The 286,944-nt window shown below is 47.6% G+C and overlaps 5 protein-coding genes, 1 long non-coding RNA gene and 1 other non-coding gene across 11 annotated transcripts in view; 6 read left to right on the forward strand and 1 right to left on the reverse strand.

The window, feature by feature from the left end:
* Positions 1 to 317: 317 nt before the first annotated feature.
* LOC139030332 (lipoxygenase homology domain-containing protein 1-like) lies at positions 318 to 46,843 on the forward strand. The gene is made up of 10 exons (XM_070452420.1): positions 318 to 533; positions 635 to 790; positions 2,818 to 2,893; positions 3,037 to 3,183; positions 8,424 to 8,538; positions 16,361 to 16,441; positions 18,551 to 18,735; positions 40,336 to 40,434; positions 46,386 to 46,534; positions 46,760 to 46,843. The coding sequence occupies exons 1-10, from the start codon at positions 318 to 320 to the stop codon at positions 46,841 to 46,843; spliced, it is 1,308 nt and encodes a 435-aa protein (XP_070308521.1).
* A 203-nt stretch (positions 46,844 to 47,046) lies between these two features.
* On the forward strand, positions 47,047 to 61,333 carry LOC139030333 (lipoxygenase homology domain-containing protein 1-like). The gene is made up of 3 exons (XM_070452422.1): positions 47,047 to 47,055; positions 56,508 to 56,631; positions 59,633 to 61,333. Exons 1-3 carry the CDS (start codon positions 47,047 to 47,049, stop codon positions 59,902 to 59,904), a joined length of 405 nt encoding a protein of 134 aa, XP_070308523.1. The 3' UTR covers positions 59,905 to 61,333.
* On the forward strand, positions 60,911 to 106,333 carry LOC139030334 (lipoxygenase homology domain-containing protein 1-like). Its single transcript, XM_070452423.1, has 14 exons — positions 60,911 to 60,949; positions 68,371 to 68,506; positions 69,347 to 69,507; positions 70,507 to 70,593; positions 71,021 to 71,156; positions 85,528 to 85,682; positions 87,208 to 87,368; positions 91,763 to 91,839; positions 94,426 to 94,622; positions 97,173 to 97,365; positions 102,647 to 102,807; positions 105,061 to 105,592; positions 106,045 to 106,199; positions 106,304 to 106,333. Exons 1-14 carry the CDS (start codon positions 60,911 to 60,913, stop codon positions 106,331 to 106,333), a joined length of 2,220 nt encoding a protein of 739 aa, XP_070308524.1.
* On the forward strand, positions 105,903 to 195,923 carry LOC110123204 (lipoxygenase homology PLAT domains 1). Of its 5 annotated transcripts, XM_070452622.1 has the most exons (22): positions 105,903 to 106,199; positions 110,113 to 110,246; positions 119,584 to 119,750; positions 120,484 to 120,588; positions 125,041 to 125,169; positions 126,151 to 126,315; positions 127,512 to 127,693; positions 132,033 to 132,149; positions 132,863 to 133,025; positions 136,493 to 136,647; positions 139,925 to 140,134; positions 140,227 to 140,362; positions 152,748 to 152,956; positions 153,818 to 154,003; positions 157,069 to 157,196; positions 163,704 to 163,821; positions 164,717 to 164,891; positions 166,450 to 166,635; positions 181,233 to 181,403; positions 187,387 to 187,519; positions 188,868 to 189,026; positions 195,004 to 195,923. In XM_070452622.1, exons 5-22 carry the CDS (start codon positions 125,043 to 125,045, stop codon positions 195,482 to 195,484), a joined length of 3,201 nt encoding a protein of 1,066 aa, XP_070308723.1. In that variant the 5' UTR covers positions 105,903 to 106,199; positions 110,113 to 110,246; positions 119,584 to 119,750; positions 120,484 to 120,588; positions 125,041 to 125,042; the 3' UTR covers positions 195,485 to 195,923. The 5 variants fall into 5 exon arrangements, with proteins under 5 accessions (XP_070308723.1, XP_070308722.1, XP_070308724.1 ...); XM_070452621.1 differs by lacking the exons at positions 105,903 to 106,199; positions 119,584 to 119,750 and having other exon boundaries at positions 110,154 to 110,246; XM_070452620.1 differs by lacking the exons at positions 105,903 to 106,199; positions 110,113 to 110,246; positions 119,584 to 119,750 and having other exon boundaries at positions 119,761 to 120,588.
* LOC139030477 (U6 spliceosomal RNA) lies at positions 122,599 to 122,705 on the forward strand. The gene has a single exon (XR_011482842.1). It is a non-coding gene; the product is annotated as a U6 spliceosomal RNA (small nuclear RNA).
* A 7,414-nt stretch (positions 195,924 to 203,337) lies between the features above and the next one.
* The window catches only part of ARK2C (arkadia (RNF111) C-terminal like ring finger ubiquitin ligase 2C), a 112,498-nt gene continuing 28,891 nt past the window's right edge, over positions 203,338 to 286,944 (reverse strand). The window contains exons 2-8 of the mRNA XM_020870975.2: positions 224,688 to 225,003; positions 222,951 to 223,061; positions 218,517 to 218,646; positions 216,624 to 216,728; positions 216,216 to 216,311; positions 210,013 to 210,119; positions 203,338 to 209,546 (exon numbers count right to left, since the gene is read on the reverse strand). Coding sequence (XP_020726634.2) covers positions 209,429 to 209,546; positions 210,013 to 210,119; positions 216,216 to 216,311; positions 216,624 to 216,728; positions 218,517 to 218,646; positions 222,951 to 223,061; positions 224,688 to 225,003 — 983 coding nt within the window. The 3' untranslated portion in view covers positions 203,338 to 209,428. The remainder of the gene's footprint in view (positions 209,547 to 210,012; positions 210,120 to 216,215; positions 216,312 to 216,623; positions 216,729 to 218,516; positions 218,647 to 222,950; positions 223,062 to 224,687; positions 225,004 to 286,944) is intronic.
* Positions 282,771 to 286,944, forward strand: part of LOC110123218 (uncharacterized) — a 7,798-nt gene continuing 3,624 nt past the window's right edge. Inside the window, exons 1-2 of the long non-coding RNA XR_002309462.2 lie at positions 282,771 to 282,891; positions 283,143 to 283,438. This is a non-coding gene — a long non-coding RNA (uncharacterized lncRNA). The remainder of the gene's footprint in view (positions 282,892 to 283,142; positions 283,439 to 286,944) is intronic.

Consider the following 286,944-nt stretch of genomic DNA (forward strand, 5'->3'; position numbering starts at 1 on the left):
CTTTAGGGCGGAGGCCCCACCTGTCCCTGGGGTGAGGGGGGGCCCTGCTGTGAGGCCAGGTAGGAAACAGATGCCAAGGGCTCATGTCACCTGATTCTCCATGAAAGGAAGAGAGGGGGGCAGGCAGGGAGAGGAGGGGTAAGGAGGACAGCCTGTCCTCGGTCCCCTTGAATAAGTCATGAGGCCCAAGGAGAACCCACGGTCAGGTGCAAAGGAGGTGGAGGGGGAAAGGGAGCCAGAGACAGGGTCCGGGGACAGGAAGGGCCGGGGAGTGGGCACGCTGAGCCAAGGAGGACCAGGAAGGGGCAGCCGGCACAATGATGCCCCAGAAGAAAAAGAGGAGGAAGAAAGACATTGACTTTCTAGCCCTGTATGAGCAGGAGCTGCTGAACTACGCCTCAGGAGACGACGAGGAGGAGCTGGAACATGAGTACTACAAGGCCAGAGGTCTGCCGGGTCCTGGCTGCGGGGTGGGGGGCCCGGGCAGGGCAGAGGGGCCCATCCGATCCCATCCCTTGCTTCGAGAGAGGAGTGTAAGGTTCCGATTCGACCCCTTTCCCGTGGACTATCCTGTTGGGTCTGTACTGCATCCTCCTGGGGGTACACAAGGGCCCCCCTGTACTGAGGGTCACAGGGTCGCAGTGGCACAGAACAGACGAGAACAGAAGCGCCCACCCTCTCCAGCTCCTGGGCCTTGCGGGAGCCACGCTCCAGCCCGCTTTCCGCGGAGCGGCTGCGTGAGGCCGTGAAGGAACTGTGGAAGGAGACCTGGGAGCTCATCACATGCTCGGCAGGGGCTTGGAGCTGCTGCCCGCTGTGGCCAACGGAGAGGGGGCCCTGGGGCTTTGCTAGGCGATGTTGTAGTCCTCGGGGAGGGCAGTTGGTGCTTTGGGCCCAGGGCCCTAGCCTTTAACCTTACTTTCCTCTGGGGTGCGAGGCAGCTGCTTGGAAATACTGTACCTTCACGTCAAGTAAACCAGAGAAGGGGTGAACTAGGGACCCAGGAGCCAGTTTTGGCTTAAAGGGGGCTTTTGTTTGCTTTGGTGTTTTTTTGTTTTTTGTTTTGCTTTGCTTTTACAATTTAAAAAAATGTTTGACTGTGAACGCCCTCTATGCAGTGGACTTTATCACTCGTGTGTGTGTGTGTGTGTGTGTGTGTGTGTGTGTGTGTGTGTTTGCTCAGGCGTGTCTGATTTTTGCAACCCCATGGACTGTAGCTTGCCAGGTTCCTCTGTCCATGGAAAGTTCTAGGCAAGAATGTTGGAGTGGGCTCCATTTCCTTCTCTGGGAGATATTCCTGACCCAGGGATCTAACCCACCTCTCTTGCATCTCCTGCATTGGCAAGCAGATTTTTTTTTTTAACCATTGTGCCACCTGGGTTTCACGCATCAGTGTTGCCTACCAGGTCCCTGAAGACATTAAATTCTCAGTGTTTCCTCTAAACTGGCTCACTACCCCCTGTAAGCACCAGATTCACCCATTCATTCACCAAAGAAGTACTGAATGCATGTTTTGTGCCTGCCATGGGCTTCTGCTCCTCCTAATCCCCGTCTGCTGGGAGTTTCTTGATTACACCACATCTGTAGAGCTTGTTACCCAGCCAAACCTGACCTCCATGTGGGTGGGCTCTCCTTTATTTTTCTGACTCCTCACCCCACTCCCAGCGCAGACCCACGCTTAGAGAAGGAGGTCACCACCGTGGCACCATGAAGGCTGTGGCTCTCCTGGGGCCCCTTTCCCGGCTCCGTGTCCCAGGCAGCTCCTGGGGTGGAGGCAGGGGTTGTGGGGAGGGAAGAGGAGCCTAGAATGAGTGAAGCGTTGCAGTCTTTTCTCAGGATGTGTGGTCCAAGCTCTGACTGTCCAGTGGCGGGGAGGAGCATTGAGGCTAGGTGTTAGGGCAGCACTCTTGGTAAGTACTCTTAGCTTTGGGGTGATTCACCCTGGCCAGCACAACTGCTGATGAGAACATTCAAGAACCTTTCATAACTTCCACGGTGTCCGCTTCTGTTCATGGGCTCTGCCTGCCTCTGTGTGACTGGCTTCCCTCTTCTCTTTATCCTTCTCAAAGCATTTTCACTTCCATTCTCACTTTTAATCCTCGAGATCCCTAAGCACAGTCCAGGCAGGTGTGATTAGTCTCAGGGTAACGACAGAGGCTCCAAGAAAAGTGATTTCAGCAAAGTCACAGGCAGGAAGGACAAGAGCTTCAACCATTCCCAAGACAAGTCCCCACTTCTGGTCAGGATGCTGTTCAACAGAATCATGGATTTAAAGCATCAGGCACCATGCTGAACACTTTCCTCACCTGGACTGGTTTCATCTTCACAACAACCCAATGATGTGGGTTGGATTCTCAAAACCTTCTTTTTCAGATGCGTCAAGTGAGGCACAATGAAGCTAAATAACATGCCTAAGATCACACATCTATTAAGTAGCAGAGTTGGGATTTGAATCTTGCTGGTTTGGCTGGTCCTTGCCCTTGTGCTGCCCCATCTAGACTGAGCTAAAAATAGCTGGAGAAGAGCAGGCCAAGGTGAGGGCCCCGGTGACCCTCCTAAGAGACACGGACCCACTGACTCTGCAGTCAGCCGCGGGACGGGATGATAAATGTGGACGGCTCTGACCGTAGTCACATTCCGAGCTTTGCCTGCACTGTCACGGTTACCCTCTCAGCTTTGGAACAATGTGTCACCTACGCCCTTTGAGTGCTGGGTTTCGCCATTATGTGGAGAATCTTGCTGAGTGTGATGGGGAAGAAGAATACGGAGGAGGAGAAAGGCTTAGGTTTCCTTCTCTCTTCCTCGGGTCGCCTCCAGGCCACCCTGAAATTCACCAACAGCCAGAGGAAGCAGAGCAGCTCTCCTGATGCTCTGAGGGTACAGGCTGAGCCTGGTGCGCTGGTCTACCCCCTGACCGGCCTAGGGCCCACGAGGACAAGAGAGTGACTCCTCCAGAATCTGGGTTTCAAAGAGACCTCAGAGGCCGTCTTGCCCACGCTTCCAGCCCTGGGGTCCTTTGTCTCTCCTGTGTCTCAGACAGGGGGCTGCCCAGCATCTGTGGGAACACAATTTCCCAAGGCGGCCTTCTTGGGGATGTTGTTAATGAAGATGAAGGCAGTCATGTTGAAGATGATATTGATGTCGATGATGACAGCAATGGAGATGATGATGGTGGTGATGATGGTGATGTGATGATGATAACAGTTTATCACTCATGGAATGCATATCTTTCATCGAACTGAGGGAGTATCTGTAAGATAAATTCCCCAAAGTGGAAATAGGCCAGGTCAACGAGTATGAAAGTTGAAGATTGTTTTCTTTGGTTTAGTCCTTATAATCATCCTTCAGAGAAGAAATTATCTCTACTTCAGTGATGAGGAAAATGAAGCTCAGTAAGAAATTTGCTTGAAATCATAGAGGCAGTGATGGTAGAATTGAGATTACATATTGGTCAATTTATTTCATAGTCCACATTCATTTCATTGATTGTTTCATTCATTAATTTGTCTTTCCATTCATTCATCCATGTAATTATTTATTGAGCACCTTCCATTTCTCATGCTCTGTGCTAGGAGAAGCCTTGTTGCTGTTGACAGTTCTTCTTTGTGCTGATCAGGGGATTTTACTGTTTGGGATCCTCCCTCCCGACCAAACAGAATTTTGTGTCTTCCATGAGATATTTGTCTTCTCTAAGACAGTTCTTCAGCTGTTTGAAGAACTTTTAAATTAAAATTTTTAAATTGAGGAAACACACACATACTTATGGGCTTCCCAGATAGCTCAGTGTCAATGGTAAAGAATCTGCTTGCCAATGTGGGAGCCTCAGGAGACGCAGGTTCAATCCCCGGGTCAGGAAGATTCCCTAGAGAAGGAAATGGCAACCCACTCCAGTATTCTTTGCCTGGAAAATCCCATGGACAGAGGAGCCTAGCAAGCTATAGTCCCTAGGGTCGCAAAGAGTTGGACGTGGCTGAGCATGCACACACACACATAGAATATTATATATATATTCTATATATATAGCACAAAACTCATAAAGGTAAAGCATGTTGAATTTTTACAAATGTGCATGCTTGTGTAACCACCATTCAGAACAGGACATGGAACATTTCTAACCTCCAGAAAGTTCCTTCACTCTCCTTCTCAGAGGTAATAGCCCTCCTAATTCTATCACCATACTTTAGTTTTTTGCTCTTGAACTTCATATAAATGGAATTATATAACACATTTTTGTGTGTCTAACTTCTCTTTCACTCAACATTATATCCAAGAGATTTACCTATTTGTGACTTGTTACATAGTTTGTTCGTTTTTATTATTTGTGTATTATTGCATTTTATAAATATATCACCCTTTGTTTAACCATTCTATTGTTGATGGACTTTGGCGTTATTTCAGTTATTATGGATAAAGATGTTAGAGATCTTGTACATATCTTTAGATGAACACATGCACTCATTTATCTTGGATTTATAACTGGAAGTAGAATCACTGAGTCATAAGGTGGGCTTATATTTAGTTACCAGGGCTTGTACCAATTTACACTCTCAGCAGCAATGTATAGGGCTTCCCTGGTGGCCTAGTGGTAAAGAATCGCTTACAATGCAGGAGATGGCCTGCAATGCAGTAGACCCAGTTTCGATTCCTGGGTCAGGAAGATATGCTGAAAGGGCAGCCCACTCCAGTATTCTTGCCTGGAAAATCCCATGGACAGAGGAGCCTGGAGGGCTCTAGTCCATGGGGTTGCAAGAGTTGGACAAAACTTAGTGATTAAACTACCACCACCACCAGTAATGATGAGACTGCCAATCGCTCCACATTCTTGAAAATACTGAGTATTTGTCCATCCTTTTAATTTTAGGCATTCTGGTGCATATATGGTAGTGTCTTATTACATTTTAATTTGCATTTCTCTTATGAATAATGAAATTGAGTTTTTTTCCACTTGAATATCCTCATTTATGACGTGCCTATTTAAGTATTTTGTCCATTTTTCAACTTGTTCAGTTCAGTTCAGTTTAGTTGCTTAGTCGTGTCCGACTCTTTGTGATCCCACGAATGGCAGCACGCCAGGCCTCCCTGTCCATCACCAACTCCCAGAGTTCACCCAAACCCATGTCCATCGAGTCGGTGATGCTATCCAACCATCTCATCCCCTGTCATCCCCTTCTCCTCCTGCCCTCAATCTTTCCCAGCATCAGAGTCTTTTCAAATGAGTCAGCTCTTCACATCAGGTGGCCAAAGTGTTGGAGTTTCAGCTTCAGCATCAGTCTTTCCAATGAACACCCAGGACTGATCTCCTTTAAGATGGACTGGTTGGATCTCCTTGCAGTCCAAGGGACTCTCAAGAGTTGCCTCCAACACCACAGTTCAAAAACATCAATTCTTTGGTGCTCAGCTTTCTTTAGAGTCCAACTCTCACATCCATACATGACCATTGGAAAAGCTATAGCCTTGACCAGATGGAACTTTGTTGGCAAAGTAATGTCTCTGCGTTTTAATATGCTGTCTAGGTTGGTCATAAATTTCCTTTCAAGGAGTAAGCATCTTTTAGTTTCATGGCTTCAATCATTATCTGCAGTGATTTTGGAGCCCAGAAAAATAAAGTCAGCCACTGTTTCCACTGTTTCCCCATCTATTTGCCATGAAGTGATGGGACCAGATGCCATGATCTTAGTTTTCTGAATGTTGAGCTTTAAACCAACTTTTTCACTCTCCTCTTTCACTTTCATCAAGAGGCTTTTTAGTTCCTCTTCACTTTTTGCCATAAGGGTGGTGTCATCTGCATATCTGAGGTTATTGATATTTCTCCCAGCAATCTTGATTCCAGCTTGTGCTTCCTCCAGCCCAGCATTTCTCATGATGTACTCTGCATTTAAGTTAAATAAGCAGGGTGACAATATACAGCCTTGACGTATTCCTTTTCCTATTTGGAACCAGTCTGTTGTTCCATGTTCAACTTGATTGAGACGTAATTAACAATAAAATGAATATACTTTACGTGTGTTGTTTGATGCATATTGACAAATATATACATCCTTGTAACCTCTTGCAACATTCATATACAGGGTATTTAAATGATCCTACAAAAGTTCCATGTACCCCTTCCCAGGGAATTCCCCCTAACTTCAACCCTAGACAACCAAGATCTGCTTTCTGTTAGAACAGATTAGAGTTCACCTAACTGTCATTACTTACTGTGTAGTAATTTTTGTCTGATTTCTTTTGCTCAGCATTATGTGCTTGAGATTCATCGGCATTGCATGTCAGTTGTTCATTCTTTTTTATTACTATCACAGAGTAAGATTTCACTGTAGAGATATACCACATTTTAAAAAATCCATTCACTTTTTGATGCATTTAGGTTGTTTCTAGTTTAGGGTTATCATGCATATAGTTGTTGTGAACATATGTGTGCAGGTCTTTGTATGGACATGTTCTTATTTCTCTTGGGTAAATATCTAAACGTTGAATTTCTGGGTCTTATGGTAAGTGTATGTTTACTTTTAAAATGAATTGTTGCCCATTAGAACAATCGTGTGGTCTTTCTTTTTCTTATTAATTTGTGTAATTCTTTTTTTTTTTTTTAATTTATTTTTTTTTTTTAATTTTTTATTAGTTGGAGGCTAATTACTTTACATCATTACAGTAGTTTTTGTTATACATTGATATGAATTAGCCATGGATTTACATGTATTCCCCATCCCAGTCCCCCCTCCCACCTCCCTCTCCACCCGATCCCTCTGGGTCTTCCCAGTGCACCAGGCCCGAGCACTTGTCTCATGCACCCAACCTAGGCTGGTGATCTGTTTCACCCTAGATAATGTGTAATTCTTTACATCTTTTGAACATCTATTCTTTGTTGGCTACAGGTAGACTTCAGAGATATTGTGGATTTGATTTCAGAGCCCAGCAATGAAGCAAATATCACAGTAAAACAAGTCACACCAAGTTTTTGGTTTCCCAGTGCCTATAAGTTACGTTTACCACTATATAGTCTGTTAAGTGTACAATAACGTTATGTCTAAAAAAAGTGCACATACCTTAGTTTAGAAATACATTTTTCTAAAAAAAATTGCTAGCCATCAACTGAGTCTTTGGCAAGTCATAATCTTTTTGCAATAGTAACATCAGAGATTACTGATCATAGATAATCATAACAAATATAATAATAATGAAAAAGTTTGAAATATTTTGAGAATTACCAAAATGTGACACAAAGACGAGAGTGAGCAAATACAGTTGGGAAAATGGTGCCAACAGACTTGCTTGACACAGGGTTGCCACAAAGCTTCCGTTTGTAAGGGACAAAATATCTGTAAAGCACAATAAAGCAAATTATGATAAAAACAAGGTATTATGGTGGCATGCCCGTGTGTGGATCCCAAATATCTTCTAGTCTGTGGCTTGCCTTTTCATCTTCATGATGGTCTTAATTTTTTATGTTTTCGAAATTTTTATTTGCTTATTTATTTTACTTGCTTATTTTTACTTATTTATTTATTTTGGGCTGTGCTCCTTTCTTTAAACCAGGCAGCTTGAGGCCTTTACGTCGTCTCTCGTGAGGTGTGGTTTTAGAATTTCCACTGTGCTCCTCATTTTCCTATTGACTCAGTTTGAGAACATCCTTGCATAAGTGCAAACCATACGGGCAACACTTCAGGTCCTGGAGTTATCTCGGGAGGGGTCTAGGAGACGTTTGCAGATCAGAAATCCCTGTGGTGTAGACTGTCAAGAGTGAAGACTTTGGTTATCATAAACGACAGGGAGTCACACAAATGTACTGCTTCCTTTCTCCCCGTCACGGGGACTTTCATCAGAACCAGGAACATCAAAAGAAACCACATCAACAGCAAAGAGAACAAGCTTCAAGGGCACAAAGAGAGGACATCAGTGCCTCTGCCTAAAGGGACTCACTGGCAATTCTGCTTCCCCCATCCCTAGGAAGGGTTAGCCTGAGATCGCCATGGCAATGCCCAGGGGGTCCCAGGAAGTGAGGACTGCAAGGCAGCCCTGTGTAGAGGACAGAGAGGAAGGTGAGAATCAGGGGCAGGCTCTGAAGAAGATCTTGGCTAGGAGGGCATCCATGTACTGTCCTGGAAAGATCACAGATGGCCGTTGGGAGCCTGGAGGTGGGCTCTGGTGTTGGCATTGTGTAGTGTGTGACCCGGGCTTGTCCCTTTGCCTGCAGGTTCCTCGCCTAAAATGAGCATGCAGCATCAAGTGGGAGACTGTGGTTTCATGGCAGGATTTGATGTGGGTCCGACCCTGGCTTAGAGTCTCGGGGGTTGCAGCAAGTGTTCTGAGAGTCCTCTGTGCTGGGTATCCCTGGTGGAGTTAGCAGGATCCAGGCTTCTCTGAGCCCAAGTAGGATTCAGGGTTCTCTTCTGAGCCTGCCCCCAACTTCTCCTTTCCTCCTCCAGTGTACGAGGTGGTCACAGCCACAGGGGATGTTCGTGGTGCAGGAACAGACGCCAATGTCTTCATCACCATTTTTGGAGAGAATGGGCTCTCTCCCAAGCTCCATCTCACCAGCAAGTGAGTACTGACTCAGCCTTGGTAGGGTCCTGGGTTGGTACTGGGGTTGATGCAGTCCTGGAACCCATGAAGGAAGACACATGTGTCCACAGGTATATGAAGTGGCGTGGGCCTTGCTAATGACAGACCACATGCCAGCCAGGTCTCAACCAGGGAAGCTTCTCTGTTGATTTTTGTGTGTATAGTCATGCTTACTTTGGACCCCAGAATTACAAGTATTCATATCAGCTGTCCTTTGGTGTGGGAGAATAAATACTCAGGACCAAGAAAGAAGGTCTAGGTCCAGCTTTACCATCTAGTTGCCATATAAGTTTGGCTAAATATCTTTGCACCCAAAGCCTTGACTTCCTCATATAGCATCCGGAAGTGATAATCCACCTTTTACCAAACTCATAGGACTTTTGGGAAGAGAAGAGAAAGTCATGCATGTGGATCATGTAGGAAGGTCATGCATGAGCTTAAATGCTCTGCACCTATGTCTCAACCAGGACCAATATCATACCAAACCTTGCCCACTAACGCACACTCAAGTCAGTGCGTGTGTTTATATAAATGTGTGTGTGTGTGGGTGGGTGAGTGTGCCTGTGTCCTCCATGTCATTGTGGCCCACTGACAGCAGAGACTGCTGTATCTTCTTTTCCCTCCTCTCCCCACATCACGCAGGGGCACACAGGGTTACTACACACGGTAACACTAGAGTGCAATCATGGAATTCCAGAGATGGCTGGGCCTTACCTGGGCAATTGGTTTTCACCCTGTGCTAAATGGAGCAGGGTATGGGTGAGCTGGTTTGGGGCTCCCAATACCCTATCCCCCCTTTCTTTGGAGCAGCTTGGCTTATGATTCTCTTATCTGCTGAGTTTCTCAGTCAGATTCTATTTGCACCAAGGATGCTATAGCCAAGAAAGATTTGAAAGTCACTAAATCCATTCCACCCTGCTCCTGGGAAATCTGGGGTCTAGAGGAGAGAGGTGAGCAGCTTTGGATCATGGAGCTTTTGATGGTAAAGCTGGTCCTTGAACCCCAGGGTCCTGATGCAGATATTCCCTCAAGCACATGACCCCACAGCCCTGGAGAGTGTGCGGGAGTCTCCCCCCGCAGTCCTCCTGGGGCTCCAGCGTGTGATCTCTGGGCTTTGTGGCGCCACACCTCCAGGTGTGGTGGGGAAAGCGATAGAAGGGTGGGGTCCACAGGCCAGGAGATCCATAGACTCTGTACTTAGCAGACCGGCCAGGTCCAGCAGAACACGTTCACCCTGAAGGCTGACCTGGGTGTAAATGCGACTGTGTCGAGGCAGGCGTAACGTGCTATTTTGTCCATTTCCGCAGAACAGGGTACCCGCCTCCTTGTACTGCTTACTCTGCTGAGTGGCTCGCTTGTGGAAGCCCTTTGCTCCAGTGCTGTGGGCACGGTAAAGAGAATACATGAAAATTCCATCCTTTCTGCCACGTGTCCACCCAGAATGCAGACCTCTAGGGAGAAGCTGCTAGACCCTGGGGAGTGGGCTAGCTTGGCTTCTAGAGTCCCCAGCCTGTCTTTTTCTAAACAAAGAATCAGCCCCCTTTTGTGGCGGTTCCTCACCATCTTTCCTCCTCTCATGCTTCTGCATCCTTAGACTCTCCCCTCTCACATTTTTCCTTTGTCAAAACGCCCTCTCAGGAAGGTCCCTGGAGTCAGCTTTTATAGCTGTGTGAAGGTTTGTCACCCTCTCCCTGAGAATCTGAGTTCCAGCCTTGCTTCTCAATGGGGAAGGCAGACTGCATCATGGGAGAGGGTCTCGGGTAGCAGCAAGCTGGCAGGACCAGCAGGTCTCAAAGCAGTGCTGAAACTGCAGGAAGGCAGCCAGCTTTTCTGGGATAGCCCTGCACGTAGGAAGCAACGTCCCCCCATTACTACGTGGGTCTGCTGGTTGAGGGGGGATTCTCTCCTGTATCTGTGTCCTGCTCCAGTCTGGGCATTGGGGGCAGAGATTAGACCAGGACCCCAACCTGGCTGGGGCAGAGGGTTCTTCAGGAGCTCACGGGAAGTGGGTGGTTTCTGGGATACAGACACTTTTTGCAGCATCAGCTGTTTGTCTTTGGAGAGGCTAGAGAGGTGATGCCTAGAGGGATGCTAGCTGGAACCGGAGGATGATGGGAGATCTGCCTTGTACCTCCAGCATCTATTGCACTTCTTTGCAAAGAGAGCTCCCTCGATGATTTGGTATCAGTGTGGCTAGATTAGGACTTTACAGGAAGGACATGTAATCTGACCTTGAGGGGTGAAAAGGACTCTGATGAAAAAGGATCAGAAAGAGGATACTCTATTTGAGGGGGGACAGCTTGCAGAAGTATGGAGGCCACAAGGGGAACTGCAGGCCAATGGGGACTGCATGGAGGGGCAGAGAGGAAGGAGGTAGGAAAGGCAGGGGAGGACTAGACGGGAGAAGGCTTTGCCTGAAAGTCAGTTAGTGGAGATTTGACGTACTGTGCAGCCAAGAAGGATGAATCTGACCATAGTGAGCAGGATAAACGGGGAAGTAGGAGACTAGAGTCTGGCTGCTTTGCAAGGCTGCTTTCAGAGTTTGCAAGACCTGAAAACCTGTCTACAAAGAAAATTGCATAGACACAATCATCACCATCTGAAACCCTTCTGATTCAAGATGGAGAGCTCAAGTCCGGGTGGGAGCGTTGCTTTCCGAGGAAGTCCAGGTTGCCAAGTGACCCAGAAGCGGGTGGCTGCAGAAGTCACAAGCTCTGCGAGGTTTAGATGCAGCTAAGTCCCGCCTGACTTGGCCCTCCCCTTCCACCATCCCGAGGGTCTGGATCAGAATGCCTGCTGGTCTCAAAACTCTCTCCTCTCACTGTCTAGGGCTATCCTCTCCTCTCCACACTGTGTCACCCCAAACCCACATCCACACCCACTTGTCACCTAGAACTGAGCTCTTTTTCCTTGTTTTACACCCACAAGCACACACACATATGTGCACACATATGCACGTGCGCACATACAGACAAAGTACAAAGCTTCCCTGATAGCTCAGTTGGTTAAGAATCCGCCTACTTATCAGGAAATGCCAAATCAAAACCCAATCAGTACCTTACTGGAGCATTCAGTGGACTGTATGCATTCCAAAAGTCTGACAGCACTGAATCTTCACGAGGTTGGGTGGCAACAGACCCACTGATAGTTGGTGGATAAGAGCAAATAGAACAACAACTATGAAACAAACGTTAGAGATTCCTTTAAAACTAATAGAACTTCCATTGGATTCCCTGAATCCCACTTTCTTGCAGCATACCACACCAGCGAACCGCATCTCCCCAGCCCTTCTCTACCCCCAAGTTGTCATTCGTGGCTTTTACTCTAGCCCAGGTACCCATGGAGCTTATCAGATTTCACTCCATACAAGAGAATTGGCATGGGAAGAACTTGCTGTTTGTTAACATATTCCACCCATTGGGCAATACACATCAGCCCTTAGACAAGATTCCATATTGAATTCAGTGTTCTAAATGACATGAGCTTGAAAAGAAGCCCATTCATACAGAAGCTGTCCCATGTTAAGCAGAAAAGATAAGGACAATTACAGTATCTAACACATATTATGTACTTTAGAAAGATGGTAACGATAACCTATATGCAAAACAGAAAAAGAGACTCAGATGTATGGAACAGACTGTGGACTCCTGGGAGAAGAGGAGGTGGGATGTTTCAGGAGAACAGCATTGAAACATGTATATCTAGGGTGAAACGGATAACCAGCTCAGGTTGGGTACGTGAGACAAGTTCTCGGGCCTGGTGCACTGGGAAGACCCAGAGGGATCGGGTGGAGAGGGAGGTGGGAGGGGGGACTGGGATGGGGAATACATGTAAATCCATGGCTGATTCATATCAATGTATAACAAAAACTACTGTAATGATGTAAAGTAATTAGCCTCCAACTAATAAAAATTAAAAAAATAAAAAAAAAAAAAAAAAAAAAGAAATCAGTTAAAAAAAAAAAAAAAATTTGTAAAAATGGCAGTAAATACAAATTGAAAATTACTTTAGAAGTACATAAACTAAATTTGGCAATCAAAAACAAAAACAAAAAAAAAAAAAAAAAAAAGAATCCGCCTACAGTGCAGGAGACCCTGGTTCGATTCCTGGGTCAGGAAGATGCCCTGGAGAAAGGAAGGGCTACCCACTCCAGTATTCTAGCCTGGAGAATTCCGTGGACTGTATAGTCCATGGGGTCGCAAAGAGTCGGACACGACTGAGCCACTTTCACTTCACGAGGCATCTTGGGGTGCATCAGACTTCACTGATAGTTTGGGGCATAAGAGTTCACATGGAGGGAACATAAACAACTTAAAACAGAACGTTAGATAGACCCTCCTCCCAGTTTTAAAACTAAGCCACCACCCTTCCTGGAATTTCTCCTTGAACCCTTTCTCTGCAGCCTCTGGCCGCATCCCTCACCCACCTGCTTCTCCCTCATCCCCTTCTCTCTCCCCTCAGTTCTGCTCTTTTCTGTGGCTTTTCTCCTCTGCCCCAGGCCTTACCTTCTACTGTCCTGTGGCTTATCAGGATTTTTTCATCTCCAGTACAAAGTAATTCCTGCGGCAGGAAGAACTTTGCTGTCTATTGTTAACATGCTGATTGTTCTCACCCTCATGGTCTGGGATCTAAATTCCTCGGCACACATCAGACCCTCTCTTAGGCAGCCAAGAGTGTGACACGCTCACTCTGATTCCCCTGCTAGCTGACCTCTGCCCCACCCTCCACACCAGGAAAGTGACAGCAGCTCTGGACCCCAGAAGAAGCCCCCTTCTCCGTCACCCAGGACCACCCCCCAGCATGGGGTCCTATGTTCAGGCTACGGCAAAAGGATGGAAATCTCATGTATCTTCTGGAATACGGTTCTCTTGCTGAGAATTCACCACCCGAGAGTGTGGGAGAATCCTGGCATCTTAGCCTGCCCGGCAGTTAGCTAAAATGCCCTGTGCTGGAAAGGGTGGGCTCCCTGCAGGACAGCAGGCGCAGGTGGGGGGCTGTGTTGGGCTTTATTTGAGGATCGACCAGCAACTGTGGAGAACATGCCATCTCCCGCAAGGAAATGTGAAGAGGTCTCTATTGTTTCTGATGTTTCCTTTGACCAGGGACCCTCTGTCCTTTGCTGTCTCCCCTCCACTGGCTTCAGTCAGATTTCTGACTTACTGGAAGCAGGGGATTTGGAGTCTGACTCAGAGTGGTTTGTGGTTGGGGCTCATCTGGCATTGTCCTGGCCCCTCCCTGAGAGGAGGGAGTCCATGTAGCCCAGTCTCTACAATCCTCTGTTCCCCCTCCTCTGAACAGAGATCCCAGCAATAAAGAAGGCCTTGCTCTTTTTTTCCCCCTTTTCTTCTTGGCTACACTGTATGGCTTGCAAAATCTTAGTTCCTTAACCAGGGATTGAACCCAGGCCCCCCTTGCAGTGGAAGCGCAGAGTCGCAACCGCTGAACAGCCAGGGAATTCCCCAGAAGGCCTTGCTCTTGTCTGCCAGGATGCTGGTCTCCGTTCTGTAAACACTGTGGATGATTGCGTCACATCCTGCCATGCCCTAGATGCTCCAGTGTGGTCCAGAGACAGTGAGGAGGGTGCCCTCTGCCCACCTCGGCAGATCTTTCTCTCCTTGTTTCCCTTCTTCTATCTCCGTTTTTAAATTTTGTCTTTTGAGAGACTGTAACGCAGCAAGGAAAAGTACAAACACGCTGGAAAAGTACGAATCCACCTTCCACCTGGTTGTATGCACAGGCCCTTTCTGAAGACGCAGAGCTCTCTGTGCTGGATGCAGCTGCTGGAGCCAGAACACTTGTGAGAAGCACCCCAGAAAGCCAGCCGCTTTCTTTCCAAATCACCCTCCTCTTCCCCTGCTAACCGGCACTGGTTGTTCCCCAAATTCCATGTACCCTTAGCAGATGACACTCGGCGATCTTCAAATTCATTCCAAAGAATTTACCATGGGCAGCTAAAATAGGGACTGTGCTTTTTTCATAATTGCAAAAACAAGACGTGCTCCCTTCAGGAAACTGAAAAAATACAGACAAGAATAAGTAACCAACACTTCATAACAGTCTTATCATGCAACGTTTTTGGATAAATCCTCCCCCTCTATTGTTTTTAAATTAACTTGGTGTTCCTTATGTATTGGTTGTTCCGTTTGTACATTCTATTTTTAACCTGTTCTTCCTTTTATGCCCATTTCATAAACCTGTTTCTGCTTCATTAAATATTTTTCACAATATGATTTTTGATGGCTGCCTAATATTCCATCATATAGGTTCCCAGGTGACTGTTTCATGGGATATTTATATGATGTAGAGACTCCTGTCTATTCCAAAAATCAATTTCCTTGTCTCATATACTGAAACAGAAAATACCTCTTATTTCCTTGTTTTTCATTCACACAGTCCTGATGCCCAGAATCAATATTCACAGAATGCGGGTGGTGTTACTATTCACCCTTGGAGGTGAGATTCTAACAGGTTCAAGCTGCCAGCCTGGGGACAAACCATTTCACTCCAGCACAACCCAAAGTTCCCACCTGTCTCTTCTCCTCGGCCCCATGCCCAGAGTAAACCCCTTGGGCTCTTCTCCCTGACAAGGTGACCTCGGTGTACATTTTCACCTGATTTTGTGACCTTTGCACTGCTTTAGGAGGGCCCCGTGTCTCACAATGTGCCCACCGAAAGGAAGTTTCTCCCCAGACCAGACTGTCTGCCAACTGGGTCTGTGTGCAGAGCCACAGCTTCTTTGTCTCTAGAATCTGAAAAGCCTTTGGTTACTGAGAGAGTCTGAGCCTTGTTGCCTTGGGGAGAAGGCCCTTCACCTCCCTTTTTATTTTGAAACAGCTGATGGCCAATAAAAAGGCATGTCTTCTTTATTTTTCATTTCCCATGGGCTGTGTGCTGATGCTGAGAGCCCTGGCTGGGAGCACTGAGGGAGGTCCACAGCTCTCAGTCCTGCAAGGCCTTCACCCTGGGGGCAGGAGGAGCTGCGAGCAGACCTGGACTCAAGCAGAGGGGGTCCTGGCCCACACAGAAGACAGAGCAGATGTCCACGTGAGATTCCGGTTTCCACTTCTGGAGGACTCAGTTCTCCAGCCTTCCTGTGTCTAAGCTGATGGATGCTAGGATGCTCCCAAGTCTGGACTTGTTTGGGCACCTCATTGAGAAACATCTCAGGTGTACTTGCTTCTGTTTGCACCGTCTGCAGGATGCCAAATATGCACTCCCTCATTGCCTCCACTTCCCTGATTGCTGGTTTGGGTCGAGTGTTTCCTTTCTTGTTGGAATAGCAGGACTGTGGACCACCACCCAAGGTTTGCATCCACTTGGGGCTGCCTTTGCAACTGTTTCAGCAAGAGCAAGGCAGGTGGGTAGGAGGGGCCAGGAGGCCTGCAGATCCAAGAGCACCATGGCATTATCACACATTCCTTCCTCCTCCATTCTCCCAGCCCAGAGCAACCACAGAGGATTGGATCATGACTTTGGAAAGCCAGTTTCTGGTCCCAACACTACAACCAACTAGCAATTTACTTGTTTGTGAAATGGGGCTAAAGTTGCTCACCATCCTTGCCTTACTGATATGCAGCAAAGATCCCATGAGAACCTGGGTGTGAAAGCAAGGAATGAATACTAACCATCCTTGCCTTCCACCTCTCCAAACCATGTCAGAAAGGAATCTCAGAATGGAATTGACTGCCAGTAGCACTTCCTGGAGTGGGACGGTGGAGGAAGTAGGATATGCCAGCCCTTGGCTCTCCTCCTGGGACTCTGAGCCACATGCTGATCTCTGTTAACTCTCACACCATTGCAGGAGTGAATCTGCCTTTGAGAAAGCCAACGTTGATGTGTTCCGAGTAAGAACCAACAACGTGGGCCTCATCTACAAAATCAGGTGAGAGCTGGCCTCTGACAGGGCGGGGAGATGAAGGCAAGTAGAATAGGAACTGCTTTCATTATTGACACTTTTGGGTGTTGACTGCTTTCCTGGGGTCATCTGAGTGGTGACCAAAGGTGACCACATCTTCCCCTCTCACCCTGAGTCGTGGTGCTTGTAAACTTGCCCGTTAGAGATTCACTTCTTTGGGTTAAGACAACCTGAGACAATTTTTCACACACTTGGGGGAAATAAGCTCTGAGAAATTCTAGCACAGTGGTTAGTAGACTCTGCATCCAGATTGCCTTGGTTCAACTTTCTGCCCTGCCATTTACCAGCTGTGGAACTTCAGGGAGATTTCCTCTCAAAGCTTCAGTTTCAGCATCTATAATAATGGTGCCCAGCTCCTAGGGCACCATTAGGGTTAGTGAGGACTCAAGAGTTGGTGTTTAGAACAGTAACTGGTACACAGTAAGCACCCAGTGAGTGTTAGCAATGCCAGGTCACATTGCAGGGTGCCTTTTGACAGAGATCTCCCCTGACTTTGATCTCTGGGGGAATTTTTATGAATGTGTGGGGAGGGATAAGTCTGCCAGCCTGGTTGCTGAGCAAGAGCTTCAATTGCCCCCTTTGCCCCCTCCATCTACTACCCATCCCCAATCAAGTTCATGCCCATCTGTCAGCATGTCAAGATCATGTATGGTCTGACTGTACTCAGACTAGAAGGCCTGGACAGGAGTGAAATGCTCCTATCACTCCTTGTTTTTCTTCTCCCCACTGGGAAATATAGGACCGTGAACTCTTTTTACTGGGAAAATAACGGATGTATAATAGGTTCTGGCACTGGTGTGTCAGGGGAAAGGGGTTATGAGCAGGAAAGGGGTTCTTACAGGGGAAGGCTGGGAAGAATGTGTCAGCGTGTGGGAAAGACAATCACTAAGCTGAAGTCCTACTGTGTGCTGGGCTCCGTACCAGACAGAGGCACGCATTCTGTGTATATCATGTGTGTTAGGGGCTTTCCAGGTGGCACTAGTGGTAAAGAACCCACTTGCCAATGTAGGAGACACAGGAGACACAGGTTCGATCCCTGGGTCAGGTAGATCCCCTGGAGGAGGGCATGGCAACCCATTCCAATGTTCTTGCCTGGAGAGTCCCATGGACAGGGGAACCTGGCAGGCTATAATCCATGGGGTCACAAAGAGTCAGACACGATTTAGTGACTGAGCGTGCACACACACACACACATACACCATCCGTTGGGGTGTGTGCTGTCTTGAGCTGTGGTTGTCCTGTTAAGATCTGCAAGTGTAAGGAAGGCCTGACTGTAATGGAAAGCTTGGTGCAGAGTGAGGTCACCCAAGGATCAAGTTCTGGGGAAGAAACTGAGCCTCAAAGAGGAAACCTAGACTGCCAAGGATGGAGCGGACTACAGGAAGCGGAAGATGATAGGGGCCAGATTTTGAACACTCTGGATCTCTACAGTAGCCCCTGGCCCCACGTAGTATTGATTACTTAAAACGTGGCTAACGCAAACCAGGTGCAAAAACACTTCAGATCTTTGAAAAGCTGGCGCAAGATAAAGAATGTAAGATACCTCATTAATAAATGTTTACACGGTTACCCACTGAAATGATAAATGGATTAAATGAAATATATTATTAAAATTAATTTCACCTCCCCTTTGTTTTCAGTGTGGCTACTAAAAAATCTAAATTACCTATCTGGCTTGCGCATGAAGCTCATGTGGGGAAACACCAGTCTATGTGGCCATGGGGGCTCCTCTGGGTGGTAGGACTGAGTAGCTGAGCGAAGGGTGTGTTTTGGGAGTCACGGTGAGAGGGAAAGCTCCAGACAGTCCTTCTGCAAGCCTTGGTGATCCTCAATTTTCCATGGAAGGCAATATTTCCTTTATGGGCAATGTAGCAATCCGCATTCATCAATAAGCACATCCACCTTGCAAGGAATCCCTGTTTTTCAGATGAGGAAACTGAAGCCTCAGAGATAAAGAAATAACAGAATCACAATGGTTGAGCCTCTGTTCTGAGAAAACATGGGGGGTGTGTCAGTATGGAAGGGGCATTGTCTCTGTCTTACCACTGATGGTGTGGGTGTCTGCCTCTGGCCCAGGATCGAGCACGACAACACAGGCTTGAACGCCAGCTGGTACCTGGACCGTGTGATCGTGACCGACATGAAGCGGCCTCACCTCCGTTACTACTTCAACTGCAACAACTGGCTGAGCAAAGTGGAGGGTGATCGCCAGTGGTGTCGTGACCTGCTGGCCAGCTTCAACCCCATGGACGTGCCACGAGGTCAGTGTCCAGAGGCTGACTTGCCTGCCATCCCTCACTGCCTGCGCTGGGCTCGCCCAGGCTTCTGCCTTGCTCTGGGCAGCCCCATCGCTCCTTGCCACCTCTCCAGGGTCTTCCTGTTGACTGGGGCACAGGTGAGGCCCCAGCACTTCCTTGTGACCTTTTCGAGAGCAAGTTCTGGGGGCTCACAGCAGCGGAAGATGCAGGAGGCCCTGAAGGCATGGTGGAGGAACAGGCACAGCCCTGAGCATAGCTGTTTTCTTGGTCTTGGTGGTTTGTTTAGTCGCTAAGACGTGTCTGACTCTTGCAACCCTGTGGACTATAGCCCACCAGGCTCATCTGTCCATGGGATTTTCCAGGCAAGAATACTGGAGTGGGTTGCCGTTTCCTTCTCCAGGGGATCTTCCTGACCCAGGAATCAAACCCAGGTCTCCTGCATTGTAGGCAGATTCTTTACCGAGTTATGATCAGCTACTACCTATGCGAAGTTCCCTCTGAGTTCAAAAGCAGCTCTCCCTGGCTTCCTATTCCATAGTTTTTCTTCTGACACTTGAGGAAGGTGAGTTCCAGCCAGGGCATGATGGATCTGGATCACAGCCTGCTGCTTCCAGAGTTCCCCAACTCCTTCTGGTTTTATGAAGAGTGAAGCAACTTATGTCAAATGCATTTCTGGCCCAAAGAGTTAATTCAGTCGTTTTAGCTCTGCAGGAACAATGAGAGGCAGGGAAACAAAGCGTGTAAAAACACATCTGTATTCTCTGTCCTATTTTATCATCCCTTTGTCTCCTAAAATCCTGACCCCCTCAACCCCGTCATTGATATATATATATGTCCTCCTTTTCAAAAAAGGAGACCTCACATGTGGGTACCATCATCATAGTATCCTGCCTACATAGAGTCAAGGGCCACCAGAGAGAAAAGGAACTTGGTGGCCAAGGAAACAGAAGTGGCTTTCCCACGGTCACTCAGTAGAACCGCAGAAGGCTAACACACTCCTCCCTCCAGCATGTCCCCAGTGGTTTCCAAGTGCCACCGGCGCTTGCCACTCAGCTGGGCACGTAAACATATCTGTTATTCTAATGATGATCTCCCAGCTTGAAAACTTGCCCTCTTCCTGTGTAGCTCTCATCACAATAACTTGCAACTTTGATTCTTTTTTAAAAAAAGATATGTTATCCATCTTTTATTACAAAATAAAAATTTGATCATTGCAGAAAATTTAGAAAATACAGACATACAGGAAAAAAAAGAATACCTATAATCCCTATAAATATCATTGATGACATTTTTGAGCACTTATTTCTGGTCTTTTCAGTGTATATAATTTGAGAGGATGTGCTGGTACAACACCCCCTGTTTTAGAGCGTGTTTATTTCTAAGCCATTAAATGTCACTCAATCCCCCTACTTATAATGGCTGTGTAGCATTTTGGTATAGGGAGATACATACCATCATTTATTCATTGAATACTTTATAGTTGGATATTTTTATTGTCTTTCCCCTCTAGATTTTTTGTTATTATGAAGAATACTGTTATAAAGAGTACATCTAAGTCTTGCCACAGATAAATTATTCTTTAAGATCATTTCCTAAGTGGAATTTCTAGGTCAAATAGAGTACATATGGTGAAGACTTTTGATGGGCATTCCCGAAGTGTCCTACAAAGAACCCATCGGTGCACAGTCCCACCAGCTGTGAAGAGCACCCAGTCAACTCATCCCTCCAACAGCTGGAAGTAGTGATTCGTTTCCCAATTGGATAGGAAAAAGGGCTTTTCAGTGTTCTCTCTTTGGTTAATGGTGGGGTTGAATATTTTCATGTGTTTTATTGGTCATTTGGATTGTGTGTGTTTGTGTGTAAATTTTCTGCCTCATGGTCCTTGTGTCTGTCTTTTTGATTGAGGTGAATTTCCCCAATTCTCCCATAGACCTAAAGCACTCTAATTCTTGATCCAGTGTCATTATCAGGATCAATCCTTAGCAAATTGTCAAGCTTGCCATCTTTCTTTTTTGTTCTAAGTTACCCCTTTCTTGGCCTTTCCCCTCCTTTTAGCTCATAATCCAACTTCTGCTCTGGTCACATGAAAAGCCAGTGTTCTGCTGTTAGGAGAAGAGCTTCTGAAAATCACTGTTGAGAAAGAATGAATGTAATTCAGTGATTCCTCAATTTTCCATGAGAACTATCCCGGGTAGTGTTTCCTTAAAGTTTCTGAGTTAGGTGCCTGACTGGGCCCTCTGTCCTTACATGGCCTGGAGGGCATTGAGTTTTTTAGTTTTTCCAGGCTAGATTCTGGGAGAAGGAATGAAAAACATGATCCTCAAATAGTCAAGGGACTGCACTGGTAAACAAAAGTTTAAGTTTCTTCTATTTTCACCAGGAATTATATTAATTTGGTGTTTGGAGGTCTTTAATCATCAAAATGGGGGAGATAATTATTTCCTTATTCATGCAAGTTTTCAGGTAAAAATATTTAAAAATATGGGATGAAAGGTATAAAAGAGGAGGAGAGAGGAAAGGGGACATTTCCCGTGTATAACCCATGCACCCATCTTTGTTCCCGTCTCTCAACCCCCTGTTGTCCATTTTTCAGAAATGATTTTTAAATTTATTTTTAATTGGAGGATAATTGCTTTACAATATTGTACTTGTTTCTGCCATACAACATTGTGAATCTGCCATAAGTATACATATATCCCCTCTCTCCTACCCCCCAACCCACTCCTCTAGATTGTCACAAAGTCCCTGGCTGAGCTTCCTGGGTTATACAAGGACGATAGCTATCTATTTTACATATGGTAATATACACGTTTCAATGCTACTCCCTCAATTTGTCCCACCCTCTCCTTTCCCTGCTGGGTCCACAAGTCCCCTCTCTCTGTCTGCATCTCCATTCCTGCCCTGCAAATAGGTTCATCAGTACCATTTTCCTAGATTTCAGATATATTCATTCATACATGATACTTGCTTTTCTCTTTCTGACTTACTTCACTCTGTATTGTAACAGGCTCTAGGTTCATCCACCTTTCAGCTGACTCACATTCATTACTTTTTATGACTGAGTACTATTCTGTTGTATATGTGTACCACAACTTCTTTATCCGTTCATCTGTCGATGGACATCTAGGTTGCTTCCATGTCTTAGCTATCTTAAATAGTGCTACAATGAACATTGGGGTACATGTGTCTTTTTCACTTATGATTTTCTCAGGGTATATAACCCACAGAGGGATTGTTGAATCATACAGTAGTTTTATTCATAGTTTGTTAAGGAATCTCCATACCTGTCTTCCATAGTGGCTGTATCCATTTCCAGCAACAGTGCAAGAGGATTCCCTTTTCTCCACACTCTCTCCAGCATTTATTGTTTGTAGATTTTTTTTTGATAATGCTCATTCTGACTATTGTGAGGTGATATCTCATTGTAGTTTTGATTTGTATTTCTCTAATAAATAAACAGCATGTTGAGTATCTTTTCATGTTTATTATCCATCTATATGTCTTTGGAGAGATGTCTGTTTAGGTCTTCTGCCCACTTTTTGATTGGGTTGTTTGTTTTACTGGTATTGAGTTGCATGAGCTACTTGTATATTTTGGAAATCAATCCTTTGTTATTTCATTGGCCATTATTGGAGAAGGAAATGGCAACCCACTCCAGTATTCTTGCCTGGAGAGTCCCAGGGATGGCAGAGCCTGGTGGGCTGCCATCTATGGGGTTGCACAGAGTCGGACACGACTGAAGCGACTTAGCATGCATGTATGCATGCATTTCCTCCCATTCTGAGTGCTGTCTTTTCACCTTGTTTATAATTTTCTTTGCTGTGCAAAAGCTTTTAAGTTTAATTAGGTCCCACTTGTTTATTTTTGTTTTTATTTTCTTTAGTCTAGGAGATGGATCATAAAGGATCTTGTGATTTATGTCATAGAATATTCTGCCTATGTTTTCCTCTAAGAGTTTTGTAGTTTCTGGATTACACTTAGGTCTTTAATCCATTTTGAGTTTATCTTTGTGTATGGTGCTAGGAAGTGTTCTAATTTCATTTTTTTACATGTAGCTGTCCAGTTTTCATGGCTTATTGAAGAAGTTTTCTTTTCTCCGTTGTATATTCTTACCTCCTTTGTCAAAGATAAGGTGCCCATAAGATGAGGTATGTGGGTTTATCTCTGGGCTTTCTATCTTGCTCCATTGATCTATAGTTCTGTTTTTGTGCCAGTGCCATACTGTCTTGATGACTAGCTTTGTAGTCTGAAGTCAGGATGGTTGATTGCTCTAGCTTCATTTTCTTTCTCAAGATTGCTTTGGCTATTCAGGGTCTTTTGTGTTTTCAAACAAATTGTAAAATTTTTTGTTCTAGTTCTATGAAAAATGCCATTGGTAATTTGATAGGGATTGCACTGAATCTGTAGATTACTTTGGGTAGTATAGTCATTTTTACAATATTGATTCTTCCAATCTAAGAACTGGAGAAGGAAATGGCAACCTACTCCAGTATTCTTGCCTGGAGAATCCCAGGGACAGAGGAGCCTGGTTGGCTGGCATCTATGGGGTCGCACAGAGTTGGACACGACTGAAGCGACTTAGCATGCATGCATGCATTGGAGAAGGAAATGGCAACCTGCTCCAGTATTCTTGCCTGGAGAATCCCAGGGACAGAGGAGCCTGGTTGGCTGGCATCTATGGGGTCGCACAGAGTTGGACACGACTGAAGCGACTTAGCAGCAGCAGCAGCAGCAATCCAAGAACATGTTATATCTCTCAATCTATTTATGTTGTTTTTTATTTCTTTGATCATTGTCTTCTAGTCTTCTGCATACAGGTCTTTCGTCTCCTTAAGTAAGCTTATTCCTAGGTATTTTTATTCATTTCGTTGCAATGTTGAATGGGATTGTTTCCTTAATTTCTCTTTTGAGTTTTCATTGTTATTATATAGGGATACAAGGGATTTCTGTGTACTAATTTTGCATCCTTTGACTTTACTAAATTCATTGATTAGCTCTAGGAGTTTTCTGTTGGTATCTTTAGGATTTTTCTATGTATAATATGATGTCATCTACAAACAGTGAAAATTTTACTACTTCTTTTCCAACCTGAATTCCTTTTATTTATTTATTTTTCTTCTTTGATGGTCATGGGCTTCCAAAACTATGTTAAATAACAGTGCTTTGCTTATTTTAAAATTAGGTTGTTTGTTGCGGAGTTGTAAGAGTTTATCCAGAATATATTTCTGAATATAAACCTCTAATCAGACTTGATTTACAAATATTTTCTCCATTCCATGGGCGGGCTGCCTTTTGTGCTGTTTGTGTCTGCTGGTGCACAAACTTTTTCAATTTTATGAAGTATAATTGATCTAGTTTTCCTTTTGTTGTTATGCTTTTGTGTCATATCCAAAGTCATTGCCAAACCCTATGTCATGAAGCTTTCATCCCATGTTTTCTTCAAAGAATGCTGTATCTTTAGCTTTTACATTTTGTTGTTGATTCATTTTAAATTAACTTTTGTATATGATGAAATGTAAGGATCCAGTTTCATCCTTTTGCACATGGATATTCAGTTTTCTCAGCACCATTTGTGGAAAATACTGTGCTTTCCCCATTGAATGGTCTTAGCACCCTTGTTGAAAATCATGTGACCATACATACAAAGGTTTATTTCTGGGCTCTCTGTTCTGTTGGTCTAAATGCCTATCCTTATGTCAGTATCACATCTTTTTGATTACTGTAATTTTGTAGAAGTTTTGAATCAGGATGTGGTAGACCTCCAACTTTGTTCTTGTTAAAGATTGTTTTGGCTATTCAGAGTCCCTTGATATCCTGCTTCTTTTAATGCACCTTAAATTCTCATTAACTGTTTTTAACAGTAACACTATGCCATATTGACTTTGCTGTCAAAGGGCTTTTATTTACTTGGAAAAAATTATGAATAGTCTCTCTCAACCCCAAGTCCTCAGTCCTTGCCCAGAACTTCAAGACTGCTGGGGAAACCTTAGAGATTCTCCTGACTCATCCCCCACGTGAGTCAGCAGGTGTGGGTGTCCCAGTCTTGGCTGGCTCTCCACCACATCTCAACAAAATGATCTAGGCAGACATCGCACCTCCTAATTAAGCATCTCAGTCATACATGCAGCCTGAACAGGGAGTTAGCAGCCATCTCTATGCTCATTTCCTTCCTGGAATGGGTGTCAGGGGTCTTGGCACTTTCTGGGGCCTGGGGAAAGCCAGCAGCCACTTTTTCAGCGTATCTATGTTGATCATCCCTGGAAACACAGTCTTGACTATCAGATTGCTCCAGAAATTTGGCGAATTTTCCCTCCTGCCATCTGCCTTTTTGCATCCCCGCCTCATTGCCTTGGACACCTGACTCACTTCCTGGAGGATTTCTTTCATCATGTCTGTAATGGCTCACCCTCTTGACACCCAGAACCCAGAGGAGACATTGACATTTACAACTGATGAAAACCCTTGGCCAGGATCTAAGTACAGTCTTCCAGGCTTTGAACCAAAGCATCATCATTAAAAACTAACAACTTCCATCAGCAATGCCCTCTGAGCTACTGTTACATTCTCCAGGTCGAGGTAAAGACATGGTCTTTGCCCACACGGTGCTCACAGTCCAACGGAGGACAGAGATTGCCATAGTGCAAGTACCCACAAAGAGGATGGAAGGTACAGTGGTCCAGAATGCCAGTCTCAAGTCACAGAGTTCTAGGTTCAGATCCCAACAATGTTACCTACTGTATATGGACAAAATCCTGCGGTAGCCTGTGTCTTCATAGGCTCACACCTTAGAATTAGAATCTTATTTAAAATTCACAGCACCCTGAGGAGGGACGTTCTATTATCTGCAAAGAAGGTGGAGCTGAGCATCCATGACCTTGAATAGCCCCCTCCTCGGTTTCTTGGTCTCAGGCTAGCAGCTCCCCTTTCTCAACCTGCTTGCTCAGACTGTGTTGGCTCTAGTGTCTGGCAGGCAGTGCTCTGAAAGCTGTTCTCTCCGGCACTAATAAGTCATGAGGAGGTTTCAAGGGACCCACACGAAATGGGGATGAAGCCTGAGGGACAGGATGAGACATCCTCTCCCCACCTGTTCCCACAGTCTGGGATGGAAGCCAGACAATGTACAGCAGTCTTTAGAGTTCAGTCTGCACCCCATCCACCCCAACAAGGACCGAATAAGACTGCTCTCCTTGGAGCCCCCACGCCTGCCTGCCTGGGATGGTGGGAGGTTCTCCGTGCTCCCAGACTGCTGTCTCAAGTTGGTTAGACAGAAAATTCTGAATCTCCCACTGAAACACATACCAGGGTCAGAGGAAATGTTAGGGCCCACACCTCTGCCCCCTCATCGCTCTTCTACCTTCTTCAGTTTTCTCCAGATCACCTAAACACCGTTGCATCTAAAGCCCCAGCCTCTCCGGAAAGGATTACCTGTTCCCTGGCCTTGGGTTTTTCTCTCCCTGCAAACTCTGGAGAAGTTGAAGTCTGTACCTTCCACTGTAGTGCAATGATTCTCAGTGGAGTCCCGGCACTCCATCAGCAGTTAGGGGATGTGTAGGGAATCCTATGGACTTCCCAGGTGGCTCAATGGTACAGAATTCTGCCTGCCAAGCAGGAGATCTGGGTTTGATCCCTGGATCTGAAAGATTCCCCTGGAGAAGAAATGGCAACCTGCTCCACTAGTCTTGCCTGGGAAATCCCATGGACAGAGGAGCCTGGTGGGCTACAGTCCAAAGGGTTGCAAAAGAGTCGGACACAACTTAGCAACTAAACAGTAACATCAAGGAATCTTATGGGGAGAGAGGAAGGAATTTCTACCTGTTCCCAGAGATTCAGATACATCCTGGCCAAATAGCAGAAGGAACCACTGTGGCTACTGGAGCTGGGGTGAAGCCCTTGGATACATGGCTGAGAAACAGCATATCTCAGAGACTGCTATTTGCTTCTTTGGACTCTAAATCCTTAATATGTTTCAATCTGGTCTCTCCAGCTCAGCTTGGGTTTCTCTGAGGGTAGCACTTTCACTTGTGCCTGCACACTCGGTCCTGGGACTTAGGGGCCTGAGTGAAGATCACTGGGACATGGGCTCATGTGTGCAAACATGCGCACTCACGAAGACCAGCAGCAGAGACAGGGGCAAAGAGCTCTAGTGGCGGGCAGAGATCGGGCTGCTAGGCTTGCCCTCAGTAACGGCGCAGCTTGGGCAAGTTACTTGTCCTCTGGGCTGCCTGCTCATCTTATCAGAGGTCCCCTGTGCCTCTGGCTTCCTCTGCTAGCTCTGGCTTTACTCTGCTAGCTAAGCGTCTCTCAGCTCCCTCAACTGGCTCCAGGCGTCTGTCCACCCCCCCACCTGCCAACCTTGATGTCATTTTTGGTGTCACACTCGTGGGGCACAGTGCCCAAATGCAGTTGATAAACACACCACAGTTACACAGGCTGAGAACATGGGGCTACCTACCCATGCCTTGCTGGCCCCAGGGAGGCTCGGGGTGCATCCCTGAGGCTGGAGCTGAGATGGGGGCAGCACTGAAAGATCGAGGGTGGTGACAGAGGTGGACAAGGCAGGACATGATGGAGCAGAGTTGGAGCGACGCGGTGCTGGGTCTTGAAGGAGTGTGGGCTGAGGGCTGTCACCAGTAGGGAAGCGCGGGTATGACCTGTTTAGAGCAGACATAGCTTTCTCACTGCCAATATGATGTCATTTCCTGCCTTCTGGCCAAGCAATTGTCCCCATCCTGGTGCCAACCCACAAATCCTCCCACCTTGCAGAGCACCGAGTTGATCACATGGCTTAAATCAGTACCGAGCCCACATCGCATTAGGAGAGCCTGCCAGCTTGGCAGTGAGACAAGCCTGTGAAGCCAGGATCTGAGTTCCAGCTGGCCTGGGGACTGCACACACCCTGGGGCTGGTAGAGCCCAGGCCCAACAGTGCATCAGGGTTTCAGACCCAGGCCTCGCTGACAGCTGACAGGACCCCTGCCTTCAGAAGGGCCCACCCTTGCTCCCAGCTGGGACTGGTTCGTTAGGGACAAGCCTACTTTTAAGGAGCATTTAGTCTTTGGTGGAATAATAATAAACATGACTGCAACTGGTTCTGTGTTGTGCTCCAAAGAGACTGAGGGGCTGGTTGTTGGAGGAAAGGGAGCCCGCAAGGAGAATCGACAGCTTGGGAAGGTGGGCTGGAGCAGGCAGGCGGCAGAGAGGGTGGAAGACAGTCTCCCGTTTCCAGTCTGGAGCAAGGACTGGCTCCCCCCTCCCGCCCCATACCAAATGGCACAGCAAGTGCAGTGCTGGGAGCCCAAAGCTGCCCAGAGCTGGGGACTGGGTAGACGTGGTGCTGGGTTTGTCTGGCATGGTCACTGTTTCCACTCCTGGTTATTTCATCAGGTTAGATCATGCTTGTGCTCAGTCGTGTCTGCCTTTGTGACCCTTTTGGACTATAGCCCTTCAGGCTTTTCCGTCCATGGGATTTTTCAGGCCAGAATACTGGAGTGGGTTGCCATTTCCTCCTCTAGGTGATCTTCCTGACCCAGGGATCAAGCCCACATCTCCTGTGTCTCCTGCATTGCAGGCAGATTCTTAACCCGCTGAGCCATCGGGAAAGCCCATTTCATCAGGTAACAGGGTTGTAATTTCCAGCCCATGCCAGGCTTCACAGTAATTATCACACAGCTCTAAATGCTCACCTGGTCTTGGGAAGACAGTGTGGGGCACAGTGCCCAGGGAGCCTTTGAAGAAGGGATGGGGCAAAAAGGAATCGTGATTAATGTCTTAGGGGCATATGGAGGTCATGCTGACCTGCAGTGGATTCCAGACCAGCCGGAGAACCACAGGGTGCAGGAGAAAATGCAAGTAGCCTGGCTGATTGATGCAAAATACCCCCGTCATGAGAGCTCTGCCAATAAACCCGAGGTCCTAACCTACTCCCAGATTCTCATGGAATCATACAGTAGTTAAATCTTTAATATTAACATACAACTCTCTGGACCAGAAAGCATACAGGGCTGTACCGGGTCCTCACTCTGGCTCTGCCCTCAGCAGTCATGGGACTTGGGCCAGAGCTCAGTTCCTCTCCTTGGGGGGGCCCTGGTTGGCCTCTTGGGTTTTTTCAGGACTGTTGTTGTTTAGCTGCTAACTTGTGTACCACTCTTTAGCGACCCCATGGACTGTAGCCCACTGGGCTCCTCTGTCCATTGGTATTTCCCAGGCAAGAATACTGGAGTGGGTTGAGACCCCATGGACTATAGCCTGCCATTTCCTCCTCCATGGGGTTTTCCAGACCCAGGGATCGAACCTGCATCTCCTGCTTGGCAGGTGGATTCTTTACCACTGAACCACCCGGGAAGCCCCTTTTCAGAACTAGAGGAGGGTTTCCCTTCACAGGCCGACGGAGACGGATGGCCCAGGGCTAGCCCTCCTCTACGCAGCAGGAGGAGATTGACTGTTGGCCCCTCCCTTCTGCAGTGGATACTTCTTCCCATTTCATGCCCCTCCCCTGACCTTCTATTCTGTCCTTGCCAGTCTCCCCATCACAAGCTCAGTCTCTGGACTTCCACTCTCTGTGGTCAAACCTGGTTCTGCCTCTCTACCAATTAAGCATGAACAGATGCCTTAAGCTCTGTACCTCTATTTCCTCTTCTATAAAATGGGGATAATGTGAATTCCCACTTCAGGAAGTGGTTGAGCTAGTTAATTGGGGGAATGAACATTAAAAGACTTAGGGCAGTGAGTGAGTGAGTATCCAACTCTTTTTAACCCCATGGACTATAACTAGCCAGGCTCCTCTGGTCCATGTAATTCTCCAGACAAGAATACCGGAGTGGGTTGCCATTTCCTTCTCCAGGGCAGTGCAGAACATAGAATAAATGCTCAGTCAACGAGGCAAGTCTGGTTGCTGCTATTGTTACAAAGCTGTTTCTCCCCCTGTGTCTTCCTCCGCGTCTAGGACTTGTTCTGCCTCTGAGATGCACAGACTCAAGATTCTGGCCTCTAGAGCTCAGAAAGGACTTTGGAGCCATGCAGTGCCTGAATCTCCTTTAGAATCCGACAGGCTCATCTAGACCGCTGGGTTTAGGCTCATGACCTCGACCACAGCAGGAACCTTCGGGGAGCACTGCTCTTCCCAAGCCCCTTCCCTCTCCCTGAGCTTCCCCTTTAACCCAGCTCAAGTGTTACTCAGGGTCCCCTAGCTCTATTTGCTGTGTCTGCAGCATGGGAGTCGTGGTTCCTTGAAACCCTATGGAGGTGATCCTGGGCCCCAGGACTCGCAGCCTTGAGGGCTTCCGGTGGGGAGGGCAGGGCCAGCCCCGCAGCCCTCTCCTCCTCTGAACTTCACAGCAGCTTCCACCCACCCCGTCTGCTGCCTCCTGGCATTGCAGAAAATCATCTCTGGAAAGAGTGGGAGGAAGAGAACTGCTCTGAGTGAGGCCCCAGTGAAGAGTCTGAGATAATTTGGGGGCCATAAAGGACCCTATCCACCCTCCTCTGTATTACAGAGAGGAGAACGGAAGCCCAGGGAAGCTGAGCCACCTGCTTGTGGTCACACTGTAACTGCAGGCAGAGCCAGATCCCTGGGGACAGGATGCCAGCTCATCTCCTCGTGTCATTCAGGCATTCAGTGGGCAGTGGAAGCTTATTGGGAACCTTTTCTGCACCAGATCCTGGACTCAGGGTAAATATGTAAGGGCTTTTCTCTAGGAGCTGAGAGTCTAGAGGGAGGACAGTCAGGCCAGTAAATAACCACAGTACAAAGAGATAGAATGTTCTAGGGAGGGGGATAGAATATTCTTGGGCCCTAGGCCCAAGGAAGCATTGAGGAAGAGGGAACCAGGAGGGTTCATAGAGGAGGTGATGATGTTCAAGCTGTGACTTCATGGGTGAGAAGGAATTCACCTGGCTTTCAAACAGAATGAGGGCGCTTCAGGAGCCTATGGGTCCCAATGGCGCAGTGTCTCATTCACAAAGCTGGGGGTAGACCCTCAAATTCACAGCCTCACTATGGCCCGAGTTTCCTGGAACCACTGCCAACCATACTCTCTTTCAACCAAAAGGCCGAACCTTTGGGGGAATGCATAGAATTGTATATTTGCCCCATGTTTGGTTATTTTGGTTCTCAAATAGGTGTTTGTAATAACCTTTGTAATTTGGAAACTATACTTTTTGGAGCCGCATCCGGTATTCGTGAACTTGTGAACAATGATACAGTTATTGCCTGGGCCATGATCCTGGTCGGGGTGTCCCTTCCAGCCACCATGGTCTCCTGCTGGGTCCCTGCTGAGAGATCCAAGTGCTTTTTGGATCCTTTTCCATTACAGGTTATTACAAAATATTGAATATAGTTTCCTGTGCTACATAGTAGGTCTTTGTTTTTCATCGATTTTATATACATAGTGGTGTGTTCATCTGTTAATCACAAATTGCAAATTTATGTCTCCTCCTCTTTCCCCTTTGGTAACCACTTGTTTGTTTTCTGTGTCAATAAGTCTATTTCTGTTTTTTAATTAAGTTCATTTGTATCATTTTTTTCAGATTCTGATTATAAGTGACATCATATGATATTTGCCTTTCTCTGTCCTACTTCACTTAACATGATAATCTCTAGGTTAATCCATGCTGCTGCAAATGGCATTATCTCATTCTTTTTATCTGGCTGAGTAATATTTCATTTTAGATATATACCACATCTTTATTATCCATTCATCTGTTGATGGATATTTAGGTTGCTTCTACGTCTTGGCTACTATAAATAGTGCTGCTATGAACATTGGGGGGCATGTATCTTTTCAAATTAGAGTTTTCATCTTTTCTGGATATATGCCCAGGAGTGGGATTGCTGGATCATATGGTAACACTATTTTTGTTTTTTTTAAGGAAACTCCATACTGTTTTCCATAGTGACTATTCCAATTTACGTTCCCATTAATAGTGCAAGAGGGTTCCCTTCTCTACACACACTCTCCAGCATTTGTGATTTATAGACTTTTTTTGATGGGGCTTCCCAGGTGGCACTAGTGGTAAAGAATCCACCTACAATGCAGGAGCCGAAGGAGATGTGGGTTCGATCCCTGGGTTGGGAAGATCCCCTGGAGGAGGGCATGGCGGCCCACTTCAGTATTCTTGCCTGGAGGATCCCACGGACAGAGGAGCCTCGTGGGCTACAAGTCCATAGGACTGCAAGGAGTCAGACATGACTGTAGTGATTTAGCATGCACAAGTGGACTTTTTGATGAGGACTATTTTGACTGGAATGAGGTGATACCTCATTGTAGTTCTGATTTGCATTTCTTCAATAATTAGCAATGTTGAGCATCTTTCATGTGCCTATTGACTTCATATGCCTGCATGTCTTCTTTGGAGAAATGTCTATTTAGGTCTTCTGCCCGTTTTTTGATTGAATTCTTTGTCTATATATATATGGGCTTCCATCATAGCTCCGTCAGTAAAGAATCTGCCTGTAGTGCAGGAGATCCAGGTTCGATTCCTGGGTTGGGAAGATCACCTGGAAAAGGAAATGGCAACCCACTCCAGAGTTCTTGCCTGGAGAATTGCATGGACAGAGGAGCCTGGCGGGCTATAGTCCATGGAGTTGTGAGAGTCGGACACGACTTAGCAACTAAATCATCATATATATGTATGTGTGTTTTTGTGTGTGTGTGTATGTATATATAGTGAGCTATATAAGCTTTTTGTATGTTTTGGAAATATATTCCCATTTTGAGGATGAAGGAAACAGAGGCACAAAGAGGTGAAGCAATTTGCTTATGAGCAGTGGAGCCAAAAGTGAACCCAGATGGCCTTGAACTTAATCACTGCATAGGACAGCCTTAGAGACATCTCTGTTAACATTTTGGTGAATTCCATTTCTATTCTTTTTTTTGTGCATGAATGTATTAAAGACTATATATTGATGAAAATGATATTGTATTTTGGTCAAATTTATAACCTGGTTTTTTTTTTCCAGTTAATAGCATTGACTAATATTCTAAATCATTATTTTTAATGGCTGCATGGTATTCCATGAATGGGTGAATACTATAATCCACTCCTAACAATCCCTCATTTTGGATGTTTTTAGCTAGTTCTCAATTTCTCATTATTACTAACAGTGCTATGATAGACATCTTTTTAGGTGGTCTGTGAACACGAGGATTTCCTAGCATTAACTAGTTGCTATGCACAGGGATGGAATTGTTGGTCCAGGGGGTTGCAGAACGATAAGTCTTTGACGCACATTCCTCACTTCCAGCAGCACCTGAGAAGCGCTGGCTTCCCAGCCCTGTGGGGGATAAACTCTGGCAGTGGAGTGGAATCTAGGTTGGAAAGAGAAGAAATGGAGCAACAGTTGCTGAGTGCGCGGGTAGAAGGGAAGGACCTTCTGCAGACAGCCGGAGAGGGGGACTGAGTCTGCGGAAGTAGCTCCGCGGGGCTTGGCAATGAGGGCGGTGAGCATTCAGAGCAGTAAACCCTTCTCTACACCATACTGTTAAAACACCCCATGGTATTTAGGCTGACATCACAGTTTCTTAGGAAATATACAGGTTGTATATTTTTTTGTGGAGGATGAACAGAGCAGAGTGTTGTCCTTGATTACCACCCAGGAGTGACTATTAATGACCAAGTGATATTTCAGTGGTGGTGTGTGACCAGGCTCAGCCGGATTCAGCCCAGGGCCTGTGTACCAGCACGTGGGAAGTGCCGACAAAGTGATACAGACCCCAGAAGTTCTAGAGTGCAGGACTGAGGGCTCGGAGATGGGGGCCCTGGGAGAGAGTCTGGGGTTTAAGCTAGGCTGGGCAGAGACGGTGGAACGACAACTAAGAGAGAGCCTTCTTGCGCAGGTCCCTTGAGTTCACATCTGGGCTTCAGTCCTTTCCGACTGTGAAAGCTTGATTAAGTATCTCAGCCTCCTGCTTCCACTGATCACCTCATCAGTGAATGGTGACAATAGCCATTGTGAGTATTACCCGAGATAAGAGATGTGCTGACCCATGCTAGGTTCTCAGCAAGCCCTGGGTACACTTATTTCTTGATTAGTGGGTGTGTCGGTGAGGGCAGAGAGGTTCAGGGCCCTCTATAGAAAGCAGAGATATTCCAGTCCTGATTAAAGAAAAGGGTGAATCTGGGTGAGAAATTTGGGCCTCTGGACCCGAGGGAAGAAAGAGGAAACCGTCTGGGGTCAGGAATGGGGAAGGAGCACTAGAGTCCACGGGCTTGGGAGGCCATCCACTGGTCAGTGGCCGTGACCCAGCACAGAGGCTTGCTGCCCATCCTTGGGTTCTGTGGACCATGTCCTCCCCACACCCATGCGGGCTTGAGTAGTTAGGGGTGTTCCCTGGAGAGGGCAGAATGTTCTTCCTCGGCTCCTACCCCCAAGGCAGCTTCTCCCAACCCCTGCCATCTTCCGCTCCCACACAGCCCCTGTGAGATCTCACTTCTGCATCTTGGCATCCTGGCACTGGGTGAGCGGAAGTGCTGGGTGTGAGGCTGGCAGACGCGATTGGGGGTGGGGTAACATCAGGTCAATCATCCCCCTTCCAACTCTCCTCCTGTCTCACCTGTGGGAACAACTAAAGCCACGTTCTAATTAGACAGGATCTGGGGATGGGCAAAAGCTCCGTTCCCTCAGCTCATCCTCAGCTCATTCATGATTCTCTGCTTCCTGAGAAAGCCTGGACCACGTGAGCTTCTCCCAGGCTCACACCACGCTGGGCGTGGGATGGTCTCTTCCTTGGCAAGCGGGACAGAGGCTTCCTTATGGGGTCTTTTGCTAGGCTTCTGCTGTCGGGCACATTGACGAGCAGCTTTGCCCGCTCAGCTGTGCACCCAGCACCAGGACGTGGGGCTTCCGGCCCCCTCAGGGCTGTGCCTCCTCCTCCTGCCGCCCAGGATTGCTCTCAGGAGATGTGTCCCCTCACTGCTGTGTGCCGACTGTTCCAGACGGCACGCCGGGGAGGCTGCAGGGGTGGCTGGCGCACCCGGCGGAGCAGGAGGCAGCTGGGGCTTGCCAGTGCCTGCCTTTTCTGGAAGCCCACGCAGACAGCTTCCGGCTGGCCTGCAGGGCACATATTTCCTGTTTGGAAGGAGCAGCCTTGTGCCTCTGCCAGGTGGGGGTGCAGAGGGGGAAAAAGGGCAAGGGCCAGGCTGGGCTTGTGCATCCCCTGGGCAGGACAGGGTAGGAAGGTCACAGACGATGTGACCTTGAGGCAGCCAACTGTCTTTTAAGTTACAAATAAAATTCTCTGTGCAAGACCCTTGCTCAATGCGGTTGGGTTTTGGAAGGCGTGATGGGATCAGCACCCTAATCTGTAGCTATGGTGTATTTGTTCAGGTCAATGTTTCAATTAGCCTGTTCTCCTTGAGCTCATGCTGACCTTTGGAGGAAGGAGGCTACTACCTGGTTTCAGGTGTGCAGGCTGTACACGGCTCCAAGGCGACTATGTAAAGAGAGCCCTTTCACAGCATAGGGACTGTGGTTTATGCATTTATTATGACAGTTATCCAACAGATGGCAGTCAAGTGTCTTGAGGAAAGGCTCCCTTTATCTCATTTGCACATAGGCACTGTGTGGGCTAATGGTAACCCTGCTGAAAGGTCAGAGAGAAATAGTTCTAGGGAAAATTTTATAACAGATAATATGCCAAACAGGTAAACCACAGGCTAACTCCAGGGCTGGGGCAGGCCATCTCTAGTCCCCATTTCTCCCATGCTGCTCAGGAAGAGCAATGAACTCAGCTTGCCAGCTCCTCCTCCAACTTGACCTTCCCCTTTCTTCCCATCCCTACTCCTTGCTCGTTCACAACCAGGCAATGAGCTGAAAGGCACGAGGCCTAAGTTTGCAGAACTGGACCTGCCATCGTCCCCACCTTCAGGAATCCCCAGATTAGACTAGCCCCTCTTCTCAATTGGACTCAAAGGAATGGCAGCTTCAGCGCAGTCACACAGCACTGTGAGGGGTGGGGAAAACGGAGCACCATTCATGGTCCTTTTCATTCCCCACCCCGGCAGAGAAAGGGCAGTCTTTCCCCAACCTTTAGAGCCCTGAGCTGCTTAGCTAGCAGTGAAAGTGAAAGTGAAGTCGCTTAGTCACGTCCGACTCTTTGCGACCCCGTGGTCTGTTTGCGACCCCATGGTCTGTAGCTTACGAGGCTCCCCCATCCATGGAATTTTCCGGGCAAGAGTACTGGAGTGGGTTGCCATTTCCTTCTCCAGGGGATCTTCCCCACCCAGGGATTGAACCCGGGTCTCCCACATTGTAAGCAGATGCTTTCACCATCTGAGCCACCAGGGAAGCTAGCGGCGAGGATGCGCTATGATTATCCTGTAAATAACTGACTCCCCTGGGCTAGGTAGCACTGCTCCCATCCAGGCCCCAGAGGGCAGAGGGGTCTGCAGTCCTCTGTCCAGAAACACACAGGATGGTGCCCGAAAACACAAGACAACATAGAGCAGGGGATGGCCACACCTGGCCTGTCACCTGTCTTTGTGTGGACTCTGAGCCAAGAAAGGCATTTACGTATTTGGAAGATTGAGAAGAAATCAAAACAAGAAGAGTGTTTCGTGACACAGGAAAGTTCTGTGAAGTTCAAGTGTCCATGTCCATAAATAAAGTTTCCTTGGAACGCAGCTGGGCCCATTTGCTTATGTAGCATTTACATAGGACTGTGGGCCGCTGCTTGGCGCTACAGTAGCAGAGCTCAGTAAGTGCAGCAGAGACCGAGAGGCCTGCAAGGCCGAGAATATTTAATATCAGGGACTCACAGAAAAACGTAGCCAGCCCCTGGTCCAAAGCATGAAAGCCCATGAAGTATTCTGGAAGTGGCCCTGGATTTGGAGACAAGAGACCTGCTTTGAGCCTAGCTGGCAACATTTAGCAGCTGTGTGTCCTTGCTCTCTGAGCCTCAGTTTCCTCATCTGTCAGCAAGAATGTCCTCGCTACCTGCCCACCTCATGTGGTCCTTGCATGGATCACAAAGACAGGCAAGTGCCTTGTGAACTGCAAGGCCCATATGAATGTTTCGTATTATTTGCCCAAGAAGGTGGGTCATTCTGGCCCCTTCTTTCCACCTTTCTTCTCATTGTCTTTCTCAAGGCCGCCTTGCTCCCTTGGCCTCTGGGGCGGGGATTGTTATTGGCTCTTCCCCTTTCCCCCTGGCTGAAACACCCACCTGTAACCAGAATGGAAAGTCTGTGCTTGTTGAAACTCTGATTGCAGGAAGTTGGGGGGTTCTCATGCGACCTCTGAAGAGGAAGCCTTGCGGTACCATGCTGGCTGTTTGCCACCTGTGAGGGGATGAAGCCCGCTTTTATACTTTTATCACAACTCAGGATGGACGCTGGGCCCTGGGCTTTGCTTGGAAAACGGCTAATCAGATACTATGGGGTTCTGCTTGAAGAGGAAATACGGGGAAAAGAGAACAGTAATAAAATAAGCTTCATTGTCTGTCTATGGGGCCTTTAAAGAATGGATTTAAAAGGTAGTTCTTGGCCCCTCCTCAGTGTGATCAAAGGCCACAGACTCTCCATTCAGCCAACTGCATGGGGGCCCCAGGTCTCACTCTGCTGCAGAAGTCCCACAGAGTTTAGGACAGTCTAGCAGTCCATGGGGTCGCTAAGAGTCGGACACGACTGAAGTGACGCAGCAGCAGCAGCAGCAGCAGCAGTTTTGTTTCAGAATTGACTTCTCCCTGCATCCTGTTCATCTGGCTTCCTGACCCCTGGGCATCAGCCCCTGGTCGCCTCACCTGGAAAGGCCTGGAAGCTTTCTCTGGCCTATTGGTCCCTGGCCCTTGGCTTGTCGCCCCTGTTGCCTCACTTCAGCCCTGGTTCTCTGCCTCCCTGGGCTTTCCCAGGACTAGGATGTGTGTTCCCTAAGCCCTTGGTGGGTTCCTGCTTCCCTGGCCTCATCTTTGTGGGCCCTGGTTACCTCTCCCACCCTCTGAGACGCCTCCCTGTTCTCCTGACTTCCCTCCACAGTCTGCAAGGCTGCCACTCCTGGTCAAACGTCATGGACTTGCAGACCACAGAGGATCCAGTGTTCTCACAACCCTTACCTCTGCCATTTCCTCCAGAGTCCCTGACATACTCAGTGAGACGCTCATATGTGCCCAGCACTGTACAAGGAGCTATGAGATGTCTCCTCACTGTGTGCTTGGCACAGAGTGAGCGCCTAGGTGTCTCTGGGGATGGGAACTCACTTCCCCCAAGGGTATCCCAGTCCTTGTTGAAGAGCCCTAGATACTAGAAAATGTTTCTTTTGGTGAGCTACAATATCCCTCTTTATACTTCATCCCACTAATTCAAATTCTGCCTTCTGGAATGACTCAGAGTGTCTGTACTCCTTCAACAAATATCCCCCAGTCCCCTCGTCCTTTCTCCTGCTTCACTGTGCCCAGTTCCCTTTGGGGTCCTGTTGCCCCTCTGATGCTCAGCAGAGGCCTTCAGAGCCTCTCCCTGTCCCCATGCCATCTTGGTACCTCCAGCCTGGCAGAGGGGTCTTGTCTCTTTGTGAGCCCTGACTGCACCTGAGAAAGGATGTGAACCAAAGCGAGTGACTCTCAGAGGCCCACCCAGCCAGAGGAGGAAAGAACCACCCCTGAGGGAGGCCTCTGGCCCTGGAGGATGACCAAGAGCAGGATCTACTGATGACCCACGTGATGAAGGGTGCCTGGAAGGCAGCCATGTTAACAGGCTCCCCAGGGAGCCCAAATGTGGCCTAAGTTTCAAGTCACTGAGCCAGGGTTTGCATGTCTGAAGGCTTGGCTCAGTTCCCATCTCAAAAGTGTCTTTGTGGTGAAGCAAGAAGGGGTGGGAATCTGAGACCAACTGTCCTACTGGAGCCTACATGTGGGGACAAGGATTGGAGGGTCTTCTCTTCCCTGAATGGGTTTTGCCAAGTAGAGATTGAGGAGAAAAAGAGAAGACATTACTCCCTCTGAGCTCAAGGTCCTCAGCCGGTCAAAACTCAGCCTTCAGGACTGTGGGTGGGGAGTCCTCCACGGATCCGCTGCAGAATCTGCACTGTGCCGTCTTAGAGGGCAGCCCTGTACTGCTGGACAGGCCTCAAGGTGCGAAGGGAGAAAACTGGCTTTGTTCTCACCTCCACACCTCAGTCCTTTGCCCTCAGCAACTTCACCAGACTTTGAGATTTAGGAAATTCAATGAGCTTTTCAATATACTCAGTGAGACTCTCATATGTGCCCAGCACTGTGCTAGGAGCTGTGAGAGAAAGCAGATGAGAGAAGGAAGTCCTGCTCCCAGTCCTCTTTTAAGTTCTTAAGGAACTTACAAGCCTCACCTGCAGGAAACAGCAAACAGAACAGGGAGGAGATGGTGAGACTGGGAAATCATCGAGACCGACTACATGGCAGAGCCAAGGAGCACGGGGAGAAAGATCGCTGGGGCCTGGGACACTGAGGAAAGCTCTAGGGAGGAGGCAGGCAGAGGGGCTAGGATTCGGGCCTCAGTTAAATACCTTTTATTGGCTTCATATACTAGGCATGTTCATGTGGATGTGCTAAGTTGTTTGCTTCAGTCGTGTACAACTCTTTGCAACCCTATGGACTGTAGCCCGCCAGGCTCCTCTGCCCATGGGATTTTCCAGGCAAGAATACTGGAGTGGGTTGCTGTGCTCTCCTTCAGGGGATCTTCCCAACCCTGGGATCGAACCCATGTCTCTTATGTCTCCTGCATTGGCAGATGGCTTCTTTAGACTAGTGCCAACTGGGAACCCCATATATTGGGCATAAGACAGCTAAAAAAAGATTCTGGAACATAAAAAATAGAAAGCTATGGCAGCAAGGAGAAAGATAAGGGAAAGTTGCCTCAACCCTTAGAATTGTTGGCCCACAAAGAAAATCTAGAGGAATCTTCCTTTTGCAGCACGTAGAAACTCCTGGCTTTTGCTCCCCACTCTAAGGCAAGATCTGGTTGGGAAGATTTAAGTATGGCTTAACATGTTGTCAAATTTACATTGAACACCACCCCCTCTTGAGGCCATGGCCAAAACTGAAGCATTTTGGGGTTACAGAGAATGGATTTCTGTTAAAAAAATGGAGCAAGATATGGGAAGCAGATATAGGTGTTTAAATGAAGTGATGCCAAAATGTATATTTGCTGGCTCTTATTGGTTCCACTGGTCTTTGCATTGGTTATGGCCTTGACAATTTATATATAAATTTGGTTTTTGTTTGCATAATCAGTTTTCTCCAATGAATTTTTATAATGTGACACAGTGTAGAGAACAGATTGGCAAAAATAGCATAGAGGCAGTGGGCCCAGCTGGAGTCATTTCAGTATCCAGGGGAGATATGCTGGTGGGCTAGTTGCATTTGGATTGACTCATGCATCCCAAGGCAACAAGTTAGTAGATGAAAACAGAAGTCCCCTCTCCCTCTGATTTGTGCTCTGCATGCACAAATCAGCAATGTTCAGCAATGACCACTTGAAACCAAGTCAGGTGACTTGAGTCTTGCTCAGTTATTGACAGTAACGGTGACAATTCATGTGCTGCTGGAAAGAAGGGTGGATGGTGTGGTAGCTACTTTGAGGCCTCTGTTCTTCTCTGCTCAGGACCAGAACGAGCTGACACTTTCTCTGTCTTCATTTCCAGGTAACAAGTATGAAGTCAAAGTGTACACTGGTGATGTCATTGGTGCAGGGACTGATGCTGACGTCTTCATCAATATCTTTGGAGAGTATGGAGACACAGGTAATAGATTTAAACTCTTTTCAAGCCATTCCCAGAACTTCTTCTTAAGCGGGCTGTTTCCCACCTTCCTGGCAGAGGAAGGCAACTCCAGGCTCCTCTAGGTTCTTCTCTTGAGCCTCTCTCTTCTTCTTGTGATACGCATTGTCATGGCCATCCTTGGGCAGTATGGTGCCCTTTGGGTCAAGTTTATGTGAATGATGTGCTTTCAGAATAAGCTGTGCTTGGCTTTTGAATTGATTTTAAGCCATCCTGCATCCTAGAATAGACCCAAGCTCCACATTTCCAGGGGATTCATTCTCACTCACTCTATCTCTCTAAGCTCCATGCCCATCTTGAATTATATTTTGGGATGTGACTGGGCACGGCCTGACTCACTGCAGAAGTTTGGGGCAGATAAGAATGGGGCAGGGGGAATATTGCTCTTGGCCTCATAGGTGGACCAGGAACTGAGGGCACAGACCCAGCTGTAGGTGTTGGAAGGAGGTTCAGGCCAGTAGAACTACTGAGACAGGTGGTTCGCTCCTGTTTCTGCCAATTTAAAGGAATACTATAGGAATCAGAAAAGCTTCAGAGACACGAATTTTGGACATAATCTATTAAATAATTTAAAATGCATTGCTGGAAGTATAAGGAAAAAAGAGAAATCTCCAGGTGTCAGAAATGAGAGAATTTAAAACCAAAATATTAGCTACAAATGGATGCTCTGAATCTTGGAAGAAGGAAACCTTCATGTTCAACAGTCTATAGGATAAATTTCCATACACATTTGGGGTCAGAAATTATATTCTGGCTCTGTATGAGGCAAAATATACAAAAAAGCCAGGATCCCTAGAAGTTCACAGGAACATCTTCAGTGAAAAAATAGACTAGGAAAAAAAAATTGCTCCTCAGTACAGTAAGCATATCTCTGTAAGAACTCTAGATTAAAAAGACAGTTGCTGGGGAATTGATAATTTAGGCTTATATACAGGTGGGCTTGAGGTGTCATTTTACACTGCAGATGTGACTTGGGAACTCTACCCCTCAGGTAGAGAACATTTGTTCCATGCCAGTTGTTTAGTTGCTGAGTCATGTCCGACTCTTGCAATCCCATGGACTGTAGACTGCATCTTTTGCATTGGCAGGCAGATTCTTTACATTGAGCCACATGGGAAGCCCCCTATGACCAATATAGGAAGCAAAAATACAGGAACTGAAAATACAGTTACTAAATATCAACACTTAGTGGATGGGTTAAACAACACAATTAGAAATTGTTGAATAGATAATTAGCAAACTGTAGAAAAATATAAACAAAATATACAGATGTGTCAGAGACATAAAAGGTTGGAAAAATACCAGTAAGAGGTCATGAGATGTGGAGGAGGGAATACGCCTTGACATGCTGAACAGGAGTTTCAGAAACAGAATACACAGAATAGGTGAGAGGAAATATTTGAAGAGACAATGGCTGATCACGATTTTTCAGAATTAAGCAAAGATATGAATCTTCAGATTAAAGTAACAAAAGACATTGACCAGAATAAATAAGAACAGATCTTCATCTAGATACATTGTGGTGACACCAAAGGTCAAGAGAAAGATCTTAAAAGTAACCAGATTTGGTGGATTATCTTCTATAAAAACAATTAGATTGATAGCAAATTCCTATCAGCAGCCTGTTGAAGATATAAGTTCATGGGATAATATTTTCAATCCTCTGGGAATTCCCTGGGGTCCAGTAGTTAGGACTCCATGCCCTTACTGCTGAGGGCCTGGGTTCAATCCCTGGTCAAGGAACTAAGATTTCTTACAATCTCACAAGCTGTATGGTGTAGCCAAACCTAGAATTCTATACTCAACTATTCCAGAATGAGGGCAAAATTAATGGATTTCCAAGCAAACAAAGAGAAATAAGACTTACCAGTCATAGACACATGCTTAAACATGAGTTTTTCATAGACTCATGCTTAAACTCCTGAAGAATATACTTTAAGAAAAAAAAATTGTACCCAGAAGAAGTGTGTGAGATCTAAGAAATAAAGGTGAGCCAAAAAATGATAATTATGTAACAAATTTAAGGAAGCAATAACTGTACAAAATGATACTATTAATAATAACTATTATCAAGACATGAGAAAATGTGGACCCTGAACACTAAAACACAGTGATATTTGAGAAAGAAAGGAGATAATAAGAATTAAAGCATATCTTGGTTGCCATCCATTCACTGACTTCAAAGAATAATTAACTTTAGACTTTGATACATCAAGTATGCATATTAAAATTGTAAAACTAAGCACCCCAAAGAGAAATGCATAAGTTCTAAACTAGGAGAGGAAATGAAAGGGGATAAAGACTCAATCAATCCATTAGAAGTCAGGAAATGAAGAAAGAAAAAGCATGCTAATAGCAAAAAGTAAGATAAATGTGTAAATAATACAATAAATAGAAATAAACTAAATTCATCCACTAAAGAATAAATGTTCTCATATTAAATTAAAAGAAATAAAATCCAGTTTAAATATATGAGGCACAAATTTCTGAGAATACATAAAATGAAATTAAGTATACCAGCAACATACCGTCTACAGGAAAGAAGTTGGTATAGCAATATTAATACCCATCAAATTAAACTTTCAGACAAAACACTTCATTAGAAATAAGTATCAGAATGACAAAAAGAGCAGTTAACCTGGAAGATAGGATAATTCTGAACTTGTATAGATTTAGCAACATATTTTCAATATATGTGAAGCAAAAAGTAATAAAATTCTTGGAGAAACTTGACAAGTACATAATCATAGTGGAAGATTTTCATACAACACTCTCAGTAATTGATAAGTCAAACAGATAAAAATTTAGTATGGTTGCAGATTTTAACAATGGTTAATAACCTTGGTCTAATGAAAGTATGTAGATTCCTAAATCCAGTAGGTAGAGAATATACATTCTTTTCAATCGCATAAAGACAAATGCAAATGAATCAATAACATAGAGACAACATTCTTTGATCATAAATCAATAAAATCAGAAGAAACTCAAACCTTTTACCCCATTTAGAAACATTTAATTTTCAAAAAAATCAATGATCACCTATAAAATCCAGGATAATTTAAAAAATCACTAGAACCATGAGCAAGTTTAATAAAGGTACTGGATATGATTAATACAAAAATATTAATAAAAACAGTAAGCAAACATATTATTTGAAAATATATGATTTATACTAGCAATTTGGTATCTTAATAAAAACTCTGGAAAAAATTAAAATTTCTACTTAATAACATGCAAAAGTACCTAAAAAGTGGAAAAATATATTATGCTTATGGATGAGAAAAGACTTAAACTCAGTAAGATGTCCAAATTTCTCGAGTTATTCTATAAATGCAATGCAGTTTCAGTCAAATTCCCAAAAGGCAATATTCCATGGCTTAAACTGCTATTAAATTCATGTCCACAAGGGCTAAGTATTGCCAGGACAATTTTGAATAATGAAAATAATATTGACAATATTAATAATATGAAGATATTTGCCTTCCAAATACTAAAATATTCAAATCTCCAAAAACTATTACAATGTGATATGTATAGAATGATAAACAAATAAACCAATAGAATAGAGAGTCTAGAAATACACAGAGAGTGTCATTATAAATCTGAGCAGAAAGGATGAAATATTAAATTACTGGTGTTAAAACAGTTGTCATATGAGGAAAGATAAAAGTCAATCTTTTTACCTTTCACCACACACAAAAATTAAGTTCCAGATGCGCTAGAGATTTAAATGTGAAAAAGCAAACTATGACTTTTTAGAAGAGACTTTAAGAGTGTGTCTTTTAAAAATCTCAGTTTAGGATAGAATTTCTTGAACAATTCACTGAAAGTACAAACAAGAAAAGGAAATATTGATAAAGTCCATTAAAACAAGAAAAATTCTGTATGAAAAAAGGACAGACAAAAACAATAGACAAAGACAAAGAAAAGGAAAGACTATAGACAAAGGAAAGACAATAGAAAAATATAATAAAGTATATGAACAGAAAAATTATGGACAAGCAAAGCCTGAATGGCCAATATATATATGAACCAATCTCAAAATACATGTATATATATGAACATCTTTCAATCTTTTCAAATAGTGAAAGGAATGCAAATTAAAACCATAATAAGACACCACTGTACACACATGAAACAGAAGTTTAAATACATATGTTAACAATGATTATGGGGAATGGGAACCCTCAAGGGCTGCTGGTGATAACTGATGTAATACAACCATCTCTGAAGGTGATTTTGCAATAGCTAATACACTGAAGATGAGCACATGTCAATATCCATAAACTCTGTAGATGTCCAGTCAGATCAGTTCTTATAACTGTACGGCAGAGGGTTAGTACTAGAGAGTCCATTTCAGTGCTATTTATAATAGCAATTAAATAGAAACAACCCAAATGTGAAAGAATGAACAGAGAGTGTGTTTTCTTCATTCAATGACTGTTATACAGCAGTTGGATGAGTTCGGTTACTAGCATCAACATAATAATCTCCAAGGAGTGATATTAACTTAAGGAAAGTAAGTTGCACAAGGGTGTGTGAGGATAGGATGATGGTAACATGAGCAACAGGAAGAATCCCAGCTCCTAACATGGCACCTGCCCACCACACTCCGGGCACTACCCTAAAGGCTTTGCACACCTTCATTCAGTTAATCCTCGAAACAGCTCCTATGAGGTGGAGTCCTTATCATTCCCACACTACAGACAAGGAACTTAAGACAGAACAATGTTCACTATGATGTTATTTATGTAACATTCTAAAACATGCAAAAATAATATATGTTCTTTATGGATACATACATGCACAAACAAAAATTCATGAAAATAATGGATGCCAGTTGATGATACTGTTTGCTTGTGGCAGGGTGTGGCAGGTGAAGGGATGGACCATGAGGCTTTAGACCTACCTGTTGTGTTTAATTTCTTTTAAAAAAGAGAAAGTCCTATGTTAATTACACAAAATGTTAATATCTGTTATACCTCTTATATCTGAGTGGGGAGTACATGAATGTCTAATATTTTCTATATGTGTGAGTTGTGGCAATCTAAAATTTAGAAAAATTTAAGGAATCAACTTCTGGAAAAGAAAGAAAACAGGATGGAGAAGCAAAAATCTGGTGTCTAGATGGGCTTATAAGGGTTAACATGACTGGTACACTTGGGAAGGTGATCATGGAAAACTGAAAACTAGAAGGAACAGGTTAGCTCAAGCCCTAACTATGTGCTTAAGACCTGTGTGACTTCTGGCAAGTTGTTTCACTTCTCCAAGTTTCAGTTTCACCATCTGCAAGACAGAGTTAATAATACTTCCCTCTTAGGTTGTGACAAGGAGCAAGTGAGGGGGAAAAGAAAAAGTTAAATACGCAGCGGGTCTGGTGATAGTTATCATCGCCGTTTTCCAGAGGAGTCAAGCCTAAGCAGCCTGCCGGCTGATGTCAGGGTCCCAGCCACAGCCCGTGGACCAACGGCCACGGCTGTGCTCCTTGTTCAGGTAAACCAAGGCAAGGCCTCAGGTCCAGGGACTGGGGTGCAGATGGCTTTGCTAGGGTGGGGACCCAGGCTAAGGCAGAACTCAGAAACCCAGTTATGGGTCCTGGGCACAGGCCACACACAAGGTGAGCCTCGGCCTTGACTGGCAGCTGGAGGGATTTAAGGAGACTGTAGATCTCGGAGTGAAGCTATCCTTTTAAAAAAATTAATAAGCTCTATTCTTTAGAGTAGTTTTAGGTTCACAGCCAAATCGAGTGGAGTACAGAGAGTGTCCACACACCGCCTGTCCCCACCCGCAGCCTCCCACATGTTGACTTTTGAGACCATTCTGCAGTGGGCGGCCCATTAAAGTTTGGAGCTGGTTCTCTCTCCTCCTCTGGTCTCCTTCGTACGAATAACTTTCTTGTGTGTCTGTGCATACAGGTGAGCGTAGGCTGGAGAATGAAAAGGACAACTTTGAAAAGGGGGCTGAAGACAAGTTCATGTTGGATGCCCCCGACCTGGGGCAGCTCATTAAGATCAATGTTGGCCACAACAACAAGGGGGCGTCTGCGGGCTGGTTCCTGTCCAAGGTGGGTTCAGCTGCCTGTCTGCAGTCCCTTGGCCTGGGAAGGGGGAGTTCCAGCTCCTCAGAGGCTGTGCTTCAGACCTAGATTCCCTGGTTAGGTCCATCAGCCTCCACCCTTCCACCTACGCCCCCGGTCAGCCAGGCTGCTCTCCCCACAGCCTCCCAGGCTTTGCCTGTGTTATCTATCGCCTGCCCAGAAGGACCGCTTCTCTCATCTGCACCCATCCAGGGTCTGAGCCTCCTGCAGAGCTCTGTCACTAAGCCTCCCCTGACTCTGGCCACCAGAACCTCTCCCTCCCACGAGTGTCTATAACCCTGCTGGCTTGTAGCATCCATTTCACCTTAATCACAAGCGACCTTGTAACTTACCTTGGGTCATTGCTTTGTACCTCAAACTTCTGGATCTCAGGTCCTCATAATTTTACCTAACCAGGACAAAGTTAAGAGTCAAAAAGGAAACAAAAAGGCTTCTGAGAAGCTGAGATCTATCTGGCTTAAAGTTCACAAGAAGAGCTCATGCCCCAGGTACTGCCTTACCCTGCCCTGACTTTGAAAGCAAGACCCCTCAGATTCTCACTCAGTCCAATGCTTGCTTATAATCCCTTCTAGCAAATTGCTACTCGTAATTTTAAATCTATATAGCAGAAAATTAGAGGTAAAAAGAGACACTGAAATTGGTGGGGTTATTGAGAATTGCAGTGGAGAGTCAGAGAAGACAGAAAAAGTCAAAAGAATATTGAACGATCATGGAAGTCTGAGGTCATTTAGAAAATTGGCTACCAGCCTTTGCATGTGTTTTCCTTAGTCATGAGGCTATCCGCATCTTTCAGCTCATCATAGAATGATAGGAAAAAACAGATGTGTGACGTATTTTGAAAAATATTTTGAAAAGGTCTTACTGCTTAAAAACACAACACCCTTGGATTTATAATAATCTGACTACTGAGAATGAGGCTGTCTGAATAGTTGAGGTTTTGTTACTCCTTAATTTCGTATACCATGCTGTGGCAGTTAGGAATGTGCTTGGCTGCAAAGATCAGAAATTGAGGTGCAATCAAGGGCTTATTTTTCTCATCTCACGTGAAATCCAGATGTGGCCAACTCAGGGCTGGTGCAGCAGCTTTCTGAGACCTGCTCTCTCGCTGAGTCACCATCCTCAGCACAGTGGCTTTCATTCTCCAACTTGTCTCACGATCACATGTGGCTGTTGAACCTCTAGGCATCTTATCTGTGTTCCAGGCAGGAAAAAAGAGAAGACCAAAGGGGAAGGACTTTTTTTTGGTGGCACGCCTTGCCTTGTTTTGAGAGAAACATAACCCTCTTTGGAACCTCTGTGTGTGTCATAGGGCACCCTAGCTGTACTGGAAATTGGGACTTCAAGTAGGTTTTCCAGCCATTATGGCAGAAGTAGGCTAAGAAGGTGATTGGAAAGGGTGTTGAGTAAGAATCCTTGCGTGTCTGCCACATGTCTCTCCATAACTAGCCTGAAATTTCCTTGAGGGCACCTCCCCAGCTCTTGGCATGGGACGAGGTGCTGAATCAGCAAAGCAAGGAATGGCCAAGTTTCTTTGGGAAAGCGGGGGCTTCCTGGCTGCAAGAGGAGCCAGCCTGATGCTGAATAGGGTTCCCGCAGGTGAAGTGGAGCTGCTGCTTGGATTGGAGAAGAAATGGGGCAGGAGTCCAGAACCTAGAGAGCCAATGTCCAGGCAGAAGTGTGTCCTCAGCAGAGGAGGCAGTGTGCTTTATGACCTCAGCCAGAATGGGGCACAGAGAGATACCTTGATGAGTCCCTTCATCCTGGGAAAGAAGATTGTCAAAGTGAAAACGCAGGAGTAGCTGAGGGAGCTGCAAAGTGCACCCGAGGGCCTGAGGGTGACCTTGACATAGTTGTGGCAGCTGTACCTCGTGAGGTCAGGTTCCTCCTTGGTCACCTGGACCCTAATCCCTTGTGCTTTCCTTTGAAACATGTCCTTTTGTCATCTTCATGCTCAAAGGAAAGGGCAGTACGACAAGGTGTGAGATATAGGGTAAGAACACTTTTCCTTTCAAACGCTGAAAATCTTGTTCCGTTACCTTCTGACATTTGATATGGAAGCCGCACAGACTTTTGTTTCTTTCTGGACAGCTTCTTTTGTGGGGTTTTTGTTTCAGCTAGGATGCTTGTAGGATTTTTTCTTTTTACTTATAATTTAAAACTCTTGCCAGATAATGTCTAGGAGTAAGGTCTTTGTTAGTTCATTCATCTCCCCTTACCCCCTCTCCCTTCCCTTCTCTTCCTTCCCTCCTTCCTTTGTTTTTAAAAGAAAAGTGAAGTCTCTCAGTTGTGTCCGACTCTTTGGGATCCCATGGACTATAGCCTGCCAGGCTCCTCTGTCCATGGCATTTCCCAGGCAAGAATACTGGAGTGGGTTGCCATTTCCTTCTCCAGGGGATCTTCCTGACCCAGGGATCGAACTTGGGTCTCCCACATTGCAGGCAAACTCTTTATTGTCTGAGGCACCAGGGAATTTTGTTTTTAACTTCTCTATAACATGAGTCTTTTATATGATGCCTAGGATATTTTTTGTTTGTTTGTTTATAGCTCAGAAAAGAGATCTAGTAAATATACTAAGAGGTCAGAAAATATACTAGATTCTTGCTTGACTGGCTTTATTCTGATCTCTTCTTCAGGAAACAATTATCCATTTACTTGATCTCCACTCTCTGTTTTCAAAAGCTCTCAGCTTCCCTTTTATTCTTTCATCTCTATTTTCTTTGCATTCCATAAGAACTTGTCACATTCCCTCCCACCTTATTATTGACTTGCTTTTTCATACCACCAGTTCCATTTCTTTCTCCTATTAATATGCATTTTAATTTTGAATATTTCTTCAAATTATTTTTTCTTCTCACAAAAGTAATGTACATATTCATTGTTAAAAGTTTAGGAAATACAAATAAGGAAAAATGAAATAATCTGAACCACCATAATTTCACCACCCAAAGGTAACCAATGTTAATATTTTCATACATATCCTCCAGGCATTTTTCTGTGAATTAATACACATGTGTCATTTAAAATAATGGGGTCATAATAAGCACAATGTCTTACAAACTGCTTTGTCTTCATTTTCAAGTGTAATATACATACTTCCTCATGCTATTTAAATAGAATAATATTGATATTTCACAATGCAGTTTTTAATGACCATAATACTTCACTACCCAGATATACCATGAAGTATTAAACCAATTCCTCTTTGTTGAACATTTCAATCTTTTCCCTCAAACTTATTGAGGAAATAAACTGTGCTATGACAGACATCCTCATAGCTTATCTGCACACACATTTATGATTACTTCCTACAAATAATTCCTAGGAAATACTTAAAGGTCGTGCAGAATTGTAAGAGCACTGATGAATTTGCGGCTACACAGTTTTGCTTTCCTTGATATGTTTCCTCATGTGATCTGGTTCTCTTTTCATATCATCTTACTGCCTTTTCACTGCAGCCCCTCCTGTCCTTAAAGATGTTCACTCCTATTTCATAAAGACTGTATTTTGTATTCTATTAAGCAAATCAGTTTCTTGTAGGGCTTCCCTGGTGGCTCAGATGGTAATGAATCCGCCTGCAATGCGGGAGACCTGAGTTCGATCCCTGGGTTGGGAAGATCCCCTGGAGGAGGGCGTGGCAACCCACTCCAGTATTCTTGCCTAGAGAATCCCCATGGATGGAAGAGCCTGGTAGGCTACAGTCCACAGGGTCACACAGAGTCAGACACGACTGAGCAGTTAAGCACAGTTTCTTGTCTTCTTTTTCTATATCCTTTATTATACTTTATACTTTTTTTGTATTCTTTATCCTTTATTCAGTCTTTTCCAGATTCCCACTCTTCTTTTCATTCTTCAGAATGATTTTTCCTTCTTCCCTCTCTCCTTCCTTCCTTTGCTTCTTTTTCTCTTCTTTCTGTTTGCTACTCAGACACTGTTTTAAACCAGAAGCCAAGCAGGCTACTTTCAGTGTGAGATAGGTTATTCTCTTTGGGGCCAGTATTATGTGTGGGGGTGAGTTCAGGGCCTGGCAGGCAGGTCCCCAAGGGAAGTGTGCCTCCAAATGTTCACTGGCTTCTGAAGAACTCCTAACAGTCTGTTCCTTTAACTTAAGCCAAACCGAAATACTCCTTGGGAATAAGACATAAAAATAATTCTAGCATTTTGTAGATCAGAGCACCTGGAATTACTAGGTATTTTCTTGAAGGAGGAATTCTGGTGAAGAAGGAAGAGGATTTTAGGTCCCAGGCAGAGTGAGCGCAACCTGAAAACCAGAGGCTACCTCTCATCACTATGACTACACAGTGCGTAGCCAGCCCTAGCCTCCTGCCTCCCCATGGAGACTGGGTCTCCACGCTGCCCTTCCTCACCTCACCTCCACAGAGACACCAGTTAAAGTGCCGTTAGATTGCCGTCATCTCCACATTCGACAACTGTACAGCAAGTGCTCCCATTCTAGAAGTGGCCTGGTTGGTTGCCTTGGACATCACGTGACAACCGCTCCTTTGGTATTTCTGTGTGGGGGCTTGGAGGGATAAATCTGACAGCCTTCATAGGTTGCCTCCCTCCTCTTCTTCGTTAGTCCGTTGTCCACGTGTGTTCCTCACCCCGCCGTTCTTCATTCCTTCCCTGAGGCTGGCATCTCCCTCCCACAGGCTTTGCACATGGCTTGGGTCCCCACGTCTGCTTAGTCCAACAGTTGTGAATAATTCAGATCATCAGTTCAGCTCAACCACCGGCTCCAAAGAACAAGAGTCACAAGATGGAACATCACACTGCCAGTGGGCCCTGCCTTTGGCCCATCTGCTTTGGGAGAGGATTTGCCCAAGGTCCTGTAGCTCTTTGGGGCAGGGATGGGACCTGTCCCCAGTCCTCTGGACTCCAAGTCTGGATTCTCTCCACTGTGCCATGTGTTAGAAAATCCAGAATTGGGTAGGTCCCCTGCCACATGCCTTAGGGAGCTTAAGTTCAACCAGTACCACTGGCTCTGACAGGAAGTGGAGACAGAGACTCATGGAGTAGATTTCAGGGACCTCAAGAAACTCAACGTGGCCTCATGTCACCAATTTATACTCGACATTCAACAAACATTTTCTGAGTGACTATTACCTCCGAGGCCCTATGTTATGAATGACTGTTACAATGGACGTGGTTCTGCCTCTAAAACAGATAAGACAAGTTCCTGAATACTTAAAGTAAGGTAGGTTATTTACTGTAAGGCAGGTTACTTACTGAAACCTTATATCCCAAAACTTTAGGGAAAGTCCAGCTTTCAGTGAATGAACATTCTGTCCTAAGGGTCCTACAAGTATTGATCAATCCAAATGTCCTGGTTTATAAATCAGAAAACAGAATCACCCCAACTTTAATACAAAGCTGGATGAGGCAAGTGTCTTTCATGAGGTACAAACAAATGTTGGGGTGAGCAGCACCTGACTGGGCCTCAGAGGAGGCTCCAGGGAGGGTCTGTTGGAGCTGGGCCGTGAACACGGGCAGGGCTTTGCCAGGGAGGGCAAGGAGGAGGAGGACAGATGAGGGGCAGCTGGAAGGTGGCCCCGGAATACTGAACAACTCAGGGCCAGGGCACAGGGCTCAGAGAACTGAAGCACGTCAGGGGGTAACTGAGGGCAGGACCACCGCGGGCATGATCAGAAGAAGCCACTGAAGGTCTTTATTGAATGAGGCAGCCTGAGGCAGTAATGAAGGAGTGGGTACGTGGACGGGCTCAGAAGAGAGGAATGAAATGTAGAAGAAGGGGTCAGAGCATTGGAGGTGACACCACTCGAGTGCTGTCGCCTGCAGTTACTCATGTTTGTGGTATGTTACCTAGCAATTAGCACAGTATTTCCGTGTGATGAGTGAGGCATAGGTCTCGGGGGGCAGCAGGAGGCCACCAACCCCTCTTCCTTTGCTGAGCTTCAATTTCCTTCGTAGACCATTCCCTCTTTCTTCCATGAGCCCAGGTCTCCCCTACTAACCCCTGGAAGCTGAGATCTATTTCCAAGTGGTTCGTAAGCTCCAAAGTCTTCATCTTTTTCTCCTGTGTCAAAACTTACCTGTCCCTTGCCCTATGATCTGAGAGCTAGAGATGTAAACCACGGTTCAATAGTGGTTCTTGGGGGGTGCTTTGGTGGCCCAGTGGTTAAGAATCTGCCTTGTAATGGAGAGGATGCAGGTTTGACCCCTGTTTGAGGAACAAAGATCCCATATACCATGGGGCAACTAGCCTACATGCTCCAGAGCCCCCACGCCACGACTAGAGAGTCCATGTGTGGAAATGAAGTTCTCAAGTGCTGCAGGTAAGACCCAGTGCAACCAAAAAGAAAAAATAATGGTTCTTGGAATGTGGCATGGCTGCTTATGAGTCAAGCGAGGGCCACCTTGCCTGGATAACAGATGCATTTTCAAAGGGAAGATTGGAGACATGGGTAGGTCTTACATCATTTTCTGCTTCATGACTGGTGCAGAGAGGGTGCTGTGGATCACCCAGGCTGTCTGCATCTCAGGCACCTTGGCATGTGGGCAGGAAGGAGAAGACCCTTCGGTCTCCCTGGATTGCCCTGTGTGTGGAGATTTCATCTCTTCTGCCCAAAATAAGCCTCTTCTCTAACCAGGCTATGTCAGGTTGGTGGAAGTTATTCCCATGTCAAGGAGGGAGGTCTACTGTGGGTCATGGTTGACTCTCCACATCCATCTACAATGTACTGACTCTAAGACCAGCTCCATGTGCTCACACTGACATGTCTAACCCATGCAGGAGGAAATCAGGCCCCCAGGCTCTGGGTCATGTAGGGGTGTCTGTGAGCTGTCTGGAAAGATCCAGAAAGAAAGATATCCTGCTTGTCAGCTTTATCTTTGGCTCCCCATTTTTGTGGATGGTTTATTCTCTCTGCTTCCTTTGTGGCTCAGATGGTGAAGAATCTGCCTGCAATGCAGGAGACCCGGGTTTGATCCTGGGGTTGGGAAGATGCCCTGGAGAAGGGAACGGCAATCCACTCCAGTATTCTTGCCTAGAGAATTCCATGGACAGAGGAGCCTGATAGGCTACAGTCCATGGGATCACAAAGAGTCAGACACAACTGAGCGACTACGCTTTCATGCTTTCACACTTTTATCATCTTTTAGGGATTACCAGGTGGCGCTAGTGGTAAAGAACCTGCCTGCTCATGCAGGAGACATAAGAGACGTAGCTTCGAATCCTGAGTTGGGAAGATCCCCTGGAGGAGGACATGGTGACCCACCCCAGTATTCTTGCTTGGAGAATCCTATGGACAGAGAAGCCTGGCAGGCTACGGTCCATAGGGTCACACAGAGTCAGACATGACTGAAGTGACTTAGCACTATCCTCTTTGGGTTTTTGTAATGGGTGGTCTCATTGTAACTTCTGTGTCCCTGTTTTTGCAAGACAGAGTCAGCCCCACCGTGGACAGACCCCTTTCTCTAGCTGCCATCTTGCCTCCCATGGCTCATGACCCCTGGTTTCCATTTGCTTCTTAGAAGGTCAGCCCAGCCTGTAGACTTGTCTGCAGGTGGAGAATATTCCTCCAGGAGATAATGGTTCTTGTTTGCCATTAGGTTATTGTTTCTGTCTCTCACACATACTCCATGTGTGTGTGCTTCTATATCATTCATGGTAAAGTCGCTTCTATCTTTCCAGTATTATTTTACTGTTGTCTCTGCTAGAACAACAGTGGTCTGGAGGGAGCACCACCATTTCATTCTGTTAGCAAAAACCACTCCTGAGCTGTCTTGAGTTCTTAAAAGGAACATTATGGAAACCCAGGCATGTCTGGGCAACTCATGAACTGAAGTGGGGAAGCTGTTTGTTCTTCCCTGGAGAGGCCCTCAGTAATGTCCCTTGAGCAACCAGGAGCATGGGTCCCAGGCCACAGGGCCCTTTTTAGCAGAGACCAGAATGCCTTTGGGAGAACCGTCAGTCTGTCTCGGGGACAGTCTTCCTGCGGAAGTGCTGGCATCAGCTCCTTCTATATCTCACTTCTCTACTCCTTCCCACCACGCTCACCACTTGCCACCAGATATGTTCCAAAATGTTCTACCCTCCGGGAGCCAGCTTCCTCTAGCCTCATCCTGCAGACTAAATAATTGTCTACATTTTTCAATATATTGTGTTAGCCAAAAAGTTCATGATGGAAAAAACCTGAACAATCTTTTTGGTCAACTCGGTATATTTGGAAGTTTTCTAGAACTATCCATGGGCTTTCATCCTTTCTACGCCAGTGTTTAAGTCTTGGCCTTTCTTTGTGATTTCATATTTTGGAAAGTCTAAATTTTAGAGTCTTGGAAGTTACTGAAACACTCATTCATATGTTGTCTCTTTCCTTTGTGGTTCAGCTGTGCAAGCTAGTTTTACCCTATACAGGTGTTCAATGGCAACACATTCTGTTTTTCAGATTAGCTAAGCTTATTAAGCCAGGAATTTCCATCAGACACCAGGTCAGGAGAAGGCCTTTTATTGATGGCATCTCTGTGAACTGTGAGGGTGGCTGTCATTTGCTCTTGGAATCATGGCTGGCATTCCATTCTGTGAAACGTCTTCCACATTTGAAGACAGAAATGGTCAACCGGTATATCTAGATTTGTTAGTAGACTTGACAGCTTATCTGATAAGCTAAGACCTTTCTTTCTTCACCTTGCTTTCCCAACCTTGTAAAAGTCAGCGTGAAGCCAGTTAAGAGGTATAGCTCAGATTCTTGGCTCCCCAATCTCCCTCAATCCCAATCCTGGGAGGCAAAAGCAAAAGCAGAGAAATGCACAGATAGATGAATTGATAGAGGCTAGACTTTCTTCAGTGGCAGAACCCACTCTGGACAGACCACAGTGGTCATTAAGTATTCACCTCTGTAAGCACAGATACTTGATAAAATCAGCAAGCTCTGAAGGGTGACTCTTAGCAACCAAACTTACAAGGGACTGATTTATAAACCTGAGCTTGAGCGCCAATTTACTTGGGGAGAGAAGGCTGGTCACTGGCTCAGGCCACTGCCGCCTCCTGGTGGGTAGCATCCTCAGGAGGCCAGTCGTGAGCCCAGAAGTTTCCTGAATGAACACTGGCTTAGAACTAGGTGAGGTGCCTTTAGGTAGGTCAAGACGTGCCCTGTTTCCACACTATAGGTGCTTCGATCTTAGGAAGTGAGTTTTTCACTGAAAAGCAGCCCTATTCTGTCAGGCAGCCCTGGGAACACTCACCCTGTCTGTCACCAGGTATGTCTACCTTCTCATTATGATGGAAGACTCGACCTGGTTATTGACGATCACAACTGACAATCACAATTACCTTAGAGTGAGTTTTCAGTTGGATGTTTCTGCGACATTTTGGGAGGGCCTCTCAGCATCTTGGTGAGCTTGAGAAGACACATTTATCTCAGCCTTGCTAACCTAGCTCACGTGTGAGTCTCCCCAGGGGCTTCATGAATGCCCAGTTCCCCTACCATCACTGTCCGTGGTTGACATTTTCTGACCAGCTCACCAGATCCCAGGATTCAGTGCACCAGGATCAGGGCTTCTAGCTCCCTTTGTGTGGACTCTCCTTCTCAGTAAGAAGGCCAGAATCCCAAGCTTCAACAGGTGAAGAAGATGATGATCTTGGTGCTGTCTGCAAATCCAGGCTTCCAGTTCTGGCTCCCCAGTCTCACTGGGCACCTCCTACCCAGTTTCTTGCGTTGCATTTTTAAATGGTCATCAGCAGAAGAGGGAATAAAAGCTCAGGAATTCAAGAAGGGAGTAACTCTCAGTCATGCCTGTGTGACTCTCACTGCTTTGCAAGGTTTTCCTGACAACAGGTGTGTCCTTGTGATAAGCTCTCCTTGGGCCACTAAGAAGATGAGACCATATTCTTAGAGTTCACTCAAGTGATGGAGGAATGGATTTGGTCACCGCGTGTGACCTCCATGACATTTAACCTTCCCTCTCACTGTCTCTTTCCCAGATTGTCATTGAAGATATTGGGAACAAAAGAAAATATGATTTTCCTCTTAACCGCTGGCTGGCCTTGGATGAGGATGATGGCAAAATCCAGAGGGATATCTTAGTGGGTGGAGCTGAGACCACAGGTAGGACTGAAGAAAGGGGAGGTGCAAATTAGCTAATATTTCACTTTCTGTCTGAGGGTCGGTGTTCTCATCTGTGGACCTAGAGACTTTCAGTCAAGAGGGAAGCAGTCGTGTCCTCAGACAACATTCTTCCTGCCCTTGAAAGTGCTCTCCGCTCCTCTGGGCTGAAGTCTGGGCTCTGCTGACGCCAGAGGAGATGGGGAAGCGCTCCTGAGTAGATGCTGACTTCCCAGGGAGAAGAAGTTATCCATAGGACAGAGCCAGGATGTGAACATGTGTCCATTTACCAGGATCTTGACTCACTCTTCCCTCCTTCTATGAGTGCTTTCTATAAGCCAGGCTTTCTCCAGGCACCTGACCCATGTCATCTCCTCTAGTCTTCACAGCACCCCTACAGTACGGAACAGCTGTTGTTCCCATTTCACAATAGAGGGAAACTGAGTCACAAGTTAAGGCACCTGTTCAAGGTCACACAGCTGGTAAGTGACAGATCCAGGATTTGGTCTGCTTCCTAAATCTCTTCCCTGTAGCAGTGCCATGCACAACTTGAAACTCCCAGCACGGAAGTTCATAGATGTTCTCGAAGATCGATGTTGGTGAATATGCGCAGCTGAGAATGTGCTCTGGGGCAGACTCTCCCACGGCTCCTGCTGCACACAGGATGGGGCCAAGTTCTGGGGTATCGGACAAAAATTGCTGCATGGCTGGGCTCCAGCTGACTGTTTCAGCAGCATCTTTCAACACCTTCTCCCGCCACTCCTACACACGCTCCCTTTCCCCGCCCCTTCTGCCCACCGTCTACTCTGCCCTGCATCTACAACCCTGCCCCCCACATCTCATCCACACGCCTTCCCTCCCTCCTCTGAGCTGCCGGCCTTCCTCTTTCTCTGCCTCTCTCTTTGGAGCATGCTTTCTCCTCAGCCCGTGAGGCCATCTCTCTTCCTTCTCAGAATCCTGCTTCCAGTCACTTCCTCTGGACCCCACCCTCCACCCCCTCTAGGTGGGACCATTTCTCCCTTCTTTTGCTCCAGACATTTTGAGTAGAGCTTGATGGCTACTGTTTAGGAAGCCACATATGCTCCTCTGCTCTAGTGCTTTTCTATTTTTCTTCTTTTCATAAAAATATTTTTATTTATTGGTTGTGCCTGGTCTTCATTGCTGCTCAGGGGCTGCTCTCAGTTGTGATACGAGGGCCTCTCACTGCGGTGACTTTTCTTGTTGCAGGGCATGGGTTCTACAACGTGTGGGCTTCAGTGGGCCCCTGGCTCTAGAGCACAGCCTCAATAGTGTGACACATGGGTTTAGCTGCTCCGTGGCACGTGGGATCTTCTTGGACCAGGGATCCAACCCTTGTCTCCTGCGTTGGCAGGTGGATTCTTTACCACTGAACCACCAGGGGAACCCTCCAGTGTTTCTCAACCTTGGCGTTGCAGTGCCTTGGCCTTAACTGACCACTGTTGGGTGCGTCGTAAGTGCGTTACTAGAGTTTGCCAATCATTTACTTAAAAACATACACTAGGGCTTCCCAGGTGGGTCAGTGGTAATGAATCCGCCTGTCAAGGCAGGAGACATGGGTTCGATCCCTGATCTGGGAAGATCCCACATGCCTCGGAGCAACTAAGCCAGAATGCCACAATTATTGAGTCTGTGCTCTAGAGCCTGGAAACCACAACTACTGAAGCCCACATGCCCTAGAGCCAGTGCTCCGCAACAAGAGAAGCCGTCGCAATGAGCAGCCCGTGATCACAACTAGAGAGTAGTCCCCCGCTCAAGGCAGCTAGAGAAAAGCCCAGGCAGCAATGAAGACCCAGCACAACCAAGAGTAAAAACAAATAAATAGAAAATCACTGCGTTTTATGCTTGAAGTGGGCATGCGTAAAATATACTGCAATAAAGTTATTAAAAAAAATACATGAGAGCAGATCTAATATGCTCCCTTAACTGTGTTATTATTACTTGCTTTCGGTGGTAGAGGAGGAGGAGACATGAGTCAGACACTGGGATTGCTCACAGCCTAGGCCGTGGCAGTCTAGAGTGAGAACCTCTCTGGCCACACATTGTAAAGCTGGAGGCCCACTCTTTGAGGGTGGTAGCTATTCCTTTTTATTGTCACATTCTCCCAAGGCCTATTATATAGTAAGCATTCAGTAAATGTTTGTTGAGCAAGGAAAGGTGCAAATGTATAAATGAATAATGTGCTATCTCCCAGAGATGTTTTATTTCTCTAAGATGAGGGGATGAAGTTAGGATGAAAGGGAGGTGGAGGACTAGCAAGGTTCAAAGTACCACTTAGACTCCTGGACAGAGAGAAAAAAATGCAGACTCAACCTTAATAGAATTTCCTGTAGTTTCCTGTTCAAATGATTGTCTTTGGTGTTTTCCTTTACCCTTTCTCATCTCGGAGTTTAATCCCCCTTGCTGAGTCTTCTCCAGAACTCTGTGTCCTCACATCACCTCTGACCAAACCCCAGATGGCCCAGGTCCCTCCCTCAGTCTTCTGACATCGCACCATGTCAGGTGGCCAAGAAGGCCATTGGTGCCCTCTGTTAGAGTTACACTTTTAAGTTATGAGCAAAAGAGCAAGCTCCATGAGTCAGAGAGCCCCAAATATAAATCTCTATTAATCGAGTTGACTATTATAATTAAGTGAGACATAATAGAATTCATCCGGCAGCTATTAATAATATGCACATGGTAATTAGCATTCATAATAAGTACTATTCTGAGCCAACCCAAGCTCTTCTCTTTGGTAGTTTCCTGTAATCATGCCTGACAGCTTCCTGTAACCTGCAGTTTGTTCCTAAAGTCAGATGCCCTGGCACCCCAACTCTGAAAAAGATAAAGTGAGGTGGAGAGGGCTCTGGATGTCATCCAGAGGAGGAGGATTTGGGGGGGATAGGGGTGTATGGCAGAGGTATAGCCAGGTGTGGGAGAAGGTGGGTAGGACATCGTTATCAGCCTGCACTGACCCCTCTCTCTCCCCCTTTTGTTTCCATACCAGCCATCTCATACGTTGTCACTGTCTTCACTGGGGATGTCCGGGGGGCCGGGACCAAATCCAAAATCTACTTGGTCATGTATGGGGCCCGAGGGAATAAGAACAGCGGGAAGATCTTCCTGGAGGGCGGTGTGTTTGACCGTGGCCGCACAGATATCTTCAACATTGAGTTGGCAGTCCTCCTCAGCCCCCTGAGCCGGGTCTCCATTGGACACGGCAATGTGGGCGTCAACAGAGGCTGGTACTGTGAGAAGGTAAGGGAGACCCTGGCCTGATTCAGACACCCTCCTTACTTTGCAGGCTGTTGTTTTGTTGTTTTAGTCACCAAGTCACGTCTGACTCTTTTGTGACCCCATGGAATACAGCCCACCAGGCTCCTCTGTCCATGGGATTTTCCAGGCAAGAATACCGGAGTGGGTGGCCATTTCCTTCTCCAAGGGATCTTCCCAGCCCAGGGACTGAACCAGAGTCTCCTGAATTGGCAGGCAGCTTCTTTACTGCTGACCCTTAACACAGTAAGATGCACTTTACCACTGAGCCACCAGGGAAACCCCTCACTTGCAGCTACAAACTCTAATGTGAATCCTACTTCCTACTGCCTTTGGACGAGTTACAAAGCACATGGGAAATCCCTTTCACGGGGACGCTGGGATGGTAACATGCCCATCTCTCATGTCTAGCTGATGGTCGGGAATGCGGGCTGCTCTGTACACGCAACCAGGGACCAGACACAGGGTAGGCGATCCGGGGTGTTCAGCTGATGGTTATAGTCTGTCCTGATTCCTGATGCAGTGTTCCACTTTAGTTTTTAAATGGCTCCATCAACAAGTATTTTTAAATACATGATTTTAATTGTGGAATACTTATGCTTTAAAGAGTATACATAATAAAAGTAAGATATAGAGAATGATTTAAAAGCTCAAATGCTAATTTTGCCTACCACTTAACTTATAAGAACATTTCCAATGCTTCTGAAACTCCTCTGTGTCTTTCCCCAATCATATAATTCTCTCTCTCTCAAAGAACGTATACTATTAAGAATTTTGTCTAGGCGTATATTGTTGGTTACTGGCAGTTTTCACTCAACATTATGCTTTAGAGATCATCTGAATTGACAGCAGAAGCCGTAGACCATCCCTTTCCCATCTACTCCATTGCATGAATTGATTTCAACTTATTTGTCTATTCTTCTATTCATGGACATTTGGGGGTTGTTTTTTGATTTTTGCTACTATAAACAATACTTCCATGAAATTATTGTATGTACATCTTTGTACAAATATGCCGGAGCATCTCAGGATGGAAGTTCTAGGCTGTAAGGTAAGTGAATCCAGTTCTGAAGCTTCATTGTTTCCAAAGAATTCTAGTTTGTTTTCCAAAGTAGTTGCACCATTTTATTCTATCAGCCATTTATATGACATATTTTGTTCCAGACATCCTTGTCCACACTAGATATTGCCTGAATTTTAAATGTGCACCATTTTGGGTGTATAAACTGATCTTCATGTGTTTTTAATTTTTATTTTCATGATTACTACTGAAGTTGAACATCTCTTCATTTCTTTACTGTCCATTCATATTTCTTTTTATGGAAAATGCCTGTTCATGTCTTTTGCTGATTTTTCTGTTGAATAATCTATTGCTGGATTTATTTTCAGGAGTTCTTTATTAAATCCAGATAGTAATTCTTTATTGATAGTATTGTTGTTGTTGTTGTTGTTGTTCGGTCACCAAGTCATGTCCAGCTCTCTGTGACCCCATGAACTGCAGCATACCAGGCTCCCCTGTCCTTCACTATCTTCCTGAGCTTGCTCAAACTCATGTCCATAGAGTCAGTGAAGCCATCCAACCATCTTATCCTCTATTGCCTCCTTCTTCTCTTCCCCTCAGTCTTTCCCAGCATCAGTGTCTTTTCCAATGAATCAACTCTTTGCATCAGGTGGCCAACGTACTGGAGCTTCAGCTTCAGCATCAGTCCTTCCAATGAATATTCAGGGTTGATTTCCTTAAGGATTGACTGGTTTGATCTCCTTGCAGTCCAATGGACTCCCAAGAGTCTTCTCCAGCACCACATTTTGAAATCATCAATTCTTTGGTGCTCAGCTTTGTTTATGGTTCAACTCTCACATCTGTACATAACTACTGGGAAAACCACAGCTTTCACTATGTGGACTTTTGTTGGTAAATTGATATCTCTGTTTTTTACTACACTGTCTAGGTTTGTCATAGCTTTTCTTCCAAGGAGCAAACGTCTTTTAATTTCATGGCTGCAATTGCCATCTGCAGTGATTTTGGAGCCCAAGCAAATAAAATCTGCCACTGTTTCCACTTTCTTACCTTCTACTGGCCATGAAGTGATGGGACTGGATGCCAAGATCTTTGTTTTTTTTTTAATGTGGGGTTAAGCCAGCTTTTTCACTCTTCTCTTTCACCCTCACCAAGAGGCTCTTTAGTTCCTCTTCGATTTCTGCCTTTAGGGTGGTGTCATCTGCGTATCTGAGGTTATTGATATTTCTCCTGGCAATCTTGATTCCAGCTTGTGCTTCATCCAGTCTGACATTTCACATGATGTACTCTGCATATAAGTTAAATAAGCAGGGTGACAATATATAGCCTTGACATACTCCTTTCCCAATTTGGAACCAGTCTGTTGTTCCATGTCCAGTACTAACTGTTGTTTCTTGTCCTGAATACAGGTTTCTCAGGAGGCAAGTAAGGTGGTCTAGTATTGATAGTATTGTTGATAGTATATGTTCAAGTATCTTTGTGTAGCTTGCCATGTTTTTTGAAGGAGAGGAGATTTAAATTAAAAGTAATCTGTCTTATCTTTTCCTTTATGGTTAATGCATTTTGAAAGAAATTTTACTTCTCCTAAAGTTCTAAGGACATTTTCCTACATCCTCTTCTAAAATTTGTAGAGTTTGGTTTTCTTATTTATATGTTTACATCTTTAATATATCAGGCATTGATATTTGAATGAGGTGGGGATCCAACTTTCTCTTTTTCTATATAGATATTTAAATGCCCCACCAACATTTATTGAAGGACTTTAAGAATCACTTGGAATTATTTTTAAAAATAGAATCTTGGGCTCAAACCCAAACCTACTGAGTCAGAATTTCCAGGTAATCTGGGTATTTATACATGCTTTAGGTAATTGTTATCATTAAAGAAGTCTAGGAAGCCCTGGATAACTAAGTAATAATACTTCCCCCACTATTCTGAAAGAGCGACTGTCACATGTCAAATTCCCCAAATGTATGATTTGTTTTGGAGCTTTCTAGGCTGTTCCATTTATTGATTTAGTTTATTCCTGCACTAATGCATTACTCACTATCTTCACTTTACACCTTTACACTAAGTCTTGGTATCTGCTAGGGAAAATTTGCCCACTTTATCCTTCTTCATCAGGTATATATTGACCTATCCATGAGCCTTTATCTTCCATAATTTTAGAATTTTTTTGCCAAGTTCCATGAAGAACTGTTGAATAGAATGCAACTGGGTCTGTAAACTTATTTGGAAGAACTGACATTGTTACTCTACTAACTTTTCCTACTTATGATCATATAGTACCCCTTAAAATTTAGGTCTTTAATAATTTCAGTGTAGTTTTATATTTTTCTTAACAAAGGTCTTGTGTGTCTTTGTAAATATATTCATAGAGACTTTTGTTGCTATTATAAGTGATATCTCTTTAAAAACTGTTTATATATATTTTTTGCTGGTATAGACAAACATAGAAGTACTTTTGTATATTAAGTTTACATATAGTTATGTTGCTAAACTCTATTACTAAGACTGATCATTTGTCTATAGTTTTATTGTTAAGAGTTTTTATTCTGAGTTGGTGTTAAACTTTATCTACTGCTTTTTATGTACTTAATTAGATTATCAAATGGTTTTTCTTTTTTATTTATTATGGTGAATTACCAGTTCTTATGGTAGACCAACTCTGAATTTCTATAAGTCAAACTTGGTCATAATGAATTTTAATTTTATGTTTCTGAAATTGATTGTCCAACATTTTATATAGAATGTATTATGTATTAATGTCCATGAGTGACATTGGCCCTTGATTTTCCTTTCTCATACAGTCCTTGTGAGGTTTGATCTTAGAATAAAATGAGAAGCATTTTTTTCTCCTGAAAGAAGGTATTAAAAAAAAATCCAGTGATCTGGTCAAGATAGTGTGGGATTGTGTGTGCACACCTGTGAGAGAAAGAGAAGAATTACTGATTTAAAAAAAGAAAGTTGTGTTTTTATTTTCTTACTTATAAAATTGGGGCTTCTGAAGTGGCTTAGTGGTAAAAGAAACTGTCTGCAATGCAGGAGATATATGAGTCACAAGTTTGATCCTGGGTTGGGAAGATCCCCTCAAGGAGGAAATGACAACCCACTCCAATATTCTTGCTGGGAAAAATCTCATGGGCAGAGAAGCCTGGCTGTTATAGAATTATTCAAGTTTTCATTTTCTGTTGAATCTGAATGAGCTATGTTTTTCTTGGAATGCGTGTATTTGTAGACTTCAAATGTCCTGATATAAAGTCATGTACAGTATTCTCTTACCTTTTAGCCTCCACTACATCTGTAATTATAATCTTATTTTCATTCCTAACATCATTTATTCAGATATTCTTGCTTTTTTAAAATATAATTCTCATAAAAGTATATTTAGTCCTTTCATATAACCAACATTTTTCTTTGTTTACATTCTATTATATCTTTATTTTCTATTTTATTGTTCTTTATTAGCTCTTCTAAATTTCTCTGGGTTTCAGCTGTTGCTATTTTTTTAATAAATTCTTAAATTGTATTCTTAGTTTATTCAATTTCAGCCTTCTTCTTTTCTCATAGTATAAATGTTGATACTATAATTTTCTCTCAAAGTAGTGCTGTACCTGTTCCCCTCATGTTATATTTCTGCTATCATTCAGTTTGATTTTATTGTTTCACTTTAAAATTCAACTTTGCTGAGTTATAACTAGCATAAATAAAAATGCATTATTTTGAACTGTATTGCTCTATGAGTTTTAATGAATTCATGTACACTCATGTAACCATTTCCAGAACTAATATATGAAATATTTCCATTTCCCAACCTGTTCCTTGTTCTCCCTCCCAGTCAGTTTCCACAATTCCAAGCAACCACCGATCCCATTTAAGTCATTAAAGATTAAATCTGTCTTTTCTAGCATTGTCTCATGTGTTAGTACTTCTTTCTTTTTATTGTTAAGTAGTATCCCATTGTAAGGGTATACACATTTTGTTTATTTATTCAACCATTCATGTATGTTTAGGTCATTTCCAGGTTTTTGTTGTTGTTGCTATTATGAATAAAGTGCTATGAACATTCATGTCCAAGTCTTTTTATGGGCATGTTTGTAATTTTTTTGGGTAAATACCTAAGAGTGGAATTTCTGTATTCTATGGTAAATATACATTTAACTTACAAAAGTCTTTTAGACTGTTTTCAAAGTGGCTATACAATTTTGTATGCCCACCAGCATTGTATGAAAATCCCAGTTGTTTTATATCCTCACCATCATTCAGTAATGCCATCTTTAAAATTTTTAGATATTCTTATGGATATGTAACGGAATTTAATTTTGTTTTAATCTACATGCCTCTGATGACCAATTACATTGAACATTATTTTTTCATATGCTTATTGATATTTGTATATCTTCTTTTCCTTTTACCACTTTTAAATTTTTTATCTTTTTATTGTTGAATTATGAGTTCTTTGTGTATTCTTGATACAAGTTCTATGACAGAACTATCTATAGCTATGTATGAATATGTAATATATAATTGTGATAAATAATATGTATTTTATATATGATGTTCAACTCTTTGGGATCCCATGGATGGTAGCCTACCAGACTCCTGTGTCCATGAAATTCTTCAGGCAAGAATACTGGAGTGGGTGGCCATTCCCTTCTCCAGGGGATCTTCCCGACCCAGGGATCAAACCTGGGTCTCCTGCATTGAAGCCAGATTCATTACTATCTGAGCCACCAGGGAAGCCCATGATATATATTATATATAAACAATCTCCCAGTATGTGGGTTGCCTTATCATTTTCATTTTTTTTAATTTATTTTTTATTTGAAGCCAAATTGCTTTAAAATGTGTTGGTTTCTGCCATACAACAACACTAATCAGTCATAATTACACATGTGTGTGCTCAGTTGCTCAGTTGTGTCCGACTCTTTGCAACCCTATGGACTGTAACCTGCCAAGTTCCTCTGTCCATGAGATTCTCCAGGCAAGAATCCTGGAGGGGGTTGCCATGCTCTCCTCCAGGGGATCTTCCCAACCCATGGATCAAACCCACATCTCCTGCACTGTACACATATCCTTTACCACTGAGCCACCGGGGAAGACCCAGTTTTATATATGTATACCCCCTCTCTTTGGAGCCTCCTTCCCTTCCCCCACTCCCACCCCTCTAGGTCAGGCTGGGCTCCCTGTATTTTACTGCAACTTCCCACTAGCTAGCTATTTTACACATGATAGTGTATACATGTTTAAGCTTTCTCAACTCAACCCACCCAGTCTTTCCCCTGCTGCATCCACAAGTCCATTCTCTACATCTGTGTCTTCATTCCTTCTCTGCAAATAGGTTCATCCGTCCCATTTTCCTAGATTCCATATATATGAGTTAATATACGATACTTGTTTTTTGTCTTTCTGACTGACTTTACTCTGTACGAGAGGCTCAAGGTTCATCCAACTCATCACAACTGACTCAAATTCATTCCTTTTCATGGCTGAGTAACATTTCATTGTATATACATACCACTCATCCATTGATGGACATCTAGGTTGCTTCCATGCCCTGGTTATTGTAAATAGTACTGTAGTGAACATTGGGCTACATGTGTCTTTTTTTCATTATGATTTTCTCATGGTATATGCCCAGTAGTGGGGTTGCTGGGTCGTATGGTAATTTATTCCTAGTTTTTAAAGGAATCTCCATTCTGTTCATAATTTGCCTTTTCATTTTCTTAATGTTTTAGAAGAGCAGAAGCTTTCAATATTGATGAAAGGCAATTTATCGATTTTTTCTTCTATGATTTGTGCTTTTTAGGTTCTTATTTGTCATTCCATTTGAAATTTGTTCATTACCCATTATTTATTTTGAAATGTAATTTTTAGGTTCCAAATACATATTGCTTTCTATGTTTTTGTTTTTTATTTCAATATTGTTTTAATCAGGAAACATTAATGATGCTATTTAAGTTTTTGAGATATACTTTACAATGCATTTCAACCTATGCACATGTTCCAAGAGCTGAATTTAAGATTTTGATTTTATTTATAAATTCAGCTCGCTACTTTTGTTATTTGAATCTTCTGTCCCCTTAATAGCATTTTGTCTTTTTGATTTATAAAGACAGATGTGTTGAAATTTCCAATGTCAATGGTAGATATTTAAATTTCTTACTATAGAACTAACAATTTTCGCTGTATATGGTTTGAAGCTACATTATGAAATATAGAGCTATTTTAATCTTCTGGTGAATTGAATCTATGCCACAACCCAATCTGATACTATCTTCTTCATAAATTTAGTCCGCTTGTATTTATTATAATGACTGACATGTCCATTTGTCCTGCTTTTACTTTTCCTCCCTTTTTTTGATAAATTGATTGGTTTCCTTGATAGTGATTTGGAAACTATACACTATTTCTGGTTTTTTAGTGGTTACTGTTGAAATGTTAGCATACATACTTACTGTGAAAAGACCTAAATTTAATCACCATCTCTGTTTCTCTCTTAGACAAGTCAAGAATCTCAGAAATTTCTAATGATAATAATCCTGCATCTAGGTTGTATGCTATTTTTGCCTAGTATTTTAGTTCTATTTTAAATTATTTTTAAATCCACACATTATATGTTGTTTTGTAGAGTCATTATTTGCTCAGATTTGCCAGTGTGTTTGCTTGCCAATTCTTCTCGCATTGAAGACCTATTTTCTGGTGTCAGTTTTCTTCTTCCTGCTAAACTTCCTTTAGAAGTTCCTTTGGTTAAATAAGGTCTATCAGTGGTAAACTCCATTTTAGTTAATCTGAAAATTATTTTCTTTCATTTTCATTCCTGAAAGAAGTTTTGGAATATAGAACTCTAGACTGAATTCTAATTCCCTTATCCCGTAATATCATCTGGCTTCTGTTAGTCCAGTTGTCATCTGTCTTTTTTTCTCTTGATGTTCCTAAGATCCCTGTCTTTGGCATTCTGATGCTTCTCCTCGAAGCAGCTGGGTGTGTCTGGGTTAGATAGACTGCCATGTTCTAAACCTATGATTTCAGAATATGAGTAGAGATGGATAAGGTGTAGGAGAGAAGGTTGAATAGGGATCAAGCCCTGAAGAGGGTAGTTCATTTTTGTATTAAATTATAGATATTAATTATTATTTATGTGATTGACTTTTTCCACAAGACAAATGTAGGGTATTAATTTAATATTCTAGTTGTTTGGTTCAGACTGAGATTTTAGGATGCACATAAGGAAATATGGTGTTCAAAAACAGTGTGTGTATAGAGAAAAATGTTTGATATTTGTGCTAGTAAATTGGAGAATGGATGATACCTACTTGGGAAGATTTCTTAGAGGAGGTATTTCTATGAGATAGGCTATACTACCCTAAAGGTGGAGCTAAGAAGGCTGTTGAACATTGCAAGGAAGTCCCGATCAGGGGACTTGCTGCAGAAGATGTCATCTTCTCCCCCAGGTGGTGATTCTGTGCCCCTTCACTGGCATCCAGCAGACCTTCCCTTGCAGCAACTGGCTGGATGAGAAGAAGGCAGATGGACTGATCGAGAGGCAGCTCTATGAGATGGTGTCTCTCAGGAAGAAGAGATTGAAAAGTAGGTGGAGGGGCCTGGAGCCAACAAAGGCCAGGATGTCAAACCACTGGGTACTCCTGCTTCTCAATTTTCCTCTGGAAAGGAAAGGGTCCCCCAGGGAGCTCAGTTCTCCAAGGTACAGGCCACACAGAGTTATATTCATGGCACCGAGGCTGATACTCCAGCAGCCCCAAATTGATACGCTGCTGTGATGGGCTAGTTGTTGAACTGAATGGTCGAACAGTGAGCTCTCTGAATGTACTGGCCACAGTCTGGGTGGAGTCTATTCTTTCCCCTACTTAAAACTTACTAGCTGACTCTCACCAGGAGACACAGACCTAAGGAGCAGACTTTTAGACTCAGTGGGGGAAGGCGAGGGTGGGATGATTTGAGAGAATAACATTGAAACATATTCATTACCATATGTGAAATAGATGACCAGTGCGAGTTCAATACACAAAGCAGGGAACCCAAAGCTGGTGTTCTGGAACAAGCTAGAGGGGTAGGGTGGGGAGGGATATGCGAAGGGGGTTCAGGATGAGGGGGTACATGTATACCTATGGCTGATTCATGCTGATGTATGGCAAAACCCACCACAATATTGTAAAGTTTTAATTTTCCAATTAAAATAAAGTAATTAACTTTAAAGAAAGGAACATTAAGGCACACACTTTCAAATAGCAAGGAATCCTTCATTTCCCAAATTTGGTACTTGCTATTATATAATGGGAGAGTGAGACAAACTGCACACAACCTGCATTTCAGTCTTGATCACCTTTGATGTGCTCATTTTCCCCACTGGAAGCATGAAAATCTTTTCACTTTTTTGAGTTTATGATGCAACTGGACCTATCTCTGCAGAATTCCCATGGTCCCTGTGGGTCTGGACGACTGACTTGAAGAAAGCTGGTTCCAACTCTCCTATCTTCATCCAGATTTATGGGCAGAAGGGACGGACAGATGAGATCCTTCTGAATCCCAACAACAAGTGGTTCAAACCCGGCATAATTGAGAAATTTAGGGTAGGAAGGAAGTGTGATGGGGTGGGATGGAGGAAGGGGTGTAAGATGCGTTTGTCATGGGATTCTGGTTTTCAAACCCAGGTTTGGATCAAGTGTGAAGACAAAAAGGTAAAATAGAGTCCCCAGACCCCTGCAGGAGTGCCACATTTAATCTACAGGCAATGCACTGGGGTGCAAAGATCTGGCCCTTTATCTGAATCAAACAGTTCCAAATCAATCACGGGAGAAGAAGCAAGTATGGAATGGCTTTGGACATCCAGGAGCCTGGCGACTTGGGGAATCACTGTAGAACAGAGACCCTGAGCACAGTTAGGGTCAAAGAGCCCAACCTGGACTGAATTAGAGTGAGCAGCCAATTTAAGGGAAAGTATACATTTTAGAACAGTTAAAAATAAGTTCAGCTTTAAATTTTCAATATGTATACAAGTAGAGCAAGGCTTGTTTTGCCAATGGAAGTGCTGCTCTGACCTTTAGGTAAGAATAATTTTGTCATTTGCGGCTCTCTTTTCGGAGCACCCTGTTGGAGCTTCTATTATACCTTCAGTTCATTGCTCGTTATGTATTTGTCTTCTCAGTTAGACTTTGAGCCCCTGGGAGAGGGCATGACCACTGTATTGATCTTTTTGTCTGTTTCAGCGCCCAGCAGAGTCCTGGGGCTGTGGGCCTGTGTTAATTTGCAGGGCTGCCATATAGATTTTGTAACTGAAAGCTTATCATTTGGAAGATTTCCTTTAGTCAGGATCCTACTGTGGGTCAGTTATTTTTGTTCAGTTTCACCAGCCCCGGCTGAACCCTAGATCTGCAGCTGTCTCGCCCTCATGTGCCATTGGTTAAAGGAGCACAAGAAGATAGAGTATATGAAGGTGGTTTGAAGTAAACCCTACCTTGATGCTGAAAAAACAACTCAAAGCAGATGCCCTCCTGGCAGGGGCTCAGCTATGAGGATAAATTCATTTCACTTGATTCTGTCCATTCAAACCTTGATATTTCTCACCATAGATTGAGCTCCCAGACCTTGGCAGGTTTTATAAGATTCGGGCATGGCATGATAAAAGGAATCCTGGTTCTGGATGGCATTTAGAAAAGGTGAGATGACCATTTTGGGGTTGGAAGGTGATTGGGAGAGGAATCAACATGGTTTCTTTCTAATGACCTTGTCTTATTAGTTTGCCTTTATCTGTTGGGAGTGTGGATGGGGAAGGGTTACAGTGAGACCTAAAATTGGACACATGATACATGGAATTCCTGATGAGGACAGGACTTCCAAAGTAGGCTAAAAAGATGCTTAGGTTTCAAGAGACTTGCCTTGTGTCCCAGTCACCTGGCTGCCAGGCAACTGTGGGTCTCCGGGGACCAGAGAGATAAATATTAATCTGGCACTCCATCTTCCACAAGAGTCCTCCCTGGGGGGATGGCCTTGTCCTCCTTGAGATGAACTAGCAGAACAGGAACCTCAAGGCATGGATGAATATCTCTAGTACACCCACTTGCTCACCCTAGGATTTCATTCCAGATGACCCTGATGAACACTCTGACCAAGGACAAGTATAACTTCAACTGCAATCGCTGGCTGGATGCCAATGAGGATGACAATGAGATCGTTAGGGAAATGACTGCTGAAGGCCCAACAGTACGGAGGATAATGGGCAGTAAGTACTGACGGGCTCTTTTCCTGGGGGAGGTAGTGGAATGGGGGTGTGTGTGCCAATAGGAGTCTGACTCATGAGTTGTAGTCTTGTCTGCTATGCATCACCAGGCTCCCTCTGAATGAGGAATGAGTTTATAAGATCCTATACTCAAGATAGGCTTGTAGGAACCATCTCCAAGACATGAAGCTAAAGCTCTATGAGGATGGGTATGGGTGAGAAGGGGGAGATTTCTGCGTCTTCAGGTTGGCTATGAGACGACGTGAAGAATCCACACTGAACAATATTTCTCCAGACACTCCCTGAAATTAAAGGAAGCATCCTCTTCAAATTATTTATGAGATGCTCTTCAAAAAAGGAAGGCTGGATCTGGGTTCTTACAGCCATACTTGGCTGCTCCCTTATGAATCCTCTATTTCTATCTGAGGCTAGTAGGACAGAGCTGAGCTTTTAATCTGGAGTCATCCACAGTCAAAGAGGTAAGTGAGACCATTGTGCCTCTAGGTTGTACCACCAGAATGCTGGCAAATACATGGCATATGTCCTATCCTTTTCCCTTGGCAGACATTACTGAGCAATCACATCATTCTTTCCCATTGAGTCTGAAGTGAGCTTTATGGCCCTCAATATGGCACTGCAAGCAAATATTAGCAATTGATCAGAATTAGCACTTAAGATAATTAAGTGCAAAATTCACTTGAAAAATTGTAGAAAGTTAAGACTATATAGAAAACAACATCACCCATCGTTCCTGAAGTCCTTCTAAGTATTTGGATAATGTCACTTCTCAGGCATTTGCACATCCAGTAGCAGATCTCTGTCTCTCTCTATATATGTAAAGAGGGATCACCCTGTTAGTTCAATTAGGCAATGCTTGCAATTAGTACTATTTGAGGATTCTTCTTCAATTTTAATTAAAATATATGACTATGGAATATTTGTGTTCAAAGGTCCTTAGAATAGCTTGATGCAGATAAGGAAACTGAGGCAGTTCTTACCCTGATTATACAGTTAGAGGCAGAGTGGGAGCTAGAACAAGATCTCTTACCTTGTCAGTGACCATACTTGGCCTTTTCAAAGTAGTATTTTCTTTGGCAGCAAGGCAGTCATCTCCCTGAAAATATGATAAATAATATGATCCCTGCTCAGCCCCCAATTAGGACTCTATATAAAATGTAGCCCAAGGCAGAAATATACCTACTGTTACCTGGCCTGCCCTCCTTATGTGCCAGAATTGAGCCTGTAGATATGAACAATTGAGGACAGGGTCTTGAGATCTGTTTTCTAAATCCTTCCACCCAGTCCTCATGAGATTAGCTCCTCACTCCCTATTTCTGAAGTTACCTGGTGCTGTCATTCCTGAGACTTTTTGCACGGTTGCTTCATGAATTTCACAACTGACTGCTCTAATCAATTCTCTCCGTCTGTTAAGTCATGGGACCTCAAACTTCAGCATTATCACCTAGAGTGCTTCTTGAAACACAGATTGCTGTGCCCCACCCATGGATTTTCTATTTCAGTAGGTCTGGGGTGGGGAGCTCAGGAATTTGTTTATCCAACAAATTGCTAGGGGTCTTGGTGAGGACCCGCTGTGCTAAGGCATCAGTCACTTTTCTAGCTGCACTCCAGCTTCTGAGATTTGGTTGCTGTTGTCTGTATTCAACCCTCTCCTCGGGCTTTCTTGGTGACAATTTTGTGTTTGGTTAAATCTTTAAAATACCAGTGTGCTGTCATTCTAATGAGATTTTTTTTTTTTTTTTTTTTTTCAGAAAGAAAGATGCCACTTTTACTTAAATGCCCAGGCTGTTCTTTTACCTCCATCTCTTCCTTACCTTGACTAAAGCACGACTCCCCTTCTCCCAAAGCCCAGTTTTCTGTCCTCACAGCTGTGGGGCTAGTGAGAGGGGGCGTTCTCCTGACTTTCTGCACTTCCAGCCTCAAAGCTCACACTGCTCGTAGGGGGCCTCTGTCCCAGCTCATTTGCATTTTCTGTTGGCTCTGTTCATGTTCCTCTTTTGCACTGTGTCCCCTGGTCATTCTCTAGATTCCTCACTTCTACCACTGTTCTAGAATAGCAAATTAGTCTGCTTGGGCTGCTGTAACAAAATACCATAGACTGGGATTTTGAAACAATGAAAAATTATTTTCTCATAGTTCTGGAAGCTGAAGTTCAAGATCAAGATGTTGGCAGGTTGGCTTTCTCCTGAGATCTCTCTCCTTGCCTTGGAATTGACCATCTTCTCACATGATCTCTTCTCTGTTTGTGCTCCTATCTGTGTCCTAGTCTCTTCTTATAAGGACACCCATCATACTGGATGAAGGTCCACACATATGACCTCATTTTATCTCATTTACCTCTTTAAACGTCCAACATCCAAAAACAATCACATTCTGAGGTCCTGGGGGTTGTGACTTTGTCTTATTGATTCTGTTCATGAAGCGAATTGTCTCGATGTATCTCACCGTGCACACTGTTCGCTGAACCCAGGGTAGGCAAGGCTGGAGCTAAGAGACGGGAGAAGACTCGAGGAACCGTAGGAACTGGAGACATGTCTATTCTCTCCTGGCTGGCATGGCAGCTGTAGCAAGATACAACATAACCCAATGTAACCACACCCAACCCTTCAGGGCCTTTCCTGGTGAAGCTCATATAAACCTACCGCACGAAGTAGCCTGTGACCAAGTTGAGTACCCCGTGACGCGCATGTGCAGTGCTATAAATGGTCTTGGCTGTTACACAGCCGTGCAAAGTCATTGTTTACAGAACATGGGGCCAGAGGGCATGAGAGCTTGGCGGGGGGAGGGGGAAAATGAGACAGCCTGACTGGCGCCATCTTGTTTATTTCCCCACAGACTTCAACATATGGATTCGAGGGGGACACAATTCAGCTTGCATCAGATAGTATCTCTCAAAGTGTGGTCAAGGGCCCATTTATATCAAAATTTCCCAGAGCGTTTGTTAAAACGAAGATTCCTGGGCCCAATCTCAGATAATACCGACTAGACTCTCTGAGGACTATGCCTGATAATCTGTATTTTTATCAAGCACACCAAGTAATTTTTGCACATATCACAACTTGTTCCACTTCATCAATGTCCAAATGGAAAATCCATTCATCCACATGCCAGTCCTCGTGCACTTTGCTGCCCTTCACCTCCCTCCCACGCAACTAGCCACTCCTCAGTACCTCACTCGGGCTCATCCCACAAAGCTGCTCCTCTGAGCTCTGACTCAGTCTCCACCTCCAGCTCGGGCTCCTGAGTTCCTCAGCTGCTCATGACCTTGATGACACACACACCACCCTTCAACTTGAACTCCACCCAGTTCCTTCTTCCCTACATTTCTCCTGCTCTGTCAAGGACTTGTGGGTGTGTGGAGGATATGTTTTAGGGACAGGCCTTTAAGAAATTATCCAGTGGGGAGAAGAAGCGATCTTGAAATTGGGCAAGGACCAAGTCGACTACAGAGGAAAACATAAATTCAAGAAATACTTCGCAGGTGGAACCAGCAGGATCTGAATGAAGGCTGTGGACACAGTGGGGAGATGAGCTTCCTGCTGAGGAAGCTGGGAGCTGGAAGTAGGGATTTGAAACATTAGAAGAGATCATGGTAGGAGGGGTGGGGAGGAGGAGCGTTCTCATAGGTTACATACAAAAATGCACTTATTTGTTTTTGCCTTCTGCGATACTATTACAAGGCAATAGCAATTTAAAAAATTCTCTAATGACTAGTATTGGATTGAAGTGAACTAAGTCGAGACCTGGCACCCTTCACTGGAGCGCTTGCACCTCTAGCAACATAATACAAGGAAGCTACAGGGGACTAAAAATAACTGCACAGATACAGCAGTTGGGGCAATTATGAACCATAGATACAAAAGGACCACAAACCAACTGCCATTTCTGAATAGCAGGGAGCAAAAGCAGAATACTGCACGTGACCCCTGCACACAGCACCACCAAGGGGGTGGGCAGGCCGCTGAAGCCACTCCTCCAATCAGAGCCACCAATCTGCCACTACCCTCATCCCGCTTAAGGAACCAGCTTGCCCTCCTCAGAGAGCGAGCAAGGGCACTTGTAAAGCCTTGCCTGAATTTCTTTTCTGGCCTCTCACCAATTTCTATTGATTAAAGAGTCCCAGGACCTGGGTTCGTAACAGAAGAGCTGTTTGTTCTGGCTATAAAGGCATTTTAATGTCGTCTGGGGGTCCTGGGCAGTACTTTGGAGCCCATACCAACTTGAATTTCCTTCCCTCAATGGTTCTTTTCGGCCCACATAAATTTCTCTTGTTCTTGGAACATACCCATGTCCTCACTCACCTCTAGAGGAACTCAGATCTCCTCTTCTGGTCTGGATGCTTCTTTGTAACAGTAAACAGAGGTGGTGGCAATGTCTCACTCCCCCAGTTGGTACCCTGATCTAGTGAATAGTATGCAGGGCTTCCTGGAAATCCCTTGGGGAGAGCCTCGGGCTCATGTAAGATGAGTAAATACCAATTTAAAAGCAATTCTGTAGGTTTGAATCTGCGTGCTCCAAGTTTACTTAAAAAACAAGGGCCAGTCAAACAAGAAATTAACACCATGTCTGAGAGCCAGGATGCCACCGGGGGTGATCGCGCTGCTTAATGCAGACCAGGAAACAGGGACAAAACACTCACCAGCCCACAATTTATTTCCACCTTGCCTTTCCCCCAGGAGCTATGTGAGATAGTAAAACTGATGAGATTAGCATTCTCCAGTGCGTGCCCAGCAGAAGTGATTTTGTACTACTGATGAGCGGGCAAGAGACCACTGGACTCAAGTGCTGAAAATTGTAGCTTCTTGCTAATCAGGCTGAGCTGTAATTTTAAAATTAAAGTACAAGAGGCTCCAGTACTTACTGTCTGTTTGAAGTCTTTCACTGCTGATAACTCACAGTTAAAATCATCTTTAATTGCACACAGGCTTCTCGCCAGGAAGGAGCTTGAAACCTTAGTGGCAGGTGGGCTGGGAGGGCCCCCTCCCCTAGAGAGGATTGGGACCCCTGACAATGTCCAAGCAAACAGACCTTTGAGCTCCTGAATAGAGGGGACTGGAATTCCCAGGCACAGGGATTTCTGAATTCCCTTATCAGCTTGCTTCTGGGAAGGGCCTAATATACAACTGGAAAAGGCAAAGCAACCTTCATCAGAATTCAGAATGAAGTGAGGCACGCCCCCTCCCCTTTTCTGCTTCTGCGTTTCATTACTCAATCCAGTTACCACTATTTGTTCCGATTACTGTTAACAACGCCTATCGTTGGGAGCTTAACACAAAAGCATCAGCTTCGTTTATGTGAAGGCTGGAAGTTTAAAACACGTAGCTTCTGTATTTTAGCAGAGTTGATTGGAGAGACAGCGATGGTTGAATGCCAGGTGCTGTCTCCCAAAAAGGCAGCGTTGGAGGCAAGACCTTTCCCCCTCGTTGGCTTCAGTGGCTGCCCCTGCCAGCCCCAGTCAGGCAGGTCTTTGGATAAGCTTCTGTCCTTGACCTTTTCTTCTAACAAGTGCTTTTGCTCAGACACTGTATCTTCAGATTCACATATTTAAAGGTCAAATTTAATTTTCAAATGTCTTCATATTGCCAAATAAAATTGGTATATGACCGAAAAAAAAATTGTGCGTTGAAATCAACTTACTGGTACGTCATTCCTGATGTACTTTATCTTCATTTTAGATGGACCACGGATGAGTGGTGTTCATTTTTAAAAAGCAACAGCTATATCGAGGCATGATACATGTTCATACAAGTCATCTATTTAAAGTATTGAGTGGCTTTTAGTATATTGATAGAATCATGCTTCATGACCACTATCAACTTTCAGAACATTTTCATTGCCCCAGAAGGAAACCACATGCCCAATAGAAGTCACACTCCCGCACCTCACTCCTTAGCTCTGTACTTACCCATCTGTTTAAACCAATAATCTATTTTCTGTCCCTAGATCTGCCTGTTCCGGACATTTCATATAAGTGGGATCACTTAATATAAGGCTTTTTGTGCCTGTTTCTTTCACTTTGTGGTTTAGTTACTACATTGTGTCCAACTCTTTGAGACCCCAGTGGACTGCAGCACTTCAGACTTCCTTCTCCTTCGCTGTCCTCTGGAGTTTGCTCAAATTCATGTCTATTGAGTTGGTGATGCTATCTAACCATCTCATCCTCTGCCATCCTCTTCTCCTCTTACCTTCAATCTTTGCCAGCATCAGGGTCTTTTCCAGTGATTTGTTTCTTCACATCAGGTGGCCAAAGTATTGGAGCTTCAGCTTCAGCATCAGTCCTTCCAACGAGTATACAGGCTTGATTTTCTTTGACTGGTTTGATCTCCTTGCAGTCCAAGGAACTCTTAAGATTCTTCTCCAGCACCACAATGCAAAAGCATCAGATATTCGGTGCTCAGTCTTCTGTCACTTAGCATAGTATTTTTAACATCCATTCACCTTGTACCAAGTATCAGCATTTCATTTATTTTAATTACTGAATAGCATTTCATTGTGTAGATAGACTACATTCAATTGTTGATGGACATTTGCATTGTTTCCACTTTTTAGCTATTATGAATAACGTGACTATGAACATTCACATGCAAGTTTTTGTGTGGACATATGTTTTCAATCCTCTTGGATATATATCCATGAGTCAAACTGCTGCTATGTGGCAATTCTGTTTTGAGTTTTGAAAAACTATCATACTGTTTTTCAAAACAGCTGCACGTTTTGCATTTCCATCAGCAATGTATGAGAGTTTTAATTTCTCTACATCCTTGCCAACACTTGTTTTTCTCCTTTAATATTCTTTTTCAGTATTGTTTTTGGCTATTTTGGGTCCCTTGAAATTCTATATGCATTTTAGAGATGGCTTGTCAGTTTCTACAAAGAAGTCAACTAAGACTGATAGAGATTCGTTTTTATCTGTAGGTCAGTTTGAGAAGTATTGCCTTAATGATGCAATTGGAGCTTAATGATGAGACCCCAATGGACTGCAGCGATGTTAAGTTTTAATGATGTTAAGTCTTCCAATTCGAGAACATGGGATGCTTTTCCACTTATTTAAATCATCTTTAGTTTCTTTCAACAGTTTTTTAGTTTTCAGAGTGTAAGTGTTACACATTTGCTTCTTTTTTATTGAGGCATAATTGACTCGCAAAGTTATATTTAGTTTCAGGTATACAACATAATGATTCAATATTGGTATACATTGTGAAATGATCACCACAGTAAGTCTAGTTAACATCCATCACCATATATTGCTACATAATTTTTTCCTTGTGATGAGAACTTTTAGGATATACTGTCTTCTTGTTGTTTAGTTGCTAAGTCGTGTCTGACTCTTCGTGACCGCGTGGTCTGCAGCACGCCAGGCTTCCCTGTTCTCCACCACCTCCCAGAGTTTGCTCAAGTTCATGTCCATTAAGTCAGTGATGCTATCTGACCTCATTCTCTGCTGCCCTCTTTTCCTTTTGCCTTCTACTGTCTTCACAATTTTCAAATATGCAGTATAGTATTATTAACCTTAGTTGCTATACTGTACATCTCCATGACTTATTAATTTGTTTTCACTTGATTTCTTAAATTATCTGTTAAGGAACTTCCCTGGTGGTCCAGTGGCTAAGACTCCACGCTCCCAATGCAGGGGCCCTGGGTTTGATCCCTAGTCAGGGAATTAGATACCACATGCCACACATAAGACCCAGCACAGTCAAATAAATATTTAAAAAACAGTTATCTGTTAAGTATTTAATCTTTTTGGGCTTCCCTGGTGGTTCAACTGGTAAAGAATCCACCTGCAATGTGGGAAACCTGGGTTCAATCCCTGGATTGGAAAGATACCCTGGAGAAGAGAACAGCTCCCCACTCCAATATTCTGACCTGGAGAACTCCATGGACTGCAGAGTCCATGGGTCCGCAAAGAGTTGGACACGACTGAGCAACTTTCACTTTCATTTATTCTTTTTAATGCTATTTTGAATGGAAATGTTTTATTAACTTTATTTTCAGATTATTCATTGCAAGGTAATAGAAACACAGTTGATTTTGCTATCTTGGTCTTGTATGCCATGACTTTGCTGAACTCATTATTGGTTCTGATCATTTTTAGTAGATTCCTTGTGATTTTCATTATACAATGTCATGTTGTCCATGAACAGAGACAGTTTTACTTCTTCCCAACCTGCCTGTTCCCAAAGACACATCTACCCCAGTGTTCACTGAAGCACTATTTACAATAGTCAGGACATGAAAGCAACCTAAATGTCCATAGACAGATGAATGGATAAAGAAGACATGGTTCATATATACTATGGAATATTATTCAGCCATAAAAAGGGACAAAATTGGGTCACTTGTAGTGATGTGCATGAACCTAGAGTCTGTCATTCAGAGTGTCTATCTCTTCCTGAGCCATCCTTTTATTCTCAACCTATTTGTGTCTTTGAATCTAAAGTGTGTCTCTTCCACATGTCAGATAGTAAGATCCATTATTCATTCTGTCAATCTCTGTGTAATAAGGAGCATGAATTATTTTTGATGTTTGACTTCTGACAGCTTTCCAGCTACATCAATCTCTCTCATTTTCTGCCTGATACTTGGGAAATTTGGTGAGAAAGCCTGGATGCTCCCTTCCTTCACACTGGTGGAAAGTTCAAGCCGTACAAAGACCCATGTGAAGAAATTCCCACCCCCTAACCACCATACCCCAAACCAGTCATCCCTCCCTGCTATCTCAAGCCATTTTTGGACGTGCTTGAGGTTTAGCATGCTCTCCCCAGAACTCCTCATTATATGAAAAATCATCTTATGTTCACTCTTGGTACATATGTGGCATCATTAACCTTGATTTCTGATCAAATGTGGAATAGGGGGATCCATCCTATCTCTGTCAGATTATCATCACATTTTGCCTTTGGATTAAAATATTTAGTCCATTTACACTTAAGGTAATTACTAATAAGCAGGATTTAAGTTTGTCATTTTGCTATTTGCTTTTTATATATCATAAGTTTTTTTTGTTGTCCCTTTATTATTCTTTCTTTTGTGTTAGTTCCTAAAATATCATTTTAGTTCCCTTGTTTCTTTTTATTTATATAAATTATTTTCTTATTGGAAAGAATTACACTTGGGGAATTATACCAGGGAATTATAATTACCATCTTAACTTACAACATTCAAGTTCAGATTGATACCAACTTATTTTCAATAATATACAAAAGCTTTGCTCTGGTGTAGGTTGTTTCTTTCTCCTCCTTCATGCTATATTGCCATACAAATTAAATTTTCATACATTATAAACCCACCAATGCAATTTTATATATATATTGCTTTATGCAGTTGTCTTTTATAGAAAATATGAGAAGAAAAGTGTACAAACAAAAACTAAAATATACTGTCTATAAATATACGTCTGTCATTGCTTTCCTCATTCTCTTTATGTCTGAGTGAGTTGAAGTTACTGTCTAGTGTCCAATGTGAAGGACTCCTTTAAATATTTCTTTTAGAGCAGGTCTGCTAGTGATGAATCCTTTTAGTTTTTGTTTATCTGAGAATGCCTTAATAGCCGCTTCATTGAAAAAGAAATAGACTTTTTAGAGCAGTCTTAGATTCAGAGCAAACTCCCTCTGCTTCACTGGCTGCTGCTTCTCATCTGAGTCTCTAGCTTCTGGGCTTGACCTCTAAAGTGGGCATCCCTCTACAGTCCTCATCTGCATCCTCTCCACAGAGGACCTCATCTGGCACTGTGATTGAATTTCAGTGGAATCTACATGTCTATGACGAAAGTCATGTCAACAGTCCTGACCCTCCACACATATTCAACCGCCATCTAGACCTCTCTTTATGATCGTCAAATGCAGCAGTCCCCATCCATTTTGGGAGCAGGGACTGATTTCAAGGAAGACAGTTTTTCCTTGGACTGGGGTGGAAATGGTTTGGGGATTATTTAAGCATATGGGTACACAGTACATTTACTGTGCACTTTATTTCTATTATTATCGCATTGTAATATATAATGAGATAATTATACAACTCACTACAATGCAGAATCAGTGAGCCTTAAACTTGTTTTTCTGCAGCTAGTTGGTCCCATCTGGGGGTAATGGGAGAAAGTGACACTCAAAGTGTGTTGGCGATGTCCAGTCTACTCTGTAATTTTCATTTTGATTGCTGTCACTGCAGAAAACCCTGCTTCACAAAGATAGGATGTTGGAAATGGAAGCAGGCTTTTCAGTGCTTCTTTGGCAATCTCATGATATTCCACCTTGACTTTAATCCAGAATATATGGAGATATGAAGTTGTCCCAAGCACACTTTTAAGGCCACTTAAAGTGTAGTTGATCCTCTTCTAGCACAGACAAAGTCAACTAACCTGACTTATTCACAAATGGTTTACAGATCAGTTCCTTCCCAGTTTGTCAGTCTTTTGTGGTTGGAAAGTAATGCTCCAAGTCTTTTGAAAGCTGAGATAGGTGATCATGCACAAGCTAGGAGAAAGAAGGTGCTGGCTCAGTCTCTTTCAAAATCTCTGCTGATGTTTGAAACATGTCAAAAATCCCAATGTTCACTCATCAGCAGCATAATTCCAGTTTGGCTTTGAATGCAGCCACTTTATCTGCTGACTTGGAAACAGTGTCATTTTCCCCTGTGATAGACTGAGTTTGTTGAGCAGGTTGAATATGTCACGCAGTAAGCAAGTTTTGCAACCAATTCTGTGTCACTAAATGTGCTGGCTGATAGTGACTGTTTTCCTAAAAGAAATCTCTGGAGTGGCCCTTGTAACCAAAGCTCTCTGGTCCATGATCTTCCTTTAGAAAGCCATCTCATTTCTGTGTATAAGAGAAGGCATGTGATCTCTGTGTCCATCCCCTCACAGAGCTGTGTAAACAGACATGAATTAAGGTCATGTGCTTTAATGTGGTTGGTAATTTTAATCACAACCTGCAAAACATTGTTAAGTTCAGGTGACATTTTTCAGCTAACCGGCATTTCTCTATGGATGACACAGTGTGTAGTTTTACAGTCAGAAGCAACCTCTTTTACCTGAGTAGTGAAACCAGAAAGCTGTCCAGTCATGGCAGCTGCTCCATCCATGTATTTACTGACACAGAATGACCAGTTCAATTTTCCTGATATGTAGTCATTCAAAGACTTGAGCTCTGGTGTTGGTTGGCAACAAAAGGGCGCATAACATACCCTCATGCACATCCTCCTGAAAAATATATCGCATAAAAAACAAGCATTGTTGCCTTGTTGTCATCACTGGTAGACTCATCAACCTGAATTCCATATCATGGTGACGCTTTAATCCTAACAGTTGCGCTTCAATATCCCCTGCTATTTCATCCATTCATCTAGTTAAGGTGCTGGCCAAAAGAGGAACATGTGCCACCTTTTGAGCTGCAATCTCTCCTTAAAGCTCACAGCAATGTCCTTAGTAACAGGCAGGATCAGCTCGTCACCAATATTAAAGGGCTTCTAGCTCCAGCAATGCGATAGGTGCTAAGGATGATGCTCTCAGTGCAGACATGTTTGATAAAGTGGTGGCCTTCAATAATTGTTTCTGTTCTTCGTGTTCACATTTTTTTTTCTTCTGAAAAACTCCAAGAGCTTATCTTTTAATGCAGGGTGCTTGATATCCATTAGGTGAAGAAGTTTAGAAGTCTTCATGGCTTGTTGGATAGCTGGTCACCACATATTTTACCAAACGGGCTTGGAGAATGTGAATCACCTGTTGAAATGAATGTGCAGTTTAAGTAGGACTCTTGGTATTTTCTTTGAAGTGCAGCCTACTTTTTGTGAAATGAAGTGAAAGTCGCTCAATTGTGTCCGACTCTTTGCAACCCCACAGACTATAGCCTGCCAGGCTCCTTTGTCCTTGGGGATTCTCCAGCAAGAATACTGGAGTGGGTAGCTGTTCCCTCCTCCAGGGGATCTTTCTAACCCAAGGATCAAACCCAGATCTCCCGCATTGCAGGCAGATTCTTTACCAGTTGAACCACCAGGCAGCCTTAGAGTCTTCTGCTGTCTCATCACTGGGTCTTCACCCATTTCCAAAGAAACTCCCCAGTGATGTTTGTTTTTTACTCATTTTGGCTAGGATTAGCTTGTGGGCTTGCTGAAACTGTGACTGAGAAAAGTGTGCAGGGTGAGAAAGAGGCATGGATGGAAGTGACAAATAAAGTAATGGGTGGGCCATGCATGGACTAAAGTGAGTGTTGGATTCTGACTTAAAGCCTGCCACCAGATGCAGCTTGTTACTTTCCACTCACTGATAGGGTTTAGATATGAGTCTTCAAGCAATTGATTTTTTACGGTCTCTGTTCAGTCAACCTCTCTGCTAATGTTAATCTGATTTGCAGCCTCTCCCAAGCACTAGCTTCACTGCCTCAGTTCCACCTCAGATCATCAGGCATTAGATTTTCATAAGGAGTGCACAACCCGGATCCCTCACATGCTCAGTTCACAGTAGTGTTTGCACTCCTATGAGACTCTAATGCCATCTCTTATCTAACAGGAGACAGAATTCAGGTGGCAATGCAAAGCAAGGGTGAGTGGCTGTAAATACAGATGAAGTTTCGCTTGCTCACCTGCCACTCACCTCCTGCTGTGTGGCCCAGTTCCTAACAGGGTACAGACAGGTACCAGTCTTTGGCCTAGGGATTGAGGACCCCTGATCTAATAGGCATCTCAGATTTATAATGAACAAACAGAACTATTGAATTTTACCTCCAAACTTATCCTTCTTCCCAAATGTTCCTACTTTTTGGCAATGCCATTCACCTAGTTGCCCAAGCCAAAAACCCAGGAATCATCCCTGGTTTGTCTTTCCCTTAATTACATATATAATCTATCACTGAGTCTGTTATTTCTACCTCAAAAATGTATCTCTAATCTACCAACTTCTCCCCATCTCCACTGCACCCCCAGTCCTAGGTACCCTCTCTCTTTTCTAGACTACCGTAATTATTCCACTAATTGTCCTCTCTGATTCTCTCCTTCATCCCCTACAATTGGCTCTCCACATAGCAACCAGATGCTCTTTAAAACATAGATCAGGCCAAGTTACTTCCTTGCTTAAACTCTATAATGGCTTTCTGTAGTACTAAAAACAATAAGCAAAGGAAGCCACATGTCTTACCTTGACCTGTCACTCATCACAGGCCCCTTTCTGGCCCCTGTTCACTTCTGGACCTCACATCATCCCCTCCTGCTACCTTCACTCCAGCCACACCAGCCAGCCTTAGCTGCTCATCCCCACTTTATAGTCTCTGCACCCACACTGGGGCTTCAGTTAGCAGCACCCTCTTCTTTCACAGTGCCTGTGGCTGGCTCCTCCTACTAATATCTTAGTCCAAACCTTGCCTCCTCACAGCAAGCTTTTCTGCATCTCTAAATCATTTTCACCCCTCACTGCCCTTCTCTTCACTTCTAGCACACTCTGTGGCATCACTTCAAGGTATTATCTTGGTTGTAGATATAACTCAGAAGTTTCCCTGTCCTCAATTTATGATTTTACTGTCCATCTCTCCTCCCCAGTTTTCCATTCTCAACTCGAATGCAAGTGCCACAGAGCAAGAGTTTGTCTGTCTTGCTCATTACACCTGTCATAATGCCTTCCACCTACTAGGCTTAGGTTAACAGATAGGGGGCAAATGAATTAATGAATTTCACTTTGAAGCTAATTTTAAGTGGAAGCAAGGCTGTGATGTGCAGGATGTGGGCTGCCCCCTACAGTATATTTTCAATATGGGAAGAAGCTTCTGCCCTTTCCTGAGTGGCTGCACTTTGTGGCTTTCTTTCTGCTTCTCTTCCTGGCATGTCCTTAGCACTGGGGAGTTCTGAAGAGAAGAGGAGGCTCAGTTCTTGTTCAAAAGAAAAGCTATCTTACTTTTCTTAGGAAGACAGGGCATATATGAATTGGAGAACAACCTAAGGCAAAATAAAGTCTAGTGGGCTGGAATGGAATCAAGTGCCAAAATGTTTGAATTAGACCCATGGTCCCCAAATACTGCCAGCTTCACCAGAGTCCCCTGGGGGAGCTTGTGAACAATGCAGTTTTAGGGGTCCAGCTCAAGAACTAAGTTTTGAGAAGTCTGAGGCAGGGCCCAGGAATCGGAATTCTTATAAACATTTCCCATGGAGTTCTGATGATTAGCCAGGAGCAGCAGCCTCTGAACTGTCTGGGACAGAGATTCGCAGCTGAGCTGGCCCTTCATTGTCCTGAGGCAGCCGAGGGAAGGAGCATGGTCAGCCCTGGATGAGAGCTGGATGGAGGAGGGGAAGGCAGTGCTTGAAAGTGGGGAGCAGCAGGGCCAGCGCTGGGAGCAGGGGGCTGGCAGTCAATGGTCTCCCCCTCTCTACCTGCCAGTGGCCCGGTACCGCGTGACTGTGTGCACTGGGGAACTCGAAGGTGCGGGAACGGATGCCAACGTCTACCTCTGCCTTTACGGTGACGTGGGGGACACAGGGGAGCGGCTGCTCTACAACTGCAGGAATAACACCGACCTGTTTGAGAAGGGCAATGTAAGTTGCAGCGATGCGACGCCCCCTCCCCGGTCCCACCCATTCTTCCTTGGTCTTCCCTGCTCCAGGTAGAGCTGCCCGCTGGTACTGGGGGCCTCGGCCATCAGAGGGGCTGGCTCTGGGGGAGGGAACTGGGAACTACATGCCTGCCACCCACCAGGCTTCTAGGACTGGGAGCTGGAGAGCTACCCTAAAGGGATCACAATCCTCTTCCCACCCCTGAGCTTTGAGAAGAGGGCAGAGCAGGAGGACTTCAGGGCGGGCAGGCAGGGAAGGGAGCTGGGCACCTTATGGTGACCTGGAGATCCCAGGCCTGCAGGAAGCTGGGACGTCTGAGGGCCCGCTAGAGAACACTGCCTTCTCCACTAGGCGTGACCACTGGAGGCACCTTGTTGATTTCCTTTTTAAGAGAAAAACCAAGAAAGATACTAAAGGTGGAAGTGGGAGAACTAGGTTCTCCTGTCAGCCACATGACCATGTGCTGGGCATTTCCTTTGGTTTCCCCAGCCATCAGCTGGGTTTACTGGAGAGGATGTGTGAAACAGTTGGGAAAGAGTCAGGCAGACTGGGGCCAGTCACTTCATTCCCTGAGCCTCTAAAGCGGGTGAAGGGTGCCTGCCTGTGGCTGGCTGTTGTGAGGATGTCAGATGCACTGCCCCAGCAGATCTGGCCTGCAGCACAGTATGTGTGTGTGCTAAGTCGCTTCAGTTGTGTCTGACTCATTGCAACCTTACAGACTGTAGCCCGCCAGGCTCCTCTGTCCATGGGTTTCTCCAGGCAAGAATACTAGAGTGGGTTGCCATGCCCTCCTCTGTAAAGAGCTGTGTGGCTGCAAAACTGTGAGGCCAAGGTTGGTTATCAGATGAAGACTTAATAAGCCATGGTCCTCTCTTTTCTCTTCCATCCCTTCCTTGGCAAGGACAGGGCAAGCCCCAGAATGAGAGTGGAGGTCTCCTTCCATCCCTTCTCATTCTTTTCTTGCTACATCTTATGATTCCTGCCATGAATCCCACCCTCGAGTTCCTGTCCCCAGGGTATGCTCCTATAGACTTGGGGACTTTGTAGCCCCTGCTGGTTGGAGAGAAAAAACTGAAGTTAACAAGACCACTGGTTCCCCCCAATCATTCCCTTTCTCAAAAGGGCCCAGTGTCTTTCTGCAGCAAAGCGCTAGAGGAGATTAGCCAAGGAATGAATTCACAGTGAATGGTTAGTCACTGATGACAGCTTGATGTGTTAATCCTCCTGGGGGATTTGCCTTTTCAAAGGAGATGACAAGGAATGGCTATTGCTCAGCCAAGAAATGCAGATCTCAGTTGTTGAGAACTTGACATCAAATGATGTTTCAGTGGGAGAAATTGGGGTGGAGTGCAACCTGTTCTTTATGGGTAGCTCCTGGCCCACCAGGGAAAGACCAATAGTCCAACCCATCAGCTATGGCTTGTCGGATTTCTGGGCCTGTATCTTCCCTTGGGGTTTGGGTCCCAGGGGAGCCACTGTCCATCTGGCCCTGCTGTCTCCCCTGTAGGCCGATGAGTTCACCATCGAGTCTGTCACCATGCGGAAGGTGAGGCGGGTGAGGATCAGACACGACGGCAAAGGCAGTGGCAGCGGCTGGTTCCTGGAGCGGGTGCTGGTGAGAGAGGAAGGGCAGCCAGAGAGTGACAACGTGGAGTTCCCGTGTCTCAGGTACACCAGACCCACCAGCTTTGATCCTCCCCAGCTCAGGTTACAGGCCTTGGATTCTTCTGTCTTGCTGAGGTGTGGAGTTATGGCATCTGCTGTCAGAACTTCTCTGCCAGGATCAGGGAGTGATGAACATCTTAGCTATGGTAGATGTGTGTGTTTATGGGTGAGTGTGTATATGTGTGTACATGTGTGTGCATAGTTGCACACTTTTGTGAGCCCGGGGAAAGAGTAATAAAAGCTCCAGCAGACTGGCTTATCTATTTCACAACATCTCACGCTGAAACTGGGCTGAAGTGTCTGAAGCTGAAAGAAAGCGGCTATATTTGGAAATACGTGTTAATATCCTGCAAGCATTTAGGTGGAAACTGAAATGACAAGTCACAGTTTCCTGTGCTGCTGGGGATGGAGAAGTGGTGGAGGGCAAGAAGGGAGAGAGATGTGGCTTTGCGATGGCTGAGGATGGCTGAGGATGGTGGTCCATCCTCCCAGTTCGTCCCCATGAGCGCTCGGCCAGGGCTGCCCCACAGCGGTCTCCAGGTCTGTGGGAAATGCCACGGTGACCTCAGCAGGACAGAGGTTGATTGAGGGGCTCTGACCAGCACTGCTCACTCCCCCGTTTCTCCCTTCCTGTCATCAAAGCCAAGAGTTTGTATCTTCATGTCTTAGAGTCACAGCGTGAAAGCTCACGGGAAGCATGACAACTTAGTGGTCAGCTAATTTTTTCTTAATTGAAGTATCGTTGATTTAAAATAGTGTGTTAATTTCAGGTGGAGAGCAGTGATTCAGTTATATTCTTTCAGATTATTTTCCATTATAGGTTATCGACTATAGTTCCTTGTGTTATACAGTATATTCTTGTTGCTTATCTATTTTACATGTTGTAGTTGATGCTAGCTAGCAGCCAACTGATAGCAAGGTCCTAGAGATCATGTGCTTGGGGAGGCAGGGCTTGAGAGAGGGATGGGAGAGGCCACAAGGTCACCTGCATTGACCCGGGGGAGAGGGGGCAGTGTATTGGTAGAGCAGACCATGGTTTAGGGAAGCCTGAGCTCCTTGTCAGGAGAGCTGGGGAGAAGGCAGTGCCTTGGCTTCATTTGAGGTTATCTGAGGTTATTGATATTTCTCCTGGCAATCTTGATTGCAGCATGTGCTTCCTCCAGCCCAGTATTTCTCATGATGTACTCTGCATATAAGTTAAATAAGCAGGGTGACAATATACAGCCTTGACGTACTCCTTTTCCTATTTGGAACCAGTCTGTTGTTCCATGTCCAGTTCTAACTGTTGCTTCCTGACCTGCATACAGGTTTCTCAAGGGGCAGGTCAGGTCGGTCTGGTATTCCCATCTCTTTCAGAATTTTCCACAGTTTATTGTGATCCACACAGTCAAAAGCTTTAGCGTAGTCAATAAAGCAGAAATAGATGTTTTTCTGGAACTCTCTTGGTTTTTTGATGATCCAGCAGATATTGGTAATTTGATCTCTGGCTCCTCTGCCTTTTCTAAAACCAGTTTGAACATCTGGAAGTTCACGGTTCACGTTTTGCTGAAGCCTGGCTTGGAGAATTTTGAGCATTACTTCACTAGCATGTGAGATGAGTGCAATTGTGCAGTAGTTTGAGCATTCTTTGGGATTGGAATTCATTCCAACCTGGAAAACTGGAAAACTGACCTTTTCCAGTTCTGTGGCCACTGCTGAGTTTTCCAAATTTGCTGACATATAGAGTGCAGCACTTTCACAGCATCATCTTTCAGGATTTGAAATAGCTCCACTAGCTTTGTTCATAGTGATGCTTCCTAAGGCCCACTTGACTTCACATTCCAGGATGTCTGGCTCTAGATGAGTGATCACACCATTATGATTATCTGGGTGATGAAGATCTTTTTTGTACAGTTCTGTGTATTCTAGCCACCTCTTCTTAATATCTTCTGCTACTGTTAGGTCCCTACCATTTCTGTCCTTTATTATGCCCATCTTTGCATGAAATGAAATATCAATAACCTCAGATATGCAGATGACACCACCCTTATGGCAGAAAGTGAAGAAGAACCAAAGAGCCTCTTGATGAAAGTAAAAGAGGAGAGTGAAAAAGTTGGCTTAAAGCTCAACATTCAGAAAACTAAGATCATGGCATCTGGTCCCATCACCTCATGGGAAATAGATGGGGTAACAGTGGAAACAGTGGCTGACTTTATTTTTCTGGGCTCCAAAATCACTGCAGATGGTGATTGCAGCCATGAAATTAAAAGATGCTTACTCCTTGAAAGGAAAGTTATGACCAACCTAGATAGCATATTAAAAAGCAGAGACATTACTTTGTCAACAAAGGTCCATCTAGTCAAGGCTATGGTTTTTCCAGTGGTCATGTATGGATGTGAGAGTTGGACTCTAAAGAAAGCTGAGTACCGAAGAATTGATGCTTTTGAACTATGGTGTTGGAGAAGACTCTTGAGATTCCCTTGCATTGCAAGGAGATCCAACCAGTCCATCTTAAAGGGGATCAGTCCTGGAGATCAGTTCATTGGAAGGACTGATGTTGAAGCTGAAGCTCCAATACTTTGGCCACCTGATGCGAAAAGCTGACTCATTTGAAAAGACCCGGATGCTGGGAAAGATTGAGGGCAGGAGGAGAAGGGGTGGCATCACCAACTCGATGGACATGGGTTTGGGTGAACTTCAGGAGTTGGTGATGGACAAGGAGGCCCGGTGTGCTGCAGTTAATGGGGTCGCAAAGAGTTGGACACTACTGAGAGACTGAACTGAACTGAACTGGCTTCCTTTGATAGGTTCTGTGGCCAGGAGTTACCTCCCTCTTGGGAGTATAATAGGAATGACTGCAAAGATAAGCACCAAGACACAGACATATGGGGTGACACTCTGGACAAGCAGCAAGTATCTTGGTTTCCCTGTTGCCCTGGAGAACATTGAGAGTGTCTCTTCTGTTGCCATCAGCCCAATATCACAGACCATCTTGAGTACTGGGGCCTGGATAACTCCTACTTGCACAACTGTCTGATTTCTCAGGCTGGGTCTCTGTGCTCAGTGGAAACAGTGTTTTTCAGGCAAACTGGTCCAATGTCTTTCCTGCTGGCATCTACTGTGGCCCACTCCAATGTACTGATGAGTCATAGCCATCAAGCCCCTTCCCTTCAGGATGCAGACCCAGCATCTCCTTGTTGGCAAATCTCATTCATCCTTGAGAAGTCAGATCAGAGTCTCTTCACATGAGCCTTTCTCATTTCTCTAAACTTCTGTTGCACTTGATTTGGTCCAACATTCGTCCTTGTCTTGGTCTCCATCCAGTACCTTGGCCAGTCTGTCTTGCCTTCTTCTTTTCTTTTAAATTAATTTTTATTGCGGTGTAGTTGCTTTACAATGGTGTGTTAGTTTCTACTGTACAGCAAAGTGAAATATATATATATGTATCTCCCCATTTTTTGTGTTTCCTTCGCATTAAGGTCTCCATGGAGCACTGAGTTGAGTTCCCTGAGCTAGACAGTAGGTTCTCACTAGTTATCTATTTAACACATATCAGTAGTGTACGTATGTCAATCCCAGTCATTAAGTCACTCAAGCCTTTTTGGACTCTTCCAAATGCCTAACCTTGGACTAGGTGTGGCGGAGACACTGTCCTCAAAAATTTCATTGTCTAGTGGGTGATGTAGTCACAAAGAGTCAGACACGACTTAGTGACCAAACAACAATTGGGTAATACCAACTTAAAGATAGACGACTATAAAAATAAGCTAGTTAAGTGATGCCTAAGAAAGAGTTATTTATCCAATAGAATTAGTACTTATTCTATGTCCTGTCTCCTTAACTAGACTGCAGGTTCTCTAGGTCCTGGGCTGTCTCTTATTCATCTTAGTGTATCTTTTCTGCTCCCCCCGTCCCCAACACCACAGAGCACCCTCAGCACAGTGCCATGCACATGATGACCTTTTAGAAAAAGAGGTAGGGTTTTTTTATGATAATGACACAGGTGTTCACAGCTTTTAGGACAGACTCTTTACCATGATAACTGAGGTTCCACATCAAGTGACCCTGCCCCTTCTCCAGCCTCATCTGCCAACCCTGCAACATTTGCTTGCTCCATTCCATTCCACACTTGCCTTCAGTCTGCTCCTGGAGGCTCTGTTCTGTCCCAGCATATTGTTCGCTCAGAAAGCACCTCCCTCCTCTCCTGGTTAACTCCTCATCACCCTCCCAGTCTTACCCAGTTATCACCTCCGCAGGGCAGCCCTCCCTCCCAGTCTGGATTGAGATCCTTTCTTCTGAGCTCTGGTAGAACCATTTCCCTTTGCTGAGTTCAGAGCTCCGGCCTCCCGGTGAATTGTGTGATAGTTGGTTGTCGGGCTGCCCCACTCAGGGAGCTAACGGCCCTCGTTTGCCCACAGGTGGCTGGACAAGGATAAGGATGATGGGCAGTTGGTCCGAGAGTTGCTGCCCAGTGACAGCAACGCGACATTGAAGAGTAAGTGATCCAGAGGACAGGTGGTGGGTTGACCTGGGTGGGACTTCCCTGGCTACCTAGAAACCAGCCCTTGGAGAAAGCACACACCCTTCACTTCTCTCCATGAAGGCAGCACTGCAGAGGGTGGGCAGGAAGAGGCTCTGAGAGAGGATCTGGAACCCTCTGTCTGAGCTGTGCACAGCCTCTTTACGGACCTGGATGTGGGGCCCTGGATGCCTGTGGGCTCCTGTCAAGAGTAACAAGGGTAGCAACACTGGCTAACGCTGCCCGGCCCCGGGCTGGGTACCTGTCATTCAGGACCTGGAGAGGATAAACACGTTGGGCAGGGGCTGTACAATGAGGACCCTGTTTTTCGATGCTGAGAATTATCCTAGAGGTCATACAATTTTCCTTACTGGTACTATTTCTTTAAGAACCTTGACTTGTTCATGAGTCTTAGACAAAATTTAAAAGAAATACATCCAGAATCCTCAATAATACCAACACCTGGTTTCTTTTCCAAGGCTTCATAAAACTGTTAATCTCCCAGCCGTGTCTGACTCTTTGAGACCCCATGGGCTCTAGTCCACCATGCCACTCTGTCCAAGAGTAGTGGAATGGGTTGCTATTTCCTTCCCTAAGGGATCTTCCCGACCCGGGGATTGAAACTGAGTCTCCCTCATTGCAGGCAGATTCTTTACCGTCTGAGCCACCAGGAAAGCCCCTAAGACCTCATATTTATCACTTATTATCTGCAATTTGCTGTCTGACCTCAGGAAGATACTTAGCTCCACCAGATCTGCATCCTCACCTGACAAATGGGCATAATGACATCAGCTCCGCCGACCTTCCAAAGTTATTTCTGGGCTCACATGAATAATAAGACCTCATACTTATCACTTTTTATCTCATGTGAGCCCAGTAAGAACCCTGGAAATCAGCAGAGCTAATGTTGTTATGCCAGTTTGTCAGGGGGGACCCACATCTGGTGGAGCTAAATATCTTCCTGAAGTCAGATAGAAAATTGCAAAATTGGAATTCTGCATTCTGAGAATACTGAATTACAGAATTTAAGAGCTGGAGCAGTTCTTAAGAGATGAAAAAATGCCTCATTGGACACAAGTCTCATGCTGGTGGCAAGGGGAGCCCCTAGGATACCCAGGTCTGCAGTCAGTCATGGAGCTGGGCCCAGCGCCCAGGCGTCTCTGTCTTCCTGCCCATCCTTCCCACTCCAGCAAGCCCTGCTGTTCCACAGGGACGGGGTCCTTCAGGCTCCCTCTTCCCCAAGTCAGAGCTTTTGAAAGGATTTAGATGAAAATAGCGTAAGGCAGCAGTCTTTTTCTCAGGTCCTGCTGTATCTTTACAGACAAGACAGAAGCCACCTCCTCAGGTGTGCCCGGGGAGCTGACCTGGACTATACCCACAGGCCTGGCCTCCTCCAGGCCTGTACCCAGGGCCTGACTGGTCTGTGGGGTTGTCACCCAAGAGCTGTGCTTAGCTGCCTCTCTCCGAGTCTTTCTTGCCAGCGCCAGAAGGCCCTGAGACGGCTGTGAACCGCAGGCCTTGCAACTAGCATCACTTGCCTTTCCAGTGCTTCCCTTCTCATTCCCTTGCCTTTCAGTGCTTCCCTTCTCATTCCCAAGACCCGAGCCCTGGAACAAGGCTATCGGATCTGGGCTCATGGCTCAGACTATCCTAGGCCTTGCCTTTTTTCCTCCCTGTGGACAGATGACACAGACCTTTCTGGGTCATAAGACAGAGTGACGTCAGCATGGCAGTTTGGGTGAGAACCAGACTTCGGGTCCCCATCAGGGATTTACTTCATAGCTGACTCTTTTTTTTTAATATCTCCAACTATTTTACTTTAATATATAAACCTTAATACATAATAGTTCAGAGAAAGCAATTGTGATTATTTCAATATCATGCCAGATATGTTATTTGATAAAACTTAGCTTCTATTTCTCAATTTTTAAAAAATGTATACAAGCTTACTTTCTTAAATGATTGTGTGAAAACACCACTCTCAAATTTAAGGACTAGTAGTATGCTTAAGGATGACTGCCTAGTGTTTAATGCTAGGCTGGCTCCTTCTGAACTGTTGCCATCTTGGGCCAAAAACATCATCTTCTGAGGCTCAGATTTCTCACCTATAAAACCGAGGTCAGAATAACACCCATGTAGGTAATAACACCAGCAATAATACCATGTAGGTAACGTGCTATATGTTTTCTGCCAGGAGGGTAGAGGCTTCCTTAGCCTTGGTTTCTTCATCCATCAGATGAGAAATTGAATGCATATTTGCTTTAAATCCTCGTCTCTTACATTTTAGTATTCTTTGCATGCCTTCCTGTTCTCAGCGCATTCACACCCTATGGGGCAGATGAAGCAGGAATCAGAATTCTGATTTTGAGATGAGGGGACTCCAAACGATGGTAGGAGCACCACCCCCCAACCCAGTCTCAGGGCTATGTGAGGAGGGCAAGAGCCTGGGCCCCCGACCCCCAGCTGAGCATCCAGCCCTGGCCGTCCACCTCCTGCCTGGAGCTCCCTGCAGCTCACCCGCGCTAACCCCTCCCTTCCCGCCTCCTGCCCTGGACTGTTCAGACTTCCGCTATCACATCAGCTTGAAGACAGGGGACGTCCCTGGGGCCAGCACAGATTCCAGAGTCTACATCAAGCTCTATGGGGACAAATCTGACACCATTAAGCAAGTTCTTCTCGTCTCTGACAACAACCTGAAAGACTATTTTGAACGTAGCCGAGTGGATGAGTTCACCCTGGAGACCGTCAACATTGGAAACGTAAGTCTCTTTCCCAAGACGGTGTGAAGGTGTCTCACCTCTTTCCCTGTGTGTATCTCCACATGGGTGCACACACACACATACACTTGTGCACACACACTCACACATACACACACTCACACATACACACACTCAAGTACACACACACTCACATACATGCACACACACATACACATACTTGCATGCACATGCACACACACTTGCATACACACATGCACACACATATACACACACTCACACACACATACACATAGACACACTCATACACACACACATATGCACACACACACACACACTCTCACGTACACACAGGTGAACCCATTTGAAGGGGAAAAGTGCCCACTTGGCTAGTGCAGTACATTGTTTTCCAGCTATGACCTAGAGCAGCAGGAGGCATGTGAGCAGTGGTCAAGCTTTCAGACTCTCTCTGGGGCTGGAACTCATGTTCTTAGTCTGGCGTTTCCTTTCCCTCCGAAGCCAGGACCAGAGGGCCCTGGTGGGCCCTCGACACTGGTGTGCAGGAAAGGAGGAAGAAGGAAGGAGGGAGAGCTGTAAAGAGGGGCTGAAAATGCTTCCCAGTTCCAAACTGGCGTGTCTGTCACAGCGACACCCAGAAAGCCTGTTTCAGTGTGAATTCCCAGGCCACACCTGAGAGATTCTGCCTTAGAGAAGAGATGGGTCCCCACCATCACCTCTCCGGCTGACTGTGCTGTGCGGGGTCTAAGCATTCACCTGGAGAAGTGTGGGTTTGACTGCCTGCACTCAAGTGCTGGAAACTTTCCTAAAAGTGTCTGAGCAGGGCTTCATGTTACCACCTGTCCCTCTTGAGGTGACTTGTGGAAACTGAGAGGGTTACAAGCTCCCCTTTGCCGACCCCTCCCCTCTTGGTGAGCCTCACCTGATTTCAGGTGCTCTGGGGAATGATTTCATGTCAGTCATTTACATATTGAAGCTCCTTAGCTTAAATCAAGATTTTCTTTGATCAAGCTGTATTTACATTTTAAGCTGAATTAATAAGTGTAGACTGAAATGCTGCTTCCTTAACTAAGGATTTCTGGCAGCAGCCAGCAGATAAATGAGACATCCGAGTGGTGGAGAAGGGCGTTTGAGACCTTCTTGTGTTTCTGAAACCTGCTCAACAAGCAGTGTGGTCAAAAGTTGGGGAGTGTGGGCTTGGGCTCCCGACTGCCTGGTCGAGGCCCAGTGTTTCCACTTACCTGCCATGTGCAAGTTACTTCATCTCTGTTTGCTTTGGTTTTCTCACGACTATCGAAAGGGATTCCAGTGGGATTGTTATTAGCATTAACTATGTTAGTAACACCCACATGCACGTATGTACTCAGTAAACTCTAGCCTTAGTGACTGAATGATTGCCCATGTCAGGTTCCGGCCGCTGCGGGACTGACAGATGATCCCTGCCTTCATGGCATTTTCTGTCATATCAGACAGAAAACACCTGTTCCTGTCTTTCCTCTGTCACAGTGCCAGCCCCACAGAAAGATGACGAAGCTCTCCCGTGCTCCTTGGCCCACATCCTAAAGGCTCTCAGACTGTGTCTGTAGACATAGCTGGATTCCAGGGGACTGGCCTCCAGGCACTCAGCTGTGATAGGTTTCCATCAGTAGTGGCAAGTAGGAGCTCAGGATGCAGAAGAGTGAGAGCAAGGCTTACAGGGACAATTTTCTAAATCTGGCCTTTGGGCAACAGGCTCACAAATAGCACCACCCCTCCAAACCATCACAGAGAGAATCCAGGGGGCTGGAAGGGATCTCAAAGGCCATCTGAGAATTTCATCTGATGTTAGAATTGGCCTGGATATAGCATGTCAAAAAAACAAAAACATAAATGTCATTCAAACACTGAAGAACGAGGTACATTTAAGGATGATAAGGTGCACATTTATATGCTCATCTATGACATCTGTGGGCAAAGATTAACATAAAATATAAAATAGCAAAGCAACTGAACTATAGTGTTATTGAGAAAAATACACCTTGGTTCTAAGAGTGGGAGGAGGCACGGGACACAGAATGACAAGAGCCCCAAAAGGTTGTCTGCATATTGTCACCTGTAGGATGGCTGTGCCAGAGAAGATGTGCAAAAACATGTACAACCGTGTATGGTGTAAGACAGAACAATGCCAAATCACCGACATGGCCACCAGAAGCCAATGGTTAATAGCTTGAACGTTTGCTTTCTTGTGCAGCCACCACATTCTTAGGACGTCCACTGCCTAGCATTCAGTACATTCTGGAGCTTTCAAAGCTCCGCTCACACCTCTCCTCCCACTTGCTTCTCACCACGTCCCTGGGAGGTGGGCTGAACTAAAGACAAAAGGACAGAGCCTCCAGGCTGGAGAGATGGGGCCCTGGTCTCCTGGCTGGTTGAGGCCAGCCCAGCCTGGGACCCAGCCCTTCCTGCTGAGCCTGCATCTCCTCAAGAGCTGGAGACCCGGCTGAGGGGAGTCACTTGCCCTGGTGTTTTGGAGGCGTAAGGATGGAGGCTTCTACACCGGCCCCTTGCTCACATGTATCATGTGTTTCCTTCCAGATCAACCGGCTGGTGATCGGGCACGACAGCACGGGCATGCATGCCAGTTGGTTCCTGGGCAGTGTCCAGATTCGCGTGCCCCGCCAAGGCAAGATGTACACCTTCCCTGCCAACCGCTGGCTGGACAAGGACCAGGCTGACGGGCGCCTGGAGGTGGAGCTCTACCCCAGCGAGGTGGTGGACATCCAGAAATGTATGGAGGCAGCTGTGACGGGACTGTCAACACTGCTCCCCATGGGGTGGGGCAGCGGGGAAGGAAAAGGGATTGTGGGTGACTTGGATCTTGGCTCAAAGTGGGAAGCTTCCAGTTGCCCCTGGTAGGGTTCTGGGAGGGAAAGGGGGCTCCTTCTACAGATGGGGAACCTGAGGACTTGGTGGATGAACCATTGTTTTCTGGGAGAAAGGCAGCAGATGACTTTATTGAGAAATATACCTTCTTGGCCTTGCGTACAAGAGGAGCTTGAGAAATAGTTTTCCTCCTGGGAATACTAGTGAAGAGATAAGCTGTTTGTGCATTCATTTATTCAATATGTGTACATTGACTGTCTCTCTGTGCCGACACTGCCCTAGGCTTTGTAGAGACAATCATGAGAAAAACAGATCAAAGCCTTGTCCCCATGGACTTCACGCTCCATGATGGGAGATAGAAAATAAATCCATAGTATAATGTCAAGTAAGAGCTAGGAAGAAAAGGAAGCAAGATAAGAGGTTAGCAACAAAATAGGGAAGAGGAAACTATGTGGACAGGGTGGTGACCTCTCTGAGTGGAGGTGAAACTCAATGTGATCTGGCTACCTATTGTACATGATGTGAGAGCCATCAATTAAGTAGGGGTTAAAGAAACAAGAGGCTATCTAGAGGATCATCAGTCCAAACATGGTACAGACAGTGTCCCTTCCCTCACCTCTGCATTTTTGTGTCTATCCTGAAAGCAGCCATCCTAGACTCACTGCCACAGGAAGCTGCTCTGAGAAAGAACCCACTATGAACTCACTGCTTCCTCTTCCAGAAAGCCTTGTGTCTTCTCACTGTGTCCGTCCTCTCTCCCCATGTAACCTGTAAATTCTCTGAGGACTGAGTCACATACACAGGCTTTGTAGTGGTACCTGCTGGTGTGCAGAATCAAACCCTTCCCTCTTTTTATGAATTCAAACTTGATTTCCATCAGAGCAATACAGGTACTGGGCTTCCCTGTTGGCTCAGATGGTAAAGAATCTGCCTGCAATGTAGAAGACCCAGGTTCAATCTCCAGGAAGATCCCCTGGAGAAGGGAATGGCAACCCACTCCAGTATCCTTGCCTGGAGAATCCCCATGGACAGAGGAGCCTGGTGGGCTACAATCCATGGGGTGGCAAAGAGTCAGACACGACTGAGCGACTAAGCCCAGCATGATACAGGTACTACAAGATAAAGATGAAAAAAGCAGCAGTTCCCTTACCTACCTCTTTCCCCAACCCATCCCCCTTCTTCAGAGGTAACACATTTTTAATAACTTTAGCTTTTTCTTCAGAAATATATCTCCATATTTTCAGTAATATACTTATCAATTGCTTGATTTTTTTTCAGTCACTTAGTTGTTGTTCAGTCGCTCAGTCCTGTCCGACTCTTTGTGACCCCATGGACCGCAGCATGCAAGGCCTCCCTGTCCTTCACCATCTCCTGGAGGCTGTTCAAACTCAGGTCCATTGAGTTGGTGATGCCATCCAACCATCTCACCCTCTGTCATCCCCTTCTCCTCCTGCCTTCAGTCTTTCCCAGCATCAGGGTCTTTTCCAATGAGTCAGCTCTTCACACCAGGTGACCAAAGTATTAGAGCTTCAACTTCAGCATCAGTTCTTCCAATGAATATTCAGGACTGATTTCCCTTAAGATTGACTGGTTTGATCTCCATGCAGTCCAAGGGACTCTCAAGAGTCTTCTCCAACACCACAGCTCAAAAGCATCAATTCTTTGGCACTCAGCTTTCTTAATAATCCAACTCTCACATCCATACATGACTACTGGAAGAATAATAGCTTTGACTAGATGGACCTTTGTTGGCAAAGTTATGTCTCTGCTTTTTAATACGCTGTCTAGGTTGGTCATAGCTTTTCTTCCAGGGAGCAAACATCTTTTAATTTCATGGCTGTAGTCACCATCTGCAGTAATTTTGGAGCCCAGTCTATCACTGTTTCCATTGTTTCCCATCTATTTGCCATGAAGTGATGGGACCAGATGCCATGATCTTCGTTTTTTGAATGTTGAGACTTAAGCCAATTTGTTCACTGTCCTCTTTCATTTTCATCAAGAGGCTCTCTAGTTTCTCTTCACTTTCTGCTATATGGGTGATGTCATCTGCATATCTGAGGTTATTGACATTTCTCCCAGTAATCTTGATCTGGTTTGTGCTTCATCCATCCCAGCTTTTCCCATGATATACTCTGCATATAAGTTAAATAAGCAGGGTGACAATATATAGCCTTGACGTACTCCTTTCCCAATTTTGAACCAGTTCATTGTTGTATGTACAGTTCTAACTGTCGCTTCTTGACCTGCATACAAGTTTCTCAGGAAGCAGGTAAGGAGTTCTGGTATTCCCATCCCTTTAAGAATTTTCCAGCTTGTTATGATTCACACAATCAAAGGCTTTGGCATAGTCCATGAAGCAGAAGCAGATTTTTTTCTGGAATTCTCTGGCTTTTTTGATGATCCAGCAGATGTTGGCAATTTGATCTCTTGTTCCTCTGCCTTTTCTAAATCCAGCTTGAACATCTGGAAGTTCTCGATTCATGTACTGTTGAAGCCTGTCTTGGAGAATTTTGAGCTTTACTTGGCTAGCATGTGAAATGAGTGCATTTGTGGGGTAGTTTGAACATTCTTTGGCATTGCCCTTCTCTAGCATTGGAATGAAAACTGACTTTTTTCAGTCCTGTGGCCACTGCTGAGTTTTCAAAATTTGCTTGTCATAGACATTAATTATTTTCAGTCATAGACATTAATTATTAACTTCCTACTATGGAATAGGAGGATTTAGCTTTTTTAACACATGCACACATACATTTATACACACACACATATATCCCCTCCCTCCAACCGTCAATAATCAATATTTTATTTTTATATTATTATAACCATGTAAATATTATTCACTGCTGAGATACCTACTCATAAAAATTATGCCTCATTTTTTATATAACTTGTTTTTTCTGGAGTTAATAATAATCTCATTTATTCACTAGTAGAGTTTTCAATATACACATATACATTTCTATATACCCATCTGTATACCCACCTATCTGTATTAGTCTGCTAGGGCTACCATAACAAATTACCACAGACTAAGTGGCCTAAGCAACAAAACTTTGTGTTCTCCCAGTTCTGGAGTCTGCAAATCCAAGCTGAAGAGTCAACAAGTTGGGTTTCTTCTGTGATCTATGTCCTGGGCTTGCAGAAGACCACTGTCTCACTGTCCCTCACAAAGTCTTCCTATGAGCACGGGCATGTCTGTGTCCCAGTCTCTCCTTGTAAGGATACCAGTCATATTGGATGGGGACCCACCTTAATGGCCTCATTTTAACTTAATCACCTTTGTGAAGACCCTGTCTCCAAATGCTGTCACATTCTGAGATACTAGGGACTAGGGTTTCAACATATGAATTTTGGGAGGACACTGTTATTCCATAACACCATCTTATCTCCATCTCTCCAACAGAACTAAAGTTCTTTTCATAGCTTCAAACCCAACAGGAACTCTATTTCCTTCTCCCCAACTCCCGTCACAAGGGAAACTCTTGTTTTCTGGGGTACAATGAAGCTTTCCTTTTGAGACTTCCTTTCTACCATCTTTTGGACATTCCAGTCTTTCCCCTCTGGGTTAGATCTCCTGTTTTCTGAATTTCACGTCTTCCTCTTCTTTGGTTCATTGTCCACTGCAATGGAGAATTTGAATGTGTGCAAATGTCTCTGGTCTACTCTCACCATTGATCCATAATTTGGCTTGCTAGAGAATTCTGATCTAGAACTCATTTTCTCTTAGAGTTTATAAGGGATTTTCCTACCACCTTCTGGCTCCCAGGGTTACAGCTGGGAGTCTGATGCCATTCTGCTACCCAAACCTTTGGGTTTTTTTCTCTCTAAGACCTGCAGGATCCTATTTTTATCCCTAGCATTCTGAAATTTCATGATGTCTTCAGTATCTTTTGTGATTTTGGTTTCACCCAATCTTCTGGGAACTCAAGAGCTCCTTGAATTTAGAAGTTTTTTTTTTTAGCTCTGGGACCTTTTTTTTGGTATTTATTTATTTGACAATTTCCAACTCTCTGTGTCTGCTGTTTTCTTTAGAACTGAGATTTGTTAAGCTTCCTCTGATTTTCTTATCTTTCTATCATTTTGTTCTTGGGAATTTTCCTTTTTGTTCTTCAGTGCTGTCCTTGACTTTACTCTTTCTTTGGAATACTTTATTTCAGCTACCACACGTTCATTTTCAATAGCTGGCTCTTGTTCTCTGCATGCTAATTTTTATCTCTCCTAATTTTGTTTAATCCTGGTTACTATTGAAACCAGAGAGAATGAAGAGACTGGGGTACTCCCCATTAAGAATGCTGGCTTTTACTGGGTCTCCTTCCTGTCCATCAACTTGCCCAACCTCACCCCCAGCTAAAGCCATATCTCTAGTTCGACTTCTTTCGGCTCTCAGCCATTCCCCTCGGTTTCAGCCGCCAATTTCTCACATTTCTGTGGTAATGGGAGACCACTTATCTTGTTGAAAATAAGTCTTAACTTGAAAAAAATTATGATTTCATCTTACAGCATTGCTGAGAGGACAAGTCTTGTAATAGCCACTTAGGAAAAAAAATATGGTCCCATAGTTCTTGGAGACATTTTGCTCTCCTATAAGAAGCACCCTCTAATGGTGAATACTTATAACACATTTCCACCCTCTAACAACTTAACAGTATTTCTTCAACATAGAGACAAATTCTTTCTGTGTAGCTCTGTTGGTATCATCTGAAAGATGCCTACATTTAAATGAAGATTACCATTTCAACCATCCTCCTTTACTGAAAATAAGGGAAAAAGACAAACACATAGCCTTTTGCTTCTCTCTGCCCCACAGTGTCTACCCAGGGGTAGGCACACAGCAGAGGGTGCCAGCTGGTGTACTGACCTCATTCCTGGTTCCGGAGGACACATGCGGCACAGAGGCGAACTGAGCTTTGGAGTCTGATTGCTTAGGTTTGCCATTTCCACAACCAACTCAAGTCCTCGAAGCCTCAGTTTGTCGATCTGCAAAATGGCAATAATACTGCTTATAATACATCAGTATTTGTATCATTGGATGTATCATTGGATTGTATCATTTGTATCATTGGGTGAGACAAAGCCTAAGCAGCAGCAGACACATGGCACAGGTTTGGGACATGTTTGCTTTGTAACTATTATTACTGTTGTTGCTATTACTAAATGTCCTGCTTCTCCTCCGTGTACCCACCCAGTGATCCACTACGAGGTTGAGGTTTGGACCGGGGATGTAGGCGGAGCAAGCACCACTGCCCGAGTATTCATGCAGATTTATGGCGAGGAAGGCAAGACAGAAGTGCTCTTCCTCTCCAGCCGCTCGAAGGTGTTTGAACGGGCATCTAAGGACACATTCCAGGTGGGTGGGGGTAAAGCCGTGGTGGTGGAGGGGGGCCAAGAGAGGGCTCAGCATATGTCTGAAAACAGAGGGGTTGGTTCTCGGCCCTGGCTTCTTATTAGAACCATCTGAGGAGCTTTAAGAAACTAGTGCCGCCTAGTCTACACCTGGATCGATTAAATGAGAACCTCTATGGTTGGATATGTTTTCTGTCTGTGTGTATGTGTGTGCCCAGTTGTGTCTGACTCTTTGTGGCCTCATGGACTGTAGCCTGCCAGGCTTGTCTATCCATGAAATTTTCCAGGCAAGAATACTGGGATATGTTTCTAAAATCTCTACCAATGATACTAACATGCTGCCAATTCTGAGAACGGCTGGAGGGTTGATTCTAATTTAGCAAAATATGGTGCTAGGGCCTTGGTCACTGCTTTCATTTCCAGCCTTGGCCTCTGATTCAACAGCTCACTCAGCCTAAGAGTAGGGCCTTGCCTCCCAACCAGGATACTGGGAGGCTTGGGGTCTCGTGGCTCTGTTCTGAGTACCCCAGACCACCTCACTTCCCTTTGAGTAGCAGAGAAAAAGAGGTGAGAATGTAAGCATGCTGTTGGCAGGAGAGGAGGGCCCAGGGTGGTGCCTTTTAAAGGGCATGTGAAGGTTTTATGTGGGACACAAGTGCATGTGTGCATATGTGTACGTCTGCAGATCTGTTCTGCGGTAGCATCTTCATGCTGGCTGCTCTGCGTGTGTGCCATAAGTAGCCTGGCCTTCAGCAAAGAGTCCTAATCCAGTGCCCAGCAGAGAGGGTCCTGGCTGAGCTGAGCCAGGGTCATGGGTGTCTGGAATGTCAGCGGTGGAGGAGGCCTCCTGGAGTCCAACTCTCTCCTGACACGGCTGAGAGTGCAGAGGCCTGATCGGTTCACCTCCCTGAGCCTCAGCTTCCGTATCAGCTCAAACCTAGTTTTACAGTAACTACCTGGCCTGCTTCACAGCCCCTGGAAGGATGAAAATGGCCAATGTCAGGGAAAGTACTTAGGAAACGGTGACCAGTCATGGAGGTGTTAGGAGCAGAGCGTCTTCTGGATGTGAGTGGACTGCGTGGCTGGGTGTGGTGGTGGCTGCCTTCAGAGCTGGGCAGGTTGATGGGGGAGCAGAGACGGCGACTGAACCAGACTGTGAGGGTGCTGTGACCTGGAAAATACTGGAGAGGAGGAGATGGGGGAGAGAGACGGCAAGTGAGCCAGACTGCGAGGGTGCTGTGACCAGGAACTACTGGAATGTGCTGAAGAAGGAACTTCCCATTTCCAGAGCCCATCCCTACAAAGCTGAGAAGAATACACTCCTCTTTCAGGGGGTCCTGGGCTCCATTTTGGCTGCTCATTTTCTCACACAGGTGCTTCTGGCTACATTGTGGCTTCATGAAGAGTGAGTCAGGAGACCTGAACTCTCCTGCAGGTCTGAGCTCCACTTGCGGGGGGACACTGAATAGCTCATGGGGCAGCCCTGGGCCTCAGTCTCCTCAGCAAGGGGGCCGTCGCCTGAGCCGGGGCCAGACCTCCCCTCAGTGTCAGGCTCAGACCAGAGTGGCAGATGGCAGGCTGAGGACCCAGTCCTCTGAAGCAGAGCTAAATCCCTGCCCTTTGAGCCGGCCGTGTGCTAGGCCCAGTGCGGGAGAGAGCTGAGTGCACAGACAGTAGTGCCCGTGGGCAGAGAGGGACTCCAGGCTAGGCCGAGACCTTGCCAACCTCCGGGACCCCCCTGAGCACTCGGGGAGGGGAGAGCTGGGTGTGTGTGTGGGGTGCTGGGGCCTCTTGGGGGTGTGGGGGAGACTTCTGTCTTTGACAAACAGCACATTATTTTTCTGCTTCTTAGAAAAGTTTTATATGATTAACTCTGGGGGAAATATGCTCAGAAAGAGAGCACAGAAAGTCACAACACTAAAAAAAAAAAAAAGGTAATAATAAAGCTCAGGAACTGGAATGAATAGGTTTAGTTAGAGGCAGAGGAGGGAATAAAAGCATTCTGCAGGAGGGAGCAAAGATACAGAAATAAGAAAAACAGGAGTGAGTGTGATATGCCAAGTGTGTGTGTGTGTTTAAAGTGGAGAATGAGAAAGAGAGAGGGAAGGAGCCCATCTTGACCCATTGTATCGGGGGTTCAGAAGACATCAGTTTGGGTGCAGGGGGTTCCAGCAGGGAAACTAGGCTTGGGTGGGCTCGGGGGAGAGGAGGTGCGCGGGCAGCTTTGACTCAGAGGCCCCAGCCCCTGGTTCCGCAGGGCCCCGGGGAGGATGCCGAGGGCCCCCCCAAGCCACTGCCCCCGCGCTTCGTGCAGCTGGAGGCAGCGGACGTGGGCCAGGTCTTCAAGATCCGACTCGGCCACACGGGCGAGGGCTTCAGCCCCAGCTGGTACGTGGACACCGTGTGGCTGCGGCACCTGGCGGTGCGGGAGGAGGACCTCACACCCGAGGAGGAGGCGCGCAGGAAGAAGGAGAAGGACAGGCTGCGGCAGCTGCTCCGGAAGGAACGTCTGAAGGCCAAGCTGCAGAGGAAGAAGAAAAAGAAGAAGAAGGAGGAGGAGGGCAGCGACGAGGAGGACAAGGAGGAGGAGTCCTTGTCGGAGGAGGAGTCCTCGTCCGAGGAAGAGGAGGAGGAGACCGAGGAGGAAGAAGAGGAGGAGGAGCTGGAGCCCGGGATGCAGGAGGTGATCCAAGAGTACAAGTTCGATGCCCACCGCTGGCTGGCCCGGGGCAAGGAGGACAACGAGCTGGTGGTGGAGCTGGTGCCCACGGGCCAGGAGGGTCCTGAGCGTAAGCCTGCAGAGGGGTTACTCAGCCCCCAGGGTGGGGGGGGCTGCAGAGAGGGGAGGATGCCCAGCTCTCCTTGCAGGTGGGGCCCTCCATGGCTCTCCTGACCTGGGCTGTGCTGAAATGCCACCACGGACCGTTCTTTGCTGGCATTGCCCTTGCCCTGAGACTCTTGGGAGGAGCCCTGGTATAACTCGCAGTGACTCATCATGGGGACATCAGCAGGAAGGTTGCTGAGGACCAGTGCCTTGCCAGAACTCGCAGCCTCTTGGGCTTCGTGGTGAAGGGAAGTCTTGGATAGGAGGAGGAACCAGTTCGCCTCCACGTCAGTGTAGACGTGGGTGTACCCCGAGGTCTTTCCTGCTTCTACCATCTGGCTGGATCTGACGGGCTGAGCCTCCAGTCCACCCCGAGGCCCAGGTGTCTTCAACACTGTACCTTTCTGTGTCCCCCAGCCAACACCTACGAGGTACAGGTGATCACGGGAAATGTGCCCAAGGCTGGCACTGATGCCAACGTCTTCCTGACCATCTACGGGGAGGAATACGGGGACACCGGCGAGCGGCCCCTGAAGAAGTCAGACAAGTCCAACAAGTTTGAGCAGGGACAGGTAGGGTGTGGGCTCCCCCGGGGGGGCTGGTGGGTCCCAGATGGAGGGAGCCCTCTGGTGATTCCCCAGGCAGGCCCAGCCTGCACGGCAACTGCTCTGTCCAGCCCAACGCCCTGTCCAGTCCAGCCAGGTAGAATGGAAGCGCCTCGTCCACAGCACCGGGGCTTTGTGGCGGGGACATAAGGAAAGGCACAGGTGGGGTCTGGTGCCAGGAAGCGCCCAGGAACTAACTGGAGGCGGCATGGGTACCAGACCCTCAGGTGCTGAGTGGGGGGACAGGGGTTCAGGGAGGAAGTGCTGACCAGAAGATGGGCTTTGGAGGAAACTTGGAGGGGAGGAGGCGTGTGAGCTGGACCGCGGTGGAGGAGTATGGTGCTGATCTGACGATGACAGTGAGAGGTGTTCCCTGAAGACGGGACCACACGAGGGAGGTGTGGGGTGGAAGTGAGGAAGGTCAGTTGGAGGACATTGGACGGTGGGTCTTCTCACTCTGCTGTGGTTACTGCCAAGCCATGGCGGGTGCCGCCTCTGAGAAGCTTGACACGACAAACTGAAGGGTTGGGGGCATGAGAGCCTTAAATGACAGCTGAGAAACTCGACCTACATCCTGAGGCAGTGATGCCACGACGGCATTTGAGCATTTAGAGAAATGCAGGTCCCTCTCCTTCCAGGTATAGTAGGAAAAGCATGGAAAAATGCAACTGTCATTCTTGTCCCTTGAGATTTTACAGGGTCCTCTGGCTAGAAGACTGTCTCTCATGTCAGCTTTCCCATTTCTGTCAGCATCCCAAAGCCAGCTTCCCTCATCAACAGAGAGGAGAACCAGAAATGTACAAATCCATTAAAAATACTTCTGGGCTCATTGCTTGATCTATTTTGGATGTCCCTGCTTTTTTCTTCAACACCACCTTCCCATGACTTGAAGATCAGGATTTATTTCTGTGTTTCCTTTAAAACTTGCAGCCACTATGATGACTAGAATTGGAAGAAAATTGCAGAGGATGTAATTGGTATAACAGATGAAATTTGAATGTAGACTACATGTTAAATAATATTGTGTTGACTTTGTTTCCTGAATTTGGTAATTGTACTGTCATTGTATGGGCCTCCTTGGTGGCTCAGCGGTAAAGAATCCATCCACCTACAACACAGGAGCTGCAGGAGATGCAGGTTCAATCCCTGGATTGGGAAGACTCCCTGGAGGAGAGCATGGCAACCCACTCCAGTATTCTTGCCTGGAGAATCCCATGGACAGAGGGTCCTGGCGGGCTACAGTCCATAGGATCGCAAAGAGTCGGACATGACTTGTTACTGAGCATGCAAGCACTGAGATTATATGAGAATGTTATTCTTAGAAAATCCATGCTGAAGAATTCAAAAGTAGAGGATCACTATATCTGCCAAATAGTTTCAAATAATTCAGGCAAAAAATAGAGAAAGGGCAAGAGAGAGTGAGAGGGAAAACAAGATCTAAGGGCTATACAAAATTTCATTGCTCTGTTTCTGCAAATTTTCTGTAAATTTAGAATGCTTTTCAATAAGTAGTTTAAAAATTATAGTCAAGAAGATCTCATTCACTTATTGGGTTCACTTCTCTGGTCCTGGTGTCATATGCTTCCTCCAGTGCATATACGTACAGTGGTATTGTATACGTACACTGGTATCATATACGTACACTGGTATCATATATGTACAGTGGTATCACATACATATGCTGGTATCATGTATGTACACTGGTATCATATACATACAGTGGTATCATGTACGTACAGTGGTATCATGTACGTACACTGGTATCATATATGTACACTGGTATCATGTATGTACACTGGTATCATATATGTACAGTGGTATGTACATACACTGGTATCATATACGTACAGTGATATCATGTATGTACAGTGGTATCATGTATGTACACTGGTATCGTATACGTACAGTGGTATATACGTACACTGGTATCATATACGTACACTGGTATCATATACGTACAGTGATATCATGTATATACACTGGTATCGTATACGTACAGTGGTATATACATACACTGGTATCATGTATGTACACTGGTATCATATATGTACAGTGGTATCATGTATGTACAGTGGTATCATGTATGTACACTGGTATCATACATGTACACTGGTATCATATACATACACTGGTATCATGTACGTACACTGGTATCATGTACATACAGTGGTATCATATACATACACTGGTATCATGTACTTACAGTGGTATCATGTACGTACACTGGTATCGTACATGTACACTGGTATCATATACGTACAGTGGTATCATATACATACACTGGTATCATGTACATACACTGGTATCATGTACGTACAGTGGTATCATGTATATACACTGGTATCATATATGTACACTGGTATCATATATGTACAGTGGTATCATATACATATGCTGGTATCATGTATGTACACTGGTATCATGTACGTACAGTGGTATCATATACATACAGTGGTATCATGTACGTACACTGGTATCGTATATGTACACTGGTATCATGTATGTACACTGGTATCATATATGTACAGTGGTATATACGTACACTGGTATCATGTACATACACTGGTATCATGTACATACACTGGTATCATGTACGTACAGTGGTATCATGTACGTACACTGGTATCATATATGTACACTGGTATCATATACGTGCAGTTGTATCATATACGTACAGTATCATATACATACACTGGTATCATATACATACACTGGTATCATGTACATACATTGGTATCATCTATGTACACTGGTATCATGTACGTACACTGGTATCATGTATGTACACTGGTATCATATATGTACAGTGGTATATACGTACACTGGTATCATGTACGTACAGTGGTATATGTACATACACTGGTATCATGTAGGTACACTGGTATCATGTACGTACAGTGGTATCATGTACATACACTGGTATCGTATATGTACATTGGTATCATGTACGTACAGTGGTATCATATACGTACAGTATCATATACATACACTGGTATCATATACGTACACTGGTATCATGTACATACACTGGTATCATGTACGTACACTGGTATCATATACGTACACTGGTATCATATACGTACACTGGTATCATATAAGGCTTCCCTAGTGGTCTCTCTCCCCACTTGAATGGTGAGCAATCTAGGTCTTACACTTTACATTCTGTCAATTACTTTGGATTTGCACTTTGACTCATAGTAGGTACTTAATCAGAATGTGTGGTTGAAGGAGTTTATGCACATACGTACACACACAGCATGTAGTATCTGCATACATGCAAGCAACAGGTCCTACACATACACACACACCCCCCACAACACAAATGCAGGCATTCAGTCAACCCATTTCCCCTACTCCTCTCTCACGGTCACTTCTATCACCCTCTTACCTCCCTCCACCTTCCAGGACACAGTGAAAATGAGAAGACCTCCCTGGCAGGGGCAGGTGAAAAGACAGTAGTGCAGTAGGTGAAGGGAATGAAGAGGTGGAGACTTCCAGCTATAAAATAAATAAGTCTCAGGGATGTAATGTACACGTAGGGAATATAGTCAATAATGTTATAATGACTCTGTATGGTGATGGATGATAATTGGTCTTTAAGTGGTCATCATTTCATAATGTATAAAAATATTGAACCACTATGTTGTACACCTGAAACTAATTTAATGTTGTATATTAATGATAACTCAATAAACAGAAGCCGGTAGTGCAGACAAAACCCCAGATGGCTGGCTACATTTTCCATGCCCCCTCCTTCCTGATGCTTTGGATCTAACAATTGGCCTGAGGCTGCCCCAGGTCCTGGGAGGGTGAAGCTGATGGTGAGGTGGGGAGGGGAGGGCTGCCCCCACCCCATGAATGCTACTCTGATCTTTCCCAGACAGATACCTTCACCATCTATGCCATTGACCTGGGGCCCCTGACCAAGATTCGGATTCGCCATGACAACTCAGGCAACAGACCGGGCTGGTTCCTGGACAGGATCGACATCACTGATGTGAACAATGAGATCACGTGAGTGGGACTGGAGGGGAGGGAGGGGAGGCCATGCCTGCCACTGAGACAGTCATGGAAGGAAGGGTAGGGCGGGGTGGCTGTGATGCGTGAGGAGGGCTGGGCTGGGATGGGGGTCTGGCCTGAGGGGCTGGCTAGGTGGGCATTGCCTCCTAGGAGACTCGGGCTGCCCCTCAGCTGCCTGGCCTGTCAGGTGGGCAATCTAGTAGGAGATCTAATCCAGTTCTTTATGTCCATCGTTTCAGAAAGCAGGTTTTCTATTCCTGCCATGGCCCAATCTCCATGCCCAAACTTACTATTCATCAGTCTCTCCATGTATAAAGTGACTTCCAGGACATGACTTTAACATTCTAGACCAGGAATAAGGAAACTTATTCTGTGAAGGCCAGAGAGCAATTATTTTAGGCCATTTGGTCTCTGTTTCAATTATTCGGCTTTGCGTTTGCTGCAGAAGAATAACCATAGGTGATACCTAAGTGAATGGATTTTATTTAAGCTATTTTTTTTTTAAGGTAGAGTAGTCAGAAACTGGACTTTCTGGTGGGCTCAGCAGCTAAGAATTTTCCTGCCAGTGCAGGAGATGGGAGTTCGATCCCTTGGTTGGGAAGATCCCCTGGAGGAGGAAATGGCAACCCTCTCCAGTATTTTTGCCTGGAGAATCCCATGGACAGAGGAGACTGGTGGTTCTACAGTCCATAGAGTTGCAAAGAGTTGGACACGACTTAGCAACTCAACAGCCACAACAACAAAGTAAATGGATGTGTTGTGTTCCATGAAAACTTCATTCATGGGCACTGAAGCTTGAATTCCATGTAATTTTCACATGTCACAAAAGCTATTTTTCTTTAGACTGTTTTCAACCATTTAAAGATGTAAAACCTTTGCTTGGGTTGTGGGATGTACATAAGTGGGTGGTAGGCCAGATTTGGCCCACAGGCCATAGCTTGCTGGCCCTGCTCCAGATTCATAGCTACCCCCGGGAGCTAGAGTGGGAAGGGGGTCTTGTCCTTCTGACAGGTGAAGGAACCACACCCCAGGGAGGTGAGGCTGTAGCCCCAGCACCAGCTCGTGCCAGAGTCAGGACCAGAACTCCAGACCATCAGAGATGAATCTGGTGTGTTTCCACCATGAGGCCACATTGCCTTTTGGGCAAGAGGAGTCAAGGGGCAGTAGACATGAAAGGAGGCCTGGAGCTATTGGGGGCGGGGGCGCAGAGGTGGACAGAGAAGGAAGCAGGCAAGATCTTGAGTGGTTTGTGGAGCTGCTGAGGGCCTGCCAGTGCCCAGAATGTTGAGGGCACTTAAGAAATAAGTGTTTGAATTAAACAACATCTTGGCCTGCAGCCTGGTGTCTCTTGAAACATTCCCCTCTCTGTGCAAGGTAGGGGTTGATGGAGGTCACCCCATCTTCCACCTCAACCCTGCCCCACCAGCCCAAGAGATTACTCCAGACGGGGACACTGAGGGACAGCTCACATACAGCCCAGTGTCATGGATATCTATGAGGTCACATGAGATCCCTGTGGTGGCACAGAAGGGCTGTGGGACAAGCCCACGCTGGGAACCAGGGTCCTCACCTGGGGTAGGTGCTCTGCCAGAAACTCACCAGGTCACCCTGGACAAGTTACTGCACCATCTTTATAGAAACTTTTTATTTTATATTGCAGTATAGTTGATTAACAATGATGTATTCATTACAGGTGTACAACAAAGTGATTCAGTTATACCCATACAACTATCCATTCTTTTTCAAATTCTTTTCCCATTCAGGTTAGTAGACTGAGTTTCCTGTGCTGTATAGTAGCTCCTCATTGGTTATCTATTTTAAATATAGTAGTGTGTACATGTCAATCCCAAACTCCAACTTTATGAGCTTTCATTTGCTCTTCTGATAAATGGGTTTAAAGATAATAGCCCACCTTACATCTCAAGATGGTCTCAAAATCTAAAGAAAGCATTTAATCTTGACAAGCATAAAGTGCTCCAAAAAAATGTAAGGACAGGGACAAACTGTGAACATCCCATGCAGCCTGGTTAGGGTCGGTGAACTCTGTTCAGTTGATTTGGCATCTCTGGGCCAGCCCAACAACTTGAAAATTATTGCAGCTCTATAATCTGTTTTAATTTCTGTCCATACTTGTCTTCTTTCATTATGAAAAATATTAGCTGTTCTTACCTCTTCAGATCAAGACATTAGGTGACTTTTTAAAAAATCCTGTTGGAATTTTGATCGTTTTGCTCTTAAATGTATGTGCAGAGAATTGCACATTTAGACCATGAAGTGCACACATTTCTGTCTATCCAGGTGCTCCTTGAGTATCTCAGTCAGGCCATTTTCTACACTTGCTACACACAGGCTACACGTTCCTGTTACATTTGCTCAAGTGTCTTATATCTTGATCACTCTTGTGACTGGAACCTTCTCATCACTCCTGTCTCCTTTCCCCCGCCCTTTCTCTTTCCTTCCTCCGCTCCACACTCGGCTCGTCTCCTCCTCTCGCCCTGCCATCCTCCCTTGGTGTTTCACGGTTTCTTTACTTTGTTTCATTGCTACTGAAGCAGCAGTAAGGGCTCTGTGCTCAGCTGGCTCCAACCAGGGGCAGGCAGAGAGCGACTCTGAGCAAAGCCTGCCCTGGGAGAGAGATGTAAAACCATGGCCGTTCGTTGGAAGCAGAATGAGAGCAGTGAATCTTTCTCTCGGAGAGGCACTGTCTTCTCAACAGTGCCATGACCTTCTATGACCTTTGTTAGCTCAGGAATAAGACCTTTGCAGCCAGAAGGGTGAATACACCCTGCGCTGTCCTGGATGCAGTCGCTGGTCTCCTTGCAAACTGGGTGCCCTTAACTCCTCTCTGCTGCTCCCCACCCCTCTGTCCATTGGTCCTTCTGTCAGAAAAGCTGTCAGACGCCCCTCCCCATCTTCAGCACCTCCTGGTCAAAGCCTCCTGGCTGGCCCCTCTGCCTCACCCAGGCCCTGCCTATGTCTGCAGCTGTCCAGACCCTCAGGCCATGTGTCTCCTCTGCTCACACCATGCAGAGGCTCCTGTGTCTGTCAGAGTAAAAGTGAGAGCACTTCCAGGGGCCGGTCCCATCCCTTTTGCTCACTCCTTGCTATTCCTTGAAGCCAGCAGACGCGGCCCCACCTCAGGGCCTTTGCACATGCCGTCCCCTCCTGCTGGCACTCCTACCCTGAAGGCTTGCTCATCCTTTGTCTAGGCAGGTCTCTGCTTAGGTCCCATCTGCTCAGCGAGATCCCACTCCCAGCCCTGGACCTTTTATTCCTCCTCCACTGTTTACTGTCCCCACATCACTGACTTATAGAAACTGCTCTATTTAGTCATTCTTCCTCTCCCTGATGTAGAATATGAGGTCCCCTGAATGAGGAAACGACTGCATCCATTTTGTTCACTGCTGTGTCTGCCCCCTCACCACCCAGTCCCTAGAAGAGTGCCCGGCACATAATAGGCATACCATAGATACTTATTAAGTCAACTAATAAATAAAATTATGCTTGATGTGTTGATTCATTCATAAATTCAACAAACACAAGCCATGCTAAGTGCTACCAGCTAAACAACTCGCTCAGACACCACCTTTGAAGAGCAAAAACCTATGATGGTCTGGGAGGTAGTTCAGGTTCAATTCCTTTCTCTTCCACTCTTTGCCTATGTGGCCTGGGCAGTCACCTCATCTCTCGAGTCTCAGTTCTTCCATCCATACAATGGGCATAAAGAAACTCTTACACAAAAGCATAGCAAGGAAAACAAACAAACAAAACAAAACAAAATTATAGCAAGGACTAAGTGAGGTGCTATGTGTCAGGGAGCCCAACACCCAGTAAGAGGCAGCATTGGTTCTTTCCCTGGGCAGAAATGTTCCAGTGAATCAACATTTAAAAGTGGCCAGACAGCTAGGAAATGGGGCAGGAAAATGTGCAGGGTGGTTGAGGAGCTGACAGCCAGGGAGGCAGGGAGAGCACAGGGATTGCAGGGTGAGCAGGTGTTGGTGGTCTCTGCGTGGTAACCTAGAACACTGAGGGGACCAGAGAGGAAGGTGTGATGGTAGGTGATCAGGCTGCTCTTTTGTCCAAGGTGGCATCAAGATGTGCCTTTATGAACAGGCAGCCCTTGGATGTTTGAGTGCTTGAAACAGAGACCATTAAAAGCAGTTGAAAAATGTGATTCAGGTGGCACAGAGGTGGAGAGCCAGGGGGCACATACGGGATGCAGTGGGTCACTGGGTTTTCTTGGGCATGAAGATCATGGAGGATAGGAAACAGGAGAAGAACACTGGAGAGGGTGGTGAGATAGGGTGAAGGGGCTCCAAAGCCACATTGCGAACACATCCAGGCTCCTGACTGGCTGAATTTCATGGGCACCCTTCCAGCTGAGCATGGAAGATGGGGAGAAGGAGCAGCGAGATGTCAGCTGCTGTCAGGCCCCCTCGAGAGATGCTGTCTGAGCAGAAAGGCCCAGGAGACGGTGTGATGCCCAGAGTCCCTGCCATCGCCATGAGGTCACCCAGACAGTGCCACAGTGGCCCCAGGGGTCTGATGTCCAGAGCTGGACAGATTCAGCGGAGCCTCAAGCAGGACCCCTTGGAGCCCTTCTGGCCTCTGAGACAGTTGCTCTGGAGGGCAGCTGAGTCTGAACTCGAAACCCCAGGAGGAGGGGACTGGAGGGAGTGGGGACTGAAGATTTATTGATCTGCAACTCAACTGCAGAAAAAAAAAGGAATAATTATTTTCCAAATAGAGAGTGCTTGAGGTCTTTCAGAGGAGTCTCAAGCTGTCAGGGTCCATGATCGAATGATGTGGAAAGTCTTTTTAATGGTGGTTTGCAGCTGTGAATGGCTCTGAGTGCGTTGTCCTGGGGTCTGAGGTCTCCCGTGGGTTGACCGGGCTCTACCCACAGACTTACATCCTCTCATATAAGGAGGCCGCTAATCCCTTGGGCAGGGAGAAAATTGTGAAGTTGAGACAGTTTGTCTGGGGACTCTAGCCTGGGAGGCTCCGCCACTGGCCTCTCTGGAAAAAAAACGTTTTAAAAGTGTCAGGTTGATGTTCACACTGACAGCCCTGTAACACTTGGGATGAGGAGAGCTGGTCCTCTCCTCTCACCGGCTCCGCTCAGACAGTTCCTGGAGCCTTGGGGTGACGTCAGGCATCACATTCTAAGGGGCTGATGGAAAAGAGAAAATGCATCTTCAAGAAAAGAATAGTGGCTGATTAAGAAACCTAGGAGTTGTGGCAGGAATTCTGAAGGAGGAATTAAGAACATTTCACCTGAAGAGGGGACGATGCCTTTTGATTCCATTGATTCCTGTGGTGCCCATGTATGCCAGGGACTGTGGATGGCAGGGGGCAAGGAGAATCTGAGCTCGTGGGGTGTGCAGTTTGCCTGATTTCTGGCAGAGACACTTTAAATACATGCTTCTGGGCAAACTCTTCCTTCCTCATCACTTCAGCGACCATTTATTTGACAATCATGTCCAAGTGGTATCCCAAGTTGTATCAGTCAGAATAGGCTAGGTTCTGCCAAATAACAAGTAGCCCTAAAATGTCAGTGGCCTCACACAATGGAAGCTTAGTTCTTGCTCATAACATATGACAAGGCGGGGGGTGGGCATCTGGGGGGTATATGTTGAGAATCACTGTGATCTCTCAAGCATCCAAGCTGATGGAGGCTTTTCCTCAGTGTATGTTTCCATGCTCTTCCTTGCAGTGGAAGGAGATGTGACAAATTATGCACTGGCTCTTAAAGACCCCTTACAGCCCAGAGATTCCAAGTACATTAGCAAGGACTTAAAAATTCAAAGTCCTCCTCACCTCTAAACTATGAATCTCTGATGTTTTAGTTTCTGAATACATAACAGAAATGGGCGGGCATTTGTGAGTGTGTTGTCTTGAATTAGTGTGTCTTTGTTAAGTCCTTCTCTCTGCTGCTTCCTCGCCCCCGCCCTTGTTGGCTAAATGAGGTTTGCCACATCTTCCTTCCTCCTTTAATACTTTAGGTATCTTTTTATATAGATCTGCAATAAAATCGAATCACTCAACTTCAGAGAGGAAGAAGCAAATGCCACACAAGTTAGGAATATATTTAGTATTCTGAGCTCTGTCCACACTCAATCAGTAAGCCTTTCTCCACCTCTGTTTCCAGCCCTAAGACATAGATTCCTGTTCTGATTGATGGGGATCTCTTAAGACCCTGAATCGTGACAGACAGATGTTATAGATGTTATTCTTGAATTCCATTACAGGTGGCAAATGTGTTGGGTGGGCTTTCCAGCAAGGGTTGAACAAAAAGTTTCTTGAATTATTTTTCCTTGTAAGTTTCACCTAACAGGAAGGTATTCTCTGAAACCCCTCACTTCTCCAGGATTTGGGGGAGGGGGGCGGTTATCACAGAATGTTGAGGCAGAAAAGACATGACAGATTATTTCATCCAGCCTTAATGTGACGAAACTTGGGGTGCAGGGGCCACCCTGCATGTTAGGGGAAGAGCAGAGGCACAAGCCCAGAGTCCCTGAGACCCAGACCCACTGTTGTCACACCGCTCTTCCCGTGCCACCAGTGGGCATGAGCTTCAGCCTTTACGTGCAAAATGGGAAAGGCCATGCATTAAACACATTTTACAGCTTTCAGTGCGCAATCTGCTCATTCCAGTTTTACTTTCAAGTGAAACTCATCCTTTTGGCAGCCCGAGTTTTGTTTCCCATGCTGAGTTTAAACCTCCTGCTGACCCCAGCCCTGCCACTTCCTTCCATTGCCCTGGCAGGAGTGGTGGATACCCGGCCAGAGCACTGCCTGCCTCTCTTCTCCGCTCCTGAGGAACAGCCACCTAGTCCCCTCCCCAGGCCTCCTGGAGCAGGGTTTATTCCCGTGGGAGGAAGGGGAGGGTACTGGCCCAGAGGCCCAGTCCTCCGCTAGACGTCCTGTGGGTGCTTGTTGGCACTGTTGGGGGTGGAGGCTAAATGCCCGGCGCTCAGGCCCGTCCGGCCCCTGGCTCCGGTTCTCCACCGCCAGGGAGCGGGATCCGGGGGCTCGGGGCCCGCGACGCTGCCGCAGTGGGCGTGCTGAGGACCTCTAACTTCCCCGAGCAGGTGTCTCAGGGACCACAGGGGTGGTGCGCCCAGAGGACAGGCGGGGACGCCTTGCGCATGCGCTCTTCGCGGGTGTGGGAGCGCTCGCGCCCTCCCTTTCTGTCTCGCTGACTGTTCTGTCTCCCAGTATTAGTCTCTCCAGCTCCTTATACCTCTCTCTCCTCCTGTCTCTGTCCTCCTCCAGCCGCCCACACTCTCATTACTCCTCCGCGGCCCCATCCCTGCTCTTTTCTTTATTTCCGTCTCTCTCCCTTAATTGGCCATAATTTAGAACTAAAAGCCTATTATTCATAAATTATTTGGTTGAAGAAAAATTTAACTTTTCCATTCATACATTTAAAAGTCTGAAAAGTGGAACAATATGCATTTTTCACTTAAACACTAATTTCAAAGCAATCTAGTTTGTCTCTCTCAAGGCTGAGCTCCTCCCACCGGTTAAATCCATGTCCCTCCTTACACAGCTATGGGGGAGCTTCCCTCATAGCTTGGTTGGTAAAGAATCTGCCTGCAATGGGGGAGACCTGGGTTCGATCCCTGGGTTGGGAAGATCCCCTGGAGAAGGAAAGGCTATCCACTCCAGTGTTCCGCCTGGAGAATTCCATGGACTGTTTAGTCCTTGGGGTCGCAAAGAGTCGGACACGACTGAGTGACTTCCACTTTGGATGCACAGTTGCACCTCCACGCCCCTGGCCCTGATCCTCTCCCATGCTGATGGGAAGCAGTAAGGACTGCAGGAGGGTGTGGGGCTCAGAAAGGGATGAGACCCTCGGTCTGCACGGTTCCCAGCATCTCCAGACTTTGACCCATCTCTGAATACATCTTATGCACCTGGACGGCATTAGGGATGGGGTGCAGCAGCTCCAGCTTAGAGATGGCCTGTCCCCAAACCCTCTGAGTTGTTCTGGGAGCCCAGGGGCCCAACGGTGAACTGTCCAGCCCATGGCCTCCAAAAATCCCAGGCTTGGGCTGAAGACAAAGAAAGGAAGTATCACCATCACCATCACCATCATCACCACTACCAAAGTATTAGTGAATTTTTAACCAAGAATTTACCAAGAGCCAGGCAATTTAAGCACTTAAAAATGTTTAATTCATGTAATTCTCACCACTGCCTTTGAAATAGGCAGCATTATCCTCATTCTATAGAGGGTTGCCAGATAAAATGTAGAATGGCCACTTAAATTTGAAAGTCAGATAAGCAAAGAATAATATTTTAGTATAAGAGTGTCCCAAATATTATTCTTTGCTTATCTAAAATTCCAATTTAACTGGGAATCCTGTGATTCTGCAGGCTAAATCTGGCAACCCTCGCAGAAAGAGTTGTAAAGAAATTTGTTCAGTCTCATAGGACTGTAGGTGGCAGAGCCAGGATTCAAACCCAGTCTGGATCTAGAGACGAGTCCTTAGTCCCCACTCTCTGCTGCTTCTCCTGGCCCTCGTCCTGTCTTCCCTTCCAACCTGGCTCCTCTCTTGCCCTGGGTTCAGCCTCTCCGCTGGGGAATCTAACTTGGGCCTGCCTTCCCTGGATGGTGTCTGCTGTCTGCTTTGCCAGCTCCTTAAAGGTCATACTCTTTGTATCTTCCAGAAGCTTAAGTGGGTCATTCCATTTCAATCCCTTATGTATGAAGCACCTCCTATGTACAATATTCTCTGCCAAAGTGACTCTGGCTAATAGATTGATTCTAGAAAAGGCCAAAACAATCCCCAGAAACACCTCTTTCTCTAGATTCCTCCTATGTAACCCTGATTCCAGGCACTGCTAACACAGCCTGTTTCCATGGGGTGTATGGAAACCACATCCCATATTTGTTGTCTACTCCAGGCAAGCATAGACTTCCAGGCAAACTGGATTCCCTCGTAGCTCAATTGGTAAAGAATCTGCCTGCAAAGCAGGAGAGCTGAGTTCGATCCCTGGGCTGGGAAGATCCCCTGGAGAAGGAAATGGCAACCCACCCCGTATTCTTGCCCGGGAGATCCCATAGACAGAGGAGCCGGGCAGGCTACAGTCCGTGGGGTCACAAGAGTTGGACACAACTTAGCGGCTAAACCACCACCAGGCCAGCAACTAGTGGGGTGATTCCAAGCCTAGGTAGGATGGGAGGGCGGTGCTGGGGGGTGGGACAGACAGGGGAGCGTTTGGGCCCCATGAGGGCCTCTCGTGTCTCAGCCATGACCGCTCTTTCATGAGACCTTCTCAAAGAGACATTCCCAAATCTCCCCATTCCCCTCCCGCACAGGTACTACTTTCCCTGCCAGCGCTGGCTGGCCGTGGAGGAGGACGATGGCCAGCTGTCCAGGGAGCTGCTGCCAGCGGACGAGTCCTATGTGCTGCCACCAAGCGCGGAGGAGGGCGGGGCAGGTGGTGACAGCACCCCCCTCGACAGCCTGGCCCTGGAGCAGAAAGGTTTCCTAGACTAGAGCTGATTTCTTCCCCCGGGCACCCCTCTCCTCTGTCTCTCCCCAACTAGGTCTCCATCTTCCTCTCCACTCTGGACTCTGAGCATTTCCTTCTCTGGGAATCCAGCAGTGCTGCCCTCTGAGTCTTCCATGGCAAGAATGGGGAGGAGACAGGGGCGTGTTCTCACATATCTAGCATATGGCTGGCTGTAACGTACATGGCTTAGCATGGAGTTATTGTCAGCAATGGAACGGAATAGAACCGAATAGTTACAGCTGGTTTTGACTTAGTCTTGTGTCCTCCCCTCCAGGCTCGTTATAGACTCCCAATGTGAATATTTTTGTCAAGGGGAAGAATGAATTTTCACGATTCCTGTGATGCTTGTGCTCCCTTCCTTGAAACTCGCATCCCTCAAACTTCCCAACCTGGAGGAGTCAGACTGGGGTTCCCGGCTGATGAACCTTTGAACTTCACAGTCACCCCAAATCTTCCTTAAGCTTCCTACACTTTATTGGTTGAGAGTCTCCTGTGTGAGCTGGAAGTAGGGGTGGCGAGCCTCGTCTCTGCCTTCTGGAAGTTTCCAGATTAAAGGCAACTACAGAACAACACATACTGCAAGGAAAGTGACTCATAGAAACAGTCAACCTAAGCAGAGAAATGTGCTTAATATGTTGTCTCCCTCCTCCCTTCATGGGAGGTGCAATCTACCACTCACTTCTCCATACTCTTCTCCTGGCAGATAAATCTACCACATTTTCAGTGACCATAAAGACTGGGGACAAGAAGAACGCTGGCACTGATGCCAATGTCTTCATCACACTCTTTGGCACTCAAGATGACACTGGTAAGAGAGCAATGCAAGGCCACATTCACCCATGTTCCTCTCGAGGGAGACTGGAAGAGACAGTGGAACTTTCCAAAGATATCCTGGTCATGTCTCTCACTTTCTTTTTTAAGAAATCATTTTAAAAATTTTCTTTACTGTTTTATTGTATTGTGGGAAGAATACTTAACATGCAATCTGTTTTCCTACCAAATTTTAAATGTACATTATTGTTGACTATTGGTTCATGGTGTACAACAGATTTCTAGAGATTGTTCATCTTACTAAACTGAAACTTTATGCCTATTGATTAATAACTCCCTATTTCCTCCTTTGCCTTGCTTCTGGTAACTACCAATCCAATCTTGTTTTTATGAATTTGACCTTGATATCTCATTTCAGTTGAGTCATGCTGTATTAGTCTTTCTGTGCCTGGCTTACCTCACTTAGCATAATATCCTCAAGAGCCATCCACATTGTTGCATATTGGAGAATCTCCGTTTACAAGGCTGAGTAATATTCCTTTACATGTATATACCATATCTTCTTTATCCATTCATCTGTCAATGGACATTTAGGATTTTTATCCCATGTCTTAGCTATTGTGAATAGTGCTGCAGCAAATATAGAAGTGCTAATATCTTTTCAATAACCCGATTTCATTCTTTTCGACATATACCCAGAAGTGAGACGGCAGGTTCTTATGGTAGCTATATTTTCAACTTTTTGAGGAACTTTCATACTATTTTCCAGAGCAACTGCATCATTTTAGATTCCTACCCACTGTGCGTAAGGGTTCCAGGTTCTCTACATCCTCACCAACACTTGTTGTCTTTCATTTTTTGGTTTTTTTTTAGTAACCTCCTGACAGGTATGAGATGGTATCTCATTGTAGTTTGGGTTTGCGTTTCCCTAATAATTAGCTGGGAGGGATTGGGGGCAGGAGGAGAAGGGGATGACAGAGGATGAGATGGCTGGATGGCATCACTGACTCAATGGGCATGAGTTTGAGTAAACTCCGGGAGTTGGTGATGAACAGGGAGGCCTGGCGTGCTGTGATTCATGGGGTGGCAAAGAGTCAGACACGACTGAGTGACTGAACTGAACTGAACTGAATAATTAGTGACAATGAATACTTTTTTCATATATTATTGGCCATTTTTATGTCTTCTCTGGAGAAATGTCTATTTAAGTCTTTAGCCCATTTTTAATTGGGTTATTAGATTTTCTTTGTTATTGAGTCATATATTTCTTTATATATCTTGGTGATTAACCCCTTATAGATAAACGGTTTGCAAATATGTTTTCCCATTCTACAGAATTCTGTTTCTTTTGCTGTGCTTTTAGTTTAACATAATCCCACTTGTTAATTTTAGTTTTGTTGCCTGTGGTTTTGGTATCATATTCATGAAATCATTACCAAGACCAATGTCATCAAGTGTTTTCCTTAGGTTTTTTTTCTAGGAGTTTTACAGTTTCAAGTCTTACATTTAAATTTGTAATCCATTTTGAGCTGATTTTTGTGTATGATGTGAGAGAAGGGTCCAAATGAATTATTTTACTGTAGACATCCATTTTCCCAGCACCACTGATTGGAGGGGCTTTCCTGTCCCTATTTTGTACACTTGCGTGCCTCTGACTCTTGAATGATTACATGCAACTGACCCCAACAGAGAGAGGCAATTCCTTATTCTTTTAAAATTCTTTTTATATCCTTCTAAGTCCTCTCTCGGCCCTCATTGCTGCCTCTACACCCTACAAGTGTTTGGAAGCTGTGAGAATCATCTTCCCTGCAGCATCATCTCCCCAAGTAATGGTGCCCAAGTCTTTGTCCAGCCTTCCTGAAAGGTGTTTTTTTGTTGTTGTTGTTTTTTTTTTTTTTTTTTTTTACCATTTCCTGCACCCTTCTTTGAGGCATCACTATGGTGGCCTTTCAAAACTATAGTGAAGGAGCTCCTCAGTCCACACAGTGAGCAATCTCTGCTCTGTGTCTTTTGCCAGCTTTCCCCTTCTATTCTAAATGCAGAGGTAGTGCTCACTTCAGCAGCACATATACTAAAATTGGAACAATACAGAGAAGATTAGCATGGCCCCTGCGCAAGGATGACACGCAAATTTGTGAAGCGTTCCATATTTTTACTATGGAATATTACTCAGCCATTAAAAAGAATTCATTTGAATCAGTTCTAATGAGATGGATGAAACTGGAGCCCATCATACAGAGTGAAGTAAGCCAGAAAGATAAAGACCATTACAGTATACTAACACATATACATGGAATTTAAAAAGATGGTAACGATAACCCTATATGCAAAACAGAAAAAGAGACACAGATGTACAGAACAGAATTTTGGACTCTGTGGGAGAAGGCGAGGGTGGGATTTTCAGAGAGAACAGCATTAAAACAAGTATACTATCAAGGGTGAAACAGATCACCAGCCCAGGTTGGATGCATGAGACAAGTGTTCAGGGCTGGTGCACTAGGAAGACCCAGAGGGATCGGATGGGGAGGGAGGCGGGAGCAGGGATCTGGATGGGGAACACATGTAAATCCATGGCTAATTCATGTCAATGTATGGCAAAAACCACTACAATATTGTAAAGTAATTAGCCTCCAACTAATAAAAATAAATGAAAAAAAAATAAAGTAAATGAAAACTTAAAAAAAATAAAATAAAATAAATGCAGAGGTAACTCTAACTCTATCTCAATAACAACCTGGGAAATGGTGGCTCTTCCCAATCTCCAATAAGATTCAGCCAGTGGGTTCCGTGGTACTCTTGATATGAGATGCTCAGGGAATCTTGGAGTCATTCTGGAGCCTCTGTCAAAGCCATCACAGAAGGTGGCATATGCACTGGAGTCAGCTGTCCACTTGGGCCACCTGTCCAGCCATTCTGAGATCAGAGAGGAACCAGTTCCTCAAATATGTAGTCATCACATATTTTCTCATTACCCCTAAAGCTCTATTCCAAGCATTGCTGCAGAATGAAGGGGTGATCCCTGACTTTGTAATCACTGACCTTGAGATGCTCATCTTCTAATTCAGTTGTGTGTACTCGAGCTTGACTAATTGGTTTAAATTTCTCCTACACCACTACTAGCTGCATGACCTTGGGAAAGGCGCATAATCTCTCTTTGCTTTAGTTTCCACCATTTGTAACATATTCTGATGGCGCATTTGGTAAAGAATCTGCCTATCAGTGCAGGAGGCACAAGAGACATGGGTTTGATCCCTGGGTTGGGAAGATTCCCTAGAGTAGGAAACGGCAACCCACCACAGAATTCTTGCCTGGAAAATTTCACGGACAAAGGAGCCTGGTGAAGTATAGCCCATGGGGTCACAAAGAGTTGGATATGACTGAGCACACACACGCACTTTTGTAAAATGGAGATTAAACTAGTAGATACCCCCAGAGTTGTGGATTTAATGAAATTGAACATGTAAAATATTTGAGACAAAACGACAATAAAGCATTTATTATTAGTATTATTATTACTTAATAAGTTAAATAATGCAAATATAATGAATGAATCAGGTTGAAACTTACAAATGTATGTCACTGCAATAGTTACTGAACCATGGTCAATGAAATTGAGGGGGCCTAATAGAGTGCTTTTATTTGCCAAGGGATTTCTATGTGTTTGGCACATTTTTTAACACTCAACAGTCATCATCTTATTAAATAGTCACGACTTCTCTATGGGAAAGGCACCAAAGCCACCCCTTTTGACATTTGAGGAAACCAGATCTCAGAGAATTAAGTAATTTGCCCAAGGCCACTCAGACAGTAACCAAGGTCTGTCTGATTCTTTGTGCACTTAAATCATTTGCAATAAGTCTGTGATTATCAAAAGACTTCCCACATGAGGCAGGACTTACAGGGATAAGGAGACTTGAAGGCTGAGGCAGGAGGGGATGGTGATGACCCTGGGACCACCTTAAATTTCAGACCAACACTGCAGTCAGAGCCCTAGGACAGAGCATGTATGTGAAGTGGCAGGTGAAGGGCACTGGAATCCAACCCTCCTTCTGTCATCCAGAGAAGAGGCTCCAGAGAATTGCCACATGCCCCATCCTGTAGGGATGCCCCTATTTCCCCACTCCAGGGAACATGGGAGGATGGCTCCCTCCCCACGTGGAGAAATCTGAGGCGTGTGTCTTAGGGTCCTAACGCTTTCTCCCCGGTGATCTTGGATAAGGCCCTTAATTTGTGGTTGTGTCTCCTTTTCTTCAGCAAAACTGGTAATAAAAATACATATGTCAAAGGGTTACTGCAAAGCTCCATAAGAGGACATACATACACACACACATACAAAATGCCCAAAATGCCCCATGGATTGTATCTGTATAATCTAAATTTGATAGAAGTTCAGAAATTTGCTCATTAGGAGAAGAGACTAAGAGGGGTAGTTAGACTAGGTTTGAAGGCCTCAGGCCTAGCCAGTCATGTTGGGGCCATTTGGTTGCAGGAATGACCCTCCTGAAATCCTCCAAGACCAACAGCGACAAGTTTGAGAGGGATAGTATCGAAATCTTCACAGTGGAGACCCTGGACCTGGGAGATCTGTGGAAAGTCAGGATCGGTCATGACAACACAGGTCTGGCTTCCCTCCCTTCTGTTCCTGGCTAAGAACATGAGGACCATGGGCAGGTCCCCATGGGTGACTAGGAAAGAATCTAGGGTAGACTTGGATGTCATCTGCTTTCCATAATGACACAGCTTCCTCAGTCCCTTCACGGCTGCGCACAGAGATTCTGGTCTAATTGATCAGCGTAGGGCCCGGACACTGGTGATTGTTAAAGCTTTCTCCCCAAACCCCACAGTCAGAAATTTCGGTGTGCAGCCAGTCTTTGATTTAGTAGGTCTGGGATGGGACCCCAAGAGTTTTTATATCTCGCAGGTGATGCTGAGGCTGTTGTTCTGGGGGCTCCACTTAGAACCACGGATGGAGCCAGTTCTTCCCAGAACCCCCTAATACCATGTCCAAGTTTGTTCTCTCAGTAAAGCAGGACTCATTTTCTTGGTCTTCAAACCATATCCTGTGAGCCTGAGGAAGGAGGCCTTTCTCCTTGCCTCTGGGACTGAGGGACACAGTCTCTGCCTGACTGGCTTCCATTTCCTTCTTTAAACCTGAGCACTCATTTTCCCAGGGAGAAGCATCAGTCCTTCACTGGCTTCCCTTCCCTTCCCATCATAAACTGAGGCCAGGGAGCCCAGCATGTCACCCTGCCACTGGATGAAAGTGTGGAGTCCTCGGTAACATAGGCTCTCTCTGGGATCTGGGTTCCCTTTTTGGAATACCTTCCACCCTGGACGGTTCTTTGCTTCCCTCCTCTCAGACTCTGCCTCCTGTCATCTCTTCCCCATGTCCCTTCGCTCTTGTTCATTTCACTGACAGCAGCCCAGAGTAGGATCCGGTAGGGTACACAGGAATCAATCCACACTGCTGTAAGCAAAAGGGATGATGAGTCCACGCTGGTGCCTATGGCTAGGGAAGGATGCTTGGAGTCCCTGGAGTTGTATACAGGAAGCCTCTGTGCAGAGATCCTTGAGGGGTTCTGTGTCTCCTTCCCTCCAGGCAAGGCTCCAGGCTGGTTTGTAGACTGGGTAGAGGTGGACGCCCCATCCCTTGGAAAGTGCATGACGTTCCCCTGTGGCCGCTGGTTGGCCAAGAATGAAGATGACGGCACCATCGTCAGGGACCTTTTCCACGCGGAGCTTCAGACAAGGCGGTACACACCATGTAGGAGTCCTGCAGGGCAAGGCTGGGCCTCTCTCCGAGACCTCTTCATCCACCTGCCAACTCCCAGTCCCTCATCTGGGGTTGACCCGTGGCCAGGCCCACTTTGGGAATTCCCCGGGCCCTGTGCTTGCTGTGGACAGAGCTCTAGATCGAGGGAAAGGAAATACAGGATGTATTTCTACTCCAAACTAGCTGATGACAACAGGCAGAGAAACTGACTTCTCTGGAGTTCAGTTTCCTTGTCTGCAAAATAGAGATAATAGTGTAGGGTGGCTGTAAGACCCAAAAAGGAGAAAAGATAAGGGCTAACGCTTGTTGTTTTGTTGTTGCTCAGTCGTGTCCGACTCTTTGCAACCCCATGGACTGGAGCCTGCAGTCTCCTCTGTCCATGGGATTTCCCAGGCGAAAGTACTGGACTGGGTTGCCATTTCCTTCTCCAAAGGTTAACAGTGAAGGGTCATTATCAACCCCTTAACCAGTCCTCACTCCAGTCATTAACACACCCAAGAAATCACTGTTGTAAGATTTGATCTTGATGGGGGGGGGGGGTGTGTGTGAAAAACTTGAAAAGAAGCTAAATGTAATTCCTTTCTCAGCTAGAGAAAAGGAGAAAGTGGGACAATTAGGTGAATTTTTGACACTTCGCTTCCTCTATCATCATCTGAAAGTCTGTGTTGCCGGGGAGGGGCAGGGCAGTGTGGAGCCAGTGGATGAGTGGTAGAAGGGATGAGAAGAGAAGAGAAAGGACTCTCACCACTGTAGACTGGCTGATCTGATTGGCAGTTGTACCCTGAAACATAATGCTCCAGTGTATAGGATGTCTGCACCAAGGACTGCACTGAGGATGCTGTAACAAGTAAGGAAACCAAGGCTCCTCAAGGTGACTTGCACAGGTCACAGTCAGGCTAGACAGAGTCTGTGCTTTCACCCAACCTGTTGTACTAGCTTTGTGATGGGAGAGGCATGGAGACCCTAGTCTAAGGTGACAGCGGTTTTTGATGGACACTAGGCATGTTGGGATACCTCCCTCCACCCTGGGTTGCTAGGCAACCACATGAAGGTTCAGGCACCTGGGTAGCAGCTAGCAGTGAAGGGACAGATCCAGAGTGGTGGTGCTGGTGAAGAACTTGACCTGCCTGCATTTGTTTCCTGTTTTCACTTCCCCTCTGACTTTGCCCTCTGTCCCCTCCCCTCAGTTGTCCCTTACGAAATCACCCTCTACACCAGTGATGTCTTTGCTGCTGGGACAGACGCCAACATCTTCATCGTCATCTATGGCTGCGATGCCGTGTGCACCCAGCAGAAGTACCTGTGCACCAACAAGAGGGAACAGAAGCTGTTCTTTGAGAGGAAGTCCACCTCCCGCTTCATAATGGAGGTACTGGCATCCAGCAGGCTTCCAGGGGAGCCAGGACAGGGGTGCAGGCTGGACCAGAAGGCAAGGAGACGGAGCCCTTGTCCAGAGTCTGGCATGTGTCTTTCATTTGATGGGGTGTTGTGAGTGAGGGAGATGGCAGTTCATCCAAGCTCTCTGAACCTCAGTACATCTGAGGAGCCAGGAGGACAGTGACCCTCCCTCTCCGGGACCAGTGTCTGAGTCAAAGGTGATAATGAGTGGACAGGGTTTAAGGAAGCTAGAAGCACAATTCCACTGGGGCCATCTCCAGTGCCACCAACAGCAGAGCCACAGAGAGAGCTGGCTTCCAGACTTCCTCATCACATTATTGTCTCCTGCTTACCTGTCAAGCTACAGCCAATACAAAAGAGCATCCCATGTATTCCTTGGTTCCCCCTCAGCTCCGGCCTGAGAGTTTTGCTGTTCGATGCTTATTGTGGATGTATGTCACCGCATCCACACCTGGGTATTCTGTACACCCATCCCGTGCCTCCTTGTGCACCCCACTCTGTGCCAGGTGGGGTGGGAGAGACCAGGGAAGCAGAGGACCCAGACCATGCCTGCAAGGGGCTTGCAGTCTGACTGAGGAAGCCCAGATCTCACACGAGGCTAAGGAGAGGGTCTGGTGATCATCATCATAGCTGCTCCTGGGGGTAAGAAGACGCTGTCATAGGGTCACTTAGCCCTCGGAGCAACTCTGCACTGTGATTATCCATGCTTAAGTATGGGGAAACCAAGGCACAGAGAGTTTAGTAGCTTCCATGAAATCACACAGCCAAGGCAGAGTGGAAGCAGGACTCAAAGCCAGAAGGACTGGCTCAGAATATGTGCCCTTAGCCCCTGCTGTCCACTAGCCTATGAGAGCAAATGGTGGGGCTGGCTGAGTGTGCTGTAGGTATTCAGAGACCAGAGAGGACTCCCTGGAAGTGGTAGCTTTGAGCTGGACCTGAAAGTGGGCATATGAGGGACCAAGGAGGGAAGGACTTCCTAGCAAGGGGGACATCATGGCCGAGGGCCAGAGGTGGAAGGGAACACAGCGTGTGGCTTGAAGTTTGACAAGAGGGGATAGGAGAGTGATGTAACTTGGCTATAGGATGTGTGGAACAGGATTTAAAGGGGATGACTCTGAAGAACAAGGGGTAGGGGCTTGGGCTCTCCAGGTAGTAGGGACCTTGGGAGATGTGCCCCTTATTTTCTGGTGGGAGACAAAGCATAGAGCCCCATCTTGCTTCCTCGGGTTGCATCTGCCCCGGGGAACTCCCTTTCCCCTCCCCACCCTCTCCAGGAACAGTCAGCACTTGTGGGAAGGTTGCCACCTTGGTGGAGATTTTTTAACATGGAGAATTCAAGGGTGATTCATCTACCCACACGAAGCAGCATCTCACCCACGGAGATGTCCCGGTGCATGCGTCATCCCAGCCGGATGCTGTCAGAGGCCTGAGTGTGATCACACCTTGGCTTCCGGGAAGTTCCATCATTGAAGTCTGCCTAATAGGCAGCTATAATTTGCCAGTAATTTGTTGCAATTTTTTTTTTTCTTTCCAAATCTACCTGGGTGTTGGGGGGAGTATGAGAACTTAGACACAAATGAGCTCGGTTTGTGTCCCCATCTCTCTGTTTCTCGTTTCCCACTGATCTTCAGGTGAGAGGAGGAGTGCTGGACTGCAAGTGAGCCCATAACCCTGGATTCTAGCTCTGCTCAGACTCTGACTCAGGAGCAAGCCCACCCTCTCTGTGGCCTCATCCTCAGACACACGGATCTGCTGGGAAAATAACAATAGCTAATATTTACTGGGCACTCCCCATGTGCCAGCCTTGTTCTTGGCACTGGGGGTGTATCACCTCACTTAATCCTCATCACCATTCCAAGAGTCAGATGGTGTCATTGTCCCCCTTTGCCAGCTACCTGGCAGCTCAGTGTCCTTGAGTGCAGATCCTGTAAGTCACGATCTCGCCCGGAGCTTCCTGTTTCTCCTATTGTGAAAGGGTGAGGCCCCGTGCATTCACTGGTCTCTGTTTAATGATTCAGAAAGTCCAGGAGCTCGTGGGGGACACCACATCTCTGATGAAGTGTGGGTGAGCTGGCTGGTGGGGAGTTTGTTAACTCAAGGTGTCTCCTGGCAAAGTGACACCATATTGGTCACTTGGAAGGAGAGAATTGTTGACAAAAAGAAGCACGTCTGTTATCTTAGACACAGAAGTGACCTTGAAGGGTTGTCCTGCCCATGTCCCTGCCTTTGGCTGAGCAATCTCCCCATTTGATAGATGAGGCAGTTAAGGCCTAGAAGGTCAAGAGACTTGTCTAGATCATGCAGCTTGTAGCACTACAGCTGGGAAGGATGGAGGTGGGTGGGAGCAGGTGGACATTCCTCAAGCGGTGCTGATGGGCTTGCCCGTGGCTGTCAATAGTGGGTGTGTGTGTGTGTGGAGGGTGTGCAGTGCTGGGAGCTCTTCTAGTTCATCCCCAGGTCACATCTGTCTAGGCTTATAGAGGCTCCATGTTTGGTGAATGGCTCAATCACTCATTCACATGCCATTCACTCATCAGGAGTCTTCATCCACCCTGGAGCTGACTGTGCCATCTCCTTGTAGCACTGAGTCCTTGATGGAGCAGGCCAGGCAGAAAGCGCTGCAGAGAGGCTGCCAGGAAGCTCAAGTCTGCACACCCTCCTTAACCTCGACCTGTCAATGCCAAAGGCATGAGTTGCATGCACCAAGCATGAGCCAGGGCATCTGGGTATTACTATGTTTCCCGGCCCTCTTCCCTTTACCCCGACTTCCTTGTCTGTTTCCACCTGCGATTGCCCAGATCCCTATAGGGATGAGGCAGGGTACGAACTGACACATACAGCACCATTTCAGGGGAGAACATGACACATGAGACGTGGGAGAGGCCCCCGAGGCTCCCAGAGGCCCTAGAGTGGGATCTGGTGGAGGGCAGCCTGACAGAGAGAGCCAAGGAGGCAGGTGCCAACTCTGTGGATGCCTTGCCTTGTGTCTGGCCACCTTGCTGCTTCTTTCGAAGGCTCCGAGGAAAGGATCTGGAAGTCAGTCACTCCTAGCTGAGTCCCACTCTGGCACTGTGTGCCCATAGGCTCCAGGCAGGAGAGATGAGAGATGGCACCTCCTGAATTTCAGGGACTCACCACGTCTGCACGGATCGCTCTTTCATGCACACCTTGGTGGCTGAGGTGTGAGAGAGCCCAGCTGACTTTGTCACACTCATTTCTCAGATGAGGAAGCAGTCTTTCATCCTTTCTGCCATTAGGTATTGAGTACCGAGGTCAAGGGCTCTGTTCTGGGTTTTGGGGATGCCGTGATGAGCAAAACAGATGTGGTGCCTGCCCTTATGACTTTCAGTGATGGAGGAGAAGGTTTCACACAAGTAAATGCAAACTTCTGACTGTGAGAAGTGCTGGTGTGTGTGTGTGTGTGTGTGTGTGTGTGTGTGTGTGTGTGTGTGTGTGAGATAGGATGCCGTCAGACCCTATCATGAAGAGATTTGAGCTTTTTAAGGTGATCAGGTCCTCATAGCTCAGTTGATAAAGAATCTGCCTGCAGTGCAGGAGACCCAGGTTCAATTCCTGGGTCCGGAAGATCTCCTGAAGAAGGAAATGGCAACCCACTCCAGTATTCTTGCCTGGAGAATCCCGTGGATAGAGGAGCCTGACAGGCTACAGTCTGTGGGCTTGCAAGAGTTGGACGTGACTTAGTGACTAAACCACCAAGGTGATCAGGGGCTTTCCCTGAGTAAATATCCTTGAGCTGAGTGAGACCCGAATAATGAGGTTGGGCAAACGCCAGTTTAGGTAAAGAAGAAGGGAAGGGGCAGGCAAAGCTGATGCAGAGGCCCTGTGGCAAGAAAATGTCAGGCTTGAGGGACTGGAATTTGACACAGAAGAGAAGTGGCTGGAGATGGAAGCAGCCCTTAGGGGCCTAGGAGAAGGTCAGACTAGCAAGACAGGGCTTGGGCAGAACCAGAACGCATCTTCAGGCCTCAAGCCTCTGCTAGTAACAGAAGACTGGGGGCTGGGCTCCACCATGAAAAGGGGGAACACCCTCCCAGAGCTTGATTGAACTGAGTTCTGGAGTCTAGGCTGGTGTTAAGTCGGGGAGAGGAAGGGAGGTGTCAGCACAGTGTGTGTAATGAAGGGAAAGCAGGGGCTGGTTTGACCGAACAGGAGGGACTGACTGGGAGAAAGTGACCCCTGGAAGTTCAAAGGGATTCTAAGGTAGATGCCCTCGGGAGGCAGGGTTCTGCTGAGGTTGTACTTTCCTGGACTGTTCAGCCTACATCTGGTGTGTTTTCTCCTTCCCCAAGTTAGAAGACGTGGGAGAAATCATTGAAAAAATCCGGATTGGCCACGATAATACAGGCATGAATCCTGGCTGGCACTGCTCCCACGTGGACATCCGCAGGCTCCTCCCAGATAAAGATGTGAGTTTCTGACTGGTCTGTCCTGCTGTTTCTTTTGTCGTTTTTCAGAAGAGATTCAAGTCAGATTTCTTATAAGAAACTGTAGCCTTTTTAAGTTGAGATAAAAATCATCTAAGGAAAATTCAGCTAGTTCACGCCAAGTGCTGGAACTAAAGCAGGCCCAAGGCACAATCTTTTAAAACCTTCAAGAAGAAGGGTCTGGGCAGCCGTGTCTCTGCTCCTCACCCCCAAAGCCATGCTACTAGTGAGTGACCAAGTGTGTCCTTCCTGCAACTCAAGGTCAACTTAGAGAAAGAAAGCCATCCACACAACTTGGAAAACATTCCTGAAACCACAGAATTCTAAAGCTAGGAGGCAGCGGTCAGTCATGGCTGTGGTATGAGTGAGCTGGGAGAAGTTTAAAATACAGATTCTCCTCCGACAGCCAGCTGAGTCTTACTCTGTGGGATGGGGTTTGGGTATCCATTTTCAAGTGACCTGGGGAATTCCACCTTCCAGAGCCTCCCCCTGACATGGTTCAGAAGTGCTTTAAGTAAGACTGGATCTGCTGGAATTGGGGCAGGGCTGGGGGCCTCCCCTGGGGCTTTAGCATTATCAGCGGGGCTCCATCACCCTCGAGCTTGGTCCCCGTGAGTGTTGATCCGGGTGATGAATGACTGAAGTTGGCAGTTTCCACATGAAGGGCTCAGTTTCCTCCTTTCTCCTCACCCCAGGGTACAGAGACCTTGACTTTCCCTTGTGATCGATGGCTTGCGACTTCGGAGGATGACAAGAAGACCATTCGAGAACTGGTCCCTTATGACATCTTCACCGAGAAATACATGAGAGATGGGTCTTTAAGGCAAGTCTACAAGGAAGTGGAGGAGCCTCTGGACAGTAAGTGTGGGGCGATAGCCCTCATCACCATCGGCAGAACCCCCGCTCGTTGGACACTTGCCCTGTGCGGGGCGGAGCCTTTGCACCTCGGAGGCAGAGTCTGTAATTACCTTCACTCCATAGCGAGGGCAACTGAGGCTCACAGAGGTTACACAACCCCCATTGTTCACTCAGCTAATAAATGGCACGGCTGTTCTTCAAAGTCGCAGCGCCCTCACCCTGAGTCTTGTGCTCAAACCCTCCCCTGGTCTGACAGTGTGAGCAAACATCCACGTATGTGCTCTCCTGTGGCTGGACACAACTGGTTCTCGTTCTCTCCCTTAGCTTAGTTAATTTGGCTTCTAATCTGCGGGACTTGGTCCTCTCTGCTCTTGCTGGATCCAGCTGTCCCTACCTAGTGTGAATCAGATAGCTTCCCGGCTTTGTACGGAACTGTAACTCTGGTGTTTGTTCTCCGGGGCTGGGTGTAGCTTCAGCGTCCAAGGCCATGGGTTTCTTTTCTGTGTGTGCCAGCCACCTTTTCCTCATTGATGAGGCTCTTTCCTGCAGAATTTGCACCAGCCTGAGCACACACTTTCCTTTGCTTTGGAACCACCATTTTCTTTCCTTTATTTATTTGTTTTTTTAATGGAAGGATAATTGTTTTACAGAATTTTGTTGTTCTCTGCCAAATATCAACACGAATCAGCCATAGGCATCCACATGACCCTCCCTCCCGAATCTCACTTCCACCTCCCTCCCCATCCCACCCCTCTAGGCTGTCACAGAGCTCCTGTTTGAGTTCCCCCGTCAAACAGCAAATTTCCATGGGCTATCTATTTTACATATGCTAATGTAAATTTCCATGTGACTCTCTCCAAACATCTCCTTACCTCTCTGACTGGTCTCTGAGTGCTCTTCTCCCTTCCCTTACTGGGTGGCATTGCTCCAGGCTCAGACCTCAACCTAAACTGAGCCCCTGCTGTAGCTGTGACATTTCTTTTCATCTGAGTTGCCACTTGCTTAGACATAAAAACAAGTGTTACCTCAATGACATGCCTTTCCCTACCCACATCCCTTTCTCTGAATGTGTTTTAGTTTGAATCTGGGGGATCATTCGCTTTTCTACTTGGATCCCAGAGGACACGCTGGAAAGCTGTCCTCACGGCACCCTTGGCTGTTCTGCGTTAACAGCATGCCACGAACCCCTCTGCGCTGGGTGGTGTTTCTAGGGAAACATCTTTTCACGGAGAGCTGGGTGGCCTTGGTGGGATGGGGAGGGAGGAGGATCCGGAAATAGCAGGATTTGACTGCACGACCGCACTGCTCAGCACCCAGAAGCTGAGTCGGTTTTGCTAATTCCCAAAAGCACTGGAGAGAGCAGTGAGGGGCAGGAAGTCCATTTAAATCACAGCCCTGGGGACATCACACTCCTCTCTGGGACAAGGGCCGCCTTTGAAAAGGTCCCGCCCAGGTGTGGAGCAGGTCTGAATGAACAACCAGGAAACAGATGCGGAGGACAAGTGAGGAGGGTGGGGACAGTCGACTGCTGTGTCCAAACTCCGGCAAGATTCCTGGTGTTACCTCATGTCATATCAGCCAGCCAGGTGTGGGTTATGTTGACTCCTTTAGACAAAAGAAGATGTTATTAATGTGTATGTGAAATTCTGGCTGGATTCTGTGCTGAGTTGAGCAAGGTGGGGGCTGCGGGGCCAGGGTTCAAGTGTGGCCAGTGCTGGATCCTGCTCGCAGAGGGGACAAGCCTTCAGAAGCAGATCTCCTGGTGCACCAAGGAGGTGTGGCCAGCAGATGCTGGGTGGGGTGGAGAGATGGAGATGGGAGGATGGGAAAGGGGTGGAGTTCAGGACTGGATGTGAGCTTGTGGCCTGTGGTCCAGTCCAGGTGGACACAGGGATGTGGGTTCAGAGCACAGAAGGGACCTGGGCTGGAGATACAGCCTGTGGAACTCACAGGCAAGAGCTGTGGGAAGCAGAACTGGAAGACATGGGCATCTAGGGCAAGGCAGATGTTTAGGAACCTATAAGGCTGCTCAAGGAGCAGAGAGAGGCAGAAGAGGAGCAGGGAAGAATAACGCTACAGATCCAAGGGAAAATGAGGATAATAGGAACCATCTTGTGGGTGTGAGTGTGTTCCATACCCACGGGTAGAGCAGCTTACATCACCTGACTCTCCTGCATTTAGTTACATGTGGTTCTGAGCCCACTTGCATGGGCTGGTAAGAAAGTCCATCTCAATCACTGCAGGGAGGGGGCATCCCCTTTTATAGGGTCTTATAAAAATCCTAAGGCTCACAGCAGGGACCTGGCCTTCAGTTCAGAGTGAGAACAACCTTTACTTGTGGCCTCCTGCTGTCTGGTGAGACTGTGGCTGCTGGCTGTGAGCCAGCACACAGGTTTCATTTCTCTGGGTGGCCAGAAAGGCTTCTCCAGGGAGCCCGGCTTTGTCAAAAGACCCTGTCTTCACCCTGGAGGCCTCCTTGCTTCAAGGCTTCAGACAGGCTTGGCAGCTGTCTCCTTGGGTCCCTGTGGGCAGGTAGGGAATTCCTACCACCATAGGCACTCTCGAACCCACACCTGCTCCCAGGCTGGGGAAACTGAACTTCTTCCCAGTTGGGCCATTTTCACCTTCACCTCAAAGCCACAACTTCCATCCTTCCCCTTGGGGATAATCCAGCTAAGTCCCCTCTTCCTTGGCCTGAAACTCCAAAGCTCCTGGCACAAAGGACTGTGGAGAGGGGACACAAAATGCTTAGCCATCATAGAAACAGATGTGTCTTCCCCCCACCCAGGGTGGGGGCTTGTGTGAGTGACTACTTTATTCTTCCCTGATGAATGCTTAGCAGCAAAACAAAAACAAGACAGTGTTTGGTTTTATTTTCCTTAATAATCTGTAATAACTGTCACACCAAGTATTTTTTGAGCCCTTTCCAAAGGCCGTGGGAGACCAAAGAGTAGGTGACAGTGATTGCAGCTTTGGTGGGGGGTGGTTCCCTGGAACACTGGGGCAGGTTGGTTGAAGAGGAAATGCAAATAAGGGAAGAGACACTGAGGGGAAGCTATTCTTTTAAATATACTTAATTTTTTTCCCATAAACTGTTTAGAAGGATTTGGCATTGATACTGGTCACCCTCCAACGGGAAGGCACATTTTTGTCAATGTGTCATGCCATGTGCATTTAGTGACCACGGTGTGCATGCGTGGCAGGCAGTTTCCTGGGGGTGGTGATGGGTGTTTTGAGGGATGCTGGAAAAGTCTCCATCCCTTGGGTCTCTTAGAGGCGAACGTCCCACTGCTGAATCCAGCCGGACTTGTAGCAGAGCTGCATAATGGAGCAGACAAAAAGGACACTGAGTTCTCCTTGAGGGCTGGGCCACAAGCTCGACTCCGCCTACAAATCCAGTCCCCCAAACTAAACAATGCTGTCCCTTTCTTCCCTTTGTCTGTGTGTCTGTCCGACTGCCCACCCAGTTGTGCTGTACTCGGTGCAGATCTTCACAGGAAACGTTCCCGGGGCTGGGACGGACGCCAAGGTCTACATCACCATCTATGGGGACCTCGGGGACACGGGGGAGCGGTACCTGGGCAAGTCAGAGAACCGCACCAACAAGTTTGAGAGAGGAACGGTAGGCGGGGCCCCCAAGTTACCGCACCCCTCTCCTCTGGTCTTCTGTTCCGGGGGCCAGCTCCTCTTGGTCCCTGAGGCTGTCTGGGACCTTTCTGGGGTGTCGTTGACCTTTGGGGTGGCATCTGCCCCATGCATCCTCCAAGGGCATCTGGTCCCCCTCTCAGCCTACACCAGGGCCCTGGGTCCTGCATGTGGAGTGGGAATAGGACTTGAGCAGGCAAGAGGCCGTGTGAGACCCAGGTTGCTGGCTATATGGAGCTGGGTCATCTTCAGAGAATGCAGCTCACTGCCCGTGGATCATGAGTGTGGAGGTGAGCACTGCAGAGTTGGGGGGCTGCCTCGACAGAGGCTTGAACGAGATAGAGGTCTGGAGGGCTGGGTCTGCCATCCACTCTGTCTATGGCTGAGAATCTCTGAACTCAGTTTCCTCATCTGTGAAAGAAGGATCCTGATGTGAATCAGCTCAGCTGTGTTGTGCAGAACTCCAGACAGTGTGGAGGCCCGAGGGAGCCACGGAAGAGTGGGTGTAGCAGACAGGCATCCCCCTCCTCCCCCATGGGACCACTCTGACCTGGCCTATCAATTGGGGTGCCAAGCAAGCCTTCTATTAATCAAGGGGCTCTGTGGCTACCAAAAAAGCTTGAAAACCATCTAATTGGATAGTGGGATCCAAGGCCCTACCAGCTCTGACTTAACAGGGGTTTTACCAAAGGAAGATTTCCGTCCACACTTGCTTCCCACCAGCCTGGCCCCTCTCCCTGCCAGAGTGCCCCTCTCTCTGCCACCTTCACCCTTCCTCACTTCTCAGGCTCCCTTCTTCCTCTCCATTCACCTAACTCTGGCAGAAGCCCCACAAGCCAGGCTACAGCCTGGGGAGGAGAGCCAGGCGGCTGGCTCCTAACCCCGTCTGCGGTCCTCCTCATAGCCGCGTGTCTGGGGAGATAGATTCCCACATCAACCAGCTTGTGTTCACTGGGGTCTCCTTAAGCCCAAGCCTCAGCCAGGCATGACCTTTAGTGCTGAAACGTCCGCTACTTGGTGAACAGGAAAGTAACTCCGGGCTAAGGACAGCAGGTGTTAGCTAAGCGGGTCTGCAGCTGGCTGGTGACTCCAGCAGCCAGACTGCGGGAAGGAGCCCTAGCCTGGGCTCGAGATCCCAGGGGAGTCGGGCCCCAGGGCTCCCTGAGAAGGTGGGAAGGGGAAAGGGAGTCCCCCGGAGCAGGTTCCACCCGAGGAAGAACGAAGGGGCTCTGGACTTCGTTTCCCACCAGAAAATATCTGTTGAATGAATAAATGAGTGAAAGTATAAATGAAGAATGATGCAATCCATTCTCCTTGGTGTTTAGGTTCAGATTTTTTCTCTGTTAGTAATTATGACATTGCAAGAGAAGTCTTTGCCCCATTCTGTCTCGTCCTTCTCCTCCTTCCCTCCCGTGTTGACGTCCCATTGTGGAAGCTGGAGCTTTTGGCTCAGTCACTGATGATTTCGGACTTTGTTCACTGCTGAGTAAGTGAAAGCTTCCACTTATCTAATCATTTGCTCCAGATCTAGGAGTCACCTTGACACCCCTCTCTCTGTCAGCACTCCCTCCCACCCATATCCAGTCAGTCACCTGGTCTTGGAGAGTCTCTCTGTAAATGACCCTCAGATCAGCTCGGTCAGCTTTGTCACACCTTTCTTATCACACCTTGCTTAGCGAGCCCTGTGCCAGACCTCTGAAATCCAATCTACCCTCCAGGCTTCCCCAGTTAACCCATCCAAAGATGGATGAGTCACTCTCTCACTTGGACTCATCAAGGCTCCCCTCCAACCCCAGATCTGGCCTGAGCCTTTCATGGGATTCCCAGATCTTCACTGCCTGCCTCACCACCTGCATAGAAGTTCTCCTGGGCCCCAGATTCCAGAACGGTCCACACTCTCTCCTGTGTCCAAGTCTTGCCAAGCCTTTTCTCTGCATCCATGTACATATGCCAATAGGAAATACATAACACTACTCTGCAGTTTTAACTTTTACATAAAAGATATCATTCTATATGGGTGCTTTTTGCAGACAATGGGGTACCTTTGACATCTTTCTGTCAAGATAGTCAGACCTGGGTGTTGTTGGCCTGTTCTTTGTAACTACTGCACACATAACATTCCACCTATGACACTGCCGTGGTTATTTACTGTAGCCCCAACACTGGACACCTAGGTGGGTCCTAACTTTCCACTGTAAACAATCACCTGCAGTAAGCATCCTTGTGTACATATGAAGGTGTCCCCCCAGGACAGATGCAGAGTGGAATTGCCATGTTGTAGGGTGTGGGTTCAGCCACTTGCCAGCACTCTGAGGCCTGACAGGTCCACACCTGCCGTCAGCATCACACCATTCACCTGCACTTACTTCAGCCCACAGTCTGAACTGCCCTGGCTGCTTGGAAGGCCCAGCTTCAGCTTAATGCCACCACCAAGAAAGTCTTGCCAGCCCCGGCCCTAGTCCTCACGCAGGTGGCTGCTACCACCACCTGGGCTGTCCTGAGGAGGGGCACAGGGCATCCTATTATCCCTGGAGTCCCCAGCTCTCAGTACAGTGACTTAGCATATCTTTTGGAAGGAAAGTGGGTGTCACTTGGGGTCACCTCCCCCACCTCTCCTTCCCCAAGCTCCTGCCAGCTGTTTTGACCTCAGTTCACCCGAAACCTAGAACTCCACATCTCACTGAGCAATCCTAAAGGAATGTAAGCACTCGAGAATACAATGTCACATCACGAAAGGTATAATCACGGACACAGAGGAGGGCCTATGTCACCCCCCCCCCAAAATCCCTCATGAACTCACAGTCAGGTGTTGGGCCTTGTGCATCGCCTGGCCTGCGCCGTATCCTCTCGCCTCTCTGCTCTCCTGCAGCCCGGACTGGCTCCTCCAACTGCCAGCCTCCCCCCTGGGAATTTCAAGCCCTCTCTCATTATTCAGAAAGATTCCAGTTCTTCCATAGCTCCTACCATCCAGCCTCCTAGCTGATCTCAAGCCAATACTCTGCATAACTCAGCATGTCCAGAATGTCCTCTTATCCCAAGAGGAGCTAGACTGCAAAACAGGGCAATTGTGAAAGCAAGGCCTTGGAATATCAAACTCTCTGTCCTGGGGATTTGGGCCTGCAGGGCTCCAGCCTGGAAGGTCTGTTCAGCCCAGCAGTTAAGGGGGATGAAAGGGATGGATGGGGCTGGAGCAGGTGGAGGCGGGGAGGGGCAGGGAGGGGCCCCCACCCAAATCCACCAATCTGGACTCCCAGGCCGACACCTTCATTATCGAGGCTGCGGACCTGGGCGTCATCTACAAGATCAAGCTCCGCCACGACAATACCAAGTGGTGCGCAGACTGGTACGTGGAGAAGGTAGAGATCTGGAACGACACCAATGAGGATGAGTTCCTGTTCCTGTGTGGACGCTGGCTGTCCCTGAAGAAGGAGGATGGGCGACTGGAGAGGCTCTTTTATGAGAAGGTGCGTGAAAGGCAGGTGGGGCACCCGGGGTGATTCCGTGGAAAACAAGGTGCCAGAGGCGTAACAGGCCTGGGTTGTGCTCCTCCTGACAGGAGTACACCGGGGACCGGAGCAGCAACTGCAGCAGCCCCGCTGACTTCTGGGAGATCACCCTGAGCTCCAAGATGGCCGACATCGACATCGCCACCGTGACGGGGCCCATGGCTGACTATGTTCAGGAGGGCCCAGGTAAGCCAAGCAGAGAGCTCATCACAGCGTTGGCAGGCACACGGAAATGTGTTTAAACTATTCTTGGACAGGCCGTGTATTAACCTCACCATCATTTCACTTACATGTAACATTTTGTAGTTTACACACAGGTTCCTCACATGCTATTTCCATCCCCACAACAGCTCTGTGAACTGGGAGACATTGACCAAAAAACCAAATAGACTGCAATTTATTTCTCTAGTGAAAATGAGCTTATTTGGGATCAGCAGAGACTTGCAACTTGGAATCTACAACCAAGTCAAGCTACACGCAAGTCCCCACAGAGCAAGGGAAGGAGAACTCTTTCATAGAGGAGAAAAGGAAGTTGGGAAGGCTGTAGTAAACCAGGAGTCCACAGCTTTTCATTGGCTGAGTTGTCGCCAGGATAGAAGAGGAGTCTTTCGTGGGCTCTGTCTGTTGTCACAGGGCATGAGAGCTCCCCCTCCTGGTCTCCTGACTATTTAATTGAAGTTTCTAGTTTTTTGTTTGTTTGTTTTTGTTTTTTTATTTTCTCCTCTTGACGGAGTTCTTTTTATGAAAGCATCACTGATGAGTCAGGTTTTCACTTCTCAGCAGCTTTTTGTCCCTCAGTGTCAGGAAGGACATTTCCTGGGTATAGTGTCCCATGTTGGAGAGAAAGTGCACAGATTGGAAACCTAACAAGATCGCATTTGAGTAACAAGGAAGGAGGGAGAAATCTCAGGCATTTTTTAAATCCAAAGTCCATGTTACCAAGATAATAGACTCTGGAGTTTACCTGAAGCTTTATATCTCCATCAGAGGTTTGGAAACACACTTCTGACAGGCCTGATCTGGATATCTTGGGAAAGCTGTTTCATCAGATGTTGTATGCTTCAGTTCCAGGAAATATTTTCTTTCATGTGACTGGGTGATGTACATGTCCAATCGGGATTTAACTGCCTTCTTTGTCATATGAATCCAAGAGTCTATTCCTTGGAGTTTGGTAGCACAAGTGTTGGTTAGCAGTACTTCCCAGGAGCTTTTCCAGCATGATTGAAGATAGTCTTTTCCAATAAATAAAATATCCAGGCCGCAAGGCATAATGCTTAAGATCTTTGTCTCCGAAGAGCATACCAGGAAAAGATTGCTCTACAAGTAACATGATTATTTTCAATAGAAATTGTATTAGAGTATCTCTCCTTTTATCAGTTGTGGAGCAGAAAAGGCAGAAGCCAAGTACATTGGGTGTACTGTGACTATCTTAAAGGGTATGTGTTGGTGAGTTCCAAAAGGAGTGGGTCTAAGATTTAGAAGAATCAATGGCAGTGCTTTTTGCTAAGGTATTTGGAGGTTTTCTACAGAAATTGCCAGAGTCTTAATAATGCTGTTAGTGCATTTGATTGAACCAGAGGAATGAGAGTGGTTAGCACAATGAAAGTGTATTAAAACCAGCCAAATAGTGCAGACTTGTCAAAGTACCTGGGCTTCCCTGGTGGCTCAAGTGGTAAAGGAAGCTGCCTGCAGTGCAGGAGACCTGGGTTCAATTCCTAGGTTGGGAATATCCTCTGGAGAAGGGAATGACTACCCACTCCACTATTTTTGCCTGGAGAATTCCATGGACAGAGGAGCCTGGTGGGCCACAGTCCGTGGGATTGCAGAGTCAGAAACAGCTGAACAACTTAGCATGCACTCCCGTCAAAGTACCTGGCTAGTGAAATTAGTTCTTCAATCACTATCAAGTTTGAGAAGAGTTTCTCAAGTAGGTATAATTTTTTCCAAAAGGGCTTTGTCCAGAGAAGAGGCGGTAGTCTGTCAACAAGGAAAGGCTTCCATTCAGTGTGAAAACATACAGACCATGACTGAAAGATATTTATCTCCATGAGACGTAGGAAGTTGTATTAAATCCATTTACCAGACCTCAAATGGTCCATCAGTAAGTTTACAGTGTCCAGGAGCAGTGCAAGCAGATTTTCCTGAGCTGTGTTTTAGAGAAGTGGAATAGTGAGGTAAGCACTTTTGTGGCCTTGCTAATGTTTCCTCACTAATATTGATTCATGGATGCTATCGTCCATGAATAGACCAATGATTTGATGCAGGTACAGTGGTGAGGAATGGGGATTTTACTCTCTGGTAAGACTGGGTAGTTGTTTGGTGCAAACCAAATAGCTTTCTCTTTTTTATCAAACCAAGAATTGTTGAATTTCCAGTCTTGTTTTTCTTTTTTCTGAGGCCAATTGTTGGGCTTTTCTAGCTAGTTTTGCTAAGTTATCATTTGGGGGAAATATCCCTTTGGACCGTGACAGAAGTCTGACTGCTATCAGTTCCTTTAAGGTCAGCATTCCTTGCAGAAGTGTCAGCAAGGTGATTTCCCTTAGCTTCCAGCAAGTCAAGTTTAGAATGCCTCAGAATCTTATTAATAGCTAAAACTGCAAGTGAAAACGTTGCATCCTGTAATCCCTGAACATAGAGGCCATTTAAAATTTTGTTTCCACTGTAAGTAAAGAAGCTGTGCTGTTTCCACAACATTCCAGAATCATGAGCTATTCCAAAAGCTTATCTACCATCAGTATAAATATTGGCAGTTTTGTCTTTGGCTGAAGTATGAGTCTGTGTAGGACTGGAAACCTCTTGAGATCACTCGTGTAACCATGTGTACCACAGGGCTAAAGTAACAACATCAAAGAAGCTGCAGTAGCATACCCAGCAAAATATTTCTCATTGTCACCTTTTGAATAGGAACCATCAGTGAGCCATGAGAAGTCAACATTACCCAAAAGAGTTTCCTGAAGATCATCAGGAGAGTTAGGAAGTGACCATCAGCGTTAATTGGTAGGGAGGGACTTCATCATGGAGAGAAAAGTAGCCTGGTTAAGAATATTACAATGTAAAAGAGTTCTCTAAGGAGCAGTTAACAAAAGGACCACATGGGAAGTGAGGCAACTGAATGAGAAATGTTGAGTGTGATGAGAATTCAGGAGGGCTTCTACTGCATGAGGCACAAAAATGGTTCAAGATCTCATAAGGATTTTTCTTGGTAGCCCTTACCCAAAAGGGCAGTAGCTACAATGGCAAAGGGGGCATCCCGTTGGCACAGGCTCCAGTTGCTGGCTATCATACCCCGTGGGCTGATGGTTCTCACCATGTTTTAGGGCATGTACCCCAAGGTATGCTCATACCTCTTCCTTTTCATATGCCAAAAGGGAAAAGGAAATATGATCTTTGAGGCGCCCAAGGACAGATGGATTCATCAAATTCTCCTTTAAGGCCTTAAAAGCTATATCATCTACTTCTTCCCATAATATTAGGTCAGTGTTATTATTGTTTAGTAAAACAAACACAAGTTTGACCATAAGAGAGAAATTTGGAATTCAATTTTTGCAATAACAAAGTAACTCTAGAAAACCTAGCAGTCAGCACTTAGTTTGGGGTTTGGGGAAATTTAGGATACCAAGAAGTCTATCTGGAACTAGGTATAACTCTTGTTCTGATATCAGATGCCCTCCATGTGGAAACTAGGGATTGGGGCAAGCTGCAACTTTTCTTTGGCAGTCTTATGTCCCTTCAAGGTTAAAAGCTTTAGCGAGTGGGTACTGTCTTTTTATAAGGAAGCTTGAAAAGGAGAGCAAAGAAACAAATCCTCCACATAGTACACCAAGGTAATCCCTAGAGAAATTTTTATCATCCAGATCAGGCTTCAGGATTTGTGAGAAATAGGGAGGACTCCTAGTAAAATCCTGAAACATTACTGTTCAGGTGAAATTTTTTTTCTTCCAGAGTGAATGCATAAAGGTACTGACTAGCTTCGTCTACTGGAATACTAATTGAATGCACTGCATAAATAAGCTACAGTAAAGAATTTGCTCCAATTGAGGTTGGATAGTAGTCACACTTGAGGGTTAGGAACAATAGGGTGTCGAGGGATAACGTTTTTTATTGCTTGAGGTTCAGGAGAAACCTGTCTAGCTTTGGCTCTTACATTGTCTCATGGCAAAATGGGAGAGTTACAGGAGCCAGTACAAGGGATAATGAAGCCTTGAGCCTTGTAATCTTCTGTTATTAACTTTGTGCCTGGAAGGATTCTTCATTTACAGGACATTGATTAATTCTGAGAAGAGATTTTGAGAATCTATTTGAATCTTGGTTGGAGGTGCACCGTGAATTTTGCCAGTACTGGTTAAGGATTTTGCTCTTAAGGTGGGTGGTAGCTGATTCAACTGGGACAAAGAATCAGTGTTTCCAGAACCATCTCTAGTACTGTCAGACACAAAGCAAATAAAAGATGTCATTTAACTCATCTGGTGGGCTGCTTTTTGACTACTGTCAAGTCCTAGAATTAGTTCTCCTTTGGGGGAGAAAGAAATTCCAACATGATACTTCTGTAAGAAGTCTTGGCCTAATCAATGGATAGGGACAAAGGAACTAAGAAGAAAGAGACATGTATCTCTCAAAGGGCCTAAACAAAAGGAAATAGGTTCAGAGACAGGAACCTCTCGAGGTTCATTAGCAATCTCCGCTATTTGAACTGATTAGTACTGTGGAGCAGGAGCTGTTTTAGTAGTGGGGTTGAGCCTTGGGAGTGTGGCTCTGGTAACATTTAGGACTGGGAGAGATTCATTCCCAACCTGGGGGGATATTTCTCCAAGACCATTAAGAGGGAGGATTGGGAAGAGCCCCTGTATTTTCTGTGAGCCCTGCCCTAGAGAATTGGGAGGACACTGGAGAGGCTATTTGGGTGTCCCTGGTGGCAGATGGTAAAGACTCTGCCTGCAATGCAGGAGACCTGGGTTCAATCCTGGGTTGAGAAGATCCCTTGGAGAATGAAATGGCAACCCACTCAAGTATTCTTGCCTGGAGAATTCCATGGACATAGGAGTCTGGAGGGCTACAGTCCATAGGGTTGAAAAGAGTCAGACATGGTTGAGTGATATCACTTGGAGAGGTTATTTGGAGGGCTTAGGGTGTCTAAAGCACTTAAAATTTGTAGCAATTTCTTTTCCAGTGTCTTGGCTCTTTGCACTAGCAACAGAAACTAAAGGGTTTAGGTTTGTTTAGGGGCCTTCAGTTACTAGAGATGAAGAATAAATTTTGGCCATCTTTCTTTTAGGTGACTCATCTAGAGTACAAGAGAGGTGGTGTGCCAAGTTAAATAACCTGGAGTAGACCTAGTTTCCCATTCCATCCTGGCCTTTCTTTCTGCTGGAAGGAAACGGTCCATGTTAACAATTAATAAACATAGAATTAAAGGTTACCCAGGGGGATTCAATCATCTGAAATCAATTGTAATAGTTATGAGCAGGTTTATTAGATTTTTGTGTGCAAGCCTGAATTTTGTTCCAATCAACAGGCTTTGGAAAAGCCTTAGGAATTGCCTGATGAAGTCACCTAGTGATTGCCTGAGGCTGATGGTATACAAGCATACCTCATTTTGGTTTTTATTTTTTTTCTTTGCACTTCACTTTATTGTGCTTCTGGGCTTCCCTGGTGGCTAAGATGGTTAAAAAATCTATCTGCCAGGTTCAAACCCTGAGTTGGGAAGATCCCTTGAAGAAGGGTATGGCAACCCACTCCAGTATTCTTGCCTGGAGAATTCCATGGACAGAGGAACCTGGTGAGGTATAGTCCATGGGGTCGCAAAGAGTCAGCCACATCTTAGCAACTAATATACTTATAGTGCTTCACAGATTTTTTTTTTTTAACAAATTGAAGGTTTGTGGTAACCCTGCATGGAGCAAGTCTATCAGTGCCATTTTTCCAACAGTATTTGCTCACTTCCTGTGTTTGTGTCACATTTTGGTAATTATGCAATATCTCAAGCTTCCCCTTTTTTGCTATATGATATATTTCAGTTATAAAACTTGACTCATATACATGATTTGATATCATGGCTTTCTAAAAATTTTATTGCAGTATAGTTACTTCACAATGTTGTGTTAACTTCTGCTGCATAGCAAAATGTAGACATATATCCCCTCTCTTTTGGGCTGCCCTCCCTTTGAGGACACCACAGTGCTTTAGTAGAGTTCCCTGTGCCCTACAGTATGTTCCCATCAGTTGTCTACTTTATACATAGTATCAATAGTGGGTATGTGTCAATCCCAATCTCCCAATTCATCCCATCCCACCCCTTCCCCCTTGGGAAAGATTCCTTTCAAAATATTACTACTAATTGACAAGGCACCTGGTCACCCAAGAGATCTGATAGAGATATACAATGAAATTAATGTTTTCATACCTGCTAACACAATATTCATTCTGCGTCACATGGATCAGGGAGTCATTTTGACTGTCAAGTCTTATTCTTTAACAAATACAGTTCATCAGGTTATAGCTTCTATAGATAGTGATTCCTCTAATGAATCTGGGGAATGTAAAATGGAAACCTCTAGAATGTACCATTCTAGATGCCACTAAAAGTGTTCGTGGTTCATGGGAAGAGATTCAAAATATGAGCATTAAGAGGAGTCTGATAGAAGCTGACTCCAGCCCTCATGGATGACTTTGAGTGGTTCAAGACTTCAGTAGTGGAAGTTACTGTAGATATGCTGGAATAGCAAGAGAACTAGACTCAGAAGTGGAGCCTGAAGATGTGACTGAATTGCTGCCATCTCATGATAAAACTTTAACAGATGAAAAGTTGCTTATGGATGAGCAAAGAAAGTGGCTTCTTGAAAAAGAATCTTCTCCTGGTGAAGATACTGTGAAGACTGTTGCAATGACAACAAAAGATTTAGAATATTACTTAAACTTAGTGGATAAAGCAGTGACAGAGTCTGAGAAGATTGACTCCAATTTTGAAAGAAGTTCTACTGTGGGTAAAATGCTATCAAAGAGCATTGTACGCTACAGAGAAATTGTTCATGAAAGGAAGTCAGTTGATGTAGCAAACTTTATTGTTATCTTATTTTAAGAAATTGCCACAGCCACCTCAGCCTGGAGCAACAGCCACCTTGGTCAGTCAGCAGTCATCAACATAGAAGCAAGATCATCCACTGGGGGAAAAAATATGACTGACTGAAGGCTCAGATGGTGGTTAGCATTTTTTAGCAATAAAGTATTTTTAAATTAAGACATGTACATTTTTTAGATGTAATGCTATTGCACACTTCATAGATTACAGTCTGTTGTTGTTCGGTCACCAAGTCGTGTCCAACTCTCTGCAACACCATGGACTGCAGCACGCCAGGCTTCCCTGTCCCTCACCATCTCCTGGAGTTTGCCCAAATTCATGTCCATTGAATTTGTGATGCCATCCAACCATCTCATCCTCTGTCACCCTCTTCCCCTTGTGCCTTCAATCTTTCCCAGCATTGGAGTCTTTTCCAATGAGTCGGCTGTTTGCATCAGGTGGCATATCCACTGGGCAGCCAAAATGACTCATTTTATTGCAATATTTGCCTTATTGCTGTGGTCCAAAACTGAACCTGCAATATCTTCAAGATGTTTCTATAGTGAGATAGCAGGATGGACTCCCAGTTGTGATTCTAGACATCTTTTAGGATTTTCCCAATTAATAGTTTGCATTTAGTGCTGGGCCTGGCCTTTACCACCAAGCACATGAGCCAGCTGATATGTTAGAGAAGCCAGGTTGATGAGTTTGAATGACTATATTAAATCCCTCCTCATATCTGTAAGGATCTTTGGTTGCTTTGGGAAAATCTTTGACTTTGGCTCACAGTTCAGCTTTAGTCCAGGAAATTTAAGAAATTAAGGATTTAAGAGGGAGGAGATCGAGATGATAGAGTAGAAGACCAAGATAATCTCCCACTATGAACACATCACATCTATGTGTGAAACCGTTCCCACTGAAAACAAACTGGAGACTGGCAGAGAGAAAGATCCACGTGGAATCAAGTAGAAAGGGAAGAGAAGCGATCGGGTTGGGACTGGTGCCCCTAGGAAGGAACATAGAAGAGTTGAGGATTACACAGGCTAGGAGATCCTCCCTGGGGAGTGAGCAGTTTGGACAACATATTGGGCACCCCTGCCCTGGGGTCTGATACTGAGGAAATGACTCTTCATAATTGATTTGAAAATCTGTGGGACTTACAGGAGGGCTCGAAGAAACCTAGATTCCACACACAGGCATGCTTACTCCTAGGATCAAGTAGGAAGAAGCAGACTGAAACTGCCCAGAGCTCTGGCCCACTTCCCACATCGACTGCCCACTCCACCACTCTAGCTCCAGCGCAGCTCCACTAGGGTGAAGTCTGTCATAGCCAAGGAGAGTGCGCGATGGTGGGGATCAGAGACAGCTGGCACCTGGGATTCATCTGAATGGGATGAGCATGACCATTTCTGGCACTTGCAGAGATGATGAGTCAAAAGCCCTCTGAAGCTCTAATTGATAGACAAGGACTGCCCCAGTGCTTGCCCTGACCACACCAGGTGTCCACTCTGACCTCTCTCGCTTCAACACTACTCCCTTCTAGGATGAAAGTGATGGGGAAGTACACACACTTAGAGGAAATAGAACCAATTTGAACTTGACCCTCAGGACTTCTGCCTTAGCACGCTGGACCTCTGGGAGAGCAAACTCCAGGGGATGGTGAAGGACAGGGAAGCCTGGTGTGCTGCAGTCTAAGGGGCTGAAAAGTTGGATATGACTGAGCAATGAATAGCAACAACCACCCTGGACCTGACCCTAACCCCAGTAGGGCAGTGTTGGCCGCTGAGCACAGCAGAGGCCCCAGCTCACACCTGGCTATGGCCCTAGCTTCTCCATCTCCAGCTCCACTTCCCCCCTCCGTGAGAGTTACCAACACACCCGAGGGGAAGACGCGACCTGTGCTGACTCCAGATCCAGCTGTCTCGCCAAAGTCACTGGGCACACACAGACTGATGGTGTTGCTCCCACACGAGGAAAACCCTTCAAGACTGGGACAGGTAACTGCTTTTTTTTTGTTTTTTTTTTTTTTACCTAATTTGATAGAGACAGAGAAAGTTAAGCAAAACAAGAAGGCAGAGGAATTTGTTTCTAATGAAAGAACAAAAGTGTCTGAAAAATGACTAATAAAACAGAGATAAATAATTTATCAGATGAAGAGTTCAAAGCATTAATTATAAAAATGCTAACTGAACTAGGAAACAGCAAAAACAAACACAGTGAGAGTTTTAACAAGGAACTAGAAAATATAAAAAAGAACCAATCAGAGTTGAAGAACACAATAACTGAAATGAAAAATACACCAGAAGGAATTAACAGCAGGTGAAGTGGTACCAAAAAAGATGTCATTTTCATCATAGGCAACTGGAGTGCAAAAGTAGGAATTCAAGAGATACCTGGAATAACAGGCAGGTTTGGCCTTGAAGTACAAAATGAAGCAAGGCAAAGGCTAACAGAGTTTAGCCAAGAGAACCTCCTCTTCCAACAACACAAGAGATGACTCTATACATGGTCATCACCAGTTGGTCAGTACCAAAATAAGACTGATGATATTCTTTGCAGCCAAAGATGGAGAAGCTCTCTACAGTCAGCAGAAACAAGACTACGAGCTGACTGTGGTTCAAATCATGAACTCCTTATTGCCAAAATCAGACTTAAATTGAAGAAAGTAGGGAAAACCACTAGACCATTCAGGTATAATCTAAATCAAATCTGTTACAATTATAAAGTGGAAATGAGAAATAGATTCAAGGGATTAGCTCTGATAGAGTGCCTGAAGTATTATGGATGGAGGTTCATGACTGTACAGGAGGCAGTGATCAAGACCATCCCCAAGAAAAAGAAATACACAAGGCAAAATGGTTGTCTGAAGAAGCCTTACAAATAACTGAGAGAAGAAGAGAAGCTAAAGACAAAGGAGAAAAAGAATGGTAGACCCATCTGAATGCAGAGTTCCAAAGAATAGCAAAGAGAGATAAGAAAGCCTTACTAAGTGATCAATGCAAAGAAATAAAGGGAAACGATAGAATGGGAAAGACCAGAGATCTCTTCAAGAATATCAGAGATACCAAAGGAACATTTCATGCAAAGATGGGCACAATAAAGACTGAAACAGTATGGACCTAACAGAAGCAGAAGATATTAAGAAAAGGTGGCAAGAATACACAGAAGAACTGTACAGAAAAGATCTTAATGACCCAGATAACCATGATGGTGTGATTACTCACCTAGAGCCAGACATCCTGAAGTCTGCGGTCAAGTGAGCCTCAGGAAGCATCACTACAAACAAAGCTAGTGGAGCTGATGGAATTCCAGTTGAACTATTTCAAGTCCTAAAAGATGATGCTGTTAAAGTGCTTCACTCAATATGGCAGCAAATTTGGAAAACTCAGCAGTGGCCACAGGCCTGGAAAAGGTCAGTTTTCATTCCAATCCCAAAGAAAGGCAATGCCAAAAAATGTTCAAGCTACCGCACAATTGCATTCATCTCACACACTAGCAAAATAATGCTCAAAATTCTCCAAGTGAGGCTTCAATAGTACGTTAACTGAGAACTTCCAGATGTTCAAGCTGGATTTAGAAAAGTCAGAGGAACCAGATATCAAATTGCCAACATCTGTTGGATCATCAAAAGAACAGGAGAGTTCAGAAAAACATCTACTTCTGCTTTATTGACTATGCCAAAGCCTTTGACTGTGTGGATCACAACAAACTGTGGAAAATTCTTTAAGAGATGGAAATACCAGACCACATTACCTGCCTCCTGAGGTATGCAGGTTAAAAAGCAACAGTTAGAACTGGACATGAAACAATGGACTGGTTCCAGACTGGGAAAGGAGTACGTCAAGGCTGTATGTTGTCACCTTGCTTATTTAACTTATATGCAGAGTACATCAAACACAACTGAGCAACTGAACTGAACTAAACTGAATTAAGCACTATAATCAACTGTGGACTGGCCAGTGGGCTTCTTTTTGTAAAGATGAAATGCAGCCATGGGCAGAAAACAATGCAGGTGATTCCAGCCAGGAATATCTAGTCTGGAAAATTTTCAAAGGGCTACAGGTTGCATAACCTAACATCCGCTTTATCAGGACAATGTCTCCCAAGCTATTTAGGAAGGTCAGTTGGGAGAAGGTTTTTGTTTGTTTGCTTTTTAATTTATTCATTTATTTTAATTGGAGGCTAATTACTTTACATTACTGTGGTGGTTTTCACCATACATCAACATGAATCAACCATGGGTGTAGAGATGTCCCCCCATCCTGAATCCTCCACTCACCTCCCTCCCCACCTCATCCCTCTGCATTGTCCTATGAAGCTTTGAGTGCCCTGTTTCATGCATCGAACTTGCACTGGACATCTAGTTTACATATGGTAATTAGGAGAAGGTTTTCCAACCTGTTTCAGTTAGTAACTATAAGTAACAAACATGAAGTGTTTCTTTTCTTACTCATAAAAGTTCAAAGAGAAACATAGGACTAATACAGCAGCTCCAGTGAATTCAGGGTCCTAGGCTCTTTCAACCTGACCAATCTAGCAATCCTCCAAGTGGCTTCCACCTTAAAAATTGCCCATGGTTCCAAGATGATTGCCGGAGCTCCAGATATCACATTCACATTCTAAGCAGAATGAATGGAAGGGTAAGGAGCAAAAAAGGTGTTCTCCCCAATTGAGTCAGACCCTCTAAAAGACAATTTCCCAACATCTTATGTATCATGACCACCCCTAGCTGTAAGGAGAATAGATACTGGCTGGGCAACTAGAACTCTCTCTATGCATATTTCCCGAGCAGGTTTTTATGCTGTTTAAAACCTGCTTTGGAAATGAATGCCTTCTAGAACTTTCATTTACCATGTTACACATATAAATACCATTTTATTTTTCTTCTCTAAACGCCTACTTTTCATGAGAACTCGCTTTTGCCAACCTCATTTTTACGTCCATAGTGTGCTTGTCAGGCGTCTACCCCTGCACTTGGGTAGCAGTTAATTGCTCTCGCCCCACTTCGCATTGGAGTGCTGGGTGCAGCTAAGCTAATCGGTCAGTGGGGCTTTTAGATGTCACAGTGATGTTCTCTTTGATCTTCATTTGAGAGTTACCAACTCCCTCACTCCGTGGAAGGTGCATGCTAAGTTGTTTTAGTCATGTCTGACTCCTTGCGACCTTATGGATCATAGCCCACCAGGCTCCTCTGTCCATGGAATTCTGCAGGCAAGAATACTGGAGTGGGCTGCCATGCCCTCCTCCGGGGGATCTTCATGACCCAGGGATCCAATCCACGTCTCTTACATCTCCTGCATCAGCAGGTGTGTTCTTTACCATTCATGTCACATGGGAAGCCCCCTTGGAGGGTAGGCACTCCCCATAGATAGCTCACCAGTCTGAAAAGCTCTGTTATACTTTGTCTCAGAGACAGAGAGCTGAGATCAGTGCCTCCAGAGGTCATTTCCAAGTCTCCAAGCCTGTCCTGGTCCCCGATGGCCCGTGATGAGGCTGGGCTCCCACAATCTTTTGCAGTTATTCCCTACTACGTGTCAGTCACCACTGGGAAGCACAGGGACGCAGCCACCGATAGCCGGGCCTACGTCATCCTCATTGGGCAGGAGGACGAGCGCAGTAACCGCATCTGGCTGGACTATCCCCGGGGGAAGAAGGGCTTCAGCTGCGGCTCCGTGGAGGAGTTCTATGTTGCCGGCTTGGATGTGGGCATCATCAAGAAAATAGAGGTGCTGGACTCTAGGGCCTCAGGGCGGTGGCCCTCAGGGAAGGAAGGAGCTGACCTGTACTCGGGTGGGAGGCTGAGTGGGCCTGACCTGGGCCCCGCTCAGAACAGGTAGCATAGGAAGAGCTCCTGGCCTCTGTCATCAACTGGCTGGGTGACCTTGGATGCCTCATCTGCCCCTTCAGGTCCTTCCTCCACCCACCCAGAGGGGATGTCTATGTATTAGTTTTTTTTTTAATTGCTCTGTAACAAGTCACTACAAACTTAGTAACCTAAGGCCACACAAATGTATGGCCAGGAGTCCAGGCCTGGGTTAGCTGTGTCTTCTCCTCAAGGTCTTACTGGGCTAAAGTCAAAGTTGCCGCCAGGGCTGTGGTCTTGTCTGAGACTTGGGGTCCTGTCCTAAGCTCAGTGGTTGTGGGAGGAAATCAGTTCCCTTGTGGTCGTAGGACCAAGGCCAGGGGCTGCCTGCCTTCTCTGCCATGTGGCCCACTCCAAGGCTGGGCAGCATGTTTCCTCAAAGCCATTCAGAGGGGATCTCTTCTGTTTCAAATCTCTGTGACGTCTTCCATCTCTGATGTCTACACCCGCTTTGGAAGGGCTCGCCTAGTTAGGTCAGGCCCACCTAGAATAATCTTTTGATGAGCTCAGAGTCATCTGATAAGAGACCTTCATTGCATCTGCAAAATCTCTCCACCTTCACAGGAGGGACTTGGATCAGTGAGTGCAGGGCACGCTGGAAGGCAGCACTGAAGATGGGGGTGGGTGGGGGGTGGCTAACAAATGGGAGAGGGGACGCTGAGCAGGGAGGGCTTCTTGAGTCAGTGGTGCCCCATCCTCACGGCACCCGTGTGTCCCCGCCTAGCTGGGCCATGACGGTGCCTCCCCCGAGAGCTGCTGGCTGGTGGAGGAGCTGTGCTTGGCTGTGCCCACCCAGGGGACCAAATACATACTGCGCTGCAATTGCTGGCTTGCCAAGGACCGAGGCGATGGCGTCACCTCCCGTGTCTTTGACCTCCTGGATGCCATGGTGGTGAACATCGGGGTGAAGGTATAAAGGGCACCTGGGTGTGGGGATGGTGGGGCATGGCAAAGGGAGTGCTGGGCAAAGGATGTGAGCACAGGGGAGACGGAAGTGAGAGAAGGAGCAGACCCATCCCTGGGGCATTGGCCGGGGCTGCAGCCCTTTGTACCAGCCAGACCCATTTTGCGGGAGCCAGGAGACGCAAGTGTCTTCTTGTCTGCAGCTGTGTGACCTTGGGCAGGTCATCTGGCCTCTCTGGGCCTTGGTCTTCTCACATGTGTGTGTGTTAGTTGTTTAGTCATGTCCGACTCTTTGCAGCCCCATAGACTGTAGCCCACCAGGCCCCTCTACCCACAGGCTTCTCCAGGCAAGAGTACTGGAGTGGGTTGCCATTTCCGTCTCCAAAAGGAACTATAGAAAGAAAGTGAAGTCGCTCAGTTGTGTCCGACTCTTTGTGACCCCATGGACTGCAGCCTACCAGGCTCCCGCATCCATGGAATTTTCCAGGCAAGAGTACTGGAGTGGGTTGCCATTTCCTTCTCCAGGTCTTCTCACATAGCACATGGAAATAATGCTTCCTCTCCTCTCCCATGTAAGGTATTGATGAGAACTAATGAGACCATGAACAGGCCATGAAAAGCATGCTCTACATAGATGTATGGAGTCATTTTCTCCAAAGGATGTTCCATTGACACCAGTAGGCCAGTGATGGGGACAGATGGCATGGGTCTCAGTGGGGGGAGTGCTGTCTGCCCAAGACCCCCCTTAAGTGGAAAAGGCTGGAAGGCAGGTACTCCGAGTGCCTGTCCCAGGTCCACCTCTACCTGGCCAAATGACCTGGGCTGAGTTGTATGAAGTTACAGGTCGGTGCCAGGCAGGAAGCAGAGTGCCTGGGTGCTGGACCCAAGGACATATGGTCAGCTGATAGCCCAGAGGCTTCTGTGTCACGTGACCTTGCAGACTTCTCTTTCTCTGAAAAACTGGGGGGGTCAACAGAAGGTCCCAGCCCTCACCTCTGTTGCTGAATCCAGATCAGTGGGCTACTAGATTTAGGTTGGAACCTGTCCCACAAAGGTAAGAAGACATCGCCCTGGACCTGAGTGTGCCGTGCCTGTATTGTATGTGGAAACAAGGAAGGACTGAGTCATCAGTTCTAAACTCTATTTGGGTAGGAGTGTGGATGCCTGCCCCTCTCCTTCCTGCTGGAGAGCCGAACAGACACCCCCTCCCTTGCTCAGCCATCTGCGTCTATGGCAGACGGTCAGTGGGGGAGAGCACACAGTTCTTCCGGGGACCTCTGTCCTGACCCAGTTCCCGGCACGCATGTGGGCGTGTGTGTGTGTGTGTGTGTGTGCGCGCGCGCGTGTGCCACCCCCAGTGCACATTCACACCCCGTCTCGGTACAGCTCACCTCCCTCTGGGCTCTTTAGTCTGTGGAAATCCAAACCCTCACACCCCAGTTATTCATCTTACAAAAGAACACAGATTTGTCACTTCACAAAGAACCCGAGGGCTTTTGGACTGGCCACCTCCCCAGGACATCTGATATCAGACCGGAATTACAAAAGCCTGTTTCTGTGTCTCTTTCTGGAAACACATCTATGGCATAAAAAGAGATAGGTCTGTGTAAAGAAGAGAAAAAAGATGGACCCAGAGAAGACAGGAGTCTGGTGAGCCCAGTCTTAAGGGGTCAGTCTCCACAGGGCCACGAGTGCTCGCTTTGATCGTTTTGTTTCTGAGTGTGCTGGGTAAGAGTGAGTAGTCAGGCTTCTGCTTTCGTTCCCATAGCTCTGTGCCCACCACACACACCCTTGTCCGGTGGTCTAAGAGGATTTTCCTGGGAAAGCAAAGTGTAGTTCAGTTATTCCCCCGGCAAACATGTCCTCCTGGCCAGGCCCAAAATACTGTTTCTAACCTTGCAATGTGGTGGTGAAGGTTCTCGGTGCTGCCTGAAAAGGAGAATGTCAGGAGTGTGGTCACTGACATGAATAACTTGGGTTCTGAATCTGAAGGCAACTGGTGGTGGGAATCCAGCATCTGCGACAGTGATATTGCGGTGATATTGGGAGCCCCTGGGGAAAGGAGGGGCTGGCTATGGGTACACGCAAGGAGATGGTCAGTATGGCGTGTCCTTGGCTGTGGGTGCAGGCCTCTCCTGAACCTCTGAGACCTCACTGGGCACCTGGCTAGAGGCTGTGGCGTAAGAGGCCAGGGGCCAGAGGACACTCCAGGTCAGGGGTGAAGATGGCCCCTCTTACCCCGAGGCCGCCCCTCGGAGGAAGAACAGAGCCTGGGGCCTCGGGGAAGGCACCACGCTGATGGGAGTGGGCTGTTCTCGCCTCCTCTGGCAGAGACAAAGAGAACACACCCTCTTTGGAGCAAACCTCAGGCCAAAGGGCAAAACTCCAGTCTAAAGTGAAAAGCACCTACCGTAGGTGGCTGGCCCACCTCACAAGCAAAAGGAGGCAGAGGTCCCTCAACCGTCAGCCCCGACACACTCCCCATCACCGATGCGCAGGGTGTGAGCTGGCTGCGACACATAGGAGGGACAGTCCCCCAGAACTGCTGCGGCCCCTTGATGCCAGGTCCAGAGTGGGCACCAAGGCGAGGTGTCTGTCGCTTTCACGGCTCTGCATCATGCGTATCTCTGTTTACGGAGAGGAGGCAGAGGCTGGAGAGGCTAGGACATCTGCCCAGGTTCCACAGCTAGCAGGGGATGGCCCTGGGGTTCCAGTGGCGCCCTGCATGGCCCCAAAAACCACTGTCCAGCCAACACATGCTGCTGGCATGAACGGACTTAGGTTGGGCTTCTACGAACAAGGAGATCGGTTAATGCTGGGGCGATCGGTCACGTTCATACTCCACACATGTTCTCTCTCAGAAACTGAACTCCTCTCTAGCCCTGAGCTGGGCACATCTGGGGACAGGGACAGTGACATGGCCTGGCTCTTGCTCTCCAGACACTCACGGTTGGTTAGAGGGAGGGATCTTTTCAAAGCCGTGGAGCTTGCCACAGTGAGAGCAAAGTATAATAAATCGCCGGGGGTGGTGGTTGAGGCCAAAGCCCAGGATTTGCATCCCTCTTGTGTCAGGTACTCTATGAAATGACGGTGTGGACAGGGGACGTGGTGGGCGGTGGCACCGACTCCAACATCTTTATGACCCTCTATGGCATCAACGGCAGCACAGAGGAAGTGAAGCTGGACAAGAAGAAGGCCAGGTATCTGGACGCGGCCTGTGCTCCTTGCCCCTTTGCCCCTCCACACACCCAGTCCTCCACCCTCCAGCCCCGTCCTGCCTTCAGCCAGACTACCCTCTGACTCACCCCTCATCCGCTGGAGACTTCCAGCCTCCACGCTTCTGTCTGTGTGGTCCCTCCCTCCTGGAATGCCTTTCATCTACTCTCTCTGTTGCAAGATTGTTCTAGTCCAAAGGCTAGCCCTCCTTGATCACCTCAGCCCATAGTGCTCTTTCCTTCCCTCCTTCTGTCACTGTGAAATGTTTATTGTAAGGTCTGGAGGTTTGTGGATAGCACTGTGTCATTGTGAATCTCCTGCTTTCATTCTTTTTACTGCAGTAATGTAACCTGTTCACATTAGGGGGAGCTGGCTGAAGGGAACACAGAAACCTACTCTATTTTTGTAACTTGCCTACAAGTTCAAAATGATTGCATAAAAGTGAAAAAAAAATTCAAATATTAAAAAACAATTGAACACCCATATCAGGCGCTGTCTCAGACACTGGAGAGACAGTACAACCAGGAAGAAAAGATGCTCAAACTCGTGAAGTTTAACACCTGAGGGGACCACAACAACACGGACCCTGATATGGGCTTATTTAGTGTTGGACGTTTTTCTAAGCCCTTTGAATGTATTGACACACTTAGTCCTACCTACAACTTTATGAGGACTGTTATTATCATCCCCATTTTACAGATGAGAAAACTGAGACACAGCAGAGTCAAGTCATGCTGTTCAAGGTCCCATAGCCAGTAAGCTTTGGCCCTGGGCAGTGCACTCAGGTGGCCCCAGTCTTAAGCCTTAGGTTCTACTTCCTCTTAAGATAGTTATTAGTAATGACAGTACTGGTGGAGCTCTTATAGTGCTTCCTGTCTGCGCCTTTCATTAAATCCCCAACTTAGTCCTAGGCTTTGTTTGGTTTTCTGTGTTCGGCCATTGTCCCCCAAACCATCCCTGACCCCTGATATCTTAAGCATCAGAGGGCAGAGACCCAGAACCCAAGCATAAGGCTTGTACAACCCACCCACAGCCACTCGCCTCTGAACCCACACTGCTGCCTCCCACAGATCTTGCCCAGCTTCTTAACAATGTCTAACACCCTTCCATTAAAACTGGAGGGCAAGATCCTTTCTGAGCTCTCCCAGCTCCTGCCTCTGGCCTTGCATGTGTCGGCCACTTAATAAGTACGTCTGGAGAGTGGCGGAGGTAGGGATGGGAGGGATGTTGCTTGGGAAGATGAAGTTGCTAAAGCTCTTGGGGGCCAGCTAGAGGCTTCTTCTCATGGACAGAGCAGTCCGTGAGAGTGGGGACTCTGCTTATCTTATGCAGCTTGTGTCTGGAGGGATCCGATGAGAAGAGTTTTGGCGTCTCTTCTTTTAGCACTCCTATGCTCTTATTATGCAACTCCTGTTTCCTCCTGGAATTCTCTCCTGAGCAGGTCTCCCCTGATAGTAATTGTAATAACGGTTAACATTCAGTGAGCACCTACTCCCTGCCAGGCTCCATTGTAAGTGCTCTCTGTCTCGATCTCTCTATATAGAGACAGAGCAAGTTAATATGTACATATAATGATATTTATATTAACTATAATAATAATGCAATTATATATATTAACTCACAACAAATAAAGTGCCTGAGGCATAGAAAGGTGAAGTAACTAACGCCCCAAGATCACTCAGGTAGTCAGCAGGGAAGCTGGGATTTGAACTCATGAAATTGTGGAAATAAAACGGACGTCAAATGAGAACAGAGGCTGTATCTTTCCAGCTTGCTACAGCAAGAGTGTGAGCACCATCACTCAGTTTGGCAGAGGCCCAAGGCTCTCAGGATCCTGGAAAAGCTTCAGAGTGCAGCATTATTGGAAGCCTGGGAGAACTGGAGGAGAGCTAACTAGAATTGAGGCAGCTCATGTGATTGGATGCAGTTCAGTCGCTCAGTCGTGTCTGATTCTTTGCAACCCCGTGGACTGCAGCATGCCAGGTTTCCCTGTCCATCACCAACTCCTGGAGCTTACTCAAACTCATGTCCATCAGGTCACTGATGCCATCCAACCATCTCATCCTCTGTCGTCCCCTTCTCCTCTCGCCCTCAATCTTTCCCAGCATCAGGGCCTTTTCCAATGAATCAGTTCTTCACATCAGGTGGCCAAAGTATTGGCTTTTCAGCTTCAGCATCAGTCCTTCTAATGAATATTCAGGACTGATTTTGTTGAGAATTGACTGGTTGGATCTCCTTGCAGTCCAAGGAACTCTCAAGAGTCTTCTCCAACACTACAGTTCAAAAGCATCAATTTTTTGGTGCTCAGCTCTCTTTATAGTCCAATTCTCACATCCATACATGACTACTGGAAAAACCATAGCTTTGACTAGAAGGACCTTTGTTGATAAAGTAATGTCTCTGCTTTTTAATATGCTGTCTAGGTTGGTCATAGCTTTTCTTCCAAGTAGCAAGCATCTTTTAATTTCATGGCTGCAGTCACCATCTGCAGTGATTTTGGAGTCCAAAAAGTCTCTTACTATTTCCATTGTTTCCCCATTTATTTGCCATGAAGTGATGGGACCGGATGCCATGCTCATAGTTTTCTGAATGTTGAGTGATTGGATAGGGGAGTGTCTTTGGATTTCTCTAGTTGGTCTTGAGTCGGGAGTGGGGGAAAATCAGGAAGGCAGGTTTGACTGAGTCCTAAGCGTCGTGGGCCCACTGCTGGCAAGGCTGCAGTCTGGCCGCCTGGGGTGGCTGCTGCGGAGCCGATGGGCAGAGCTCTGTCATCCTCTCGGGTCTATCTGTGGTCAGCCTCCCCACTCTCTCAGTCTTCACCTCCGTGCTTTGACCTAATCTCCAACCCAGCCCCAAATCCTTGGAATTTCTCGGGTTAATCATCCCACGCCGACATTCCATCTTCCTTTAGATATGTACATAATTGCTGGTGGGAGAGATAGACACTTCTTTTCTGGTAGTATCTAAACTCCAAAAATGTTTCTGAAAGTCACACCATTCTATAAATGCTTTGAGGCACCTTGTGAAAGAATTTTGTTTTTCTGAATTAAGATTTATGCTGCGAGAAGAGCCATCATTTCTTAAATACACTGGTTTGCAAGCTCAAGTCTCTTACCCAAAATATAGCCTGCTTTATTTCATTTGCAAGTGGCCCAGTGTTTGGCCTGTGTCTTGGAATCCTTGTTACAGATGTCAGCCTCTCAACCTGGGGACGCGGACAGTGAGACCCTCTGGGTTTGTGTCGTTCTCTCGGCTTAGTGCTGTGCAAAGAGGTCCTCCCAAGAAATGGCACATGGCCAGAGTGGAGGTGGGAATGGGCGCGTGTCGCACACAAGGCATTGGGTGGGTTTGCCTGCTGCAGCACCCGTGTTGTAAAATATTGCACCCAGAGGTTAAACTTGATAGCCATTCCCTCAACCACTCTCCTCAGTTGAAGTCCCCAACTTGTCATCTTGCCACTTTGGGGGAAACTGTTCACAACTAATTCACTTTGAGATGGTGGTGAATTGATATGGCATTCAAAGAAAGAAAAAAAAAAGATACCTTCAAAAGGAAATGCTTAAACCTAAGGAATATGTCTCTAACAGTGGAGTTTGAGGCAATCTCTAATGGAGATAAGGATTACTTTTAGGCAAAGAGATGTTTTTCTCTAGAGGAAATTAAGTGCCTGTAAGGAATCATCCCGAGGCCCAGTGGAAACCCCATGAACTAGGAGATATTTTGGTCTGGAAGCAAACCAGATTCTCAGAGCTCTGTTGGGTTTGCCCTTCAGAATGGCCCCTGGCTTCCACTACCTACAAATCTTCCCAGCTTCTTGGCAATGTCTAAAACTCTTCCATTAAAAACTTGCCCTTGCAGCCTAAGGCTTTGGGCCTGGTTAGCCTCAGGCTGTCCTCTGGCAGACCACTGAGTGAGTGGCTGCTGGGCCCTTTCCCAAGGACATTCTTTGATGGGTGGAGAACAGAAGGAAAGCAGAACAGGGAGGGAGGGAGAGGCAGCGAGAGCTGCTGAGCTCCTTGGGGTGGGAGAGCAGGGCACAGCCTGGGCCCCTTCAGCAGCCCGTCCTTCTGAGCCAGAGGCAAGGGCACGTGGCTCAGGGGTGGACCACTTGTCCAGCAGTGGCCCCTCAACATGGGAGCCCTCCCGCATGTCAGCGGCGCTGTCTTGAGAGGGTGTAGGGAAGCAGGAAAGAGCTGGCTGCTGAGTCGTAGAGGGATGAAGTTCCCTTGAGGGGGTTCCCTTTAGGATGTGGGCCTTTTACTCTGAGGAGACAGGGTCTACCAGGTGTAATCAGGATTTAGCCTGCAGTGAAGGATTAGGGGGAAAGTATAACCCACGCTTCAGTTTTCTACAAGAAAAAGCTTATTTCTCTCCCCCTTTTCCTTACACCTGCTCAACCATAAAATCTCCATAAAGGGGAGATTGTTGGTTAAATTCAAATGGTGGCAATTAAAGAAAAAGACAAAGTGAAGAATTCTAACGTTCCTTTGGTCTCCAACATTATGCACCAGCAAGAATAAGCAATGAATGAGTTGAAAGTTTATTTGACAGAATCTCCACTTTGTGAGTTGAGCTTGAGGGGAGTTTCTGAGAACTGCCTTCTAGTTTCTACATGACCGGGAGACAGACAATTTGAACTAGAGCAGGAGGAATTTAGGCCAGACTTCTGGGAGAGTCTTTTTACTTCTAATAACCACAAAGTGCACAAAGCAAGTTATCAGAAGGGATTAGGCCTCTGTTCCAATGCCTTAAAGACACGGAGTAGTTAGTTTTCAGTTTGTAGCATTTGCAGTTCTAGCTCCCACTGGCTGTGGCCTCTGTTTTTAAAAAATATGTTTTGCTCAAGGAAGCATAAAATTGCCATGCAGTGTCATATCTTCAGTGATACCTGTGTTACCCCCAGGGGCTTATCAGCAGCAGCTTCTGGAATCAGTGAGCAGTCAAGCAATGTCAGCACTGAAGTCACATTATGCATGCAGCACTGTGAGAAGAGCAGTAGAAATAAAGATAGAGCATCTCTGAGATGATGCGGTCATTTCGGGAGAAAAGCAGTAATAGCAGCAAAAGCAATGTCACCTGCTGTTTTACAGTTATTAGTAGTGTTATCCAACCAAGGGCCGCTGCATTCAGTTGTGCATATCACTTCAGTTCAGTTCAGTTTGGTCACTCAGTCGCATCCAACTCTTTGCAACCCCATGGACTGCAGCATGCCAGGCTTCCCCGTCCATCACCAACTCCCAGAGCTTGCTCAAACTCATGTCGATCAAGTCAGTGATGCCATCCAACCATCTCATCCTCTGTTGTCCCCTTCTCCTCCTGCCCTCAATCTTTCCAATGATCTTTTCCAATGAGTCAGTTCTTCGCATCAGGTGGCCAAAGTCTTGGCTTTTCAGCTTCAGCATCAGTCCTTCCAATGAATATTTAGGACTGATTTCCTTTAGGATGGACTGGTTGGATCTCCTTGCAGTCCAAGGGACTCTCAAGAGTCTTCTTCAACACCACAGTTCAAAAGCATCAATTCTTCGATGCTCAGCCTTCTTTACGGTCCAACTCTCACATCCATACATGACTACTGGAAAAACCATAGCTTTGACCAGACAGATGTTTGTTGGCAAAGTAATGTCTCTGCTTTTTAGTATGCTGTCTAGGTTGGTCATAGCTTTTCTTCCAAGGAGCAAGCATCTTTTAATTTCATGGCTGCAGTCACCATCTGCAGTGATTTTGGAGTCCAAAAAGTCTCTTATTGTTTCCATTGTTTCCCCATCTATTTGCCATGAAGTGATGGGATGCCATGAAGTGAAGATGCCATGATTTTCATTTTTTGAATGTTGAGTTTTAAGCCAACTTTTTCATTCTCCTCTTTCACTTTCATCAAGAGGCTCTTTAGTTCTTCTTCACTTTCTGAAGTGTGGTGTCAACTGTGTATCTGAAGTTATTGATATTTCTCCCAGCAATCTTGATTCCAGCTTGTGCTTTCTCCAGCATTGTGCATATTGTATACAAAAAGAAAAATGTGAATGGTACTGTCTAGAGTTGTACAGTGCACAGCCTGCCCCACCATTCATGGCAGCCACGTCACTCATAGAGTCTCATTGCAAGCTTTGCAGGTATGGGATTCTTTTCACATTTTAAATTGATTTCACATCCATTTGGTCCTCATAACAGTTTTATGAGATTGCAGGGACAGTGTTATTTTCCCCAGACTACAAATGAGGAGACCTAGTCCCAGAGAGGAGCTGGGACTGTTCTACATCATTAACACAATGAGATTAGGACCCAGAATTGGTAGCTCTTGATTCAGGACCATTTCTACCAGCAATTCACTTAACCCAGCCTTTCAAGAACACCTCTGGGTGCAAGAGACAGGCTACTGGGGAGTCACTGGAGCTGAGAGGCCTCTTCTCTCCTTTCCCCGAATCTGTCTTTACCATGGCCTCCCCCCTTCACCGTGGCCAGCCTCCCTCCTTCGTGTCCCTCCTCTCCATCCCCAGATTTGAGCGGGAGCAGAATGACACCTTCATCATGGAGATCCTGGACATTGCCCCATTCACCAAGATGAGGATCCGAATTGACGGCCTGGGCAGCCGGCCCGAGTGGTTCCTGGAGAGGGTAACACGGCTGGATCCTCCCACTGCCCACCCCTACCTCCTGCTCCTTTGGGTTGTCAGTGGGGCTTGTTAACATGCAAATGTCACCTTAGAAGGTTGTTACCTGAGTCTGCCCCAGATAATATGCCCCTAGGTGTGAATTAATCAGGGAACCTGGTTTTACTTATTTGTATCCAGTCAAAACTGAATGAACTGCCAGGGAATACAGCCTGCGTGGTCAGTGTAATGTGGACAGAGACCGGTGTGAGCTTCCTGGAGGGAGCGAGTTGGGAAGAGTGAGAGGAGGAGCAGCAGGCCTGGGAGGCGGGGTTCCCATGGTGGGAACCTGAGGCAGACGGTGGGGAGGCTCCCGGCTCCCCCATGGGCTCTGAGCGGGCTGCCTCTTCTTCCCTGAGCCGCCCTCTCATCCCTTATCCATCAAAGGCCATCTGTCCCAAGTCCCTGAGGCTCTGCTCCCCTGTTCAGCCTTCAGCAGACTTTACTTGGGCCAATAATACAGTGTTCCCTCCAAGGACAATCTGGCAAGCTTGGGTCCACAGTGCTGGGGGAGTCTGGCTGAAGATGGTTTGATTGGTCTATTTTTATGTCATTAATTCAGCAGACATTCCTGGTGCACAGTGATAGGTCCTCCTTGGAAACATACTTACATGAATTGCCCACTTCCAGCTTGCCGAGTAAAGCTAGTCACGGCAGGAGCTTCAGACTCTGTGCCAGGCCCGCGGGGCAGGGTGTTGTCCTGGGGAGGACCCTTTCCTCGTGCCTCGAGTCTAAGTCAGAAGTTGTCTCAGGCCTGGGATAGTGGGTTCCAGGGTCCAGACGAGGGGGCTGCCTCAGTGGGCGGGTGGTCGGTGGGGGTGAGGGAGGTGTTCACACATTGGCCACTCCCCCACACCCAGATTCTCCTGAAGAACATGAACACGGGAGACCTGACCATGTTCTACTATGGAGACTGGCTGTCCCAGCGGAAGGGCAAGAAGACGCTGGTGTGCGAGATGTGTGCCGTCATCGATGGGGAGGAGATGATGGAGTGGACGTCCTACACCGTCTCAGTGAAGACCAGTGACGTCCTGGGTGAGTCGGGGGCAGGGCACTCCCTCCTGTGTTCACTGCCCACTCACCCTGCCCTTCTCAGATTCTGGCTCAGGTCCTGAGCTCGGGTCAAGGCATTTTTCCTTGGTTAGCCTTTCAAAAGTAAGGCCAACTCATTTCCGCAGAGTGTCACCTTCTACAAAGTATTCCTCCCCGTGACTGATGTGGCTCTGTCCTTTCTGCATCAGGAAAATGGGAGAAAACGGTGCAGGCGTTTGGCTCAGAGGCCATCAGTCCTCTGTTGCATCCTGAAACCCCTCGCCCAGGTGCTGCCCAGCATGGCTGCCCTTGGGCCCCTTCCCACGTCCCTGTACTTGGCCACCATCCTCTGTGCCGGCTTTGGCCTGGGATCTTAGGATACGATAAGTCCCTGAGCCCACGTGTGAGTGACACTCGAGTGCAGCAGTGACAGCGAGGCTGTGACAGAGGCTGGCACAGGTGTACCAGGTGCTGGGAACCTACAGGAGGGCACCTTCCCTAGCCGGAGATCACGGCCAAAAATCAGGGAGGTCTTCCCAGAGGTGGTGCCAAAGTGCAGCCAGAAAGACAAACAGAAGCCAGTGAGGCAGATGGGACACCAGAGGAAGGGCCTTCCAAGCAAAAGCACCAAGGCATGCAGAGGCCTGCAGCTGAAAGGGAAGCAGTGTGTCCTGCCTCCCTACCCTCAACCAGTTCTATCCCCTGGGAGCTGGTGCAAGGACCCTGCAAACTCACTCACACTACCTATAAGTGGTAGTGATGGATCCTTGGTTGGCCCTGCTAGCTCACACTTTCAACAGGGAAGCTCTCCCAGCACAGTGATAGGCATCTCTTGCAAATGAAGCCAAAGAAATGAAGCTTTCCTAAACTGACAGCTCAGACATACATGTTGGGTCAAAACAGCTGGCAATGCACCAGATTTGTGGCACTTCCTTTCTTCCTAAGATAGAAGACTTCTCTCTCTTTGCTCAAAGTTCCAAGTGTTCACTCATTTTCAAGTCCCTCATCCCTTCATGATATGCTCTCAGAAAGTAGTAAGCTCATTGATAACCACAGGGTATGTATCAGAAAAGTTTCAAGGGGTCACCTCTCCCAGAAGCCTTTTCTTTCCAACTGGATCACTACTTTTCTTTGGCTTAACCAGAGAATGTGTAGCTCTAGCATAGAATGTCAACCAGAGGCAGATGTGGGAACAAGGAACTTTCACATTGTACAGGAAGGAGTTTATTTCTAAACTGCAAAGCCAGTCTACATGGCATGCCTTTAAGGACAGGTATATTTCTGCAGAATACATGAGTTCTTGTACCAAACCATCCACGCCTGCTAACCAGGACCGCAGTTAACCCAACAGCATTTACAAGGCTCAAATGTAAGACAAAGGATAGAGTTGTAGACCTGGAGCCCCAGTACACTGACCAGCCCTTTCTGACCTCATCCCTGGCCTTGACGACTCTGAACTTGCCCATGTGCACCCCTGGCTCCTCCCAGGATCCCAAGAGTGAGGCCAGAGCAAGAGGGCTGTGAGTCAGAGAGACCAGAGCCCTTGTCTTGTGCACCCCAGGAGCTGGCACCGATGCCAATGTGTTCATCATTATCTTCGGGGAGAACGGGGACAGCGGCACCCTGGCCCTGAAGCAGTCGGCCAACTGGAACAAGTTCGAGCGGAACAGTACCGACACGTTCAACTTCTCTGACATGCTGAGCCTGGGCCACCTCTGCAAGCTGAGAGTTTGGCATGACAACAAAGGTAGCTCAAGGTCAGGGTGGAGGGAGGGCAGGCCGCAGCTCTTCACCTAAGCCCCGCCCATCTCTCTGGCAGCGCGTGGACCCTTCCACCCCAGGGTGGCAGGAAACCGGAAATAGTAGATTGCTACCATTTTGATGTTTCCATCAGTTAGAAGAGCCAGTGTTTCGGGACAAATTGCAGTTCCCCCTGCTGCACACCCCCCACCCCAGGGTAATGAGTAGCTCTTACTTTTTCTGTGTTATCAGGGTATTAATTATTCTTAGTTCAGACATTAAAATTGAGAGGAGGGGGGAAAAGGGCTATATCACCAAAGTCCCTTTGCATGAATTTTCCATAAAGGATTATGCTTGTTTAATTATATTAGCAAATCTAAAATTAGTCAAATTCACTTATAAATATGAATGATGGGATAGGATATAAGCCAAACAAAAAATTTATCTTCAAAATGCCGAAGGAATACTTTGTTACATATGTAATTATGATGAAGCTCATGTTCAATATTTCTTTCGTTACCACTTTGTTGTCTTCAGGCCACTATGAACATTTTTTTTCTGGCTTTGGGCCATTATGTTATACATTATATAGTTGGAACAGAGTTGTTAAATACTAAATGTCACCTCCTTAAGACACATTATTTTCTTGATTTATGCCATTCTAACTCACCCTCTTGTCTTTCATTGAAACTGGCTTTGACAAGGCAATTCACTCAAATCCTTCTCCAGTCTTCTCTGAGTCTCCCCCACAAGTGGCCCAGAGGTGTCCTGAGTGTTGTATTGTCCTTACTTCTTTAGATCCTGGCAGAGAACCAATATATCTGTCATGGTGACTGATGAAGCCTAATTTGGCAGCTTTAACATGCATTAAACTATTAAAAATGTTTTCCATAACATGGGATAAGCTCTGATTAAGCACAGAGAAAGTTCTCATTCTTAAGAATAAAATAATGAAGATTTGCACAACCCTCAACTTTCACATCTCAGTGTACCCACTCAGTCATTCACTGAGGGAACATTTACAGCATTTGCTATGTGCCTAGTGCTCTGTTAAGAATAAAAGATACAAACATTTGACCTTTGTGACCGTCTTATGGATTCTTGCTCTTTTCTACAACCAAGGAATGTTGAGGCCCTGTGAGGTCTGAACAACTTATTCAGAAACACACAGCAAGAAATAGACATAACTGAAACTCAAATCCAGGTCTTCTGAGGCCTATTCTCGTAAACTATGCTGCCCAGCCAGTGGGCCGATGGGTCAGAAAGGAAAAGATGTGGAGATGAGAGCAGTTTCTTCTACCTCTGGTCACTATGTCCCCCATACACATTGTCAGGGCAGCGGGGGAGGGTATCTTCTCCAGAGAAGTGAGAGGAGATGCTTGTTCCTCTCCTGTCCATTCATTATCCTTACAAGTCTATGGAAAAAAACATACAAAGTATTCTCAGAATATCCCTAATGAATCTCTGCTCTTTCCTAACAAAGAAACAAAACAAGATCCCTGAATTCTTTCTCACCCTCTCATTATCCGTTATGATTGTCTTAGAATTAGTAGGAGGTGGGCTGGTAGCTGAAAGTCTGACAATTATGAGTCAGATTTATTAAGATCATCTTTTGCCCCAGAGAATTCAAAAGATCAGGATAAGCTGCTGCCCATGCCACTCAACAAATGAGTGTCAGGACAATCACTTCAGTGTTTGATCAGGCTGTCATTGGCTCAGTAAAAGCACTGAGCCCCATTGTGTGTCTAATTAGAGTGATTTGACAGACCAGATTGATGAGGGTGGGTAGAGATGAGGTCTGTCTACCCTAACATCCATGCATACAGTTTCCTGTTGCAGTGTCCACACCAGAGGCAAACCACTATTTAGAAAGTTTATTCCCAGGAAGTGTGCCCCTTCCCTAATCAGAAAGAAGCACATTTTACTTCTGCACTAATACACTTACTGGCAAGGCATTACTTTTGAGGGCAGGGGCCTTGCCTCATTCATATTCATCTTCATAAAAGTGCCTATGGCAGAGTGGAAACTCATTTAAATCTTAACTTAGTGGAAACTCCATGCCCTCCCATCCCCTGTAGAGAGCTGTGAAATACCAAGACCACAGCCCCTACCTTAGAAGCAACAGAGAAGCAAAGATACTAGAGCCTCGAGAAGGAAGAAATATTATTCCCAGTGAGACTGAACAATCCCCTCAAGGTTCAACCACAAGATGGGATCAGAGGTCAAGCAGCTCCCTGATCACCTCCTGGTCAGGTCAGAGAACTGGGTAGGGGAGAATTTCATGTAGACCGTGATGACCTCCCTCACTTTTCTAAGAAGGGAAGACAATGTTAGGGCCATTTTTGTTTAGGGCCACTTCTAATATGAAGATTTCACTCTTCATATTAAGGTGAGGGTGAAGGGATGACCAGAAAGACTGAGAATGCTCTTATTAAAGATCACAGTTCCAACTAAACACTCTACAGTCTTTGGACTCATGTATCTGCCCAGGGTACTGACTTCTCTCCAGCTTCTCTCAACTCTGGACTCGGTCACTTGTTTCTCGGGTCTCCACCTTGGAGACTGACTATTTTCAAATTGGACTGTTATAGATTTCTCTCAAGCTTGGCAAAATGGTTCAAACTGCCATACATTTCATCTTCAAGTCACAGCAATAAAAGGCAGATAAGTGTTGATCCAAGATAAAAGTTCATCTCTGTCTCCTCCTTCAAAAACTGCTATCTCGGACTCCATGTTATCTTAACTCCACCTGACTAAACACCTGAAAGCCTACTGGTTCTTTGTCGCTTGGATGACTGTTCCTGTTGCTGCCCACACCTTCAAAATCTGCCTTATTCCTTCTCAATCTGTTTCTCATCACAGACTTTCCAGAGTTCTCTTGGGCACTTGTGTTCTATGTTGTATCCCTCCTTCCAAACTATCTAGGAAAGCAAGGACTGATATACTTGAGAAAAATGTTCCAGAAATTCAAGCAGTAACATTTCAGGAGTCAGGGGTAGTGTTTGTTTTTAGTGATGTCTATGTATCCCTCCTTTGGGGCTTCTCAGGTGGCTCAGTGGTAAAGAATCCACCTGTCAATGCAGAAAACACAGATGACATGGGTTTGATCCCTGGGTTGGGAAGGTCTCCTGGAGTAGGAAATGGCAACCTGTTCCAGTATTCTTGCCTGGAAATTTCCATGGACAGAAGAGCCTGGTGCACTAGTCCATGAAGTTGCAGAGTCAGACATGACTGAGCATGCACACCGCCCATTGTCCATTCATCATAGCTTTGCTCTGTAAAGTTGCTGTAAACACTGAACACCTGCTGCTAAGAAAAACACAAGGTTAGATTCCTGCAATCCTCTGGTCACGCATTTTCATCACCCAGTCAATACATAACCTTGTTTTGTGTTGGGGAAGGGGCTTTCCTCGTGGCTCAGACAGTAAAGTATCTGCCTGCAATACAGGAGACCCAGGTTCGATCCCTGGGTTGGGAAGATCCCCCAAAAAAGGGAATGGCAACCCACTCACTATTCTTGCCTGGAGAATCCCATGGACAGAAGATCCTGGCGGGTTACATTTCATGGGGTCACAAAGAGTCAGAGCAACAAACACACACTGTTTAAAGACACTTCATATGGTATATATTGTTGATTTATTAACAGTGAACTCATGGCCATCAACACTATTGATGAAGGTAAAGGAAAGTTACGTGGCAAATCTATTTTCTCTGTAAGGCACATCACAGCCTTCTTACACTTAGAAACACTAGACAGTTCTTTAGCACTATAACATAAAGTAAAAAAAAAAAAAAACCCACAGCACTAAGTAGATGATAAAAACACTTGTTCATAGTGTGAGAGCTGAAACAGAAGTCAGAGTACCATCTTGTTTAACTTCAACTGGCAACATGTGAATCAGACAGTGCAAGTTTTTTGCTGCTCTGCACATGCCTGTGAATAACTGTGAAAGGACAGTGAGCATTGATTTTAGAGCTACACATAAGTTTTATCAAGTAGGTAAATTTTCAAATGTGGATACAGAAATAATAAGGTTCAAGTTGATCTGTTTTTGAAAAGACAATATTTGAGCTAAGGCCTAAAGAATTTATAGGAGTAGACATTTGGTGAGGTGTGGTGTTTATCAAAAATGAAGTGTGTTTGAGGCAGAATGAATAGAAAACATAAAAGCCCTAACATATAGGAAAGACTGATATGTTTCAGAAATGAAAGCATAGTTCAGAATGATGACAAAATAAGGAATGAGAGTGGGATCTAGGAAGTAGACAAGAATTGGGCCATGCAAGGTATTATAAGCCTTGTCAAGGATTGGGTCTTTATCCTAATTGTCCTGAGAAGCCATCAAAGGATCTCAGAACAGTAGTCATGTGGGGAAGATTATCATAGTGTCTGTGGGGGATAGGTTAGATGGAAAAGAAAACAACCTTCAAAAGACTGGCTAACAGATGATGGGAGATAACTATGTCCTGCACAATGATGGTAGCAGTGGGGAATAAAATGTAGAAAGATTTGAGAAATGCTTAAGGCAGAAGTCTTATTGAAGGACTGGCTAAGAAGGAAAGTTAAGGCAAGAATGGTAAAGCTGCTGGAGGAGCTTCTTCATCCTGACATGTTTAATTTAAAGTCAAAATTTAAATTTAAAGTCAAAATGTAGATGTCTGGGTGACATCTAGGAGTGATGGCTAGTAACAGTTGGGTCTGGAGCTCAGGAGTCAAACTAGTTGGGAGATACTGATCTGAGAGATGAGTGCAGAGGAATTACTGAAGCCATGAGAGTGAGGAAATGAAGCTTCAGAAAAACAAGAGTGACCAAGAGCAGATTCCTGAGAATCCCTATGTTTGAGGTTAGAGAATAGAAGGGAAGGCAGAGGAGAAGGAGGAGGAAAGGGGGAGGAAAATGGGTTGCCTCAACATTTTTTTTTACTTCCTAAAGGAACTTGTTGGGGGAGATGGACCCTACTTATGGAACTATTGATGACTGTTCACTGACCATGAAACCCCAAAATGTGGTGTCTTGGTTCATGATGCCATAGTTTCCTGGGCATAAATTTAATAAAGAAGATATGAAACCACATTTGTTTTCAAATAACAAAGCAATTTAAACTATTTAAATGTTTATTTCTTCTTAGCAAATTCCCAGAATCCCTTGTTGAGAAATTTTGTTATGCAGCCAAACATTTAAGTCACCGTAACAGGGAGAAAAGCGGGGAAGATAAACAGTCTTCTGTCATTTGTGGATTCATGTTTATAAGATACAAATGTTCATCATTGCCTCCTAAGTACTCCTCCTCCTCACCTCCCACACACAAAATGTCAGGGAAACTTTCTCACCAATCTCACTCTCTTTGTTTGCTGGTCCTTTTTGAAATGTGTAATTGCCTTTTTATTCCTGATTCTTCCAGTCCATCCAGTGAATGGCATGATACATATGAATTTGCAGCAATGAGAAGTCTCCAAGATGAACATCCATTTAAAAAGTTTTCTTTTCACTCTCTTCTCTTTCCTAGCTCTGCCATGATTACATCTCCCTGTTGAGGATGAACAAACTCTTTGATGTACTAACCTCCTCACTGAAAGTTCTTCCTATTGCTTTACCTTTCTTAAGCCCTCTCCCAGAATAGTCATCGTATTTGTAACGACATGCTCAGTCTGGCTCCCTTACTTAACTAGTAGCTCCATGAGTACCATTGGCCTATTCTTTACTTTTCCCTAATGCCCCTCACAGCGCCTGTAACGCAGTGGGGGCTTAATATAGAATTTATTTAATACCTCTGTTTCAAGCCCTCATATACCAACCCTATTTTCTTATGCCTCTACCACAGGGAACCCACATTTCTTCTGGATCAAGGTTTTTCCTTGTGTCTTAATACTTTCAAAAAGTGGGTCCTGGTCATGAATTTCAGGGTCATCACTAGGTCCTCTGATAATGGCTTCTCCCACTCCTTGGACACTATGCATATATCTAGACTTTCTCAGTTTTCTACTTTCATTTTCCTTCTCTGCAAAAACTCTACACTCAAATTTATCTCATCCATGTCAAAACCCTGAAAGGAAGGGGGGGGGGCAGTTCAGCACCTTGGACAGCTCTAAAGCTATCGACCCATCCTTTCTTGCTACTACTTTGGTTTAGTTTGGCCTTGAAGTACAAAACGAATCAGGGCAAAGACTAACAGAGTTTTGTCAACAGAACACACTGGTCATAGCAAACACCCCCTTCCAACAACACAAGAGACAACTCTACACATGGACATCACCAGATAGTCAATACTGAAACCAAATTGATTGTATTTTTTGCAGCTGAAGATGGAGAAGCTCTATATAGTCAGCAAAAACAAGACCTGGACCTGACTGTGACTCAGATCATGAGCTCCTTTTTGCAAAATTCAGACTTAAATTGAAGAAAGTAGGAAAAAACACTAGACCATTCATGTATGACTTAAATCAAATCCCTATGATTATACAGTGGAGGTGACAAATAGATTCAAGGGATTAGATCTGGTATACAGAATGCCTGAAGAACTATGGGCAGAGGTTCATAACATTGTAAAGGGGGTGGTGACCAAAACCACCCCCAAGAAAAAGAAATACAAGGCAAAGTGGTTGTCTGAAGAGGTTTTACAAATAGCTGAGAAAAGAAGAGATGTGATAGGCAAGGGAGAAAGGGAAAGATGCCCAACTGAATGCAGAGTTCCAAAAAATAGCAAGGAGAGATAAGAAAGCCTTCTTAAGTGAACAAAGCAAAGAAATAGAGGGAAACGATAAAATAGGAAACACTGGAGATCTCTTCAAGAAAATCGGAGCTATCAAGGGAACATTTCAGGCAAGGATGGGAACAATAAAGGACAGAAACAGTAAGAACCTTACAGAAAGAGAAAAAATTAAGAAGAACTGGTAAGAATACACAGAAGAATGATACAAAAAATTCTTAATGACCCAGATAACCATGATAGTGTGGTCACTAACCTACAGTCAGACATGCTAGAGTGTGAAGTCAAGTGGGCCTTCAGAAGCATTACTACAAACAAAGCTAGTGGAGGTGATGGAATTCCAGCAGATCTATTTCAAATCCTAAAAGATGATGCTGTTACAGTGCTGCACTTGATATGTTAGCAAATTTGGAAAACTCAGTAGTGGCCACAGGACTGGAAAAGCTCAGTTTTCATTTCAATCCCAAAAAAGGGTGATGCCAAAGAATGTTCAAACTACTGCACAATTACTCTCATTTCACATGCTAGCAAGCTTATATTCAAAATCCTTCAAGCTAGCCTTCAGCAGTAGGTGAACTGAGAACTTCCAGATGTACAAACTGAGTTTAGAAAAGGCAGAGTAACCAGAGATCAAATTGCCAACATTGCTGGATCATAGAGAAAGCAAGGGAATTCCAGAAAAACATTTACATCTGCTTCATTGATTATGCTAAAGCCTTAGCCTGTGTAGATCACAACAAACCATGGAAAATTCTGATGGGAATACTGTAACACCTTACTTGTCTCCTGAGATACCTGTATGCAGGTCAAGAAGCAACAGTTAGAATGGGACATGCAACAACGGACTGGTTCAAAATTCAGGAAGGATTATGACAAGGCTGTATATTGTCACACTGCTTATTTAATTTGTGTGAAGATTGTGCATGCCTACCAAGTTACTTCAGTCATGTCCGACTCTTTGTGACCCTGGACTGTAGCCTGCCAGGCTCCTCTGTCTGTGCGATTCTTCAGGCAAGAATACTGGAGTGGGTCGCTGGCCCTCCTTCAGGGGATCTTCCCAACCCAGGGATCAAACCCGTGTCTCCTGTGGCTCCTGCATTGCAGGTGGATTCTTTCCCTGCTAAGCCACCGCGGAAGCCCTATATGCAGATTACATCATGCAATGCCAGGCTGGATTTATCACAAGCTAGAATCAAAATTGCTGGGAGAAATATCAGCAACCTCAGATATGCAGATGATACCACTCTAGTAGCAGAAAGTGGAGAGGAACTAAAGAGACTCTTGATGAGTGTGAAAGAGGAGAATGAAAAAGCTGGCTTAAAGCTCAACATTCAAAAAAAACTAAGATCATGACATCCAGTCCATTTACTTCATAGCAAATAGAAGGGGGAAAAGTGGAAACAGTGACAGATTTTATTTTCTTGGACTCCAGAATCACTGCAGACAGTGACTGTGGCCATGAAATTAAAAGACATTTGCTGCTTGGAAGGAAAGCTATGACAAACCTAGACAGTATATTAAAAAATTTGAGACATCACTGTGCCAACAAAGATCCATATGGTCAAAGTTATGGTTTTTCCAGTAGTCATGTATGAATGTGAGAATTGGACCATAAAGAAGCCTGAGTGCCAAAGAATTGATGCTTTTGAACTGTGGTGCTGGAGAAGACTCTTAAGAGTCTGTTGGACAGCAAGGAGATCAAATCAGTCAATCCTAAAGTAAATCAACCCTGAATATTCATTGGAAGGACTGATGCTGGAGCTGAAGCTCCAATACTTTGGCCACCTGATGCAAAGAGCCAACTCATTGGGAAAGACCCTGATGCTGGGAAAGATTGAAGGCAAGTGGAGAAAAGGGAAGCAAAGGATGAGATAGTTAGGTAGCATCACTGACTCAATGGACTTGAACTTGAGCAAACTCCAGGAGATACTGAAGGACAGGGAAGCCTGGCATGCTGCAGTCCATGGGGTCACAAAGAGTGGGACATGACTTAGCAACTGAACAACAACAACTTTGGTGTAGATGCCAGGATCTTCTAAGAGCTTGGTTCTTCCCTTAGATAGCCCAAGACTATCTGATTACCTTTGGTCTCCTCATCGCTCTTGGACTTAAAGAAATTCCAAGTCACTGGCTGGAAGAAGCACAAGCTGGAATTAAGATTGCTGGGAGAAATATCAATAACCTCAGATATGCAGATGACACCACCCTTATGGCAGAAAGTGAAGAGGAACTAAAAAGCCTCTTGATGAAAGTGAAAGAGGAGAGTGAAAAAGTTGACTTAAAGCTCAACATTCAGAAAACTAAGATCATGGCATCTGGTCCCATCACCTCATGGGAAATAGATGGGGAGACAGTGGAAACAATGTCAGACTTTATTTTTTTGGCCTCCAAAATCACTGCAGATGGTGACTGCACCCATGAAATTAAAAGATGCTTACTCCTTGGAAGGAAAGTTATGACCAACCTAGATAGCATATTAAAAAGCAGAGACATTACTTTGCCAACAAAGGTCCATCTGGTCAAGGCTATGGTTTTTCCAGTGGTCATGTATGGATGTGAGAGTTGGGCTGTGAAGAAAGCTGAGCACTGAAAAATTGATGCTTTTAAACTGTGGTGTTGGAGAAGACTCTTGAGAGTCCCTTGGACTGCAAGGAGATCCAACCAGTCCATCCTGAAGGAGATAAGTCCTGGGTGTTCATTGGAAGGACTGATGCTGAAGCTGAAATTCCAATACTTTGGCCACCTCATGTGAAGAGTTGACTCATTGGAAAAGACCCTGATGCTGGGAGGGATTGGGGGCAGGAGGAGAAGGAGACGACAGAGGATGAGATGGCTGGATGGCATCACCAACTCGATGGGCATGACTTTGAGTAAACTCCGGGAGTTTGTGATGGACAGGGAAGCCTGGCGTTCTGCAATTCATTGGGTCGCAGAGCCGGACATGACTGAGCAACTGAACTGACTGACTGACTGACTGATGTCATCTTCTTCCCTTTGTAAGCAGAGAAGTGACCTCCTCCTCACCAACCAAACTTTGGGTCTGAAAGCAGGATCCTGTCATTGGCAAGAACAGAAAGATTTTTGTGTCTTCAATGAGCCCAAGTGGTTGGGATACTAGGGTCAGAAGAGGACCAAGATTCTCTTTATAGTAACTTTTCCTCTTTATAGTAAAATTTCCTCTTTATAGTAAAATTTCCTCTTTATAGTAACTTTCTCCTCCAGAGATGAAAGTTTAAATGTTTAATACAGAGCCATACCTAATCCCTTTATTTTTTCATGCCATTGACTTTTGGAAGAACAGGGCCCACTGATCTATAAAATTTGCACAGTTTGGGCCTGTCTGCTTGCTTCTTTATGGTGTCATTACTTCCTTATTCCCCATATTTCCTACAATCTGAAAGTCAGCTGTAAAGACCTGATTAGATCAAGGTTCGATATTATTTGCAAGAATACTTTATATGTAGTATCAGGGCTGCTTTAAAATGGGACTTGTGTACTTCATATTATATCACAGCCATCTCATACTTACTGACGCTCACGTCTAATGGTGAGCCCAGGGCTGACGGCTTGATGCCTCCATTGTAAACTCTCTCCCGTCACTCTCCATCTAATGGCTTCTCAGTGGTCATCAGTTAGAGTTATAAATGCTTTTCTAATTGTTATTTCTTATCCACTTATTAGCTAGAATTCCTCTGTAAAAATAAAAATTGTCCCTCAGGCTATTTGATTACCATGAAATGTAGTTCATAGATGAAAATCAAGATAAATGATTAATTCTTCCCCTTAATTCCAATTACCCAGATAGCTTTATAATACTGAACAAATTATAACAAGAGTGTTTATTTTCTAATTCATGTTTTTCCTCTTGCTTTCTTCTGAAATGAAAACTCTAATGAATATATTTTCTTTTGAATAATATAAATTCATAGAAATGTATAGGATCTCAGAAATCATGTATTTTAACCCAGTTAGGTTGCTCAAATAAGGAAGCTGAGACATAGAGATGCTATAATATAATCAGTTTGTTGGGTATGCTGAGAATCGAGTCTACAGATCTCCCAGATCCAGATGTGTCACTCTGGGCATCCTATCTTGAATGATGTATATGAAAAAGTATTTGTGAAGGGATACTAGCTAGATTCTGTATTCTTTAATAGCTAGGACTCTGTGATGGCTCCATATCTCTTTTCAAACAATCTATTTACCCTTTTAAAGAAACGTTGTTTATCCACATGGACTTTAGCTTGCCAAAGTTATTTTTTAAAGAAATTACTTGAAAAAATAAATTATCTATTCAAGCAATACTTTAAGGGCTTGCACTGAAATTTTAAAAACTGAGAGATCACTATAGAAAGTAAATGTAATTTATCAATTCTGTGTTTTTTGAGCACTAAGTCAATACACCTGTGATATAATCAAGAAGTTTAAGACATAGCTTCCACACCTTAAAATCAAACTGGAGAAGTCTCTCTCTCTCTCTCTCTCTCTCTCTCTCTCTCTCTCTCTCTCTCACACACACACACACACACACACACACACACACACAATCACTATTAAAGAGTTCATGTTCATGACCTCACTAGAAAACATTTATTTCCCAAGCCATCTTGGGCAAGTGTTCATGGGCAAGTGAATAAATAGATGATGAATGCCATGGGGCATTTTGTATTGGTTTCTGCCATACAGCAATGCGAATCAGTCATAATTATACATATATCCCTTCCCTCATGGCCTCCCTCCCCAGCCCCATCCCATCCTCTCCACACCAGCGCCCCCACCCCAGGTCATCACGGAGCGCCAGGCTGGGCTCCCTGTGTTGTTTAGCAACTTCTTGCTATCTATTTTACACTTCATTCAGTTTTTAAACTTTTTTTCTTATAGTAAACCTTAGAACATTTGGGATAAAATGATTTCACTAGGACAGGCTATTGCTCCCTGGCGGGGCTTTGAATTATTTTTCCCTTCCACTCATAGAATGTTACCACCAGTGTCCTTCCTTGTTCCTCCCTATTTAATAATGGTGCACTCATCCATTCAATAAACATTTATTGAATAATGTGCTAAGCATTGCTCTAGGCACTAGAATATAGCTGTGGATATCATGCAAGACTCCTGCTCTCTAGGCTTACAGCCTAGAGAAGACAGACAGTATAGGCAATGTGCAAGGAAATAAAACCGAAATTATTTCAGACTATGAAATGGGTGTACGTTAATGTGATAGCAAGTAATTAGGGATGAGGAAGTCTCCGCAAATTGGAAAGGTCGTCCCAAAGACAGGACATTTGATCTGACACCTCAGTGATGAAACACTGTGGATAGTCAAAGCCTAGGGTATATTGTCGCAGGCAAACAGAAAAGGTATGTGCAACATTTCCATAGACAAGACTAGATTTCATATGTTAAGGTACTAAAAGGTGTAAGTGAAATATAGTAAGTAAAAATGCAAGTAGTATGAGATGAAATCAAAATGGAAAGGGGCCAAGTCATGTCAGTTCTTATAGTTGTTAGTGAGCTGTTTGCAGTTATTCTGAGAGTAATGGGAAGCCATTGAATAGTTTTCCATGAGAAGTGACAAAATCAAATCTGATTTATGACTTCAAAAGATCACTATGATGCACATAGAAGGATAGTAATTATAGCATTGCATGTAGAAGTAAAAGTTTGGATAACAACTAATTATCCATCAATTAGGACAAAGAAGAAATTGTCTTGTGTGTGCATACAATGGAATACCATGCAACTATGAAAAGGGATGGGCAGATATTTATGTACTGATATAGATTTGAGTGAAAAGCTCAGATGTCAGACAGTGTGGGATGTTTGCTATCTTTGTGTAAAAAGACAAGTAGGACTCTGAAAGAGGAGATTCTGTAAAGAAATGGATTCTCTAGTGGTGGGATTAAGCTGGTTCCCTATTGATGGTGGTAGTGCTGCCATACAACTAGCCATTCTGTAACTGTGGTCTGTCTGTTTCTCTGGTGTCCTCACCAGCAGAACCCAGTCATATGACATCAGCCTTCCCAGAGCTGCCTCTTCTCATGTTTGATAGGTTCTTAGTATAGAAAGTCGTGGTAGGATCCCTGTTAATCCCTTCCAACATTTCCAAAACAAGGCAATTAAATAATCAGTGGGCATGAAGCTAAGAGTAAAGCTTATTTATCTTACAGTGTGTGGGGTTAGTCTGCTATTTACCATGGAAGGAGTTCCTTTGCAGAATCAAACTTGAAAAGAGAGTTGAAAATGGTGTGAGACAATGCCATGCCTTCAGAGGAGAGAGGGAAGGGAGGGTGCAGAAGGAAGAGGGCAACCTGCTAGCACACAGCAGGGCAACCCGGGTCAGGCTGCCTCCTCATCTGGTTGTCTTCACCCACACACTCGGGCCCTGAATTGCCTGTGGATAAAGTCAAAGACAGCCCAGAATCCACCCTTTCCATCATCCCGCTGCTTTCCTCTGTTACCACCATGCCTGGAGCTTTGGAAGTACATTCAAGAGTGAAACCTGCCCAGGATATGGAGCAGAGTGCGTCTGTTATTTCCACTTAACACTGTACTGGGCTTAGCTTAGTCATGTCCAACTCTACGTGACCCCATGGACTGTAGCCCACCAGGCTCCTCTGTCCATGGTTATTCTCCAGGCAAGAATACTGGAGTAGGTTACCATGCCCTCCTCCAGGGGATCTTCCCAGCCCAGGGATCAAACCCAGGTCTCCTGCATTGCAGGCATATTCTTTACACAGCTGAGCTACCAGGGAAGCCCCCACTTAATACTAATCATTTGTTATCTACATTTTGAATTTAAATAAAACTTAAAATATGTATGCAAAACAAAAACTTTGTTGATAAAATAACACCGCTTTTGAACTCAACAGAACCATTGTAAAATTTAACTTGTTCTGGGGCTGGCTGATTTCCACTTTCAGCAAAGACCCATCCTTTAAAACATATGAAATACCGTTTACACCAGAAATGAAGCTATACGAGGACTGCCAGTATGTATGCTCTGCGCGTGAGCCTTAATTGCTCCCTGTGGACCGGGTGACTAGAGGCATGCGTCCGTCTTTGTGTGTCTCTGTGCTTATAACCCTTGAGACCAATGGCAAGATCTAGGGATGTCGCTTTGGGCATGTCTGATCCTCCCTCACCATTATTGAAATGGCTTTTTGTTGGAGACGCTTGGACAGCCCTTCCAACCCCAAGTGGCAAGAGAAGGCAAGATGTGAAAGTAAAACATATACATACCCCCCTTGCAACCTTCTGCGCATACTATGGACACACAGATCCTCTAGGAGTTCCTGAGCCCAAGTTAAGGATTTTGGAAAGAGAATTATTGGGTTGGTCAATAATATCTTATGGAAAAACCTAAACAAACTTTTTGGCCAACCCAGTCTATCCTCTGGGCTAGAGGTATCTCAGAGATCATCTGACCCAACCCCTCATTTCATCAACACGGAGACAAAGGCCCAGAGAGGACAGAGAACTTGTCCAGGGCCACACAGCCAGCAGATGTAGGGAGCAGAAGTCTGAAAGGGGAGGAAGATCCCACTCAGCCTCCACGTCTCTATTCTCAGGGATACTTCCCGGCTGGCACCTGAGCCATGCTGACGTGAAGGACAACTCCCGCAACGAGGCCTTCCGCTTCTCTCTTCTCAGGGATACTTCCCGGCTGGCACCTGAGCCATGCTGACGTGAAGGACAACTCCCGCAACGAGGCCTTCCGCTTCTCTCTTCTCAGGGATACTTCCCGGCTGGCACCTGAGCCATGCTGACGTGAAGGACAACTCCCGCAACGAGGCCTTCCGCTTCTCTCTTCTCAGGGATACTTCCCGGCTGGCACCTGAGCCATGCTGACGTGAAGGACAACTCCCGCGACGAGACCTTCCGCTTCTCTCTTCTCAGGGATATTTCCCGGCTGGCACCTGAGCCATGTCGACGTGAAGGACAACTCCCGCGACGAGACCTTCCGCTTCCAGTGTGACTGCTGGCTCTCCAAGAGTGAGGGCGACAGGCAGACGGTCCGCGACTTCGCCTGCGCCAACAATGAGATCCATGACGAGCTGGAGGAGACCAGTATGTGGGGACACCGGTGGGCCCTGCTTAGATGCAGCCTGGGCAGAGGGAGGGGGGAACAATGTTGGAAAATCTAAAGGAAGCTCTCTCACAGCTGGAGGGGAATCAGATGCCCAATGAAAGAAATAACATAGGAGCAGTGCATACGTAAGCACCCTAAGTGTTGCTTCGTGAACCTAAGACAGCCAAGATACTGGTGCCAGCTCATGGCCCCAGATCACAGGGACTTATTAGGTAGCAGGAAAACCCACAGGGGACAAGCTTACCCTGGGCAGTTTGATGTGATGCTCTCTCTGATTTACTTTTTTGTCGTAGACTCTCTCCAGCTGATGTCTATGGCAACAGCCGCCAACTCAGGCCTTCCTGAAAACAGAATGTGTAGGGGAGCCAGCATCTCCACCAACAGCTTTCTCTTTGGTTCCTTCCTCAGGGCGTGTGTAAAGGGAAAGAGTAATTGGTCCCTAAGGTGGATGGCCATCAAGGACCAGGGAGGTGTCTTTTTAATACAGATGGCAGTATCTGGGTCCGACAGATTTGATGAAGGTTTATCAATAACAGAGCCTGATGTAAAGAAAGTCTTTTCCAACATTTTCTTACTGCAGCTAGCTAGTTACTGTAACACTGGCTGCAGTAAGACTTAAACCCACAAATCTCAATAGCTAAATACAATAAAATCTGTTTCTCACTGATGTAATCAGTCCAGTGTGGGTGTTTGGCAAGAGGCCTTCCACACTGTGATTCAGGGACCCAAGCTCTTCTCACCTGCCATTTTCAACATGTGGCTCGCACATTTCTTGAAGAGGGAAAAGAGAGCTGGGAGAAGGCACATTCCATACTTTCTCAACACATTAACTCATATTCTAGGAGTCTTGTGGCTCCACCTAGATGCAAGGGCACCTTAGATTGTAGTACCTGGCTGGACAGTTGCCCCAGGCAAGCTCTGTACATTACGAAAGGGAAGCATGGATCCTTGGTGGAAAGGCACTCAGCCTTCTGCACCATGCCATCCACACTGCCCAGTGATGGACTCAGCTGCTTGGAGAGGAGTGATCACTGATGGTACTGGGAGTTTCAGACAAGGGCCAACCACTCATCTGTCAGCCTTAACGTATGGGGATAACTGCCCTAATTCAGAGGGTGAACTCCCAGCTTCTCTAATTGTACTTACCGAGGGCCCACTTTTATTTTAGATGCTATGAACCATGCACACTGCTTTGTTTTTGTTAGTTTCCTTGTACTGAACTGTGCCCATCTGTTGATGTCCCTACGCAACTATAAGCTCCCAGAGGTCAAGGACAGAATCACTCTGCAGGCCTTGGGACTTAGTAGGTGCACACATCATTAGAGCTCAGAAAATGAAGGTTGTTTTTCCTTGGGGCCTCACAATCTCATTAGTGGTGGAGGCTAATGCATAATTACTAACATGAGCAATAAAGGCTCCTGGGGCCCTTGGCGTTCAGGGGAGGAGAGATTTGTGAGGCTGGAAGCATAATCACGGAGTTTCCTTCACAGATTTCCTGCCAAACAGCTTGCTAAGACCTATGGAATTGGGGTTGGTAGGGAGCTTGGTAGAGGAGGAGCAGTACTTGCATTAATTCCAGAAGGATGTGTGTGAGACAGAGATGGAAGGGCAGGGACACCAAGCCCAGGAATGGTCTGGATCAATCTGTCATTACGAGGAGCCTGCAGAGGGCAGGGTGCCCAAAGGCCAGTGACACCCATGTCCCCAGATGGAGGCTCATCCTAGGGAGAGCCAGGGGATACAATTTAAGCCAATCATTCCAACCTCAGCTGTCTTTAACCAAGTGACACAGCCTGGTGTAGGTTCCGGGACACAGTAATGAATAGGGCAGAGATCCTGCCCTTATGGCATTTACATTCCATGTCTGTGGCCCCAGGGACATCTCTGAGCACTCAGCTTGTGAGAATAAACACCCTCTCATATCTGAACAGAGCTCCACACATCCCCTGTCCTCACTGGATCCTCACCACCCTACACCGACCCTATGAGCTGGATAGGGGCAAATTCCCCTCTCTATATCCTAGGTGTGGAAAACCAAAAACCAAAAAAGTGAAGCAACACATCGAAGACCTAGCCAGAGCCAGTAGGACCCGTATGACCTGATTCCTAGATCAGGACTCGTCATACCATGGTCGCTGTGTCATCATTGGGCCTGGCTGGTACTCCAGATTGATCAACTACCCCACCTTGTTTAGTATCCTGTTTGCTGCCTTCACCTCCAATTTTTGTTAGCAATTTCAGAAGCTGCTCCCCATCCTCTGTAAGCATCAGCCTCTGTAGGTGATTCCAATGTGTTGGCAAAGCAGAAAACCATTGGCAACTTTTAAATAATACTGATATTTGGGTCTCACCCCAGAGAGTCTGCGTTAAGTCCTGGACAGTAAGATTGTGTGCTTTTGTGTGCATATGCATGGACACAGCACACACACACATACATGGCACCTAGGAGGGGAGAAAAATCTCTCTCTGGGGCACGCTGTGTGCGTGCTAAGTCACTTCAGTCATGTCCAACTTTTTGCCGCCCCATGGACTGTAACCCACCAGGCTCCCCTGTCCATGGAATTCTCCAGGCAATACTGGACTGGGTTGTCATGCCCTCCTCCAGGGGATCTTCCTGAGCCAGGCATTGAACCCACATCTCCTTCATTGGCAGGCGGGTCCTGAGCCTTCTGGGAAGCCCCCTCTCTGGGACATTCTCCAGCAAGACCAATGCCTCCCCTCTCTACAGCCCCCTTCCTTCTTATCCACCCCTACTTGAAGCCTTCTCAGGCTGCTCAGTCAGCCTTATCTGCAACATTTCCAGTTCTGATACAATCAAGCTTCATGACCAACTCTCCAGGTTGGAGGACTCACTGCTCCACCAGGCAGCTCTGTTTAAAACTTCATCTTTATGATTTTGTTCTTGAAGCTGCTATCCTCTGGCAGTCCCAATGGAGGCAAACAGAAAACTTCAGGAGTGGTCAGGACTTGGTTGTACGTGCCTAAACCCCAGCCCTAAGCTGGCTCCAGGAAAAAGGGAGCATGTTGGTGCCCAGAACTTGGAAGTTTCAGGTGGAGCTGGCTGGGGCTTGGCTGTCTCCAGAGGCTCCAGTGGTTTCAGTTTGTCCTTGTCCCCTTTTCCTCTCAACTGTTTCTTTCTCTACATCGTGGGAAGATGGTGGCTGGTATCCCCAACCCCATAGCCTTCTAACTGACCAACTTTGGCGGATGGGAAGAGAGCCTCTCTTAAGGAATAATTCTGATTGTCCAAGTCCGGGACTCTGATGCAAAAGCACATGGGAGGAACATCCAGAGCCAAGAAGGGTCTTGGCAACATAAGATGGGGGAGGTGACGCGGAGCAATAAGCTGCAGGTGCCTGCTGGACGCCCAGGTGTCCTCTGGTGGTACTCCTCGGCACCTGGTGCCCCTGCTGTCCTGGCCTCAAGGCAAACACCTATCTGTTCAGGAGCTGCTCACGTGAGGTGTGTTGGATCCGCTCGGCGCATCCTGGGCTTCTGGTTCATCTCTGTCTGCAGATGCCACGCCCAGAGCACAGGCAATATGTCAAGGGCAGACAGCTTTGCTCTCCCGTCCTGCCACATTCATGCCTGCTGAGCCCATAGGATCTTTGTTAGTGGCCCCTTTGTGTGAATGACCTCACAGTGGCTACGGAGCCACTTTCTCCAGCTGGACTCCTCCCATGGGGGTGTTGGCCCCGGGGTGAGCCTCATGTGGATCCCTGCTAGGCTGGGCTCCTACCCACCCTGCTCTGTCAGGTCCCTGGTCCTCCTCTGTCCTTGCCTCCCAGCCACCTATAAACAAAGCTGAGAGTCACGCCTTCCACATTTTTATCAAGTCATTAATGAAATGACTTTTCCAAGGTGGAAACAGGCTGATTGAAAGACTGTTGATGCAACTGGCCACATTTGTTTTTAATCCATCTAAATGTCCTCACTTACACACCTTCCTTCTCTGCCTTGTCCTTGGGGCCATGAGGAGAGGGTTGGTTACAATCCACACGCATGTCCTCCTTGAGCTGATCGTAGGAAGCAAGTAGGTTCCTAGTGCTCCCTGCTTTCTCGCCTGGGCACTGACAGTCCATTTCCTTACAAGGCAGGATCCACTTTGAATTCACATGTGTCTGGTTTGCAGAAGTACCTTACCCTCCCTGTGTTGGCTTTGAGCCCCCAGCCATGGCTCAGCTATCTCCTGTCCTGGTGCTGCGAACGGTTGGGCCTGCAGAGACAGATTCTTCTTCTGGGGCTGTGCTCACTGTGGATCTCCTCCCCTATCCTGGGATCCGTGCCCAGATTCACTCTACATGTGACTTCAGAGAAGTCACAAAGGCAACAGGTCGCTGAGAGTTTACATTGAGCTGTAGACACAGCCAGCCCTTCTAATTGTCTTTATCACATTTCTGAGATAAAGCACAGAGATCAAACTATCTCTTTGGATCTAGAATCCCAAATCCTCAGTAACTCACTAACTGCAGGAAGATAGATGTGTCTTCCTGTGTGCCAGCTCCATCCCAGCTGGTCCGAGGGGAGTGGGGCTGGATCTCATGGATCTCATGGATCTCAAGCCCCTCCCCTGCCCTCCGGTATCTTTGCTTATGCTCCTTCCCCTTCCGTCCTCCTAGAGCATCCCTCAGTTCTCCGTTGATCGCAATCATGACTCTTCTTTGAAGCCAAGCTCACACACTGCCTTCTTCATAGAGCTTACTGCGATGAGCCCAGTCATTCATTATTTGCTCAAGAGATATTTATTGAGTGTCTATGTGCCAGGCACCGTTCTGCGCCCTTGGATTTATAAGGAGCAAAACAAAGACCTTTGCCCTCATGGAGCTAACATTCAGGTGGGAGGGGGTCATACAATAAACATTAAAATGATAAGTAACTGCATAGCATATTAGAAGGTACTAGGTAAGAGAAGATGGAGAAGGAAATGGCAACCCACTCCAGTATTCTTGCCTGGAGAATCCCAAGGACGGGGGAGCCTGGTGGGCTGCCATCTGTGGGGTCGCACAGAGTTGGACACGACTGAAGCGAATTAGCAGCAGCAGCAGGTAAAAGAAGATGATAGAGCTCAGTAGAGCAGGCTGGAGCCCTGGGGGAAATGGGTTGGAAGTTGATTAGGGTGGTCCCTGAGAAGGGGACGTCTGAGTAGGACAGGAAGGAGGGGAAGGAGTGAGCCAGGCTCACGGGTGGAGGTGGGGAGAGAAAGAGGATGAGCCGCAGACAGAGCTCTAAGGCAGGAGCAGGCCTTGTGCTTCTGGAGTAGCACGGAGGCCAAGCGGAGCGAGCAAGGTGGGGAAGTGCTGGAAGGTGAAGTTGAAGATGTAATGGGAGCCAGATCCACCCTCTCCCCCTTGGTACTTGCGCCCTTTGCTGCAGGTTATTCTGTTCTGCGGTGTCATCAGTGTTTCCGTCTGGGGCCAAATATGAGTGCTAGGGTCACCCAGAGTTTAGCCCAGTCCTGACACTAGACACCCCCTTAACAAATGAAACAATGCTGACCTGCTTGTGGAAACTTCAGGGGAGGGAGGTTGTGATGCTGAGCTTGACACCAAAATGAGAGCTGAGACAAGACAGAGGCAGTTTGTTAGAGAAAGTTCCAGGCTCTTCTGGAGTCTCTCCTGCCTGGATCTTCCCCTCCCCTTTCTATAGCTGGGCCCTGCCTCTCCTCCCTTCTCTTTGCTCCTGATCTTCACTTTGCATCTCAGAGACTCCTCCATCCCTGAGAGCCAGGCCCCAGCATCCCTTGGGAAACTCATCCCCACCTTGTGGTTTGCCCCCAAATTGAGGCAGGTTCTGTTTACGGTGCCTCGATCCTAAAGATTTTAACCTGCGCCCCAGCCCCCGCACTTAAGGCTGTGGTCTAAGACCAGACGCAGGACCTGAAGCGAGTGGCAGGTTGGCTTCTGCCCCAGTGGTGGGTGCCGCTTCCCCTCTGCTGACCGTCTCCCACCTTCTCCACCGCAGCCTACGAGATCGTCATAGAAACCGGCAACGGAGGCGAAACCAGGGAGAACGTCTGGCTCATCCTGGAGGGCAGGAAGAATCGATCCAAAGAGTTTCTTGTGGAGAATTCTTCCAGACAGCGGGCCTTCAGGAAGTAGGAAGAGGGGGTGCCCACAGGGGAACGGGGATAAGTGGGGTGGGTAAGAGGGGACCCCCAAGAACCAACCCTTTTAGTTGGGGGCCATAAATGTACAAATGGGCCTAAGCAGCAAGGATTTACTGAGTACCTACTGTGTGCCAACGCCATTCCAGCTCTAGGGTAGCAACAGGAGCTTTAGAAAAGGGAAGGGAAAGGACTATCATTTAAAGAGAGCCCCCTCTGAGAGACTAGAATCTAATTGTTTCAACGACTAGAAAAAAAGGATGATTATGTAATATGATAGAAGTGCTAATTATGGCCACAATGGCAATCATAGTACAATATAAAAATGTTTCAGATTCATATATTCTACACCTTAAATTCACACAATGGTATATGTCAAATGTATTTCAATTTTTTAAAACTTAATGCAAAACTACAACAAAAATCACTTAATTAATTACAGCAAGTCCAGTATGTGGCAGGATTGGAAATCACACAGATGTTATTCCACATCTGTGCAAATGAGGAGCTCGCAGTGTACTTGAAAAGGGAGACAGTCACCCATAAAAACTCAAATAAGACAGCATGGAATTCAGTTCTAGTGAGAAGTAGGGAGGGAGGGGAGAGCCTCTAAGATGCTTCATAGGAAAAATCAAAATTAGGTCTCGTGTAACAGCGCCCCCGCTTAGCACTCCCGGCTGCCCGCCACGCCCTGGAGAATCTCACGTCTTCCTGTACATCAGAGCTGCTTCTGAACTGCCCAGATGCCCACTTCATCTCCCTGCTGCCTCCAGAATCTCTTAAATAGAGCCTCCTCCTCCCATAACCTCACTTCACCCTCTTTTCAACCCCCTCTGCGTGAAGATGGGCTGAGCTGCCCCACTCCCAAAAGGCAGCCCACCCCACTTCTTTTCCATTGCCCCTTCCCTCCCTGAACCCAAACTCCAGCCAAGCCAGCCCTCCTTCCAGAAATGACCGCACCTCCAACCACATGACTTTGCCAAATCAAGTCCTCATCAGAAGGTGCTTCCCTTCCCCTTCCTTCTGCTCCCTGAATCTCACCTCCCTCCTCAGCCCAGTGCTGAGGGCCCAGGGCCTCACCCTCCTCCAACACCATCCCCTATTACCAATCACTGATTCTGGGAACAGGCAGCTGGAAGGGCTTTTTAATGGTTCCAATTGTCTTGTTCCAACTCTAGACTGAACCCCTCAAGCAATGGAGGGCTGATATCAGGTCTCGCTTGCCAGTCTATCCCTGTCCCTCAGACCAGCACTTAGGACACAGTTGGCACTGGATAAATGCTTGCTTCCTTCAGTGGGCATGAGCAGCGCTCACTGATGGTACCTTTGTGTCCTGCAGGGGGACCACCGACACATTTGAGTTCGACAGCGTCTACTTAGGGGACATTGCCTCTCTCTGCGTGGGCCACCTCGCCAGGGAGGACCGGTTCATCCCCAAAAGAGAGCTGGTCTGGCACGTCAAAACCATCACCATCACCGAGATGGAGTATGGCAACGTGTACGTGCTGGGCCTCCACCCTCTTCCCCCAGGGAGGCCTGCAGCCAGACCATGGACAAGACGGCAGGGGGTGGGGAGGTGTCCCTTGCGAGGCATCTGAATCAGAGAGGAAGGAGGCAGCTGTACTGGTTCTTGAGTTTTCTGAACCAGAGGATAACCCCAGAGGCAGGGGCCTAGGCTCGATGACCTTGGGTGCTCCAGCCTTTTTATCCAGTGATGCTTCTTTGGAAGGAAAAAAGAGCCAGCCAGGCAGTGCCTGAGTCTTTCCTGCCCTGCCCCCATGATCACGGTATAATGGCAAAGAGATACAGCTTTGAAGCCTGCTGCTCCACAGTCAAAGGGAATGCCCATCATCCCTGTGGGCAGAGCGGGGACCAGCAGAGAAATCCCATGCCCACCGCCCCGAGGACCCCAGATAAGGAGCTTTACATTTCCCCCTCCAGGGCCTTCTGAGGACATTTCTAGAGGATTAGGGGTCTTAGTTACCTGGGTAACAGTTCGCAGCCATCAGTTTTTCTAATTAAAACCGCTTGGTAACCGTGTTGGAAGCCAGAAAGAGCCCTGAGGCTCTAGAAGCAGAAAAGACACTAAAAAGGAACCAGGAGAGGATGATGGGGAAGCAGAGGGCAGCGTGTGCCTCAGGGAGCGTAAGCCCAAGGAGAGGCTAAGACAGCAGGGCCACCCCCAGAACCACTGTCCGCCCCTCCGGGCCCCCCCTGTGACCCTCCTGAGCTGGCCCTGCTCTTGGCAGCATCTTTCACAAGAACTGCAGCAGACAGAAGCAGCAGCCCTGCCTGGCCAGGCAGGTCCCAGCTTCAGGCTCCAGCCTTCAGGGCCCGAGCCTCTCAGGCAACGTCTGTCCACACTCTGCCTGCACCCGCTGGCTCCCTGGACCTGGCCATCTCTGAGCAAGACTCCCCTTTGGGAATGGAGCAGGAAAGGGTTCTGACATGTGAGCTTGTCTCTCAGCTATCTCAGGCTGCTGTGACCAAATCCCTGGGCTGGGTGGCTCAGACAGTGGACATTCTTTCCTCATACCTTGGAGCCTGGAAGTCAGAGGTCAGGGTGCCAGCGGGGTTGAGTTCCCTTGAGGCCTCCCTTGCTAGCTCAGTGTGTGTTCACATGGCAGAGAGAGAGAGATCTGGTGTCTCTTCTTCTCTTCACGAGGTGGCCCTAGTGAGCAAACCTGCCAATGCAGGAGACATAAGAGACATGGGTTCCATCCCTGGGTTGAGAGGAATCCCTGGAGGAGGGCCTTGCAACCTACTCCAGTATTCTTGACCGGAGAATCCCATAGACAGAGGAACCCAGCAGGCTATGGTCTATGGGGTGGCAAAGAGTCAGACACGACTGAAGCAACTTCACACACACACACACACACACACACACACACACACACACACACACTTCTTCCCATAAGGGCACTAATCCCATCATGGGTCCCAATCCTAATGACTTCATTTAAACCCGATGACCTCCCAAAGCCCCATGCACAAATGCCATCACATTGGGGTAAGAATTTGGGGAAAGAGAATTCAGTTCATAGCAGTTCCCTCTCAGGCTGCAATGTTATATTGTTGTTCTTTGGGGGAAAACCAGCTGGGGTACGGTAAACACTATAGAAATCATTGGGTGAGGCTGTGATGAGGACTTGGGAGCTGGGTTACAGGGCTGGGGAGCATTCCAGCCCACCAGCAAGCCAACCTGTACCGCCTCCCAACTGCAAGGAACGTGGCTGCTCATACTTCTCTACAAATGCCCCAAGTAAACAAGACAATACAATACAATAATAAAAGAGTCACCACGTAAGTTAGCTTTAAACCCACAGTGTCAGCTGTGAGAAAGTCAAAGGTCTCAACGCCACCTGGCACCTTCCAGTCTCAGGAGGGAGGGGAGTGAAGAACTTTCCGACCCGCAGTCCTCAGCTGAGCTGTAGGATTCCTTGTCCAGTAGAAAGAATCTACCACTCCCAGTGAAGCAGCTTTTCCTGCACTCTCAAAAGTGTGGCCTTTCGTCAGCTGGGCTGGGAGGGGAGGAAGGGATGTCCACGGGCTGGACATCAAAGGGGGTGTAGGGAGTCCCGACCCCAGATGCTCCAGCCATCACCGGTCAGCCCGAGGCTTTAGGCCATCACCCAGCTCCTCTCTGGGAGGAGAGATGGATGCTCTTTGGAGTCTGGCGGGAGGGGAGAGATGGCAGGAGTATAGCCTGAGAGGCTCTCAGAAGTCATACTCCAGCCTACCTACTGTGCTGGTCTCAAGTCTGTGATTTCTGGTGGGTGACCACCTCCCTCCCCCTCTGCCAAATATCAGCTCTGTCCAGAGTGAGGACGGGGCAGGGCTGTGTGTCACTGTGGCTGTTTACATGTCACCATTCTCTGTGTGTATTTGCCACTCAGTTGTGTCCAACTCTTCATAACCTCATGGACTGTAGCCCACCAGGCTTCTCTGTCCGTGAAGTTCTCCAGGCAGGAATACTGGAGTGGGTTGCCATTCTCTTCTCCAGGGGATCTTCCCAACCCAAGGATTGAACCCAGGTCTCCTGCATTGCAGGCAGATTCTTTACCATCTGAGCCTATTTACATGTCACTGTTCTCAGTTCAGTTCAGTTCAGTCTCTCGGTCATGTCCGACTCTTTGTGACCCCATGGACTGTAGCATGCCAGGCTTCCCAGTTCATCACCAACTCCTGGAGCTTGCTCAAACTCATGTCCATCAAGTCGGTGATGCCATCCAACCATCTTATCCTCTGTTGTCCCCTTCTCCTCCTGCCCTCAATCTTTCCCAGCATCAGGGTCTTTTCCAATGAGTCAGCTCTTCACATCAGGTGGCCAAAGTCACTGTTCTAGAACACATTTAAATCCTACCATGTAAAGACCACTTACATAACACTGTATATAGATCCACGGTTCCTTTCTAACCAGCATGTTTGACCATAATATCTGGATTTTCATAAAATACAAAATAATTTTATCTCAATCTCTTATGAAAATCTCAAATTTTCACCTTCCAACTGATTCCAGTCCTGAATCTTGCAGCATTTCTGACCAGCTCTTTGTTGTTAATATCCTCAGGACTTCAGTGGAAGGACACACAGAGGCTTTTGTTTCTTTAAAAAACCCAAAATGAAATCGTTGTTTTATCTCATTATCACATATAATACATAATCATTTTAAAATTCAAATAGGGCAAAAAAAATGTGTATGAAAGAAAGAAAAAAATCCCTTTCGTAAAACAAAGTAAAATTCCCTAAAGTCCTATCCATCAGAGAAGGCCACCATGAACATTTGGTGACCCCATTCTCTCTGGCCATTTTCTGATGTCTCACACACACACACTGTTCAGAGAAGTAGGATCATATTCAACATATTTCTAACATATTCACTTTTGTTCATTATTCTCTACTTTGTCTTTATTCTTGCTCACGAGCCTATTGCAAGTGAGAACAGCCTGGCGTGTTCTTCCACAGCTGGAGTCTTGACTCCACAGAGCCCTGAGGTCCCACATTTTGGTGATCTTATAATTATGTCTATTAGGAAACGTTTCCTTATAACTACACCAGGGACTATTTTTCAGCCATTAAAAACAACGAATTAAATATGTACCAGAAGACTTGGAGCCACTCCCAGGAAGCACTGTTGAGTGAGAAAAGCAAGATATGGGGAAGCATGTTATTATATGATGCCATTTTGTAAAGGGAACACTGATGTCCCACATGTGTGTGGGTCATGTGCATTCTGTGCAAGGTTGGGTGAAACGGAGGGAAATTTGGCAAGATACATCCACAACTGTTACATGAGTTATCTGAGGTGAAGGCAGGATGCAGGAGGGGAAAGGAGGGGGAGAGGGAGACAGAGCCAAGCATGAAAGAAAAGAGTGCATTTAGAAAACCACATATGATCACAGGATTTGTGCACTTATATAGAATTATGTATATTAGTGGACATTTGCATAAAGAAATACATTTTAAGTGAATGTTTAAGCAAAGAAGGCAAATATATCTCCCTCTAAGAAAGTGTGGTATGTAACAACAACCCAGATTTATCAAGTGGCAAGTTGGAGGAAGAGAGCTCTCCAGACAGAACTCCAGTTTCCTGCCAAGTGTCTGTAAACGGCTGGCTCCGGTGGTGGCCGGGCAGGCTGGCTCTGGGCCCCGACTCTGGGTCACCTTGTGCAGTGACTTCTCTCCTCCAAGCCTTTGTTTCCCTTCTGTGGAACTGGAGGAGATGAACTCTATGACCCGGGGAGTTGATGAAATGCAAGAATGCCAAACCCAGGCATTTAGTGAGCATGCAGAAAACCAAGCTCTTTTTGCTGTTATAGACTTTCATCTAAAAATTAATTTTTCATCATTGGGCACACCCTTTCAGGGCTATGTTTCTGAAATCATTAGCCAGTACCAGAATTGCTTATTTCCAAAACTGTTAAAGTGTTAGGAATTTGGATGGGGGGAAAAACAAGGACATTTGTTCAGTCCAAACCTCTAGCTTTGCCAGTGGGAAAATGAAGGTCATATAGGTGGGAGGCGGCAGGGCTGGGGCAGACCCCAGCCCCCTTATACCCTATGCAGTGCTTTCCCACCGCGCCTCTGACTTCTTCCTATAATTATTGGACTCACTGTCATTACCCAGAGGCTAATATTGGGGATGGGGTTAGAGAAGGGACTTTTTGGTCCAAGACCATTTCTCTTGGCCCTGGACTTGCTTCTGCATATGGTAGCTTCTTCAGCACTTTGCACCCCTTTGTACTGTGTCACCCATGAGCACATGCATGTGTGTGCAGACACACAACATACACACACACACACACACCCATGGTTCAACTCAGCCAAGTGCAAGGGATTTGGGAGCATACATCTATCTCGCAGTTACTTTTCCCCTTGACTTGGCCTGGGATTGTCGTTCTGGTCCCATAGCTCCTCTGAAGGTGACAACAGTGGGTAAATGCATTCATCAGTCCCCTGGGAGGAGAAAGGGACCAGCCTGGATGGTGTGCAGTGAGCTTAGAGGAGGGGAGGGACAGGTCAGAGAGGTAAACCCTGAGCGGAGGATCAGATCGTGGAAGGTCTTGCAGGCCTTTGTAAGGTGGTGGCTTTTGCTAATACTTATTCTAAGTATTACCCCATCACCAATTCACTGGACATGAGTTTGAGCAAGCTCCGGGAGATACTGAAGGAATCCTGGCGTGCTGTAGTCCATAGGGTTGCAAAGAGTCAGACACGACTGAGCGACTGAACAACAAAAATTCTGGGAAGAAGGATGAAAAAGAAAAGGACAATCAAGGGGCAGTTTAAATTCTGAGCAGAAGGATAACATTCTCGGGCTTATATCTCAGCAAGATCACTTGGATGCTGTGCAGAGAATTCACTGTAGTACGTATTGAGAAGCAGGGAGACCGGTTAGCAGGTTGACGCATTCCAGATAGAAGATGGTGGTGACTTGGATGAGAAGGGTGGCAGGGCAGTTAGTGAGATTGTGCTGATTCTGGACTTATTAGATTGTATTTTAAAGATGGGGTCAGTGGGAATTGCTGGTGGATCAGATGTGGAGTGGCTCCGCAGGTAAAGAATCCACCTGCAATGCAGGAGACACAGGAGATGCAGGTTCGATTCCTGTGTCAGGAAGATCCCCTGCTGGAGGAAATGGCAACCCACTCCAGTATTCTGGCCTGAAAAATCCCAAGGACAGAGGAGCCTGGTGGGCTACAGTCTATGGGGTCTCAAAGAGTCAGACACAACTGAGCAACTAAGCATAGATGTGGAGTGTGAGAGGAAAAAGGAAAGGAGAATCAAGGGGCAGTTTAAAAGATGGTGATGTCAGGCACTGTCAATTTTCAGATGAACGAGGCCTATCCTCACTTTTGACGCAGACAGTTCTCTCCCTGAGATCTTGTCGTCTGGGACAGGATCTCTGGTGGATGCCCAGGATCCCAGAGGGGAGGGTGTGAGCCCTCACTAACCTCCTCCATTCCCGCCGGCAGGTATTTCTTCAACTGTGACAGCCTCATCCCCCTCAAGAGGAAGAGGAAGTACTTCAAGGTCTTCGAGGTCACCAAGACTACGGAGAGCTTTGCCAGCAAGGTCCAGAGCCTGGTACCGGTCAAGTACGAGGTCATCGTGACAACCGGCTACGAGCCCGGGGCGGGCACTGACGCCAACGTCTTCGTGACCATCTTTGGGTCCAACGGCGACACGGGCAAGCGGGAGCTGAAGCAGAAAATGCGCAACCTGTTTGAGCGGGGCAGCACCGACCGCTTCTTCCTGGAGACGCTGGAGCTGGGCGAGCTGCGCAAGGTGCGCCTGGAGCATGACGGCAGCGGCTGCTGCGCAGGCTGGCTGGTGGACAGGGTGGAGGTCACCAACACCAGCACTGGGGTGGCCACCATCTTCACCTGTGGCAGGTGGCTGGACAAGAAGCGGGGTGATGGGCTCACCTGGAGGGACCTCTTCCCTTCCGTCTGAGGGCTGCAGGCCCGCCCTCTCCCTTCGCACCAGCTCGCCCCGACCACACCTGCCACGCTCCCCCAGGGCTTTCAGGAGTCCTTTCCTGAAAGCCTCCTGGAGCTGGCACTGGGGGGCCAGAGCTCCCTGGCCCTTTGGAGGTCACTGTGAGTGATGGCTGGTGCGGTCCCGCCCTCTCCCGGGTCTCCTGAATCTATAGGAATCCATCATGTGTGTCATAATCTGTGGCTGCCCGAAAATAACTTTTGGCATTTTCTTTTTCGGTAACAGTAGTGACTAGGCTGAGACTTGCTGCTGGGTGTGTATGGGAAATTGGGGCTTCACCCAGGGGATAGAAGTGGGGAAGAAGAGGTCCTCAAAGTGATGTATTTTAAGCAAGAACTAATTAACACTTCCCCCCCTAAAAAAAACGGGGCTAATTAAATTATTACCAACCACACCCCACAATGAATTCATCTCAGCATCTGCTCACTTAGAAACACATCCTTTTCCCCAGTTTCAATAAATCCAGTGGCCAATGGAGAAAAACATCAGGAGGAAGAATTTTAGCTGAAAGAATTTATGAGCCTGTAAACAGATACCTGATTCTTTCCATCACCTTTCAAAGAACGCATTGCCAAGTGCCCGCGGCTGCCCCAGCCAGAGATAACACAGTTGAGATGCAGAGACCTGAGCAGGTGATGAGTTGCGGGCAGTAGAAGGGAGAGGTTGCCTGGAACAGCCTGGTCCCTGCGCAAGGGGCCTGGGAGGACAGGGGGACATCTGTGGTGCTTAGCACCTGTCACCTGTGGCCTGCTGTGGGCAATGTGGACGGACAGCTGAGAGGGACTGGAAGAAGATAAAGGTGTGGTGTCTGCCCTTGACAGGGTGACCCTGATGGAGAGGCAGCCGGAGAGCCCCATATCTGTGTGGCCCTCCGGCTGTGTGTGGCGCGCACACACACACACACATGTGCTCACACACACACACACACTCCCTGATCAACCATCACAAGAGTGCAGCAGAGCTCAGCCCCTGACTAGAGGGCGGGGTGGGACTGAGCAGAAAGGAGCGTCAGGCCAGGAAGTCTTCCTGTAGGAGGCACCCGGAATCAGCATTTCTGCCATGTCACCACAGGCCCTCTAACCCAGGCAGGTGTAAACTTGGTGAGGCTTCCTGGCTCTGCACTCTCAGAGACCTTTTCGAGAGAGGCCGCCGCAGTAAGCACAGGCCCAGAAGCAGCAAGAAACAGGCCTGAGTCCCAACTCTCCCTTTTCCCTGTTGGGAGAGATTGGGCACATTATCTCATGTCTCAGGCCTCAGTTTTCTCATCTGTTAAATAGGAAGAATAATACCAACTTCGTAGGTTTTTATGAAGACTAAGTGAGTTAAAATGCAGACCAGTTAATTCAGCACCTGCAATGAAGGGTTTGTCCATCATATTGAATAAGCAGGACTCAAGGGGCTAGGGTAGGATCGGGGAGCAGTAATCATTAAACTGCTTTCTCTGTGTCTTTTTCTGGAGCTGGTTCTTCCCCTGTCCCTGGACGAAAATTAAGGCAAGCCTCATAACTCTTCTGGACTCTCTTAGGTAATAAAACGTCCAACAGCCTCTTTAAAGCCACAAAGTCCATCTCAGTTTTGTAATTTAAATGTTTGGCTCCAGTACAAAGACCAAAGCATTCCACTTAGAGTTGAGTCTCCTCCCATCCCCCAGCTCAGTCCAGTCCCAAGCGGGAACCGAAGTGAGAAAACAAAAGTGTGTGTGTGTGTGTGTGTGTGTGTGTGTGTGTGCAGACGAATATGTATGAGTATGGAGTCAGCCTCACCTCCTGTCCCCACCTTGCACTTTTACTCCTGACCCTGATACCCCACACCTGGGGGAGGGAGGAGAGGTGAAGACGGCAGCTTCCTGTTGGGGGCCCCAGTGTGGTCAGCATCCTTCTTCCTGGACTGGCAGCGTCTGGAGCCTTCCTCCCATGAGCATTTGTGTGGGCTCATTCTCAGGCCCCTCACCTCCCTCTCCCACTGTGTCTGCTTAGAATCTAAGACACCCAAAAGGAGATTCTCTGGCAGCCTTTGCTCTAACAAATCCTGGGCACTCAGGCCACCCTGCCATCAGCAGTCGGTCAGCCCATCCTTCACTCCCACAATCTCTCTGGATGCGGCAGGGCGCTGTGTCCTCAGCTGAGATGGACACATCCCCCTCTCCAAATAGCCCCATTGAAACCCCAGTCATAGCCTTGAGCAAAAGGGCAGCCCAAAGGAGGGAAGGGGTACTCCCGGCCCACCCTCAGCTCTTTCTGAAAGTCCTGCCCTCGTATCCGTGCCCACCTCCTTCTCAGGATCTCCGTCCGTCTGTCCTTTGTCATACCTGGAGGGTGATGCTCAGCTCAAAGTTAAAAGCGCTTTCTGCCATGTCCTCTGGCAAGCGCTACTCCATCCGAGCATGGAATGTAGCATCCACTGTTGATCCAGCCAAGACTGGGAAGGGAAAGGCCCCGTGTTCTTTTCAGTTGCTGATGTGCTCAATAAATGTGGGCTTACTCTTACTGCAAAGGGCTGGACTGGTTTGGGAATATACCCCATGATGTGCGTCAACTTTCTTTCCGTCTCTTCTTGGCCCCGGCTCTTCTCCCTCCTCACCAGGGACTTGTGAAGATGGGATGAAACTACTGCCGTGAAAGCTATCAAAACTGTTCTCCCTTCTGTTCATCGGGCTGCACTTCATCTCCCACAGGGCACCTCCTACCCGCCTGGTTTCCCCAAGTCCCTGGGGACCTGGGCCAGTTACCCCGGCTGTGTGTCCAGCAATGCTACGCACTGTCCATCTGCTGAGCCTCTGGTTGGAGCCATTCCTCGGGCTCCAAGTCTCCTCCCCACCATCCAGCCCTCCCTCCCACCCTGTTCTGAGGCTGCAGGCCAGTCCGGCCTCCCTGCTTCAGAGGGGCAGGACTTGAGGACTAGAACGGGCCTCTGACTCACCAAGGCTCCCACAGGGACAAGGCTGCGCTTGCAGAGGATGCCCTTGGCACTCCCAGAAGAGGTAGGGAGGAGATGCGCAGGGAGGTGGACAGGGCAGTCTTGCGGAACCCTCCTGCATCAGGTCCCCTCCCCACAGATCTGCTTCTTCGGGCTGGACACTGCCCTTCCCTTGGGGCCCTGAAGTCCCCCTTCCCCCTCCCAGGCTGCAGGTGACCCCACTTAGCAGGGTACTGGGGAGAAGGGCAGTGAAAGGAGGGGCCCCTGCTGACCCTGCTCACACCTGCTGTGCCCTCTGCCCTGAGGAGGGAATGCAGGGCCCCTTCCCCAGAAGCCTCCCAGAGTGGGCACACTCCAAATCTACCCCCCCCCCCCCACCAGCTCCACCGGCCCCTGGGCTGGGCTCCACCGGTCAATTCCTGGAAGGGCAGCAAGAAAAGCTGGGATTGGGAAAAGTAAGCAGGCAGCCCAGGATGCAAATGTTAAGGAGGCACTCAACCTCAACCTTGTGCGAAGGCAGGGCTGGCACCCAAGAGTGGGACTTCCTTAAACATTGCACCCAGGGCACCTTGCTTGCCTCTTCATCCCTAGTCCTGGCCCTAGAAGAAAGACATTCTTCTACCCAAAGGCCCCACAAAGCTCTGTATCCCAATAGTCCTAATCACAAGACTGAGACTCAACAGCCAGCAGTGGGGAAGGTGATCAGCCCCTCCTCTATGGAAGGTGTCTCCTGAACCCGCCTCGCCTCCAGGTCCCTGGTCATTGCTGGGGCATCAGCCTTGGCCAGTGGCACTGGATAGTCCCTTTCCTCCAACCAAGACAAAATCCCTTAAAAGTGAAAGTCGCTCAGTCACGTCTCACTCTTTGCGACCCCATGGACTGTAGCCGGCCAGTCTCCTCTGTCTGTGGAATTCTCTAGGCCAAAATACTGGAGTGGGTTGCCATTCCCTTCTCCAGGGGATCTTCCCAACCCAGGGATCAAACCCAGGTCTCCCACATTGCAGGCAGGTTCTTTACCATCTGAATCACCAGGGAAGCCCCAAAACCCCTTAAAGTGAAGAAAACAAAACAAGGAATAGTCTTGTCCTCCTCTGTTCCTCTGTTCTATTTCCTACCGTCTTCTCCAGACCTGCTCATTCCTTCCCCAACCCCACCCCTCTCCCGCATTGACAGCTCATATTGCTAGAAAATTCTTTTTTATAAAGATGGCTTCTTGAGTGCCAAGGTTTATATCAGTACCATCTTTCGTCATTTGATTCTGAGACAAGTTTGCATTAAAGAATATTTGGAGAGAATCTTAAATGTAAAGCTATAACTACAAACAAAGTATTTCCAAATAAAAACCTACATGTGTGTTAAGTCGCTTCAGTCGTATCCAACCCTGTGCAACCCTATGGACTACCAGGATCCTCTACCCACACGGATTCTCCAGGCAAGAATACTGGGGTGGATTGCCATGCCCTCCTCCAGAGGATCTTCTGAACCCAGGGGTCAAACCTGCATTAGCAGGCAGGTTCTTTACCCCAAGCACCACCTGGGAAGCCCAAATACCCCGGGGTCCACATTAAAGAAAAAGACTCATTTGCAATTAGCACAAGTTATTTACACAGGAAATGCTACACCAAAGTCTAAGAAACACTTTTGCTCTGAAGCAGGTTAAACAAAAGCCTTCAATCATGTTTTCTCAGCTCTTTGAGCAACACTTTCCTTCCAAGATTTTGTTATAAGTAAACACAACTCACTTCAGATATACCCCTTCTGAATTCTGATTACGTGGGCTCCAAATGGAATAAGGTCAGAAGTACTATAGATGCCCACTTCAGGAGGACCCTTGGTGCTGTATCTTTGTCCTGAGCAGGGACCCCCATTGCTCTCAGTCTCTTGGCAGAGGTTGATACCGGGCATCATCCACCTGCAAACAGCCAAGTGCCCTGAGTGAGGGCAAGAGAAGTCTCCTGGGGACCTCAGCCTTGGACAAAGGGAGTATGGGCAAGGACATTTGACATTTCTAGTCCTAAATTCGAAAGGAGAAGGTTGGGTAGCGTCACTGGAATGGGAGGAGGGGGGGCAGTGATGCTAATGAGCTGGAGGGAGGGTGGGTTCTGTGCTTCTAGCCTCAAGGCCTCAATGTGGCTTTTCTTCTAGACTTTCCAGCTGAATGTGGAAAAGACTTTAAATCAAGCAGTTATTCCTAGTGCCTTGATTTGAAGGCCTCAGCCACCAGCCCTTCTGCTGGACAGACATTACCGGTGGCTGACCATGGCCTGGAATGGCCAGAAAGGAAGAGTGGACATTGATGGGGCCTCGGAAACTCTCCAGAGAAAGGAGAGGGAGGGGAGGAAGGAGGAGAAAGACTATGGAAGGCAGGGATTAAAAGTAAAAAAAACACGCACACACCATCATCATCTTTGTCATGGCTATTATTTATACAGCGCTGACTATATTCCAGACAGTGCCTTACTCGAGTGAGTTCACTGAAGCTTCAGAAAGATCTTTGAGACAGGTGCTATTGTTTCTCCTATTTCATAGATGAAGAAACATAAGCACAGAAAGTGTAAGCAACTCGCCCAAAGTCACACAGCTAACAGGTGCCACAGGGGTTTTCCTCAAATAGAATGTCAGACGGAAGCTCAAAGGTGGAAGAACTTCAGCTGTGGCTGGTTGCAGGCAGGGAGGGTTCTGAGATGGAAAGCACTTGGGAAGGGCAGGTCCCGCGGGCAGGAGCCTTGCTTGCAGGTGAGGCTACACACAGAGCAAAGCTAAGTGTGGAAGGACAGTGCCTGGTGGGGAAGGCTCTGGTTTGTCCCCTTCCGGGGAATGGGGAGTGTGGGGGAGAATCAGGGCCAGAGGCCAGGCGTCATCTGGGGGCCACGGGGTGTGTGCTGAGTGCAGCGGCTGGGGAGGCCTGAGGGGGAGGTGGGGCCGGGGTGCGGGTTGACCTTCGGGGTCACCCTGACTGTGCATGGAACACAATTCCCGGGTGTGTCTGGGATAGGGGAGTGGTTTAGATGAGATGAGCATTTGAGTGAGTGGACTCAGCAGAGTAACCGGCCTGCCCCTGTGTACGTGGGCCTCATCCAATACCTGGGGTGTCTCAAGAGAACCAAAAGCAGAGGAAGGGAGGATGTATCCCCTTGCTTCCTGCCAGAGGGCCTGGGAATTTCCCCATCGGCTCGCTGGTTCTCAGGCCTTCTTGACTCAGACTGAATTACCCTGTTGGCTTTCCTGGGTCTCCAGCTTACAGAGGGCAGATGTAGGACAACTCAGGCTCCAGAATCCCGTGAGCCAATTCTTCCTCAAAATAAATCTCCATATCTATAAATAACATATCATATCCTGTATTATATCATATTAACCCTACTGATTCTGCTTCCTGAAAGAGCCCTGACAATCACAGCCAGACTCCATCCTCCTTAACCGCCTGAGGGTTACGGAGACTGGGAGTCACGGGCAGAGCCGGGATGTTTTCTGAGAAGTCTGCCCTCCTGGGCACTGTGATAGGAGGTGGGAGAGGGGTGGAGATTCGGAAGGCTACCCACCAGCCCACGTGTTGGGTGGGCACAGAATCCAAGGAAATAGAGCCACTCTCCCAACCCCATAAGGCCGTGCCCCAACAGAGATTAAGTAGCCAAGGATGACAGTGGGGGCCTGTGGGATGCTGGGGGAAGGAGTCTGGCCTCCTATGCGAGTGCTTGCAGCTGGCAAACAGGGATAGCAGGGTGCGGCGGAGCGAAGACTAAGGAGCCCAGGTTCCCGGAGCCAGAGATACAGGTGGAACTGTGGGGAAACGACAGAGAGCGTTTTGGATCATCTGACTCGATGAGAGCTAGAGATTTAAATGTTCATTTTGTTTGTGTGTGTGTTAGTCACTCAGTCGTGTCCGACTCTTTGCAACCCCATGCACTGTAGCCTGCCAGGCTCCTCTGTAGGTGGAGTTCTCCAGGCAAGAGCACTGGAGGGGGTTGCCATTCCCTTCTCCAGGGGATCTTCCCAACCCAGGGATTAAACCCCAGTCTCTTGCGTTGCAGACAGATACTTTACCCTCTGAGCCACCAGGGAAGCCCATTTAACATTCATTTAAATGTATGAAATTACATACAAAATGAGTGAAAGCGATGGACCTTAGTTAATAATAAGGTAACAATTTTGGCTCCTCCACTAGAGCAAATGCATCTACCAAGGCAAGATGCTAATGGGTGCCCACGAGGGAGCATATGGGAGCACTCTACTCTCTTTTCAATTTTCTGTACACCTAAAACTGTTCTAAAAAAATAAAGTCTGTGACTGAGGGGGAAAAAAGTTCATTCACATGGGCTCTGCTTGTAGTTTCTGAGAGAAAGTCATCTTCCAGTTCACTGACCCACACTTTTCTGAGAATAGACTCTAGACACCGCAAAGAGCGTCTGAATTTGGGCTCTTACGAAGGAATAAAAAATCCAAGTCCCAACTTTCAAAAATCAAATATTTCTCTCCTATGGAGAAACTGAGGAGCCTCCAGATCAAAACATAAGAGGTTACATTTGAAAATGATTTAAAAAAAAAAGGAACTTTATGTCTTAAGATCCATAAGCTAAAGTGTAGGAAAACAGGTTAATTAGATGGTTGGTTCAGAGAATAGAACAGATTCTTTGAGAGATAAAGAGGAAAGAGAAAATAATAGATAAGAGAGGAGGAGGAGGGAGGGAGTTGGGAGCAGCAGAAGTGGGGAAGCTGAGGGAGGAGGAGGAAAAAGGGAAACACGTGAAGGACAGGCAGAGGATGAGGAGAGAGTGAGGTAAGGAAGAGACAGCAAACACTGCCAGGTGTTCCGATGAACACAGGTCTGTCTTGGAGCACTTTTCTCCAGGCATGTCCTGGGTAGGCACAGAAATAAACACTCTGCACAAGTGAGGTGTAGTTAGCAATGCAGTTCATTTTTATTAGTTATAAATAAAGTACAAAAAATCCACCAAAAGTGAATCTAAGCATTTACACAATTCCTAATGTCTCCGCCTTTTCATTGATGCACTATTGCTTTAATATTCATAATAAATATTCTTCTAGCTTTCTGCTATAAAATAGTCTATGTAGCAAAATGTTGCACAGCACAACAGAACAGAACAGCAGGAGGATTACAAAAAAAGGACAATCAACACTGAGGATAAGCCTTTCACTTACCAGGGGCAACCAAATTACCCCCTCGCGGGCCTGGGGTCGCTGGCTCCAGAGCTGAGAAACGAGCCACGGCCAAGGCCAGGGGTGGGACTGGGGAAGGGGAAGGCTGGGGTGAGGAGGGGTGGGGGACAGGTCAGCCCGGGCAAAGGGCACTTCCCACCCTGACCCCCCCCGCCAGAGCAGCATAAGGCGTGTCCGTCCAGGAGCCCTGCCAAGGGGCAGTATCTGCCAGGCCCTGCAGTTGGCAGTCGCGCTCCAGTGGGCAACTCCACAGGCTGCCTTCATAGGAGTCAGGTCCACATGGCTCCAGGGTGGAAGCAGAGGAAAGCTGGGCAGGCAGCAGGCAGGAGGCCCAGGGAAGGGGACCCATAGTCCAGCCAGAGCCAAGTGGGGCCGAAAGGGCCCAGCCACCCTCACAAGTCGGCCAGGCAGTGTGGCAACTTTGGGCCTCCGCTCCCTCCCCAGTCAGCACCATCCCACGGCGCCTCATGTGGAGGGTGGATCTCTCCACCAGGCAAAGGCAGTGATGTCAAGAGGCAAGAAGGAAGGATGAGCTGGAAAGAAAGGGGAGGAAGCAGACAGGTAGAGAGCCAGAGCCGCTCAGAGGGGACAGGGACCTCCTCTCTCTCTGGCTCAAAAGCAGCTGGGCTCACCGCTGTGCCAGGCTTCAAAGCTACTGAACCTGCAGCTCTCCCCTCCCGCCCCTCCTGGGGGCAGTGAGATCGGAGGGCCCCAGCTGTCCCTCCGCAGCAGCCCCTCCAGCCCACAGGCCCCTTGCAGCAAGGGCAGAGGGCGAAGGAGATGCTGGGAGGAGAGACTGGGTCTCAAACCTGTGTCCCGGTCTGCTGTCAAGGGCAAGGCCTCAACAGCAAAGGCTCCGGAAGATGACAGGGTGGCCAATCCCAAACGCCAGAGTCTGGCGCTTATATCCTGCCGACCCCATCCCCATATCTAAGAAAGCATGGATGGCAGCTCACTCTCCAAATGCCCACCAAACCTTGTGAAAGCCCATGTCCAAGGATGCATCTGCCTGTCTTGCCCCTGTCCCCTGCAGGACACTGCACGTCAAAGGACAGACATCCTTCCACTGGATAAGTTCTCAGTCCACTCTCTTCCTCTCCTTCCCTCCACACTCCCTTTCTTCTCTCCTAAGAGGATGGGAGAGCACAGCGTGGTGGGCTCCCGCCGGCTCTGTGTCATATTCTATTCGAGCCTGAGGGACACTAGATAAATCCTCTTGTTCAGCTTCCTCACCCCAGCCCAGAAAACAGACTTGGGAGGCCAAGTGACTTGCTCAAGGTCACGGGGAAGTTTGCAGGAGAGCTGGTCTGAAAAACCAAGCCTCCTGACCCCAGGTCCCGAGCTCATTCTAATAAATCAGGATTTGGCTCTCAGATGCTCCTGCTGGTAATGTCCAAAGGGCTTAGTTCTAGAACTAAGAGGGCCCCCCTACCCCCCCCCCCCACCTCCGACCTTCCCCAGAGGATGGGGTCAGGGTGGGCAGAGGTTGTGGAAAAGGGGAAGAGGAAGAAAAATGGGGTGGTTAATGATGGGGGATGGGGGGACAAGGATAGCAAGTGAAAGGCTTACCCCAGTCTGCTGATGAGTGCAAATTATATTTATATATGTGCTAAATACAGTCACTATATTGGAGTTTTTCACTAGGATCACAGCATACAGAATCAAAGGTTTGCATTTCGTATGGAATGTATCCAAAGAGGCCAGCACCACAGTAGGACAGCTTGCAATCACACACCCTGATAGTTTGGACGAAATAAAGTTCGCGGAATTTTTATTTGTTTTTTTTGTTTTTTGTATTCGTAGTTGTTTGTCATCGTACCAATGCATGCAAAGCATTCCACTCCCAGAAACAACGCCAAAATGAGGTAATAGGAGTAATAAAAAAAATTAGTATCCTTTCTAAATAAATAAATTATAATTAAAAATGCAAAACAACTATAAAAATAATTAAATAAGAACCCACGATATCTACAAGTTAGTCATAAATTATGATTGTTAAATATAAGGCATTTAAACTCACAAAACCCTGTAAACTAGCAACGTGCCATGTTTTTTGTTTTTTGTGGTTTTTTTTCATGTTTGTTTTTCTATCAGCTGAAATCGCTCTAGCATTTGCTCTACGCGCGCGCAGGAGATGAAACACGAGGGGGGGACCTGACAGACGTTGCTACAGCCCCACGCGGGGAGTGTCTGTCCCGCCGGCAGGCGGGGGGCTGGGTCGGGGGGGATTTCTTCCGGAAGAAGAAAAAAAAAAAATCTGGTGCTTTTTCTTCACCATTGAAAAAACTGTGCTTGTTCAACATTAGGCGTAAAGAGTTAAGAATACTTGCACGGAGGCTGGAAAGATTTGCAGAAGAGGAGCTCGGAGTCCCGCCACGGGCGAGGGGCGCGGGCTGGGCCGGGCCGCGGGAGGAGCCGCCGGGGCCCCGCCCCGCCGCGCCGGGTGGCCGGGCTTCGTGGGGTTGGTTCGTGGGCTGGCGTCCCGGCGGCCCGGGCTGCGCTGTGGCTGGAGGCCCAACTGGAATCCTGGGGCCGCTGTCGCCCCAGAAGGCACTCATGCGTCTCGGTCAAGGAAGGGTCTGAGTCCCTTGAGTTGAGCAGAAGGAGGACGACCAGGGGTCTCCCCTCCCGGAGGTGGTAGGTGTGAGATGCTGAGGCCCAAACCTGCCTCTTCTCCAGTCTTCCCAGGCTCCTGGACGGTGGGGAGGGCGGCAGGAGGGGGCTTCGACGAAGAAGACACAGACCCCCTCTCCTCACTTCTCACACTTCTCACCCCTCTGCAGGTCTGGGGGGTGCCCATCTGGGGTATGAGAGCCCCAGAGAGATGGGCTTGGGGGTGGGCTGTAGGATCTACCCCCAAAACCAGCGCCGAGCTCTCCCCTCTGGGTGGTCCTCACCCCAGTTAGTGCCTCACGTTAGCCTGGGGGCCTGCAGAGAAGTGGCGGGGAGAAGGGGCCTTGTCCCACTCAGCCTGTGACACAGATGGTGGTGCCCCTGGGGAGAATCGTTGTCAACAGCTCGGTGGGCACACAGCTCTCCCGACTTGAAAAAAGTGTGTTATGTTAGGGAGGATCAGAGACTGTGAGCGTTGGAAGGAAATTTAGCAAGCATCCAGTGCGAGCTCCTTGTGGGCAGCCGAGGAAGCTGAGGCCCCGGGAGCAGAGGGCAGGTTCTAGGACTGCCACGTTGTCAGTGAAGAGCCCGGACAGAAGCCAGACACCAGCTCCCCACCAGCCTCCCACCTGCCGGCCTTTCAAACCAGCCTCGGAAGAACAAAGACTGAGTAAATGGGCAGGGACCTGCCCTGGACCGCCCCACCCATCTCAGGTCAAAGCAGGATAGGGGGCGAAGTTCCCAACTTCCTGGGGCTACTAGTCACTAGCTCTGTCCAAAATCCTGACAAGTACTTTCCCACTCGTGGGATCTCCAGCCACTGGCCCTGGAGACCAGGTTCACACACTGGAACCACCGAATGGGACGGGATCATGCCCTGGCCATTAACCTTGAATCAGACTAGTCACCCTGGCTCCTCACCTGGACTGTAAGCTTCCTGGAGGCCAGGATGTTGCCGCCCTGGCTGCTGCCTCTCCCAGCATCTGCTCTGGCAGCACTCAGGATAGACGGCCTTGGTCTGAGTGAGAGCCTCGAGGATTCCTCCTACCAGAAGCCATGACCCCTGCTCTCTGCCCGCAGGTGTCCAGAGCTGTGTCCCTCTACTTGACAGCTCCACATGTGCCAGAAGGTTCTATCTCAAGCCAAAATCTGCCTCCCCATCATTTTCACTCATTGATCCTGGTTCTACCCTTTGCAGCAACAATGCAGACTCAAATTTTCATAACCTTAAGGCTGATCTTCATATATGTGATAAATATCTGTCCCCCTTGGTCCTATCTCACTGATATAAAGGCATGGAGACTGAGGCATGGGGTAAGTAAGGGGAGCGGGAGGCTGGAAGGGCAGCACCTATGAGGGAGAGGAGCCAGAGGCGGGGGCAGAGGAAGGGAGCAGAATTCCAGCTGAGCTGGTATTTTCCACATATGGACAAAGAAAGTTGGCTTGGGATTGGAAGTTGGTGGACTCTCCCATCTCCATTCTCCTGTCCTCCTTTCTCTCTGCTCCCTTTGAAATTCAGAAAGAAAAAAAAAATGTGGAGCAGTTCAGAAAGACAGCAGCCAGGGAGGCGACATCCTGGCTTCGGGGAGCTTACAGTCCAGGGATGATGTCACTTGGAACTTCCAGGTCTTGTCTCCCACTACCCCCACCCCTCAACCCCGAGGAGGTTCCCAGGAGAGAGCACAGACGTCGTTGGGCAGATGGTCGTACTCCTCGCAATACCTCGGTGAGGTAGAGGAAGTAGAAACGGATGCACTGTTGCTTCTCCCCACTGTAAGAAGAAGGAAACCGAGGCACAGAAAAAGAAAGAGACTTGCCCAAGGTTATCAAAGAGTCAGAGAAAGAGCTAGAGACGAGGGACACAGGGCCTCCCAAACCCACCAAGGTGGTGTCAGGGCCAGGGTCCTCTCTGAGGGACTCGATCAGGATTCAAGACATCCCTGAAGAAGCTCAACGTCCTCCCCAAGGTCTGCATGTTTGACCTCAGCCTGCGCGTGCTAGCTGAGAGCACTTTGGCCAAGACTACTTTATCTTTAACATCTGATTAATTCTTTGCATTAGAGAGGCAGTGGCCCCATTGCCCCTTTGTGGCAGGGTCTGAGCACAGCCAAAGGAAGAAAGCTGGCGTGAGCAGGGCTATCCTGGCTTCGAGGAGCCTGGGGCAGCTCTAGCTGAACCCCTCCTGGTTCTGTGTGGAACTGGGAGGGGGTGAGGAATGGTTGGAGCTAAGTAGATGGGCTCTGGAAGTGGGGAGCCCTCCATCAAGACAGATTTATGCCTTTCACCCACTCAAATGCTGCCTTCCCAAGCCCAGCTGAGCCCCTGAGAGGCCCACCGAAGGCCCCCATCTGCTCCGTCTCCAGTCCCTACCCCCTTCTCAGATGCTGCCTCCAAGCTCGCTCCGTGCGCTTGTAAACATGAGAAAAACAAAAGCCAAGAAAAAAGACAAAAACAAAACCAGGACCCCCCTCCCGCCTCCCAGTCTGGGTGAAAAAAAAAAAAATCATACTTTTTCACCGTAAACAGAATTTGGCTTTTTTTTCCCACCTTTGATTCTTTTTTTTTTTTTTTTTTCTTTTCTCTCATAAAGACGGGAAGATTTTGGGCTGTCGTTGATTGGTTCAGTCAGGCACCAAAACAAGAAACTCAATGAGAAATATTTGGTGCGGATTCGGTAACAGCGACATGTCCACCACAGATGACTGGAGCACCACACACGACATTTTTTTCTGAAGCTAACATGCTCTGGCTGCCATCCACAGAAATAGCTAGAGACCCCTACATGGTTTCTACGTGGTCGAGAGGTATATATACAATCCTTCAAAGGACAGGATCGAGGGGCCGGGCTGTGAGCTGGGACCTGCAGGACCGCCTCTAGACTCTCAGCAGCGTGGCCCCCCCTTCCCGCCCCTGCTCCGGGCAACGCCAGCTCCCTCCCTCCCGCGCAGCAGGCGGATGGACGGACGGACGGACAGACGGACAGACGGGGCAGTCACCACTCTGCATGGGCGGGCCTCCCCCCACCCCCTCCTTTCCTCGGACTCAGATTACCACCAACTCCTCTTTCCACAAAAATGTGCTTGCAGGCTTCTCCTCTACATCAAATGGCTCAGAAGGCAAAGTTTGGCTGCAAGGGCTATGGCCGTGGGGGGACCTGGTGAAGGAAAATGGGGTGTCCACTGGCTGCTTCTTCCCTCAGCTGTCAGCTCCCAGTTGTGTCTCAATGTCCACTCGGCAGATGGGGCATTTCTTGCTCATGGCGAGCCACTGGTCCACACACAGTTGATGAAAGAGATGCATACAGGGGAGGCGCCTGGAAGAGGGAAGGGTAAGTGGGAGCAGTGGTCAGGGGGAAGGGTCCCGCGCTGTGCCAGGAGCCGAGGGAAACAGACTACTCGGGGGACCAGGAGACTCACACTCAAAGGGTCTTGGGAGCCCTGCCATGGAGTGAGCTTGTGGCTGGGATGGGAATGTATGATAGGAAGGAGAGTCCCAAGACCGCCCTCCTCCTGGCCCTGCAACTGGAAGCCAGGACTTAACCTGAGATCCATCCAGGCCAAACGCCCCTCTGCTCTCTTAGCTTGGTGTCCAGGTGTCCACACAATGGGCACTACACATCCAGAATGTTCCACACTCCACACAGAGCACACTGCGCACTCTTGCACACTCACGCATGTGCACAGGCAAACAAGCAAGCACTCCCCTCACCCCGACACACGGCAGAGGGCCGGCTTGGCCCCAGGAAGGAGGACGGGGGACGCACGGGGCCGCGCTCCTACCTCACATCTTCCCCATCTTCCAGCAGAGACAGGCAGATCGTGCATTTCTCATCAGTGTCTGACTCCTCTCCCTCCTCCTTCTTGCCCTTGCCGTCCTGGGGTCTTCGCTGGGAGAAGCAGAGGAGGGCATCTGTCACCTGAAGCCGACTCACCTGCTGGTGGCTACTGTGTTCATCCACAGCACTCCCCCCTCTGCCTTTCAGCCTCCTCCCCCTGTGTCAGTCACTCCTGAAGTTCTTAAGTAACACCTAGACTTTGTTTCCGGAGAAGGACATGGCAACCCACTCCAGTATTCTTGCCTAGAGAATCCTGTGGACAGAGGAGCCTGGTGGGCTGCTGTCCATGGGGTCGCACAGAGTTGGACATGACTGAAGCGACTTAGCATGCATGCATGCATTGGAGAAGGAAATGGCAACCCACTCCAGTGTTCTTGCCTGGAGAATCCCAGAGAGGGAGGAGCCTGGTGGGATGCTGTCTATAGGGTCGCACAGAGTCGGACACGACTGAACCGACTTAGCAGCAGCAGCAGACTTTGTTTTGTTTTGTGTAGTTTTTTAACACCTAGACTTCTGTGTGCTTCCCAGACTCTTCTCCCTGACTCCTCCCACACCCCGCTCCTTGGTGCAGAATACAGAGTGTGGAAGAAACCAAGAGAATCTTATTTTTGTTGTTCCAGGCAAATTACGTCCAGGGTATAAACTTACTGCAGTCCTAAGGGCATAGAGTCTGGAAGGGAATTGGGTGCCTAATGAATCCCCTTAGCAAATCTATGGCTTGTGCATAAACAGCTGCACCCTTTCTAGTCCCCTCGCGCTGTCCACTCCTCCTTACATTCTCTCCAACCTAGATCCTTGCCTCCACACTTCTCCCTTTCTTCCTTCCTTCCTCTCCTTCCCTCAGCTGATGTCTGTTCAGTTATTCATTCATTACTAGACGAAGGCAAACTGGGCTTTACCTCCTAATTTTTGTACCAGGCTTATTTTATGTTGTTGGATCTCTCTGCCTGCCCAGAAAATTCCTTTAAAATAGGTACTAGTTCCACTGTGCACCAGAAACTAACACAACATTGTAAATCAACCATACTTCCATCTTTAAAAGCTATTAATTAAAAAAAGGATAAGTTAAGCACTAGTTCCAATATCATGTTAGCCATCTATAGACACTCTGTTTATACTTGTTAACTTTAATTGTCTTGTTTTAAGTTCTACGCTAAGTATTTGAAAAGCTGGTTTGAAACTCAGCATTCAAAAAACTAAGATCATGGCATCCAGTCTCATCACTTTATAGCAACTATAAGAGGAAAAAGTAGAAGCAGTGACAGATTTTTATTTTCTTGGGCTCCAAAATCACTGTGGACAGTGACTACAGTGATGAAATTAAAAGATGCTTGCTCCTTGGAAGAAAAGCTATGACAAACTTAGTGTATTAAAAAGCAGAGACATCACTTTGCCAACAAAGGTCCATATAGTCAAAATTGTGGTTTTTCCAGTAGTCATGTATGGATGTGAGAGTTGGACCATAAAGAAGCCTGAGTGCCAAAGAATTGATGCTTTTGAACTGTGGTGCTGGAGAAGACTCTTGAGAGTTGCTTGGACAGCAAGGTGATCAAACCAGGCTATCCTAAAGGAAGTCAATCCTGAATATTCTTTGGAAGGATTGATGCTGAAGCTGAAGCTCTAGTGCTTTGGCCACCTGATGCAAAGAGCTGACACACTGGAAAAGACCCTGATGCTGGGAAAGATTGAAGGCAAAAGGAGAAAAGGGTGACAGAGGATGAGATGATTAGATAGCATCATCAACTCAGTGGACATGAATTTGAGCAAGCTCTGGGAGATAGCGAAGGACAGGGAAGTCTGGCATGCTGCAGTCCATGGAGTTGCAAAGAGTTAGACCTGACTTAGGGACTGCATGACAACAACTACTATGTAGAAAGTTCCAAGTTCTTAGATGGTGTGGACCATGGCTCATCTTTCTTTAGGTTCTGTGCACACTCGGTCAAGTACAAGGCATATCATTGGGGCTTAAAAAAAATATTCTGGGGAGGAAGGAATCTAATCAGTGAATGAAATCAGCCCACTTTGTTCCCATCTCCATGCCAAGCAGTAAAACATTCTGATAACACCCATGAGAATAAAACTAGCTCCTTCCCTGGTGGCTCAGCTGGTAAAGAATCCACCTGCAATGCAGGAGACCCCAGTTTGATTCCTGGGTCGGGGAGATCTGCTGGAGACAGAATATGACACCCACTCCAGTATTCTTGGGCTTCCCTGGTGGCTCAGCTGGTAAAAAATCTGCCTGCAATGTGGGAGACGTGGGTTCAATCCCTGGGTTGGAAAGATCCCCTGGAGAAGGGAACTGCTACCCACTCCAGTATTCTGGCCTGAAGAATTCCATGGACTGTATAGTCCATGGGGTTGCAAAGAGTCAGACACGACTAAGCAACTTTCCCTTCACTTCTCTCCCTTCTCCAGGGATAAGCAGACTTAAAGATCATTTAGCCAAGAGAAAAATCTGAAGTGTCATGAGATAAAGACTACCCAGAGAATGACTCTGATCTTGGGGCCAGGCCTAAATTCCAGGTCTCTGCAGTCTGATTCTTGATCCTCAGTTCTGGAGTCTGAAGCAGTCTAGGGAATTGTGTAACCTCAATAGGACATACAAGAAAATCTATGCCTTCTGATCTCAGCTTCCCTGTACCCTATATCCCCCATTGCAATAAGTTTACTCTTAGCCATAATCCAGAAAATCAGAATTACATCCATAGTCTCATACAGTTGTCATGGGTTTGGACTATGAATGGAGTTATGATTATCTGCCTACCTAAGAACCCAGCTGTGTTTGCTGGAGGAGTGGCCTTTTTTAGTCAACACTTTGAGAAAGTTCCATAAAAAAATACCACGGAGACTATTTTCTATTGTCTTCTCCCATCATTATTCAGGATTTCCTTTTTATAGTTAATAATTTTAACTTAATATTCTTACTTTGTTTTGCTATGTCTAATCTATATTTCTTTAAACTATTGTCTCTTTTCAAATCTTATCCTATTTCTTCTTTTGTATTTTTAATCTTTTAGGTCTTCTGGTTTTTATCTGCTGTTTTCATTATCCATGAAACTTTTATCTTAACTATAACTTTCTTCAGCATTCTAAATTTAATATTTATTTTATCTCTTTTACCCTTACTTTCTCATTTTCATTAACATTCCCTTTTTACTTTGATGTTATTGATATTAATTTTATATGTTGTTTTCATATCTTTTCAAATACAGAAAAACAAAAATTCTTGTTTTTCTGTATTTTCTTTTTAGACTATATTTTAGTTACTCTTATCATTATTACTATTTTAAAATATCCTTTTTTGTTTTATATTATTTTACTGAATTTAAATTTTTTAAGCTTTTATATTTTAAAGGGTTTTAAATGCTATCATTTCACATCTTTAATTGTTCTTATTCCTTATTTTAAAAGATTTTGTTCCCCTAATTCTCCTTTTATTCTTATAATTTCTTAGCTCAACTCTTTATCTCATTGGCTCAGTTCATTTTCCCTTTTCATTCTTAGCATTTGTTCTTTTCCTGATCTCCTCTCAACCCATTGAAGTGATGGCAAATGAAGTATGCAGTCTGGTGTGAGGCCACCCTGGTCAGGAAGGTAGAAGTTGTTCCTGGGCTCCTGAACACACCTTTCTCCCTTCCACGTTCTTTTCCATAAGCTTCAAGCTCTCCCACCAACGAATAGTCCTTTTCTCCATGCCAGTGATCCCCTTAATTACCGAAACACTGTCATTTTCTCTTTGTCGTTGTTTAGTTGCTCAGTCATGTCTGACTCTTTGCGACCCCATGGACTGCAGCACACCAGACTTCCCTGTCTTTCACCTTCTCCCAGAGCTTGCTCAAACTCATGTCCATTGAGTCGGTGATGCTGTCCAACCATCTCATCCTCTGTTGTCCCCTTCTCCTCCTGCCTTCAATCTTTCCCAGCATCAGGGTTTTTTCTAATGAGTCAGGTCTTTGCATCAGGTGGCTAAAGTATTAGAGCTTCAGCTTCAGCATCAGTCCTTCCAGTGAATATTCAGGACTGATTTCCTTTAGAATTGACTGGTTTGATCTCCTTGCAGTGCAAGTGATTCTCAGGAGTCTTCTCCAACACCACAGTTCAAAAGCATCAATTCTTCAGCACTCAGTCTTCTTTATGGTCCAACTCTCACATCCATACATGACTATTGGAAAAACCATAGCTTTGACTAGACAAACATTTGTCAGCAAAGTAATCTCTCTGCTTTTTAATATGCTGTCTATGTTTGTCATGTCCCCTATTAATATGCTATGCATGACCCTGACACATAATAGGTGTGTTAATAGATGTTGGTTGGAATCACTGATGGATATATTCAGTGCCTCCAAGAGAAGCTGCACAGGCCAAGAGTCATGGTCTTTAACATTGACACTGTGGGTCCTGGGCAAGCCTTGAGTGAGTGAGCCTGCTCTCCAGCTAAGAGCAGCTCCCCACACCCAAGCTCTCACCAGGTACGGGCACTGTGCTGGGTTGTGTATAGGCACTGTCCCACTGAATCCCCAGAGTCGCCCTATGGCAGTTACTAACATATCTTTCCCATTTTACATTAAAAAGGTAAAGGGAAGGGCCAGAAACACCAAGTAAGCTGTCCAGAGTCACACAGTTATATGTAGTGGTTATGGACTGAATATTTCTCTCCCCACCCCAAATTCATATGTTGAAGCCCTAACCACCCTTCCAATGTGATGGAGGTGGGGCTCTGGATGGTAATTAGGTCTAGATGAGTTCATGAGGGTGGGTTCCCCATGATGGGATTGGTGCCCTTATAAGAAGAAAAAAAAGACACCAGAGCCTCCTTTCTGCCACGTGAGGACAGACCAAGAAGTGAGCCATCTGCCAGGCAGGAAGAGCGCCCTCACTAAGAATCAAGTCAGCCAGTGCCTTGGTCTTGACTTCCTAGGCTCCAAAACCATCAGAAATAAGTGCCATCAAGCCACCAAGCAGATAGTATTTTGTTACAGCAGCCCAAAGACAGCAGTAAAACTGAAATTCAAAACTAATTCCAGCACCTAGTGCTCGCAGCCACTGCAGCTTAGGATCTCCTGAGTGGGTGAAGATGGGCTCCAGCTTGACCAGCACGAGCATTTTCCAGCTCCAAAGATTCTCAGTGCTTGTCAAGCTTTTAATTCCTAAACTTAAATAAGTATTTATTTGTTTTCATAGCAGACTTTATTTCATAGAGTTGTGTTACTTTATATGAAAGCTAAGCAGAAAATATAGCCTGCTCCATCCCTTCCCCTCTCAAAATGCCCACAGTTTGCCCTATTAATATCTTGCATTAGTTTGGTGTATTTGTTACAATTGATGAACCAAGAGTAATACTTCGCTATTAATAAAGTCCATTGATTTACATTAGAGTTCTTAGGGTTTTGACAAATGCAGTGTCATGTGTCCACCAGTACAGTAACATAAGAAAATAATATTATTTTATATTATAAAATATAAAATGTACATTATATATTTTTTATATTTATATTGTCTGTATGAAAATATTTTTTAATCATGGAATAATACTCCATTATATACATGTACCACTGTTTATCTATTTCCTTATTGAAAAACATCTCAGTTGCTTCCAAATTTATTTATTTATTGAATTAAAAAAAAAAACAACTTCAATTCCTAGGTTCTAATCCTACTCCAGATTCCTAAGCAATTGCCCTGGAGAGTCTTCCTCTGCAGGCTTAGGGCAGAGCCTGTGAATCTGTGGCTTTAAAAGTGGTCCAGGTGAAACTGACACTCACAGAGGACTGGAAACCTACCCTCTGGAGCCTTCGCCTCCCATTTGTCCACAGGCGAGGTTGGACTTGGAGTCTTTTTTAAGGCAAACGTTAGCCTTCAGTGCTGGTGCTCCGTTGGCCCTCCACATTCAGATACAAACATTTATCTGCCTGTACACCCACCCAAACTCACAGGTCCACCAGCACACACACCTGCACCCCGCTCCCCTGCAGATGAGACACCTGCCGTCACCCCTCCTGATCAAGCCGGCAGAGGCACGGGAGAAGACCCTGGGAAGGGAGCAGAGCCGCAGAGCTTCCTCTTGATGTTAAACTATGCCAGGATCAACACCACCACCCCTCACCCCCTACCCCCCAACTCTGCAGGCTGACCTGCTGGTCAGCTTACCTTCTTGTACTTGTGGGGGAAGGTGAACCTCTCGATGGTGTTCTGTACTGCTCCCCGAGTCACGTTTCCCAACCTGTCCTCGAGCTGCAGCAGCTCCTACAAAGAGAAAACGTGTGGATGCGTGCACGCCACACGTGCAGACACACAGATGCACACACGCTAAGGCAGGGGGCACTGGGAGACGTCAGCAAAGACTCACATGGGGAGAACTAGCTAACTTGTCAGAGGCTCAAAGTCCACGCAAGATCTCTACTCTTTTTCCCCCTCCTACTCAACCCTGAGGCTCCCCGCCACCACCCATGCCTGCCCCACCAGAGAGGGAGGGACAGGAGATGGTGGGGTCCCCGCCAAGCCAGCAGGAACCAGGCGGAGTGGGAGGGTTCCCCCGGACAGAGGGGCAGGGTGTACCTCATAGCTTTCCCGCACAGCGGAGGTGTGTCTGCTGGGGTTCAGTCCCTGGAGAGCAAGGAAGTGAAGCTGAGGGTAAGGGTAGTTTCGGATTTCATGGACGACCTGTTGGGGAGAAAATGCCTCAGACAGGATTCCAGGCTCCAGGAGCCCAGCTTCCGGTCCCCCTCCTGCAGCTGCCAGTCAGCGCAACCCTGAAGTGTCGCAGATAAGGGAGGGGAAGCGCCGTCTCTCCTCCTCCTGTCTTTTCTGCTCATCAAGAACCAAGCCTGTGCCGAACCAGTGCCAGAAAGAGTCACAAAATCAGTAAAGTGACAAACGAATCTGATTGGGCTTTTATTTCACAGCAGGTTCTGTTCTAAGCCCTTCTCGTGACTAACTGAATTACCTCACCTGATCTGTCACGTGGGTACAATTACTATCCCCATTTTAGTGATAGGGTAAACGAGACGCGAACAGATGAAGTAAGTGACATAACCATGGTTTCAAACCCAGGCAGTCAGACAGCAAAACTCACCCTTTTTCCCCTCTGTGCTGCGTTGCCCAGACGGGTGGGACAAGCGAGGGCACGAAATATAATGACTCAGGAACCAAGAGAAACAACACTTTAATGTAATATTTAAAAATCAAAGTAATACCAAAAAGTCCATAATGAACAAAAACAGCAAAATTTTAAAGGAAAACAGGATCTGACGGTTTCCTTGCACGGCCCTGCCTCACTCACTGTGAGTCAGAGCTCCTCAGCTTACTCCTGCGTGACCCTGGACTTTACGTCTCTAGGCCTCAGTTTGCCCATCTGTAAAATAGGGATAACACCTTTCCTGTAGGGTGATCCCTGGGTTGAGAAGATCCCCTGGAGTAGGAAATAGCAACTCACTCCAGTATTCTTGCCTGGGAAATACCATGGACAGAGGGAGCCTGGTGGGCTACAGTCCATGGGGTCGCAGAGTCAGACATGACTGAGCAGCTGAACAAAGGGTGCTTAGGACGGTGCCTGGTCTGCACCAAGCTCTCGGTCCACACAAGGTTTTATTCCTAGCGGGTGTTACTTCATACGTGAACATTAGAACGTCAGAGCCGACAAGGCTCCTGAGATGACGTCCCAGCTCTCACTTTACACGTGAGGAGACGGAGGTGCTGAGTGGTTAAAGGGCAAAGGCGGTGCCGGAAGAGCAGAATTAACGCTCGGGGGCAGCGGCATGGAGGATGTCTGGAAACGAGATTTTCAGTCAGTCTTCAGCTGCCTTGACGGAGTCACTTCACCCTCATTCATGAAGCGTCATGAAGCTTGGGATGCCAGGAACACAAAGGCCCCCAAACCCAACCTGGCCCACCCACAGTCCCCGCCCCTGCAGTGCTGAAAGCCTATGCTCCACATGAGGCCACCCCAGACGAGCAGGCAGCCCCGAGGGCCACCTCTAGGGTCTCCTGTGTTCCCACACCAGGGGTCTTCATCCCATTTCACAGAGCAGTAAACCCAGAGCCCAGGAGGCGCCCACACTAAATGAGGTCATAAGGGGCTCGGGGACTTCCCTGCTTGTTCCTAGCCCTGGGTCTTTCCCCCAACCACTCCCCATCCTCACTCACTCCCACCCCCATCCCTCCACCCCCAGCCCCCCCCAGACCACAGCCTGCCACACTGCCCCTTGCCCCTCCCCCAGCACCCCCCACCCCTCCTTCCAGCAGTGCTCGTTTCTAATCCAGCAGCTTTCCTTTCTTTCCCCTTCAAGCCTGATTGGGACTGGGAGCTGGGAGGGAAGGGTGGCAGTGGACCTGCCCGGGCGCGGGGCACCGGGACGCAGGTCACAGGGGAACAGAGCCTCAGGCCTCAGCCCACCATTGGCACCAACAGGCGGCAGAGGAGTCAGTCTCCTGGCAAAGCCTCTCACTCACCATCTGCGTGGAGGAGGAGTTTCGGGGGAAATGGTGCATTCGAAGAGTTGCTAGGTAATGCTGATAGTGCTGAGGGACGGGCCGCACCTGGAACTGAGCAGAACTCAAGCCGGCGTCCACACTGAGATCCCTGCAGGGACAGGGCCACAGTGAGGCACAGCGGGTCCAGCCGTCGGGCTGCGAAGCGACCCCAGACATCAAGCCCATCGCGTAGAATCAGGGTCACAAACTGCCGCAGAGGCAAGGGAGCCAATCTCGCCTAGTCCATCCCCCTCATTAGGACAAAGAGAACCAAGACTCAGAGAAGGAAGGGCTCTGCGAGATCCGAAGGAACTAGAACAGTCTGGGCCTCATACTACTTGGGACTAGTGCACAAATCTCCTTCCCAAGGCAAAGTCCATTCCTAAGAGAAATGCTGAAAGAGGAATCCAAATAAACCAGATACAGATACAGAGCAAAGAAAACACAGGTCCAGATAAAATGGAGGGGTCAGAGGCCAGGCTTTTACCACTTAAAGAAAATAACAGGAGAGGGACCTGCAGCCTTGGGGCAGGAAACTCTCCTGAACCACTGCGCCCATTCTTAACCGTGCAGGAAATTCACTGCACTTAGTAATCAATCAGTGAATACTGAAAAGGAACCAGGGTGTCTTGAAAAAATGGCTAAGTTCAGGTCTGAGTACAAAAAAAAGGTGCAAAATGAGATTGAAACTTCTTGTCATAATTGAAAGCAAGGAAGTCATCAAAGTCAGGTCAAAAGGATTCAGGAGCCATCTTGAAGAGGCCCCCACTGGCAGAGTTTGGACATTTTGCATCAGTGAGTGTTGCAATAGGTTGAAATACATCAAATAGGTTCAAATCCATGAGCATGAAATGATGCTAAAGCAAATCGGTCCCCTTTGAAGGATGCTAGGGAACCAACGCTTCATTTTGAAAACTAATAAATACAGGAGAAGAACCAAACATTTATCCTGTCTTTCCTCTATTAACTGTACTTCAGGGTAACCAAATCACAATGAAGGGAAATTGCTCTTTATGAAAGTTTTCTGTGTAATAAACGAATAAGGAATGATTGAATTACTTGTCACCTTCTCACGTCTCCTAGAGAAATAAAGGATCTGGGTGAAGATCATCAATTACTATTAAACTCACATCAGAGAGTCAACCAGCTTTTGGCTGGAAGAACCCAGCATCTCCTCTGAAGTGTTTTTACCAGAAATTACAAGTTGAAGCTGAACCTGTTCAGATTGCAACCTGAGTGCCAAGGTGTAGGGAATATAGCAAACCAAAGGGCACTTGAGCAAATGCAATTTGTTTAAAACATGAGGAACATGGCAAGAATTTCTGCTTCCATCTGTGATGTCTGAACAGTGTGATGTAAATATATTCCTGTATTTCCTCCATCAGTTCAGTTCAGTTCAGTTACTCAGTCGTGTCTGACTCTCTGCGACCCCATGGACTGCAGCACGCCAGGCTTCCCTGTCCATCACCAACTCCTGGAGCCTACTCAAATTCATGTCCATTGAGTCGGTGATGCCACCCAACCATCTCATCCTCTGTCATTCCCTTCTCCTCCCACCTTCAATCTTTCCCAGCATCAGGATCTTCTCCAAGAAGTCAGTTCTTTACATCAGGTCGCTAAAGCCCAGATCCCTGGAACAACTCCTGATGAGTCTGGCCCCTTGGGAAATGAGGTAACTCTTGGAGTTAGTTGGAAGTAAACTTAGAAATCCTCTGAGTCCAACCCCTCATTTTTGCAGGCCCAACGGAGGCCTGAAGAAGGACAGTGCCCGATTCACGGCCCTGGGCTAGCCAGTCTGGGACTCCAGGGTTTCTGACCCTCACCTGGGCTCATCCTATGACCTGCCTCGACGAAAGGAGTTCCATGGGGCACCTCGTGGGCAGAAACTTGGACTCTAAGCAGCTGCCTAGCAGTCCCAGCAGATTCACAGCTGCAGAGAGATGTTCAGGGAATTCTACCAAAAGCAAAGTCCCAAGGAATTGAAAACAGAATCGCTCCAATTCTGAGAGTGTTGACTAGAGAAGCAAAAGACACCTTCACCCTCAGATGAGTGGGGTGAGTTGCCCAGGGTAGGCCTGGGTGGGCTCTGGGATCCCCTTTGATCATCTCACCAAAAATCTGATCCCAAACCCAGGATCCCCGAACAGCTGCCTGCAGGGGAAGGAAGCCAGGAGGCTCTCATCTCCATGCCCCTTCTCTACCTGTCCCAGGTTCCCCGGGCAGGGCTAGGACTAGGTGGTGGAGTGGCCTGCAGTGGGGGCAGAGATGGAACCATGAAGCCAGGACTGAGTCAGAGGAGACACTGGAGGAGGGCGCAAAGTTGGGGTCCAGTTACCAGGCCTAGGCCAGAAAGGGGAACTTTGTGCAGGGAATTTATACCCCAAGGCCTGCTGCTCCCACACACTCTCAGGCCAGGGTGCTCAGCTGAGAGCAGCTGCGCAGGTAGGGCTGAAATCTCCTAAATTTCAGGGAAAGGCCAGTCAGCCTCAGGCCTGGGGCTGGAGCAGGCTCTGGGGGCCAGTTCCTGGAGTGATGAGGGCAGGAGTCAGTGATTCTTGATGGTTCTTTCAAGGAAAGGGGCAGGGAGGTCGGGTCCAGACTCACTCCCACCTCCTCCCTCCCAGGGCTCCTCTAAGAGCGGGAGAGCGGCCCCTCCTCTAATGCATTTCCTGTCATCTAATCTCCAGAACCTTGCATCTCCTGGCAGAAGAGACCTCCCTGGGAAAGAAGGGGGGTGGGCATGTAAAGCCCCTCGTCACCACTAGGCTGGCCCTTGCTGGAGCAGAGCTCATTACAGGAAGGAGAGAGGGCCTCCCGCTTGGGAAGTGGGGAAAAGCCCAAGGTGGCCCTGGGCACAGGGGCCCCAGTTTCTCCCAGTTCTCAGGGCAGGCAGGGGTCAGGAATGCAGAGCAACAGAAATTTGAGGAAGACAGGAGATTTAGAGCAAGCTGGCTAACCTGCACCCGCATCCACACCCCTGACATCTCTGCAGCATCACCCTCAGCGTGTCACCTGACCCTCCCACTTGCCACGTGGGACCCCGTGTGTGTATTCAGATCCCTCAGCTGCACACAAGGACCCTGGGCGCTCTGTGCGCCGAAGTGAATTAAATTGAATTGACTTGCCTGCCGAGGGACAGAATTTCATCCAAACAACAATTAAATCTTCCTAATTTGAATCTGCTAATTAGAAAAAGGCTGGGCTGAAGCTGGCTGTGGTACAATCTCTTAAGGAAGTGTTAAATCTAACAGAGAAAACTGGAGAACTAGTGAGGGCTGGAGACGATGGAACCTGTGAAAACAACCCTCTCCTGCACCTAGAAGCACGTTTAACATCCAATCATCCATAACTGCCCCTCAGAACTGTTCCTGGGTGTCCAGCCCTGGTCACACTTCCAAAGCAACCATTGCTCATGGAAGTTAGCCTGACTAAATGGCTGAGTAATGACACTACTGTATGTCTATTTTATAAATAGTCCATTCCCTTTCGTTGAGGTTTTTTTGTTTTTACATTCTTTTAAAGAAAAAATATTTTTTTAACCTCAAAGTTGTGAGAACAGCACCAAAAATTCCTGGTTATCCTTCATCCAGATTCCCCAGATGTTAAAGTTTTACTACTTTACTGCATTTCTTTTTCCTTCTCTCTCTCCATTCATCCATACCTACATACCTACTTATATATACCCATACACAGTTCTCCATAGATTTTTTTTTCTAAACTATTTAAAAGTAAGTTGCAGGCATGACGCCCTTTACCTCTAAGTACTTTAGTGAACTGCACATCTTTTTTTCAAGTGTTTAGGTGTTTGGATCTGACCCTAGGTTAGGTCAGCCCTCCCTGAGCTAGAACCTGTGAGTAGAGTGGGACCAAGGACCCAAAACCAAATGGTACTGCATCCCAGGGCAAGAAAGACCTCTGTTTTGAGTGCAGATTGCGGGAAGACTTCATAAGACCCCACTGCCTACAAAGACCCCTCAACCAAGCCCTCAACCTCTCCCCAGGCAGTCTCCCCAGGCCTTGCCTCCAACCTGGCTGGTTCTACTCCCTCCAGGAAGCCTTCCCTGACCATCATGCTAGCTCCTGAGACTCTCCTATCTGCCCTCCTCCCAAGGAACATTGGTTCACAGCACTCCCTGGACTTGGGAAATGCATTGCATCCCTGTCAGCGCCTCCTAGGCAGAACCACGAGAACCGAGTCGCAGGCTGGGCATGTGGTGGCACTTAGCCACATCTGAGCTTGCTGCCAGAACTAAACCCCTGGGGGCCCACCTGGCTCCACAGGTGGCTGGGGACAGGGCAAAAGCTGGGGCTTGAAGACTAGGACTTCTGCATCATTGATGTGAAGGAAACAGGAGCTCCATGGATCAGGCAAGACCCTCCTCTCGCCCTCCCCCAGGGGCCCCAAAGACTCACCAGTCAGTGCCCTCAGCCAAATACCTGGGCTGAGGTGTCTGTAGTTGGTGGCCGAAGTCGAAGCTGGGGTGGAGGCGGTGGGGATGGACAGACACGCGCTCCTGACTCCGCCTGCACCAGAAGGGAAGGAGGGCCCAGGCGTCAGGGCAGCCCTGGGTCAGCCCAGCTTGCAGGAGCCCTGAGCCCTGGTGGCCCCCGCCCAAGCCTAAGTATGGAGCAGCGGCCTTCAGCCCTCTTCCCAAACTCCAAGGAAGCTTCCTGGGCAGCAGCTCAGACATTCCCGCTGTTTGTGGGCTGCCCACTACACCGAGCCTGCTCCCTAGGTCTAGCTGCTACAGGCCTGCTGTCTCACCCGGGCTCTCTGCCTCCTTTGCTCCTTCTACGTCCCTCCGTCCTTGGCGGGTTGTATTCAGGACACACAGACCTGCCTGTAGCATCTCCCACGTCTATGCACCCATAGCCTCTGCTGCTGCCATGCTCTCCTCTCCTCCACCCTTCTCCACACTCTTCCCAGTTTTCATGGCCCAGGACTAGGCCCCCTCCAGGAAGGGCTCCCAGAACAGTCCAGATCACAGTGACCTCTGCTTCCTCTGACCTCCTACAATACTCACCTTCTGTCCCAAGCACCCCAGCCTCTACAGACACGAACGCTTGGGTCCTTAAAGATCATCATGTCCAGAGATGCTCAAAGTATGCTCCAAGGACCCCTGGCAGTCCCTGTGACCCTTTCGCAGGGTTTCTGAGGTCAAAATGATTTTCATAATAGTACTATCATGCATTTGCTTTTTCACTCTCATTCTCTCACAAGTGGACAATGGAATTTTCTAGAAACTACATGACATGTGATTCAGCTACAATTCAAATCCAAAAGCAGACTTGAGAATACAGCCATCTTCTATTGAGCCAGGCATTAAAGAGATTTGCAAATACATAATTTTTAAAAGTCACTCTTTTTACTGCATTTGTATATAGCTATTCTTTGAAAAACATTATTGGTGTTAATATAACTTTGTTATTGTCGTTTTAAAATGAATTAACAAGTATCTAAAATTTTTTCAGTTTTAATTTCTAATAGGGTAAGTATCAATAATCATAAGCCACATCAACAAAAGCTTGCTATAGTCCTCAATAATTTTTAAGAGTGTAAAGGATGTCCTGAGACAAAAATGTTTGAGAACCATTTATCTTGTACAATTCCTTCTCTTAGCAGTTGAGACTCAGAGAGGTGAAGTGACTTGCCCAAGGTCCCACAGTCAGTTCAGCCCCATTTGATTAGTACTGTCTCATTTTACTCTGCATTTACATGGTGGGCTCTTTGTGGGCAGGGCTGACCCAGGGCATCCCTTAGGGACCTCCAGTGTTAGAATCAAATGACCGTGAAGTTTGAGAGGGTGCGAGGGGTCCCCGAGTCTAGTCTCCCACACTGTGCAAAAGTCCACCGTGAGCATCTTAGTCCACTAGTTACCCGGCTCCTGACCAGCTACCCGGGCCATGTGACAAGGACACATACTAGCAACAGAGGACACCGGTGTCAAGTTAAAGCCTTGCTCACCACCCGGAATGAATGACTCTAACCAGAGCAAAAGCTGCTTCCTACAGGGAGACTCCTTTGGTGCCTGACGGCTGGCCCAGCCTGGCCAGGTGGAAACCAGGGGTCCCGCCCCGGCCCCGCCCACCTTTGCCAACGTGGCACACACGCCCCGGCCCCGCCCACCTTCGCCCACGTGGCGCACACACCTGGGGTGCGAGACGAGCCGGCGGTGCTGGGCTTCCAGGAGCTGCTGCTGCAGGAGGTATTGCTGGTGCAGGGCCTGAGGTAGGAAGGAGGGACCTGTGACGTCCTGGAACTGCAGGGCGGGCAGCGGGGTCAGCGACTGGTGCAGGGCGCCGCTGTGCTGGTGGGCCGGGGCCATGTGGGCGCTGAGGCCCGGCTGCGACTGCACGGGGTGGGCCAGGGGGAAGTCGGGAGCGAGCTGCTGCGGCTGCGGGGGGCCCAGGTGGAAGTGGCGGCAGGAGGTAGCGTGAGGAAGCTGAGACCTTTGAAAGGGGGCACCTGGAGAAGCAATGACAAAGACTCCATGAGGACTAGCCCTGCTACCCTCCCCCACGGGTCTCATCTCCTCCTACCCGCAACCTGCAGCCCGTGAAACTCAAGACCTTCATTAGAGCCCAACGGTGTCATTATTCTTATATACAAATGATCATCAGTGCTGCCTGGCAAAGGCTCAGGGCAGAATGTGTTGGAGAGAGGAGGCATATTTTGTTTAATAAATAGATAAGTGTTCTCTTTTAAATTAACACACTAGTTAAAGGAATTTTAAGGTCCCAGGAGACAATTTGGCTTTCTTGAATTTCTCCCAGGCAACTTTATTGATCCTACTACCTTTTAAAATAGATGCCTAGAGAAACCGCCTGCAATGAAGGAGACGCAAGTTTGGTCCCTGGGTTGGGAAGATCCCCTGGAGAAGGAAATGGATAACCACACCAGTATTTTTGCCTGGGCAGAGGAGCCCGGTGGACTACAGTCCACGGGGTTACAAAGAGTAGGACACAACTGAGCAACCCACACACACAAAAGAAAATTTAGTCCAGCCTAGTCAAGCTCTGAAGCCTTGGCTGGCCAGGACCCAGCCTGCAGAGAGCCCAAATTTCTGAGGAGAAAACAAGTTGTTTTCCATGCCGTTTAAAAAAAAAACCTAATCACACAAAATTTTAAGTGTAATTAATTTGTTGTAATATTGTAATTTTTTTAAAAGCAAAAATTTCCAGCAATAAGCCAGGCTCACGCTTCATTTAATCTAGTCTCCACCACCTTCTAAATAAAATTGACCTTGATAATGGGAAAATCTTGCAACTTCTCCATAAGCAGAGATCCAGCTCTCAGCACTGGAGCCCTTTAATAAGGAAGGAAGTAGACTTGGCACCTCAGGAAGCTTTACAGAGGCTTCCAGTTAAATGTGGCAGGTTCAACATATATCTGTTCCTTCCCAAACCCCACTGAAATGAGAGCAAAGGAATAAAGAGAAAATAAACAGACAAGGACAGGGAGAACAGGAGACGTGACATCAGCAGGAAACAAATGTCAACAGATTGGAAGACAGAAAGCAGATGGAGGAATTAGCAGAGCTGAGCAATTGGAAACAAAGCACCTAATGAAGGTGTGGACTTCCCTGTAGCTCAAATGGTAAAGAATCCGCCTGCAATGCAGGAGACCAGGGTTCAATCCCTGGGTCTGGAAGACCCTCTGGAGAAGGAAAGGGCAGTCCACTCAGCATTCTTACCTGGAGAATCCCATGGGCAAAGAAGCCTGGGGGGCTACAGTCCGTGGGGTTGCAAAGAGTTGGACACGACTGAGTGGCTAAACACACACACAATGAAGGTGCAGTCAATGAGAAATGGATAGATCTTGCCACACATGCTGGGACGGTGTGGAGTTGGAGGTGGTGACTCCCTTGGAAGGTGGAGAGATGGTGGCGCTGAGAATGGGGAGGCTGGTTGCCAGCCTGTATGAGGAACAGTTCTTCCCTTTCCAGTGCAGTGACTGCCCCTCCCTCGCCTTGGCATTTTGCAGGGAAGCTGAGCCAGAAGGGCCCCCGTAGTGGAGGACGGGGGTGTGGCACTGCGCTCCAATAGGGGGGTTAAGTGAAAGTCTCTGCATGGAACTTTGGAAACCTCTGTTCCCTTCTGCCACTTGCTTCAGTGGACACTGCCCTTCATGTGCCTCTCCGCTCTCCCCACACACCCCACAGCTCCAGGCTGGAAACTGGCCCCAGAAAGAGCTCTACAGATCCTTCTGGTTGGGAGTACCCAATAAAATGGTAGCATCCTGAGCCAGCCACTGCATAACAGAGCCCATAAGTGGACAGGTCCATGCATAGGCACAGAGCTTCTGGAAGTTTTGGTGACCTGCTCCTCAATGTGAACAGACAGCCAAGGATGACTAGTCCCTTGAGGAAAAGTGAAAAGAGAGAGAGTATACTAATTAAAAAAAAAAAAAAAGAAAAGAAAAAAAACTCAGAGGAACAGAAGTAATGCAGGGGTCAAAAAAAAAGAAGGAAAAAAAAGACCAATAAACTTCAAAATACATAAATTGATATCCTCAAAAAAAAAAAAAAAAAGATATTGGGTCCATGGAACAACTGTAAGCTCCTTTAAAAGGAGCAGTGAGGAGACACGAGAGCACTTGAATTTAAAAATATAAGAAGTAAACTCTGAAATTCAGCAGAAGGGTTGGAAGATGACACTAGGGTAATTTCCCAGGAAGCAGAACAAGAAAACAAGGAGATGAGGAGAAACATGCCAAAGCTGAAGGGTTCAGTCAGAAGAGCCCACAGTTTTTCTAGTAAGAGAGAAAAATGGAGAAAATTATGGGGAAAAGTATTTTAAAAATTTCCCAGAACTGAAGGTCAGTTTCTAGATAGAAAAAGCCCTCTGAGTGCCCAGCAAAATGGGGTGGGGATGGGGAGAACCACACACTGAGGCATCTCCCAGGGAAACCCCCAAGCCTGGGGGCAGTGAGACGATTCTGACGCCTTCCAGAGAGAAGGCACACCGGTCCCGTCAGAAGGTCAGGAAGCAGGATAGCACCAGATTTTTCAACAGCAATATTGGAAGCTTGGAAACAGTGGAGCAACTGCCTTCAAGGTACTACAGAGGTGGGGAGGGGGAGATCTTCAATCTAGAATTCTGTGTCCAGCTAAACTTAATCAGGCATGAGAAGAGAACAGGACTGTTTTCAAACACGCAAGGTCTCAAAAAAAAAGAAAATTAACTTCTCTGCACCCTTTCTCAAAGAGGTACTGATGCAAACCAAGAGAAAGGAGCAAAGAAATAGGGGGTGACACCTGGAAGAGGGGGGATTTCCCAAGCACACGGCTGTACAGACCCTCCAGCAACTATTTCAAGGGGGTAGGAGGGAGGGTGCTCTGAGGAGGTATCTGGGGGGTAGATAAAAAATATATGATTACCATTAGATTTGGCCACAATAAAATAATACTTCAAGAAATTTTCCAATTTTATAGAACATTTGGTAAGAATTTATAAAACTGTCATAGAAAGCAGGCAATTATTATCTCTAGGAAGAGGAAATATTGTTCAGAAAGTGTAATTATTATGTACTGCTTGGTTCAACAGTGAACAATCTCTATATATTAATAATACAGTAAGCATTAATAAACTATTTTAGAACAGAAAAGGACATTTATTGCATAATAAGAAGAAAAGACAATGTCAAAATTGAAAAACCAACAAATAGCAGTATAAGAATTTATTTAGAAATTTACTTAGTAATTTATGTATTTCAGGAAGTAAATACTTGAAGAAGAGCTGGGAGTGTTGAGCTTCTAGTGGTGGGGCTGGGGTGGGGGTGAAGGGCAGACAATCCCTGTTTTATTAAATGTGTCTTGTACTGGAGTTATTTGTCTTTGTAAATGACATGCATGTCACTGATAGGTTTAAAAAAAATTTTTTTAATGAATATTTGCAAAACAAAATGGAACTATAATGTATTTCTGGCTCACTGCAAGTAAGCCAGAAAAGAATTATCTAGAATCTTAACTCCTACAAGCATCACAGATCAGTAGGCTTCCCTGCCTGGTGAATTGTGGCTTCCAGGAGTCCAGGGGCTGTGGCCTGAGCACGCTGGCTCTGGCTTCCTCTTCCTCACTCACCACCATCTATCACCAACATGACCGTAAAGAAAGGAGAAGGCCCACACAATCGAAGGAAAGAGGGCAAGAGAGGGATGGAGAGCTGTCAAAAGCTAATGAAGTGAAAGACAGCCACGACTACGGAGGAAAGGAACGGGGTGACAAAAAGCAAGAATATTTTGAAGACTCCAATCCACCACTGTCTGTTCAGTTACAATGTGAGCCATATATGCAATCGTAGATTTTCTAGTAGCCCCCTCTAAAGAAGTCAAAAGAGACAGGTGAATGTAACTTTAACAATATATGTTGTATAACTCAGTATATCCAAAATGTTATTATTTCAGCATATACTCAATATAAAAATTAATTGAAGGACTTTCCTGGTGGCCCAGGGGTTAAGAATCTGCCTGCAAAAAAAAAAAAAAGAATCTGCCTGCAAATGTAGGAGACATGGGTTTGAACCCTGGTCCGGGAAGATTCCACATGCAGGGCAACTAAGCTTGTGCTCCACAACTGAAGCCCATGTGCTCTCCACGCATTGCAGTGAAGACCCAGCACAGCCTAAATAAATAAATGACATTATTTTTTTTTAAGTATTGGGATAGTTTACATTATTTTTTTTCATACTAAGTCTTCAAAATCCAGTGTGCACCCCGCACAGTGCATCTGTGTACACAGACCATCTGCAGTAGCACTTGGAGTTAGCAGCTTCCATGTTGGAGAGTGCAGCTCTAAAGAAAGAAGACCAGCTCCACAAACAGAGCAAAGTGTTTTAGCCAAGTTTGCTAGCGTGTCTGCCAGTAGCCCCCCTGGCTTGCTGGCGGGATCCACACACCTTAACCTGATCGTCCAGCTCCCTTCTCCTGATCCCCACCCCCACCCCCACCAAACCCTCCGCCATCATCCACGCTGGACCACTCGGATCTGCAGACATCCACGTTCCCACTCTGGGGCCATTGCTCACACTGATGGCTGCCTTCCCCACCTTTAAAGGTCATGTCACTGCAACTCAAAAAATGCCTCTCCTGCCCACCAGCCCCTGGGGATGCCTTCATCCTCTGTGTTCCAATGGAAGGCCCTGTCGCTACCACTCCCTTGGGCCCTGGCAGTAGGTACCTTGGGCTGTGACTTCACGCCTGCCGCCCCCAGCTGGCCAAGCTTCGTGTCTCGCTGTTTCTGGACCCCCACACGCCTCCCTGGAGCTGGCTCTCAGTGAATACCTGGTTGACTGACTGCTGGAGGGACTGAGGGAAGGACAGGGGCTCAGAGTGACTGACGTGCTGACCCTGGTTGAAGGCAAACTGATATGAAATCAAGAGGGAAGGAAGGTGGCCAGCAGTGCTGGGGTGAGCTCTAGGTTTTAAAGCTGCAGCGCCCAGGGGCCGGTCAGGCGGAGCAGGCAGGCATCCTCTGCCTCGGGCACTGGTGGAATCTCTCCCATCACAGGGAACACCAGCTGCCTTCCTCCCACAGTCCCTTCCTGCCATGAGGGCACCCACCCTGCGAGGGGGGCCTTTCAGGTTCCCATGGAGGCCCCTTAGGAAGAAGACCGGCCACCACCCCCGCCTGGAGAGGTTTCCACCCTCCTGTAACCTGTGCCTCCAGCCGATGCGCTGGGCAGTGAATGCGGCTGCCTTGTCTCCTGGGTGGGCAGCAACAATGAACCAAAGTATCTATAGGTCTCGAATTGTTTCAGGCAATTTCTACCTGCAAAAGTCCTTTGACCTCTGTTCTGGGACTCTGTGCCCCTCTCCCTTTTCATCTCCATCCCCAGAGGGCTCTCAGTCGCAGGCGCCCTACTCAGAAGGTAGTTAAAGGCAGGAGACACCCATTCTGGGGCCCAATCCTCTCCCCAGCCTGTGTCCTGCACCGTCTATGAAAGCAGCAGATAGCAACTGCTGTATTTGGTCTCTAAGAGCAGAGGAGTGAAATTCTTAGGGTACACAATTTGGGCCCCTGGCAAACCAACGATCAGTGACATCTAAATAACACTTACATCCCAGAATGCCCCCATCAATAGACAACCTGCAATTTTTCCCATTAGAGTTACTCCTTTGGGTTAAAAAATAATCTCCAGATGTCCTTGACTATACTGTCCATTTATCTTATTTGCCCAGGGCTGAAATGACATCAGTTGCAAGAGTCATTGTGAACTAAATAACATGCTTAGGGAGTGGGGGAAAAAAGAGGGGTTACATTTTTTTGTCTTAAAAAGCACCATATTAAAGGAACACAGCAAAGTATAAGACACACAGTAGTTTCAGAAATGTGAAAAGAAACATGTGCATCTTAGAATTCTGGAAACTGGTGCTATCGGGTCCCTCTGAGAGCTAGCTGGGAGCACCTTCAAGCCGGGGTGTTCCCCAGGGCAGGGCTGGGATGGGGCAGGCCACCATGCGGACCTTGCCCAATGGCCACCTGGCACACGCAGGCACCCCACAAGAGCTGGTGTTTGACCTGTGCCTCGTGGGCGGGGAGCCAAAAAGGCTGGCAGCGGGAGAGTGCGTGGATCAGAGGACAAGCCCCATGGGGAGGGGAAGGTGAAGGAGAAGCGGAGGATGTGGGGGCCAAGGGCTGTGGGCCAGGTGGGTGGAGAGGACAGTGACGGAGGTCTCGCATCTCTGGAAGGTTCACTGATGCTCATCTGGTAAATGACAGAGCGGAGACCTGAACTGAGGCCTTGACTGAAAGGCAGTTGTCAACGGGAAGGAGGGGTGGAGCCAGGGAACCAGGAGGCTTGACAGAGTGAGAGGCCCTTCCGAGGAGGAGAGCAGGGCAGAAACAGGCCCGACACCCGGAGCGTCCTCTGGGCCAGGTCCGGCTTCCTGGGGACAATGGGACAGAGACAAGGGGGCAGAGGAGGCTGGTTGGGAGCTGAGAGGATCCAGGCTGAGAAGTCAGGAAGCCAGGGACTGCGGTGGAGACAGCAGAGCGGTGTGGCCGGACGGGCTTCTGCAGAGCAGGCAGCGTCCTGCGCTGGAGGGATGTTCTAGCTGAATTCTAACCTGCACCAGCTTGATCACCTCAAGGAAAAGGGGCTTTCAGCCTCCAGACCCCAGAGCTGAGAGGCACTGTCTTCAAATCCTCAGACCGAGAAGGAAGGGAAGGAGCAGGCAGTGCTGGGGACAACCACCAGAGGGGCCAGCTGCCCACCCCACGGCCCCTGGGATAACCACCTCCTGCCGGTGGGGACCTTGGGGTCAAGGCCACAGGCCCCCTGGCCAGCCAGGCCAAATGTCCCCCACTTCTCTCACGGATGGGTGCACGACCTTGGGAGAAAAGGATGGAACCAAACCCTCCTGGGTCTCCAGGGAAGCTGGCATTTCCCGTCCTCCCCAGGCCAGTTCTCGGGTGCCAGTTTCCTGTTGGCCTCGGGTCATGGACCCGCCTCACTCTCCCTCAGAAGTGGGGGCAGAACAGGAGGGCAGCACCCACAGCAGAGTCAGAGGGGAGGGGAGGGCCAAAGAGACCCCCTCCGGCAGGCCCTGGGATGGAGGGATGGAGATCAGTTGGCCAGCAGGCCTGGGAGGCTGCCGCTGGTCTCTGCCGAGCGCTTCTTGAAGCCCGGTCTGGAGCCAGAGTCTGCTCCTCTCTGAAAAGCCAAGCTCTCAAGTGGCAAAGAAAATCGGTCTTTTGAAAGCAGATTTCTGCCCACAAGCAGCCTGGAAGAAGTCCTCTGGTACTGAAGAGGCTTTCAGAGCCGGGCAGAGTTACCCCGTGGAAGGGCTCAGTCGTAAGGCCAGGGTGCCTCCCCTCGCTGTCAGATCTGGAGGGACATTCCACTTCTCCGGGCCTCAGACTGTGACCCACAATGATGCCACCCTGTCCTACACACTTGCTAATGATTCTCAGCTGTGGGGTGGGCGCATGCAGGCATCTTCTGGCTCAGCCTCTCCTCTGGCTCGTGGGGGACCCCAGGGCAGTCACAACACTCAGTTCACAAGGTCTGCTGTCCCACGTCCTGCTGGGACAATCCTGTGTGTGCCATGTCCAGCACCAGCAGTGAGCTCGAAGCGGTGAGAGGCAATAGTCAACCAGTGCTCACTTTCAAAATCCATCTTCCGGTGGCTACTGTGTCATTCTAAAGCCGGTTTTGAGCAATCCACCCCTTGTTGCAAACACCCTTTCTGGCCTTTCTCTCGTTCTCTCTGCTCCCTGTGCCCTTCTCTCTCACCTCTCCGGGACCCCTGAGGCCTTATCTAACCCCTGACCCCATACTCTACCTCGCAAGGCTGCTTGCATTCTGTCAATATGAAACACCCAGGGCAAATGTTAACTCTGGGATAGAAACTCCAGTTGGATTTGTGGGAATACTTCAATACTTTGTTATACTTCTCATCTCATTTCTGCACAAATTTTATCTCCAATAGTTGGCTGTAAAGTGAGTGATTTCAAGACAAATACCATGCAGTAAGTGTCCTTTGTTCTTAGAAGGATCTAGGGAACTTCCAAGAGGGGAGGGAGAGAAAATGAAAGAAAGGGAAAGAAAAGCAGGGAAATGGGAAGAAGAGAGAGAGAAGAAAGAGAGAAGGAAAGAAAGAAGAGAAAGACTCATAATCTTAGAAAAGTTTACTATTAGATTATTAGCTAGTAAGGAAATAAAGGGCTTCCGTGGTGACTCAGATAGTAAAGAATCTGCCTGCAATGCAGGAGACCCAGGTTTGATCCCTGAATTGGGAAGATCCCCTGGAGAGGGGCATGGTAACCCACTCCAGTCTTCTTGCCTGGGAAATCCCAAGGACAGAGGAGCCTGGTGGGCTACAGTCCATGGGTAGCAAAGGATCAGACATGACTGAGCAACTAACACACACACACACACACACACACACACACACACACAAGGAAATACACAACTGCACGGAATCCTTGAATATATGAGTTAAATGAGGCTCAGAGACCACACAGCCTTTGTTCTACAAGATGAGGATCTCGAGGAGGCTGGGAAAGAGGGGTGGCTTTTCCAAATGCTTTCAGGTCGTTATGGCTGAGCTGGGACTGGAGTCCAGGCCTCCTGAGTCCCCGTGTGATGTGCTGCACTTCACAGTCCCCCCACGCAGCACCAGCTCCTCATGTGCCCACACCGGTCCACACGCAGTGCCCAGAGAGGAGCCCAACTGCCCAGGCCCCGGGGGTCTCCCCACCTCTCCCCGTCCCCCATCCCCATCCTATGCTTCCCCTAGGAGGAAGCCTTTCCTTCCGAACGGAGTAACCGGGGGGTGACAAGGACCAGCAGCTGCTGCCCATGGGAGCAGTGACATCTGAATCTCTGCTGTGACAGTTGCTGAGGCGTGGCCGTGGTGGCTGACATTGCTTAGGCCCACTCAGTCCAGCAGCCCCAGGCCTCTTTCCTGGCCGAAGAACAAGGCCCAGCTTTTTGGAGTAGGCCAAGGTCTTTGCAGCCCATTGGGTCCTCCTGGCAGAAGGCAACTGCTGCTTTGGCAAGGTCCCTGGGAATCCTCCCTTGTAAAGCTTTGGCCCTGTGATTCACAGTTTTAACTGATAAAGAGGGATGGAGGAAATTCTAGGGTCCTGGCACCAATTCTGGGCACCTTGTGTTAACATGGACACCTGAACTGAAGTCTGATGAGGAGACCAGGGCTGGGAGGGGACTTGAGTTGCCCAAAAGGAGCTAAGGAATCCAGCCATGAGCAGTGCAAAGGAAACGCTGGGTCAGGGAACAGCCCAGATGAAGGGAATTGCTCTTTTTGGTGGATTTGGGTCAATGTGAGGAAGACAGTTCGCAGAATTCACTTGTCCTCCAAAGTTCGTCATCACTGGGCACGTCCATGCAGAGGCTGGGCAGCGGCCTGGCAGAGGAGTGTGAACACCAGAGAGGGAAAGGGCCCTGGAGGTGCCCCAGGGCCCCTTCTGTGCTCACTAGGAGATGATGCAAATTCATTGCAGCATCTACCCCCTGCCTGAGCATTGGTAGGCCAAATTGGTCTTTGGAGGCACAGAAGGTCTTTTCTGGGTGATGGGGGAAAGAGGAAGGAACATGGCAACAAGCAGAGAGCACACCTGAGTACTCAGGGTCCAGACCTGCAGGTGCAAGGAGGAGGAGCAAGCCTCAGGCAGGCAACCAGTGACAGACTCCCTCCTCTACTCAACACGGTCCCAGGAGCATCCTCTCCCTCCACACTGATACAGCTCAGAACTTTGGTTTCATGCATCTTCTGAGCCTCCCAATGGCCCCCACTGACTCCTCCATCCTGGGACATGTTCAAGTTTCACGTTGCTAGGTAATGCGTCCTTTGTGATCCTCTCAGATGCAGGATGCTTGGGGAGATGATACTGGAAAGATGGAGGAGGGTGCAAATTGTGGGATGTCTGAATGGCAGGACCAGGGTGTCGGGGTATACCTCATGAGACAACTACTGCAGAGCAACCCAGAGAAATCAGAGATGAAGAATATGGATCATCTGCCCAGAACCCAGCTTCTTAGGCTGTTCTTCCTGGCTTCCTTACTTACTCCAGGTAAACAGAATTAACCTCTTTTGATCCAATTGCTCAATCCAAAGAAGAATATTCCCTGGCTCGGCTTCTTGGTCTGCTTTCCTTCCTCTGCACAGTTTGGTTTCCTGACCAATGGGAATAAACAGGGCTTAGAAAGGAAATGATATGCCCAGAGGGATTCTTTACCGCCAAGAGCAACTTTGTGAATGCTTCCCCAGGGCCAGCCTTTGATCTCTAATGAAAAGCTCAGCTTCTTCAGAGGAACTGAATTCCTGGCTCTGGTGGGAGGGAACTTTCCATCCTAAGGAAACCTGCTTGCCCATGGGCATGAGATAATTAAACAGCAAACTTCCGGGAAGCAGCAAAGGATCAGTGCTCCAACTGTGGTCACAGACCAGGAGTAAGGGAAGGGAGCCCAGGAGTTGGAGGTCAGCTAGAGACAGGATGCAATTACAGAAGACAGTTTTCCAGGCATCATCCATCCTGGAAGATGCCTTTTTTTTTTTTAATCTAACACCGATGAACTCTATAAAAATATTCCCACCAGAGTCATAAAAGGGCATTTTGTAGAGGCTACCTATAGTTAGGAGACCTCACTCCCTGGGGAAAGGACCAAGCTCTATTTCATGCACCTGTATTCCTAGTGCATGACACAGATCTTAACATGTAGTAAGAACTCACAGAAGAAAAAAGGGAAGGAAGGGAGGGAGAAAAATGAACATGTAGGCAATAACATCTTGCTAAAAACCTTGGGAAGGGTGCAAAACAGCCACCTCCCAGCATTTCAGCGCTTGGGCTTTTCCATGGTGGCAGAGGAATAAATGCAACTCGAGGAGGTAAGATGTAAGATAGAAAGACTGATCTGGGAGATGTCGCAGACAGGAGGATTGGGAATTCTTCCGAAGAGTCTAGGGACCCACTTACCAGTCACCATGGACTCAGGTGGCCCAGCACACCCAGTGGTCAGTGTGAACCACAACCAACTAACCCAGAAGAAAATACAGTTTCAGATCTCGAACAGAAAGCCTCCTGCCATTCCTGGCCAAGGAAGGAGGGGTCTACACTGTTGATGGCATTGGTTAACTTTCTTGTAAACCATATATAGTTCCTTCTAGGTCATACTTGTCTAATATTCTTGATAAAGATTCAAATAAATTAAAAAAAAATCCAAGTTCCAAGAACTTTCAAGAAGTGCCAGGGCAGCTTCCTGGGCCCACCTCACATGAGCACTGCCTGGTGCACAAAACAGAGCAAGTTCAGAAAACCTCTTCACCTGGGCTCTCTTGAGATCTGCAGAATACATGTTCAGTTCAGTTCAGTTCAGTCGCTCAGTCAAGTCCGACTCTTTGTGACCCCATGAACTGCAGCATGCCAGGCCTCCCTGTCCATCACCAACTCCGAGTTTACTCAAACTCATGTCCATTGAATCAGTGATGCCATTCAACCGTCTCATCCCCTGTTGTTACCTTCTCCTCCCGCCTTCAGTCTTTCCCAGCATCAGGGTCTTTTCCAATGAGTCAGCTCTTCGCATCAGGTGGCCAAAGTATTGGGAGTTTTAGCTTCAACATCAGTCCTTCCAATGAATATTCAGGACTGATTTCCTTTAGAATGGACTGGTTGGATCTCCTTGCAGTTCACAGGACTCTCAAGAGTCTTCTCCAACACCACAGTTCAAAAGCATCAATTCTTCGGTGCTCAGCTTTCTTTATAGTCCAACTCTCACATCCATACATGACCACTGGAAAAACCATAGCCTTGACTAGACGGACCTTTCACGTGACACCCACATAAAGGCCTGGCCCTGTGAATACGTCGGGCAGGACTGAGACTAACCTCATTCCTCAGCATTCTTTCCCCGGGAGAATCCTGTTCCTTCTGTGCTCCCCTGCACCTCCTCTGCCCTGCTCCCAGCCTGGCTCTCAGGGCCCACTCACTGTGACGGGCAATGACGGACTCGCAATAATGGCTTTTCTCAGCAGTGGTTATGTTTTAGTAAGATCATATCATGAAGTCCTAATGATGGAATTTCAGAGAGCAGCTAGTGCGTCTTGGCATGGGAAAGTGGGGAGAGCCCAGTCTCTCCCTGAAATTAAATTCCAAGGGAGTCAGAAGCAGTTAAATTACATTCCCAACTGGTTCTACCCATGGGCACATGGTCTGGCACCCTGGGATGTGAGTGTAGGGGGGTGGGGTTGGGGGAGGGGAGGCGTGTAAAGAAAGAGAGAGGAAGGAGGGAGGGAGGGCGGTGGTTACAGTCCATGAGAGCTGAGAAAGGAAGGCAGGAGACTGGCTGCGGGAGAAAACAGGAAGGGGGACGTCTGAAGGGAGAGGGAAGAGAGAGGAGGGCGAAAGGGAGATTATACTTGCACCATCTCAAAACCAGCAGGTTCCAGATCCTCGAACAGCAAAGGCCCATCTCGGGTCAGCTCAAGGGACTCTGTAGGCCCCTCTGGGGCCCCTGGCTTGGCCTGTGATGGCTCCTGCCTCCACCAGCACGATGGGGCCCCCAGGCAGGCCATGTCCAGCTGCGCCCATGTCTGCTCTCCTCCTCACCTGCTATCCTGCAGTTATCATCTCAGGCCAATGTCCGTTTGATCAAGTCACCCCAACTGGACCAAGAGCCCCCAGAGGCCAAGACTGCGCACAGGGGAGCAGCTGAGTCACTTCACTTCTTAGCTCTGCACTGAGATTCTGATCAGCAAAATGAGCGCATAGGGCCTCACCTGGCCACTTGGCGGGCTGACCATAAGACGCCACCTGTGAACATGCCTTACAGAGGACAAGCGCTCTCACCCTCCACCAGGCTGGGTGCAGAGAACAGGCTCAGGGAAAACCTTCTTCTTCAAATCCCCCTCTCCCCCATCAAGCTTCAAGCACGGTCTCTAGTGGCCTCCTGGCTCCTGGGGTGAACTCAGTTATAGCATTCCCACTGGAGCCAACAATTCTCCAGGAGGGAGTCATTGCTTTGAATTAAGCATCACTCACTCCCACTTTTAAGATGCAAACCTTCCCAAGAGGGTAGCCCATTTAAGTCCTTACTGTTGGGTATGGATGAACCTGCAAGACCTTCTGTCTGTCCAGAATGAATGAAAAGATCATTGAGATGCCAAGTGAGGTGGTAAGGCTGGGAAAGAAAGCCTGACTTTATCTCCTTCACAACTCTGCCCCAGCAGTTCTGAGGATGGACGCAGCCAGCGACAGGTCTTTTGCTGTCTGGCCACATGCATTTGATTGGCCAATTGCACTTGACTTTAAGCTTGGCTTATCCACTCACCAGATATTTACTGCATGCCTATTACTTGCCAGGAACTGTTCTAACGTTGAGATGCAGCCGTGAATAACAGTCAAAAACATGTGTCCCCGTGGGACTATAATCTAGTCCTGCACTGTCCTGTGTGGTCACTAATGTGACTGTGTGTGACTGTTCTGCATGTGAAATTGACTAGTCCAAATTGATAAAGGCTGTCAGTGTAAAACAAGCACCAGACTTCAAAGGTGTTGTACCAACAAAATATTGTAAAAAATATTAGAAACTTGGCAAATTGCTTTCATGTTGAAATAACAAGTTTTGGATATACTGCATTAAATAATGTATCTATTAAAAATACATTCCATACTTTTTTTAATGTAGCTGTTAGAAAATGTTAATTTATATTTTTCTTACATTATAGTGGACAGTACCTTACAGTATAGTGTATACTTACAGTATAGTATACCTACAGTATAGTGGACAGTACAGCCTAGACAGTAAGTAGGCATATCAGAAAAAGCATCATTTATCAATGATGATAAAAGCAATGAAGAAAACAAACAGGGAAGGAAGATGAGTAGGGGGAGTTAATTTTTCAATAGGATGGCCAGACAAACCTTCACTGAGGTGACTTTTCTGTAAAGAGCTGATAAAGCATGAAGATATCAGGAGAAGAGTTTTCCAGGGAGACAGAACTGCAAGTGCAAAGGCCCTGTGGTGAGAGTGAGCCTGGCATTGAGGAATATCAGGAGGCCAGTGTGGTTGAAGCAGAATGAGATGGGGGGCAGAGGGGAATGGTAGGAGCTTAGGTAAGATAAATATCGGGGGCTCAATAAATGTTGGGGCTGTGCAGGACCTTGTTGGCCCATATAGGATATTGGCTTTTACTGTGAGTGAGATTAGCTCTTACTCTTAGTGAGAAGCCAAAGGAAAGTGTCTGAGCAGAGACGTGACAAACCTTGACTCCCTCTGATTGCCATGATGAGAACAGGCTACAGGGACCAAAGGGCAGAAGCAGAGACCAAGAAAGATATGGTTGTTCCTTGGACCAGGGTGGGAGTGAGGCAGAGAGATAAGAGGTAGTCAGATCTGAAACATATGTCAAGGGTAGAGGTGACCGGATCTGCTGATGGATTAGACATGAAACGTGAGAGGCAGAAGACAAGGATTCCAAATCTTCTGTCCTGAGCAATTAGAAGGATGGTATGTTAACAGTTTGCTAAAGTGGCTCCAATCCTTCCCTCCTGGTAAGCACACCCCTTGCAAGGTGACTTTGCAGCCCCTCCCACCAAGAAGCATAATCTAGCTCCCTACCTCTTAAATCTGAGCTTCACCATATGACTGACTTTGGCCAATAGAACGCAGTGGAAGTGACATCATGCCAGTTCTGAGCCTGGGCCTCAAAAGACCTTGCTGTTTCCATTCTCATTCAGAGCCCTGTCGCTCCCATGTGACCAAGCCCAGGCTAACCCAGTGGAGGATAAGCAACCATGTGAGGCAGAGATAAGATTCTAGCTGAGACCACCTTAGACCAGTCTGTCCCAACTAATTGTAAAAATACAAGTGAACCCCGTTAAGACCAAAAGAACTCCCAGCTGGGAAATTCAGTTCAGTTCAGTATCAGTTCAGTCGCTCAGTCGTGTCCAACTCTGTGACCCCATGGACTGCAGCATGCCAGGCCTCCCTGTCCATCACCAACTCCCGGAGTTTACTCAACCTCATGTCCAAATTATCAACTCACTAAATTGTGAGCTGAATAGATGGTGGTTGTTTTAAAACAAGCTTTGGAATAGCTATCATGCAGAAAAATACTAACGGATACAGATGATATTGCCATTTATTGAGGTGGAGATTCAATTTTTAATTATGCTGTGATTGTTTTGAATGTGAGTCTGGATGCTTAGAGAACAAAATCCTTGTCTTCTCTCCCTGAAACACTCAGAGTACCTCAGGAAAGGACTAGATGGAATCTGGGTGCTCAGTGCACACTTGGATGGATGGATGGATGGATGAATTCATTTGACAGATGATTGTTTTGAATGTGAGTCTGGATGCTTAGAGAACAAAATCCTTGTCTTCTCTCCCTGAAACACTCAGAGTACCTCAGGAAAGGACTAGATGGAATCTGGGTGCTCAGTGCACACTTGGATGGATGGATGGATGAATTCATTTGATAGATGACTTATTAATAGTCTCCCCAAGGACCAGCCAGGTCCCTGAGTCACCCTTCCCTTGATAAAGCCAGATGAGCTTTAAATGCTTCCTCCCCACCACCAACCGCCTGCTACTCCATTGAGAGTTTGCAGTTGAACCTTGACTTCCTAGAGCTTCCATCAGTAATAGCAACAGAGAACTGAAACCCACAGATCCATGTGTTTCTTTGAGAACACGAAGCACAGATTTCTAGCCTGTTTTGACCTCCCACACCCAGCCTTTTCCCAGATGTGCTGGCAAACAGACAAATCAATTGTTTGGGATTTTCTTCCTCACCACCCCCGTGACATGTTAATTAGCAGGGGAAATGCCAACAGCAAAGTCAAAGGGCTGAGGACAATCCCCAGCCGTGAGTAGCCAGCTGGTGCAGCACTGGGCGTCTCGACATTCCCCCCAGGGCTGGTGTCCTTTTCCAGGGCTTCAGACACTGTTTTCTGCTTCTCTGTCTTTCTTCCACCCCAGGTGCTCCAGGTCCCTTAAGAACCCACACTGGTGCCACTGTGATGCTCTCAGTAATGTCAGGACATCAGGTCATCTCTTACAAAGCATCTCCCAAGTACAGCCAGCCCCACAACCATCCAGCTGGGTGAATTAGAAGACTATCCCCATTTTAGAGATGAAGCAACTGGGGCTCTGAGAGCTGGCAGATTCACCCCACACCACTTGGCCCATGGCTGAGTTTAGAGCCTGGTTTTCTGATTCCAAACCAGTCTTTCTTTCATTATTGTCACCATCAAAATATAGTCTCAATAACGGGCCAAATACACCGAGGAAGAGGGTAAAGGGGCTCCTTAGGCAGATTGTTGGTAATTTTAGGTTAGGTCTCCCAAGGGCATATAACCCACATCAGTTAAATTCTGGCTGCAGTCAACCAGGCCTGGGGAGGGGGCACTTTAAAGAGACTCGGGGACTCTCCCAGGCCCAGAGACTGCACCTGCCTACCTCAGTGGGGCTCCAGCAGTCATCTGAAGCTAGAGGGGAAATCCAAGAGCCAAGAATAATGGCCCATCACCAGGTTCTTTAAAAGATTTGTAGCTCTGATCAGGGCCTGAGCCCACCCGCAGTCCCCACTTGAAAGAGGGGAATAGACGAAATGAAGATGTTTATTGGAGGCAAATTGGCCCCAACTGAACCTAGTAGGGTCTCTTGGGAGACCCTCCCCAGCTCCCACTGCACCCCTCCCTCTCCTCCAGGGCAGGGGACTCCACAGGCTGTCTGCTCTTCTGGAGTTTGGGTGTGTGGAAGGATTGAGTGTATGTGAGTGTACATGTAGGCCCACAGCCGGCCCCATGGCCTGCTGGGATTAGTCAGGCTTGCCCATTAGCAGTGCCTACACATAGTCCAGGTCTGCCAGGTCAATTATTCTTTATTAAATACCTTCTCAATACCCAACACAATATACAGGGAGTGAAGTATTTTCCCTCATGGAAGCAGTGGGATATACCTGCCTGGGGAGTCAGGCAAGTTGCATTTAAATGGATCTTAATCATTCACTTGCTGTGTGGCCTTAGGCAAGTAGCCTAATCTCTCTGAATCTCTGCTTCCCAACCTGCAAAATGGGCATAAGGATATTGCCATCTCTACCTCCAGGACTGTCATTTGAGATACACATCTTGAAAACTGTAAAGAGACTACACATAATGAGGCCTAGTTCCAAAGATGTTACAACAAGCACATAAGTGAGTAGAACCTGAGGGTGCTGGAAGAGTCTGAATTATACTGTGTGGGTTAGATAACAACACATGTGCAGCAAAAGTATCAATAATAAGCAAATGATTTCTGGAAGGATCATGATTCCCCATGAGGAGGGAACTTGGTGGCTGGAGGGGGAACGAGGGAGGGGAATGAGGTTTTCTCTATATGGGTCCTTTTGTGCCACATGAACTTTGAACCATGTGTATATATTATGTGGCTATTAAAATACAGGAGTCCTTACGAATGGATAAGGAAGCTGTGGTACATATACACCATGGAATATTACTCAGTCATTAAAAAGAATTCATTTGAATCAGTTCTAATGAGATGGATGAAACTGGAGTCCATCATACAGAGTGAAGTAAGCCAGAATGATAAAGACCAATACAGTATACTAACACATATATATATGGAATTTAGAAAGATGGTAATGATAACCCTATATGCAAAACAGAAAAAGAGACACAGATGTACAGAACAGAATTTTGGACTCTGTGGGAGAAGGCGAGGGTGGGATGTTTTGAGAGAACAGCATCGAAACATGTATATTATCTAGGGTGAAACAGATCACCAGCCCAGGCTAGATGCATGAGACAAGTGCTCCGGCCTGGTGCACTGGGAAGACCCAGAGGAATCGGGTGGAGAGGGAGTGGGAGGGGGGATCGGGATGGGGAATACATGTAAATCCATGGCTGATTCATGTCAATGTATGACAAAACCCACTACAATATTGTAAAGTAATTAGCCTCCAACTAATAAAAATAAATGGAAAAAAAATTAAAAAATACAGAGGAGTCTTTAAAAATAAAATAATAAAAAATGTCCATATAGCAAAACAGGAAAGGTGGTCAGTCTTCAGGGTTGCTCTGCTCACCTTTCTCATCCTCCCCCTCCTTCACCCCAGGGTCCCAGGACCTCCCATGACTGTCTCCCATTCCTCTTCCCAAATTTCAGCTGTTTCTCTCCACTTAAAAGACCAGCAAGCTGAGGTGCAAAGAAGGTAATCACCTTGCTGTCCCACCTGCCAGCTGGCAGGGCTGAGATGGGGTGGGTTTGGGGTCAGTTCTCTAGACCCCAGAGGGTCTCCGCCGCCACTCCTAACCTCTAACTCAGATCTGCTGAGAAGCTGCAGCGAGGCCGTGGGCCCAGGCCTATCTGACACCCACAGAGGCGTACTCTGCGGTGGGAAGGGTCTTCCCCTCCAGTGTCACCACCCGTCTGCTTCGGGGGAAGGCTGGGTTCCAGAGATGCTGCTTTATAGAAGGTGCTTGCGGTATCAACTTGGGAATCAGAGCCCTTGGACAGGGTTAGGCAGCTGCCTTATTCTAATTCCATTCGGGAGAGAAGAAGCCTTGGCAGACTTCCCAGCTTGCAATGTTTTAACCAAACAATTTTAAAAACTGAGTTCAAGACCCGTCACCCGAAGCAACAAGCCTTAGCGACATGCCTCGAGCCTGGCTCCCCCTGGCTACGGCCGGAAGGCTGGGAACACCTCCAGCTTCTCAGAGAGAGAGCCGTGTTGAACTTGAACTGTGTCTCATCTGAAGTAGCCCAAGGCCTCAGGAGGGGCTTCCCTGGTGGCTCAATTGGTAAAGAATCTGCCTGTAATGCAGGAGACCTGGGTTCAATCCCTGGGTTGGAATGCAAGAGTCGGATACGACTTAGCAACTAAACCACCAAGACCTCAGGAGTTTGGTGGTCGGGGGACGTGTTTGAGAATTCTTGTCAGGAGCAGGGAGACCCTGCCAGTGACCTTGGCCAGGGGCCACCCTTTGGGGCCCTGTGGCCCCATCTGTAACAGGGCGCAGCGACACGTAGCCCGCAGGCGTGCTGTCTGGAGCGTGGATGGCACGCGCTCCGTGGTGGCTGCTGGCAGTGTCTCCACTTCCACGACAGCTCCTTCCAGAGGCGGCCTGTCCTCCTCCGAGCGCGGGGGCTGGTCCAGCCCTTCAGCAATCGCCCTTCCTGTCTGCATCCCCCGGAGGGAGAACGTGACACGGCCAACCTGTGGCTCAGAGAGCCTTCCACCCTGGGCTGCAGCTGCTGCGGAAGTTGGGGAGTGGAGTGAGTGTGAATCCACAGACAAACGGTGTGTAACTGAGCACTGGCCTCCCGGGAGCCTCTCCCCACCCTGCGCTGCACACAGGATGGGGCTCAGCTCCCAGAGGGAGGTTGGCAGGAGGGTGCCTGCTCTCTGCTCTGACTCCCGCCGTCTTCAGAGCTGACAGGCGGCTATGAGCTGCTCCTGAGAGTCAAAGACGGTGGCAGGCGCGCAGGGGCATGTTTGCCTGCAAGCTTAGTGGTGAGCCTCTGGGCTGCCAGGCAACCAAGAGACGAGGGCTGCTGGCTTGCCTCCGGCCTGCTGAGCAGTCAGCCCACACTGGGATGGGTCCCCCACAACCCTGAGGCCCCTGGAGTCCAACCTTTCCCAACCAGGACGTGTGGTCATGGCAGGGTTCGTGGACAGTTGCCCGGTGTGAGATCTGATTCTCAAGGATGGGGGTGGGGACATTCAAACGTGTGAGCAGGGGGCTGCGCTGTGATTCCCAAGGCTCTGAGATGAGCCGTTCTCTCCCGCTGAGCTTGATATCTGCACTTGGGGAAGAGAGGGCGTTTAAAAATAGCATGACTGACTTGAATACCTCTGCTCCCTGCCTGCTGCAAGTCAGATCCAATTACTCTGCTGACAAGAGGCTTTTAGCCCACGGAGCCTGGCATCCTGGATGCCACTCCAGGGGGCAGGACACCATGGTACCCTAGACCCTCCTCCTCCCAGAGGGCACCCTATGGGCCAGGAGAAAGGGACCAAGGAGATGCAAAGATCACATACCCACACGGCCCAGCCCAGGATCATCATTAGGACACATCCAGCTACTTGGTTGAATCTGGTTTCCTCAAACACCCTCCAACTTTTGTTCACATCGGTTGAACCATCTTAAATATCTGACTCATGCCTGAGATTCCAGCAGGAGAGCTTCACCCTTTGGGAATTCCTCTCGAAGTGACCCTCCCTGGATTGGGTACTTGACCACTGTTGAGACACACATTGAATGTCAACTCCATGAGGCAAGGCTTCCACGGTCTAGTTCACTGCTTGCACACAGTCGGTACTTAACTAGGGTGTGTTGAATGGACCAGTGGTAAAGGGGATTTGACAGGAAAATGCAAATGACTCCATGCAGGCCCTCTTGAAACCATCAACTGACCCACGTTTCCTGTAAATCATGGCCACATGGCATCACCTCATCAGCAAAGGCCTAACCCAGGGGCCTCCAGGAAACCTGTCTCTTTCCTTTCTCCAGTCGAAGTCACTGCATCTTTCAGCAAACTCGCCCAACCCAAAGCCATCTGCTGGTGACCCCATGAACCCAGCAAAGGCTAGAGCTGCAGCTCTCTCCTGCAAGGCCTCACCCACCTTCTCCGGGAGCAGTCCTCTCCTTTCTCCTCGGTTCTCTCGCTTCCTTCAACTCTGGAAATGATTGGATGCTAGGGGAATGCAAACCAAGAGAGCTGCCCCTGAGGAGCGGAGGAGGGAGCCCGGAGCCATCAGGCCTGTGCTGCATGTCTTGTCTCTGACACTCGTCAGTTCCGCCCCATGCTTTGTGACAAGGAGCCTGTCTCAGCAACTTTCCCAGGGTGGAGGCGGGGTCTTGATCATCTGCACCTGGCACACACTGGTGCCCAAGAGATGTTTCATTAATGAGTGTGTGTGTGTGTGTGTGTGTGTGTGTGTGTGTGTGGTGGAGGTGTCCTGTAAACATTACAAAGGCACATGTAGAAAATCAGGGATTGCTTGCCAAACACTTTTAGTAGCCTGGACAGTTAAGGGAAGGATTCATAAAGCTAATTTACCGTGTGCCACATCAGTGATGAAAGTGGGTGGACAGCGGCGGTTCCACTCTCTGGGTCTGTTTCACTTCCTTTGTGATGGATTTGCACTTGTCTGTCTGTCAGGAAGGCCCTCCCTCAAGCTAAGCCCATGGACAGTTATTGGTGACAGCTCTGAGTGTTTCCAGGCAGGGCTCCAGGTCACAAGCAAGATTGAGGTCCTAAGCACCTCCCTGGGGTAAAATTCCACCAAGAATCAGGAGTCTTGTGAAGCTAACGAGTAATGATCCTGATCCTGAAGACAGAACACTGGACCTAAAGGGTCCAGTCCCAGGACCTAGGGGGGCTCTGACCTTCACCATAACACACATAGCTGGCTGGCCGGCTTCCTTCCTCCACGCTGACTGTAGGGAGCCAAGCGTGTGGATGCAGAAGTTGGAAGGATGACGGTTGCTGGCATTTCACAGATGAGACATTGAGCCTCTAGAACTCTCTCTCATTCATGCATTCTCATTCTCTCTCTCTCTCTCTCAATGGGACCAGCCAAAGAGCAGAAAAGCACAGTGCAAGGGGAGGAGCATGAAGCCCAAACCAGCGAAGCATTTGGTGCCTTAAGAAATGGAGCCAAAAAAAAAAAAAAAAAAGAAATGGAGCCGAAGCAGAGCAGGACCCTTATAGCATGTAACCTTAGAGGTGGAAGATGTATCAGCAGGATCACCAAGAACCTCCCACCCACCACCCCCTCACCACATCACAACTTGGCAGTAGGATTCCAGTTTGGTGCAACCTCAATGGAGAGGTTTGGCAATGACAGTGAAAATCATAAATACACAACCCTTGTCAACAGGCAACTCCATCTGTCATCCTACATGTAAATGCATACAATTCCATAAAGATATGCACACAAAATGTGCACCGTTGCTTGTAAGTACAAAGGACTAAAACAACCAAATGTCCATCAATAGTGAACCATGTGTTCAGGAAACACTGTACAGTCTTGAGAAAGAATGACCATGGTCTCCAGGATGCCTTTTGCCTTGAAGTGAAGAAAGCAAGGACTTGGAAAGGTCCTTCAAATTCTTAATTTATAAATAGGGAGGTTAAGACACAGGGGATGAGAAATGAGTTGCAGAAAACCATCTCTCAGCTAGAGCTTCCCTGATGGCTCAGCAGGTAAAGAATCCAGCTGCAATACCAGAGACACAGGAGACATGGGTCTGATTCCTGGGTTGGGAAGATCCTCTGGAGGATGAAACGGCCATCCACTCCTGTATTCTTGACTGAAAAATCTCACAGACAGAGGAGCCTGGTGGGCTACAGCCCACAGGGTTACAAAGAGCTGGACACAACTGAGCGACTAAGCAGACATGCCCGTCTATTAGAAGCAGTTCTGAGCTGGGACTCAGGCGACCTGACGCCCAGGGCAGAGGTCCCGCCACTGCACCGCAATTTCCGCCATACTCAGATGTGCTGGGAGTCCACAGCCTCTCAGCCTACCCACCCCGATACTTAACAACCCAGGGTCAGCCTAGTCTTTCTCTATGAAATCCACACTCATAGTGCCCGAGCTTTAGTCCCTTCCCTCCTGCTCTGCCCTTGACTAAACCAAGGAAGAGGGCGTCACCATCTTTCCCTGAAGATGTGCCCCAAGTCTCAAGGCATCCTTTGATCCCCTGCCTTCCCACCTTCTTAGAAGATGACACCAGTCAAAGAAGACTGCTTTATTCTAGATGGTGGAGCCTGCTCCCTAGGACACCATCCTGTTTGATCAGAGTAACTTATATCAATGTGCCCTTTCCCCCTGTTAAATAGAAAATAAACTTAAGGGCCATCTTTTCTTTGGGGGCAGTGGAGCCATCCACATCCTTGTTCTCAGTCTTAAAGGCTTGTGGTTATAATGATGGCTCACGTTTACACTGGACCCCCTGTGTGCCAGGCACTGTTAGATGCATCACTTGTATTAACTCTGTAATCCCCAAGACCCTGTGGAGTCGCTGCTTTTCCTGTCCCCACTTTCTCAGTGAAGAAACCAGGCACATCAGGGGCAATGTAACCTGCCCACAGACCAGCCTGAGGTAGGAGATGGCCCTGAGGGCAGCCAGGCAGCAAGGAGGGAACTGAGATTTGAAACAGAAACCACAACTTACAAAAAGGCCTGTGCAGTGACTCATAAAACAGATAAATGGCATAGCACAGACTATCTAAGCTCAGATTCTTTTGACACCAGCTCACTCACACCCATATGTTCCAAGATAAGACCACAGACAAACTGATCTGACAGCAATTCCAAACAGGCTTGTGTGTTCTAAAGATATGACTTCTGACTGTTCCAGCGAAGCAGTAGCTGAGCAACGCCGACCAAGACTGGGCTATAATTAACTCCAGCCCCCAGACTCCATAAGCGCCCCTTCTCTAAAGGCCCTTTTGAGGTGCCCCACGGTTTCCCCTGGTGTGTGCTCTGCCTTGCTGCTGCAGGCTAGCATGCCTGACTTTGTTTTTCTCCAGGTGTGTTCTTGGTGGTCTTGGCTGGTGGGCTTTCATGGGATGTATGCATGTGCTATGCTCAGTCGTATCTGACTCTTCGTGATCCTCTGGACTGCAGCCCGCCAGGCTCCACTGTCCATGGGAATTCTCCAGGAAAGAATACTGCAGTTGGTAGCCGTTCCCTTCTCCACAGGATCTTCCCAACCCAGGGATCGAACCCAGGTCTCCTGCATCACAGGCAGATTCTTTACCATCTGAGCCACGAGGGAAGATAGGATATCCTATCCTTCATAGTATAGACCTGGGATTTGAACCTAGGAAGTTGGTCTGTGTGCTGAGTGTTCCTCTTGTATAGGTGTCCTACTCTCCAGGTGTCATAGCTGCCAGTCCTGGCTGGCCCAAGATCAGCCCTGGCTCTGGTCAGGACAGAGATTAGGTCAAGGGATGGCAAGGCAAGGCCTGCTCTTTGACAGAATCCTCCCCTTCTCCTACAGCCTCTTCACTGTTCTTGAAAGCACACCCGACCGTCCTCCTGCCCCACTTCCCATGACTCAGCAGCCTCTGTAGCAGCACCTTCATCAGGCACCTCCATGGTTCCCTAATCTTTCCAGGGCAGATGGCACCCTTTGCCTCTGACTCCAGCCTCCGCCCCTGCCATGCTGAGCTTCATCCAGACCTCCAGACATACTGGAGCTCTGAAAGTGAAAGTGAAAGTCACTCAGTCATGTCTGACTCTTTGCGACTCCATGGAATGTCCATGGACTTCTCCAGGCTAGAATACTGGAGTAGCCTTTCCCTTCTCCAGAGGATCTTCCCAACCCAGGAATCAAACCCAGGTCTCCCGCATTGCAGGTGGATTCTTTACCAGCTGAGCTATCAGGGACGCCCTGGAGCTCTACACCTCCAATCATCTCCCCGAGCTGTTTCCCTAGTCTGAAAGATAAATAAGTAAAGTAGCTCAGTTGTGTCCGACTCTTTGAGACCCCACGGACTGTAGCCTACAAGGCTCCTCTGTCCATGGGATTTTCCAGGCAAGAGTACTGGAGTAGGTTGCCATTTCCTGACCAGGGGATCTTCCTGACCCAGGGATCGAACCCAGGTCTCCAGCATTGCAGACAGATGCTTTATCATCTGAGCCACCAGGGAAGCCCCTTTCAGGGGGGTCTGAAAGATAACCCTTCCCCAAACATCCATCTGCAAAGACTTCAAAGCCCAGCCACCACCCCGCCTCTTTAAGAAGGCTTCTCTGAGCACCCCACTGGGTCTTTGCCACCCTGGATTCCTGAAGGGCCCGCCAATCTCTGTGCCTCTTGGTAGGCAGGGCTCTCCCAAGCACCCTGGGACATTTGTGATGACACAACGCCTGTGAGCTCACCCAACCTTTTCCTGGGTGCATCCTGTCACCTCAATTGCAGCGTATGCTCCTTCCAGGCAGGAATTACCTGATATGCCTCAAGGCATCAAGCCCAGAGCCAGCTCCCAGCACGTGCTTCCCTGCTCTTTATTTTAAAAATCCAGCTATGAATAGCAGCTGTGACTCATTTTTTTTCCCCCATGCAAGCCATGGCTGGAGCTGCAGGTCTGGAAATGGCATCTGCATTAGAAGGGATTAACCTTCAACTTAAAAAACAAAACAAAACTAAACAAGACCTCATCTGCCCAGAGAGAAATTCTAGAGGGAAGTGCAGCAGGTGAGCATGGTTCTGTTGGGTGACTGGATTAGGAAGGATATTTTCCAAATGTGTCGATACATGGTTTTGTCATGGCAGAAGAAATAAAGCCATATAATAATAATAAAGACAATATGTGCCAAAGAGGAAGCACAGGTAAGTAAGCAAGAGTTAATCCCCATGCTGGGCGCTGGCCACAAGTGTCTGGAGGGAATGTCAGGAGACTGGCTGTGAGTGGAGACCCGGCTCCTCCAAAGGGCTGGGCATGTCTGCTGCTGGATATTGGGCCAGAGCTGGTCTCCCACTCTGCGGGGTGAAGGCCGCGAGAGCCCTGGAAAGGGAGGCAACAGCCTTTGTCACCAATCCCAATTCTTCAAACAGCTCTCAAACATAGAGGAATTCAAGCAAATCAAAGGAAGCCCAACTGTCTGCAGTAGGATGCAATTTATAGTCTTCCTATCTCTCCAAGAGGTGGCAGAGGCTGGGGCAAAAGTCAGGTTCAAGAAGGTTTTAGATAACTCTTAAATAGGAGCTACATAAATAGTCATTTTTAAAGAGAAACTAGGCTGTTTGGGGACAGAACGGGGGTGATGTCAGCAAAGACAGCCCCGCTCCACCTCCCCTAACCCAGCGTGATGCTGGGCTGGACGGCTAGCACCTGGAGCCGCCGGACACTGCCCTTCCTGCCAAGGCCAGGGCACCAGTCAGGCCACGCCCTGGGGAGGCAGCTCCCATGGGACAGGACAGGAGCATGAGGGACCCCAACATCCAGCCTCAAAGCTTGGGCTCACTTCTGATCTCTCTCTGGTCAGCCTCGTCAGCCAGGCGTGGAGAGCCCCCGCCCCACATCGTGGTGCCGTGGCTCCTAACCTGCCGCCGAGGGCAGGCTGACCTGGTCGAGGCAGACTTCCCACGGCCCATGAGCCAGACAGAGGCGCACGCTGCACTCTAGTCCTCACACTCTGTTCCACTCCAAGGACACCCCGGCTCGTGTTTCCTGGAACTAAGCTCAGAAGGGCTGCATATCCCCCAGGGGGTGGACTCCAGACGACCAACCCCGGTCAGCACCCGCAGGGCGGGGGGCAGTAGGGGGGCAGGGAGCCACCCCAAATGGGCCCCCCCCCGTAGGGTCTGGCACTCAGCGCCCCAGGAGGCTGAGGAGGGGCTGACCGAACGCAGCGGGAGCAGCTCCTGGGTGGGGCGGGCGTGAGTAAGTGCTCCCGTGTGTGAGTACAAATGTGTGCAGGTGAGTGGGAGTGAGCATGTGTGGATGATAGGTGCATCAATGGTTCGCGCGTGTGTGTGAGTGGGTGAGGGTGTGCGCGGTGTATGTGTGTGTGTGCTCATGTGTGAACGCGTGTCTGATGGGAGTGTGAAAGTGTGTCTGAGAGGAAGGTGCGTGTGAATATGGAATTCTGCAAGAATGTATGGTATGTGTGTAAATGTTCTAGTGTGTGAGTGTGTGAGGAAAGTGTATGGGTGAGTGCATACAGGTGCACAAATGTGTGTGATTGTGTGTGTATGTGTGTGGGGGTGAGTGTGTAAGGATGTATGACTATGCGTACGTGAGTGCACATGTGCTGTGTGGGGATGTGTGTGCAAAGGTGCACACGTGTGCACAGCCCCAGGCTGCAGCTCACCTGAGAGGGAGCGGGGAACGCTGGCTCTGCAGGGGGGGTCATGGCAGGGAAGGTCATCCACACAAATAACTCTGCAGAACCCCTGCCCTCACAAGGGTAACCCGGACTCTCTCCCATCAGCTCAGACCTTAAGAAGCTCTTTGTCTGGGCGTCCCACGGACACTTCAGACTCCACTCAACCGGATCAAATTGGATCTTTCTTCCCATCTGCTCCTCTGCCTCGGGGTGTGCAGAACTCACCGGGACCCGCAGACCAGGCCGAGGGCCTGGGAACCTTCCAAGGGCTTCTCCCTGGCTCTCTTGTCCATGCTTTCTGCCCAGCCCTTCGCCCACTTCTGTTGTTTCCGCTGCCTCTAGCTGGCCCCCACCCCCCTCATGGCCTCGGCTGTGTCTGCTGCTCCCGTTGTCCCCATTGTCCCCACCTGGGCCGCTACTGTGGGCCTCGCTGGCCTTTATTGCCACGCACACTCCAGCCAGGCCACCCTCCGGGAGTCAGCCCATCCGCGCCCCCCAGTCCGAGCTCCGCAGCCCCCAATCCAAGTGCCAACTGACAATCCATTTGCACATCGCTGCCCACAGGCACCTCCCACAGGCACTCCGACTATTGGGGAGCCCTCCGAGCTGAAGGCTAGCTCTCCTCTCAGCTAGAAACTTCACCACAGGACACTCAACAGGTCACTCCATTTATGCGTCCCAGAGAGCAGCAACCCAGTCCGCCATGCTGTTCACAGTAGACGGTTCCAAAATAACCAGCTCTGACATAAGAAGGAATTCTATGACGAACCTCACCATCCCTCTCCTAGAACAAAATAGGTTTTGCCATATTAGACTTAGAGGTAAGCTCAGCTCTACAGAACAATAGAAAGTACACGGACTTTGAAACGAAACAAAGCCAGGCGTGAATTCTACATGCATCACATAGCCATCCCAACTGTGTGACCTTGAGTCCCTCCCTTAACTTCTCTGAAGTTCTCAGTTCCTCCAATTCAAAAATGGGGCTAACAGGGGGGAGGAGCTAAGATGGCAGAGGAATAGGACAGGGAGACCACTTTCTCCCCTACAAATTCATCGAAAGAACATTTGAACGCTGAGCAAACTCCACAAAACAACTTCTGATCACTAGCAGAGGACATCAGGTGCCCAGAAAAGCAGCCCATTGTCTTCGAAAGGAGGTAGGCCAAAAAAAAAAAAAAAAAGGGACTAGCAATCTTTACTTCATCAAGTTTGGTGAGCATGAAAAGACATAGGAATAACAAAAGCATTGCACGTCTGACACAGAGTAAGTGTTCAACGCCTGTTAACTTTCCTTCTTTTAACCTTTCTCCTGCCCTTGACCTACATCCATCCAATTAATGAGAATTCATTCTAAGTTCAAAAGAGTAAGGAGCCACTCCACACGATCACTGAACTATGTCTTCCAACTATGTTAAATTATAGTGCAGCACAAACAGGGACATTGTGGCTCAGCTGGTAAAGAATCCATCTTCAATGCGGGAGACCTGGGTTTGGTCCCTGGGTCGGGAAGATCCCCTGGAGAAGGGAAAGGCTACCCATTCCAGTATTCTGGCCTGGAGAATTCCATGGACTGTATAGTCCATAGGGTCGCAAAGAGTCAGACACGACTGAGCAACTGTCACTTGCACTTTCACAAACAGGGAACTTGCTGATGGGACCCCAGAACTACTGCGCAATTTGTGAGGAACAAGAATCACAGCAGAGGGGCCGATGTTTCAGACTGTAAATTGTGTTTCAATTGTCCCATAGGGAAAAGGATGAAAATCCAGAAAGTTTACATTAGAATATAAAACACCTTGACAAATTTGTGATGGATTTTAAAATGGTTTGTGATGATTTAAAATGGAAGGGAGACTAAGAGGGGACTGATTGTTCCCAGGGACCAGCAAGTTCCCTCAAGAATGGGCTTCTGTGATGGGTGACCTGGGTTGGGAAATGAAGAACACCAGAATCTAACGGATCTGATTTTCACCAGGTATCTGACACACTGCACAAGGAAGCAGGCAATAAACATCCACTGTAGTGAATGAGTGAGAAAGTTGAATTAGACTGCTATGAAATGTTTGTAGATAAAAATGAGAAATGCCATCTGGGTAATAGATACTACACTTAGGTGAGTTGGTCCAATGAATGTTAGCTAATGTCAACCCACCAGAAGGGAGGGAGAAGACAGAGGCTCTCTTCACAGCAAACGGTAATCATCTGCACTTAGTCTTGGCCTGTCCGCATTCCCACCAGTTACTTGATGGGAAAGCTACAGTCTGATTTATAATCAAGTTTAAATATATTCTAATCTGGGAGGTATGGACCTTTGGCTAGGTGACAGATTCTGGCTTCCATGAGATTCCAACGGCCTAGAAGCATGAATAAAACCAACAAGATGAAATCTCATCAGCACAGATGGAGAAGCCACAGCTTTGTTCAAAACCCCTGCCTGAGGGCTGGAGGGGAGGCCTGTCCGATGGCCGCAAAGGGAGCCATGGGTTCTCAGTGAGACTAGCTTAACAGGAGCCGTGGGACTTGGCTCAAAAAGGCTCACACATAATTTTTTCTTTTTTTCAGACACACTGCACAGCATGCGGGATCTTAGTTTCCTGACCAGCAGAGTCTTAACCACTGGACCACCAAGGAAGTCCCAGTTCATCCAGTCTCAACATCAGTAATTAAATTCACGGCACTGAGTCCAGAGCAAGCACCCTCCAGTGCCCTGAACACCAGGAAGGTTCACAGCACATGGGAGCACTGGGGCCCATCTTCAAACCCCAGAGGGACAGTCCTGGGACAGAGAGCACGTGATTTCTATACAGCTCTATACAAGAGAGTAGAGCTTAGGGTTGCCAGTTAGTAAGGAAAGATACAGGCTGCTCAGTTAAATCGGAATTCCAGAGAAACAATGAGTGGCTTTTTAGTATAAAAAATGTCACATTCATGACCTAGAGGGGTAAGATGGGGGGATGGGAGGGATGCTCAAGAGGAAGGGGATATCTGTATACTTACATCTGGTCCATGTTGACGTACGGCAGAAACCAACATAACATTATAAAGCAATTATCCTCCAATTAAAACTAAATTTTTCAAAATGTCACATGCAATAATTGGGACATACTTGCTTTTAAAGATCCATTCATTTTTTGCCTGTGATTCTAAATTTAACTGAACATCCTGTATTTTATCTGGCAGCCGCAGTGAAGCTGGGGTCAGAGAATAGAATTTAGAGGAAGGCAGATTCCAAGTATAAAATTGTAATAGCCCATAGCATGTAGTGCATGCTTGACATATAGCTGATTTAATACATGAATTAATAAGGGATCAAGAAGACCTAACCAACAGGGGAGAGATGGTTTCGCAGATGCATAAAGAAAGTCAAACTGTCCGTTACTCAGTCGTGTCTGACTCTTTGTGACCCCGTAGACTCTAGCCCACCAAGCTCCTCTGTCCATGGGATTCTCCAGGTAAGAATACTGGAGTGGGTTGCCAATTCCTTCTCCAGGGGATCTCCAGGGATTGAACCCAGATCTCCAGCATTGCAGGCAGTTTCTTTACCACTGAACCACCAGTGTACATATGCCCAAACCCATCCAATTATATAGTTTAAATATGTGCAGTTTAATTTTTTTTTTTATGGAGGAGGGAAGACTGGTTTGCCTCACTTTTTCCTAGACAAAGTTGTTGGGCAGCAAGGAGAGGTTTTCCTAGTTTGCATCAGACTTATGATTTCCAAATTCTTTTCCGTGTAAATTGATTTTACTGAGAGCCCCACCCCCAGCAGAGAGCAAATAAAAGCAGAGCATACAGCTCTGAACACACAGCATACCCAGAGCATACAGCTCCCCACGTTGGCAGGAGATGCTTGTCATCAGCTGGACTCCTGGACCCTACATGAGGACTTCCTGCTCTATTTGGGGACCCTAGGGGGCAACACCTCCAAGGGCTCCTCAAGTCTAAGGTCCCAGGTGCCAGGAAGACCCATTAGGCTGTTGCCATGATTTGTCACTTTAAGGGCAGCCCTGCAGGTGGCTGGCATTTGTTAAAGAGGGTTTAGTGGGAAGACCACAGGACGGGGTGAGACCTAGGTCCCTTCACGTGTGCCTTCTGACTGTCTTCTGACCCGGGTGTGGGCCAGGCCTAGACACCCCAAGTAGCAGGGTGACCCCGGGCCAGTCACTGTACTATCCAGAACGGGACTAGGTGCTTGCTCGAGTCCTTTGTGGCCTCATGCTCTTGGATTCATTGTTACAGAATTTAAATACAAAGAGTTTTCCGCATCTCTCCAGAAAGGTTTCAGAGAGATCTGGAGAATTCCACAATAAGGAAAAAAATGTCCTAGAGTGACAGCAGGTGGTTGAGAAGTGGAGGGTGGGAGAAACGCTGCTACATGGTGGCCAGCGACCACCTTGACTGGGGTCTGTGGATCTGCTGAGTTAGGTGCAGCCTACAGAGTGAATGGGGGCCCCAGGCCAGGCCTGCTGGGCTGGTGTGGCTGGTGAAGTGGCTCCCTGGGCAGTGGGCCCATGGCCCAGGTCCACGCTCTCAGAAGGGGCCTGGTAACAGGCTTTGCCCTTGCTTCTGAGCAGGACCGAGCAGCCCCTGGGGGCCCAGGCCCAATCTTCCTGTGCTCTCGCCTCCCTCTGCGTTCTAGGTTCATGTCCCACAGCCCCCTACTTGTCTTATGGGGATGTCTGTCCTTCCTGCCTTTCCAGTACAAGGCTTGGCTTTGCTGGTGACAATCTTTGCCTATAGCATCTTCAGTCTCCCCATAGCCCATGCCCCGACTCCTTCCATTTGCCCCCAAATTTTGCTCTCCCCAATAAACTCTGGGTTGGAGTGGGGATTGCAAATGCCTCCAAGCTTAATCCTGAACCCTTATCAGCATATTTTACTCAAACAGAAGACCAAGGAGGGGAAAATGCAAACAGTTGGAGGGGCAGGATTTAGTGACAGGGCTGCTGACAAGCTGGCACAATCCAGGCTGCGTTCAGACCTAGGGAGACGACAGACCATCCATGGCAGGCTTAGGCCATGGCACTAACAGACACAGAAATGTTCTGAACAACTGGGGACTGTGAGAATACAGGTGGCATTCTGATTGCTCTATACAGGCACTGTTTTTCCCTGTTTCTGCAGGTCACACAATCTTACACACTGCCCATCATTAGACCGAAGGTCCCCGTTTGACCTGAGTCATAACATAACAGCACTCTCTTAGCAGGCCAGAAAGAAGCCAAAAGAGTTCTTGATAAAGTCACAGCTACGTGCTGGGAACCTGCTGGGTGCCCCGTCCCTCTTCTGAGGGAGCCAGAGACATGGGCGATCAGGTCTCTGCCCTCCAGGCAGACTCTGGCCAAGCTCAGGTACAAAGACATAGTCAGAGTACAGAGCTCAGAGAAGAGAAGCTCGTGAGAGGAGAGAAATGAAGCCAGGTGAAGGGCAGGAAAGGGGGTCAGGGTCCCCGCTTGAGCTTGGAGAGGTGGTCTCTGAAAGCCAGAGTGCCCAGCACCCCAGGGGCCTGAAGATCAGAGCTCTGAGTCTGGGCCTATATCCGCTCCACACTAACCCTGAAGGCCACCCTCCCAGGAGTGCTGAGGCGGGGACGGAGGAGTCACAGGCAACAGGCCCCTTGATGGCAGCAGCTTTAAGTCTCCACAGAGCCCCTGGAGCTGGACTGCGTGCCCTCAGCTCAACAGCAGGTGGGCCGCCTGCCGTTCAAGACCCAGCAGGCCCACGGTCACTCCAGCCCAAAGCGTCCTCCTCCTCAAACTTCCCCTGACCTCCCTTCTCTGTGTCCCTCCCGCCCTGACGTCCAGGCCGCACCTTCTGACACCTCATGGGACCCTGCCCGTCACGGCTGGTCGGTGGTCTCCCCTGTGGCAGATTCATGTCCTCACCAGTGGTGGGCACCTTGGGGGCAGGGGGCTGGGTTTCTTCTGCTGGACCGTCCAGAGCATCTGGCAAAGATTCAGGCCACCTAACAAAAACTGGCACTTAACACCACAAAAAACGACCGGGCTCCTAGTGTTGTTCTTCCCTCTCCCTGACTGCTTCCTCCCACCCTGGCCACTGCCCACCACCCCGCCTCCACACACACACACACACACACACACATACTGCCTACCTCCCCAAGACCCTGCCTACACACACATACACACACACACACACTCTGCCACGTCCCCATGACCCCCACCTCCACACACACAAACACACTCTGCCACATCCCCATGATCACCCCCCCCAACACACACACACACACACACACACACTGCCACCTCCCCATGACCCCGCCTACACGCACGCATGCGCGCACACACACACACACACACACACTGCCCACTTCCCCAAGACCCTACCTACACACACATAAACACACACACACACACACACACACACTATGCCACGTCCCCATGACCCCCACCTCCACACACACAAACACACTCTGCCACCTCCCCATGATCACCCCCCCAACACACACACACACACACACACACACTGCCACCTCCCCATGACCCCGCCTACACGCACGCACACACACTCCACACCCGCCCCCCTAAATTCAACATGGTGATCTTTGCTCCCAGTCACCACTGAGAAACCACGCACACTGGTCTGATTCTTTTCTGATCTAGAAGAAATCACCCTTTACCTCCCACCCCCAGGCTCCCCTCCTGATCCTGGGAAAGGCTGAAGGTAGAGATGAGGGAGAGGAATGACATCTAATTAAGGTCCCTTCCTTCCTCCCCCAACCTGGAGGGCAGGAAGGAGGGACACCTCCAAGGCAAACCTCGGCGACTCCAGGCAGAAGGCAGCTTCCTGTTTCTAAGAACCTGGGTTTTGAAAGTCTTCTCAGGTCCCACCCGCCCTTGCATAGACGGCTTGTGGGGAATCTCTAGCCAGTCTGAGATTCCTCTCCCAGAGCTCTCAGGCTTTCAAAGAAAAACAGAAGCCAGCAGGCTGTCAAGACAGCCGCCAGTTTTGACTAAATGGAGCCATTTGGAAAAGCAGCAGAAAATCCACCCGATCCACATGTTGCCAAGACCAGGGACGAGCTTCCAGAGCTCCGGGCCTCTGCCGTGCCCTTCCCTGCCTGGTCCAGGCACTCACAAGGTGTGGTTTGCAAGGGCAGCACTTCCCAAACTGTCTGGTCCCTTCTCTGGCGCCCCCATCAGTCATGCCGACCTTTGGTGATGGTCCTAAGAGCCAGGTTGAGAACTGGACAGCCTCCTGACTCTCTTGATTAAGTAGGGATGAGCTCAACAGACAGCAGGTACTTAACAAAGACCACTGAAGGCCAGTTACCCTGAATTGACTTCAGGTAAAGTCACGGAATTAATTTAGTATTTAACAATTGGCTGGGAACCTACTTGGTGCCAGGCACACACTCGATTCTTAGAAGTCAGGGGTGAACAAAATCCTTATCCTCAAGGATCTCACCACCCCAAGAGGTGTGTCCAAGTAGCAAGAATCTCTGCAGGAATCTGAACCTTCTAGCATTGCCCTCCCCCTCTCACTAACCTCCAGAGGCTGAGCCAGATGCCAGCTGAGCACCAGGAGAGGAGGAAGACAGAGGTGGCCTCGGCTTCCCCTGCCCTCCTCCACTCCCTCACAAATGTGACTTTGTAGCCATTCCCATTAAGAGGCTAAAATCTGGGATATATTGGTGACGTTTTTTGGCCAACGTGCGTGTATGCAAGTACTGTCTCAGTCGTGTCTGACTCTTTGCGACCCCACGGACTGTAGCCCACCAGGCTCTTCTGTCCATGGGATCTCCCAGGCAAGAATGTTGGAGTGATCAGCCATTTCCTCCTCCAGAGGATCTTCCTGATTCCCGAATCAAACTTGTGTCTCCTGCATCGCAGGTAGAGATTCTTTACCCCTGAGCCACCTGGGAAGCCCAACAGAAGGTGGCAAAAGTGACTGTTCCCAGTTCCAAGCTCGGGCCTTGGAGGGCCTTGCACATTTCTTCTCTCTCCCTCTCAGATTCTTGCTTTCCTTGTAAGCAAGCCTGAGCTAACCTGTTGGGTGATGAGACTGCAGAGAACAAAGCTTAGACAGCCCCGTTGTCCCAGCCAAGGCCATAGCCGGGTGGCAGAGTCCTGACAAAGAGCAAAAAACCACTCAGGCATGGGTCCCGCTGAGCCGCCACGGGGCCAGGAGAACTGTTCAGGTTTCCCAGAGAATCATGAGCTGTAATAAGTGATTGCGTTCTCTGCCACTGGTGTTGGTCAACATTAGGCAGCAGATTGTGGCTCTAGCTACTGACTCAAGTCCTCCCAGCCAACCTATTGCAGGAGAGCAGGCTTACCTCCCAGCTACTTCCCCTTCCCACCTGGCCTGGGGAAGACTCTGAAGGGTTGGGACCCTTGCGTTGCCACCTACCAGTTCACTTCTCCAAAACTCCAGCTGGGGCCTGTCTCCAGGTGAACACCAAGTGAGATCCTGGGCAACTTGGAGCTTAACATGGGCCTCAGATGTCATCCTCTGCTGCAGGATATCAGGGTAAAATGATGGACTTGGGTGTCAAAGACCTAGCTCTGTCATTTACTAACTGTAGGTAAGTTACTTAACTCACTCAGCCTCTGTGAATTCATCTGTAAAGTGGGGATGATGATAAAGCTGGTTCCTCAAAGGACTGACATGAGATTTACATGAGATGACATGTGTAAAGCAGTTCTCGTGGGGATGATTTAGCCTCTCAGGGGACATTTGGCAACTTAGGGAGATGTTATTGATCACCACAAAGTGAGACGGGTCAGCGCAGGGCGGGGGGTCAGGGGCTGCTACTGAAAACCTAGGGGAGAGAGGTCAGGGCACTGCTAAACATCCTACAATGCGAAGGTCAGCCCCCACAGTACAGAATCGTCCAGCCCCAAATGTCAAGGGTGCCAAAGGAGAGAAACCCCAAGGTCTGTTGCCCTGGTTCCAACCACATGGCAGGCAAGCAGGCGTGGAGGTGCTCATACAGACCTCTAGACAAGCGGGGCTCCCAGATCCCAGCATGCTTCCTGGGAGGTTCAGGGAAAAGCAGCAATAGTGAGTTGGGTGCTGATACTAGCCAGCCCGCCTTCCATCTTTGAGTCCATCTGCCCCTGTGTGTGCTAAGTCACTTCATTCATGTCCAACACTTTGTGACCCTTTGGACTGTAGCCCACCAGGCTCCTCTCTCCATGGGATTATCCAGGCGAGAATACTGGAGTGGGTTGGTGCCCTCCTCCAGAGAATCTTCCCAACCCAGGGACCACACACCCAGGTCTCTCAGGTCTGCAGTGGCAGGTGGGTTCTTTACCACTAGTGCCACATCCCCCAGATGGAGGGAAGCCCTCCATCTGCTCTAGAAAGAAAGAAAGAAAGAAAGTGAAGTCGCTCAGTTGTGTCCGACTCTTTGCGACCCCATGGACTGTAGCCCACCAGGCTCCTCTGTCCATGGGATTCTCCAGGCAAGAGTACTGGAGTGGGTTGCCATTCCCTTCTCCAGGGAATCTTTCCAACCTAGGGATCGAACCCAGGTCTCCCACATTGCAGACAAGTGCTTTAACCTCTGAGCCACCAGGGAAGCCCTCTAAAGGTCCATAAATGGGAGTCGAGCTAGACTGGACCAATTTTAAGTGTCAGCTTGAGTTCCAACAGGGAGATGACATGTCTGAGTTTCTGGCAGTTAAGATACTATGGCCCAAAGGTAGCCACCTTGATGGTCAGGCTGGGTCTCGCACATGTGCCCCAGAAAGCCTATACTTCCACAGTGAAATCAAGCACGCACTTGATCACTTTATGTTCATGTTTTCATCCTGTTTAAAGTCTGTAGGAGGTCCCCCATCTGTCCCACCACCCCTAGTTGTTTGCACCTAAGTGAGAAAAGCTTTCTGGAGGAAGGAAATGAAGGAGAGTCTGGCTTGCGGGGAGTGCTCCCTCCCCACCCTCCCCACAGCAGGAAGCCAAAGAGGAAGGTCTGAGCACCTACCACAAGCTCTCCCTGCCTCCCAGCATCCACCCCCTGGAGCCACCTGGATCCCTGCCAGGCAGTGGGCATCTTATCTCTTCCAAGTCTCACATCAACCAAGATTCAGAGGGATTACGTAATTGCACCCTTGTAGTGCTCAGTCGGTAAAGAATCTGCCTGCAATGCATAGACCCTGGTTTGAGTCCTGGATAGGAAGATCCCCTGGAGAAGGAAATGGCAACCCACTCCAGTATTCTTGCCTGGAGAATCCCAAGGACAGAGGAGCCTGGCAGGCTACAGTCCATGAGGTCGCAAGAGTTGGACATGACTTAGTGACAAAATCACCACCCACTGCACAGCTAGTAGGTAGCAGAGATAGGCTTTGAACCCTGGACTGCACACTCCAAAGCCCAGGTGGGCGAGATAAGTTCTCATGACTTCCAGGCTCTCCAAATCATGACTCCACAGTCCTTTCTACTTAATGGAACATCTATCTCCCCTCTGACCCCTGCACAGTAGCCAGCGTTCCTGAGGACTGGGGCATGGCTTCCCTGGGTAGAAGGTTTTAGAACCTGGAGGTTTAAGAAGCATTTGGAATGAGAGGACATCAGGTCTGAGACCTCACACTTTGGTGAGTTAAACAGCCTGGGGTCTGGCTCTAGTCCTGCCTGGAGGGCAGAAGAGGGGCTCTGGCCCAGGCAGAGTACCAGCTTGGAGGAAAGTAGAGAGAGCCTCCCAGTGCTGAAGACTAGAGTTCTAAAACCCTGGGAGGGAGGGAAAGAGGGACAGCAGTCCAGCCTGGGGCCTGACTTCCGGAAGACCCTGTTTAGGGAGCTAAACAAGGAGGAGGATGTCACCCATCAGACACAACCCGGTCAACTTCCCAGGGCCCTGACCCAGCCCTCTCAGCCACGACCGTCCCCTGTTGCCCAGAACAGGAGCTGGGAGGATTCATACAGAGAAGCTCTTCTCAAACTTCACCAGATGTTGTCAGGGTGGTACTGTGGGCACGTCCTGTAGACAAGTATCTGAATTCATACCCCAGGGCCCTTTTCTGGTGCCATGTCCACCTTGAAGCGGGAGCATGCAGCGGGCCTGGCTTTGTGCTCGGTCCTTCCCACTGACGGGCCGTGGGCCGCACACACAGCCCCGGAGAGGATGGCTCAGCTGACAAGCTGCCAGCTCATGAGGGCGCAGCCTCAGGGCTGAACGAGACAATTTGTGTGAATACCACCCCCGGGGAAGTGCTTGCGAATGGTAAACTGGGAAAAAATTGAGCAAAGAAGTGGTGGCCCCCTAGTTTAGGAAGGTTTGACTGGCACTGCTCTGTCCTCAGCCCCGTGAGCTAGGAGCCCCCGTGCTCAGCTGCCAGCAGGCCAAAGCAGAGCTCGATTCAAATCTAGCCCAGCACACTTGCAGACCATTGTCCATTGTGAAGTATTTCCGTTGTACTCGTTGCTTTCAAGAGTTTCAATGACACTTCCCTATGTGGTGGCGGTTTCCAGTCAATAAAGTTCTCCCTTATTGAAAAAAATCCCTCCCCTTCATTGAATGCTTCCTAGATTATTTATACTCATCCTCTCATCTGATCCTCGGGCCCCTGTGAGCATCCGTGCCCACATCCTACAGGTGAGAGACAGTAACTGCCAAGGCCCAGGGCTCCCAGCTCAGAAGTAAACAGCAGACCAGTCTGCAATTCTGACCCCCCGACCAGCGTTCCCTTTGTTCCACCTTAGTCTTGGATCCCACACGATCAGCAGCCACGGATGGGGCAGGTGGACTCATTGTCTGGCACGGGGGCGGGGCAGAGAGAGAATAGAAGACACTGACCCATCTCCATCACTCAGAGAAGGGTTAGTGTCCATTTCACAGAAAGTGGGAGGTCCGCATGCTTTATCTCTGAGTTCCCCTGAAAATAGAATTACGTGCCAGGGCTTCCATGAAACCAGCCAACCCCACCTGAGGACAGAGGAGGTGACCCATCTCCAACCTGTCATCTGCCCCCAGACCACGCATGGCTGATGAAGTCATTTTCCTTACAGATCCCCACCCCGGCTTCACCTTCTCCCTTCCTGGGCCGACTCCACCCTGGGGAGGTGGGGTCGGGGCAGGAAGAGGAGAGCAAGTCACAGGGTCCAGGGGAGATTGAGGGAAGAAGACGGGAGATTCAGACTATTCCTGTCTCCATCACCTGTGGCCCTCTGACTGGGGGTGGGGGGGCGGGGGGACTCCCTGCCCCCTCCAACCCCTTGTCTGCACCGACAAAATAAAAAGCTTGAGCCAGGTGAATCTGATATGCTTCGTTTTCTGTAAACACACGATGTGTCTGTGTCTTAATATGACCCACAGGAATTTATCGAGAATGTCTGGAACTTACAGTGATGTTTCATTTATCAACCTTGTTGAGAAAGGTTCACATAAGAGAATTTTCCTCATGTTAGGTAGTTAGAATAGGGAAAAAGAGTCCAAAATGGCAGTGGCTAAAAGACCTGGAAGGGAAAGCCCGCGAATATAGAACAAAGGAAGGTCCGAGGACCAGAGTGAGAACCTCAGGTAAAACAAACAACACTCCTGGCTGGCCCAATTTACATAAGACAGGCCCAGGGACAGAGAAACATATTAAAAGAGGAGCCAAAGCTCTTCTCTCTCTCTCCCGCGCGATGGGGCGATCTTCTCTTCGCGTCTTTGGATGGGGTGCCCTCATGCCTCGAAGATGGATTTTCCTGCTATTATCTAAATAAATAGAGCTGTAACACTGAGCTGTAACACTGATTTATTTAAGAGCTATAACACGGTCTGTCCTCCAAGAGCTGTGACCCGCTGAGGGGGCTTCAATGTCCGTCACTCCAAATTTTTGTTGTGACGAGACAAAGAACCGAGGAGCATACACTCGCGTGACACTCATAACAGAAACTTAGCCCTTTAATCGCCATCGTTTAGGATGGAAATCTTTCCTAAACGCTCACACGCTTAGCTTGCCCAGCTCCTTAGACAGTCACCAAAGACCACGTTCCCCTCCCCGTTTCCTTGGGGTCAGAATCATCTAACAGCACGTAATGGGATGGGACGACTGTCCCCAGTCCTTCCCCGAGCCTGCCTTCCCTCTTCACATTGGCTGTTGCCAATTTGTTGTAGACTATAAACTACGTAAACAACAAAAGAAATCCAAGATCTGTTTTACTATAGATAATATACATGTTTCAGTGCTGTTCTCTCGAAACATCCCACCCTCGCCTTCTCCCACAGAGTCCAAAAGTCTGTTCTGTAAATCTGTGTCTCTTTTTCTGTTTTGCATATAGGGTTATCATTACCATCTTTCTAAATTCCATATATATGTGTGAGTATGCTGTAATGTTCTTTATCTTTCTGGCTTACTTCGCTCTGTATAATAGGTTCCAGTTTCATCCATCTCATTAGAACTGATTCAAATGAATTCTTTTTAATGGCTGAGTAATATTCCATGGTGTATACCACAGCTTCCTTATCCATTCGTCTGCTGATGGGCATCTAGGTTAGTGAAACAGATCACCAGCCCAGGTTGGATGCATGAGACAAGTGCTCGGGCCTGGTGCACTGGGAAGACTCAGAGGGATTGGGTAGAGAGGGAGGTGGGAGGGGGGACTGGGATGGGGAATACATGTAAATCCATGGCTGATTCATGTCAATGTATGACAAAACCCACTACAATATTGTAAAGTAATTAGCCTCCAACTAATAAAAATAAATGAAAAAAAAAAAAAGAAATCCAAGAAAATGGGTCTCACAGTTAAGTGCCTGAGCTCCATGATAACTATTTCAGTGTTTTTGGCTTTTTTCTTTTCTTTTTTTTCACCTCTGTGTTCTTAGATCTGTTTTTGACCACCCTGAGAGGGGTGTTAAATTTTCCCTCACACCCATCTCTCCACACAAACCCATCTCTTGCAGTTCTCTAGGTTCACTCCTCACTCTGCGAAATGCAACTTTCTCTTTTTTTGTAAAACCACCTTCCAAAAGAGCTGCTTTTTCATGTGGTTAGGATTTGGTAGGCTCACTCATGCTCACGCCCACCCCCCAACACACACATACCACACGCCCACCTGAGAAGCCTAAACCACCAGAGTGAAAAGTAACCGTCAAGACCAAGGACCCCACAGAGCCTCCCGAGGGCAGCTTCGTGTGGTGCCCACCCGCTGCTCCCCAAGCCCTCAGTCATGGCTGAGGCAGACTCTGAAAGCTCATCACCTCATTTCTTTCTGCTCAGCCTGCAGGCCCCATAGTGTGTTTCAAAAACAAACTGTTCTGGATAATTGAGCTGCTTATGCCATTAAAGGGTCCTGGGACCAATTGCATCTAGAAAGCAGTGGGTTTTAAAAGGTCCAAGTCTGTACTGTAACAGTGAGTGGTGAATTTTGAAGGGATACATGGTGGTGGGCTTCCCAGGTGGCGCGGGTGTTAAAAAACACATCTGGAAATGCAGACCTAGGACACTTAGGTTCGATCCCTGGGTCGGGAAGACCCCCTGGAGGAGGGCATGACAACCCACTCCAGTATTCTTGCCTGGAGAATCCTCACGACAGAGGAGCCTGGCGGGCTACAGTCCATAGGGTCGCAGAGAGTTGGACACGACTGAAGCAACTTAGCACGCACGCACAGGATACACACAGGATGTGTCAAAGTTACCAAGCTGGGACTCAAGCCCCCTCGACAACAGCTTGCTACATGGCTACCTCTTTTCCTCTCCTGGCAATAATTCTATTAGTCACTGAGCAAACCTTTCTCCACCTCCCAGCCTCATGTTCACGTGTCAAGTGGGGGACTTAATCTAGATCGAGAATGGCAAAGAGGCTTGTATGGAACTCATGTGCCAACTCAGATCTTGGAACATCCTGGCCCGCGGTTCTGCAGTTAGAAGAATTCTGACGCTGCCTCCAGGCTTGGGGGGAAAGCTGCCGTGGTCAATTAAGATATCTGCTGCTGTCCCAGGAGACTCTTGGCAGCCCGCTGTCCCTGTGACCAGTCAACGCCTAAGGTCACCTTCTGCTTCAAGAGTCTGCTTTCCAGGCCTAAGCCTGGGGCTTCAAAAGTCCTCAACGGTGGAGACTGGAAGGCTTTCCCTTGGCTGTGGCTGCCTCAGAGGGAGCTGCCTGGGTGTCTGTCTGCTCCAGATGGTGAGCCCTGCACCGCCGACCTATCCACTCACTTGCTCGGCTCCAGACCTCTGCCAGCTCTCTGATATTGCGCTCACTCCCTACCTTCCAGATCTGTGTGTATGCATGCATCCGAAGTCACTTTAGTCATGCCCAACTCTGTGTAACCCTATGGACTGTAGCCCACCAGGCTCCTCTACATAGGATTCTCTAGGCAAAAATACTGGAGTGGGTTGCCAAGCCCTCCTCCAAATGATCTTCATGATCCGGGGATCGAAACTGCGTCTCATACGTCTCTTTCATTGGCAGGTGGGTTCTTTACCACTAGCACCACCTGTGAAGCCCTCCAGACCTGCACTCAGGTGGAATTGGAAGCACAGGAGTTTTCCTGCTTTGGACAGCCTAGAGGGAAATTGGGCACTGAGGTTTGGACAAACTTCTCCCCTACATGTCCTAGAAAACTGCAAGTTCTATACGCATACCCTGCCCCAGAGCTAAGCTCTGTTTTCATACTGGACTGTCTTTCAAAGACATCCTCTGTCCTAAGGAAAGGTGTCTTCCCACTCTCAGAGTAACCCAGGAGCTGCACCAGAAGCATGTGTTTGGGTCGGGACAGAGGCTTATTTTAATGCAGGTCCTTGTGTGAACCTCCCACACCCACCATGGGACTCTCTAGAGGTGGGGGCCTGGTTATCTTTTCCCACAAGGTGAGAACCACAGGGTATCAGGTAAATTGTCTGCTGAGCTGCCCAGACCAGGGCCCTGTGCTAACAAGACACGGCAAAATATCACTGCAGCAGACCAGCAGGTATCACTGTCTCCCTGACCTGCCACTCTCAACAACGTGGTGAGAAACGACCTCAGTGTCTTTGCAGAGGTGCCTGGAGTGCGCCAGCCTCCAGCACTGCTCATCAACATCAATGTCCTTCCTCCCCTGGTTAGTCTTTAATTCCTCCTCTACGACCCAAAACCTGCTCACTTGCCAAAGGATCTAGAAACCAGAAACCCCCCAAATGACCTAAATTCAGCCTGCTGTGGACAGGAGGAAGAAGAAAATGTAGGAAGGGAAACAGAATCTTCCTCTGAGAGTTTCATGCCCAGGTGCCCACTCCACACCCTGGATCTTTCTATCTACGAAGAAGAGAATCTGCACTTAACTGGCAACAATTAGGGGTAGGGAGCAGGGCTGTTTCTGTTTACCACTCTACCCCTTGCCTACATGTGGGCATGAAATGGGCTTTTAGTAATCGTGTATTGGATGGATGGAGGTATGGATGGATGGAGGGATGGTTAGGTGGTTCATGGATGGATTGAAATCAAGACAATACACCATAGAAAGAGACCTGGATTCTATTGCTGGCCTCAGTGCTTAGTGGCCCTAGAAGAAAACTGATATTAAACCTTTACGAGCTACTATTTCCTACTAAACGATGCTGGTTCTATATGCTAAAACCCACCTTGGTGAATGGGGTCTTCCCTGGAGGCTCAGTAGTAAAGAATCTGCCTGCAATGCAAGAGCCACAGGAGATGTGGGTTCGATCCCTGGGTTGGGAAGTTCCCCTGGAGGAGGGCATGGCAACCCACTCCAATATTCTTGCCTGGAGAATCCCGTGGACAGAGAAACCTGCTGGGCTGCAGTCCATGAGGCCGCAAAGAGTCGGACCTGACTGAAGCAACTGAGCACGCACATGTACCTCATAGAAGGAGTTTGTGCCTCTAACATGATGACTACACAACAGCAGTACTTGGTAGACGATCAAATTACACAAATGCCAGAAGGGATGGTGCTGATCATGACCAAGCTCATCAATACTTCACAGAGTAGCTGGGTGTCAGAGTCTCTAGACCCTTGTACAAGGATGGGGAAACCCATCATTCAGGTTGCCGCATCAGGGTGGGCACTGCAGCAGCCAGGAGGAGGATAAACCCTGGCACGATGGGTACCCATTTCCTTATCACCTAAGAGAACACCCCCCCTGCAAGGATGAGCCAAGGCATTTGCCACCAACACCCCCCAAGGCCATGAGTGGACCCTGATACCTCTTTTTGGCAGAACAACTGAGAGGCAGGCCCAGATGGCAGCGGAGGTCCCTCCTGTGGATGTGGGGTCTAGTGAGCCAGAGGATCAGAGCTGGCAGACACAACCATGAGGTCATCTAGCCCCATCCCCTCATGTTATAGAGATACTATTCCAGTCTTCTTGGCACATATTAATTAATAACAGTAACTCCTCCAGCCCCAGACACCTCACTGAGCTCAGCTGAAACACTTATTACTCATAGAGGAGGGGGAAAGTCACTTTTCCAAGAGGAAGGCAAACACTGGATTTATTAACTAATGACTACCAGTGGGTCCTGCCAAAACCACAGGAGGGGAGCAAGGCGCTGGGGGCTGAGTGGTGGTGGAGAAGCTCTGGGAGGAGGTGATGGGTGCTCGGCTCACACGCCAGAGAATGAGAGCTAACATGTTCTGCTGAGGGGCTGTGGGGCTTGTATTTAGATTTTCTTTCTGTGCATCTTAAAACAAGGCTCGCCTTCCTTCCAGCCATCATCAGAGCAGAGCAGTACTCTAAATCTGGGGATTTAGAGGCTCCAGGGATAGTAGGGTCCAGTAGGTTCAGCAGAGCCAACCTGGAAAAAGTCCCAGTCTCAGCCTCAATGACCTTGTATGGCACTTCCTCTTCTGACCCCTCCCTGCACACACACACACACACACACGTGTGTGCACACAGTCTTCCTAGTGCTTAGAGCCCCCCAGACCAGACAGTCTGTCATCAGTCATTTACACTCAATAATAAAGATACACTACCACTTTCATCTTCCAAAAAATCACACTATGCTCCTCTCATTTCTGTGCGATTTCATTTAGAGCCTAGGAAGAAGGTGTAATTGTGGGATAGGGTGGACCCACCTGGCCCCTGACATCACATCACCCAGGCAACCATAGTTTCCAATCCAAGAAAAAAGATCTGGCACCAGTGTGGTGAGCAGGATCTCAGAGAACCTGTGCCAGCGAGGGTAGGACTATCTTCCATTGGCACTTCAAACAGTGCACCAACCAAGAAGTTGAAGATAGCCCTGGAGATTATTCTGGAAATCTCCGAGGGGGAGGGAGTAGGGTCACCGCATGTGCATGTGCCATCTCTAACAGGCACGGAGATGTCCTGTGAGGGGATGCATGGAGCTGAGGCAGCCATGTGTGCCCTGGCACTGGCTGCACCTGCTGGTGTGGGGGGGCCATGTCCACATTATCCATGCAGAGGTGCAGAATGAGCTGGCCTTGGCACCCTGGGGGAAGAAGTAGAAGGCAGAGGCAGGCCCCCTCTCCGTTGCAGGCTCTTGGGCTTCACAGGGCATCAGAGTGAGTGCATCTGCGTACATCGGAGGTGTTATGTGTGCTGGGGCAGGGGTAATATGCCCACAGGAAAAATTCGAAGAGCAAGTACTGGATTTGGGAAATAGGGACTAGAGGTTTTTCAATAAAGAAGTCCTTGAGCCCTAGTTCTGGGCAGAGCCCTGAAGGAGAAGTTCTCTCTGATGAAAGGAAATAAAATCCCAGGCACGCATGCACAGACACATCAGCTGTGGGCCCCTGGGGCATCTGGGCACCTATGGGAACCTCCCGAGACTCAGGTATCACAAAATACCAAGATTGTTCTAATAACAGAGTGGGATTCTAGATGGAAGAAGGGTGGATCAGGGTCCAGCAAAAGGGTAAAAGCCCTGGACAGTAAAATCTGCCCTGCTATCCCTGACTTGGGCTCTCTCTGGCTGCCATCCCTCAGTTTTACTTTCTGTCTCTATCAGTTATAAAGGAAAAATATCCAAAACTTCGAAATAAGGCAAAAAGAAGACTGTGCATCCTCTCAAAGTCATACTAGAACACTGTCTAATAGGCCTAAGAATCATCTGGCTTTCTAGGGAAATAGAACTTTATTTGACTTACTATCTACTCCTGGTAGAGTCCAATCAGGGCTTCCCTGGTGGCTCAGATGATAGAGAATCCACATGCAATGCAGTAGACCCGGGTTCAATCCCTGGGTCCGGAAGACCCCTTGGAGAAGGGAATGGCTACCCATTCCAGAATTCTTGCCTGGAGAATCTCATAGACAGAGAAGCCTGGTGGGCTACAGACCATGGGGTCACAAAGAGTCGGGCACATCTGAGCAACTAACACACACACACACACACACACACACACACACACACACACAGAGTCCAGTCCCTGTAAAGTTAGACGTTATCATTAGGAAATTAATATGGGTGCAAATGGTTTTTATCCAATGGAGAATATCAGGGGGTTTTTTTTGTTTGATTTTTTAGAATATGAGTTTTGTATCTAATTTAGTGATATTATTTCACTTTTTTTTCCCCATTAGCCCGACGCACGTGCATGTGTGTGTGTGTGTGTGTGTGTGTGTGTGTGTGTATCATCCAGCTGGTTCCCTCATTAATGACTTAAGGAAATCTTTGGTTCATGCTTGCTGTGTATTTGTAGAAGAATATGAATTTTCACATTTTGGGTATCTGATTTCAACACAATCTTGGGCTGACCCTCTGTCCTCAGCCCCCAGCCTCTGCCCCAGCCACGCTGGCCCAGTAGGTGAGAGCGTGTGTGAGGCTCCAGACGTGGGGTGGGGAGGGAAAGATCTCAGGCTCTGCCCAGGTCCACTGACCAGCAGGAAGATACATGAGCCTCTTTCTTTCCCTGCACAGAGAGAAAATCACCCCTCCCAGGATTGTGGTGGCATCAGAGGAGATGAACTGTAGATGGAGGATGGTTAGAAAAGCTGGAAACTTGAGATTCATAACTGTCAGCGGAGCCTGCTGAGATTTGTGGGTGGGCAGGATCTTACCTTCAGCAGTAGGCAAAATAAACAATGGAGAAGCTGACACTAGATGAATGCATAATTTTAAAACATTAAATGACATACAAGGGGAGGAATTCCTCTTTGGCAAAAAAAAAAAAAGAATGATTGTCTCATCTCTAAAAGCCACGGCTTTGCAGACACCGGGCCCCACCAGGAGCTGTGCTGTAAATCTGAAGCCAGACAGAGCCTGCGGGCGAGGCCCTGACTCCAGCGTCTGGCTTCCTCTCCAGCAGGCCGCAGGCCTGAGAGACCTCTGCCTCCCTGGGGCCTGCCCCTCCTCGGTCCAGGAGGGAGCCGTGATGCCAGGGACCCAGCTCCTCGGATGTCAAAACTTGGCATTTGACATCCTTGCAGCCTCTTATTTAAAAACCAAGCCTCCCAAAGCTGCCCAGCCCCACACAGTGAGGCTGCCCCGAAGCGGGCCTGTGCTATCCTGTGTCCCAGAGGCCCTGGAAGCTGAGCTGCAGGGCTCATGAGGATCACATTGACTGCAAGGCCTCAGGGAAGGGGAGGAACCGTAGGCCACCCTGAGCTGAACCCTGCAGCTGAGCCAGGGAAAAGTGCATTTCTCCAAAAACCCTTCTCATTGGTGATGCCCAAAACTCCACCACAAGAGTTTTGTTCCTGACAGTCTTAAAGGGTACTTTTCCCCTCCAGGAGGCCTCCCTGGAACTTGGAGGATCCTGAGAGGGGCCAAAGCTTGATGCAGTCGGAGTCCGTGGAGCTCTAGGCAAGGGGCAGCCTGGGGCAGGAGAGGGGCAGGGAAGCGCAGCATTGCCATGGTGCAGGCCACTGTTTCCTGGGCTGCCCTGCCCTTGTGGCCTGAGATGGGAGAGCCCGGCTCCTCAGAGACGAGAGCCAGAGCAGCAAGTGTGGCTGGAAAGCTGGCGGCTGCTGTGGACGGCAGAGCATGTGCCTGCCTGGTAGCGATATCAGACCAGCTGGGCTTCCCTTCTCTCATTCTATGGGGAGGGCAGAGGGATAGCATTGCACAGACAGTGCTGCAGACAGGGAGACTGAGACCCAGGGCTGCTTGGAGCCCGAGGCTTCACCACACTCCCACACGTGACCAGAGAAACCCAGGAGTCAGACATTCTTGACGAGTTGTTTCAGAGAGAAAAATGCAAGCTGGCGGGGGTTGCTCTGTGTCAATCTCCCGGGTCCCTTTCCTTTCTTCTCTACCACGGGCCTGGTTCTGGGCTTTCTCTGAGACCGCCAGGAGGACGGGCCGGGGAGGGTGTGATGGGACCTGACCCACGTGTGATGGGACCTGACCCAGGAAAGAGGCCTCTCTTTCCTCTTAGCGAGTGGGCATCACTCACAAGCACCAGACCCAAGGGCCAGGCTGGGTTCCCAGATACAGGAGTGAGGGACCTCAGAAGTCACGGGCTCCCAGTTCCCACCCACAGGAGTCACCAGCACCCAGCCGTGAGCAGCAGGTTCAGAAGCATCTGAACTGAGAAATGCAGTCCCCTGGGGCCAGAGGTGATGCGGCAAACCGCTGAGAACCGAGCCTGGCAGGTGTATGCTACACACACACACAAGGGCTCATTAGCAGGATGCTACTGCCTCTGGTTGTGATGCATGGTTGTCACCATCATCACTGCGTTTACCTCCCTCTCAGTGAGACCTGAGCTGAGGTCCTTGGGGCCTCCTCCAGCGGATGTCACTGCACGCCCCCAACCCAGGTCAGCAGGGGAGGAAGGAAGGCTGCCCTGGGCTCCTCCGGGGCCTGCCTCTAGGCCCCATCCCTGGCAGCACCAGATGGGCCACAGGTTGGGAAGAGGATGAAAGAGGAGCTCTGAGACCGCAGCCACACCCAGGGGCACATGTGCACACACACAGGCTTCTTGCAGTTCCCATGCTTCCAGTGACTCCTTGAGAGTTGCTGAGTGAGGGACCAGCAGAGCTGAGCACGGTGGACAGCCCCTCGAGTCCCACTCGTCTATTTTACAGAGGAGGAAACTGAGGCCCAGACGCATGGGATGGAGAGGGAGGTGAAGTTCAAGGCTCTTCCACTCTGCCTCCTTCAGGGACGGGGGTGCCAGAGGAGTGAGCTGTTTTTTAAAAGCTGTATCGAGCACAGCTTTGGGATGAAGACAATTTGAGAAGAAAGATCAGGAGGAATTTCAGGGTGAAGATGGTCTTTGCCTTTGGACCTTCTTCTTTTCCTTCACATTCCAAGATGAGATGAAATCAGCCTGCAGGCTTGGTGATGGACAGGGAGGCCTGGTGTGCTGCGGTCCACGGGGTCGCAAACAGTCAGACACGATTGAGTGACTAAACTGAACTGAACTGAACTGAGCAGGCTTGGTTGTGAAACTGAGCAGAACCCTGTGGGGGGCTCATGAACAAGGAAGTCGTTCTGTTTGGTGTTTCTCATTTGTAGGGAACAGCCTCTGTGAAATTCCCTGAGTTCCAAAGGGCAGGTTCAAACAGTTGCTAATCAGGGAAGGGAGGGGATGCAGAAACAAGGCTTCCAGACGTTGCCCTGTGGGTAGTCACCTACTGAGTCAATTGCAGAAGGGGCTACCCTGCCCCAGGGTCCTTGGCTGGCAAGCAAGTTCCTACCACTAACGCCAAAAAACTAGGTGCACAATCGAATCTCAAAGACAGAGTTTTAGGTGAAATAGAAAAGAACAGTTTTATTCTTTGCCAGGCAATATGGTACACAATGGGCTCCTCCCTTCAAAGCTGTGTGTCCCAATCCTGGAAGATCTGGTGAAAAGTTTTATAGCAATGGTTCTAGGGTGGGGCTGCTGATAAGATTAGGGTATGTGGAGGGCCTACATTCCTTTAATCTGGTCTCAGATAATCTCCATGGGTCACAAAGAGTCAGACTGAACAACAACAACAGATAATCTCTTGATGAGCTTCTTCGGTTCCTTTAATCTGGCCTCAGGTGGTCTTCTCAGAATGAAGAATACTGAAGCTTCCATTTGTTGCTGGTTTTAGTTCTATAGTTCTATCACTCACCTAGAGCCAGACATCCTGGAATTCAAAGTCAAGGGGGCCTTAGGAAACAACACTACGAACAAAGCTAGTGGAGGTGATAGAATTCCAGTTGAGCTATTTCAAATCCTAAAAGATGATGCTGTGAAAGTGCTGCACTCAACATGCCAGCAAATTTGGAAAACTCAGCAGTGGCCACAGGACTGGAAAAGGTCAGTTTTCATTCCAATCCCAAAGAAAGGCAATGCCAAAGGATGCTCAAACTACCACACAATTGCACTCATCTCACACTCTAGTAAAGTAATGCTCAAAATTCTCCAAACCAGGCTTCAATAGTACATAAACTGAGAACTTCCAGATGTTCAAGCTGGATTTAGAAAAGGCAGAGGAACCAGAGTTCAAATTGCCAACATCAGTTGGATCATCAAGAAAGCAAGAGAGTTCCAGAAAAACATCTACTTCTGTTTATTGATTATGCCAAAGCCTTTGACGGTGTGGGTCACAACAAACTGTGGAAAATTCTCAAAGAGATGGGAATACCAGACCACCGTACCTGCCTCCTGAGAAATCTGTATGCAGGTCGAGAAGCAACAGTTAGAACTGGACATGGAACAACAGACTGGTTCCAAATAGGGAAAGGAGTACATCAAGACTGTATATTGTCATCCTGCTTATTTAACGTATATGCAGAGTACATCATGAGAAACGCTAGGCTGGAAGAAGCACAAGCTGGAATCAAGATTGCTGGCAGAAATATGAACAACCTCAGATATGCAGATGACACCACCCTTATGGCAGAAAGTGAAGAGGAACTAAAGAGCCTCTTGATGAAGGTGAAAGAGGAGAGTGAAAAGACTGGCTTGAAACTCAACATTCAGAAAACTAAGATCATGGCATCTGGTCCCCATCACTTCATGGCAAATAGATGGGGAAACAATGGAAACAGTGAGCGACTTTATTTTGGGGGACTCCAAAATCACTGCAGATGGTGATTGCAGCCATGAAATTGAAAGACGTTTGCTCCTTGGAAGAAAAGTTATGACCAACCTAGACAGCATATTAAAAAGCAGAGACATTACTTTGCCAACAAAGATCTGTCTAGTCAAAGCTATGTTTTTTCCAGTAGTCATGTATGGATGTGAGAGTTGGACTATAAAGAAAGCTGAGCGCCAGAGAACGGATGCTTTTGAACTGTGGTGCTGGAAATGATTCTTGAAAGTCCCTTGGACCACAAGGAGATCCAACCAGTCCATCCTAAAGGAAATCAGCCCTGAATATTCATTGGAAGGACCGATGCTGAAGCTGAAACTCCAATACTCTGGCCACCTGATACAAAGACCTGACTCATTAGAAAAGACCATGATGCTGGGGAAGATTGAGGGCAGGAGGAGAAGGGGACGACAGAGGATGAGATGGTTGGATGGCATCACCAAATCGATAAACATGAGTTTGAGCAAATTCAGGAGTTGGTGATGGACAGGGAAGCCTGGCGTGCTGCAGTCCATGGGGTCGCCAAGAGTCAGACACGACTGAACGACTGAACTTAGTTCTATAAAGAACTTAGAGATACTGTTATTCCTTGAGGTGAACCAGGACCCTGCCCCAAGGCTGCACTATTGTTTCTTGGCTTCTCCTTCCCCAACCCTGAAACAGACCCTTTGCATCAAGCTCCTCCTCCCCTTCTGTGTCCCGAGTCACATCCTTTGGGTTCAGAAAGCTCATTGGCTCCCCAGGGTGGCTACCTAAACTGTAGCCACCCCTGGAGAGGCCAGACCTTTGCAGTTAGCAGGGGGGGGCCTCGGCAGAGAGAAGGTAGCCTAAAGGAGGAACCTTGCCAGGGGCGCCTGGTGAAAAGAGAAGGGCTCAGGGCAAGGAGATGAGGACCAGTGCTATTGTCCAGGCTCAAAGGCCAAAATTACTGTGTGACCTCAGGCAGGTCACTCAACCTCTCTAGGCTTATTCCCTCATCTGTAAAGTGGCTGGGGGTGAGGGAGGCGTGTCCTAGGAAATAAGTAGAAAGGGCTGCTCAGTAGCTAGAGGGATGGAGTATCAGCCCTGAAAAGAAGCCAGCACTTTGTCCTACAGATTGATTTGTTCTCTTAAGTTTCAAGTTTCATTTGAAGATGGTATTGTGTTTGTCAAAGTAAGGTCAGTTTAGTTCAGTCTTGTCTGACTCTTTATAGCCCCATGGACTATAGCCCACCAAGCTTCCCTGTCCATCACCAACTCCTGAAGCTTGCTGAAACTCATGTCCATTGAGTCGGTGATGCTATCCAACCATCTCATCCTCTGTCATCCCCTTCTCCTCCTGCCTTCAATCTTTCCCAGCATCGGGGTCTTTTCCAGTGGGCCAGTTCTTTGCATCAGGTGGCCAAAGCAGGATCAAGAAGCTTAAAATACCTGGACTAGATGCCCTCACAAATGAAGATAAGAGAGTTTTCCTTGGCTGATTGACTTGCCAGGGTCATTGCATTTCCACGTCCTCCCTTATCTTGGGGGGAAATCAGGGGGCAGGGTGGGGGACAGGGGTTTCCACCAGGTATGTGAAGCCCCCAAACCTTCTCTTTCCTTCACTGCCTCCTGCACACCCATGGGTCCTGGGGACCAGATGCTGCAGTTGCTCCTTGGTGCCCGCTCTCCTCCCCGCCCCAGTCCTAATTAGGAGCAGGTGAGCCCCATAGAGGCACCAGGGTCCCACCACCTGATACAGGGTCAGTTTCAACAGTTCATCCATCTAAGAAGCGCTAGGGGAAGAGGAGGAGGACGGAAGTTAGACACCCGCAGAGAAGACACCGCAGAGCTTCCGCTCAAGCTCCCCTAAGCCTTTCCAGTCTGGGTACTGACTAGAGAAAGATGTACAAAAGGCCACCACTTTTCACCATGCATCTCCCACAGAGCATGCTCAGAATGTTCTAGAGGGTGTGCCCTAGGAGCCTGACTCAGGCCTTGTGCTCTGTGGCCTTCTGCAGACACCCAGGCTTATTTTCTCATCTGCAGTGTGGGCAAAGGGAGAAGGTGCTGTGCGGTACTGTAGAGATGAGTGGTATTGTGAGGTACTGGAGTGGAGCCCTGTACTTGCTCCCTCAACACGAGGTGATCAATGGCTGGGGGTGCCATGGAGCAGTAATGAAGTGGGCACTGGGATCTGGCAGAGCAGTCAGCTAAAATGCAAACCCCAAGGCTGTTTTCCACTGGCCTGAGCTCATAACTACTGAGACTTATCAGCAGCCAAGATCCACCACCCTCTCCCCAAATGCCTCTTGAACCTACTCCACCTCTCCGTTCCTGTGCCACCTCCCTCATGCAGCCCTCCATCACCTGCTAGCAGTCCTTCTGCCCAGACAGTCCTCTCAGATGCCTGCTCATGTCAAGTCACACTTTCTGTACTCTTTGTCCTAGACAGGTGACCTGAACTTCACACCCTAAATATCCCATGCATTCATTGGCTCACACCACTCCCTCTGCCCAGAGTGCCCTCAATCTTTGGTTATCAAACTCCTTCTCATCCAACAAAGCCCCAAACACCAGCCTCTCCCTAAAGCCTTTGTCTATCTCCCATGCTCTACACTTAAGCAAAATTAATTATACACTCTCTCCTGACCTACTATACATTTGGTTCATAGAGCTTTTCTCTCTACCTGGTACCCTTCTCCCCACCCCCTCTTCTATTGCTTCACCTGACAAAATACTACTGTCCTTCCAGTTATCTCTCCCACACCACTTCTTCCCAGAAAACTTCCTCCAGCCTCTCCCTGCCCTAGATTTGACTGAGTACCCTCCTGGGTACTCTCACATCTCCATACATAGTCATTTTGAAGCAATATTGATCCTGCCTTTTTAAATAGATTTTTTTAGTCTTAAGATTGATATTGCCTCTTATTTGTCTGCCTCCCTCATCTCCTGAAAGCTCCTTATTCATTATGTGTCTAGCACATAGTAAGTCCCAATAAATACCTGCTGAAGCGAGGGAGGGAGAGAAAGAAACATAGAAGGAGGGAGGAGAAGGGGAAGGAGGGAGGGAGAGATGACATTAACTATAAGTCAAATATTTCCAGTCTGAGTTTTATGAAACATTCTTCTTTTCATTAAGTTGTCTACTAAAGATGTAATGAAATGTGATGCAATCTATACCCTCTTAACATCTTCCCTATAAATACATTCACAATTTAAAATAACCCATTGTCAGACCATGCGCTGAGTTGGGGTTCAGGTGCAGTGGCCAAGCTTGAACTTCTCTAAGTGCATATCCAGTGTCCAGCTGCCTCCTTCCAGTAGCCTAGATGTTCCTAGGGGAAGGGGTAGGTTGCGTATTTTTGAGTCTCTCCCAGTCCCTGCAATTGGAAGACTCTCAACAGGTGCTTGCTGAATTACTTCAGATGAACTCGATTGAGGCCTCGAAAGAAATTCCTTTGCAAGTCACAAGGCCATGATTTTGCAACATCCCACACATTGGGGATATAGGTCTAATATTTCAGTGCACAGGTGAGGTCCCACACCCAGGAAGCCTCAAAAGACTCCTCGCAACGATATCTCCCCAAGGGACCGCTTCTACTATTTCCTCCGTGTCTATGTTCCTCCTCTTCACCTGCCTGGGCAGGCTTGGCCTGGCTGTGGCCTCCACCGCGTCCTGACCATGTTGTCCTGGGCATGCTCTGCAGCACTCTGAATTTCAGTGTCCTTGTCGGTACGATGGGCAAACTAAGGCTTACCTCACAGAGACACTGACACAGAGAAGGTGCCCAACTACTGTCAGTTCCCTCCCTGTTGTATGTTAACTGTAGCCAGGACAAAGTGGACAGGAAGCACAGGTGATAGGTGACGGCTCTGCTGCTGTTTGAAGCTAGGGGCCCAGCTGCGGCACACAGGAGAACCTGTGGTCCCCTTAGACACAGGTAGGGGAGGCTGAGTGGCCAGTGTTGGCTGGGACCAGCTGCGCCCACCCCTTTGGGGCACTCCTCAGGTCCATCGCACTTAATCCCCATACAACCCAAGAGATTACATCCCATTATACAGACAAGGAGACAGAGCAAAAGGAAATGCAGTAACTTGCCCCAAACCATGCTCTCATTGAGGGCAGAGGAGTCTAAGCCTGCTTTGCTGTTTCCCCAGCTCTTACCCCAGGGCTTCCCTTGTAGCTCAGGTGGTAAAGAATTTGTCTGCAATGCAGAAGACCCGGTTCAATCCCTGGGTCGGGAAGAGCCCCTGGAGAAGGAGATGGCAACCCACTCTGGTATTCTTGCCTGGAGAATCCCCGTGGACAGAGGAGCCTGGCAGGCTACAGTCCATGGGGTCACAAGAGTAGGACACGACTTAGCGACTAAACCACCAGCTCTCAGCCCAGGACCTGGCACGTAGGCAATGATCCGTACACAGCTGTGTCATGTAGGAGTCAGTGGTTGCCGTGATGGATTTTGGAACATATAAAGGTATTCTACTTCACATGCTTCTCCTATCCCGAAATATCACCCCCACCTTGCCTCTCATGGGGCCCGAAGTTCTGTGTGCTCTAGACCTCACGTAAAACTGCAGGGATCTGTCATCTGATAAATGGGGAACTCCCCAGAGCACATAAACTCATGCGGCAACTAACAATGGACTTAATGCTGCAGTTAATTAATACTCACAAGGTGCTAAGGAAACGGAACTCAGGACCAGAAATGTTTGGGGGAAAGGAAAGGAATGGTCTAGAGCCAATATATAATCGAGGCCAATGGGAGCAGAACAGAACGGGTGGCCTGGAAGGTGCTCGAAGACTCTGAGCGCAGAGAGAGATGGGAGATAACAGAGGTGAGTGGGGATCGGAGAGGAGGGGAGGCAGGGGGCTTCCACCATGTCCCAGAAGAGACTCAGACAGACAGATACAGATCAGGGCAGCCTGGGGAGGTTTCCAAGGAGAAACTCCAACCCCATCCAGGTAAACAATGTCTTTAATTTCTCTGAATTTTCCCCTTGTGTTAAATCCTGGGGTCCTGGCTGGGGCCCAAAGGCAGGAAGAGGCGGTTAGGAGGAAAGCAGAGGAGACAGACCCCCAGTGCCTGCAGGGGAGCCCACCATGGACCAAACTGTCACCCCCTTCTCTGGGACATGCAGGTGCAACAGGGGCAGAAGCCTTGACGTGTGCCCGGGGGTTTCTGGCAAGGGTCTTCAGGGTGTAGGGTCCCCTCTTCTCCACCTTGTTCAGCCAGAGCACCGCCGCTTGGTGCACCTTACATACTGGGGCTCCAGCTGTAAGCCCCGGTATGTTTCGGAAAACAAATAGCTGGAGGAAGATTCCCTTGCTTTGTTTGTTTAAAAACCAAAGAATTAGGGCAAAAGAAAAGGCAAAAGGCCACCTTCTTCTGTCTGGGGAAGGATTCTACCAGATGGTGAAACATAGATGAAACTTGAAGACATTACTCTGTAAAAGGAGCCGGTCATGAAAAGATGACTACTGTATAATTCCACTAATGGGAGGTCCCTAGCTAGCGAAAATCACAGAGACAGAAAGTAGAGGAGAGTTTATCAGCGCTGGGGGAGAGGGGCTGGGCGCTGGTGTTTATTGGGAGCAGTTTCAGTTTGGGAAGATGAAAAACTTGTGCAGACGGATGGGGGGATGGTCACACAACACCATGAATGTGCTCAATGCCACTGAACTGTGAATTTAGTTAAAATGCTAAACTTTATGTTACGTATATTTTACCACAATAAAAAATGGCTAATTAGTTAATTAATTGATGAAACTACAAGTTTTAAAGCTGCCTGGCTGGTGCACAGCTGCCTGGGCCCCAGTTTTCCTGTTTTCGAGAAGGGCTCCATTCGGGGACACTCGGTGGGGAGGGGAGGTGGGGGAAGCAGCCTGGCCGTGCTCACACGGAGGGGAGAAGAGCACCCCAGGAGGAAAGTGAAACACGGGGGGCCTGAGTTTGCCGTGGGAACCACAGCACAGGCACCACACAGCCCTTCTGTGGGAGCCACTGTCTGTCTGCTTCAGGAAAGCAGAGTGGGGGCTGCGGCCGCCCCGAGCCCGGACTCCCACATGCAGGGTGCAGATGACAACGCCTCCTACAGCCGGGGTCCCAGGGAAGAACCCGAGGGGTGGGTGCACGTGCATCGGCTTGGGCAGCCACTGCCGGCTGCCCGGAGCCCCCGAGCCACCGCAGGGGTGCTCAGCTCCATCCTCGGCGTCAGCAGGGGTCTATTAACACTCTGTGTCCCCAGCGCTGTGTTCTCCATTGTCACCACATCGCGGTCAACTGGCTCATCGATGGCGAGAAACGGCACTGAACTGACCTGCTCTGTGGGATGCAGCCAACTCCGCCTGTCATCCCAGCCAGGACACCGTGGGCCCCTGGGGAGCCAGGGGGGCCTGGGCGGGGCCCTCCACTGGGCCATCCCCAAGCTCCCTCGGCTCCCTTGGGCCTCACTTTCCTCACCTGCCTGGTGGGCCGGCCGTCCTCACAGGTGCTTGTCACGTCGCAAAAAGAATAATGGATGCTTAGAAAGCGCGGTGGAGCTCTTGAGGAAACATGCCCTGTTATTACCCCCAGGCTCTGGCTGCACTCACCATCCCCAAGGCTGAGGACCAGCCACACTAGACCCAGAGCCCTGGCATCAAGCTCACGGCCCTGGAGGCCCCTAGGAGACCACAGCCTGGCAGGGGCCGAGTGAGCGGCAGAAGGCTCTGCTGCTCAGTTAACTGTGTGTGACATAGAAGAAGGCATATCCTCCTCCTCCACACACACACACACACACACACACACACACACGGGAGGGCTGATGGTGCCCCTACAAGGCTTTGGGAAAAGAAGGGTGAGGCAGAGGCGGCAGAGGTGAGAAATCTCCTTTTCCCTGGGCCCCAGAGGCTTCCTGGACACCACGCAGCCCTTACATAACAGCACTGCAGTGTGGCTCCATTAAAGGAAACGCAGATCTTGTCCCTTTCAGGTTTTATAATAACATGTATGGATAAAACGGCTCGGCCGGAGGCAGCAGAGCTTTTGGTTCCTGTAGCCAGAGCAAGAGATGACCTGCTTCCCAGCCCCGTCTCCCCTCTGCCAGGTCCCAACAGGAGATTCTAACCACTCAGGCCAGCCTCTCCCAAGGCTCTGTCTTCCTGTTGCCATGGAGACACAGACTCATTCTATAGCTGATGGCCCTCTCCTCCAGGACGAAATAAGCTAGAATGTGGGGTAAGTGGGAGTGAGCTCACATAGGGGCCCACACAGGGAGGGTGGAGATGATGGTGACACGCTTAATGTCACAGAGGTCACAGAGGCTGCTTTCCAAGCTGCCTTGGGCACTACTTTTTGGGGTCCCCGCATGGGCTTCTGGGAGTGGCAGTGGCAGGCAGATGGCTCCCAGCACCGAGGCATGAAGAAATGAAGTGACTTCTCTACAGCAAGGGACAGGCATTAATTTGGGCTCCCCATTCTCCAACCAGGTTGCCTCCAGAAAACTCTGCTGCCACCCTGATCAGCGAGCCCTGAAGCACCCATGCAAGACCTGGCGGGTTCCAGAAGGCCCCTGGACACAGCGGACAGTCCAGCCTGCGAGGACCTGCCAGCACCCCTCGGCCCACCAGCGCTGCCCCCGTGGCACACTCCTGCATAGATACTGCCTTGTGCTACCCTAAAAACTATCTGGTGCCCAGGTCACACCTCCTAACAGGGCCCATCCAGGGCTCTGTACCCAGCTCTCAAAAATGACAAGAGGCCAAGTCCAGCTCATCGTGAGTAGGTACTTAATAAATAGATACTGGTTGAATGGGATAACAAATCTGAGGACGTGGAGGTTCAGAGGGGTCCACTCGGCCAGTGACTGGCAGATCTGGGGTCTGAACCCCAGAACGTACTAGACACGAGGCAAAGCCAGATCACTTCTTTACTCACAATCAGGCCTTGGTCCACGGCTAGTGCTTCAGGGCCCCTGCGTGCCGAAAAAGACCCAGGTCCCTGGAGTTGTCCTGAAGAGAACAGGACTGCAGAACTGAGACAGCTCTGGAGAAGGTCAGCTGACTTCTCCTGGACAGCCAAGGGCACCAAAGACACCGTTGGTGCCAAACTGTGACCAGGATGACCTGGGTCCCCCTGGCCCCCAAGGAAGTGGGGACACCCATGGGCTTCTTCCTGCTCCTCTATCCCATGACTGGGTCCTGCTCTGAAAGTCTTGGTTCCCCACCCAGGAGCCCTGGGGTTTAGGTGATGATGTGAGCAGGTTGTAGGGGAGAGCGAAACACCTAACCAACATATCTAGTCTCTGTTCAGGGGTTCACCCCCCGAGCCAGTCTCAGCCACATCAGACAGGTATAACCTACATCTCCAGGGATGAACCCACAGTGAACCTCCAATAAACTCCCCCAGGAATGACTTCTTTGCACGGGCACAGGAGAGGTAGACAGGCCCTGGAGAGGTGGTTCTCCACCATTTGTGTGCATCCAAATTACCATGCAGATTCTTATTCAGTAGCTCTGGGGCCCAGGAACCTGCACGTTCAACATGCGCCCCTGGTGAGGGCACTGCTGAGGGGACCACACCTGGAGATTCGTTGGCCCAAAGTTCTCAACCCTAACAGGACATCAAAACCAAGCAGGGAAGTGGTTAAAAAAGAGAGATGCCTGCCCCGTCCCAGACTAGCTGCAATAGAGATCCAGGAATGGAGCCCAGCAGTCTGATTTGTTGAAAGCACTGAAGAGATGCTGATGCTCAAGAAGTCTGGAGAAGCACACCCCTAACCTGCTATTCAGGGGAGCTGGTGTCTGATAATGACTGAAACACAGGGTCACAGGCTGCTGGTGGGAGAGAACCAAGGTCAGCTGGGTAGAGTGTGCTGTATAAACACATCTTGTTCCATGCCAGAAGCTTTATGCAACATAAGTTTTAAGGCCCCATGTGGGGGGTCACCTTTTCATTGAAATTGCCTAATTATGACTCCAGTAGACCCATCTGTAATTCAAGAGCCAATTCTGCCCTGCCTCAGAGAGGATCAGCATAAGTCTTTGGCTCAGATGCTTGGAACAGAAAGCCACTTTTCTTTCAAGCAGGAGTCCACTTCCTTTCCAGGTCACTATTCTGGACAAGTTGTTCCCCACCACCTGAACTGAACATTAATACAAGCCTCCAGTTTGAGCTCAGATCCTGAAAATCCCTGAACTATTGAATTTTAAAGCAGATGGAGACCTCAGGGGTCATCTGGTCTACCCTACATCTGCAAAGAGTTGAACCAGTTGAATAGGAAGCTAAATCCCAAAAGGTTCCTGGAAAACTCCCAAAACTCAGCATCTGTAAGGAGAGATCCCACATCCCCCAGCAGGTGGGCAGCCTGGAAGAAGCCTTTCATCCTCCCATCCCCAGTCTCTCCCTGTTGTATTTGCTTTATAAGGTCCACAATGTTGCTTCGTTTGCGGATTTATTTCCTTTTTCTTGGAAATTAAGTAAATGATGAATTTCCTCTTGGTGTGAATCCCAGAAGCCCAACAGGAGGACTGGGCCCTAAGCCAGTGGCAGCAAATCCACTCTTTCCAGCAGGACACAGAAGGTCTCCTACTAGACTTGCATTTTCACTCTCCAAGACTTTTGATTGCTCTTATTTTCCTAGCCCTTAGCACAGCACCTGACAGATAGTGGACAATCCATACGTGTGTGTTAAGTAAATGCATACAAGAGTGAATGAATGAACTTGACCTAATCTCAGAACTGGGAAGGGTGGAGAATAGTCCCAAGGCAGAGCTGCACTTGAGCCCTTTCAGAAAGAAACACGTTTCTCACAGTTTAGAAGCTTTTCAGAAATCCGACTCTTCCTCTCAGTCAGGACTCCAGGGTTTAATAACCACTGCACTATCAACATGGGCCTTCCCTGGGGGCTCAGAAGGTAAAGAGTCTGCCTGCAATGCAGGAGACCCAGGTTCATCATTGTTATCAATGATATCGCTATGCATCAGGTTCTCCCAGGATCCTCCAGAAGACACTGCTGGACACTCCATTTACTAAGAGCACAAGAAAATCAGGGAGCAACTCTCCAGGACCCTCACCAAGATCTTGAGGGCATCTCATAACATGAACTACAGCATCTGAGGGGCCCTTGAGAAGAACCAGGTGTCGTCTGGGCCTGGGCTGGGCTTGGGGGAACAGGAGGTAGTAACACTGTCAGCTGGTCCCAGCTCATGCTCCGTTATCTTCCGCAAGGCTTAAGCCCGTGTCACAAGACCAATCGCTTAGTTAGACCCCAACTTGTACTGACAAGTCCCACTTTGGTTTGGTCACAAGATATGACATTTCCTCTGCAGATGATTCTAACTTCCTGCAGAGTGACCCCCCTTGTTTTATAACTCTTCTGTCATTGTTTCTATCCTTCACCTACACCCTGCACTCTCAGGACAATCTAACCATGAAGTGAGTCTGAGGATGTAGAAACCCAGAGTGAAGTGAGATATCCAAGGCCATAAAAGTTACCCTGGGCAGATTTTGAAATTGGAACCCTGCGTAACAAGGGCCCACATCCTTGTAAAGAAACAACTACATGCATTTGCTTAGCAGAGAAAAGCCTCCTCTAGAGACTTCTGGAGGTAAACATTGATCACCCCCAAACAGAATCCCTGGACCCTTGACCCTACGTGACTTTGAGTCAAGGGTGTGGGGTGGGTAACACAGATAGGAGATGGGTTCTGGAAGAGTCCACATTGGAGCTTTAAAGCCTAGGCTTAGGCCACCTGCCATCCAAGTGCCCTCCCCTCTCACCTCCGTCTGGTTCCAAAGAGAAATTCCCCTCCCCTCCTCTGGCAGGAAGGCAGGAAACTGCCTGGAGAGGATACAGCAGGAGAAGCAGGGGAAGGTGATAAAGCAGAGGTGTCCTAGAGAAGCAGAGACTCAGTCAGAGGGTGTTAGAAGCAAGGGGAATCCCAAAGACCCCCAACCCATCCACCCTATTCTTGTCAGAAACAGAAGCCAACCCCCAAGAGCCTGCGAGGGATGTAGCAGGAATCAGAGGGCCCAGCCTTCCCGAATCCTGGGCCAGAGCTCTTTCTTACCTCCTGAAGCACCCTGACAGCCTAATGAGGAAACCTGGGCAACCAGCCTCCAGCCTGGAGCCCAGCGAGGAGGTACAAGGAGGGATCCACTGACCCTGGGTCTTCCAGTGATTCTATGCTCCTGGGGGCCCCCAGCCAGCTCGGTTGTCAGAGGGAGCCAAGGACAACATTTTGAAGCCACCAAAGGAGACTTCATGGTACCTGTAGCCTCTGGCCTCTT

The sequence above is a fragment of the Odocoileus virginianus genome, chromosome 22, assembly GCF_023699985.2.
Source record: "Odocoileus virginianus isolate 20LAN1187 ecotype Illinois chromosome 22, Ovbor_1.2, whole genome shotgun sequence".
In the NCBI taxonomy this organism is placed as follows: Eukaryota; Metazoa; Chordata; class Mammalia; order Artiodactyla; family Cervidae; genus Odocoileus; species Odocoileus virginianus.

What these genes read in the sequence shown, in the direction of transcription:
- LOC139030333 (XM_070452422.1), top strand. An exon ending in GGGTGGAGCTGAGACCACAG is followed by an intron (nt 56,632 to 59,632) that starts GTAGGACTGAAG and finishes TTTCCATACCAG; the next exon opens with CCATCTCATACGTTGTCACT.
- LOC110123204 (XM_070452620.1), top strand. Translation starts at nt 120,402, where the DNA reads ATGTGCTTAATATGTTGTCTCCCTCCTCCCTTCATGGGAGGTGCAATC. An exon ending in CCTCCCGCTTCATAATGGAG is followed by an intron (nt 127,694 to 132,032) that starts GTACTGGCATCC and finishes TCCTTCCCCAAG; the next exon opens with TTAGAAGACGTGGGAGAAAT. An exon ending in AGAGGCTCTTTTATGAGAAG is followed by an intron (nt 140,135 to 140,226) that starts GTGCGTGAAAGG and finishes TCCTCCTGACAG; the next exon opens with GAGTACACCGGGGACCGGAG.
- LOC139030332 (XM_070452420.1), top strand. Translation starts at nt 318, where the DNA reads ATGATGCCCCAGAAGAAAAAGAGGAGGAAGAAAGACATTGACTTTCTA. An exon ending in GGCCTCATCTACAAAATCAG is followed by an intron (nt 16,442 to 18,550) that starts GTGAGAGCTGGC and finishes CCTCTGGCCCAG; the next exon opens with GATCGAGCACGACAACACAG. An exon ending in CCCCATGGACGTGCCACGAG is followed by an intron (nt 18,736 to 40,335) that starts GTCAGTGTCCAG and finishes CTTCATTTCCAG; the next exon opens with GTAACAAGTATGAAGTCAAA.
- LOC139030334 (XM_070452423.1), top strand. Translation starts at nt 60,911, where the DNA reads ATGCCGGAGCATCTCAGGATGGAAGTTCTAGGCTGTAAG. An exon ending in TGGAAGTTCTAGGCTGTAAG is followed by an intron (nt 60,950 to 68,370) that starts GTAAGTGAATCC and finishes CTTCTCCCCCAG; the next exon opens with GTGGTGATTCTGTGCCCCTT. An exon ending in CATCTAAGGACACATTCCAG is followed by an intron (nt 102,808 to 105,060) that starts GTGGGTGGGGGT and finishes CTGGTTCCGCAG; the next exon opens with GGCCCCGGGGAGGATGCCGA.